The following is a 218,596-nucleotide window of genomic DNA, read 5'->3' as shown; positions in this document are numbered from 1 at the left end:
AAAGGCAGCTTTCAGTCACACAGCTGACACTCTTCCAACTCTCAGCTACTCACTGACTCTGGATGGGAACTGGGAGGGAACGAGAAGTTTCTCGCTAATTAACACCAAGCAATATCTTGGATCAACCTGCTTTTAATCACCTTAGGGCACGGATGGAACATAACATGACTAGTTTGTTGGAATCTTTTTTTTGGTTGGCAATTATAATAATAATAATCCTTGCATTTGATATAGCGCTTTTCACGTCTTCTAGACGTCCCAAAGCGCTTCACAGAATAAAGTGAATTGACTGTATATTTGTGGGCGAACGCGGCAGCCAATTGCGCACAGCAATGTCCCACAAACAGTCGTAGATTGAAAATGACCAATTTATTATTGTTTTTTGTATTTTGGAGGGATTATTATTAGACGTGTGGAGTAAGGAAACTTGCCCAAGGTTTCGCCCTCTGCCTGGAATTGAACTCAGGTTCTCTCGCTTGCAAAGCGAGTGCTCTAACCAATGAGCTACAGGACTCCACTGAAATGCCCACATTATGACTGTGCGTTTTGCAAGCTCTGGCTTTAAGCTCTAATAATAATAAGAAGAATGATATTCTGCCGTATCAAATGCACCATAATATTTATTAATTATTAATTATTACTATGATTGCATTTGATATGGCAGAATATGCTGTAAAGTGAATTGACTATTTTTAAAACATTTTTAAATTGAACCGAGGCAGACAATTTTTTTTCTAAGCAAGCCAAAGGAAAACTTTTTTTGTTGTTTTTGGCGAGGGTATTTTTATTCTTGGGACTGTAATTATTGCTACACTTTTTTCAAAAAAAACTTTTTTTTAAACTTGCTGATTGCATCGGAAAGTCACCAGGGCTCCAAATGTGTGACATGAAATTGCTGAGTTTTAATACCAGTCACTGGGAATATATTCCTATGTACTTACAACATCTATATTCCTCTACAATCATGCGGCTCAAATCTCTTCATTTTAATCATAATTGCGTTCATTTCTTTAACATTATTATCAAGGCATCGTTGACTTTGTGCAATGCAGAAGTATCCCCTCCCAAAAAAAAATCCATCGTGTTAAGATTCTATGAAATAAAACTGAAATCCGTTTCAAAAATATCATTAATAACTATTTTATTTTGGAAACCAAGACACGTGCAAAAAAAAAGTCATTCTACCGATGTTATTTACCTGCAAACGTGGTCAATAGCCCAGAATCTCTGCTCTTATGAATTAACTGATTCATTCTCTTCTGAATTAATCAACACATGTAATTTGTTGTTGTTATGAATTGAAATAGTGCAGTGTTTACCCAGGTTATAGTAGCTTCTCGCTACTTGGAATTAAACTAGTTGGATGATTTCATGTCCATAGTACAGTACCTCACTCCAATCATTTCTAGTCAGGATTGTGGATATTCCTTGCTGCCCCTCAGAATCTTTCATATCATAATCGTAATAAAATTGACGATTAATATGTCAAACCGTCTCAAAGCGTTTCACGTGGAATTGCTATCAAGTGTAGTGTAGTGAATTTGTAGACAGATTCCCCCCATTATGTTCCCCTAAACTGCTGTTGTTAACCATACTTATTTAATTTACCATTCCGAGTTACACTTAAATGTTTTATATATATATGTACATACAGTATTTCGTTTCAGTTAAATATTGGTTCACGAAACATGCACAAGCCCAAACTGGGACTGTTTCTCCAAATGTCATTCCTGTTTAACTCCTTTTATTTTTACCATTTCAGACCGTTATTTCGCTCTTCTCATTGCCACGTTTTATTAAGAAAGGTGACACGATTTGTAGTGTAGGTACTGGCAGGTGTGTTTGTCTATATAAATATATATACAAAAATATAATTAATAATTAAATAATTAGGATACACTTTTCATTTGAAGTACTTCACGCGTGAGAGGAAATTCTGAAAGTTTGCATTGCAATAGTTGTGTGTAAAGAAATACTAATTATCGATTATATGTCATGGTTATGTATGTGTGTGTGTGTGTGTGCATATCTGTACCGTTTCTTCACCTGCATCTATGATCACATTCCACATCACCTCTAAACATCAGTCTTGATTAGGTTTAAGTCGGGCAAAGCTACGTACAAATAGGACACTGGTGCTGGTTTTACGCGGATGCACATCATTAAAGTAAAGGCGAGAAAACACAGTGAAACGCTAGATGGAAATCCATAACATGTCAATTAACATGTGAAAGAGAGAGGACGGGTTCTGTGTTGCAAGGCAATGCCCTCCCTGAAGCCTGAAAGGTGGGCTGGAGAAAGCTCCTGTTGTGGGGGCCAGAAAGTAAAGAACTCCGAGAAAGAGGTTTAAATGATTAAAGGATTCTATCAAAAGTCAAAGCACAATCCTTAGAAAACATCCTTTATTTTCTATCCAAGGTTCTAGTAAGGAGGGAGATGAGATATATATGGAGTGCATTGTTTTCTGATGGGACAATATATATATATATATATGTGTGTGTATATAAGGAGATTTATTTTACGTGAGATGTTCGAAGAGTTATATAAAATATCAGCAGTGTTTTTTTTGTTTTGAATGAGTGAGTTTGGGTGCAAGCTTCTCACGTTAGACTGAGTCTAAGACACTTTGCTGTCTTATTTTTTTATTTTACCCGCAATGTGTCTGATTTGAACTGAAGTCAACGCCAGCCAATAAACCCAGGTGCTCGATGGCCTTTTCCGAGGTTCTTCTTCCAAAGTTAACACAGAGTTAAAGTTAAAGCAGAGTTTCAGAGTCTTGCCAGGTTGACAATGAGTTGGGTTTTGCTCTCGGTTTGGCCTTTGTTCCGAAAGGTGGAGCTGAAAGGGGTTACAGTAAAAGAAAACCCCAGCTTTAGTTAGTTAGTAGTTAGTTAGTTAGTCAGTCTTGAGGAACTCAAAACTTTCTATGTTCCAGAGAGACTTCAGATCTGGTGTCAAGTCTGAGAGTCGGCCATTCAGAGATGGCTGAGAATTTAGACTCTCACCATGTTAAATTACTATTTCTATAATAATAATAATCCTTGCATTTGATATACACATTGTTTTATGGGCTGAAAGAGCCTGTTATGTACATTTCTTGTCTCCCGTGTGATACTCGCAATCTTAAATTTCATTAAAAATATCTCGGTGTTCTTTAGATGCAGGACTTCGAGAGATCAGCCAAACCAAAGATTATGTCTTCATTTACAGCATTGTTGGAACAAATTTTTGGATTGTTAAAACAAACTCGTAAAAGTTATTTTAGTGCATTGACAACTAATACAGTCTGCTATTATTATTGTTTATTATTATTAATAATAATTTATATTATTATCATTGACGATTATTAACTTGTTCATTTTTCACAGTGCTTATAAAATGACCAAAACCAAATGAAGAAAATAATGGTTTTCGTATCGCACCCAGGCGGGAAACATATATTTGTGACATTGATTTTTTTTTAATATGAAAAGTAATACTACATAAGAGTAAAAGTACATTTAGAAAATCAGTGCAAGAGGCACGTTTGCTGATCCAATTCACACTGACACAGGACAGAAAGAATCCTGGCTGGACGATTTCTAAATCTGAATGAAATCGATGCCATGAAAATCACGAGATGGCGCCATTGAGCTCTGTAACTTCAAAACCATTCATTTATCTTCAATATTGTGCATGAGAGGCGATTGTTTAATGGAGCAAAAATACGAGCAAAGTTGCTTTATGGCCACATATGCTTTACAACGTTTACACTGTTTCTTTTTTGTTTTTTTTTGTTTGTTTTCTTTGTTAAATGAACTTCTGCAAATTAAGCTGCGATTTTTTTTGGGGGGGTCTCTGCTAACACTGTTTATTTGCACTGATGTTGAACATAATAACATTAATACTCAAACGATCAGGATACACTTTTCATTGGAAGTACTTCACGCGTGAAAGGAAATTCTGAAGGTTTTGCATTGCAATCATTGTTTTCTGTCAAATACATACCAATTATCGGTTATAGTTGAGTCACATAAAACCTTTGGGTGGGTACGTGCGTAAAACAAAACAAACTCACGCGTAGTTTCCCAAGAGACTGGAAACGTATCGCATTTTGGCTCGGATTTCCACGTCTCAGAAAATGTCGTCGCTTCTCGAACGCGCTTGAACTGGTTTGCCAACTTTGCTTGTTTTAAGAGCAAGTAACAGTTTCCTGGTGGGTTTAAGTGTTCACAAAGTGATGTGGTGGTTCATTCTGTGTGAGCAACAAAGCACTGTAGCATCGCCCACTCTGACATGCAATCCCAGCCAGTGAGAATCCCAGCTCCAGTCACATTTAGGAACAGTTTCAATGAACTTTGACAAAACTTTCCTGGGGGGGTGGTAATTGTCCATCAGGTGAAGAAAGGAACATGCTTTATCAGAGAACATTTTTTTTCTCTCTCTCGCTTTCTCCCCCCTTTCTCTCTGGCTTCGAGTTTCCTTTTTAACGCCTTGAGTTTTTGCTGAGTAACCGCACTGAGAAGAAATAAGAGCTACTTTGACCACTGGAAAGGATGCGGAATTTATACAGTTGGAAGGTTTGGGGTTGTGCTTTAACTGGAGACGGTTTGAGTCAGGTGGGACTAATGGGGTGACATGTCACCCTGGGTCTGCTTTCACTCGATTTAGGTAACATTGTAGTCTGCAAAAAAAAATTGATAAATTCTTCTCAATATTGAAACCAACTTTCTGTTAAAGTTTCTTTTGAAGCGCCTCAAACTATCGACTGAAATTCGACAATTTGCCAAATTCTGAAAGTGCTTAAATGTGACCTAAAAAGAGTAAATCTCGACCTTTCTCCCCATTAGTGTTTTCTGATCTGTCGTTTCTTAAAAGCTGCATAATGCGTTTTGTTTTTTAAAAAAAAGGTTTGATATAAAATGTGAAATCTCCTCCTTTCTAATACATGTAAAATACTTTTAGACAGTGTCCCGGTAAATACATATTCCTGGGTTTTATTGAGCCCATGCTGGACAACAGAGGGATCAGGTAAGTAATCCACATTAGAAACATCTCCTCGGGACTGACGCTTTCTTTTATACGTTGTATTTGGAACAATAACAACAACGACGACAATAAATTGCATTTATATAACGGCTTTCAGGTCGGGAGGACATCCCAAGGCGGTGAAACTGATAACAAGTTGGTCAGTTGTGTAGAAATCAACCTGAAGGACTAAAATAAACATCTGCATCGTTGCCAGAAATCATCTGGAAATCATGAGGGCATCAAAACGAATACACAATTGAATATGGTTTATTACTGTAACATTCCCGTTAGTCTTTCCTTTTGCCTTTTTTCCCCCCTATCAGACTTCTTATAATCTCTCTCTCTCTCTCTCTCTCTCTCTTTCTCTCTCTCTAAACAATCCCTTGTGTGTGTGTGTGTGTGTGTGTGTGTGTTTTCCAAATCTATTTCACTTTAATCGTGGCAGGAGTGTATGATCTTGGCAGCCAACAACAGCTGTTGACACTTTTTTTTGGTAACTTTAGTTAAGTCGCTGTGTGTAAAATTCTAGCAGTGATCTGCAGGCAATTCTTGGGGGGGAAGTCACACAGGCTTGGAGTTTGGAAAGCATTTGACTGGGAAAATCTCATTGTTTAAGACCTGCAAACAGACAGTATTGTCTCCCTGGACCTAATGGTGGAACCATTCTACTTTATTAATGAATATGTAGCAGATTGCATGGGTGTTTGAATGGATTCTGAGGTCGTTGGCAGTCCTATTCTAGTTGCTTGTGCCTGTCGTGTTGTTTGATGTGAGTTCTCAAGTAACCTGAGAGTAATATTTTGTTCCCTCTCTTAACATGACGTTGAGTTTTGGTTCCCTCTTGATATTGTTACTGATATTGATATTGTTCAGTATTTAACAGTTCTTGGGGTTATTCCTGTGTCGAGTTTAACTCGTTTCTGGTTAGTTAGTGGGGAGTGCATCGTGTTACACATCTGATTAGCTTTCACTTTTGCTCAATCGCCTTCGAAACAAGTTGAACTCTTCCAGGAAAAATCTGGCGATTGCATTTTTTTTTCTCCCTTTGAAAATCGCAGCAGAAACAAATGGCTCATCGAGAACCACTCCTTTTGATCCACGTTTGTTTTTCCCCCACCCCTAAATAAAATAACCCCACGGCAATCTTAAGACAACAACTGTTAAACGTGTGCAAAGTGCGAAGGTTTTATGTTTTATATTGTTTTAATAGGAATATTGACTGATCCACAAGAGAAATCACCAGCATCCGCTCACACAATGGAGAGAACGACTACTAATAATAAATATAATCAAAAATACACAATAACTCCAACTCCATCAACTTGTGATCACTGTGAAGTGACATTACAATCAAGTCCAGGCAGAGAAAATAAAAGTCTTATTATATAACATTTCTGCTGATCTCGGTGTGTGAGCAATGTTAAATGGACAGATTTCCATCAGACTAGAAATGTGAATTTCTTGTTATAATTCTCTCTCTCTCTCTCTCTCTCTATGTATATATATATATTTTTAAAAAAGCCATGGCAACTTTCTAAAAGTTCCAAGAATTGTTCAGGAACCACTTCAAGATCAGAGGGACTCACTTGTACAGTGAGTGCGAGAGGAAAGACACAGAAATGCAAACTGTGGGGTATTTTCTCCATCCATCATCCGCACACACCATTGATACCTCGTGCAATCACCAGTTTGCCACATTCCTGCACGCCATTTGGGATGTGGGACGGGACAGGGCGTTTATATAGCATCGAGCAGGTGTGTGTGTGTGTGTGTGTTGGGACTTTATAAAAAGGGGATGGAGACCAAAAAAGGGGGATGGAGACGCTATCACGTGAGCTGTGGTTTTTTTTTTGCAGGGCCATCTTAAAGAGGATGAGCCTCATTAGCTGAGATTGTGTATTAAATTGCGGGGTACCAAGCCAGTCTCTGCTCCACAAGCATTGCATCAAGGTGAGCATCCCCGCGTGTGCTTTGTTCTGATCTCGCCATACGATTTAATGTCGGGTGTTTAAGCATCATTTGATGGTCATTTAAGAAAATCAATGGCAGACGGTGATAAGTTATATTTCGGTGCGTTTGTGCATCAATTTGCACTTCATTAAACTTTACTGAACTGTGTTTCCCCACTCCCCCCCCCCCCCACCTCCCCTCCTCCCACCCCACCCTCTTCCCCCCAAAAAACGTTGCACCTTGTCTATCTGCAGTAATCTTTTTTTAAAAAATATATATATATTATTATTTTTGATTGGGTTTTTTTTTAAAAAAAAGGTTTTATAGTCTTGAGAACCTTTTTTTTTGTTTCGCTTTGCACAATTGGAGTTGGGTTCTGGTTCACTGAAGTCTGTTCTAAGTAAAGCGCTCTCCTCGCTCCCTCCCTCCCTTCCCTCCCATTAAAACTAAATTATTAGTAAAAACAGTCGTGTATTTGCTTTGGCGAAGTTTGCGAAGGGGCAGAAGCCAAAGAACAAGGATTTGCAGGCAAAACAGCCAAAGAAAAGTTATGTTTTTTTTTGTAAAAAAGAAATTGGTACAGTAGTTATACTAGTTTTTTTTTGGGTGTGGGGTGGGTGGGGGGTGGGGGGGGGGGTGGGCTATTTTCTTGTTAAGCTCATGTCACTTTTATGTGCATTTGCTGGTTTTGTGGTGGGAGAGGGTATGTAACCTGGGCGAAGAAACGGATTGTGGATTGATGTGTGCAATAAGTGGTCTTTGGAAAAGGCTTTTAAAAGCATATATATATATATATATATGTGTATACTTATATAGTTTTTTTAATAAAAACTGCAAAGGAGAATTTGCTTGAAAGCGTCAACTGCAGATTGCACGCTTTCCGTTGTAACATGCGAAGCCTTGTGAGCGATGGAGAGAGAGAGAGAGAGAGAGAGAGAGAGGGGTAAATAAATCAGAGAAGTTCCGAGCAAGAAAAAATAGAAACGTGCAATAGCTATAATTATAACCCAAACTCGCCCTAAATTATCCCGACCGTTATCTCATTGGAATTGAAAGTCAGGTCTTTTGCAACTGTAGATTTTGATGGGAGACATCCTCTCTGCCTCAATTCGTGTGTGTGTGTGTGTGTGTTGTGTTGTGTTGTTTGTTTAAACCCTCTCTTAGAACACACCATTTCACACAACGAAACTCCTTCTCTCTCTCCATCTCTCTCTCTCTTTCTCTCTCTCTCTCTCTCTCTCTCTCACACACACACACACACACACACACACACAGAGCCAGGAACTCGCACAGAAAGAAACAGCCTTTGGCTGATTAATTAATGTGTGTGCGTTTCAGAATAGCGCCTGGACGCATAATGCCCGCATTCATGTCTCATCTGGGAGAGGAGTGGGGATGGGGGAGTGCGGGGGGGGGGGGGGTTGGGGGGGTTGGGGTGGGTGTGGGAGACGACGACGACTTTTTTTCTTTTAAAGGAAAAGCTTTCGGAAAGCCAGAAAATACCATTCCGTTTTACTGTTTCAAAAGGGACTGTCAGCCGTCGGAATAAAATAGCCACCGATTATTCCCTGATTATTTATACACTGGGACTGGACTGTGCATTTCCATTAACCTGCAATTACTGAGCAGGATTGTATATATTTGGGGAGAGATGGAGGGAGGGAGATAGGGAAGGGGTGAGATTTCACATGCATTGCAAGTGTGGTGTATGGGGTAACGAGAAAACCAACTGACTTTGCATCTGTGCATTTGATGGGAGAGTGTGTGTGTGGGGGATAGAGATAGAGAGAGAGAGAGAGAGAGAGAGAGAGGGGAAGAAATCACTGAACTTTGGTCCCTCGAGACAGCACAAAGCCAGGAGACCTCAGAGCATCTGATTCCTCCAGAACTTAAGGAGTGCAAACCGAACCTCAAAGCTTAAAGGGCTTTTTTAAAAAAAATATTATTATTTTTACCCACTCCCCCCCCCCCACCCTTTTACAATCCCATTGCAAACTTCCAAGTAGGTTGCAACCATTTATTCCGAGTCATGCCAGCATGCAACTTCTCTTTATTTGATTTATTTGGTGTAATCCTGCCGGCGAGTGCTGTTTTGTTAAGGGAGTGTGAGATTCACCCCGACCATAATTCTGTCCTTCATCAAACCAGCAGTTCACTAAAACGGCGACAATCATTTTTTTTTTTGAATAGACTCATCTTACACTTCAGAAACCTGGCTCCTGCTATTGCGACCTATTTCCCAAGAAGATCACTCACACTTCCTTTTTTTTGCAAAAAAGGAAAATAATATCAACTGCAAGGTAAAGTGCTTTTGGGGAGGAATGTCCTTTTGAACTCTGTACATTTTTTTATTTTGATCTAACTCGACTGATTCAATTCAATTCAGGGCTTGCACGCTTTAAGTTAAAGAGACATGTTCCTTTTTTTTTACTCTTTCTCTCTCTCTCTCTCTCTCTGTCTCTCTCTCTCTTTCTCACTCTCTCCCCGTGACTCGTTTGGATAAGAATCATCCTTCACAGGTTTAAAGTTATCCAGCAATTGAATGGGTCTGGGCGTTATCAAACCCAATATACCTTAAGGAAGCTCTTACTCACTCTGTCAGCTTTAAGTTGCTGTAGCTGAGAGTTGCACTTAAATATTATCTCTAATATTATCTCTATCCGCAGAGAGCGACGGGCATTGCATTTGCTTAGCTACAGTCAAGTAAGTGAGTGTTATTCTGAAGGGTCAAAATGCCTCTTGATTTATTGCCTATATTTATATATTATATACATATATATTCATACATTAATATATATTGACTGTACAATCAATCCACCTCACAGTGTATCCTGTGAAGCACTTTGAGTTATTACCACGACGTGATAAGGCGCTATATCAAACGCAAGGACTATGATGATGATGATGATCTCTTGAAAATATTGGTCGTAATAAATCGATCAATATTGCTGGCGACTCCCATGGTACATATATCCAGTCAATACACGTTTAATCATATTGCAATAAGATAGTATCTCGCTCACTATATAGCAATTGCCAGTCACTTTATTATAGAGCTCAGTATATATCAGAGCCTCTTCCTACAGATTGCAATACAATTCACTGGACTACATAGTTCACCGTGAAATCACAGTGCAATGTAATTGACTCTATTATACACTTCACTGTGCAGCAAAGGTGTAATAAAATTAACTCATTATAGTTGCGTCACCTATAATTATATTCTGATTGCCAGTTACAAACATGCAGGGCAGTTGGGGAGGGGGTGGTGGGGGGGGGGGGGGGGGGGGGACGTGTTTCAAAGCATTTTTCTTGTCCTTATAACGGAACTGAATATTTTATAATCTGGGAATACGGATAAATCAAATCCTTCCATCGCATTCACTCGAAATCTGGGTTAAAATGAGCACCAAAGTTACCTGACTTGTTGGTAGACAGCGAACACTGATTTGTGGAAACCTTCATCCCACTTAAACATGTAACAAGAGCTTTCCCTGTGTGATAAATGGGAGACAAAAGGCGTTAGTTACAGCGTTAGGAGAAGTCGAGATTTAATGTACTTGCAAGTTTAGTGGCGTGAGTGAGTGTGTATGTGGTACTGGTGGTGGTGGTGGGAGTATGGGGGGGGGTGGGGGGGGGGGGGGGGGGGTGGGGATGGGGGTCGTGTGTGCATTTAGAAATAAAATCAAAATGACCCCAATTAAAAAGGGCTTAGGGTTGCTGCAATTTTAAGGGACAACCAAGATTTTAAAGAAAATATACAAACCATTGTGTTTCCTTCAAACTATCTATATTCACACGAAGTAAAGGTTATTCGGTTTATTAGGGTATTGGTGAACAAGTCTCATGATGGGTACATGGATGGATTAATAGATTGGATGGATGGATATCAATGAAGACTGTGTGTATCAGGTTTAAGGAGAGCATCCCATCCTCAAGGCTTGAAATCCTCATCAGGTTAGCTTTGGTTAGTGATAAGTTTATTGGAAGGTCGTGCTCACTTCTAAAGAAAGGAACACCACAGAGGTTAGTTAGTCCCAGTTTCAGTACTCACTCTCTGTCCTCCACCCCCCACCCCCCCAACCCCACCCCTCCCCAGATACAGCTGATATGAAAATCAGTCGCTTTGACTGAAGGGAGAAAATAATAGACACTTAGAACATATATATCAACACGACCCGTGTTATCGAATCATTGGGGTGGAATTGTCTCTGAATACCAACTCCATTCACCGACTTTACTTTAATCTCTGAAAAGGCTTTCGAAAAAAANGTTTCCAATCTGCTCTGTCCAGAATGCTCCACTAATCAATCACTACTGGTTTGTTCACACCACTCATAATAATACGTTTAATATTGTATTTGTTTATTGATATATAATATATGTATTATATAATGTATATATAATATATATATTATGCAACATATATATAACCCCAAGTTAATAATCCCCAAACACACACATACACACACATATATAAACAATATATTTGTCATTTGAATTGAAGGTGGAATTTTTATAATTTACAATTTCTCGGTTAAACAAAAAAAAAAGACTTCCTTCGGTAGAAAATACATTTGCTATGGGTTTGAAACCGGCTTATGCGTGTAAAAGTTAACGAATAAAAGAAGTTCCATTGGTTCCTATTGGATTGAATTTCTACCAAATCGTTACCGCACATTAATGAAGAGTTAACGTTGGGAGTACAGGTCATCACATCAAAAATCTCATACTTTCTCAGTGAATTGATGCCTGAAAACGACAACAACACATTACATTTATTCAGCGCCTTTCATGTCGAAAGGACGTCCCAAGGCGCTGAAAACCACGCGTAGGAGATGTAGTGACTGTTCCCACTGATTTCCTAGTGCGAATAATGGATTGAAACGAGTTCAAATGAACTTTTAAGGCGATATACCTCAGATAAACGTAGACGCGACTCCTGGACCAGAGATGATGCGATTCCTCTCGCACCTAAACTCTTTATTTTGTGAACTACGGACATCCAAAATTCATTCCTTTACAAATAAATCCACCGCACCAACAAGTCGGTCATCACAACACCCCATCGCAATGTAACTTTTTTAATATAAATTTCCAATATGGCACAGCATTGGCTCCGAGGCGATCGATTGCATAAAATGAACGTTTTATGGAAACAACTGTTTTAATAACGTTCATTTTATGCAATTTGTGCATAATATATCACTGTCCCTGAAGAAGAAAAATGTCATTAAAAACAAGGTTATTTTATCCCCCCCCCCCCCCGCCCTCCCCCACACACACACAACTCAGTTTCTCAGCATTCGTTCTTTTTTGTGCTAAGATGTGTAAATTATTATGCAGTAATAATTCCGATTGTCTCTTTATTAAGTTGGTTTGAGTTTCGCTGTTTGGCTAAGTTGCTTCAGAAGCTTTGCAATTTATTCACTTGAATCAAATCATTTGACTATTGCAGCAAACGCATTTTATTGTGACAGCTGTAGATATACCCGTCATAAATGTGTTTACTTAACAGTCAAATAACCTGTCGAGTCGAGACAATTCAAAGTTGTTCAATAAGATAATTGAGAAAAGACACTTTTTTTTGCATTAAAAATACACAGCAACCGAGTTCCTTTTTTTTGTTCCTTTTCCCTTAACTTTTTGCCAAGGCGAAACCGTTGCAAGAGGCAAAAAATCGGTGCATTTTATCCGCTGATTTACCGAATAAATCAGAGTGCTATGTCCTGCTTCCAAAACCGATTCATAAATTATTTTGCTTTTGCACAACGTTTTGTGTGATGACTTGTCTTTTAATTGGGGTCTAAAGGTTGTGACCCTCAAGTGCATGGCAAGATTGAGTTATTTAAACTTTTAACACTCACAAACACACACTAATATATATATATATATATATATATATACATACATAAAGGGTGAACAAAAAGTCGTGATAACTACCCTATCATGTCCCCTAAAATCATAAATCCTTTGGACTTGTAATGGTATCCCGACTATTTTGGGGTCACCTTGTGCATGTGTGTATGTATAAATATATATATTCTTCTGGATGAGTGGAAAAGACTTTAAAAAGTTCAAGGGAATCGATGAGTTTATCGTTCAAGCTGAACCCAACTCTCTCCCCCCTCTAAGTTGTGAATGGCCTCTGAACAGTAATAGCCTCAATTATTGTTAATCGCTGCTATTGATTAGTGGGAATGATTTGCCTGTCTCTTGATTGCAAACCAGGTAGTAGTGTGTGTACAGGGATGTATCAGGCTGTGTGTGTGCGTGTGTTAAAAAAAATACCAAGGTGTTCCGAGCTATTTCACGATGGAACAGTTAACAAACCCCCAGCAAAGTAACCCACTTGACAGGGGGACAGGACAGGCTGTTGAAGCCGGGGCTCTCCTGCAGGGACAGCGGCTGGATTTCCAAAGCCACCCCGCTGGGGGAGGGTTGGTGTTGGTGGGGGGGTGGAGGGGGGAAGGGGGCAGGAGTGAGGCGAGATTAATCAGGGACTAATTCAATTTACAACAGCCCCATTTATTCAGCCTTCCCCCTTTCAAGCAGAGCCTTTGCAGAGCTATTGTCCAAGGCGCATTTGCATAGTCTAAATCTGTAGCCATGATTGCCACAATAACAGGTTTTTGATTTTTTTCCTTCCCCCCCCCCCCCCCCCCCCTCACCCCCCTTTTTACTTTGCAACCAAGAACATCGGGTGTGGGTGATGTTAATACACACTCAAGCTTTTTGGCTCGCAGTTAACGTGCATACTTTTTTTTTTAGCAAGACTGCTATTTTTTTCCACGCACCACTTCAGACTTACACATGGTGGGGTCGCCTTACAGATATATGTTTTTTTTTTCTCTCTCTCGCATGCTTTATAGGGTGCTTTTAGAGATGAATTGTGCTTGGTTAAGAAAGAGAAGTCTGGATTAAAAAAAAACCTGCAGTTTCTTTATAACTTGTGTGTTTGTGTGTGTGCCTGTATGCGCCTTGTTATTCAGTAATGCGTTAAGAAGACTTGGTGAGCCATTCCCCCAGGTTAACAGTTTCATTGCAATGTCAATCATCGTTTACATGTGAATTTGCAGGAACCTTTTGTGCTGCGACAAAACTCTTAGAGCTCCGTCTTTCCTCTACTATTATTGCACACATTAACATAGTAATTGCTCCCGTTTTGTGGGTGTATTTCGATGAGCAATCAAATGAAGAGCAAATGATTCGTGCATAAAATTGCTAAATGTGTGTTAGATTCCCTTGCAGGAGATGCACATGTCCATTGGAGATAAAAAATCGCCCATTAAACTTTTACGACAGGATTTTGCGCTGATAGAAAGTTTCCAGGCAGCGAAACCGACTGCAGGTGTCTAGAGATCTTATTTATATCTCTGTGCGTTCAACATCGATGCACTTTTGTTTTTCGACAGCTTTTTTTAAAAACCTATTCATTCTGTTTATGTGTGTGCGGAGGGGTATCCGATACTTCATAAACTATTGCAAAAGGGGATATTTCATACAATTCCCGATTTGAATAATTATTACTATATTAAAGTGCAGCTTCAATGCAAAACGAAATATGCAGTCAATCCACGTTTCAGTATATTCTGTGAAGCGCTTTGAGACGTCTCAGCGACGTGATAAGGCACTAGATCAAATGTAAGGATCATTATTATTATTATTATCAAAACTACTCAGAATCTAAGCAGGAAAAAGTTAAAAGCGCTTTGTGAGTGCAACGCCTATTTAAAACCGCACTATTCAAAGTGTTATTATCAGACACAGATCCCATAAAATGGTGTTCGATAAAATCAATAAAATCATTTTCAAGGATTTTATTGTCGGTTTATTCATCTGCACGTTCGTCTGCAGAGCTGTGAGTTGGTGAAATGTAAGGAATAGCAGAACAGCCACGGGATGGGTTCAGATCACTGATCTGTGTGTGCATGTGTGTGTGTGTGTATGTATATGTATGTATGATGTATGTGTGTGTATAGGGGTTTCTTGCAGTACTCCCAATTAATTGGTGCTTCCAGAATTATTTTTGCACACTAAAAACCATTGCAGATAGGAGAGTTTTGGACATTAGGGGAGTGGGGACACATGGCAGTTCATTTCCCTCGGTGCAACTTGAATCGTTACTGCAATCTGCACAAAGCAGATTTTACTGAAGATATTTTCTTACCCCCACCTCTCCCCCTCTCTCCACCCCCCCACCACCCAACTCAACTTCAAATAAAAATGATTTTCTCCAAGGCGAGATTTCCCCCACCGCCCCCCAAGAAAAGGGGCCACAAGCAGTTTCAAGGGGACGTGTTAAACGATGGCAGAGGCTGTAAACAGTCTAATTGGGGTGGATGGATCTTGTGGCCCAGACTGACTGTGAAAGGATGCATTGCTCGCTATTGATAAACTGCCAGTGGATGTCGTTGTTTTCGCTCTGCTCTTGTGTGGGGAATGACACTCTCCGTCAGGGCAAGGGGTGACCTCCATCCAGAGAGAGAGAGAGAGAGGGAGGGAGGGAGAGGGAGGGAGAGGGAGAGAGGGAGGGAGAGGGAGAGAGAGAGAGAGAGGGAGAGCTGTGCACGTCATTCACTCTGTATTGCAGACAGAGTTAAGAGAGAGAAAGAGATAGAGATAGAGAGAGAGAGAGAGAGACATACACACACCCAGAGGAGAATCCACCCTCGATCCTGGTGGGGGGGCATTTAGCAATGACTGATGCACAGTGCAGACCGCAAGTTTCCAGCTGAAGAAAAGAACATCACATTTTTTTTCTTTCTTTTTTTCTTTCTTTCTGCCTTCGTTTTCAGTTGATTAATTTAACCAAAGCAAATTTTTTTTTTACAAAATATATATATATATTTTTTACACACACCCTCACTCACTCACTCACACACACTCACGTTCACACAGGTAACATTATACACACAATTCTCACGTGAATCTGTTGTAATTTGTGTGCGTTTTTAAAATATGGGTTAAAAAAAACAGTATTCGGAGTAAACTTTTTGCTATTGAATGTGTAACGATTGGGGCTTTATTTCTTTTGGTGGTGTTGGTGGGTGGGTGGGGAGGGGGTGGGGGGGAGAGGAGAGGGTTGGGATCAGAAAAACTTTCTAAACTTTCTTTTGCTTTAAAATTAATTCACGAATTCTCTCTTTTTTTTTCTCATATGATTCCAGGATCATTCGGGTTGTGTTGTGTGGTGGTGGTGGAGGAGGAGGAGGTGGAGGTGGTGGAGGAGGTGGGTGGGTGGGGTGGGGGGAAGAAGGTGTGAACAACAACAACAACAACCACCACCACCACCACCCCCCCCCCAAAAAAAAAACCCACCCCACACACCCACAAACACACTCCAGTTTTCCCGGCGGGATCGAACGAAAGAGAGAGAAAGAAAAGAGGAAAGGGGAGAGAGAGAGAGAGAGAAGAGAGAGAGAAGAGAGAGAGAGAAGAGAGAGAGAGAGAAAAAAAAAGAACTAAAACGAAAAGAGAGAGAAAAAAAGGAGAGTGAGAGAAAAAAAGAAAGAAAAAAGAAGAAAGAAAGAAAGAAAGAAAGAAAGAAAGAAAGAAAGAAAGAAAGGAGAAGAAAGAAAAAAGAAAGGAGGCAAAGATGTTAATGAGTGTTTGGGAGCTGGTGTGCGCTTTTGTGGGTGTCACTTTCCTGGTGGAAGGGGTGAGAGGCGCTTACGGGATGAGTATGTTCGCGGCCCAGCAGACCCCCCCGGACCCGTGCTACGACGAGACCGGGAACCCGAGGCGCTGTATCCCGGACTTCGTCAACTCGGCGTTCGGCAAAGAGGTCCGGGTGTCCAGCACCTGCGGGAAGCCCCCCTCCCGCTACTGCGTGGTGGCCGAGAAGGGCGACCAGAGGTCCCGGACCTGCCACGTCTGCGACTCGACCGACCCCAAGAAGGGGCGCCCGCCCGCCTTCCTGACCGACCTGAACAACCCCCACAACCTGACCTGCTGGCAGTCCGAGAGCTACCCCCAGGCCCCCCAGAACGTCACCCTGACCCTGTCCCTGGGCAAGAAGTTCGAGGTCACCTACGTGAGCCTCCAGTTCTGCTCTCCCCGACCCGAGTCCATGGTCATCTACAAGTCCATGGACTACGGCAAGGCCTGGGTGCCCTTCCAGTTCTACTCCACCCAGTGCCGCAAGATGTTCGGCAAAGCCAACAAGGCGCCCATCACCAAACAGAACGAGCAGGAGGCCATCTGCACCGACTCGCACACCGACATGCACCCGCTGACCGGCGGCCTGATCGCCTTCAGCACTCTGGACGGCCGCCCCTCGGCCCACGATTTCGACAACAGCCCCGTCCTCCAGGACTGGGTCACGGCCACCGACATCAAGGTGGTGTTCAGCCGCCTGCACACCTTCGGCGACGAGAACGAAGACGACCCGGAGCTGGCCAGGGAGTCCTACTACTACGCGGTGTCCGACCTGCAGGTCGGGGGTCGGTGCAAGTGCAACGGCCACGCTTCCCGGTGCATCAGGGACCGGGACGGCCACTTGGTGTGCGACTGCAAACACCACACCGCGGGGCCGGAGTGCGACCGATGCAAACCGTTCCACTACGACCGACCCTGGCAGCGCGCCACGGCCAGAGAGGCCAACGAGTGTGTAGGTAAGGTGACCACCTCTCCCTCTCCCTCTCCCTCTCTCTCTCTCCCCCCACCATCATCATCATTATCATCATCCCCCCCCCCATCACCCGCAAGATAACAGCCCTCCGTGTACACCCACACACTACATACTACATACAACACACACACACACACACACGCACCGAAATAATGATCACCGACCCCCCCCGCGCACACACACACCCGCCGCCGCGTAATGTTTTCAGCCCCAGAGCGCACTCTCTCTCTCGCACTCTCTCTCTCTCTCTCTGTTACAATACTGGAGGGTGGCGGGGGGCGGGGGCGGGGGGTCGTGGCAATGTTAAGTCAGGCAGAGAGGGAGAGAGAGAGAGAGAGGGAGGGAGAGAGAGAGAGAGGGGGAGTGTGAGAGGGAGAGAGAGAGAGGGAGAGGGAGAGAGAGAGGGAGAGGGAGAGAGAGAGGGAGAGGGAGAGAGAGAACGAGGAGAATGTGAATAACGATCTGTCCCATTCCTGAGCGCACACACACACACCTGTCAGCAAACTCAGCCCTAATTCCCCCCCACACACACACCCCCACACACCTCCACACACACCCCCCCCACACACACCTCCACACCCCCCCCCCCCCCCCCACACACACACACAAAAGGGGGGGGGGGGGGACGGCGACTTTCAATAAGAACATTTCAGTCCTTCGAAAACTGTTCGAAACGTCTTCTCTAAAAACGCGCACTGTTGCCATCGAGTCTCAGCCCAAACCACTGCGAAGTCTCTTTTGAAAACAAATGTTATTCTGCTAATAGTGAATTAAGGGCGTCTGGTTCGCTGTTCATCGGCATTATTTGAAGACAAGCTATTCTGGTTCCACTGCCCCCCCCCCCCCTCCTAAATTAAATTACATTAAATGGTTAATTCATTCATTAATTGATTGATTCCGTAATTAATGGAATACTCCGTGAATTGCCTTTGGCACTGCACTGGGCACCGCGGGTCAGGGGGGGACACTGGGACCAGGAAACTGAGCTGAATTGGGGAGAGCTCTCTCGGGATCACTTGTACATCACGATATAAGTCTTCCATTATAACATGTCGATGTGAATCAGTGCCCAGTCTGGCGACACGCAGAGCCTGGGACTGATGGACAACGCGTGTGTAGCTGCCAGAGGGTCCTTAAAAACAACCCCTCTCAAGTAGCCACGAGGTTGAGATGATTGGAAAAGTACCGGACTGTGAGCCGATCGGATCGATATTTCCATCGGTTTTGTTAAAAGAGACGCATTTCATCTTCAACCGTAATCCTACGCTTTTCTAACGCTGTGCGCACTGAGAGGAGGAACAGCAAAAAAAAACAACCGAGAGGTACAAGTAATGGAGATGGAAATCAGTTGCCCATTGGCGATCGATAATCTGTTGTGAGCAGATCAAACCTCCTTCCAGAGGGGATAAATATGGGGAGGGAGCACACAAGAATTTGCCATTGAGTTTTCCTTCCACCATCCTGACAGCCGCTCGACATGTTGTGTCCCAGACTATTATACTGTGTAGTTCCAAAGGTTCACCCGACTATCAATCGATTACTATCAATATTCCTCTCGGGAGAATGTTAATCAGTTAATCAAACGCCTGACATTCCCAAAGCGCTGATGGTTTCCTGCCTCCACCCACCCACCCACCAGCCAACAACCGAGCACAACTGTTTTTCTGGAAGATTTTTGCTCGGAAAAGAGGGAGAAATGGTTCATTTTATACTGTGTTTCAGCACAAATGGGTTTGCACCGTCAGAGTGGGTGGGGGGGGAGAAGCCAATTCACTCGCTGATGTGGTTAAAAAATGTTTCTTTGGTCGTGTACTTTACAATGTAGGTTTAACTACACGATAGATAAAGCCCCAGATCAAAGCAGATGACGATAAGGGCGATATTTTGGCTGCTATATATAAACCGACTGGAATTTAACCAGATTTTATGTCTGTTTTCCTGGCTGCGAGATTGCCACTGAAAGTAAAATAACCACGAAATAAATCCCACCCCCCTCCAAAAAAAAAAATTTGTGTAGGTGAATGAAAATTGAAACTAAACCAGGTGTATAAACTCCCTAAAATTTAGACTATGGGCCAAACTTAAATTGGGATTTTTTGTTAACATACTGTTCCACGCTGCAGGTTGTGCTTTGCGTCTTGGGGGTTGTCGGAAAAAAACAACCCCCAACTCAAAACAAAGCCATCAATTTCCCTACAATACACGGGCGAAATATCCCTAGTTCCACTACTTCCATTATTCAACCTTGTAGGAATATTTTTGCTTGAAAAAAAACGCCCACAAAATGTTCAGTCAATTCACTTTACGGTGTATTCCGTGAAGCGCTTCGAGGCGTCTCGAAGACGCGATAAGGCGCTGTGTCAAATGCAAGGATTGTTATTGTTACATTAGAGTAAATTCGGTATCAAACAATCCTACACCACCAGAAACTCTCATCCAGATGGAAATTCGGAGCCATCCTTGCTTCCCCCCCCCCCCCCCCCAACACGAAAGCATTTATTATTTTACAGCTCTATCCAATAACCCTTAAACTCTTTGATGTCTCCTTTGAGCTGATCAGTTTTATTGGCCCTTTGGGAGTAATCTGGCTCTCGTTTCGTGTGATTTTTAGTTGGCTTATTTATTTTTGTGTTGTTTTTTTGTTCTTATTAAAGTGAAATAGAGCTGCAGTTCGCTCAGGGGGGAGTTTTAGCGTTTTTTTAAAAATTTCCGACGCTGCTTATTTCTGGTTTATTTCATTGCCAAAAAAAAAGGCAAAAAGGGAGAGTTGTTATGATTAGTTAATACTGTATTTTAAAATAACACCCGATTGTGAAAAGGCCATCGACCTTTTTCGACGAGACACACAAACCAATTCGAGTTTAAGCAATAACCCATTTATTCTTTTTTTCAATATAAAAAAATACTTTTTTTCAATATTGAAAGATTTTTTTTATGCAAAAAAAGAGAAAATAATTGTTTCTTCTGCTCGGCGAATACCTGTTCTGTTGTTTGTAAAGAGATCCCGATTTGCATTGAGTACAGTTTAAATCATCTTCACGTTGTTGTTCAGAGTTGTGTCCCCCCCTTCCCACAACGTTTTTTTGGAAAACTTGTTGGATGTGACAGTTTCCTTCCCACCCCCACACCCCAAATAAAAGTCTGGTGTATTGCACAGTGTCACAGAGAGAGGGATTAAACGAAGGGGCAGTCAAGCAAGGGAATTAACAAAACGATGCAGGAAAGAGGGAAAGAAACAGAGACTAAGGCTGATATAAAGAGTGAGCAAAGGAAGCACATACAGTATGTGTTGTTGAGTTTGCAGTGTACCCAGTGCTAGTGCTGCAGTGGCCAGACTTGTGATTGTGGAGTCCTGTAGTTAGAGCACTCGCTTTGCAAGTGAGAGACCTGAGTTCAATTCCAGGCAGAGGGCGAAACCTTGGGCAAGTTTCCTTACTCCACACAGAGCCTAATAATAATCCCTCCCAAACCAAAAACAATAATAAAAAAAATCGGTCATTTTCAATCTATGACTGTTGTGGGACATTGCTGTGCGCAATTGGCTGCCGCGTTCACCCACGAATATACAGTCAATTCACTTTACAGTGTATTCTGTGAAGCGCTTTGGGACGTCCTCCTGACGTGAAAAGCGCTATATCAAATGCAAGGATTATTATTATTATTAGCTGTGGAAACCCAGTCAGCCAGTCCCTAATACCGTAGTAAAACATGTTCTGTGCATCCTCACCAGTGCAAAGCAGTCCTGCCATTTTCTTACAGAAAGCACACGCCAGGAGACTAAGCCTTTGGCTTTTATTTCACCAGTGGCGTCGTAGCCCTTTTTTTGCAAAGTTTTCTCCTTTTAATTTTTTTTTTGGAGTGGGGGGCATCGCCTTTTGAAGCCACTTTTGAAACTTTCTCATGAGAAAAGCGCCTTTTGCCTTCACCGGCTGGTACTTCACTCTGATGCTGAAAAAAAAGAGCCTGAAGGCAGCAATCAGCCTGCAAACAAATCAAACACAACACCCACACACCCACTATTAGAGGATCAGTTGGCTTCAACACTGCTTGACTTTCCTTTAACTTCACCTTCTCTCAAACATCTACACAGAGCAGCAAAATAACACAAAACATGTCACAAAACTGAAGCAATTCGCGAAGCTACAATATGTGCAACAACAACAACAACAACAACTTGCATTTACAACAACAACAATTTGCATGTGCATTGGGACGCTGCTGGGCGCAATGGGCTGCTGAGTTTCGCCCACAAGTGTACAGTCAATTCACTTTACAGTGCATTCTGTGAAGTGCTTTGAGACGTCGAGAAGACGTGAAAAGCGCTGTAACAAACGCAAGGATTATTACGGGATAATAATAATCCGTGCATTTTGATATAGGACCTTATCACGTTTTCGAGACGTCTTAAAGCGCTTCACAGAATTTTCTGTAAAGTGAATTCTGTGCTTTTCCCGAGTAGGGCATTTTCGCACAGCCTGGGAATCGAACCCAGGTCCTCTCGCTTGCGAGGCGAGTGCTCTAACCACTGAGTTACAGAACTCCACAATATATACTTATACAGCGCCCCTCACACAATGTAGCGTCCCAGACCGCTTTACAGCGCCCTTCATGTGGGCAATATCTCGGAGCTCTTAACTGTGGTGGAGACCATGTGTAATAAGATGCCAATCAATCTGCACCGTTTGCATCTGTTTGTGAGGTTACCAGTCATCACCCCTTTTTTTAATTTTTATCTGTTCTGAGTTTGACAGAGCTTGAAAAATGTTAACCCTTTACTTACCGCGACGTAGGTTGTTTTATTTATTTGTATGAAAATCTCTTTGCTTAACCGTGGTGAAGAGATGTTAACATGCGGTAAGTGGCGTTAACATGAGATGCAAACCAGAACTACTTCCGGGGACACATATTCACCGAGACTCACCACTTCCCACTTTGTAAAGTTTGGGGCTGAAATTGTTTTTTTGACTGGTTGAATATTCTCGCGTCAATTGAATTGCTGAGAAACGTAGTTGGTGCATTACATGTAAGGGAGAGTAACTTAAAGTAACTCTATTATATTGGTTTACTGATGGAAAATGTGACATTGCTTATTGGCTGAAATGAATAATTTAATGAAATGTTTGCAGACCAAGCACTGGCAGTCTGTGTGTACTTTGCTGAAGTTGAGTCTTCTCACTCCTGCCAAAGATCAGTTGTGGTGCATAAAATATCACCAGCAAGTGCCACTTGTGCTCGTAAGAGATTTTGTTTGAATCTGGTGTCTTCCAGTGGCTGTTTAAAGAAACAAGTGGGATGAAAGATTAGAATCCTGAATCCCTTCACCTTGAAGGACTGTCTCGAGATCGTCCACTTTGAATTATTCTCCCAATCCCATCACCCTTAGCCCCCACCCCTCTTGATTCCAACCCCCCAGCTCAGGTGCAAACCTTTAACTATCCAACTCCTTGGGACATTCTCCCGATGTGAAAGGTGCTCTGTAAATGTAATTTGTTGTTGTTGTGATGGGCCTTAAATACTTGAGGCAAGAAGTTAATCAAGCATGTGTTGTGCCAATGTAAAGCTTGTGGTTTCCTTATTGGACAAAAAGAACATGAATGAACACGTTTTGCACCAGCAGTGTCTTACAGTGTCTCCAGCAAAGAGGTGCATGAGAAAATTAATCTGGAGGAAAAGCACCTTTCTCTTTCCAAATAAGTGTCAAGGAAATCAAATGGAATCGCGGTTTAAACATTCACCTGAAAGATAGCACTTCTAACAATGAAGCACTCTCCCACTGCAACACTGGGGTGTCAGCCCAGAGTCTGACTATGAGTTCAAATCCAAATGCAAGGCTTGAACTTACAACTTTCTGACTCGGAGGCAAAGTTCTATGGTTAGAGCTTTTCTTGGCAGATTGCCTTTTAGCATCTCACTGTAAGATATCATCCCAGCAATTAGGATCTTCTCAAATATCCACAGATGCTTTTTTATATGGCATAATATAGGCCAATTTAAGTAGCTTGGTGCTGATTGGAATCAGATCCCTGTTATTTCCATTACACAACCGTAGTTCTATTTATAACGTACAGATATTTTTGTAATGAAAGAAACACTGATATTTTGGTGAAAATATTGCTTTATCAAAATCATCTGCTTCTTTGCACACACACTCTCCGTGGGGAGTCAATGATTTACATGTGCTTCCACCAACTTTGTCAACTGTGTGGCCTCTTCTGAATCAATCAGATCAAGTGCAGATTCGGAGACTACTTTGCTGAGCATCTCCATCTGCCTGATCCTGATCTCACTGTGATCTCCCCATAACCTTTCCCTCCCACTCTCACTTTGATTTATCTATCCTTGATCTCTTATCCATAGTGCAATTTCAGAAGTACAATGGTATCGTTTCTTTTTCTTGGGCATTTTTCACCCTGGACATTGCCTCTAACATCCTCAAAACATACTCCTCGTCCCCATTTTCCAATCTCAGCTACAAATAGGTTTTCACAGAGCAGTGGTGAAATGTCACACTTTCCTACTGCTGTCATACTCACTTCTGTAAAACTGTTTAACATGTCTGGACTTGGATTCAAAGTCTAGGTTGAGACTCCAATGCAGTAGTGGATGAGTGCTACAATGTTGGGAGTGCCATCTTTTGGATGAGGGGTTCAACTGAGGGACATTTTGTCTGCCTGGTAGACATTAAAGATCTCACAATTCACAAAGAGAAGGGAGTTTCTTCCAATGCCCTGCAGATGATTCACTTCAGAAGCTGTTTGTGGGACCTTATTGGTACAGTACAAATGCCTATTTTTAGTTCACTTTACAGTATATTCTGTTAAGCGCTTTGAGACGTCTAGAGGACATGATAAGGCGCTATATCAAATGCAAGGATTATTATTATTATCCTAATTGTCTGCAAAAACAATTGCTACACATGGCATTGTAAAGTATTGAGAGATATTTTGACATTTTAAGGTGATATAAAAATGCACGTTCTTTCTTTCTCAGCACCTTCAGAATTTGGCAAACTGTTAATGACCTATTATTTGTTACCTTTTTTGTAGCTAATCAGCAGTTTGAAATGGCTTATGTTGGATTTACTCTGTACAACCTATTGCAGAATGAGATATGCTCAAGTGGTGGCCCTGAAATATGACCACTACCCTGGCTGTTCAGCTGCTTATATAGATGGTAGTGCCTGTTAACAGCAGAAGAGGAACCTGGCTATTGAACCAGATCTCGTTCAGTTGCCATTTGAGTTTCTGTACCTATTATTATTTCTCAGTTTGCCATGAAAACAATTGCCAACGAGGAGGAGAGTGAACGTAAAGTTTACGACAACTTAACTGCCATTTAGTTATGCAATGGCCTATTGACAGAATTTATAATGGAGGTATTTACACTGCACCAGGGAGGATGAACCTGCTCAGACCACCCAGGATTTTATTGCTAGTCAGTTATAAGATCATCTTTACCAATAAAACACGAATAGCTTTCAGCTTTTCCCATTGAATATAGATCACCTTGAGCTATTGCAATAAACATAACCTCATTGAATTTTCTTTTACTCATCTCGGGAGGTGGGCGATGCTGAGAGGATCAGCACTTATTGTCCCTCCCTAGTTGCCTTGAGATGGTGATGGTGGGCTTTCTCTTTCAATAGATGTAGAAACCTCCTGAGAAGATCAGCCAATTTGCTTACTTTCCAATAAATCACCACACATAATCCAATTAATAATTGGACACGGCCATAAAATTACAGAAAAATAAGCAACTTAACACAATCAATCTTAAAATGTCAGGAAGGCAAGAAATGATCCCAGTGGCTTAACACATTGAAAATTCCATTGAGACTTCTTCCACCCCACCCCCCCCCACCGCCGCCTTTCTATGGAACAAACTGCTAATTACTGTAGAAGAACAGAAATGATTCCAGTTGCCCTGAATGGATAATACGCACTGCATCCATCATGTTGTTATTCTAGTTGGTTTGCAACACATTCCTTTCGTGTTGTGTGAGCAACGTTGCCACACGCACACACATCACAATAACATTTGCTTGCTTTCCTTTCCAAAGGCAAACAATGACTTAAAGGGGCCGTTGTTTTCGTTGAATTTCAAGTGATTGAACAAAACGCTTTGTGTGTTCATCAAAAAGGAATGTTCATGCCTTACCTGTGCTTGTCCTTTAAGCGCTCTGAGACGCCACCCAGAGTGGAGGGCGCTATATAAGTGCAAGTTGTTGTTGTAGACCAACGCTGAGATTAGAAAGCATCACTCCTTTTGCAGCGTGGATACAACAATAATAATATTAATCCTTGCATTTGATATAGCGCCTCATCACGTCATCGAGACGTCTCAAAGCACTTCACAGAATATACTGTAAAGTAAATTGGCCGAATGGTACGAAACTACGTGCCTTTGATGTCAGGGTTTCACTTTGGGGTCAAAATTGCGGCATTCCTAATCACATTCCATCGTTTATTTAGGGGATATTGTTTAAAATGTGCTTAGAAATACCTTGACACTCCCCGTCACACCCCCGCCCCGCAGATATCTGAACAATTGCCATTTCTGAGTAATGCTAATTCACAGAGTAAGCTGAAAAGCCATAAATAGGGCCATCTATAATTCTCACTCAAGCACCAAAAACAGCCATTCTGAGCTTGTCCTAGGAACATCAGTGACTAAGACTGAAGAAACCTTTTTTACGCGCTCGCAAACGGCAATGGAGGTCTCAACAAAACCTTCTGGCCTGTTGTCTATATCAGCAAAACAGATACAGGGATTTTGACAGTCCATTGTACTTAGTCAATAGCAACTCGCTACTACACCTTTGGAATGCCTTCCCTCTATCCCTCTGTCTCGACCCCTTTCCAGCTGGGGAAATCTTTAAAATCCTACTTTAAGACCTCCCTCTTTCGACTGTGCCTATAATAATAATTTGCATTTGATATAACGCCTTATTGAGACGTCTCAAAGCGTTTCACGGGATAGCTGTAAAGTGGGATTATTGTATTTTGTGATCATAGTCTTCTTCTGTTTTCTCTTCCCTACCACTGTGAAGCGCTCTGAGATGTTATTCCATGTGTGAAGGGCATATACATGCAAATTATTGTTGTTGTTCGTAAAATAGGAACCTTTTTTGGACTGAAAATGTGGGGTAAGTGAGGGCTACACGCACCAACATATTTCAAGGCTAGTCCTGTGAAAACTGTTCACTGCCTTGCTCAACAGTTATTTGAATTGCAAAATAATTGGACCAATGTCAAAGATATCAGGAAAGATCCTGGTTAACTACATCTGTTTCAAAGGACTGTTAGCATAATTGTTCAAATTAATACAAGATAAAGTGAGTTCCACTGTTAATCATCAACAGTTAATTTTTTTTAGCCAGGTTACTAACTGATTTTGCCGTAATTCCTACCTTAAAAACCTCACCCTTTGACTGCGCCTATATTAGTAATTTGTATTTAATATAATGCCTTATGACATTGAGACGTCTCAAGGCGCTTCACAGTATATACTGTAAAGTGGATGGATTGTATTTTGTGGGCGAAATGGTCATCACCCTCATTTTTAGTTGAACAGAAAATCCTGCTTATTTTTAAACATGAAATGAATAACTGAAGTAATGCCCAGCCAATGCAAGATTTGCAATATATTTTAACCCTTTGAATACTGGCAGGTCTAGGGAAGTCTTCAGCTTTGACAAACAATAATGTAGTAATAAAATTACTGCAAGTGCTCTGCTACTGCAATATTGCAACATACTAAAGAGATAGTTAATAATAAACCTTGCATTTGATATAACTCCTTAATATCATGTCGTCAAAGTGCTTCATGCGACTTACTCTAAAGTGTAGTGACTGTGCATTTTTAGGCAATCAGGACAGCTAATTTGCACACAGCAATATCCCCGAAACCAATTTTAACAGGGAGATGTTTGACCAGGACACCAAGAGAAATTCCCTTCTCTTTGGGGATAAAGATCATGAACAGGCAGATGGAACCTTGTGAGCATCTCATCTGAAGGATTGTACAAATTAATAACATTCCCATTTGATTGCATCCTTTCAGATTTCCCATCTGACCATTTGTCTATTACAGCATTGAGCTTTTTATTCAATAAGACCTCTTTCCATGCCTCAAGTATCCTTCCTGGTAACCCATTCCAGCCAAGAAGTAAAGAAATACTTCCTGGTGTGGGTCTGCCTGAAATTGGCCATTGGTAACCTTTACCCAGTGCCTTCTTGTTTTGTTACCTTACAAAACTTCAGTCCCTTTTCTCACTGGGTCCCATTCTCCACTTTGGAAGCGGGATCAGATTTTTCAGGCAAGTTTCACGTTAAGCGAGAGGACCTGGGTTCGATTCCCGGGCAGGGCGAAACGTTGAGCAAGTTTCCTTACTCCACACGCCTCTGTTTACCCAGCAGTAAGTAGGAACCCAGTTGTTAGTCGATTGGTGGATCACTTTTCCGGACATAATAATTCCTTCAAAAAAATAAAAACAATTTGGTCACTCAATTCACAACTGTTTGTGGGACACTGCTGAGCGCAATTAGCTGCCACGTTTCACCCACAAAATACGCAGTCAATTCACTTTACAGTTTATATCCATGCATTTGTTACATCTAGGCTTGACTACGCCAAGTCTCTGCTTGTCAGCCTCCCTAACTCTTCCCTCCACAAGCTGCAGATCATTCTGAACTCTGCAACTTGTGTCCTCTCCTGCACCAGGCTTTGTGACCCCAAGACCGCCACCCTTGCCTGGCTCCACTGGCTCCCCATGCCCCAGAGGATAGAGTTCAAGATCCTTGTCATGGCCTTCAAAGCCCCCCATGGCCTTGTTCCTTCCTACCATGTCAACCTGTCCACTCCCTCTGCTCAGCAGGCGCTTTTGGTCACTCTCCCTGCCCTCCATCCCTCCTGAAACCAATCACCTGCTCAGGTCCAAATCCCTGACTGTTCTGTACCTTGGGACGTCCTCCTGACGTGAAAGGCGCTATACAAATGTAATTAGTTGTTGTTTACAGTATAATCTGTGAAGCGCTTTGAGACGTCTCGAAGACATGATAAGGCGCTATATCAAATGCAAGGATTATTATTGTACCTGTATTTATGTTCAGTTCTGCTCCTGGGGGAAGGCATTCTCTGTATAGTTTCCACTGTATTTTAATACAGGTCAACCCAACTTCCTACACACCCAAACTTAGCATATAGTGCATTGCAGGTCTTGACACATTCACAGATCATTATGATGGGGATGGAGGTGAGGTGGGGTAATTGCTTTACATTGTTATCAAAAAGAAGTCATACGATAGAAAGCAGATGGTTGGTTGGTTGGTCGGCAGATAAGTAAAGCATATGCAAAGGTGGAAATGTTTCCATTTCCATCAGCCACATGTATGGACTTGTTTAGATTTGTCAATTGTGTGGGAAATTATGGGCATTTTTGTGATATGAGCTTGCAGCCACCAGGAAGTGAGTTTGTAGCTGCCTGCACGCATTTCGCTTTCATCCTTCTGCCTGGCCTCAATTCAAACCCAGGTCCGGAAGATGAAACAACAGTGAGGAAATCTTTGTGTCCGATGGGTTTCCAAGCCAATTGATTTGCAAGATATGAATCATATCCCGCAGGTCACAAGATTGATTTGGGTGAAGAAAGCCTTTAAACCCATTTTGATCTCATCCTTCTAGCTTGAATAGCCAGCCTATTGTCTTCCCATTGCAACATCAAGCTATTTTTTTCAAATGAGTCCAGTGTCCTGACCTCAACCACCCTTCCTGGCAATCTGGTTCAGTCATTAATTGGCCTCTGTGTAAAGAAAAACTTCCCGATGTCTCCTGAAATTGCCGCTTGCAGCTCTTAACCTGTGTCCTCTTGTTTATGTCTTTCTGCATCCTAAAGTATTGTTCTATTTAATCCTATTTAAAATGATATATTCCCCTACAATGTCCCCTGCGAGATGTCTCCTTTCAGAACGGAAGTGTCTCAGGTTGTCCAAAGGTCTCCAGAGCATGTCTCCATAAACTGGAACCCCCCCCCCCATATATTCGCCCACAAAATACACAGTCAAATTACTTTACAGTATCTTCTGTGAAGCTCTTTGAGACATCTTGAAGATGTGATAAGGTGCTGTATCAAATGAAAGGATTATAACCCTGCAGTTTTGAGAGAACACATGATTTTCTCGCTCGGCCTCTAGAAAATGTACAGGTTGTGGTTTCACTCCTCGCTCAGTCTTTCTTCTTTCTTTCACTATTGCAATCCTATTGGAACTGTAAGCGTGAAACAGCCTCCAACCGTGTCAACGAACCTCAAGATATCACTTGGTCACCACTATTTAACTATCTGTCGAGTGAAAAATATGATGTGACAATCATGACCGTCAATAATCATCACATCGGGTACAGCATTTGTCACTCCATAGTTGCATTCGGGCACTGCCTCAGTAAAATAATATACCCTGCGCATTCTTAAATAACTGCACACAGAGCACAGCACATAAAATGCTGCCATGAGGACAAGGCGATAATTCGGCTTACCACATTTCCTTTGCCCTTCCAGTATTTTCGTCCACAAATTATACAGTCAATTCACTTTACAGTATATTTTGTGAAGCTCTTTGAGATGTCACAATGACATGATAAGCCACTATATCAAATGCAAGGATTATTAATATTATTATTACTTCAAGTGCTGTGCCCTATGAACGGATATTCTACTCTGCCAAAATAATGCGCAAGCTTCCATCACATTCAGACTTTTAAATCACGTTGTGAGGTCTAATGGAGTTTACAAATCTACTTCAGCAAAGACCGGGAAATAAGCCAATCTACCGAAATGAGAAAGTTCTTTGACGCTTAGATTTTGAGATTAAAATTCACAAGCAACACCCCTCCACTCCTTCCTTTAACTGGAAGTCATTTTTAAAGCCTCAAGTATTTCTTTCAGCTGCGGTAAAATTGTGGGATTGTTTCTGAGTCTTCTAATCTTATCTCTGATCTTCAGCCCTGTATTTTCCCTGTGTGCTGTAAGTTCTTTGCCACATCTAGTAAGCTTAATATGCCGACAGGAAAAGTTCCTGGGAAATTTATTGAAAAAGTATGGGCAAAAGGAAAAGTGGTAAAAAAATGGGCTCAGTGAAAGATTCTGGCATAATTATGTGTTTGCTCATGGTACCCTATACAACGCTCTGGGAACTGTAACTTTTTAGCCTTTTACCTATTAAAGAACAAAGTGATTAATACAATTCCTTTATGCCTATCACGCTGTCAAAGTGCTTCACAGGATTTCATGGAAAGTGCAGTGGCTGTGTATTTGTGGGTGACTAAGACAGCTAATTTGCACCCAGAAACAGCCACAAAATAAATAAACAATTTTATCTGGGGGACTGATGGCCATGCACGAGAGAAACTCCATTCTCTTTTCAAATAATGCCACGGGATCTTTAATGTCCATCTGAACAGGGCAGATGGGACCTCAGTTTAATGTCTCATCTGACGCACGGTACCTCAGATAATGTGGTGTTCCTCCATTACTGCACTGGACTGTGTGCTCAAAGTCCCTACAAGGCGTTTGAACCCACAACCTTGTGTCTCAGTGGTGAGAGTTGCTGACACCTATATAACTCTATATAATGAAGAAGGTTCTGGTACAGTGGGATGTTTGGTTTGTATATCCCTTTGTCTAGACTGGAGGTCAACTTTATTTCTCAGAGTGAGATCCCATGTGTTCTTCAGTCACTTACGAAGAAGTGTCTTCACTGTGGTTGCTGCTCCAAACCTGCTCCAAGACATTGTTGACTTTGTGCTGCCTGGCAAACAGAACCTCTGGGGTTAACAAGTTAACACATCTCTATTTACTCTGTTTACATGGTAGAATGAATGTTGTTCGAGCTGCTTAAAATAGTCCAAGGCAACTGCGGATTTTTAAGCAAACAAGGTTGTTATTGTAAAACACGTTGAAGTCTTGTTACGTGTGAGGGAGAGAAAAGTCATGACTGGACTCTGAGAACGTGAAGTGAAGCCACGCATTAAAACTGGGAACGTGGAAATCTGGCCATGTAGCAGGTTTAACATTTAAACTGGATAATCTGATAAATGTAGCTACTTACTGCGCTGCATAAACCTCTGACAGAACACATCGTATAAGCGAGCTGTTAAACTCCACTACCTCTAAACAAGCAAGAGGTAAGGTAACTAGAACGGGCTGTGTGTGTGTCATGACGTGTTGGTGGGGTCCACAGGTTAAGACTGCATTGACAAGAGAGTATGAAGTCCACAAGTGTTTCAGATTATAACCCTGCAGTGAGGTCTAATAATGTGTTTCCCACACACAACACAGTCCATAGGCCAGAGACCGAAAAGTAGTTTTAGGAACAGTTCACACCTTTCCAGATTCCTGGCACTTGAGGCTGTGTAAACAGAATCTGCAAGTAAATGGAAAGCGTGGGATTCCACTTGCACATTATCACTGTGCTGCGATGTCATGACAACAGTTTCACATCAGTTTCTCATGGAACTGAGTGTGATTCTCACAAGCGATGTTACCTAACCATCAAGTTTCATGCCATTGCCATCGTTCCTTTGTAGAGCTAAGCTTCGCCAAATTAAAAAAAACAATTGAAACCATAGAGATACTACCCAAATTGCCACAAAATACTATTGAAAAAACAGTAGAGTCACATCACCTTCTAACTCATTCCCAGCACAATAATCTGGCACTATACAAATGTAATTTGTTGTTGGTGGTGTCCTATTCATGAGCACCATCAAGCCCTGATGTTAGAGACTGCCAGTGACTAATAACTGACTAACCCACACTGTTGGCCAACACTCACTCACAGATCCAAGCAACAGCTAATCTGCACCAGCCGCGTCCCGTAATAAAGCGGGTGAAAATTAATATTGAGGAAGTAATAAAAGGAGAGATCAAAAGGAAGAAAGAGAAAAGTAACAAAATGAATAAAAATGGGGGAGCAAAAAGTGGACAAGAAAACCGACAACAAATTACATTTGTATTGTGCCTTTCATGTCGGGAGGACGTCCCAAAGTACTGGACAGTCTAGGATATCAAGGATGACAGAGAGATGGGTCAGGCTTGGACAGGTTGCCAAAAGAATGTGTGCAAGAGTGGGATGGCTTGAGGGTCCATGATTCCTCTTGATTTTGCTCCTTACATAATAGGAAACACCTCTGCTTATATTACACAGGCAGAGAGCTCACTGTGAATGACTGAAAAACAAATTGTTTGTTCAGGTGAACATTAAAGATCCCATGGCACGATTCGAAAAGAGAAGGCTATTTCTTCCCTTCTCTGTCCTAGCCAACAATTCCCAGATAAAAATGCTCATTCACTTCATGGCTATTTGTGGAATGTTGCTGTGCACAGATTGACTGCCACATTTGCCTACAAAATACACAGTCACTGGACATTACAGCAAATACCCTGAAGGATTTTGAGATGTCTTGGTGTCTCTGATATAGTGATAAGATCCTCTATCAAATGTAAGGGTTAACTTAATTTGTGACATAGTATGCCAGTGTGTTGCAGTGCCCAAAGCACCATCAAATCAGTGTGTTTTAGCCCAGAGGTTTGTAACATATACTTGCAGAATGGTTGCTGTCCTGATCAGTTTTGGTGCAACGCCACTCAAACTGATGAGGTTTTTTATTTATTCTCTTCCGTGCTCTTGTCCAGACGCAGATATTGAATAAAGATGCAAGTTTCACATCAGCAGAATTTGAAACTGCACTTTGTTGATTGAAAATAGAATGAGAAAAAAGCATTTCATTATAAAAAATGATGTCTCCCTTAACCAGGTATTAATTATTGATCCAACGGAGAGGTAGCCTGTCGGTTCCTTCTATTTGATGGAACACGCTCAGGAAGTTAGCTTTTGTCTGTTGACAGATGATGCTAATGAAGATCAGTTTGGCCTCACAGATGTTTTAGATTTCATAAGGGTTGAGGGATAGTTAAATCACAGTCTGCCTTCCATTCAATGGCAAACTCAATCTTTTTGTGGGCTACTTTGTCTGCAGTGCAAAAGCATGAAAATAATAACTTGTCATGAGCGTCCTCTAACTGAAACGCTTTAAATGCTCAATTTCAAACTACAAGGCTATGGGCTTCATATCCCAGTGCGGCTCATCATTCAACTCATCTGTCTGAGAAGAGCCAAGTTAGTCACTGCAGATTAGAGCATTGTAGACAGTGTGAGGCAACAATAACAACGTAAACAGGATGCTGGGTTATGTTGACATAAACAATCGAGTTCCCATGCCCAGAAGTCATAATCAAGCTTCTTAGACCTTATAGAGGTATACAAGATCTTAAATGGGATTGAGAAAGTAAACCCAGAACAATATGTCCAGATGTAACAAGATAGTAGAACAAGAGGACAAAAGTTTAGGGGTGCAGAGGGCAATTTCAGGACAGACACCAGGAAGTTTTTTCTTTATCCAAAGAGTAATTAACGACTGGAACAGGTTATCGGGAGGAGTAGTTGGAGCCAGGATGTTGATGCTGTGATGGGAGGACACTAGTTCTGGAAGAGATCAAATGGGCATAAGGGCCTACATCATCCAAATCTCTCTTGTGGATCTTGTGGTTAAGTGAGATTCTGGAAGTAGGATAAAATTGCCTTTGTCTAGTTTATCCTGGAGTAGCTGTAACTCTTACTGGGTGACAATTGCAAGCAATTCTGAGTGAAGAAAGGTGCACGATGGCGAGATACGTAGATGAGAAAGACAGGGTGAAATCAGAACGTTATCAATGTGCACTGACAATTAAAACCTCTAAAAGTATGGACTGGTGAAAAAAAGGTCCGAATACTAACAGTCTGATTTCTGCTGCACCATTTCATTCAAGACATTCACCCAATATATTGCAAAATTACATTTGTATAGTGCCTTTCACGATGGGAGGCCACCCCAAGGACGTCACCAACAACAACAACTTGCATGTATGTAGTGCCCTTTATGTGGGGTAGTATTTTGGAGCGCTTAAAGGAAAGGCCGGAGAGTGAAACGGCCCAGCTGGGAAATGGGAAAAGCTTCGCGGACCAAGTGGCTCAGACTCAAAGTCTCAGCGTCTGACAAAAAAGGTCAGCAAAGAACACGAAGGAAGGAAACAGGACGTTACAATACCGCCAATTGGACCCCGAGGTCTAAACCGATTGCTCCAATTGGAGGAAAATTAATGAAAAGAGAGGGGGAAAAAAACACAGAGCAAAGTGTAAGGAGAACAAAAACAAGAGGGAGATTGTAACTTGGCTGGGAATCATGTCCTGACAGCAACCGTGCAGCCACATTGCTCGCGGAGCGCTGCAGTGGAGATCTATAGTTTTGTTTTGTCTGTATTTCTGCCCCTCAGCTGCCCCCTATTCTTCAGTGTATCCACTTGATTTGGGTGGGATTCTGCTCCCATCACTCACCAGTCTTCGGCAATAGTTCCCTTCAGCCTTTCAGAGAATTCTCTTAATCCCCCTTTTGTCTCCCTGTGTGCCTTGGATTGTGTCCGTGTATCAGCGCTGGTTGTGTTTTCCTCCCTGTTTTTGTAGGTGCTAAAACATTGCCCACTCCTCTCACCCACTCACCCCCCAGCAATTTAGACTGACGCTGGCCATCACTCCACCTCTTGAAGGTGATGAGCACCTTTTCGTGTGAGGACAAGGAGCAATTTTCCCATCCCGCCGCCATCGTACTGTAGATTTCTTAATATAGTTTAAAAATATGCTTTTATCATGCCGTGAATTTACTCACGTAACAGCAGTAGCTCCGAGGCAGAACAATCAAGGCTCCTTCTGCTGAGAGGTTAAGCTGTGCATTCACTGTAGGGTTTATAATGCTTCTGGGCCAATCGGACGCCTTCTTCAGCTCTTCCCCTAATCTAAAATGTCATAAATTGAAGCTCTTGATTTCACCTAAACTTGACTTATTATGCTTGGCATCTGGGCTATCATTCCATGGTGTTAGACTGAAGCCTGTAGTGTTAAATCCACATATATGCAATCCTGAGATAAGCAAATTCCTCCTAATGGCCTGATGTACCCACAAGCCAATTTTTTTTCCTTAGGTAGTGAATAATGGAGTATCTGCCTGTGATATACAAACCTACTTAAATGACATATTTTAAAATGAAAATATCACAGTTATCTCCTGACATTGAGCTACGCACTTCACTGCTCCGTGTCAGAATCAGCAGCATTTCAGCAATAGGACTTGTGGCCTCGTGTGATCATTTTACTTCAGCAAATATACTGGCGAGGAGCGTGACACCGAAAAGAAATGTTGCCCACTCCACCATTGCACAAACACATACATTCACAACGTATGCGTTTGCTCCTTTCTTATATTCCTTTTTTTTCCTTTAATAGTTCGCTTCATTTGGCTGAAATGGCTAATAATTAATCCGGTTTGTGAATTCTAAATGTTGCACATTCTAAAAATAAACACAGTGATACAGTGCTCCGCAGTATGATATTCTGTATTTATTTAGCTGTTTAAAGGTTGCGATCAATTTGCAAATTTAGCAAAACATTTCTTCTCCAAACAGGTGCTGAATCTAAAATGTTGTTAGGTTGTGATTATAATGAATCCACTCGGGTTAATGACATTAAAGTATTCCAGTGTATAATATCTATCAATGTAGCTGTAATTTCAAAAAGCTAACTGCGGCATTCCATATATTTATAAAACCTAATGTTTTTTGAAAACGGCATTAATATTTTACTATTATTTACGACTTAGGTTAAAAATTGTTGAGTTTTACATCCTGGAAAGTTAATTTCCAATGGCCATTTCATGTAGGCAATGAATCAAGAATGAGTAATTTAGCTCAAATAGCTGACACAGAAATAGACTTGCATGTCAATTTTCTGGATTATTTATTATTTTATTTAACAGCGCAGGAAGTCGTTCTGTATGTTAATGAATCAAACCATCTAATGGCTCCTGAATCAGCATTTCTGTGTATAGTAAGTGGACTTTTCTGAAAATAATTTAGTCGTTGGAATTAACACTGTAAAATATAATTATCAATGCTTTTAAGGAAATAACTACTGTACCTAGATTTCATATTATGATCACTGGCTACGAGTCTGTTACTAAATGACAAAGCATGGAATGCACCTAACAAATCTCTGATATACCATAACTTTTGCTGGAATTTATATTGTTTAAGGCTCACTGAAAGCAAAACCATACAAATATCTGTTTATAACAGATTCAGAACTGTAAACTTTGGTGAGACATTAAATGAAGTCCCATCCATCTGTTTAAGTGGACTTTTCGCCTCCAAAAATATAGTCATTATACTTTACAGTACATCCTGTGAAGCACTTTGAGATGTCCTCCGGCATAAAAGGCACTGCATAAAATGGAATGATGATTATCATTATTATTATTATTTTACTAACAGTAGGGTCTAATTTTCGTGATTTCTTAATGCGATTCCTTAATGAGGAATTAACAAGGAATCCGAATGTACAAATAAAGAATCCTTCTGGTAACCAAAGTACTGCACCATCCACCAAAAGTTCAATTCAACGTGTTCACTCTACTTCCAGAGCAGAGATCCCTGAATGTTATAATAATAATAATAATCCTTGCATTTGATATAGCGCTTTTCACGTCTTCTCGACGTCTCAAAGTGCTTCACAGGATATACTGTAAAGTGAATTGACTGTATATTTGTGGGCGGACGCGGCAGCCAATTGCGCACAGCAGTGTCCCACAAACAGTGTGGATTGAAAATGACCAATTTATTATTATTTTTTTGAGGGTTATTATTAGGCGTGTGGAGTAAGGAAACTTGCCCAAGGTTTCGTTCGCCCTTTTATATTTTTACATGTTTACAGGATTCCCCAGCAAGCATTAGACCCCAGTCAGTGGGCCTGCTCTGTGTTCAGGTGTCAAGTGCCGGGCCTGACAAAGAGAATGACGACCTTGGTAACTGCTGATTCCCACTTACTGTAAGTGAGAAGTTTGGCCACCAAACAGTGGACTAAAACCGGGGCTAAGAGTCTCATTATAAGTCTAGATTCCAGATCTGACAGCTCCTCATCTCAAAGGAAAGCACCAGGTTATCTTAGCAGCATCAGCACAGGGCTTAACAGAGAACCTTTAGAGTTAGAGTTAGATTGGCAAACAACAGAAGTAGGTTCAGATTTACTAGCGTGGAGATTGTCAGGAGCTTATCAGCAGCGTCTATTTAAGCAACAGTAAATGAGAAAGTGCATTATCATCATTTATCTTTGCATGAATCACTTGGCACAAGATGAAGAGGCACGAAGCACTAAACTACATGACGTGGCAAATTTGCTCCTTTTTATTGCAAAGAGCTTAGCTCAGTATTCATAGGTCAACCTCCTTCGGTCACATAAACCTCCAAAGCAAAGTTAGCAGCGGCACAAGCGTGCAGGAGTTAACGCAGTTCACCACGAAACCGACAATGGAAATGGGTATCCATGCAACAACGACCGTGACCTCTTATTACGAGTTTAGCTATCAATGTGCCTGAAAGACTGTCGCAAGATGTTATCTCGGCTGAATTATTTTTGGCTTGCTAAATTTATTGTTGCAGTTTGCAGGAAAGAGGCAAGAAAATGAGTAACCAGAGGAGGTGATTATCACAAATACGCTATTCCTGTAGCAAGGAGTGTGCCAGGCAGAGCTCATATAACATTTTGCCCACAAGGTTTCACGTGACGGTATACTCTGTGAAGCGCTTTGAAGACATTTGAAGACATGATGAGGCACTATATCAAATGCAAGGATTATTATTATTATTACCGTGCTTGTGGTCACCTCCCCCCGGCTGCTCGGCGTCAGCGCTCTGAGATGCTATCCTCCGTGGAGGGTGCTATATAAGGTAAATTGTTGTTGTATGAAATGAGATCCATGACAGAATATGCTTTTCTCTTTTCTGACTGGCGTTGCACATTCTTGCTCTGATGCCATGGGAGCTTGTTTCAGGTCAAACTGACCAAAGGAATAAGAAAAGAAGAAAGGAGAAATGTGGAAGTGAATTCCTTCAGGCCACGTGTTCTATCAGCCGGGCTCAACAGGGATATATTATTTTATCTGGGATCTTTAATGGTTATATTTATGGAGGAGAAATTGAATTCAGGATTCCAGAGCTGGGCTGCCCGAAAACATAATAATAATAATAATAATAATAATCCTTGCATTTGATATAGCACCTTATCACATTGTTGAGACATAAGAACATAAGAATTTGCCGGACAAAAGAATCCCAAGGTCCATCTAGTTCACCTTCCATCCTGGCAGTCGCTTGACATGTTCTGTCCCAAACTATATACAGTGTCCCGAGATATTATTTTCTAGCAGAAATCTATCCAATTTATTCTTGAGACAAATAACATTTTCTGCTTCCACTGTCTGCCTAGGGAGCCTGTTCACTCGCTCACTGAATTAGTGTCCACTTGATTTGGGTGGACTACATTCAGAATCTTAGAGACATCTCAAAGCGTTTCAATGTGACACAAGGGCCAGAGTGTGAGACCTGCCATCAATCACCAGAAGTGACTGGCATTACAGGGTGCATGTAACATAAGCCAAAGGATCAATGCAATCTCATGTGTCGCGAATTTAAAGGTCTAATGTTGCGGCCTCACTTGCTGCCTTTAACACCTTCTGAGAAATATGTTGCATCTCTGAGAGCACGCCTTTGGTCAACATCCTTATATTTCCCTGCTCTCCGTTATATTTGTCAAACTCTCTGAGACATTCACTCAACAAGATAAGCACTACACAAAGTGCAAGTTGTTGTGGCTCCCTGAATCAGCTAAAGGGCAGCCACTGTTCAGCCTGTCTGTCATCGGCCTTTCATTTGTCTTGGCAATGAAAGTTCTTTTCCCACTTCCCCTGCTGAGGGGTGGGGACCGGGTGGAAACATCTGTGCTGTAAAGCCTAACCAGAAAGAGATATAAAACTACTAATGTTTCGTGAACCTTTGGAATACAATAAAAACTGGATATAGACGTGTTCTCCTTAGGGAAAAGCGCATGCGAGAGAGAGTCATATGCCATTAGTGTGCTCATAATACTAATCCTTGCATTTGATATAGTACTTCATCATATCATTGAGACATCTCAAAGCACTTCAAAGGATCTTACTATAATGAAAATGACTGTCATTTTTGTAGGAGAACACGGCAGCTAATTTGCACTGGGCAAACTGCTATGAAATATGCGTTTCACCCACAAAATATACAGTCATTTCACTTTACAGTATATCCTGTGAAGCGCTTTGTGAGGTCTGGAAGACTTGATAGGGCGCTGTATCGAGTGCAAGGATTATTACTAGTAGTATTTTGATGAAGTGAACGACCAATTTAATCTGGAGTATCATTGTCCAGGAAAATTCAGGGTACCGAGGAAATCATTTAATTGTAGCATTCTATCATGTAATAGGTTTGGGCAATATTAATACGTTGACGTATAGTTTTTGTATAAAATGATACATTTGTAATTTAGCGTGTGCGTTTCAGACACAGAGTATGAATTGCTGAGAGTCCACTTTTCTCACTTCAACAACAACAACAAAATTACATTTATAGAGCGCCTTTCAGGAGGACGTCCCAAAGCGCTGAATAGTCAAGTGTTGGGGCCCGAGCACAGGGGGAGGGGTGGTGTAGGGGTGAGGGAAGGCAGAGAGGTGGGAGGGAGACCAAAGGCACGGTCGAAGAGAAGGGTCTTGAGACCGGCCTTGAAGGAGGCGAGGGAGGAAGCGAGGCGAAGGGACCGTGGGATGGAGTTCCAGAGTATGGGGGCAGAGAGGCTGAAAGCCCGGCCACCGATGGTAGGGCGGGTCGGGCGGGAGACATGGAGCAGCCCGGAGCCCGATGAACGGAGGGAGCGAGCAGATTGGTAGGGAGTCAGCAGATCAGAGAGGTAGGAAAGGGCAAGGCCATGGGTGGCCTTGAAAGTGAGGATGAGGATCTTGAACTCGATCCTCTGGGGGATGGGGAGCCAGTGGAGTCGGGCGAGGGTGGGAGTGATGTGGTCACGGAGCCTGGTGCGTGAGAGTACACGAGCTGCAGAGTTGTGAAGGGAAGAGTTGGGAAGGCCGATGAGGAGGGAGTTCCCGTAATCGAGCCTTGATAACTTCCTGATAACAATGATGGGACACACCTGACAGCTATAAATCATTACATCATTCATTACCACTCAGAAACTCTCTTTGTTTAAGTGACCAGATGGTCTCCTATTCAGTACCTAAACCATTTGCCCTGACTCTAACATGAACTCTAAGCAAATATGAACGGACCTGCAGTCGATTTACTTGATAGAATTTCTATTTCAGCTGAGAAGATATGAATCTTACTCACATTAGACCTCACTGCAGTTCATTCCCATAACTTTTTCTGTAATGTTATTCACCACCAGAGTGACTTATCAGTCGCTGGCAAACAGAAGAAGGATTTGGAGCTAAAGTCCAACTCCACTTAGACTCCTGAGCACGTAACTGTTAAGTGTAAGTGTAATAACACCTGTCAAGCAGTCAAGAAATCTGGATGCAGACGTTCAATGTCTTTGCAGCAATAGTTAGGTTAAAACCAATTCTAGAGCTCAAAGCTGATCGGATGAATAGAAAGTGTATCAAATGAGATCCCAAACTATTATAATACATTTGAGGCATACCCAAGGCCTTTATGATTATGATTTCACTAGTTCTCATTAGATGTAAAGCTTTACAGTCTGTAATATTGCCAGAGCTCCTGCTGATGTGGCATAATCACGTGGAAATTATATTTCATATCAGTTAAGGCTGGGATAAACTAACCTTTATTTTCACTTCAAATAGACTTGTCCAAATGCACTGATACAACCGTGTAGCCAATGAAATGGATCAACTAAAGTTCCTGTATAAGCCTTATAGCTTTCAACACAAGCCGTTGAGCATTGCAGGAGGTGTCAGGAACCATTGAGGAGGTGACAGAAAATATCAAGTTAAATCTCTTTGATTTATATTGGAAGCCGAGATCTGAAAAACGAACAACCTTGACAAAAAGTGTTAATAACCAACAAGACAAACTACAGTAGTGAAATCCTAGGAGCACCCCCACCACCCAAACTAGGCTGAGATACAGATCAGCATTTTACTGAAGCTCACAAAAATCCAAATTAACTGCTTTCTCACTCGTGAAAACAAAATAAAAGTTACTGTATCAGGAGTTTCTTGCAATGTTTGAAGTAGGAAGTGATGTTTTTCCTGCATTTTTCATTTTAGAATTATACAGTCTCCCGTGGTATTGATGGAGTCCTGTAGCTCAATGGTTAGATCATTCACCTCGCAAGTGAGGGGACCTGGGTTTGATTCCCAGGCAGGGTAAACTGTTGGGCAGGTTTATTTATTCCACACGCCTCTGTTTACCTAGCAGTAAGTAGTAACCCAGTTGTCAATCCACTCATGAATCACTTTTCCAGGGGTAATAATCCGATCAAAACATTTTTTTTTAATTGTTCACTCAATCCACGGCTGTTTGTGGGACACTGCTCTGCACAATTGGCTGCCGCCTTGTACCCACAAAATATACAATCAATTAAATTTACAGTATAATCTGTGAAGCACTTTGAGATGTCTCGAAGACATGATAAAGCGCTATATCAAATGCAAGGATTATTATTATTGGTGATTTATCTTACCAGAACCAATTAATCTCGTGGTTGTCAGAAGTTTTAGCTTACACAGTGACATAAGATAATTCCTATTCTCAGAACATGAACTAGATTTCACCAAAGAATATGCTGATAGAGGAAAAACAAGTGATCTTATCAGGAAGTAAACAGTATGGGAAATAGATATGACCAGCCTGTAATGCTGTTAATAACTTGAAGTGATTTGATCGCAGGCAATGTCAAACTCCTATCCTCAGCTACTTCTGGTTTCAACACAGATACCCTCTAGGAGGTCATTAATTCTACATTATTACAATCTTCTCTAATATTTCTTTTCTTTGTGCTGTCATTCTTTCCATAAATCAGTACATTCACAAGCTGTCAACATATTAACATCCAATGGTTTAGTAGTTATAGTCCTAAATTCATGCCTCAAAGTATTCCCGTGTGAATGTTCGGCTAGGATAGCATTATAATTTGAACGCCTCATCACCAGTGAAATAGTACAGTAATGCAGCACTTCATAGAAATAAAACTGAAACGAAACATGCAGGAGTTGAGACCACTGAGCAATACCATTTCAGTAAGAGATGCCACACTTTGCACAACGTTATTTTTTAACAGTCATATAGAATTATACCAAAAAGCCCTGCATAGGATTCATTGCAAAGTGCAGTGACTTTATTTTGTAGGAAAATGTAACAGCCAATTAGTTCCACAAACCACCGTGAATTGAATGTCCAGTTTAATTGGGGATTGTTGGTCAGGACACTGGGAGAAAGTCCCTTCTCTTTTCCCCCCCCCACCTCACCATCCACTGCATAGGAACATCAGGCCAGACTGGGACTTCCAAATCCCAATGTGGGGCTTGAACCTCACAACCTTAATAATAATCCTTGCATTTGATATAGTTGACTCAGAGGCCAGAGTGTAACCAACCGAGCCAGGCTGACACACAATATGATATGCTCACATTGCTAATTGTTGGACCCAATTGCGTCTCGCAGACATCAACAGAAAACAATTCCTCTTCAACTCCTCATTAAAAAAAAGCTTGTTTCTGGTTGTAGCTGAGCTCTATTCACTTGGTGTATAGCATCTTCCAATGCATCATATGATACCCTGGAATCAGAGCTCACAAATGGTTTCCTTTGCTAGTGGGCCCCACTAAACATCATCCTGAGAGCAGCTTTATCTGGCTAAGAACAAAGTAATCCTGCTGATTTCACAAGCAAATGCAAGCTCTGTCCTTTGCACTGGGAAATTCTGCCTGGTTTGTTCCCGTTCAATGGGTGAATACAGTTCTATTGCCCTTAAGAGGAAACCATTAAAAAGGGAGAGTCAAGCTCTCTCTGTGAGTCCCGCCTCCTTTGTTTGAACAATGAAGCCAATTAATCACAAGATATGATTGCTTTGAAGTGAATTCCTGATAAATGTCAGTTAATCTAGCTAATGCATTCTCTCAGAAGGGGGCTTGCGGATTCTTATTGTGGGACGGAGTGACGTGTGGGCTGAGGGACAGACAGAATCATCCGTTGCTGAATTGTCAAAGCAGAGGAGTGAACAACATTGCAGCGCATACACTCATACCATCCTCAGTCTTGCAGTTGGCAGGCCACGGGAAGTCATTCAATTTATTTTGTTTCCTGCAGTTAGCCGACCCTTCATTATTCAATCCCTGAAAACTGGGCAGTCCTTTCCCCTACAGGAAAAACACAGCCTTTTCCTCCCGAGCCCCAGTCGCATTTGTTTGGATGGAGATCTTCCAGTTCCTTAGCGCTAGGAGCAGTCTCGCCAAGCGTCACGGTCGATTTTGTATGCAAAGCCACCAAGCCCATTGTCGCTCGCGGCTACTCTGGCCTGGGTGTGAGACGTGAAATTACTCTCGGGAGTAATTTCTTTCCTTCAAATTGAGTCCTAACCTTAAAACAACAACAACTTCCATTTATGTAGCGGCACCCCTCCCCCGCCCCACCCCCACCGCTCATGTGGGGTAGCGTCTGGGAGCCTTAAGGACAATAGCACTTTCTGTTTTGTTTGACTCATAGCTGGGGTCTTAGAATCAAACACAAACGACTAGCTGAACAAGGTCCAAGTTGAAATTGTAATCAGCCAAACCACAACCTTAGGTAAATACACAGTGAATGAAAAGAAAAGGAAAAGCAGCATTTCCATCTCGACATTGGTCATTCCCAATACTGTGACTTACTAGCCACCTGCTGGCCACAGTGACATTTACTAACCTGGGATGGATTACCGACGAGACTATCCGAACTTGTTCAAAGCTTCACTAGGAAATTCTATGCTCAGAATCTTACTTATAATAATAATAATGATGATGATAATCTTTGCATTATGACTTTGTTGAGACGTCTCAAAGCGCTTCACAGAATATATTGTAAAGTGCAGTGACTGTATTTTCTGGCAGAAATAATAATAATCCTTGCATTTCTAATGTCACAAAAGGGCGAGTACTGCACAGAGAGCAATGGATGGACAATAGGGTGAATTAAAAAGCTGCAATGTTCACATCATTGTTCATTCCTGTGATGTATTCGATGCAATCAAAGCATAAGGCAGGACTCCAACCTTGAAATGCATCTTTGGTCTTTTATTTCATGTAATATATACTTCAGTTCAGCTTCTGCTGTTGTGGACAGTGAGCTGTTGCTGATGTCAGAGAGGAATGATAGAGGGTAACAAAGGGCTTTGAGATATTTTCCTTACGGTGCTGTTTAAGTGCAAGTTACTGTTGTTGTTGTTGCATACTTTCAGAGTCTTAAAGCTGTATATTTTCGAAAAGATGCAAAAGACGCACCAAACAATTCTAAGCGACAAGCACTCATGAGATGCTCTCATCGCCCTTGATGGCTTGATTGTCAAATCACTTTAAACACTTTTAAACCATGTTTAGCATAAACAATCTCTGCATTCACACTGAACAGCACTGAGAAGCTGCTTCGAACTGAAGTGGCTCTGCAGCCAATAACCCCTGAGGCTGCTGATGTTGGGGCTGGGGATTTGTCCACCCTGTTTACACCGTGGACAGGAATCAACTGCTTTGACAGCATCACAGAAATAACTGTGCAGATGTGAACTCACACGCAGTTGCGATTGTACTTTGTGGACGTGGGTGGAACGTGCACAGGGAAGGTCCAAAAAAGGAGCAGGACTGAAAATTACATTTCTTATCAGATCCGGGATACATTAGTTACCATTGGGATACATTTTGTCCACAAAATATAGGGTCAATTCACTTTACAATATATCCTGTGAAGCGCTTTGAGACTTTGACACTGGGCAAAAAATTGTAAATGACTTTCCATTTTAAAAAATTGTCCCGGATTCGATTCCCAGCAGGGCAAAACATTGGGCAAGTTTCCTTACTCCACAGGCTTGATAATAATCCCTCAAGAAAAAAACAATAATAAATTGGTCACTTCAATCCACGACTGTTTGTGGGACGTTGCTTTGCACAATTGGCTGACGCGTTTCGCCTACAAATATACAGTCAATTCACTTTACAGTATATTCTGTGAAGCGCTTTGAGATGTCTAGAAGATGTGAAAAGCACTATATCAAATGCAAGTATTATGTATTTTTATTTTGGCAGAAAGGTTCTACCAAGCTAAGAAGCTATGCAGGCTGTCATTCCCATCTTCAAATATAAAGGATTTGTAAGTTGAAAGATTTGGAGTAGGGGTTTTGTGGTGTACCCAAATTAGATCACTATCTAAATGTATACAATGAGTTTGCAATGACTTCCAGTTTGCAAGTGAAATTGTGGTATTCTTCGTGAAATTTCAGGGCGACAAAGTATCCTGATACAAAGGTCCAGTGTTTTGCTTTCTGACCCTTTTGTCTTGTGAAATCAGAAGCAACTGGAATCCTGTTTCCATCATAGTGCGTGACAGTATTTAATTCAAAATAGGAGAAAGAAAACTAAGCTTTACCGGCCATTGTTATGTTATCTGAATAAGAGGGAGGGAGAATTGGTTGTGGACTTAATTTACAAAGTGTTCAAGGGCACCTCCCTGTAGTTTGACCCAGGAATAGCATCTGTGAATAAGTCTGAAGGCTGTTTCTTTCTACTGACCTTTGGAGAATGATAACGTAGATAAGGATTCATGCTAGGAGGCAGGCGCAACAGTAAGTGGCAAAAAGGAGTTGAATAAGAGGACTATAGTGTTGCTTGCAGTGATACATGTAGTATGTCTGATCTAGTTATTCCACACAGTGGTAAGATAATCACAGTGAAGCAAGAGACAAACTGTTTTGCCTGTTTTTTCCTCCATCCCATCCTCTCCACTTTCGGTGGCCATGCCTTCAGCCACTACGCCTCGAAACTCTGGAACTCTCTTCCTCAAACCCTTCGCCTTGCCCTCTTCCTCCCCATTTTCAAATCCCACCTATTCTGTGAAGTGCTTTGAGACTTCTCAACGACATGATAAGGTGCTACCTCAACTGCAAGGATTATTATATATATTATAAATCTACTAGTGCTCACGTTCCCTGTTGCTTTCCGGAGATCGTTGCTGGAAAGGACATTGGTTGAGATTAGAATGCTGTTAGGACTGCTTTGCCCTCCTCAGTCAAATAGCCAGAGATCAGTATCAGTCAAGGGTCACACATCAATAACAGTCACTTAGCAAAGGTGTGAGAGAGCACACAATACCTGTTGAGCCACGCCATAGAGCAAGGAAGCAAGATGAGGGGAACAAATTGGAGGAGGAACAGTGGAGGAATACACCTTGCTAGATTAGATGTTGCTTGAGTTTTTCTCAAGCATGCGTTCAGTAGGTCCTTACGTTATCAGAAAAGGCACGTAATTAATTCTCACGCCAGAAACACTTACGGATAGTCTTTCAAGCTCCCACTTTGATGCTGCAGGGACTCTTAATGGAACGGAGCAGGGTTAAACGCGGCAGCCAATTGCGCACAGCAGCGTCCCACAAACAGTCGTGGATTGAAAATGGCCAATTTATTATTGTTTTTTTTCTTGAGGGATTATTATCAGGCGTGTGGAGTAACGAAACTTGCCCCAGGTTTTGTCCTGCCGAGAATCGAACCCAGGTCTCTCGCTTGTGAGGCAAGTGCTCTAACCACTGAGCTACTAGACAATAACCAAGCAGTGAGCCCACCATCACCACCACTCTGCCCCAGTCAGTCATTCAGTAGCTTGTAAACAATGCTTAATGATGCTTTACTCTGTAATTGACACGGAGTTTAGGCTGTAGACGCACCACAATGTGGAGTCCCATAGCATCGTGAATAGCGTGCCCGCCTCGCAAGCGAGAGGACCTGGGTTCAATTCCCGTGGAAACCTTAGGCAAGTTTCTTTACTCCGCACGCCGCTGTTTACCTAGCTGTAAGTAGAAACACTGTTGTTAAGTCAATTGGTGGATCGCTTTCCAAGGCTAATAATCTCTCCCCCCCAAAAATGGGGGTCACTTAATCCACGATTGTTTATGGGACTCTGCTGTGTGCAATTGGTTGAGGTGTTTTGCCCGCAAAATACTCAGAAGGCCATTCCACAATATATCCTGTGAAGCGCTTTGAGACATCTCAATGGCGTGATAAGGCGCTGTATCAAATGCAAGGATTATTTTTTATTATTATTAACAATGAAGAGTGCAGACACTTGGCTGGCGTATTTTACTTGATTCGCTGCCAATGTCTCCGCCTGACTCAGCTTCCCACAGCTTTGATAACTTTGATGGCGTGCAATGTGACACTGAAGCATTGTGGTGTCGCTCGCCGGGCAGTTGATATAGCCCGCAGCGCGGGAGGGCTTTGACAAAACAGCAGCTACGGAAGCTGGGGTAGCGGCAAGCAGCAAAGAGAGAGGCTGCCTGGAATTCGAGTGAGGCTCTCGGCTCCTGCTTCTGTTGTTTCGTTACCTGCCCATTCAGGTTGACAGCCACCTTCCAAGTCGTGCTCATACACAGGGTAATCTGTATAAGCTCAATGATCTGTACCGAGAATGATTGATGTCGCTCCCCAACCTTCAGGCTTATACATCCCTCCGCATAGTCTACCAATGAATCAGCAAGTCATTGCTCAACACCGAGCCAGGCCCATTCAGGTACCTCGGCTGCTGCAAACATCTCATGTGTCCGTCTCCTTCATTCCTGACATTGCAGAGAACAGCGAGAATGGCAACAAGCTATGACAACTCTGCCACGGTTCAGTTCAAGGAGGTGAGGGGAAAAAAAAATCTGTTGACTGGGATCGATTTCTCAAGGGCTTGTAGTGTCTCTATCTTGTGGCATTTTTTGTGGGAGTGGGGTAGTGGAGAGGAATGCTTAGTCTACAAGGGGAGCAGATTTAACATCGCTCAAGGTGTTACACTAATCTGTACAAAGCTGATGAAAAGATGACCCCAAGTGATCTTCTATACTTGTGAAGGCTTCTTTTGTGTGGTAAGGAGTCCAAGGTGTTTGGCAGCTCACCTGTCATTGCCTTGGCATCTCATACACTCAAAGCAACCACCTGTCCAGATGTGCGGCTCTCCCAGTTTAACCCTCTAAACTGTTGGACTGCTGACATAAGTTTGGCTTTGTGTTACAGTGCAGAAACCTGTCAGCCCCAAGAATAAAATGCTGTGTGAAACGAGAAAAATACGCAAATAATTAATAATTAAAACCGCCTGGTTAAACTTCAACTCAGCAACCCTTCACCTACATTTGATCAACTGACTTATTTTTGTGGAAGGGTCTGCTGTTCAATAATAATATAATAATCCTTGCATTTGATATAGCGCTTTTCACATCTTCTCGACGTCTCAAAGCGCTTCACAGAATAGACTGTAAAGTGAATTGACCGTACATTTGTGGGTGAATCACGGCAGCCAATTGCGCACAGCAGTGTCCCACAAACAGTCGTGGATCGAAAATGAACAATTTATTACTGTTTTGTTTTGGAGGGAATATTATTAGGCGTGTGGAGTAAGGAAACTTGCCCAAGGTTTCGCCCTGCCGGGAATTGAACTCAGTGATTGGAATATTGGAAATTATTGCTTTCCTGTTCTTTCACCGGTCAAGAATTCACTTCCCAGAGCCGTTTCACTGCCTTGCTGGCCGTTAATGTCACCTTAAATCAGGTTTTATATTTTTAGATGTAAATTAGAGTCTCCCTTTCATTCATATACTATACCTTACCTGCAGTTAGCATATTATAATAATCCCTGCATTTGATATAATGCCTTATCACATCTTCGAGCCGCCTCAAAGCGCTTCACAGAATATACTGTAAAGTGAATTGACTGTATATCTTGTGGGTGAAAGGTGACAGCCAATTGCGCACAGCAATGTTCCACAAAGAGTCGTGGATTGAGTGGCCAAATTATTATTATTATTTTATCGGTGACTGCAGGTAGGGTATAGTATATGAATGAGACGTATGCTTTAAGACCTCTTAACAATGTGATGAGGCGCTATATCAAATGCAAGGATTATTATTATTATATTACACCGCAGCATGGAGTAAGGGGGAATTTCTATGTGGATGTGTGTGTGGATTAATTCCCAATCCGTTATTGGAAATCAGCAATTTAAACATGGCCCCGACTAAATGAGCAAAAGCTTTGAGAAGTGAACTTTCTGGATCTGTATTATTTGAAGCTTCCAAGCCGTTAAACACAAGCTTATATTCTGAATAGATTTCCTGTGGATAGAAACATGTCTCAGCCAGACACAGGATTTACAAATTGTAATAACATTAAAGTTGGGTTGCAAGGCTGACCTTCTTGCTCCATCGGTTACATGATAAGGCTTATATATCACAAGCAAAGTTATTTATTTATCATTAGTTATTTACTAATCAAGCACTCCGAGATGCTACACTGCGTGAAAGGCGCTATATAAATGCACATCATTGCTATTGCTGTTTATTTATCTGAATTCCCTGATAAACTTGCCACTGTTAAGAATGCTGTTTCACCTTGGGTGGAAGCGGCAGCAATTAAACAAGGCTTTGGCGGGTACATTGGGTAAAGCAGGTAGTAAAGTATTAATTTGTACCATCATTGGGCTATAAGAAACTCCTCAGCCTCAGTGCTATGATTCCCGGTTGTATTGCACAGGTTGACATTTTATTTACTGAGCTTGTATTGCGAGTGTTCGTTGTGAAATAATAATAATAATAATCCTTGCATCTGATATAGTGGCTTATCACGTCTTCAAGACGTCACAAAGCGCTTCACAGAATATACGGTAAAGTGAGTTAACTGTGTATGTTGTGGGCAAAATCACATCAGAAACATTACAAAATGATGACAGATTTCACCTCAATCCGGTTCAGCGGTGAGATTCATTGTTAAATTCGGCGTTAGAATAATGTAGTACTCAACAAGGTATTGTCCAGCAAAACATGAGGCAATTGAACAGTATCTTGTATAACGGAACACTTGAAAAGGGACTTTGGGATGTATTTTAAAAACATCGAGTCAATTTCAAGTTGACAGCCGCACTCTCATGTGGAGAGCCTGCGATGTGTACTAGTGGGGTTGAGCCTAACAGATTCCCTCATTAGCTTAGCAGCACGGCTTTGCCTTCCCCTAACATTTCAATCATTCCTTAGCTTCTCACCTGGGAGCAATTTGTTCCAATTAATAGGGAGCACTCGGCAAGCCGGGTGTCGTCTGCTGCTGATAGTGTGGGTGTGAATGGGCTGGGAAATGTGAAGCGAGATAACTGGCATCCATCCCTTGGTGACCAACAGCAATCAGTTATAGTGTTTGATGTGCCCAACAAAGTAACAATCGTTTGACAGATTATGGCAATAGATTCAGTTTCAGCTCTCCTCCCAGCACTCTGCGAAGGACAGAGTTGCTTTAGAGGGAAATGATAGGCAAATCATAGCTGTTTGTTTCTATCAAATGGACCAGATGAAGTGTTTGTACTGCCAGAATGAGTTTGCCCTTGAGGTTAGATCTTTATCTGAGCTCTCTCTCTCTCTCTCTTGTGCAATTCCATGTTGTCAACTATTTCTCCTTGTGCCTCCACTACACAGTGCAAGCTACTGTCAAACTTACTCAGTGTCAAGAGCTTCAGAATTATTTACTCTTAAACCCTTGCAAGGGTAGGCATACGTTCCTTTTGTACGATACAGTAAACAAGTTTGCACGGGGGTTTTCACCAGGACTGCATTTCTTTTGCTAATCTAAAAGGGAATGGGTTGAATTGGAATCAAATTTAAACAGCGCTGCTTTCCAGTTTTCTCTGTTTAGTTTGATCACCTCGTTTACTGTACATTGGCTGGAAACAAAATCAGATCATATCTGTTGATTCAGAAGTCGAGGTAAAAACAACCATGGCGACAGGCCAAACCATTGTGCCAGAGCTCAAACCAGTCAATAAGTAAAGATCGGTTTGGAATGCAATTCTCAGTGATGTGATAATTATACAGTAGCACAGTAATAGTATCCTTGCATTTGTAACGACACATCCTTGTAATTATCACATTGCTGATTGCATTTCTCCCATCACAAAGACGTGTCTGCCTCAGTTGGCACCAAGCTAGAACCTTCTTCTGATGTCGTGACTAATATTCTTTTCGAAGCCAAAATTCACCAAAAAGAGCTGAATTGGCTTTTCACCTCATCCTGCTTTGTGGGACATTGTTATCAGCTACCATCCATGCTTGCCAACAGAATAAGTCACTACATTTGAGAGTAACTCAGTGTGTCAAATGCATAGAGATATTTTAAAATGTAAAATGCTTTCTTAAAATTATCTTTTGATGTTATTGGGGTCCGATTTGCGGTATTTCTTATCTCTCAATAAGAAATAATGATTGCATTTTTAAAACATTTAATTGTGGAGTCCTGTAGCTTAGTGGTTAGAGCACTCACCTCACAAGCGAGAGGACCTGGGTTCGATTCCAGGGCAAGGCAAAACGTTGGGCAAGTTTCCTTACTCCACATATTGTTAGTTGATTGGCAGATGGTTTTTCTGGGAGTAATAATGCCTTCAAAAAAATAATAATTATAGTTTGGTCACTCAATCGCCGACAGTTGGACACTGCTGTGAACAATTAGCTGCCCCGTTTTACCCACAAACTATACAGTCAATTCACTTTACAGTATATTCTGTGAAGCTCTTTGAGACGTCTTGAAGACGTGATAAGGCGCTACATCAAATACAAGGATTATTATTATTACTGCAGAATGCATGCAGTCATATTTTGGAAATTCAGTAATTCATTCTCCAAATCCATCCAATGTTTTAGAAATTCGATAACCCCAACACTCTAGCCGGTTGCAGAGAACAAGGGATATGATCCTGAGGGAACGTAGAGGGGAAAAGCAAGAGAGAAAAAATTGTACAAGAACTCGAGAGGACTAAAATCTCATGGGCTGCACAAGGCAGAACGGTTTTGAATTACAAGTTAGATAAGCCAAGAACAACAAATCACTTTGATTTTCAAAGAGTACAACATGAAAAACAAAAGCAACTATGAAACACATGTACATTCAAGGGTTAGTAACTTTGAGCAAATTATTCATACTTGTTACGTACCTTACTGCGCTATCCTTGGATACCTGATAGGTTCTCGGAAGACTTCAGAATGCCTGAAATGTATAGTAATTTTGACATTTGCTTTTGATCACTCTCGCACCCTCTTTCTGCTTTGGCAAGATGCCCTCCAGTTCAATTCTCTGAAACATGTATCAACTTTAAACCCACTTTTCTTCTACTTCCGTTTAAACATATTTAACAGGTGTGAAGGGCCAGTAATGGATTTTGTTTATTTTAACATGGCCTGTTGCTGTGTGGGCTGTTGAAGGAGCTTTGTGTTGTGTGCAATGTATGCACATTGGGAATAATAACTATATGAGTCTTATCTGAAGTCTTTGCTCACAAAGAGCTCAATGCATTGAGTGACTTAGAAAAATACGGGGTCTTTTATAAAGAGATACTGTGACTTTATTCTCTTCAGAAAAGGCCTTGGACAAGAATGAAAATAATTCAATATCAATGTATTGTTAGGAAATGTTCAGACTGGCTCGGTTGGTAGCACTCTCACCTCTGGGTCAGAAGGTTGTGGGTTCAAACCCTGCCTTAAAACTTTGAGTTCATAGTCTAGGCTGACAGTTCATTGCTGGAGGAGCCATCATTTGAATGAGACGTTAAACTCAGGGTCCACTTGCCTTTTCGGGTGGATATTAATGATCTGATAAGGTCATCATTCAAAAAGAGAAGGGAATTTCTCCTGGTGTCGTAATTCACAATACCCAGATAAAACTGGTCATTCACTTCATGGTACTTCATGGCTGTTTGTTGTATAATTGGGCACAGTTTGGCTGCTGCGTTTCCTTGAATACACATTCATTAAACTTCACAGAAAACTCTTTTACAAGGTATTGACATTTTAGGTGCTACTTGATATCAAATGCAAGGATTATTAAAAAGTGTGCTCAAAGCTCTCAGTTGTGTTGTGTGATACTGGAAGTTGCAGAGTCTAATTCTGGTCTATGCTGAGTTGGCTGGCTTCAACTAGAGCATTACAGTTGACTTCAGCACCGAGTTGGGAAGGGCTATTGAGGACAGGATTGTGCTCTGTTGTATTCTCCCTACAGTCAACCAGCCTGCTTCAGTGTCTCAGTTCATGCTTGAAAGAATTCAATGGTAGTGCCCGAAAAGAATGGGAGAAAAGATGACTTTAAGCAGAGCGCAATGGCAGTAAAAAAAAAGGACTGGAAAGTACAACATAGACATAATGGGCCTACTGTGTCGGGAAGACGGTAGGGTGGGTATTTTGGGAGGATGAGAACAAAAGGGTCTTTATCATCCAAACCAATCTTGTAAATGGCCACCAGCGCTGAAGTTGTGAGGAAATTACAATTGATCTTCCCTGATAGTCTATTTCTCAATCCTGAGACTGTACTTGCCATTGATTTCATCTTTTGGATCATGTATTGTTAATAGGAAAGTAAAATAGACAAGTTCTTCATGTTTTATCCATGTTATTTCATGTTATGATGATTATAATAACATAATAACTCTTGCATTTGATATAGCGTTTTTCACGTCTTCTAGACGTATCAAAGCGCTTTCACAGAATATACTGTAAAGTGAATTGACTGTACATTTTGTAGGTGAAACTAAACAGCCAATTGCGCATAGCAGTGTCCCACAAACAGTCGTGGATTGAAATGACCAATTTATTATTGTGTTTCTTTTTCTTGAGAGATTATTATCAGGGGTGTGGAGTAAGGAAAGTTGCCCAAGGTTTTGCCCTGCCATGAATCGAACCCAGGCCGTGCGCTCTAACCACTGAGTTACAGGACTCCTCGATGCACCTTGCTTTGGAGTAAAGGTGCATCAAACGGGTGCTTCCTGAAGCCATGTTATAACAAGGGTGATACTTTTGAGTTGAAAGTTGCAAAGCTTCTGAAAGACCATTTGCTCCATTGCTAAATAACCGACCCTGACGTTCGTTGCCTTACAGCTTGCAACTGTAACCTACACGCCCGAAGATGTCGCTTTAACATGGAACTCTTCAAGCTTTCTGGTCGGAAGAGCGGTGGGGTCTGTCTGAACTGTCGTCACAACACGGCTGGTCGCCATTGCCACTACTGCAAGGAGGGCTACTACCGTGACATGACAAAGCCAATCACTCACAGGAAGGCGTGCAAAGGTATGTGAGAAGCGGTCAGGCTCTCACCTGGCAAGGGGGATTATTTTCCTTTTGTCTGGCAATGCTGTGGAGCTTCCGCTCGTGGAAGCTCCCTTGTTTGTAGAAACTTTAGCCCATCGTTTTGGCACAGAGGGCTTTTGAGAAGAAGTTATTTGGAACGTGTGTGACAGGACAAGGAAAACAAACAAAGGCTGACAACAGAGCGAGACAAAGGTGTGAAAGGATTCTTAGGTTTAGTCATATCACTGGCAGCTCAAAACACGACAGGTGTGCACACCCCCAAATACACAGAGCTCCCTTCACAGGACAAAGCCAGTCTCACACACAGACACACACACACACACCATTCAAAGCTCCGAGCAGTGTTTTAATCTCTTAACAAACTGCTCCAACACCTCTGAAAACAATTTTAGTTCTTTGAAATGCGTCCTCATGCTTTGGCTTTTGAAGATTTTTTTTCTCTCTCTGCTTTCAAAAGTTTAAACATGGGGATTTTCAGCCTTCTTTTGCTGGTCTCGACTTAACACTTGCAGCTAGAAGAAGGATGCTTCAAGTAGAATAATAATAAAAAAAGAATCCTTGCATTTGATACAGCGCCTTATTCCGAATTCGAGACGTCTCAAAGCGCTTCACAGAATATACTGTAAAATGAATTGACTGTGTATTTTGTGGGCGAAATGGACGGAAATGGAGTTACAGACATGATGCTCATTGCTGATTCATCCAAACCAACAAATAGTCACCGGTTTGGGAGCGTGAGCAACGACATTGTGATCACATTAATAAGCCAAGCAACTACTATTTGGCAATATTTAAAAACCGCTTCTGCCAATTCTTGAATTTTGTGCAGATTTGGTTTCTAACATCATTGTTCTTTTAAGCTACAAAATACTTCCTTTTATGTTTATTTCGACCACAAAATATACAGTCAGTTCACTTTATAATATATTTAGTGAGACGTATCAACAATGTTATAAGGCTCTGTATCAAATGCAATGATTATTATTATTATTATTACTGAACATCGTATTGTTTTTCATGCCAGATTTCTATCTGAACTCCAAATAATTAATTAATCCTCTTTAGGGGTTCATCTCATAAACTGGATCTTAATTTTTGGTTCAACCTAAATCCGAACCAGATTTTACACTAATACAACGCCTTTCATGTAAAATAAATTTCTCAGAGACCTTTACAGAATGAGATTGATTAGAAATGAAGTGAATGCTGTTATGAAGGCGAACACAGCAGTTAATCTCCACCCAGCAATATCCTACAATCAAACAATCGTTTTGAATTTGGGGTGAAATTTGAAAGGGAACGTAAACCTGGGTAACCGGGAGAAAAACTTCACGATTCTTTGAAATAGTAGCAGACACAAGACAGTAAATTATATGCTCAATTCCAAAAGGGATGATGATCTGGAAATAAATAATAGATAATGACAAAAAAAGAGTGTAGAAAGTTACGTAGGCAAAAGTACGTAAATGTTAATGAATGAGACAATTTAGACAGAAAACATTTTCCATATATATTAGATAAAATGCAAGTAATTATTCAATTCAGCCTTGTATTAATAGCATCAATAATGCAAGAATTTTATGCAGAAAGGGAAGGCATTAACAGGCTTTAGGTTTCGTCTAAAGATATTTTGCGGTTTCACAAGCAAGAGTGGGAGAGAACTGTACTTACTCTCCAGATTGGCAAAGGGAATAAATACATCTTAGGACTTTGGCCAGTTTAAATCTAGTTCTGAAATAAAGAAACAGATAGGAGAAATGTTTACACTGACACGTTCGTATTTCACAAGATTCAGAAGGACATTTTATTATTATTTTTTGAAATGAGATATTTTGAATAGAACTGTTATGTTAGAATAAGCTTCAAACAGGTGTACTAGTAATTCTGTACTTTATATGTGTTAATCCTTTTTTTCTCCTTTTACAAAAGACTCCATGGCTCATGTTACCCAAAACATTCCTAGATTTTTTTTCACCCATGAAATATGTGTAAAATGTCGAAAGCTTCTGAGAAATGATGAAAGTTGCATTGAAATATTGTATTGTCTATACTATGTGCAAAAACTCCCCTCACAGCTGCTTAACACCAGTTAAAGAATGTTTAACAAGAAACATCAAAACAGGCTATTGTGAACTGCAAGCTCCCAATTTCCAATAGGCAGTTTTAACCTTTTGTTTCAATGTGATATTTAAAACAAGACCTTAAAGAAGGTGCAGAGATATTGATGTATACACATTATACTGGAAGCTACTAAGGTAATCTATTGATAAAATGCTTGAGAATGAGGGTGTATTCAGAATAATGTAACACTAAATCAAACTATTGCAGTACTTTTAGTTCTGCTGACTTTCTGGATTTATAAAATGCAGAAAGATTACATTCTAATGAAAATTAACATGAGTTATTAGTAACAGCATTCTGACAATGAATTACAATGAATGTCAGTATTATTAAAGCTAGTAAAAAAACAATTTAAATCAAAATACGTGATCAAATTTAAGGTTTTGGGGATTAATATTAAATATCCATTTGTTAATTAAGTGCATTTTATAAAATTAAATCATAGAGACAGGTGTTTTGACTGGTGCATACCTTAGTAATCTATCTTAACACGTCTTTGATAAGACTCCTTCCTTTTATGACGTCGACATTTATAAAAAAAGTAAAATATTTTTTTTTAGCAATCAAGGAACAAGTTAGAGTAGAGATTTAGTTCTTTGTTCATCTAACCATGCGTTGGACAGTTCAGGAAATGTGAATGACTTTACTGCTACTTTCATCCATAATTGCTACATACTTATTGTACACCTGTTCACAGTTTAACCTGAGCAGGAGAGAACTTAGAAATCCTAACAACTCATTAACTTTGACATGGTTATGATATTTTGTGCTCAACCCATCCATTCTTCCATCAGGTCCTGTCCATCCCAGTTTCCAATTGCCGCATGCTTGTCACAGAGAAATGTGGCAAGAATCATTTTTTGACTAATGTTTGTACTGCACGGAATAGTCGCTGGCACTTATTGCAGTGTTTGTGGCCATTTAAAGAAAAGACTTGATTCTTTCATCCATTCCATTTACCATTTAATCTAGCATTATTTTAACATGTTCATCAAGGTCAAAATTGCATATGTTTTATCCATGTTCAGAAGCCTGACACTAAGCATGGGATCAGCTTTTAAAAACCTTTCTTTAAGCCTTTCTTCACCTAACCTGTCTTTTCCATGTCTCACTTAGTCCTGTGAATGTTGCATGACTGTAGAATCAACGATACATTCATAAAAAAGTCAAATAATATTTTGTTTAGCAGAATGTAATCTTTCAAGAAATAAATAGGCATGAAAAAGGTCTTTGTGGAAGTCTTAAATAGGATATATGCGTGTTGCATCTGCTGCTGTTTTCAGTGTTTTGACAGTCCCTCGGACATCTTGCATTGTCCATCAATGCTATCTTAATCCAGTATTATCTTATTGGGTGCAATAAGGCAATGTGGCACATGAATTGCAGGTCAACTCACAACTGAGAACCTTATGCATTATTTATATCATCCTCTGAATTCGAGACTCAATGCTGTTAGTGAATTCGAATGCAATAATTCAATCGACTGGTTCCGCTTTACAAATGTCAGTACAATCACAGATTGAATTACCACTTGAATCTTATTGCCAGACATTTAATATTTTTGATATTATTTATGAATATGTATAAGATTCTGCCACCGTCAAGCTACACTGCAGGAAGGGCACTATATAAATGCAAGTAGTTGTTTTTGAATATATCACCTTCAGTTAGTGGTGAATTTATGCTGTTGTACAATGCTGAGCACAGTGGTGGAGGTGATATGACTTAGATCAAAATGTAGTCAGAATGCGATTGAAGGACCTTACATTATGGTCTCTACCCTCAGCTACCATTATTCAGTCTTTATTGTAGGGGGAAATTACATAGAATGATATAGCACAGAATCAAACCATGAATTTTGCTCCCACCACAGCTTCCGAGAGCGAGTTCTACACTGGAGCAAAAGTGCAGCATAATTGAATTGCCCGCAGAATAAAATATAATTTTAGCTTTTCATTAGTTTGAATTTTCCTCTTTAAATGGCTTCCCAATGTTCCTTTTACTGTGAAAAAACAGAAGTGCGACATCATTACTTTACAAGAGACTTCAGCATGTGCTGATGCCCCTTAATAAGTGCTGGAGATAACAACAACAACTTGCACTTATACAGCACCCTCCACGCAGGGTAGCGTCTCAGAGCACTTAACAGTGGCGAAGCCTGACTCCAAGTTGGGGATGGGGTGGGGGTGGGGGAAGGTGAGAAAGGAAGGTTTTCCAGTGGATAAAAGCACAAACTAATGTTAAGTTACAGTGGGAAAACACGTTCAGTGTTTTAGAATAATAATAATCCTTGCATTTGATATCGCACCTTATCATGTCATTGAGACGTCTCAAAGCGCTTCGCAGGTTATACTGTAAAGTGAATTCACTACATATTTTGGGGGCGAAACTCAGCAGCCAATTGCGCACAGCAGCGTCCCCACAAATGGTCGTGGATTGAGCGACCAAATATGCGTGAGCTCAATGTTTCGGAGTTGGCAATGTTACGTCCACTAAACAGATGCACCTGTTATTTCAAAATATCTCAAAACTAGGAAAAACAGATAAGATGAAAATCTCCATCAGCTCCTGACTTGACTTTCCTGTCTACCTGATACCAGCCTGGAAACATTTGGAATGTGTGTTTGTGGCGAGCGCTTTGATTCTTGTCAATTTAAAGAGCCAGGTTGCTCAAGAGTATCAGACCTGTATCATGTTTACGGTTCAAATATCAGAAATAGCTGACCCCTCAAATCTGTCAGTTTTGAAGAATCCTGCAAATTGGAGCCATAAAAAAAGCGAAAGAAATTCTGCCATTCAAGGCTCAAGTTTCCCCGTCTCAAGGCCCCCAAGTGTCTCCCCAAGTTTCTTCAGTGAAATAGCAGACACAAACAGTGCAGGCGACGGTGTACCATGTCTAACTCCTGGTCTGTGGGGTGGGCTGCTGACCTCAGCTCTGTTGGCTGTGAAAGGAGCAACAATTAGCTTCAGTGTGGCTGAGCTGGAGAGGAGAAACACCAGCCAGGATTCCCCCCTCATAGTTGGGTACGTGCCACTCACCACTCAACATACGTGGCTCAACCCGCGCATCGTTAACGCAGAAATTGAAACAATTGTGGACAGATGTTTGAATCCACAACCAAAGGTGAATTTAATGGAATGGTAATACCAGCCCTGATCAGCCTGAGTGAAATACATCTGTCCACAAGTTGCATTCACATCCACTGACTCCTGTAATTGTCTGTTGCCGACTTGACACTTTCTTTTTAGAGGCAAGTGTAGTCACTAAGTTTTCTTTCTCAATTTGGGATGCTGGGTAACATCAGGGACTGCCGACGGCAACCTAGAATAGAGGTTGTGTGGCACCCGCAAGAAGAACAGTTTGGAGATTAAATAGGGCTGGATCCTAAAGAAGTTATTTCCCTCGGCACGTGGCTAGGCTAGTGTAGAAGTAAGTCTGTCACTCTTAACAGATGTTCCAATCCTGATTTTATCATCATTACTAATAAAGGGTAACACTCAGTGAAAATGGATCGTAACAGACCACCTACAATTGTTTGCAAGTGTTTCAGTTAACGTATGTCCTATGTTAACGTACAGTAGCTGTGTTACTAGTCCAACTGAGTCAGAAGCATTCTCTCACTTCTCGCCCCACAACCTTCTGATTCAGAGGCTGAGCCAGGTTGCAAAAGACTTCCCATTCGAATATTCTTCCTCGTGCTCTCAAGTACAAATCGGTTGAAGCTTTTGGAATGGGTTACACAAGCCTGAAATTCCAGCTGGTCTTAACCCGCCAGACCTTTTTCATTTTAAAATGTAAGATCACATTCAATCACCGAGAATTCTTCAATTCGGTCTTAATTTGGGAGCCGGTTCTTTTTAAGAGCCGCAGAATACAACAGGCTGCATTTAAGAATTTGCCACAATTTTGTGAGCCCTTAAAATTTGAAGACAACATGATCTTACGAGGCTAAGACTAGGTTCAGTTTCAGGTTTTGTGCACTTAACCGCTGACATCTGCTCTTTCCTTTGGTTTCCCCTCTGTGAGTGACAGGGACTTGGGGATAAACAGTGGAGATCAGTTACATTTTGTACACAAATTATGCTCTTCTGAAACTGACCTTGTCTGTATAAATGTGGGTATCTTACAACTGAATGGCACTAAGAAGCCAAAATGCTGCAAGAGCATAGCAGAGCAACTCCGATTGTTTGCCACCTCCGAGATAAGAGCGTTTGTTAAAATGGAACGTGTCAAGCAGATGTACGACACACCGTATTATCGTGCATTATTCTTCCGACACAAAAAGCAAAAGAAAAGGTGGTATTTGCGCAATGTGGGATGTCAGCTGAATAATGAAAATGACTGTTTTAGTGATTTTATTCAACCAGCAATCAATCATGACTCACTGTTGACTCATCAGGAAATCTGGATGTTGTTGCAGCTCTGTAGAAAGCACCTTAACACTGGGTATGACCTTCAGTCACGCCTTGCCTTGTACTTGAGTCACTAGATTATAGGGCACTTTATTAATCTGTTTCATTTTCTCCAACATCGACGGTGATCACTTTATAGATTACAATTACACAGAAAGCAATGTTTATTTTGTTACTGAGAGTTTATTTTAATCCCAAATCAGCTGCTTACGTCTCAAACACCACCTGCAGGCAGATTTTCCCCACAGTGGAAAAGTAAATGATTTCTTCAGAGTTGATTTAAGCAGTTGTCTTGCTTTATATCTACATAGGTAAAACAACAAGTTGCACTTATATAGCGCCTTTCACCTAGAACAATGTCTCTAAGCTATTCGCACAGGCACAATATAATGGAAACCTGAGCAATGGACAGGGGAGGGGGAGAGAGGATAGAAGGAAGGTGACCAAAGGCAGAGTGGAAGAGGTAGGCTCTTCGAAAGGTTTTGAAAGCAGAAGAGGGTGGGCGTAAGCCCGAGTGGATTTTAGGAAGATTCCAGAGAATGGGAGCAGATTGGGAGGAGGCAGAGGACCTGCTGTACTTTTGAGTGGGCGGCAGAGTGAGGCTGGAGTATCTTGCAGAAAAAGAGTGGGGCAAGGGGAGTGGAGGGGTTTGGAAGTCAGAATGAGGACCTTGTATTTGGTGGTAGGGGTGGGGTGTCAGGGGGGAAGGTATCAGTGAAACCTGCACTAGACACTCATGTGAAAGAGGAGAAGGGCTGAAGTTCTGGATGAGATGGAGCTTGTGATGGGTCGAGCTAGGGAGACTGGGGAGGAGTCATTAGAGAAGTCAGGTGTAGAGGTAACAACAACAAATTACATTTGCATAGTGCCTTTCACGTCAGGACGATGTTCCAAGGCGCGACACAAAGGCACGAATGAGGGTTTCAGCCTGGTAGAAGTTGCTGCAATGTTACCTTTTTGATCTCAGCCGTCTGTTTTCTGCATTGGTTTGAGAAGCGACAGATGAGACCTGGTCACTCAATTAGAAGGATGGGGGCGCGAGTCAATTAATTCAGTCGGGGAACAAAGGGACACTTGCACTGTAACTGGTTGTGACGAGAAACAATTCTTTTTTCAAGCTGTTTATGAATGAATACCCCGATTAACATTCTGATTTCCCGCTATCAACAGTCATTTGTATCATAGCAACCATCTTCCTGTACTCTGCGACGCCAAGTACAGTTGCCCAGAATAGTAAACTGATACTCTCTGTACATCGAGGCTAATTGAGAGACATTGCAAAATTCAACCCTTTAGTTTTTATTTTGTCTTTTACATTGATTTGGGGTTTGTTTCTTCTTGTACAGTTTACAAGGAAAACACATCAACTTGGATGTTTTTTCGTTGGTTTCTGTCTCCCAATCTCGCTCTCTCGCTCGCTTTTTATTTCCTAATTAACTTAGATTCAACTTAATTGGCAGAAGAACCAGAGTAGAGATGAGGAGAAATGCTTTTACACAGAGAGTTGTTACAGACTGGAATAGACTGCCTGAATGGGTGGGTGGAAACAGATTCAATAACACCTTTCGAAAGGGAATTGGATAGGTACTTGAAAAGGAAAAATTTGCAAGGATATGGGGAAAGAGCAAGGGAGTGGGGCTGATTGGGTAGTTCTTCCAAGGAGCCGAACCAGGCACGATGGGCCGAATGGCCTCCTTCTGTGCTGTAATATTCTAGGATTCCACGAACTTTCCCTTCCCTGATGTAATGTTCTCCCGAAAGCTTTGCATGCGCTGAGCTCTGATTCCATGGGCGAGTGGGCAATCCAGTACCTCTTCCATTCTTCACAAACCAGTCTGGGTAGAGTGTCTCAACAGTTTGGGGGCAACATCACTGAGCCGCTCTTAGATGTCAGAGAAATTAATGCACTTGAATAAAACGAACAAGAAATTTAAAATACGGTCAGAGGCACCGTGGAGCTCCGGGATATCTTGGCTCAATTTAACCACTGCCGAGAAGCAGTGGTTAAATTGAGAAGAATATGAGTTTTACTGAAAGGGGAAATAAAAAACGTATCAGACAGCAGCAGGACACCTCAAAATCCGGAACAAGCTGGAGCTTTTGTTTACGAGTAAAATATTCGAATGCATCTCTTTTTAAAATAAAGTAGACACATATTGTCTAAGAAACCTGCCTTAACAGCAGTGATGTGATTTTCTAGACAATGTGATGCAAGCGAGAGGACCCGGGTTCGATTCCCACTCAGGGCGGATTCCTTACTCCACTTGCCCCTGTTACCTTGGTGTTAGTCGATTGGCAGATCACTTTCCAGGGATAATAATCCCTCCAAAAAAAACACAGAAATGTGGTCACTCAATTCCACGACTGTTTGTGGGACACTGCTATGTACAATTGGCTGCCGCATTTCGCCAACAAAGTACAGTCAATCCACACTACAATATACTCTGTGAACCACTTTGAAACGTCTTAAAGGCGTAATAAGGCGCTATATCAAATGCAAGCATTATTATTATATTATTATGTGAAGCTTTGTAACTCCGGGAATTAAGTTGGTTAGATATGGATCCCCCACACAGTGAGTTTCTGATCTCGTGAATGCCACCAAGTGAGGGTCAGCGCCTCCTAAAGGAAAAGAATGGAAACTACAAAGGCAGTTGCCTGGGGCTCTCACGCACTTTGCACGGGCTTGACACTGACCATTATTGGGAGCTGGTGCTGACCATTCCCTCGGTTCAGCAAGCTGCATTGTGCAGAGCGACTAGAAAGGGAAAAGGGCAGAAACTAAAGGCTGCCCTCTGCCCCCACACAGACAGACGGCACACAAAGAATCTTAGAACTACGAGACAACAAGTCAAAATAAAACGGCACGACTATCACAGTGGAAAACTTTTTACAGATCAAAACAATTCAGCTTTATAAACACAGCACCAAGAGTTACATATTTCTCCCGAGGCACTTGTTTTGCTTGACGTTGGCTTAAAAGAAAAGCCAAATGAGCTCAAGCGTGGCGGTTTGTTCAGCTTCGCTGGCAATAAAAACATCTTTAAAAGGACTGCAGGAGCTTCACGTGCAGAAAGACAGCTCAGTTCTCACAAAGAGGCGCAACCTATTCGGGCAACATCTTAACAGCAGAGTTCTGTGGGTCTGCGAAAACAAACTCCTTTCAGATCAAGTCGACTGTGAGCAAACTAAATGATAAAGGCTCATTATGTGAAAAATCATGTTTCGCTACATGTGACACATCACTTATTTCTTTCATTAAAGCCGATGACTGCCTCTTGAGATGATTATCGGTTGCCTCCCTGTACGCTTACTGCAGCGGCTGAAGTAGAGGGGTGAAAAATGCAACATTTCGGAGCAGATTGAATGTGACAATCGGTGCAACTATAAAGATAATTTTCACACTCATTCTTTCTAAATTTGTAGAGTGAGCAACACCTCAAGGGCTTGGCTGGATTTATCCACTGCCCAAGGTAAAACTGAGCCAAACAGTACCAGAAGGTCCCTGAGCCAATCCTCGGTGAACTAACTGTGAAACCAGCACAGCCGTAAAGACACCAACAATTGGCATCAGTGCCCTTTGGGCTGGAGGAGAGAGCAAAAATAAATCAGGGTACCTGTGCCTAATTTCATTAGGGACCACTCTCTGATCTCCTCCCTGCGTTGGAACATTTATGTTGGTGAAAAGGTGAATCAGGTGATGATCAGTTTAATAGCTTGCTGATGTTTACTTACCCTCACACGTGAAGAATGGTCACTCAGACAAAAAATTGACAGTAGCTGCCATCAGCAGAGTTATATTCCAACACAAGTTGGTAACCTTCTGGAGGGAGAGAACGTAAGAGAATTGGATGGGGAAAAACAACTCCAAAGTGGATACTTCTGATATTTTCTCTACCAAATGGTATCAATCCCATTGATCCCACCCTTGACCAGAAGGATCCCACTATTCCCGAGAAGTTTGGGCCTCTCCCTGGAGATGACACAGAGACTCACAAGGCGGTAAAAGAAAAGGCTTGTAGACATCACAAGGAAAGGCTTAGTTGATTAGCGGATCACTTTCCAGGAGTAATAATAATTTGGTTACTCAATTCTCGACTATTTGTGGAACACTGCTGTGCCCAATTGGCTTCCGCGTTTCGCCCACAAATATACAGTCACTTCACTTTACAGTATATTCTGTGAAGCGCTTCGAGACGTCTCAGATGTGATAAGGGGCTATATCAAATGCAAGGATTATTATTTTTATCAGTCCAAAAAATAATATTCAAAATTAACTTCAACATTCCCAATTTTTTATGATCTTAACCTTTCAAGAGAAAATAATCCTGAAGCCATTATGTGAGTTATTTTGGGTTACTAGTGTCCAGAATTCCAGCAATATAAATATCTTTAACTACAGTCTTTCAGACACATCAGATGTTGGTAGTGTGATTGGAGAATGTTGTGTCCGATTGATTCAATGCAAACAAGAGCTGTTTCCATTTGAAACATACCACAACCAGATGCATTTATTGATCTTACTTATTGACTACCAAGTGCTGAATAGGTTAGCTCCGCAAGGCGTGAATCAATGAAGCAGTGCATTACGGAATAGAAACCACTGGCAACATATACTAGACAGTGTTCAGGAAATTTATCGGGTTTCAGGGAGTGGTGACATACAGTAAAGACAATAGTAAGGCTGCCTAGAAACAGATCTAAATTTAGTCTTTTTTTAGAGCCTTTCAATCTATTTCAACATCTGTTTCAAATGTAATGTCCTATGTGTTATCAATTATAAGCCCAAATTTAGTGTTAGAATCTATCCTGTGCTAATTTTAGTGACAATTTGGTAGTACGTAAACACGGGTGGAATGTCACAAGATTGTGCTAATGAATGAATGGCCTATAAGTAGCGTCGGTCTCAGCATTCCTAGCTCTCGGAAATTGGTGAATTCTTCCTGTTTTAGTCCTGGTGTCCATGAGTTTAATGAAGGCTAAGATTTTAAACCAACGCTGCACAGTGTAGAGGCCATTGTGGGACATTTACACGGCTAAGGATGGAACGGAACCCAGGAACACTGAAAAGCTCTCCAAAGTTCTGTCTGCAAGATGAATTAATGAAGGAGGTATTCATAGTACTGTATCGTTAGCCCACCCACTACATCCACCTCAGCACTGGCTGGTAGTAGGACAGTCACTGTGACAAGGGAGACAGAATCATTTGGTCTAATTGCTCAGTTATATCAACCACTAGCAAACCTTGGCTCTTGCCAACCTGCGCCTAATACGTTCCGGAATTAGGTAAGCAGGATGGGTCCCTCCAGGGAGAGAGGGCGCATTCCATTCCAACAATCCCTCTCTGGGATTTCCATGTGTAGGTGGGATGCATGGAAACCTCAGCTTGGTTTGGATATTCTTAAATACAGTGATGGGTTTCCACATGTGTCAGACACCCGGCTGACCAAAATAAAGCACCAGGGACCTTTATAATTGGCTATATTTATAGTCATGTTTAGGTAGCTCTAGATTTTGCTGCACGTCTTTCGTTTGCTTTGACTTGGAGCAGGGGCAGAGCAGAAGCTTTCTAAATGCAACAATGCCACATTTACACTCTTCCCCCCCACCCCAACCACCGTTGAGATTCCCGATCCAAGCTGAAAGCGCTCTGAGACACTACCCTGCGTGGAGGGTGCTATATAAGTGCAAGTTGTTGTTGTTGAATTGGGTCTCCCATGGTTTACAGTTGCTGCTGCCCCTATTCACTTCATGAGCCTGTCAGTATTCAGTTACCTACCCAACACGTGTATATCATACTTTCCTGCAAAAAGCATCACATTCGCCTGTTTTGTAACTGCTCTGGTTGGGTCTGGTTGGGTTGACTCGTGACCCAGTTTAATTCTTATGCCTTGTGGAGAATTTGGATGGTAGAGGATGGGAGGGAGTAGAGTTTTGGGCTGTGTGTTTATTGTGATCCTGTGACAGGTGTTAAACATTTACTGCAGATCAGTTGGAAATTCACAAGAAATTGCACCATCGAACATTCAAACTGTATTCGATTTCTCCAATCAGCTTTTTGAAATACAAGCAGTTCAGCTTCAACAAAAAGCTGCTTTGAACCAGCGGGATAGCAATAGTTTCCAGAGCTTCGGGGATTGGGAATCATTTGTTTTTTTTNGTCCCCCAAACTCCTTCTTTGTCATGAGATTGCGACCAAATATGAGCCATTCGCAGGATTTTCCCAGAGAACCCATTCATCCGAGTGTGCTGAACCTGACATAAGAAACCACTGAAGTGACTTATTCACCCAAGCACTTGTTCAAACACTCAGTCTGTACAAAGCTCAACTACATGTGTGTTAATGAGGCTTAAAGTACATCCAACCAAGACCATAGCACTGAAAGAAAGTAGTAAGACAAGAGGAAGATATGAAGATAAGTGACAAAGTGGTTGTGATTCTTTGAAGTACCAGCTGACAACAAGGTTTGACTAAAGAACCTGATTTCAGAAGGAATCACCACCTATACACCAGAGACATGAAGACACGCATAAAATAATTCTAATTATTCTAGCCATCTCTGGCAATTAAGGAAGTCAAAGATTAATCATCCTGAACCTCCAGGGTTCGGAAAATGATAGTTGTTCCCACCTTTGTTTACGAAATAAGAAAAACAAATAATAATAATATTCCTTGCGCATTTGACAAGGCCCCTTTCCTGTCAGGAGGACGTCTCAAAACATTTTGATTAATTACCGTAAAGTGCAGGGGCTGTGTATTTTGTAGACAAAGGTGGCAGCCAATTTACACGCAGCAATGTCCCAATACAAACGTATGTATAAGTAATAAAGATTGGATCCTGATTTCTAGCACTTCCAGTCTGGATTTCCACATAAAACAATCCTACCCAAAACCACCCCCGTAACCCCCCCACGCCCCCCCACACACACACACACTTTAAGCCAACTTTCTCCCTCCTTCCCCCCAATTCGCAACATACATATTGCAACGTTTCAGCATCTCATTGCTGTAATCCCGTGCATATTGCGTGTTGCCAGGACATTTCCAGCTGTCATATCATGTGAAAGTCAAAGATAAAATTCAAATGAAAAGCAGCAGATTCACTCACGATAGATTAAAACCGAATCAACAACAAAATCCCCATCATATTAAAAAAATTCGCTTAGTACTGTCAAACTCAATCATAAAGCCGCAGTGCACAATATTGTTTTAATTATGGGAGGAGATAATAGTCTTCGAAGGATTTTCTGATTATACAATAAAACAATGCTTGCTGTTTTGTCAAGACAGACTTAGGTTGAGTCCCAAGACTAAGCCCAATGTGTGTGTAATTTTCAATTAAATAAAACCAGCTGTTGGAATAATTGCCATCCCTTCATGATGTGTTATGAACATTATAGCATTCAGATAAGTATCATTCCAATCAGATAGAACGGTCATTTTCTAGTGAAACTCCAGGGAACTATGTTGTTCTTAATGATATCAATCATTGACAGCGTATCCCTCTAACAGTGGAGATGACTCCAGGCAGAGAACCAAGGGGAAAAGAGATTTGCTCCGAGCTCACCTTCTTCCGAGCCATATGCCCAGAAAAACACACTGGACTTTTATTTTAAAATAAAAATCCTTTCTTTTAGGCCTCTTGTTAAAAAGAAATTAACAATCCCTTTGGGTTATTAGAAAAAACCTCAGCCTATTGATAATCTGGTGATCTTTTTAGTTTCCCCCCCACAACTGATTTCTTTCGTGTCCTTTCGCAATTCTTGGTTTCAATTATAATAACTGAGCGAGTCTGCTGCCAAGATCAGGCATGCTGTTTTGTTTATAAAGGTATGGTCCTTTCATGAAAAGTATGCCAGGCATAAATAAATAAGGAAGGTTAATGTAATTACTGGTGGATTCAGCCAGTTACTCTTGTGTGAAACGTTTCTGGGCGCTTGATGGGAATATTGATGCCGTCGTGCACTTTACGAGGAGTAAGGCATTCGGATTCCAAAGGTTGCCGAGTGCAGCAATTCAGAATGGCAGGAAGCGTTTCAGAGAACCGTAGAATTACACAGCACAGAAGGAGACCATTCGGCCCATCGTGCCCGTGCCGGCTCTTGAAAGACCTGTCCAAATTAATCCCACTGCCCCACTCTCTCCCCGTAGCCTTGCAAATTTGTCCTCCCCATATATCTATCCACTTCTCTCTTGAAACTTGTTATCGAATCTACTTCCACCCTTTCAGTCAGTGCACTCCAGATCCGAACAATTTACTGTGTGAAAAAAATGTTTTGATGCTTTATGACCCCTCAAAGGGTTTTCTCAACTTCTTGAACCGTGCACCTCCAGTTTTTTGTACAATATCTACAAACCCAATCTGCTGCAAATAATTTTGGACCGAAGAAAATCAGAGGAATGTGCAATAACTGAAGAACATTTGCCAGCATCGTCAGCACAAAGAAATTGTTTTGATCTTGTGCTGTTTTCAATTTTTTTTCACGGAGAAACGGTGCTACAGTTCTTAAAGCACTTCACCTACTGTTAACCCTATTTGAAGTCGCAAACAGTCAACAGGAGATGGATTTCTACACAAAAACAGACGGGTCCCACCAAACTATTCTCAATTTAGTTGATTTCTGAAATATTTGCAAATTTCAAGGATTGCTTGTGGTCACAGCAAAAACTCAAAATATGGGGGCATTAAGTGTCTCTGATCAATTTCAACAAGGTGCTAAAAGAAATGGCTTGTAGACATCACAAGGAAAGGCTCAGTTGACTAGCGGACTGCTTTCCACGAGTAATAATTGCTTCAAAATGACAATAATAATTTGGTCACTCGATCCACGACTGTTTGTGGGACACTGCTGTGCACAATTGGCTGCCGCATTTCATTCACAAAATATAGAGTTAATTCACTTAACAGCATATTCTGTAACCGTAAATGATGTGAAAAGGCGTTATTTCAAATACAAGGTTGTAATTATTATTATTATTATTCAAATTCTAGACTCAGAAACTCCTTCAGTGACTCCCAGCAAATCCCAATCCATTGCCTGAAGTGAGATATCATGAACAGAGTGTAATTGATGGCCAAGTCTTTACAAATAGAGGGAATTGCACTTATTTTCTAATAGATTTATATTCAAGAAGTGTGAAGCTAAATAGTTTTTTGCTTTCTTCTGTATAGTTTCAGGTATTCAGAGCCAACGCACTTTCACTCAGCTGCCCACAAGTGACATCTCAATCCACACAGGGCCACATAAATAATGTAGCAGAAAACATATCCCTGTACCATTCAAGCACTTCAAAGGACAACCAACCACAAGTTGTAAATCGGACCAGCGAGGATGTGTAATGCCGCATCTGGAAGTGCCATTCGTATCTCTTCATTGAATCTTCTGTTGGAATAGTCTGGGCAGATCTTTTAATAGTAATAATAATCCTTGCATTTCATATAGGGCCTTATCACGTCTTTGAGACGTCTTAAAGCACTTCACAGAATATACTGTAAAGTGAATTGACTATATTTTGTTGGTGAAATGTGGCAGCCAATTGCACGCAGAAGAATCCCACAAACAGTCATAGATTCAGTGACCAAATTATTATTATTATTTTTTTTTGAAGGGATTATTTTGAAGTGAATGAGGTGCACTAATACCCAATACTCCAGCCCTGAACCAAATGTTCATCTGATTCCATTTCATGTGAAATGTTGTTAAAGTCTCAGCCTCATTTGCCAATTCCGGCAAAGCATTCCATATTCTGACTATACCTGTGCCAAAATGGCTTACAAACCTCCACTTTAACTCACCTCGCAACCATGAGTTTCTGCTTCATTTAACAAACAGCAGGAATCATCTCTCGTTACTTATCCTCTCCCTTTTCCAATTTTGGAGACCTCTACAACAACAACAACAACTTGCATTTATACAGGGTCCTTCATGCGGGGTAGCGGAGTCTGACACTAAGCCAGGGGGAGATGGAGGGATTATTTATTATTATTTATTTATGGATTGGGAATTCCTACTTCAATTTGTATCCAGAATAAACTGACATGTATGCCCTGACTTCCTTTCCCACAAGTCTCTCTTACATTGCTTCTCCTAACATGTTTTTAATGCACAGTTGGTCATTAAATAACAATTCAGCATTTGAAATGTTGCCATCAAACTTCGGTCAGTTTGTCCAAACACTCCCTCTCAAGGGCTCAATTCCACCCTAAAAATCACACGCATATACAGAGCAAACAGTAATATACATATTATTATTATTATTGGACAATGTCATTCCTAAGGCACTTGTTACCTTACCAATACACACATGCATTTAAAATACTGCACTGCACCTACATTTGCAAACTACTTTTCAATCTGTAGTTCGTAAAACTCCACATCAATTGGTACAACATTCTACGTACAGCTGCAGTGAATATCCATAACATTGTTCAGTTATACCCAAATAACTCTTGGCTTGAGTTGGAGATTTAAGCAGTACTCTTATTATGAGTACGGTACTACTTAAATGTCCAACTCCGTCCTTGCAGTTCATTTGAAGAGTGCTTAACAACAACAACAAGATTACATTTGTATAGCGCCTTTCCTGTCAGGAGCAGCCAAACAAAAGATTGACTTCAATAAGACAGGTGGAGAAAGATGGATTGATGCATAAAATGCAACTAGAAACAGAGAAGCCAGAAATGACTAATAATAATCCTTGCATTTGATCAATCGCATTTTACATTCGGAAAACATCTCAAAAGCTTCACAGGATTTACTGTAAAATGGAGTGAGTTTTAGATATAGAATTCTATGAGCAGCAAAACAAATCTTTTGTTTGGCTGCTCACATACCTTTTGTTTGGCTGCTTAAGCGCTCTCCAAATGGACTGCAAGGATAGAGTTGGGCATTTAAGTAGCACTGTACTCATAATACACTACTGCTTAAATCTCCAACTCAACCTAAGAGCTATTTGGATATTTTGTAGGCAAACTACAACAACAACAACTTGCATTATATATAGCGGCCTTCACACCGGACAGCGTCTCAGAGCGCTTAACGATGGCAGAGCTACAGAAGTCATTGCATCTGAGTAGTTTCAATTCTGCTGTGAAACAATTGGAACCAGCACTTGGAAATGTGTTATTGCTCTCTAAACACAGTTGTAGATTATTCCAAAGATACTTAGAGCGAATACTTACAAAGAGGGAGCGTGACCAGTGAGTGTGTTCACTGGTGAAAATTTAGCAGCAACAGGAAAGAGACCCATCAATCAAGTGAAGCTTTCGTTTACTGCTTTTTGGTGGAATACTGGCTGGTGGAATACACGTTGAGCAGAGCAGTTTGTTTCAGTTCAGCAAATGTTCTTTGCGCGTTGAAACAACCTTCAGCCGATGCTCATTTCTTGTGTTGTGTTGATACGAAAGTGTAATAACTAGATCATTGTCACATCGAATTCTACATCTAAAATTTTACAGCAATGTAATAGAAACATGAAGAACGAATCAATAAATGAACAAAGGAGTGAATGAACGAACGAGAGAATGAATGAAAAATATGATATGTGAAGCGAAAATTATCACCGATAATAGTTATCACGATCACATTGTTTTACCCCAATAGCAAAGCAATGTATTTATATACAGCAGGGATTATTCTATATAATTTGAGGCAGCAAAAGAAAAGACAGTCACCAAATAAAGATTTGCAAAGCTATAAAATTTACCCACCTCTATATTTAGTTCGTGGCGAAGCATAAAGCATATTTTGGGTGATAATGAGTGAAAAGGAACATGTATTTTCAATCTCACCACATCAATGATTGCTAGGGGTGAGATTGAGGCTGAATACTGGAGTGGTCAAGAGTATTAACATGGATGGAGGTGTTTACTGAGCTCGTTGCTGTATTAGACACTGTATTGCATTCACTAATCTAGAAGTCAATATCGGTAAATGTTTAAAAATTACTGTCTGTGCCTTGAACTGTAAAACAAAATGTTTTTCACAGATAAACTCAGAATGACAGCCCCACAAGCAGCAGATAGAATCTTTGTGCAGAGACACGCAGAGGACATTAAAAGGCTAAATTCAACATGTGGGCGAAAAACACACTGGGGGAGGAATGGGCTTACATTCACAGCATTCCTATTGACTCCACAGCCATTTGATGTACCAGCCTATATTTTCGTTATTTATTTAATCTTCAGCATTTGCCTCTTAACACAATGGCCTTTCCTCACTAGCTCATCATTTTACATAATAACAATAATAATATTTGCATTTCAAGTAGATAGCGTCTGATATCATATTGTCAAAACGTCTCAAAGGGCTTTACAGGATCCGTTGTAATGTGAGTGACTGAGTATTTGTAGATGAACGCAGGCGAGAATTTGCATAGTGATGTGCCACAAACAGCTGTGAATTTTATCAGTTGACCGCCTCCTCTCTTGAGTTTGTATTGGGTAGGATTGGCGAGTGAATAATAAAAGTAATAATTCATGCATTCGAGATAAAGCCCGTAACATCCATAACGTCTCTAAGTGCAAAGTCTCTAATGAAGTGTAGTGACTGTGTTCTTGTCGGCAAAATTGCTGCATTAACATTACCGCACTATTTGTGCCAAAGGCAGTCGAATCATGATTCAATCCTGTTCTACTAGGGAAAAGTTCAGGCAGGTGGTGTGATTGAAACCCACAAGATACATGCAGCCACGACAGAGCCTGCACCACTGACCTGTCTCTGTGTATCTCCGTCCTTTGTTCTCTCTTGTGTTGTATCCTCATTTACTCTGAAACTCTATTGTTGGCGGTTTATGTTGCCTTTCCTTACTTATTTTTGTATGTTCCTCACAGCATGCGATTGCCATCCGGTGGGTGCAGCTGGCAAAACCTGTAACCAAACAACAGGTCAATGTCCCTGTAAAGATGGTGTGACCGGCATCACGTGCAACAGATGCGCTAAAGGTTACCAGCAAAGCCGATCTCCCATTGCCCCCTGCATAAGTACGTGGACTACTCTTTTTGTCCCTATCAGTAGAAGTAGTTTTTTGTCGTATGGTCTGAGTGACATAGAATTACTGAGAATGTTACTGCATGGAAACGGGCCATTTGGCCCAATGGGTCCGTGCCAGTGTTCATACTCCACACCAGCTTCCATCCCACCTAATGCCCTCTGCTCCCTTCTCCCTCATGTTTCATGCATCAAGTTTCCTCTTAAATACGTTGATGCATTCCGTTTCCAAAAGGGAGTTCCATGTCCTCACCGTTTTCTGTGAAGAAGTTAGCACAACCCTTCCAATTCGCTGGGCACCCCATTTCCCTCCCAACTGAGATATAAGTATTTTAATAATAATAATTATTTTCTATAAGTATTTTCTATTAAACACAGCTTTAAGATGTTCCTGATGCATTTTGAATGAATTTTAATCAACACTAATTTGTTTTGGACCCTAACATATTGAATCCATATCAGTTTTCCGCCTACCTCCAGAAAATGATTCGATAGAAATCGACTAGCATTTACTTCTGTCCTGGTCATGCATAAATTAGAATCGATCAAAATTGATTTGAATGGATTAATGCACAAAGCGCCTGATAACTGGCAACCACAATGTGGATCTGTTTCTTTAAGACTTGATACTTTACTCTCTCACCTTTATAAACAGCGTGTGTTTTTTTGGATGAATGACTTATATTTCTTTGTTTGTCCTAATGTGCTGTGTGCCTCTCACAGAGGCAGCATCTGATCTCTTTATCACTGTGGACATTTTATGTGGCACTGTCTCTGGTACTTTTACCCTGTCTACTAGTGTAGAAATGCTTAAAACTCTTAAGACAAACAAAAGAAAGCAGCATATAATTCGCTCATTTGAGATGAAAGTGTTCCTTCGTGCTTGGCCGACCTTAGTCTGTTCAGCCAGAAAGGTGGAGAGTTGAAAGAATCAAGTCTTCCTGGAGACGCTATCCCAACACATGTTGTTATTCGATTGGAAACTCCTTTGCAATAGAGGATCCTTAAAACAAGCGATTCTTACAAATGAACATTTCAGATTAAACACCATCTCTCACCCACTCCGATACATTCTTTGAAAGTTGTCATTTAGAAAATGAGCTCTTCTTAACAAGGGCACTGATGTGTTTTGTTGGTCTGTGCAGTATGTATTTAATGCTTCATTGCAGTTGCTTGCCCTTTTTCCCACAGAAATCCCAATGGTCACACCTGCCACTGCCATCAGCAGTACAGAGGAACATGCCGGTAAGAACTAAGTTAACTTTCTTATACATAGTCGTTCCCAGCTGGACGAATATTAGTTGTCATGCCTTTCTGTTTGAAACAGTACAACCATCTATCACATTTAGAGCCTTTATTGGCCTATATTAGCTTTTTATTTGCTGAACATGGATGTTTTGGTTTTGTACGAGAGGTATTAAAAAGTTTAATGGTGCTTAACAATTGTTTAGTGTCACTGGTTATGAATATTACAAAATAACAAGAACGGTCTCAAACAATGCAAAGTCACTGGGCACACAATCACCTTGTCTCCGGAATTATTTTTAGTGCTTTTAGTTTAACAACAACAACTTGCATTTATACGGTGCCCCTCATGCAGGGTCGCGTCCCAGAGCGCTTAAAGTTTAATTTTAACATGATGATAAAAAAAAGGAGGGATTCAGGATGAATCGGTGACTGCAGAAGTGCAACTGAAGAACTAAATTATTTCATGTTTCAAATTCGTCTTGACTGAATGAAAGACAAAAGAGAATTTATTGTAACTAACTGGCTACACAACACAAACTATGTTATAGTTTAATCCACTTTCAGTTGCTGGATAACTGAAGCTATTAGTGTGGGAGTTTTTTTTTATATAGCCCTGCTATTTTTTTTTCTGCGTAATACATACAAAGCGCTATCTTCGTCAGAGATTTCATGTTCCATTTTAGACAGTTCTTTAACAGCTCGGGAACTGAATGTCCTTGCAATGTGCAATGTTCACCTTGCTTAATCCTCCCCAACATGTTCACGGGATCTGCTAAATAATACATAGGGGCTAAAACGCTTTAAAGCATCCCAGGTCAGGAGTCAGGACCTCTTAATACGGAGGTCCGTGACTACATCTTTCTACCCTAGTGGAGGCTGACAGTTCCATCTACTTGATGATCTGCCAAATGTATTTTGGATTTCCAGCTGGGTTTCCCAACAGGGTCTTCCATCATGCTCGAAAAAAGATGACATTTGATCTTTCCGTGGGGAATACCACCAAGGATGGAAAAAATAGATGCTGTTTTCAGCCAATGGACATTTTTCTCTAAATACCCCTTCACAGAAAAGCTCAAGGATTGAAAGTTAGCTGGGAGATCACAGCAGAGCACATAAGGAGCTGTGAAATGGACATGCCACAGGATAAACAGCTGGGCACGACTGGTTCATCAATGATGCTGAAAGCGATCAGGGACAGGGACCTACAGTTATGTTCTCCCTTTCCAAAATCGCACTGGCCAGGATGCCCTCCAGGGTTTGGAATCTGCTAAGTAAACCATGGATCTTTCCCCTGACATCGGTACCAAATATTGGTTAGGTTTAAATGCTCATGTAGTGCCAGCCATTTGCCCTGCTCTCTCTACGAATCATCTGTTAAATAGTAACACATGCATTCGATATGGCGCCTTAATATTTTGAAACATCTGAAAGTGCTTCAGAGTCTAAGAGTTGTTTTTGCAGGCACACATGGAAGCTAATCTGCACCAGTTACGTCTCAAGAACAGCACAAATGATGAACAGCCAACGCGAGGAGGTAGCTCTCCGCATTCTCGTGTGCTTAATGCATCGACTGTGACAACCCGGACAGTGAGAGGGATTCCCTGTTCTAACCTTATGTTGTCAAAGAGCATTAAACGTACCGACATGCAGAACATCACCTCACTTCAAACTGAACGTTAAGAAATGAACAGTGTAAAAATCCTCATAATCCACAATCGCCACTCTTGTTCTATGACCTGCCTCTCAACACAGTTTGGAGGTTCTTCTACTGGAACACTATCGTAATCTATCGTAAAAAATATACGTGCTAAAACTCTGCAGAGAGAAGCAGGGGTGAACATACTGGATTTGATTGCATTGTCTCCATTGCAGAAGCGATGGCAAATGTCACGGGACATTTGCTCTAATTTTATTACCTACAGTTAATAGAAAATTCGAACTATCCATGAATTATGTCAGGTTTAACCTTGATGGTGTCCCCGTGTTTATAGCTTTCATTTGAGCACAGAGTCGTTTTCAAAGGGCTGTGCGTGAAGCAGTTTCGCTCTGCCTCTCATACCCTATGAAAGACGGCTGTATTTATTATGGAATTAGTGGATGAATTCATACATTATGAAACAGCTAATCTCAGTGAAAACATTGAGTGATTCTCACGATCCCTTCCCATAATATCCAGAGGCTAATGCTACCCTCCGTGGACTTTGGAAACAGAAAACGTCAGGAAGAGAGGTTGACAATTCAAAGAACTTATTTAGAAAAGAGTAGTTTTATTGATATTATTAACAGGCACTTCTCTCCTCCACCCCTTTAGCCTGCTCTAAATCACCACTTATCCCTCAATGTATCCTTGTTCCGAGGGTGTCATGGACCAAAAGGAGAAGGGCGGAATGCCTTTTTTTTCTCCAAACCTACACTGGGATTCCGTGCACTGGAGCACATGAGATGGACAAAGTGGGTTGGAACATTAGTCAGGGTTCAATGTGGAAATAAATCTGCTGCCGAGAGAGAGAGAGAGAATATTTGAATTATGATGCATCCTCGTTGTGCCTCAACTTTCAACTATGTGCAAAATGATCGTACCATGGCACGGACGCCCTGTGGTCTGGTCTAGCGAGCGCTGATTTTAATGTTAGTGACGGGAATGTGAGGGACTCCCAACACGGATTAAATTTGGTCACTTCAATCCACGACTGTTTGTGGGGACGCTGCTGTGCGCAATCGGCTGCCGCGTTTCGCCCACAAAACGTACAGTCAATACACTTTACAGTCTATCCTGCGAAGTGCTTTGAGACGTCTCAAAGATATGATAAGGCGCTATCTCAAATGCAAGGATTATTATTATTATTATATGCCTCCAGTGTTCAACAACCCACCAACGCTCACTGCCGAGGCTCACACATGAAGAAATGACTATTTGTCTTCAGCGTCCGTGCAGCTGTGCCACAGCGTGAGTCAGTGTCTACAGGAGAGGAGGAGGGGGAGACGGGAGGCAAACCAAACACATGTACAAGTGGAGAATAGGCGCTTCTCACACGGACAGTATTTGAAACAATCCAGGAGATTAGGGAAGCAACACGCTTACACGTGGGAATATACTGTCAGTATTACAATCTTCAGGGGCAATCAATGTCAGCCCTGAGGCAGCCCACTGTCTATGTGAAAAAACGAGGCTTCCTGTCGTCTCCTCTCCTCTCCAGGAAAGGGATGAGATCCTTTTCCTTTCTGCCAGGGTACATACGGTTCCTCACAGGTTCCTCACGGTTGTTGTTTATACGTCAGCTCGGATTGTGAGGTCTGACAAGCAGTTCAACTCTGTGTGTGTGTGTGGGGAGAGGGGGCGGGGGGGGTGGGGGGGGTGGCGGACGGACCGAACCTTGTCCTGCCTTCATTCAACATTATAATTATTATCAACTCCACATGCCCCCCTGCAGTTGATAATAATTATAATCCTTGCATTTGATAGTGTCTTATCATGTATTCGAGACGTCTAAAGCGCTTCACAGGATATACTGTAAAGTGAATTGACTGCATATTTTGGGTTACTATCAGGAATGGATGGTTTTCCTTTGTGTTATCCCTTAACTGAGATCAGCTAACAACACAGACCATCTTCCCAGCTCGGCAACTCACCGCACTGGCTCGCTGAGACAGTGGGGAGGGGGAGGCTGAATTTATATTCTGTTGGCTTCGTAAGCTGTTTGATGAGTTGCAGAATGAACCGCTTTGGAGAATTAAAGAGCTCCTTTTCATTTCCGTTTGACAGTGCAGTGCAGTACGGCACTGAGCTCTATATCACTTTCCAGAATTATTCACCCAAAAGTTAAGCATCCCTGAGCGTTCCTGATGTGCAGGTGGTCCGTAACATCTCACACAAGGTTCAACCTTACCCAACCTTCAGATGCTGTGGGACCTAAAGCTGTGTTGCTACTAGATTTTAACTGAAGCTGCTGTAAGCCTATGCAATCCTTCCCCCTCAGTGACCCTTCATTGCTTCGCTCCATAGACTGCACTCCTATATGGTCCTTCGAAGGCAAAAACATTCACAAGAGACTGCGGTTCACTCAGTGAAAGAACTAACGTGAAGGTTTTCAAAACATTTAGAGGATAAAAAGATGATTTTCTTTTTCAGAAAATGTCCAGACAGACGAAACCATTTTTTGTTTCCTTTTCCCTATTATTGCAAGGCCGATTTTATTTTTGCTTTGCGAAATGAAATTTCACTCCTGACGTTGAGTTGAGTTTCTAAATGTGAAATTAAAGGTACCTTAACAATAAAAAGCTTCCTTTTCCTTAACAATCTCAACAATTGCGCTTCACCAAGAAATAAAAAAACAGCAGCCGGTCAGGACATAGCAGTCTGAGGTCAGGCAGGGTCAGTTTCAGTGTCAGATGCACAAGTTAGCTTGTCCTTCAACACTGAAATGTTGTGTGGTCCATGACACAGTGTCAGCAGATGGGGAGTGTGTGTGTGTGTGTGTGTGGGGGGGGGGTTTGTTGAGATACTCAACTCATAACGTCATAGCACAACTCTTCCTCCTCTCTCCCTTGTGTATTGTTCTTTTATGTATGAATGTTAAACTCCATTCAATTCGAGCAATTTTCAAAGGAAGTCACAAATGTTTATTCAATGCTATTTTAACAAATGTTGAACGGACTGATTCTCCATTCCTCTGCCTTGGCATAAAAACCGAAGCTGAAGGCTGATTCTTGCACTCAGCCTCCATAGAATCATAGAATCATAGGCTAGAATCCTACAGCACAGAAGGAGGCCATTCGGCCCATCGTCCCCATGCCAGCTCTTTGAAAGAGCTACCCCGCTCTTTATGCAATTTTTTTATTTTCAAGTGTATATCTAATTCCCTTTTGCAAGTTATTGTTGAATCTGTTTCCACCACCCTTTCAGGCAGTGCATTCCAGATCGTAACCTTCAACTAGGTTCTTTGGTGGCACTATTGCTCCGACCCTTACATTAAACCGTGGGATATTCACTCTAACTGTGCACGTGCCAGAAAAGAGATTTAATTCCCACAGATAAGGAGTCAGTGCCAGTCTTTGTTAATGGACGTTTTGATGAAGAAATCTGAAAGGGATTTCCTTCCAATAACCAGAAGTACATCAGAGCAACTTGAGGGAATCTTGCTTCCAAAATAGATCGAACTGCATTTTGATTTTGTGTCATATATGTGCAGATTTCTTAATATTCACCCCAAAGGGGGTGGCATTTCTTTGCATCGGTGAAGCTGTGTTAGAAAAAGGCCCGGTGTCATTTAAGGAAGATTGCTTTGAAACCGTGCTCAAATTCCTTTAGGAGCTAATCCGCTCCACGTACTGAACTGTGTGACCTCGACACTCGGTGGTTTTACAATCACACGCATGGCAACAAGGCTCGCAGTATTACCAATGCGAAAGGCCACCACCATAACTTCCTGAGGTCGTCATGTTCACAACATTGCGGTATCTGATGGGCAGATATGACTTTCACTGTCCTCCCCACTTTCCCCACCCCCCCCACCATGCCCCTCCTCCGTCTTACGCAGAACGTTCCAGAAGCCATCTTCCCACTGGCCACAAAGAGCAGAGGGACTAGGAATTGCAGGAATTGAGCCCTCTCCACTCAAATGCCAACCGTTTGGTTTCAGTCCTCGTAACTTGGGCGAGGGCTTTAATCTAATTACATGCTTTATTTGCAGCAATTTGTTTTTCAATCAATCTTGTTCAACAAGAAGAAAACCCTGCTACTGGGCACTCATTTGCGGCCCATTGTCCTGAGATAGAGATTTCTGCCTAAGCTCCAGGCCTCCAGCTCTGCAGCTGCTAAATGAAAGTTTCAGATGGAGAGCAAGGAAGGAACCAGGGAAACCTTAGTGTTTTTTTGTTAAAAAAAAACCTTCTAATTGTAAACACAGAGGAGTTAGCACAGACTGTTCACTTCCATTTGGATTGGACTTTTAGCTTGTGCCCAGGGCTGGTTCTGAATTGCTTTGCAATGTTTCTGCATTTTCCTTTTTTTTCATCTGTTGCTCTGGCAACCTCTTTCACTGGACACATAAAAGGAAATAAAAGGCTTGGCGAGCTAGGAACGAAACAATGAAGTTTGTTCATATTCTAGCCAGTATAACGCTCCGAAATAAAAAAAACTCATAACAATGTGTTGGTTGATGCTCTAGTTTTTCAATGAAAAAAGGTATTTTTCTTCGTGCTTCTTTCCTAACACTTCATTACAAAGTCCAATTTCAATTTACTAGCACCTCCCCTATTTGTATTATAAATAACTTATGAGTTGATGATAAGTACGATATTATAATACGGTTAAAACTGAGACTATTTTCCCATTGCTCTTATAATAAGAATCCTTCCATTTGATAAAGTGCCTTATCACATTATTGAGATATCTCAAAGCGCTGCACTAGATACACTATAAAGTATATATTTTTAAAATTATTTTTACTTATTATATGCAAATATCGGCCCATTAATTTATGATCAGTTTTTTTTCCCTAATATTTGCTCACCCCCGCCTCCCCATGAATATTTCCTACTTTTAAAATGAGCCCATGGATGCAGATTGCTGGATGGCTGAATTTCAAACCGGTGGCTGAAATTCACCTGGCCCGATGTCTTAAGTGTTCGTTTATATCAAGTGAAAGCCAAAGACAGCTGCGTGAATATGTGTGCATAGTGGCACCCAATGTGCATTGGGTGATGGCCATGCATGTGAAAATGCACATGTCTGTGTGTGTGTGTGCGCGTACTTATTTGCGTGTGTGTGGGTATATATATCCACTCGCTCTTTCGCTGACTCTGCAGCGGGAAATGAATTGAAAATAGTTCACTGTGAGAAAGTTGCATGGGATGAAAATATTATAGAGTTACAGAGAGACAATGCCATTTTTATTTTACTGTGGATTTCAATAAAGATTATCGAAGGAATCATGGGGAAAGGAGTTGGGTGTGGGGGTGGGGATCGGATTTCTGTAACTTTAAGAAAGTTGAATGCTCCAGACCCAATAGGCTTTATTTGGATGCAATCTCTGATGTGTACGTTAAATGTTCAATATATCAAATGTGTCTTATATTGCAGTCAAGTGAAGAAAAGATAGACAACAACAACAAAGCAGGCAGGAGCAACAGGCTCAATGTAAATTAAAAGTGCTTTGCGGAACATTTATTTGTTCACCTATCTGGAGAGGACACCAAAGACGTCTCTAATGCTCCATGGGTTCCTCATTTCCTGCCTGACCTTCTGTTGTTCGGGGTGACCTGTAGCCAGCGTCTCCATGCACTGAAAGCAAAGTTTGACACAAGCCTGGGTTGAGGTGACAATGAGGTATCCATGGGCCTTAATCAGGGGCCAGAGCCACTTTGACAAGAGGGGAATCTGTGTGATTCTCCTTCTCAAACCAGACTTGGGTGGTGAACCGGGGGGAGGCCGGTAGAACTCAAATAAGGCAAAGACTGCCTGCAGACAGCAAACTGTTTACCAGACAGAGTTCTTTGTGTGACTTTTTCTATAGAAATTAAGGCGTTATGAATGCTCTGTAAGACCCATTAGACAACACAATTGGCAGCAGCAGATGGATTCCGTAAGGCCTCAGTTATTGTAAGCAATGCTGGTTTTATCATTTCTCTCTCTTTTTTATTCTTGGTCTGATATGTGTATTTTTTTTTTACTTCTCTTTCCCCGCAACAGACTGCGATTCGTACTGCAAGGCTTCCAAAGGAAAACTGAAAATAAACATGAAAAAGTACTGCAAGAAAGATTACGGTGAGTGTGTCGTTTAGTATCGTCATTAAAAATCATACCTCTCCTTTCGTGATGAAGTCAAGTCACTCCCCGCAGCTACTCGGGACAGACGAGGGGATTTATTTTTATTGCCTTTGTACTCCGTTGCCCGTGTCGCAGTCAGGGAAATTAAGTTGCTGAAAATGATTTAATTATTTCAGTTATGGATGTGTTAAATTCTACCCACACCTTAACAATGGTGTTGGGTGCGCTCGTGGCAATGTGGAAATGAGAAGAATTCCCAAGGGAAGGATGCAAATGTCAGTGTTTTCTTTTAACTAAAAAGGTTGGCATAAGCTATCCACTTCTGAGTATGTATTTTAAGTGTATAATTTGATGTATTTACAAATGCAAATTGTATCATACGAATAGCTTCACGCCAAAATTGGGCTCACAAATTTGGGGGGGTGGGCAATTTTGGCATGCTGGTACATGCTAGGTATCAAACATATATAATGATAACATTTCGATCACCCTGCTTGCCCAACCCCCTGCCCTCCACCCTCCTCGAGCCCGACCCCCAGCTCGGGTCCAAAACACTGACTGTTCCAGCACCTTGGGACGTCCTCCCGACGCGAATGTACAAATGTAATTTTGTTGTTGTTGAATGCAGTCCTGATGATTTTAAACGTAGAAATGTTCAGTACAGAAGGAGACCATTTGGTCCAATTACCTTTCTTCAGACCTGTTGTTTCCTTGAGAATGCACAGTTTTGCCACTTATTGTATACTCTCCACACTGCCACATGCTGCCTGGTGATTGTCTAGCCAATGTAACAAGCAATATTATGCATTGATATTCCAATATACCGCAGTACTGGTTAAAGAGAAGTGGTTTTGCAATGCACTGAGCTTTCCCATGTTGTACCTTAGAAATAATTATCCTTACAATTGATCCAGCGACTTTCATCCTGAGTGGATGTCTCAAAGCACTTCACAGGATATAATGTAAAGTGCAGTGACTGTATTTTGTAGGTGAACACAACAACCAATTTTGCAAACAGTCAATGTGCCACAGACACCCATGAAGCAAATGACCAGTTTTATTTGGGGGATTGAGGACACCAGACGAAACTCCCTTCTCTTTTCAAATAACCATTGCATCTTTAACATCCACCTGAGCAGGCAGACGGGACCTCAGTTTAACGTCTCAACTTAAGGATTGCATCCAGCAATGCAGCACACTCCACCATTGCATTGGAGCGTCAGCCTAACCCTAAGACTACATGATGTAGAGCTTGAACCCACAGCCTTCTTATTCAGAGGCGAGAATGCTACCAACTGAGCCAGACTGACACACAAACTCCCCCCTGATACCCACACTGTCAATCAGCTGCCCCGGTACAGCACAGATAGCCTTTTGTCACCTGGAACCCAAGCTTACACACTGTTTCCAAGTCGCTAACCATTAATTTGCTGTTCTTGCCACAGATCATAATACATTCTGGGGGGGAAGATTTATACAGACCAGCAATGCAGACAGAGCGAGAGAGTGAGTGAATCAGTGAGCGAGAGGCAGAACTCAGAGAGTGAGAGCCAAAAATGATACCAACTGGCAAAGCCGGAAGCAGTGGGAAAATATATAGATGTATATATGTCTCTCTCTCTCTCTCTCTCTCTCTCTCTCTCGTTGCATTTCTAGCTTGTACAAGCTTTCCACAGAATGTATTGTGATCTGTGGCCAGACATTCAGCCTACTTCAAAAGTGAATTAGATAGCTATTTGGCGAAGAAATCAGCTGAGCTGCATGAGAGTATTTTCCAACTTTAAAGCTGATTAGATGGACCACAACAATCTGTTCCAGTCTTCTACATTCCTTTGCTCTAACCGATCAGGTGAAGGCATACCTCGGAACGCAATAACTAGAGGTACTTCCTCTACACTAGCAGTAACCAGCATTATAAAAGGGGCACAGACTTTGAAGTGTGTCATTAAGGATACCTTAAGGATATACCACAGACAGGTAGGTTAAGAGGAGTGCCCTTTGCTTGCCTCTCATCGCTACTTGCTGTTCTCTGCCAAGCTGCCGAGTGGGGTGACCCATGGCGGAAGGAAGGCTGATAGCCGTGTCCGACACCATTCCAAATTCTGCATGCTACCTCCCAGTCCATCCAGCTCAACAGGGCACGCAAGCCAAAGGATTTGCAGCCATCTCCAGTCACGCTGTTATCTGAAGGAAGCAGCACAGGAAAGATGGAACCTGGTTAGAAATGGTAACTAACCAAGAGGAATAACCGACAACTCTCGTGGACTTTGCTGATCTTCTATTTCTGAGAACTATTTGACTGAGTTAAGTTTTCAGGACTCGCGGCGTCCTATAAATCTTTAAAGACACGTAACAGAAACATGCAACCTCTTTATCGTACACCACATTCCTTCATTTTGTCATCTCTCATTTAAATTTCCTCTGATAAGAAGGCAGGATTCTCTCGCGGGTTTGTGTTGCGCTGACAGATAAGCAGAGAATTAGCTGCTGTTATCAGTCACAGTTCACACGGGTGAGATAAAATTCATACAGTTAGTTCCACTTTACAAGATGATCAAGCTTCATAAAATGTAATCAACACATGCGGGATTGATGATGGACAGGCAGGGATGGTCACTATTGTATTAAGCAATTTTTTTCGGTTTCTTCTGCTCGTCCAGACATAAGGCATCATAGTCTAGGAACGCTTCACAGGATTTACTGTAAAGTGCAATGACTGTGTCTTTGTAGACGAACACGGCAGCCAATTTGCAAAGTCCCACAATCAGCCATAAAGTGAATTACAAATTTTAACCGGAGGATTGTTGATAAAGACATTGTCAGAAACTCCCTTCTCTTTTCGATTAGTGACATGGGATCTGCAATGTTCACCCGAACAAGTAAATAGCGCCTGTGTTTTAACGTCTCATCTAAAGGACGGCACCTTGCCATCTGTAAAAACAATTTAAAGAAGGACACTGGAACGATACACACACAGGGTGATTTCGATGCATATAAGCTGATGCACTGTGCTATGGATAAGTGCGTTTTTGGTGACAAAAGTAAAACAAGTAAAATAGTGTCAGATTAGTTTAATAGTTTGGATCCCACTTTGACCTATTGGACCTTAACACAGTACAAAATCCAACGCTTGGGTTACTCAGTGCAAAGAAATCCCAAATATTAGTGTGGCATCTACGAAACTAAACAAATGGACACTCTATTTAAATCTTTATTAGTGGCTAGTGCTGTGGTTCCAAAAAACCTGTTATTGCTCACAGTGCTGTGGACCCTGTACGCATGTAAACAATTCAGTGCGCTCAAGGAGAATGACCAATTGGTTTTATACTCTTTAACCGGCAATAATAAGGGAGCAGGTGGTGTCCATTAACTGATTATTAATGCATGCCAGTAGGCGTCTGTGGATGGGGCCAGTTTGGTACAGAACCCTGTTCCGCTCAGGATGGCTGTAAAAGGGTGTCATGCAATCCCACAAAAGGACCTCTGACTGCAGCCAGCAAACACCCACCCCGCCAGCATTCTTTCACTACTTCTACACCCACTGCACTGGCTCGAACTCCTCTGGAAAAGTTCATGCTCGGTCATCAACTCGAGGTTGCTTTTTTCTCTCTCTAAGTCACGTCTGTTGCGCCCAGGTGTGCAAACTAACGCTCCCCTAACGTTTAGGAACTCGTTGTTTAAGGGCTGTCAGAGGAGAGAAGGTTAAAGTCATTTTGAAGCGCTCATCCCATCACTAATTCGAATCACATTGGAGAGAGCAGCCAGGAGAAGCCGAGAGAGAGGCTGAAGGGTTATCCGGAAAATTGTGGGTGCCACAGGCTGACATTCCCAGGACAAAGCCAGCCCTGTTGGTACCACGCTGACCCCACTAAGGTCCCAAAGGAGGTTTCTGCATCAAAATCAAAAAAAAGTTTTTTTTTGGGGGGTGGGGAGGCTAAAATTTGTTTTAAAGCTGTATTTTGGAACAAAAACAAATTTCAATCATGGAATTCAATTCCTCTTCCTATTTCTATTTTAGAAAAAGTTCCCTTCAGAACATTGACAAGAGACAAGAAAAAAAAGATTTAGAAATTTACACAATTTTCTGCTCATTCTAAAGGCAGAAAAGTCCTGGAAGAGGTGTCGGTGGTGAGGGTGGGGGGAGAAATAGGGTAACGCAATTCTATTCCATATGTTCAATGTGGCTGAGGATTATATAAGGGCTGTTCTGCTTCCTTCATTAAGTGAACACATTTGCCACTGCCTGCGTGGAAATAATTAACTCAATTTTAAATTGCAACAAGTTAAAGAGGTAAAAATTAAAATTATATATATATATAAAACGGTGCATCACCATTATTTATGAATGACTGAGTGCACTTTTGCTTAACTCAGTCACCAGAGAAGAATAACTCTTAACACATGTCAGCAAATTCTAAATGGGAAGAGAATAAGCTCCGTTGAGTCCTCAGAGGGCTGGTGGAGCCGGAAACAAACTGGGGATCCGATTTGTTTGTGAGTGAAATTTCCAAATTTGATTTTGTAAAAAAATATGATTAGTTTCAACGCAAACTTAAAATAAAATGCACATTTTAAAAGAAAAAATCATTGTGCTTTTTAAGATTGTTTCTCTTTGGCAGCTGAGTTCTAATAATAATAATAATCCTTGCATTTGATATAGCGCTTTTCACGTTGGGAGGACGTCCCAAAGCGCTTCACAGAACACACTGTAAAGTGAATTGACTGTATATTTGTGGGCAAACGCGGCAGCCAATTGCGCACAGCAATGTCCCACAAACAGTTGTAGATTGAAAATGACCGATTTATTATTGTTTTGTTTTGGAGGGATTATTATTAATCTATTAATTCTAATGCTTTAAGCTGAAATCAATAACAACTTACACATCGAAACTTTCCAGAGCGCTTCACAGTGATTATTAGTGGAAGCTGGTTAGCCACCATCATTTTTTGTAAGCAAATGTGACAGCCATTTTCCAGGCAGCACCAGCCCACAAACAGCCATAAGGTGAATGGACCGATTACTTTGAAAGATTGTCGGCCAGGACAACGGGAGAAACTCCCTTCTCTTTCTGAGCCATTCCTGGCATCTTTTACATCCACCTGAGGACAGGAAGATGTAACACATTGACATCCAATCTGCAGCAAGCAAGAGATCTGATGGGAAAACTGTGCCATCATGATAAATATCAACACAATTCTCAGTTTCAACCGGAACTGAGGGCAGTTGAGACTATTGATCTACACTTTTGGGTCTGACTGCTTAATATCTCCACCAGGCAAAGTCTGTGGAGTGCTTCCTTTACAAATAGGCTGTTACGGTGATATTTCCAAAGGATGATCCAATTCAGAATTAAAAATTCAACTCTGGTAGTTGGCTGAAATTGTCCGTCACTAACCTGTTAGCAATGCGGAAAGATGAAGCGCAAAACCACGGCTGGGGGTGAGACGTGTGCTTTGCTTTGCTGCGATGATATTGTGACTGTGCTGCTCAACACAACAGACAACGTGGGGAAACTCAGTGTTTGGTTCATACTGCGGATTGCGCTGTGTGTATGGGAATGCGGTACAGTACAGGTTGGGAAAGTGTGGGAATTTTTTTAAGTTAAGAATAAATTGTGAATTGGGATTCTACCTTGAAGCGGCTTAAATCAGGAGTGGATACAAGGCTGAGGGGAGTTATGGTTCCTGGATCCGATATTCCAATTATTTAACTTACAATTCAACTTATAAAGTAATTAAACAGGACGTGAGTGGGATTGAACGATGGCGTTGTATGATTCTACCAGGAATCTCAGCGACTGGATTGTAAAATGCTGCACAAAACGCAAGTAAATCCATTTCGTGGGCTTTTTATACATTCAAATCCTTTAAAACTGCCATAAAATCTCCCAAGAATGTAAGTACTCGATTGGGAAAGAGCCAAGACCCGCTGATGATTGGTATCAGCACACGTCACCGAGAGACCAGCAGCATCTCAGTGAAAGCTGTGACTCATTTGATTTTCTGCCCCCTCAGGGGGTATAGCTGGAACTTGGAAGTGTCACATGTCTGTACAAGAGCTCCTGCTGCTCACTTTAACAGCTCCCTCAATTACAAATTACAGGCAATTTCCTCCGATCAGCTCAACTACGTTTTGACTGCCAGAGCTCAAACTAATCCACTTTGCCTGTGATCATCAGGAGGGCTTTATTTTTTTGGGATTACAGTGAAAGCCTTTCTGCCAATAAACTGGGATGGTGTCTGCCATAAGAAGTGCCTCTTCCCCCTCTGCTGTAAAGAGGCCGGTGCACAATCTGATAGCTGCCGTGTAGATCACACACCGCACAGCCTTAAAGATAAGAAACTGGGTTTTACCGGCTACAAATCTGAATTTGTGGGTTTGGAAAGAAGATGCAGGTTAAAAGAGAGCACTCTATAAGCTATTTATAATGGCTTATATTAAGCCATTTATAATGGCTTATGAAGTGCTCTCTTCGACCGAGCTATCTTCGATTGTGCCTTCGACCACCCTCCACCCTCCCTTACCTCAACCACCACCCCCCCGCCTCCAGGTCCAAATCCCTCACTGTCTAGCACCTGGGGACATCCTCCTGACGTGAAAGGTGCTGTATAAATCTAATTTTGTATTGTATTTATAAGTATGATTCAGGACAGAGCATTTTATTCCTCAGCGCTGAATCAACTGAGATAAATTGAGCCCATTCAGATTGTTTTACAACCACTGGAATTTGATTAGATTTGAAGCAGCTCAGTTTGGGTGTATTTAATATTCCCTGCGTTATATTTTAAGAAGTGGCAGAGGGATTGTATGTCTCTTAAAACATGCACAATGCTTTTTATTTTAATGCCCCATCAGTATCGCAGAAGCCAGAATGTACTTTTTTTCTAACTGTGCTCTATACAAACAGCTCTGCCTCAGATTTCTCGAGCTATCCTGACCAGCCCCGGTGCTAACTATGAGTCTGGGCACATGGGGTTTTGAGTCCACGTCAGCTCCAGTCTGGGTCAGGGTCTATTCCCTGTGAATCCTGCACTCTCGCTTTAAAACTTCAACAACTTGTATTGATGCAGCACCTTTCATATCCATTGTCTTCATTGCTGATAAACACTTATGTTGTTCTTTCCAATGTTCCCGCTAGCAAAACCCTGATGATAACTACCTGTCAGGTGCTGTTATTGACATCTTTTCGCTGATGTCAATAACAGCATCTGCTTGTTTAGCTTTGAAGACGAGGGGGAAGGGGTAGTCACATAAGGTAAGATAAAGGGGACATCAGATGCATTGCCAAAGCAAGGAAAACAAGACCAAAGATTATCTACAGTGAGACCTTAGTTAGAATATTGCATTCAGCCTTGAAGCAATCTCTAAACACACCGAGTTTTAAGGAAGGGACCAATGCTAAGCAAAGATGTTGACTCCCAGACTGTGTTCAAAGGGCAGACTAAGATCTCAAATGATATTCTTTAGCAAAATGAGCAGCAAGAGGTTGGGTGAACTAGTGCAGCAAGAAAATAGAAGCCGAAAATCAACAGGAATTATTAAGGAATGCAGAGCAGGGCTCATTTCCAACGTGATTTGTCAAAACAGAAGAATAAAAGGAGCCTCATTGACACAAAGACTTAGGATTCCATTTTATTGCACTGAACCCTGGGTTACAGATATATGGATTGAAGTGATTCCTACTTCACAATATTAATATGTATCACGGGGAAGGTAACTTCTGAATTCTAGATTTTAAAAATGAAACAAGTGAAATCAGTGGCAAGTCTTTTCAGGTGAAAAGTCAAATTTGTGGACAGAAAAACATTTTTATTCAGCGGATCATCAGTGCGATGGATAGATATTTGTTAGGTCAGGGTATTAAGGGATACGGGGCAAGGCCGGGTAATTGGACTTGAGGTACAGATCGGATGTGATCTTATAGACTGGCGGAACAGGCTCGAGGAGCTGAATTGCCTATTCCTGTTTCTATGGAAGAAAAGGCCTCCAGAGATTTGAGACTGAGACCATAACACTTTTTAACAGGGAATTGGATGAGCATTTGAAGATGAACGGTATAAAGGGTACAGGGAGGGAGCAGGCAATTGGGATTAGAGTAGTTATTTGCATGAGAAAGGTAGCATCAGCACAGTCTTGACAGGCTGAATGATCTCCTCCTATGTTGTAAATCTTTCGGATTCTACATAAAAAAAAGGATGATGGGGTGAAATTCATGTGCTTATAGCCAGAGGTTATTACCTTAAATGGACAATAACAATTCCACTGTATGTTTACCACTTACTTCTGTGAATTAATGTGCAGCATTGGGAGATATTGTGATTTCTTGTATCTCTTTATCATTTGTCTTTTTTGTGTTTTTTTAAGCATATTTCACAAATATTATAAGATTGCATGGTTTCAATGGTACTGGATAACATTAGTTTTATTTCTCTCTCTGTCCATCTCATTCATACTTATACACATTTCTGCCCCTGGTCTAGTTTAGCTGCTTATTCGACATTCCCATGATACAATAATACAAAAAATCTCGTTTTTTTTGCATTAGTGCCGTTCTTCCAACTCTGAGCAGTCATGCCCATCCTCAAACAGGTGTTTTTTGGTCAGCCGGGTGTCTGACACATGTGGAAACCCATCATCAGGCTTAAGAGTATCCAAACCAAGCTGAGAATTATGCATCCCACCTACACATGGAAATTCCAGAGATAGATTGTTGGAACGGAATGCGTACTCTCTACTTGGCGGGTCGCACCCTGCTTACAATCCTGGAAAGTACCAGCTTTGATGATTGCAGACCCAAGGCGTGTAAAGTCAAATTTCCCTTGCTGAGACACAGTTATTCTATTCCTGTGCAGTCCGCCACCTGGTGGTTGCAAACTGGTGAAACTGCCCAACGAGGCTTAAATTTTCAGACTCTTGGATTTGGGAGTCCAACGCGCTACTGCTCGGTTTATTGGACCTCTCTGCATTACCAGTGTCTCAACCTTTTGAATACTTTTACCTCCTTTATTTTGCTGCTTGCTGCCGCTTGGTTAAGGTCCCCCAGCGTTACGCCTCAATTGCTAGCTAAGAGCGGGCTCAGACAACTCGTTCCAAGGTCTCTGCCGATATTTTTTGTTCATTCATTTGGAAGGTGTGCAGGACCAGCTCCAAGTAAATTACCTTTGGACTGTTCCCTTTATCCTGAAAGAAAGACCTTCAAACTGTACGGCTTTAATGACACAGCCCATGAACGTAATGCACATAAGAATAATTTCTGTTCTTCCATGCCAATATTCTGCCCCTTTCCCTCCTTTGAAGGTATTGGCTCTTGCTGGAGTATGTTTCCAAAAGCCAGTGCTTCACCCAAGTGACCGTTCCTTGGGTGGGAGACCACACAGTGCGTTTCACCCAAGTGTAATTGACCATGGATTTGGCATCACAGTCTGATCGAGTTCTCGCCCAATGTTCACCTGATGATTATTTCCTAACCTACGCACACAAAAGCCGATTGTAATATCCCATCTGCAACCCTGGCAAGTTAAGATTCTGGCTCAGATATTCTTTTCTCTGGTGCCTGAATTTCAGTATCATTTCGACAACTGTAAACCCCTTATTACCTCACTCGCCATCCAAGTATATCACACACGAGTTACTTTCAGAGTGCACTCGCTATTCTGTAGGCAGATGTAGCCATCCATGACTTGCAAACGGAATAAATGGACAATTCATTTGGCTTTGTGGGGATCGTTTTTTCAAAGTAGTGCCATGGGATCTTTAACAGCGACTTGGATGACCAGAACAGGCAGACGTAGCCTCGATATGACAGCTCACCCAAAGGAAAATGCCAAGTTCCCTCATTACTGTACATTACACGTTACTGCCATTCTACATTACGTGTCAAATCCTGCCTCAGGGCTCAAACCCCTCAGAGATAAGTGCCACTGAGTCAAACTGGTCAGGTGTTGCACAGTGTTAATCCATTGATAAATTATTGTTGATTCTTCATTCTGGCCCCCAGTTACAAGTGCTTTTGATGCATGTCTCGATGAAGACCAAACTAAAAATGTCCCCACAGCAAATTTAGACCGGCAATACAACTTAAGAGTTAATTTCTTTCTTTATGACATTTTTCCGCTGCTAATCAAAAGAGGATTGTTCCTGTTGATTCATTCTTTGTTGATTTATGCTACAGATGCGGTCAGTGATTTGAGCTGTAGTTACATCAGACACACACACAGTGGATGATGAACACAGCTGTAAAAGCCATGGCCATGGTGTTTATCTGGTGGTGGATTCCCACTCCCTAGCCACAGAGTGCAGGGCGCAGAGGGTGTGGTGTGCAGCCAACACCCAACACACACAGACAGACTCAAGGCAATGGGTGGCGACATCAAAGTTCGTCTATTTATGTTACACAGGATCCTTTTCCTCCAAAGTGAGAGAGAACAAGTCAGGTCAAGGAACAGAGGGCGTCATACTTGACCACTCTTTCCATGTCTTGAAATCTTCCTTGCCATAAGAAATGTATATTGTAGGAACATAGACAAAAATACATTTGTTATTAATTCCTGTACCGTGACACTGGAAACAATATACTCCCAGACAGATGAAGCTTTCCAAACAAATTTTCAGAACGAGATATCACTTTTGTTATTTCAAGCAGCATTACCTTCCATTGAGTTCTGCCAAATGCATTTTCCCATGAGCTTCCTCTGCCCTTCGGTCATCCCTTGCACTCGGCAGATTTCCTTCTGCTCGGAAGAGAGGTCAGTTGTTGGTGGAACAGCTTCATCGCTCCTTTTCACAAAACTCGCACTGACACAAAGGTGTAATTGAATCATTCGGAAACTCTTCTGTTCTCATTACGGGACTCAACGGATTGCTCTTTCACAGAGCGCAGACTGTTTTTTTTGTTAAAGGGATTATTACCCCCGGAAAAGCAATCCGCCAATCGACTAACAACCGGGTTCCTACTTACTGCTAGGTAAACGGAGGCGCGTGGAATAAGGAAACTTGCCCAACGTTTCGCACTGCTGGGAATCGAACCCGGCTCTCTCGCTTGCGAGGCGAGTGTTCTACCCACTGAACTACAGGACTCCATGATGGGCTGAATGATCTTGTTCTGCACTGTAAATTTCTATGATTCTATGTTGCACATCATAATTAAAAACGGCTAGAAACTCAGAATAAGAAAGAACTTTGCATTTTTATAATGCCATGTGTCAAAATATCCTAAGGTGCTTCACACATACTTATCTCCAAGTATAGTGAATGTTTTGTAAGCAAATGTGGCAGCCGTTTGCACAAGCAAAATCCCATAAACTGCTGTGAGGTGAACAATCAATCAAATAATAATAAGCTTTGCATTTGATATAGCGCTTTTCACATCTTCTCGATGTCTCAAAGCTCTTCACAGAAGACTGTAAAGTGAATTGACTGCATATTTGTGGGCAAAATGTGGCAGCCAATTGCGCACAGCAGTGTCCCACAAACAGTCGTGGATTGAAATGACCAATTTATTATGTTTTTTTCTTGACGGATTATTATCAGGCGGGTGGAGTAAGATAACTTGCCCAAGGTTTCGCCCTGCCGGGAATCGAACCCAGGTCTCTCGCTTGCAAGGCGAGTGCTCTAACCACTGAGCTACAGGACTCCACTTAATTAATTATCAATTAATCAATAAGATCCACCTGAATTGAATTTCAGTTGTAATATATCATATCCAACAGATGCACATCTGACAAACCAATGCCCCTTCAGCTGAGACTATGAGGATACGTCCTGATGGGGGAATCTTGATTCTCCAACCTTTTTGATCTGGAGGCAAAAGTGACCAAATCAGCTGGACAGTCTTTCAGCACTGAACTCTTTTAGAAGGGTTGTCTGTGCAAACAGGTAGAGCACCAGGGAATCATCCAGGCATGGTATATTATGAGCTCTTGACTACATTCACCCCACAAATGTAGTTGGGGATTTTACAACAACCCTCTGCTTTTAACCGACACAACTCTTGTGAGAAGCAGCACTTTAAATTACTCTTTGTCTTTGGAACCGATGCAAGCGCTAAAATGCTCATGAGAGGTAATCGCTTGAAAGTTGGCTGGCTCTTAAGTGGAGCGACTTCCTATGAATTTCCTATCGAATAAGGTCTGTGAGGGTTGCAGGATTGCACAGGCGGGCTGCATTCAACACGTGGGCAGCTAGGCATACATATTTGCTTCCTAATGATGGAAAAGAGCAATAAGTATCGTGTGAGATTTTAAAAATGCTTTTCAGTTTAAAATTAATACTTGCCTTACTCAGAAAAAGCAAAATATAGGCAGAATAATAATGCCTGGAAAGTTTAAGTGGTGCTTTGTTTGTCGGGAAGGTAAAAGAAGTTTATAATACAGAATGATCTACAGAGAGAGAGAGAGAGAATGTACAACACAAAGGCACGTGATCAGGGCAGAGCTCGAGACACTGGGGACAGTGACAAACTGCAAACCAAATCTGCTTCAGGCTTCTCACAATTGCAGTTGAAGGAATGCGAGGACATTGCGGGTTACTGTTTGGACAACTAACAGCAAGCAGTAAATTTCCCCGAGGTACAGACAATCACATTCCTTGTAACCATCCTCTAGTTTTAGTTATTACCCCGGAATAGAGGCACTGTAATGTTTGTAAGGCATACCACCTAGCCTGCCTGCTCTCGCCACTCCCAAATCCCATTTTAACATTTCATGGTGCTGTCCAGGAAGAATTCACTACGTTGCTTAACTATAAATACTTGTATGTGGGTGAAAATTGGCTTTTAAAGTTGCAGCTACATCCGCAGTCAAATGTTAAGTCTTATTTACTTGTTAGCATCTTTTCCAATACCTTTTGCTGTGTCCTCTTTCCCCAGAATACTGTGGAAACAGTTGTCAGGGTAACAACTTGCCGTCACCCAAGCAAGCGTGGGTGAAACTCAGGCCATAGCTACAGATGATAATAATAATAATCCTTGCATTTGATATAGCGCTTTATCACATCTCCGAGACGTCCCGAAGCACTTCACAGAATATACTGTAAAGTGAATTGACTGTGTGTTGTGGGCGAAACGCAGCAGCCAATTGTGCACAGCAGCGTCCCACAAACAGCTGTGCATTGAGTGACCCAATTTTTTTTAAAAAGGAATTATTATTCCCCGTAAAAGCGATCTGCCAATCGACTTACAACCGGGTTCCTACTTACTGCCAAGTAACCATAGGCGTGTGGAGTACGGAAACTTGCCCAACGTTTCGCCCTGCCGGGAATCGAACCCAAGCCCTCTTGCTTGCAAGCCGAGCGCTCAAGACTACTGAGCGAAAGGACTCCACGGATAGATGGAGAACTGCTGAGATAATCTGTTCAATATGGTTACACTGTCTTCTTTTCTACCCCCTTCCTCCACCCCCTCCCTGTAGCTGTCCAAGCCCACATTTTGAAGGCAGAGAAAGCCAGCGACTGGTGGAAATTTATCGTGAACATCATCTCGGTGTACAAACAGGGAGGCAAACGGATACGGCGAGGAGATCAATTCCTCTGGGTCCGCTCCAAGGACATCGCCTGCCGGTGTCCGAAAATAAAAACGGGGAAGAAGTACCTGATCTTAGGAAACGACGAGGATTCTCCAGACCAGAATGGGGTCGTAGCGAACAAAAACAGTTTGGTGATACAATGGAGGGACACATGGGCGAGGAGGCTGCGAAAATTCCAACAGAGGGAGAAGAAAGGCAAGTGCAAAAAGGCATAGAAAGAGACTGTGCTGCTTGAGTGTGAGCAGGAGCAGACGTTAGGATAAAATTAGGAACTTGCGAAGGAATTCATCTGGCAGTTTGGGATTTTTGGAATTGCCGAGTTTGCATCTAATGCTGATTTCAAATTCAAAAAATAAATGAAATTACAATAAAGATGGACTTCTCTTTACATAACAGCTCTGTATCTTCTGAAAAAGAAGACCAGTGTGGTTACACAACCAAAATACTTTCACTTCTTTGCTCTTTCTGCATATAAAGCAGTTTGAGTTTCGTTAAAGGGGGAAAACACACAATCATAAACTCTGATTCCGGATTAAGCGCTAGGTCTCGTGCCAGCATTTGCTTTGATTCTGACCAAGTTGTTAACTTTTTAACGATATAATTAACCTGAACTGTTTCAGTTTCTGCCTTCTTCCCGAGCCCTGGTTAACACTCAGCATGTGGAATGCAGTGCTATACTGTAAGCTAGCCTGTGGAGAACCACAGTCTCCTTATGGGCAATTGTTATGGGCATTGTATTGCTAACTCCCAATGTTTTTAAAGAGTAAAGAAAAACTTTCTAAAACTTCACAGTGCCACTACAATATTTTGTTTCCTTTACTTTCTCCCTACCTTCATTTCACCTCTCGACAAGTTTGCCGACATTCATTTAGCTCTAAGTGCTAAAATACTGGACGCCACACTCTGCCTCGTGATTAAAGCATCGTGCCAATGTCCCTTTGATCAGAAATTCTCTGAGCTTATTATGAATCTATTCTACAGAGGAATTTTATGATAAATTGGATCCACTTTTGTGTCTGCAGAAAGACTAGCTGCAAAAGAGCGTCAAGGAGGGTAAATACAAATCAATACACGCAAGAAATACTGTATTCAAATAGAAAAACTCTTAGTATAAATTTTGCCGAAATAAAGCTATATTTTCTTTTCAAATGAATTCTGTTACAGGTTCACGAAAGTGCTAGTATTGCTGCACAAGAACAAGAAAAAAAAATGCAAATTCACTGGCTTCTTTTATCCTTCTACGAAAGAAAAGTAACATATAGTCAAATTCATTAAAGTTTTGTATTTGTATAGGTAGTACTTCATTGAAAGACCTGGGTAGATTTTAAATTACTCGCAGCCAGAAAATGTAATCTTTTAGATAAAAAAAATACAACCTAGAGGATGTATCCAATTCCTTCCCCATATTCCCCCGACAGACCTGTTGGTTCTGATCCATTGCCTTGCACAGTAAACTTCACACCTGCATGTTTACAGTTCGAACTGTGGATGTGATTACGGTCAATAACTTACCATGAATGATTTCAGTTCTACTGGGGCAAAGTGACATATCAACCTTGCCGATCAGTGTCTCCATTAACCAGCCAACTCAGGTCGCATGAATGACCCTTGCCTTTACTGTGACCCTGTTTACAAGTGCGTGCAACTCATTCTCTAACTCACAACTACGGGCTAAGAAATATAAAGTAGAAGTGACTAACATTAAACCAGTATATCGTACAATTTTAAAAATGCCGTATGAAGTAGATTCCTTAAGTCTGAAGAAATAAGAGGTACTAAAGAAAAGAATGAGTTCTGTAACAGGGTAAACATCCTCAAGGTACCTCACGGCTGCACATTTAGTGTGCGACTGCATTGACTGACATTATTCGAGGTGTGTTTATATTGATGTAATGTAGTTCTGGATAAAGAATTTTATATCAGTTCAGCCATACTCCTGCTAACCTAGACTTTATAACGACGATCTCCCCTGTTACACAGACCTGTCGGGCTCTGCTTTTATCTGTTAATAAGTTGAACTGTAAATGTTGTTTAGTTATGATCACTGCATAGTTTTCAATGTTTTCCTACAATGCATACTAATATATTATCATTATTATATATGAATATATTTAATTACACATAAAAAAAAATTGTGGATTTTTTTTTGGTTGTTAGATGGCTGTAATTGAACCAGACGTGAAAATGTACTATAACTGCTGAACACCCCACACTTGATAGAACTAAATCCAGAATTCAGTTGAATAAAGTCTTGTAAACAATATCACAGAACTTGGTCTGCATTTTCTTGAAGTGGATTTGACTTGCACACACACAAGACGCAAAACAGCACCGACAGAAAGCAAAATGGAATCCTGACAAATGAAAGCATTAAGCCATGATAAACAGGTTTTGAAAAGGATTAAAATCGTTCTTCTTTTGCGCATTAAAAGGCAGCAAAAAGTGAAGAAGTTCAAATACATCAACCCAAATGTGAAGCTTGAATGAGACTCGATACCTTTCTTGAAACCATCTTCTTACGTCTGTAAGATTCCACAATACAAAGCAATATTATTATGGGGGCTTATTTGAGGGAATTTAGTAGCAGGTGGTGGGGAGAGGGAGGGGGGGAAAGTAACATGGAACACAGAAGGAACATTTAGGAGGACATAAAATATGTTAAAAAGCGTTAAAAAAAACTTGCATCTGATTTGATGCCCTATTCTCATCTTAAAGTCATCCTGATGAATCTACTATGCATCTTGGTGTCACCACAAACGGACGACAGATTTTATATAATCTGGAAGCCAGACACAAAGGTAACTTCTTAGGGATGAGGGAAAACAATCAATAACAACAATTAACTAGAAATCAAAGTTTTCAGAATCTTTTGATCACCCATCGATAGCAGCAAACACAAACAGATGGATCAATGGTCTCATTTTGTCCCTTGTCTTTGAATGTTACTTACCAGAAACAAATAGAAGATTTTTAATTTAAAGGTTGGTATCCAGTTAAAGATAGAAGGGAGGTTGCCGTATTTTGCGACTATAGATATATACATATATCTTATCAAAGAATGTTAACAATGTTACACAAAGAAACAGAGTAAAAGCTGTTGCAAAATATTTATTTCTCTTCATTTTATCCCATGTTTAGGATTCTGTTAGTAAACTCTTACAAAAATCGAACACATAACAATGCAGGTCCAAGCACGTAACATGATCGAATTATGGGGAAATCTGCGTAATTACTGTTCTGTGAGATTGGAATTTCCACACAGGGCAATTTGTTCCAAGTTTCAATTTCATGAAAGCGTGTGAACAGTAACACTGTTTACAAGGCGTGAGATAGCGCACACTCCCTGTGCCCTCAGAAGAGCCCCTTCACTGACCCTGCAAGCACGGAGAAAATCATTTTCCCAGGGAATGCAGAGTAATTGTGTGAGTTAGTAAGGGCCTCGCCGCCTTTAACAGGAATCATTTACAATTGCCGTGTCCACCTCGTTGATATAAAAGATAAAATTAGAAATAGGACAGTAACAAATCAATACATGTAAAAAGGTTTTGATGCATTCCAGTAGTTGTCTTTTAGAACTTAAAAGTTTTAAAAAAAACTTTATCCAAATATTTCTCAACAACTTACGATGATTTAGTGGAGATTTTAATATATGCCTTTGGCAAAGGAAACAGCACTTCAATGTGCTCGCAGCGGGGCTGTGCCTAAACCTATTTAAAGAGAAAAACATATGTACATGCAGATAGAGAAACACAAAAGGCAAGTGCTCCAAAAACACAAGATAAATAGGAGCCATTAGTTACAGCCCTTAGATACTACATTACCTCAGCCTGAGGTGCTCCAGCAATTCATTACTGTATTGAATTTGAAGTTTAGTTTGTTCTTTAGTCAGAAAACAATCTGCGGGTTCATTAGTGCTAGCTAACAGGAGGATAGCGTATTAAACCTATCAAAAAGTATAGTATTGCTTGAATAACGTGTAAGTTTAAATCTTGTCTCCGTGATGTCAGGAATTAGTTAGGAAGAACGAGCCGCTCATTTTGTATCCAATGCCACAATTCACTGAAGAGACAGAGCGTCGATTTGTGCCAGAGTTGCTTCATTTAGGTTGGCCAGACAGCAACCACAACAATGGCAATCAGCAGCAACACAATAACCACCAGCATCCCTAGAATAAAAGAAAATATCACTCGTTTTACACAGCACAAACGACGGCACACGTACAACAGCGGATGCAGTGCGATCCTTAAAATCCTTAACCACTCGTAGCAGGCTCATAGTGAATACAATTCAGTTTCCCATTAGTGCTCCGAGTCCTCCTCAAGAAGGTGGTCTCACACAGCTTCGGCCCACAATATACCTGCAACGAGCCTGAGGCAATGTCGTCAAACTTCAATAAAAGTTTAACAATTTCTCGGCAAAAGAACCAAACTCGGAGGTTTTTTTTTATATAAACGCAGCGAGTTGTTACGGTCAGGATTGCGCTGCCTGAAAGGATGGTGCAAGCGGATTCAATAATAACTTTCAAAAGGGAATTGGATTGATTTATACTTGAAAAGAAAAAAAGATTGCAAGGCGATGGGAGAAGAGTGGGGGAGTGGGACTAATTGGTAGCTCTTTCAAAGAGATGGGCTGAATGGCCTCGTTTTGTGCTGTAAGATTCTATGAATTTCTCAACTGTGCCACAGCAAAAAAAAAAGACATCTTTAAGTTTGTAATGTTAATCAGGAGTCAGCAGTTTCTGTTACTGGCATCATTAATTTTACCACAACTTGCTATACATATATATATATATAAATATATAGCACCCATTTATATAGTGGCGGAATCTGACCCAGAGCCAGGGGGACAGGGAGTGGGGGGATGGCAGCGGGGTGGGGAGGAAGGGGTCCAGCCAAGCGGAGGCAGCGGGGGGGGGGGGGGGGGGGGTGTTAAGCAAATACGAAGGCATATCAACCTATGTTACTGCGTTGACTGATCTCAGCTGGCCTGGCAATAGCGGAGTCAAGTCCAATTTTAGCACCGCAAACGCAACCCGGCTGAGATCGACAGGGGAAGGAGAATCAGCCGGGAATGCTGGTCAGTGGGAGAAGTCCACAGGAAAACAAACAACATTGGGATTGAAAGTGCAAGTTTTATAGGATACGACCTATAGTCAAAACAGTTCGATGAGGGAGAACAAGTGAATTGCCGTTTACCCATTCTGCACCCCCCCAGGCAAACAAAGGCCCACTGTTGGTAGGCGCAAATCGCTGCAATTGCACTACAACAGATGTAGCACTACACCAGGGAGTCATAAAGGAATTGTACACTGTATCTCATCATCATGGTTTATGATCCACAAGATATGGAATCTCTCTATTTTGTGAAGGAGAAAAATAATAAAGGCCAGGCCTGGGTTGATAAGAACCCACACTTTATTTTCGGATATCTCTGCAATTCCCAAGGTCACGTACCTATCAATCACTACAACCAATCGATTAATTCAATGCTGCTTTTTATAAAAAATTGATTGCCGCGTCCACTCCCTCTGTTCCACCATCTCAGGACGGCCTCATGTCCACTGTCCCATCAGTCACTTTACCCTCTCTCCCTCCCTCATCTCTCTAATCCATTATTTGGTAGAATATTTCATGTATCCATATTATGAAACAAAGAACATTTTGCTTATTTCCTGGCGTTGCAAAAATAACTAGAACCACATTTCAGTTGGTAAGACCACTGACAAGAAATAATATGCATGAAACTATATATTAGTCATTGTGGTTTGAGTGGAAAATAACAAATAGAGGTTTGCGAACTCAAGACACGCTTGATTTAAACAAACAGAATACTCGATTAAGAGCTTGAGGGAGTCGTGTAAAACTACTTCCGGTGACCTTTTCAAAATTCATGCCAGAATCGTCTCGGTATCACCCAAAAAAGTGACAGTCCACCCACATCAAATTCTTCAGCCTCCACCCTCAACACTTACAATGGTGAGTCTAGGCACTACCCCCTTTTTGGCAACATGTCATTTTATTGCACAACATCCCGTGTCAAAAATCCTGCAGGATGAGAAAGTTCTTCATAACATTAGTTCAGGCGTTTCCTAGACTTGATCCTCAGATTCTTGTTTCCGGATGGATCATTAAAACATTCGCTGGAAATGCTTTGAAACTTTAGATAGTCCAGGGGTTGCTTAAAGTGAGAGATTAACACCACTGACACGGGTTGATCTCTGGTTAATAATCCGCAGATGGGAAGAACCTGATGCGTAATCTTGCGAGGGAATCCGATTTTGTTCTGAAGTGTAATTTTATTCATGTGCAGTCAAACGCAACAACCTGCGTTAGCCAAAGAGTAAATGTTTAATGGGAGCTTAACGGCACACCAATATTTACTACAAAGGAGTGAAAAGCCAAAATCAACAATTAACACTTCTGGGATGCACGTTGACGTATTAATACTGTGAATGTGAAACTAACAGAAATTTGGTCCTTTTTATGTTGCATGTCTGTATGACCTGTGCATAAACTTATCAGACTCCTTTCTGTTCCACATCACCACTCTGTTGTCCAACTATTATTCTACCCTCCAACCCACACACACTTAATGTGTCCTGCATCCACCATTCTTTCTGCCTTACACATCCTCTGTTGCTTCCAACTCTCCCGAAATAAATAAAAATTCTTTGCCCATACTTGCAGATAAAAAAATTGTACCCCCGCACCCAAAAAAAACCTACCATTTCCCTAAGATTCCTAGCAGTTTCACACCCATATATAATGATTAAAGCCCAATTATGACGCAGGGAATCAGTGTAATCACTATCAATCTCAATCATAAGCATTTTATGAATCAGGGAGGTGTAGGGAAGAAGTGTAATCTAGTTTTCTGTCTCCTTGTTCACCGTCCATGGCCAACAGGACAGTTTGGAGAGCAGCTCCAAGCCTTACGCCAATTTTGTTCTTTAATCAGCTGTTATAACATATGGGAGAGCCCTGGGTGACTGCTCAGATCTTCCTTTCCTGTCTCTGTGTGGCGGTTGATTGTTGTTTGGCTTTGAAGGGAATGATGTCCCTTCACTCTCTGGCACCTCCCTACCTCTCCGACCTCCTCACTCCCCAATTGAAAACCAGGCGCCTCCGCTCGACAGGCACTGGCCTCCAGCTCGCCCCTCCCACCCTCCGCCCCACCATCAGAGGTCGCACTTTCAGCCACTATGCCCCGAAACTGTGAAACTCTCTCGCTCAATCCCTCCGTCTTGCCCCCCTCTCTCCCTTTTTCAAGTTCCACCTGAAAAACTTCCTCTTCGACCCCCTCCCCACCGTCTCGGAGTCAGGCTCCACCACTGTTAAGCGCTCTGAGACGCTACTGTGCGTGGAGGGCACTATATAAGTGCAAGGTATTATTGTTGCTCAAATCTGCACTTTACCTCTTTCGGTACAATGCCTCAAGAGTCCCATCCTGCCACCACACTAGTGAAAAAGAACTGGCTTGTAATCACGCCATTATACTGAGTGTTTAAGAAAACACATAACACACTAATTTTAGACATAATGAATATATAAATATCACATGAGGTGAAATCTTCCAGCTAAGTGTTACAAAATTGTGAGCCTTTTCTAAGGGCTTCCTGTTCCCCCAAATTGTCCTTTAATATATGTTCCAGCTTATAAGGAGTCCTGTAGCTCAGTGGTTAGAGCACTTGCTTTGCAAGCGAGAGACCTGAGTTCAATTCCAGGTAGGGGGAAACCTTGGGGAAGTTTCCTTACTCCACACACAGCCTAATAATAATCCCTCCAAAACCAAAAACAATAATAAATTGATCATTTTCAATCTACGACTGTTTGTGGGACATTGCTGTGCGCAATTGGCTGCCGCGTTCGCCCACAAATATACAGTCAATTCACTTTACAGTGTGTTCTGAGAAGCGCTTTGGGACGTCCTCCCGACGTGAAAAGCGCGATATCAAATGCAAGGATTATTATTATTATAAACAATTGCTGTTTCTGATCTTATCCAGCAATGTACTGATCATTAATTGTAATGTTTTTCAAACGGTATATGTGTGTGTGTGTGTGTGTGGGGTGGTGGGGGGGGATAAAATTAGAGGTTGTAAGAAGCTCCTCCTCAATTCAACTGACTGACCCTCAAGAGATGATTAAGAGAGAGGTTAAAAAATTAATAACCTTCTAAAAATATTCAACAACTTTAGCATCAAGTTCATATGGAATATACTGAATACTGGCACGGAATCAGAGGAAAAGACTGAAAGAACTAAATGTGAACAGATGGTTTCCAATTTTGGACATTCAAAACATGAATCGAATATTTTCATCTTAATAATAACCCTTACGTTTGATATAGTGCCTTATCAAATCGTTGAGACGTCTCAAAGTGCTTCACAGAATACATTGTAAAATGAACTGACTATTTTGTGAGCGAAACGTGGCAGCCAATTGCGCACAGCTTTGTCCCACAAACAGTTGTGGATTGAGTGGGCAAGTTCTTCTTATTTTTTTGAAGCGATTATTATCCCCGGAAAAGCTTTCTTCCACTTGACTAACAAACGGGTTGGAGGTGAGAGCTCCATTCACAGCAGCCCAAACAGTGAGCTTAAACACACTAAATCAACTCATGCAAGCATATCAGCGAATCTGACAGAACGCATGGGCAGTAATTACCTGACACCATGTGTGTACAAGGAGGAATGTGAGAGTGACGTACATTTGTTGGATCTCTTGAAGCTAATGATGGAATTCCTACGATTTCACGCTTAGGGTCCAGTGCTTTGGCGTATTAGAGTCTAACGCAGTGTGAGACGTCTTATGTAAGTATTATGACAATAGATTTAGGCTGCCGTGAGCAAGAGTCTTTTGTCGAGACCAAGCTACTGGGGATTGTGGTAAGACCTTACAAAGGCAACAATTTAAATTTGAAAAAAAANTTTGAAAGAAAGATGTTCTTGAATACTCAAAGCCGATTTCTCTTCCATTTCTCTTCCAGCTTTACATAAAGCTGCTGGCGGAAAAAAACTCACAAACAGATGTGAGGTGACAGAGCTGCTCACGCCAGAGAAAAAAAAATTTCAATCGTAAACAGAACTATAATCAACTGGAGTCTCGGAGGTGGGCACTTACAACTGGGGTTAAGTTCATGAGGACTGAGAAAGAGACCCAGAGTCTGGTTGGATACAGGCATTTATAATAAAACTATAGTTTGCATTTTATATTATTACATTGTCAAAATGTCACAACGCACTCCACAGGATTTAGAGTATAGTGACTGAAAACTAAATATAGGGTAGGACATGGCAGCCAATTTTCACACAGCTGTGTCCCACAAACAGCCATTAAGTAAATGACCAGCTTTATCTGGAAAGACGCTTTTCTTTTCAAGCAATATCATGGGATCTTTAATGTCCGCCTGGACAGGCAGACGAGACCTTGGTTTATTCAAAGGACGGCACCTCCAACAAGGCAGCACTCCCCCCAGCGCTACACTGGAGTGTCAGCCTAGGCTATGGGCTCAAAATTGTGATATGTGTTCTGAATCCACAACCTTCTGATTCAGAGGTATCCAACTAAGCTAGGGTGACACCTTAGTTAGATTGAAATACAACAGCATTTTGAACACTCTTTTTGATTGTAGCTTTTAATGTATATACAATATATACACACATACACACACGTGCACACACGCACACAAATACACACGTAATAGATTCTTTCCCACAGTACTCGAGCATACCTCCTGGCAGACCAACTACATAATGACATTGTTTGTATCCAAGGAACTGCCTGCAGTTGGGGGGCCCCCCTCTCCTTCACTCCAGACTGGGGTGAAGTGGGTTAACTTGGTGAGAAGAGAAAATGGTAATGTGCAATGTGGAAGGGATTAATAACCATCTGAACAATGAATTATACTGTTCTCATTTATTTGAACTCTTGTCAAGTTTGACGGCTCTGGCCAGGTTTTGTCAGACTGATTTCAAAGCACAACTTCAGTAAATGGATACACATTTTCACATGGATTCATATGCAGAAAATCTTGCGGCGTGTCAATTGTTAATGCAAGTATAAGACTGTTACTAATACACTGTACTCAAACCTTCCAGTGTTAATATACGTGGATTCCTTCGCAACATCATGTCACTAAAGTAAGGTTATTCGGCCTCACATATTCTGCAAATGTTCAGATCTCTCTACAGCGCTACTGTCGAACACAGTACAGCCAGTTTCAAATCTATTAATGTACACAAATAGGTGCTTAATGAAGTGTGCCCATAGTTCCTTATGCGACAACATTCACCTCATCTCTTAATCCTCCAACTGTTGCTTTCTCATGTGACATTATTGCACAAGTGGCTACCTGTGAAAAAACCATGTACATTTAGCTGATATCCATCCAGTAGATCCCAAAGAGCTGCAATTCCCTCAGCGTGCTAACAATTTCAACAGCAAAAAAGAAATAACAACCTTACTTGACCTCCGAGGGAGGAAAATTCATTGTTGGTAACTTTCAAGAGAAAGTCAGGGATCTTCAAAATTTCCACCAAGCTGAGCTCAGCAAGAGGTAAGCTAATAGGCGGTTAGAAATGATCCGAGCAGTTAATAGACCATCAACCCACATATTGCAAAAATAACTATCCACTTTTAGATCATATTGCGCAAAGCAGTCATCAGCTTCTGGCTGAATCACAAATTGCATTCATCAAAATCAGTTACACAGCCAAGATATGCCACAGAGACCATGATGATTTCTGTAGCACAGCGCAGTTGGGAATGTGATCTCCAAGCAGAAAATAAGATGCTCGGCCAGGACGACAGTCGATAGTATAAAGGGGTTCAAGAGACAATAACTATTTGGGCTTTGGGAGACCAAGAGACCATGAGAATAATAATCCTTATTTTCAATAGAGAAACTTACCACGTCTTCGAGACGTCTCAAAGCGCTTCACAGAATATACTGTAAAGTGAATTGACTGTGTATTTTGTGAGTGAAATGTGGCAGCCAATTGCACACAACGGAGTCCCACAAACAGTCGTGGATTGAGTGACAAATTTATGATTTTTTTTGAAGGAATTATTACCCCCGGAAAAGCGATCTGCCAATCGACTAACAATCGGGTTCCTACTCACTGCTAGGTAAACAGAGGCGAGTGGGGTAAGGAAACCTGCCTAACTTTTCTCCCTGTCGTGAATCGAACTCAGTTCTCTCGCTTGCGAGGCGAGTGCTCCAACTACTGAGCTACAGGCCTCCCAAGTAGCTGACACAGAAGACAAGAAGGTAGATTAACATACCCCCCAAAAGTAGTGTGCTTGCTGTCCCTGGTTCTGTTTCCTAAAACTTTCTATGTTTCCTGTGAAATCCAAAGCTACATGACATCTCACTTTTAATACTGTGAAACATACCAGCCTAGTGTCATGTCTCTGTAAATTGGTTTCTGGTCTGACGAAAGAAAGAGTATGTAATCTCCAGTCAAGTCAACAAGGAATCCGAAAGGGCTGAGTTCAAGATAAACAGCACCTTTTTTATGCATAAATTGCTCAGTGAAGAGTCCAGATCTGCACCAGTACAAGGTCGCTTTTCTTAAAATGTTAAACTTTGCTAATTAACTCATTTATATTCAACAAGCTGACTTCCTTTCTGGCGTTTATTGGAAAACTTAAATGCGAGTTAAAGATTCGCTGAACTTTCCAGATTAACAATTATAAAACGACAAAAGGATTCCGCTAATTAGCTAGAAATTACACACCCACACGCCTGGATGCAGAACATGTTTAGTTGCTCACTGAAACAGCATGTCAGCTACTTGCACAAACCTCAAGCCAAATTATGGCATATAAAAGCCGTGATAAAAGAGAAAAACTACAGATGGTGTGATAGAAAAGAATGAGAGAGGCTGAGAATAATTTTCCTAAAACAAGGGTCTAATGAGTGATAATCACAACTGGATTTGATGTGTTAATTGCAACTTAATACGCCAGATTCTCAACATGGCTAATTGCAAATGCAGAATGCCAACAAAATCAAACATGCCCGCCGGTCTTTTATCAAACATTGCCAGCTTCATGATTATCCATTTTGCAAATCATTAATGTGCAACAAATCCAGTTTGCTCTCTTTGCAAGACAGACCCCAGAATAGCAAACATGTTGGTTTACTACCCTGCCAAAATTCAATATGAAAGGAAGACCGAAAGGCAATTTAATAATAACCCCAATTCGTTTTTCAATGAGAACAAATCACTGCATCTGATACAGCGCCTTTCATTTTGGTAGGACATTTAAATCGCTTCTCAGGATCTCGCCTTATTAAAGTATCTTATCTTCCTTGTTCACACGTTTCAGCCACTGGTCTGAACATTGCCTTCAACGCTGTTTTCAATGGTAGAAGTCTTCCCCGTTTCTCCTCACTGGATTTCTCCAGCTGTGCTATTAACTTTCTACGGTCTCGCTTACCACTGTACGCCTTCTGCTCTGGTCTCATTCAGGCTTGGGACCCCTCCCACCTGTGTATCATGTTCAGCACTTTACATCTCTTTCAGCCAACTGTTAGTGACCCATTGGTTGCCTCGATATGAATGTAAGAGATAAAGTTGAATTCTTTGTTGTTCCTCGTTATTTTTATTGATTGGGATTTATTTGCCCTCCTCCATCACACACGGGGGCAACTACAACTACAGCACTCATTGTAATTTTGCTAAAAGGGCAACCCCTCAATGCTGAACTCACTTTCAAATGGCCCGGTAAATCATTGCCAATTTAAAACCAAACTGCTTACCATATCCACTGACAAGACAGTTATGCATCAGGAACTAACCAGATCAGACACTAAACTAACTACCCCAGTTTAATTTTACTTTGAAGTTATTGATGATAAACGATTGGGTTGAAATTTAGAAGCCCAAGTGAAAAGAATCCATCAAATGTCTAACTATTTCCCCCCCTACCCCCTCCTCAAAATCTCCCAGCTCAGGAGGGGTGGGTGTAAATACTGTATAATTAAACAGCCAGCAACTTGTTCTAGGAAAGTGCATGTGTGAATATCAAGAAAGGAGATGATTATGTTTGTTGTGATGGCGCCAGCACTGAAAAATAATCACCAACATTAACACCTAATTGTAAACACAAGAATGGCTTCTTGAACACTGACACTTTCAGGGGAGTTATAATAACAATAATAATAATAATGCCGGCACAGATAAGATGGGCCAAATGGCCTCCTTCTGTGCTGTATAATTCCATGATTCTATGAATAATAATAATAATAGAGTGCTTTTCACATCGGAAGCATGTCTAAGCATGGAAAGAAAATTGGAAGGAAAACAAAATTGGAAGGAAAACAAAATGGATAAAAGGATTTAAGAAATAGAGATTGTTTAAGTTGTCAGATTTTTCAGCATTAACTACTTACACAATGCAGACAAAAGTAGACTCTGATACCAACTTGTCAAGCAAATTGAAGAATTATGCCCATTACATAATTATTAAATGCATTGTATAGACCTGGCATTGTTAAAGGGATAGAATAATGTTGTTCGATCACATTTCGGGTGAAATTGGATCCAGGTTGACATATTGTAATTTTAATGGTCATGGTTCAGTGTGAGCTTTTTTTGTAATGTTTCTGCAACATGTGTACAGGATAACTCGCTCACATTGGGTCATTCGGAGAGTCACAGCTGCAGGAAGCCACTCCATCAAGTTGTATTGTCACAAGGAAAACCACTTTGATATGTTTAAATGGAAACTGCTGCTGAAAACATGAATAAACAAATGGACAAAATTGATCTTTAAGTAAATAATTTTAAATCGATACTAACAAAAACTGCAAGTACCTCAGCATCCCAACCTTGAATTTGCCCAAATTACAAGATCATTACTTGGTTTATACTGCTGGAAGTGATTTGGAGAGGGGAGGTGGATTTATAGCTGCTGCTCCAAATCACCCTCGCCCAGGGATGGCTGAAGAAAGCTCTGTGTACGAAGCCAAATTCTGCTAGTCTTTCTAATGTTATTACAGTGACACCTGTGCAAGTGGCTATGTAATAACATTAGAATGGTCCCGAAACTTTCCCGAAAGATGTGATGTGCGAAAAGGCTGGCCGGTGAAGCACTGAACCAGCACTGAAACACACAAAACAGAAGGTGATAGGAATGACGTTCAGTGTTTTCTGACTTAGCCAAGAAAGCAATTGGGGCTCCAACTGGCAGTTATTGCCCCTAGTGTAGGGATCAGAAATATTGGTTAGGTTTTACATTCCTGATTACTTCAGTAATCCTTGCTTGAAAGGTCTTGGCTGTCTATCCCGCTCCCTCGCTCCCGAATGCCTGATGGAAAAGGTTGCAGAAGCTCACTGCCCCCGCTCACCCAATGGGGAAATACCCCAGAGGGAATGTGGAACCATCAGACGGGGTGAAAATAGCTACAAAAAGTCCATTGTTCTGCACAACAACACAAACAATTGAGGTTTCGAAGATCAAACTGAGCATTTAAAAGAAAAACCTAGAAAAAAAAACACATTTCTTTCCATTGCTGCTTTTGCAAAAGCTGCACAGAGGACAGAAAATGGTGTCCTTTAAGATGAACATACCAGAGAAACAATTCCTTATAACTGAGGAATCAATCAATCACACCTTTATTTACCAGTATGAAAGACAATATTGGTACTCCTTGCGTGCAGTGTCCTCTTTAAACCATCATCTTAATGTTTGTCAGTCAAAATAGCATCTCAATTAATGATGACTTGTTTATTCACAATGGAAACATCAAACTAACCCATTCCGTGTTTTTTCCTGAATCCAATTGTGATTCTATCTCGAATTACCACTAACGAATGTGAAAAGCTATGTCAGGGGCTGACCACATTCTAGAGATATGCTACGTTTGCAAAGTCGAATTACTTGTTTTTTTTAAAAAAAGAGGATTAAAGTTCTTTCATTCAAGTTAGGAAACTGTCACGTTCTCACTAATTAACTAGAGAGGCTTCTGTTGTTGCCTCCTATTTGACTTTTCTCAGGTCAGCATACACCAACCAAATACATCAAAGTGTCGTTTTTAAATGTAAGCAAAAGATCCTTTTGATGTCATCTCAAACTGACCACCCACTATCTCCCTCTGCAGCTTGTTCTCTGCTAATCAGGCTCATTTTTGCACTGTGGGAACCGAATACATCAGCAAAAGGTTGTTTAACCCTTTGCTTCTAAGATCAAGGGGTGTTGTGGTTAAAACGTCCAATGAAAATTAATTTGATGCACCCAGGAACAAGGAGAAGATAAAGAGTTAACTGGCGGGGTGGAAGGGAAATCTCCTGAAAGCCGTTAGTGCTTGAGGTTTTTAAGAAAGAAATGACTGCTCTTTCTGACTGCCTTAAACTTACAATCCAATCCTTAATTTTGTACCTGATGTGAAACAATATTTGAAGATAATAATTTTCAAATAGGCCAAAAGTGAATCATTGTTAAAATTCACAATAGCTGCTGCTCATAATAGACAATGCTCTTTCAATCATATTTCCAATCAATGCCTGAAAATTATATTTCAAAATAAATTACTAGAAAGCAAATGGCAGGAAGTGATTCATATCAGTAACCAGCCCATAATATCCCAGCACGGTGATTTAAACCAAGGATATCTACATCCCACATAATGAAACTTCTTCGTACATTAAAGTCTATTACACACCATGTGCAAACCACGTGTATCTAGTGAATTACAGATGTCCTTAATTATATAATTAACCAATGAAAAAGAGTGGGTTTTAATTACATAATGAACCCTTTCCAGTGAATAGTAATTACATAACTGTGGGCACCAGTAATTCCCTCTGCACATGGTGCAAAATACCCATTAGGTTACACAAGGCACTGAAAAAGATTCTTCACAATTGCAGTTACTGCTGGCTCCATATTGTTGCAAGCTGACCCTCTTCAAGTTATTGTGGTCTATGATCTCTGAATATAATAATTATAATCCTTGCATTTGATATAGAGCTTTTCATGTCTTCTAGACATCTCAAAGCGCTTCACAGAATATACTGTAAAGTGAATTGACCGTATATTTGTGGGTGAAATGCGGCAGCCAATTGCGCACAGCAGTGTCCCACAAAGTTATGGATTGAAAATGACCAATTTATTATTGTTTTGTTTTGGAGGGATTATTATTAGGCTCTGTGTGGAGTAAGGAAACTTGCCCAAGGTTTCTGCCTGGAATTGAACCCTCGCTTGCAAGGTGAGTGCTCTAACCACTGAGTTACAGAACTCCACAAAGTTAGTCTCAGCCACTCCATATTCTCCTCCATATTCCGAACTGTGAATCACAAAAAATAAACTGACATTTCTGCAGGCACTCACTGTCTGAACGTCAATAACTGTAATCATTAAATTCTGAAGCACTTTCATACCTTTCTCAGTTCTATGAAATGACAAAATGGTACAGAAATATTCAACTGTCGACACCGACAGCTTTGAAACCATGGCGAATACCTGGTACTAAGAATGCCCTTTATGCTGGGCTCACTTTCGATGGCTCGGTGGCTCAAATGTACTGCATATTGAGTTAAACAGATTCGGCAAGTCCTTGATCTTTGCTGAGTTAACTTCTCCACCAGGATGGAAGTAAGCCATTGAATTGGGCACAGGGTTTCCGAGTTAGGGACAGAAATGACTAGCAAGAGAAAGTGGATAAAGATTAGGATAGGACTGAACTGAAAGACCTCCTCAAACTCACTGTGGAGAGGGCTGCCAATGCTCTGCAAATAAACCAGTCCCGATCAGGAGAGGAGGGAAGAAAAAATCCATATATTAAAAACAGCACAATGTAAAAAACGGTGGTTAATGGCAGAAATCGATGAATTCAGGCTTCTGATCCAATAAAGTTCAGAGTCTTTAAGATTTAAAAGAGAGACATCAAGAAAAAAAAGTTTGAAAAGAACTGTAGAAAATATCACAAAGTACAAATGCAAAATTAATCTCTCTCTTTCCAGTGAGTTCAAACCGATGCTAGCCATGACCTAGGGAGCACAAAAATCCCTCTCTCCTCCTCTCCACCTGAAAGGAACCAGCTCGTGAATAGTTATTCCATTCCTGGACAAATATTTGACATTGTGATTTCAGAATGTTTGACAAAGCAAAAAAGAGATGGAGAATACAAATTACATTCTCTCTTCTCTGCAGAGGAGAGAATGTAATATGATAGATTATACATAATAATCCTTGCACGTGATACAACGCTTTAGGTCGTCGAGAGCTCTCAAAGCGCTTCGCAGGATGTACTGCAAAGTGTTGTGATAATGTATTTTGTGGGCAAACACATGCTGACACTCAACATGAACAGCCTGGAATTCTTCTTTGCTACGGGTTTGCCCCACTTAACTGACGTTCAGTCAATGATATAAATATTGTGGTCAGTTCTTTATCAGACAACCCTTCCTTGGCCAGTAACCAGCCCATTCAGACTGAGTGGGACAATAATTGGCTTTGGATCAAAAGGCAAGATTTCTGGTGGCAGTTGACTGGTGGCTGAATGATTCTTGCCTCTTTGTTTCACCAAAAAAATATTTCCCTGTCATTTAGTGCAATTATTGTTATAACATTTAAAGAATGCGATGCGGTCTACAAAAGCAACCAATAAAGGGCTTTTTCAGAGCCTGCTTCCACATTTAACTGGTCAATGGGTATGGGGAGCATTATACTTGGTTTGTACAATTGACTTAACAGCTTTCTCCTTCAAAGTAGAGACAATTTGGAACTACTTAAGATGCAAACAACCTGTGAGACTCACTCTCCCTAAGAGGCAGAAGGGGTGGTAAATTACTTGATAAGTAGATTATTGCAGGAGCAATTGCACTCAGCAGCCTTTGAGATGATTAAACCCTGGGAAATTCGACCACAAAATAACGGGCTCTGTGGTGTTCATTTGTTTCCAACCCTTGGCTGATCTGCAACTGAAGAACATCCATGGCAGGCAGGGCTGCAATGCCCCTTCAGTTAAGGTGGCCAAATGAGATTTCAGTTAACTTTTAACAGCCTAGGAATGTCTCTTAAATGGGAGAAAAACACGCATTTGATTCCACAGCGGGCAAGACCCTCAAGGGTAACCCTTGACAAATCCTGGTTTGCACTTGCTACTATCTTCAGTTTGGCAACAAAACACAATGGCATCATGTATGTATACACTTTAAAGACTGAACGCCTTTCATGGTAGGAAGAAGCTTCGCACGTAAAGGGTCTTGTAGAACAAGACTGAAGTTTCTTAATTAAGTCCGCTGAAAGACTGTATAAGCAGCCTTCCCCTTAGATCCCTTAACCCCTAAAGAGTAGTCATCATCAAATCAAAGCATTAAAATCCAGCTCGCAAATCTTTATTTATTGTGCCCTTCGCTCAGTCGGGCCTCTTCAGCTTGCTCACTATTTCAGCAATTTTAGACAGGTTTCTGGTTTATAAACAAGAAACAAAGAGTCTTCTTGTGTGTCACTGAAGCAATCCAGTGGGGCTGAATTTCATTCCTTTGCCACTCCAAAGCAGCAGTGTCTGGAGAGCTATTTAGCAAGATTCATCTCATTAACATGTCTATACAGGACCAAAGAGTACATTAAAACATATCGGAGTATTAATACCTTTCCAGGCTTCAGATGAGAATAATAATAAAACACGCTTTTCTTTGCTCAATTTAATTATCAGATAATTATCTCTCAACAATCTGCCCTTTATTGCGACTTAAATACCTTTGTAGAAATCCTGTGAAAATCTCAATAACCACAATCCCCCCATGGCTTCCCTCTTGTATTTCAGCTCCTCCTTAATAATGTGTCTCAGAAAACAAGGACCAATTATTTCCTGGCATTAAGTCACTGAGAGTGTGAATTGCTTTAATTTTGCCCCTTTAGCAGCTATGCGGGGGCTAAGGTGCTTGTAATAATGAGGCAGGGGGACACTAAAGGAGCACTGAGGCATGGTGGTCAGCAAACTGGCATTTCAACAACACTAGCAGAAACTCTGTGCCCTCGGTGTCACAAAAGTTGCCCTTTTTTTTAAGAAAAAAAAGGAAAATCTCCAATGTGCACATCTTGACAGCTGCTTTGGGGAAGGGGGCGTTGAAACACGATCCTATATATCTCACCGGCCTGCACTAATCTCACCTTGTGCCGTTGTAGGGTTGTGTACTCGCTAACCCCCACCCCCCCCATAACTCTTTCCTTTTTTTCTCTTTTTGTTATTCTTCTGTTCTTCTGCCTACTCATTAGTAATGCTCGGCAACATTCAACAGACAAAGATGTGTGTGTCAAACAAAGAGGGGAAGGGGAAAAAAAAGAAAAAAGGGGAGAGAAGGAATTTTCCATTCACTTCTCTGTAGGATTCATTAATATCCTAAACTGTTGGCACAGCCTAAAACACTTATACGGTAACAAAGCGCACACTGACTCAAAGTCTGGGATCTTCAAATAAACCTTACAGGCTGTCATGGCCACCAGGAAGCAGAATTAGTGCAATATTAGCTGACCTTCATTTTGTTATTTCTTCAAACCTGACTGCTGTGCCCTGCCTGCTGGTAACTAAGCTCCTCGGTTGAAAAAATGTAAGCATTTCCCCAAGGCGACCCAACAGCAGGTTTGTTTGGCAAATAAAACCGGTCTTGAAGTACTATTTTTCACTTCATCTTATGCAGCTCCATTTTTTCATCTGGTTTCCACTAATGTTGTCAAAACAATGCTTTAGGTTAATGTTTTTCTGCCGAAAACTGTAAAAGGCCATCAATCTCATCTGCGTTGTTGTGATACACAAAGAACAATGCACTTTGCTTTTCAGTCGAAGCACGTTGGGATTGCTTCGCTTGATGATGCAAATTGCAACACAATAGTAATGGAGATCTGCATTTCAACAATAGAAGACATGTTCCTTGTCAAAATTGTAAATTATCAAATGAGAACGAATGCCTTGAAATGTAAAAGAACAACTGAAAGTTGCTGATGAGTTAAGGTGAAAGAGAGAATGTGGGAATGCTGGCTCTGTGGCAGCAGTATTGCCATCATCAATGTTGAATGATGGCCGGTCTTAATTTGAAACAAGAAGACATGTGAGCTCAGTTCAGAAGATAAGGCGAGCCAAAGAATTAGAACTGAAACACAGCATTGAACGTAAAGGCTATGAAAAAGCCAGATTCGTTTTCTTGGTGGTGGTGGGGGGGGAAATTCCCTTTATTGTCTATAACTAGGAAGTACCTTTTTCCAAAAGAAAAAAACAGATGCTAGATGTTACAATGCAAGAGCAAGATGGGCAAACGGGAGCTACTGAATTACGTGAACCCATAAATGATGGACGACTCTGACCAAAGCCAGGCTGTGTTGAGCAGCTTTGCTTCCAGAGCCCAGGTCATTTGCTTACTCGCTGACAACAGCTGCTGGGAGTCCTTTGAGAGGGCAAGTAGGTGAGATTTACTATCAATGAATCCTCACTTCATGTTTGAACAGCTGCATATGCAAATGCCATCATAAAGCCTTCACTTTTGTTTTGTCGTACAAAAGGCTGCGGACAACAGTACATTGACGAGCATATCTACCTCCTTTAAATACCTCTTGCGGAGCACAAGTGGGAAACGGGTTAAGTAGGCCATGTTCAAGGAAAAATTGACAAAAGCAATGACATTGTAATGCCACCTGGTGGATCAAGGGAATGGTTTTAAAGAGAAACCTACCGCAAGACGTCGACTTCTTATCAAGCACTTTGACACGTCTCGATTCGTTGCGGATCCTGGAATCCGTTTTATCCACCAAATGGGTCAGGTCGTCAATGATCTCTGCACAAAAAGGAAAAGGAAAACAGGTGAAATTAATTCTTTCCCAGTTATTTGATATCTAAGACATTCAATAGGAGTGACAGGGATAAATGCATTTCCACTAGTGTTGTTAAAGGAACCATATGATAAAATAGTCCCTGCGTTTGAAATTGCACCTTATCCCTTCAAACCGTCCCAAAGCACTTCAATATAATTACTGTTAAATCTAGTGACTGTACATATGTGAGTGAATGCAGCAGTCAATTTGCACACAGCAATACCCCACAAAGAGCTAGGAGATAAATGACCAATTCAACTGGAGGATCTGTTGGCCAGGACCCTACGAGAACCTTCTTTCTCCTTTCGAAGAGGACAGCCCAGCTGAACAGGCAGACAAGTCCTTGGTTTAACATCTCATCTGAAGAATGGTACCTCCGACAATGCTGTGGTCTCCCAATACTGTACTGGAGTGTCAGCCTAGACCATGGCTTAAAGTCCCTGTTGTTGAACTTGAACCCACAACCTTTCGGTATTGTGTATCTAAGACAGCTACACAAGAACAACAACAAGATGTGCACAGGATTTCAATACACTCTAAATAATAATTCTTCCATTTGATGTTTTGGCAAAACATCTCAAAGCGTTTCACAAAGATTTATTGTAAAGTACAGGAATTGTGTACTTGTAGGAAGAAGCCAATTTGGGCACAGCTTCTCTCAAGTCTCAGTGCTTTTTTCAATTACTGATATTGCAAAACAATTTGAAAGAAGTGGCATGACTAAATGAAACAGCAACTAAGAAAGCACAGGATTAAGACACGTTTCAAACTTCCTGCAACTAACGCACAATGTGTGGAAATTATGCTTTCTTCCCATCCCAACCCCCACAGCACACACTGAAACATCTGGGTGTTGTGCAAACTAATTTTATAAGTTCACTGAAATATGATGTAAGAATCACCAAGTTTTATAACGGAACTGTCAACCATACTGTAAATACACAAGACAATTGTAAACTTCTTCTTTCCTTCAAAACTGCTGGAAAGGATGGATTTAAAATAAAATAAATTCTGGTGCATGCTAAACCCACCGCCAATCCTAACCCTCTGTTTTCAACTCAGTTGTTGGCTGCACTGGAGGTTTAATGACAAGGAGCTGACAACTTGTGAGGCCCCATCACTCTTGTGTGCTTCAACGCACAGGAAACTGCACAATATCCTGGCCAGTGCAAGGGCTGGTCATCTCATGTTTGCATCAGAAAAAAAAATGTGCTTAAGCGCTCCCCTCAAAACTCAGCTTCCCATCACTGTCAAGGACAAAGAATGATAAGCACACTTGGGAAACGGCTTATTTCGTTTGGCAACCCTGACCACAGACCTTGTATTAAATGCTTTTTAAAAAAAATTCACGCACAGAAGCTAATCGCTGCCACAGAAACAGTTTTCAATCACTCCCCTGCCACCAAACTGAAATTATCCTATTTTTTTCAAAAACGCAAATTGATCGAATTGTATTTATTCCAAAGGCTGTGGCTCCATACGCGTCATCAAGAAATGGGCAGAAATCAACAGGCTTTCAGCAGTGGGACTGCCTTGTTGTACTTTTCTGCACTCTTAATCGATTGAGTGGTTCTCAATTGAACATGTAACTTAGCTGAGAGTCTGAAAAACAAATCACCCAGTGTGCACAATCAAGCGCTGATTTGGGGCAGGAAACTGTGATTTGTAAGGCAGGAAAGGGATTTGTTTTATTTAATTTTGATATGCATCACATATCATGTCTTCAGATAACTGTTCCTGTCAAACTCAGGTGCGCATTTCCCTCTAGGGGCAAATCGGTCAATGCAATACTAACTGTGTATTCCTAACCCTAGGGTGGGGACTTCCTCCACTATTGTTCCCATGATATAAAACCAGGCACGAGGCCATCATGGGATTATTTCTGGACGAGGAACCTCATCAGCTGTTGAGTTCATAGCTTTCTCTTTCCAGTTCCAAGTAAATTGCTTGGAATACATCAAAACAGTTCGTCTTCAGGGCACCTTCTCATATTTTACTGTTTCCCAATTTCAAACACATGGCAAATATACAAGTCGGCCACCTGCATTATCTACCATCATAAGTGGTCTCTTAAATTACTTTATGCGATATGTGAATTAATAAAGATGTTGCCTTTGGCGGTCCCCTCAATTCCTGTTTCTCCTTGATTTCACGTGAAAATGTAATTAGGCCCTACCTTACATTTGTAGGGCTTTCCTTCAATGGTCCCGTTCATTAGATTACAAATCTGTTTGTGGTACTAGTTTTATTCAATGTAAGGCAACCGCAGAGTTCATTTAAACAGCCTGACAGATGTACAAACAATCCCTGCAAGTCAATCCAGCCAAATGTGTTACACAAAGCACTTCCTCCCTGAGCTACCTTGACTACGGCACTCCTGCACACACAGAACAATGGCTTTCTGCATCTCTGGTACATTACAATGCTTTTCCTGCCCTCCCACATCGCAAACAGGCCCCAACACCACCATCCAAACTTAACCCTAAGTGTGCAGGGTTGGTTTTTGTGAGCTCCCAGAGTTTGTCCATCCCCGTCAATACGTCTTGCATTTTCATTTTTGGTTACCCAACTTCAATTGAACAAGTCATGTCTATGAGGAGAACATGGCAATTTTCACAACTTCCGACAGGCTAGATTTGTTGGCGGTCGCTCCCATCATCTCCAAATTGGTTGGTGAAAGCAATGAAGACAAACTCGAGAAAGTTTTATAATGGATTTCCCAGATTCAAAACAAAAACCAAATGTTTAATGATTAATCCCATGATAATTAAATTAATGGACATTGGTAAATTTTAATAATAATCCTTGCATTTGATATGGTGCCTTAGCAAATGTTATTACCTTTTTTATTACCTTATTATCTCTGTTTACCTAGTAATAAGAAGGAACCCGGTTGTTAGTCGATTGGCAGATTGCATTTATGGGGGTAATAATACCTTCAAAATAATAATATAGTCACTTAATCCATGTTTGTGGGACACTGCTGTGCGCAATTGGCTGCCGTGTTTCACCCACAAAACGTACAGTCACTACACTTTACAGTACTTTCTGTGAAGTGCTTTGAGACATCTAGAAAATAAGATCAGGCACTATATTATATGCAAGGATTATTATTATTATCATCATCATGTCTTCGAGACGTCTGAAGGCGCTTCACAGAATATACTATAAAATTAATTGACTGTATATTTTGTGGCCGAAACGCGGTAGCCAATTCGTGGATTGAGTGACCAAATTACTACTAACCATCTTTTTAAAGCGATTATTACCCCGGAAAAGCGATCCGCTAATCGACTAACCATCAGGTTCATATTTACTACTAGGTAAAGAAAGGCATGTGGAGTGAAGAAATTGCCCTGTCCGGGAATCGAACCCAAGTCCTCTCGCTTGCAAGGCGAGTGCTCTAACCACTAAGCTACAGGACACCACCAAAATTGTCATGATTAAAAGAGTAACCAATTACAAGTTTTTCATGTGTAAGCTGTTCTGCTTTCAGCCCAGCAAGGTCATCAAATACATGCTGGTACAGATTAGCTGCACTGTTTTGCCCAACATAACCTTTACTTCCATTTTAATCAATTTGCCAAAAAGTACAGTCACTACAGTTTATAATAAATCCTGTGAAGTGCTTTGAGTCATCACCCTGATATGAAAGGCACTATATCACATGCAAGGTTGATTACTGTATTTTGTAAAACACTAGACAACAACAACAAAATTACATTTATAGAGCGTCTCTCAAGTCGGGAGGACGTCCCAAGGCGCTGGACAGTCAGGAGTCAGGACCCGAGCAGGGAGTAGGGGTGAGGGAAGGCAGAGAGGTGGGAGGCGACTAAAGGCACGATCGAAGAGGAGGGTCTTGAGACCGACCTTGAAGGAGACAAGGGAGAAAGCGAGGCAAAGGGATTGTAGGATGGAGTTCCAGAGTGTGAGGGCAGAGAGGCTGAAAGCCCGACCACCGATGGTAGGGCGGGTCAGGCAGGAGACATGGAGCAGGTCGGAGCCCACTGAATGGAGGGAACGGGGAGGTTGGCAGGGAGTCAGCAGGTCAGAGAGGTAGGAGGGGGCAAGGCCATCGATGGCCTTGAAAGTGAGGACGAGGATCTTGAATTCGATCCTCTGAGGGATGGGGAGCCAGTGGAGTCGGGCGTTTATATTATGTAAAACGCAAAGTGTACATTATTCTTCTGTAATACCCATGTCTTATTTTGTAAATTATTACACAATGTACAGGAATGGCCTTTGGCTTCTGGCATCATTTCCCCATTTATTAAGCTACTTCTCACGCATTCAGCACAATATTTTATTGCCCACCAACGCTCGTGCTGGCACGTGGCAAATGAACATTCAAAGTCTGAAAAGTCCATGGCAAGATTTACTTAATGAAGCGTAGAAATACATGAATTAATTTTCCCAAAGTCATTAGCTGCTCCCTAAGAATATCCAATTTCCTTTAGAAAAAATTTCTTCACGAGATAGGAGTCTCAACAATGTGATAAGGCACTGCATCAAATGCAAGGATTATTAATATTATTATAAAAGGATGTGCATAAGAGGTACCAAGAACATATTACCGTCTGTTCTAGCCAGGATTAGCTGCTTTTACGTATTTGCTGTTCTCCTTATCATGTCGTCGAAACATCTCACAGCGCTTACTGTAAAGAAGATTGACTGTGTACTTTGTGAGCGAAAGATGAACACAGCGGGTACAAACTAAACCAAGCAGCCTTCCTTTGTATCATTTTATTTACAGCTAAAAGCTGAGTGTCACTTAATCAAGTCAAACAAAAAGATATGGCTCAGTTGGCAAAACAAAAAACGAAATATTTGGCTTTCTGAGCCGTTAGATGTGTCTGTAGCTTTATGTAGAAGCTTTTCAGCAGTTCTGAGCAAAACTCAATCATGCTAGCCATGATGGGCACGAACAGGAACATGTACAAAAGAAACATTCTTCAATTTCACACACTGTCATTCTTTCAAAGCAAGTTTGATGCATCTTGTCAATCTCCCGTCTGTCTCAATGTAACAAGGCATTTTCTTTTTCAAAAGCGAACAAGTGAATGTAACTAGTTTCAGCAGCTAACACTCAACGCCATCAATTAAAAACAGACACTTAAATACAGTCAGTTGCTATGAAAAGGATCAAAAACAATTCATTGACCGTCAATGCGACTGAGATTTAAAACTCTCTTTTTTTTAACTATGGCAAACTTGTTATATCACGATAGAATGAACGTCGGATACTTTGATGCTCTTGGAAATTTCGCTCCAATTCAAAATTATCTTCTACAATCTCCAACTCATTCCTGTCTGCAAAACTGAACCTGAGTTAGATCTATTCCCTGTTATTTATATCACAAGTCACAACCTATTCAAATTAATCTTATTGCAACCTCGATTATGACGAATGCGTTAGTAACCCTCACATTAATATCACAGAATTATTTACTACCTTGAATTCTTAATCCAATTAACGTTTAACATTTATGGGAAAAACATTTCGGTGAAGCGATTTCAATTTAGCCAATAAGGTTCGCATAACTGTCTTTAACTAAAACAATGCAATGCCTTTTCAGAAGCTAAACTGAAGGTCTTTGCTGATATGGGCTCGCAGCTCCAGAACTGGTATTTATTCAACTATTTCAACACTCACGAGGCCCAAATTAAATAGAGAAAGAAAGGAAAGGCTCCTCAGTCTTTTCCGAGTTTTTGGTACAGAATAGATGCAGGAGGTGATGATATTGAGCTGTCAATGCTACGGCACATCTCATTTTATAGGGAAAAAAACAAGATGAAGATTAAAAATAATTTTCCTCTTCCATTCGTTTCAATTTCATTCCTAAAGGAATTAAGGGTTTGAAGAATCTTGATACACTGAGCTACGTAGGTAGGGATTACAGCAGCAAGTGCTCTGGGACGCTTCCCTGGGTGAAGAACGCTATATAAATGCAAGTTGTTGTTGTATTACATCAGCATTTCAGCAATGAGCACCTGAATTAAAATATCTTTTTTTTAAAAGTTTGACTGCTCTCCAGTAGTTTGTTGGGGTTAGTGGAGGGGTGGGGGGGGGGGGGGGGGGGAGAGAGAGAAAGGGAAGTGGTGTCCAGCTGGGGTTGAATTGGTCCTGAGAAATATTAGGCAGGTCTGCAGTGAGCCAAGGCATTGTCAATGGTTGACCAACCTCATCAATGAGCCTTGGATGTGCGTGCCCTGAACCCTGCAACCCAAAGCCCTAACTAACCAGCAGGACGGCCCCAGCTGCACAATTACCATGACACTTACCAATGCTTCACAGGTTACCATAATCCGTGAAATATTTAGAATTTGCCTAAAATTCAAGATCACTATCGCATATCACAGAATATATTGCAAAGTGGATTGACCGTGTATTTTTGCCGTCGAAACGTGGCAGCCAATTGCACAATAATTGGGCAGCCACTTGTGTAAACGATGAAATAGGAGAGGAAGGAAGAGCAGTGTTAAAAGCATTGACAAAACATCACAAATAAGGAGTCAGCCTCACCATTAAGTCAAAATCCCTCCAAAGTGAAAGGTTAAATACATTCTGATGTTCACACACTGTTCCACACTAATAATGTTTTGTGAATACAGCTCGTACAAGGCAATTGCAGTGGAACCTACAAATGGTTCCATATAGAAGAATATAACCCTCAATCATTAAAATACATGAATAACAGGTACGGCTTGCTAATCTAAGCTAAATTACTCTAAGCTAAAACTGAGCTAAAGAAAAATGCCGAGTTAACCAGATTGAAGTTTTAAAGTGTTTGGTTGATCGATGTCTTTGTTTTCAGTTCTTTTGCCACAAACACATTTACTATTTGTGCAAAAGTTTGAATCAAAGATAATTTCTATTTTCTACTGTAAAAAGGCTACCCAACATTTGCTTGGGATGCAGGTTGAAAAATCTCTTTAGGGTTGGAGTGAAACATGGAAGTTTGCACTGTAGATTACAATAAATGAGACTTGGCACTCAAACTCATGTTCCCAAAAAAACAATAATCCAACTGGGTTGGGAGGAAATAAAGCCCAGAGCTATATATAACCTGGTCCAAAAAATGTTTGGAAGACTTACACCTGCTTTATACCGAAGTTGAAAGCTACACATCAGAATTTAAACGCTGTAGCGTAAGCAAATGTGACATGAATTACGGTATATGTCCATTAAAAGCTTGAATTACACAATGAAATCCCAAGAGTCTTTTTAACTTCCAGACAATGAAATCAGGGTTCAAGAGTCTAATTTTAGTTACATTTACTGCGATTGTATTGTGTCTACAAGGAAGTCACTCTAGTTTGGATATGCTTATAGAATAGGGGTATGTGGAAATTTACAGGACTGCACTGGTAGCTTCTCTCAGAACAATGTTTCAACACACTTTACAGTAATTACTGCCAAGTGTAGTGACTATTTTTGTTGGCAAATATACAATACAATAGCCAATGTACTTTCCGCACTCTATTAAAATATTCAGCACACTAAAATTTGGTAGCCAGGCAATAGAGATGTCATGAAAAGGGTGCGTAGTTCTGAACAGCTGAAAAGGAGTCAAATAATTAAAAGGGTTAATGAAAATGCTTCACCTCCCTCGTAGCAATTTATTATTGCAACCTCAGCACGTTCACATTAAACTGGAATAAGTACTACACTGCCCAACTGAGGAGTCTCATACTTATTCCATTTTAAATGAACTTTAACCTAGTTTCAACCAAAACTAACAGCAAGACAAAAGGATGAATTGTATCTCTATTCTCTTCCTTTAAGATGAAACTCCACTGGCCAGTCCAGCCAAGAACCTGTATAAAACTGTGGTTGGTGAGCTCTAGCACAGACATGTAGCTCAGAGTAGACCATGAATTGCAGAGTCAATGTCTTCAATGGCACATTAGTATTGCAATAAATAAAACCATTCTGGCAACCAGTAATTAATTCCTTGGTTGTTTTGTGAGCGGAACCTGGTCATTCCCAGCAGCACAGCACCTGCCTTTCGTCATTGGGTCCAGGGATTGCCCTGATTATATAGTCCAGCCATCACAAGGTATCACTATCAGTAGTTCTCACCCGGGCCACAAGATGGTGTTTAAAAATAGATGCAGGCAAGTTATCTCACATTTCATGGAAAAGGGACTTAAGAAGGGTGGAAATCTTCATGGAATAGTTTGGAAGATGGCATATCAAATCAGCCTGACAAGTCTAAACCAAATATATAAAATATAAGACGCTCCACAGAATGCATTGGACATAATTGCTGCTCTTGATTTACCATCTCCCGGAAGGTGCTTGTGTGTATGGACAGGATCACACTCAGGTGCAGTTCTGCGCCATGTTAATAAATAATAATCCTTGCATTTGATATAGCGCTTTTCACATCTTCTAGATGTCTCAAAGCGCTTCACAGAATATACTGTAACACTTTACTATTGACTGTATATTTGTGGGGGAAACGCAGCAGCCAAATTGCGCACAGCAGTGTCCCACAAACAGTCGTGGATTGAAGCGACCAATTTATTATTGTTTTTTTTTTCTTGAGGAATTATTATCAGGTGTGTGGAGTAAGGAAACTTGCCCAAGGTTTCGCCCTGCCAGGAATCGAACCCAGGTCTCTCGCTTGTGAGGCGAGTGCTCTAACCACTGAGCTACAGGACTCCACAGCCTGATGGTGAAGACTTACAATTGAATAATGGCCTCTTGGCAGCGGTAGGTGACTGGTGCTCATGACATCCTCCCAATCCTACATGCCCCCCAAAAGGAAAAGGAGAGAAGATCAAAAAAAGGGAAAATTCATGGAAAAAAGCTCCTGCCTAAAATAACCAGGTTTCTCAGTATGTGTGGCACACTATTATCAAATAGGGTCTCATTATTTTGCGACACACTTATGACTTTAATGTTCTGTAACCTTTACTTTCTTTCCGAATATGGAAAACATGACAAGGGTGGCATTTTAGAAGGAAAACTGAAAAACCACTGCACCTGGCAACAGGTATTATTCAATACAATGAAGGAAAGCACAAATCTATGCAAGAGTTGGCATTTTGGTTATCTTGTATAAAATGTTGCTGACTTTGTCAGACTGCATCGTTTCACCACAACGAACTTTCGAGCACACCCCTTTTGGATTTGCTTTCCCCTCTTAAATTTAATGTTTTATAGCCTAAAGACTTGGCCGTTTTATAATTTGCACTACAGCAGAAACTAATGAACAAACATTAGTCATCTGAGTTTTTTTGGCAATACACGAAAAGCTGGCTGGCGACAGCTTCACTAAACGGGTTGTGTTTGCAAAGGCATCTTTGCGATTTCTAGCCTGCTAATATTCCATTGAGCGCCAAAACCCAGCAGGACATATTCTTCACTAAAACCTCTGGGATGGCATTCTTAATCACAAGCAGCAGTTTGGCAGCCACGCGATGCGCTTCACCCTCAGTTATTTTTCTGATAGTCAAATTCAAAAATGCTGCAATGTTTTGGGCAGCGCTCAGAAAAACAAGGCAGAGAATTAACCGTGGATAATCATTGAAAATGCCACATGGAATCTCTGGAAGTCGAATGCTGATGTTAAAAAAAAAATGACTTGGGCTTGTTTTATAAAATAAAAACATTGTGCGCGATTAGAAAAGGTGGATTATTCTGCTGTTTAAGCGTAACAGTTATTCTCTAACAGAAGGTAGAGAACCGTGGCACTCGCTGGGGGTAAGTGCCAGATTCAAAAACACAAGATGGTCAGATGCCTTTTCGAGCTATTAGGCCAGAAATAAACAACTAATTTCTGGAAATAGACATAACCATTAATAGTCCATTTGATGACTCAAGTCATAAATGCTTGGAATACTTTCTTCTTCTGTTCCCAGCATGAAAATTGTCGTAATTTTGAAAAGGATATTAGGAAGCTACTGTAATTCTGGTGATAAGCATCATTCAATACAGAGATATGTTCTGGAAGTTACCCACAGATAACACAGGCTGGTGCAGTCATGAAATGGAAGTTGATGACAATTTTATGAGGCAACTGTGCAGAAAATAACAATTGCTGTAAACTACACATTATAGGTATGGGAAAAAATACATTCCATCCCGTGGCAAAGGAGTTTGAATCAACCAGAATCTGAAAAAGATGAAGATCAGATATATAGCTTAAAGAATGATAGATGATGATTTTTATACCCAGTAGGCAACCACTCCATTATTATCAGTTCTACTCTGTGAATCGTGAGATTAAACGATTATATTTCCCCAAAAGGGCATTATTTGTAATTAGGATCCAATTTACTGGACCTGTCATGTAATAAAAATAGTTAAAAAAAAGCTGTTTTAAAATCTCTAATGGACCAAAACTAGCTTTAGAAAGAAAGGAGGTTTATCCTCTCATAAACACTGTGAGCCTTTTTTTGTTCTGGAGTTAATTCACTTGTCATTTTTGTAAGGGCAGTCAGGCAGACAACTGCACCAAATCTGGGAAAACATAGATTCTGATGATAAAATAAACATCATTTGTTATCGGCAATATAGAAATACTGTACTGAATTACCTCTAAAACAAAGATAACGAGCAAAATCTAGTTTTCCCAATAATTATTTTCGTCAACTTAAAGCTCTCAAAATACACCAACATTAGCTTTTCCTAAAGTTTTTTCTCTCCAAATCCTTCAAAAGTGTTGCCTCTTGAGCTGGATTTGGTCCCATCCCCAGATAACAATTTGAGCTTGAAATTTCTAAATACCTCACTGTCTCTCAGGAATAGAAAAGTCAAATTTAATTACCGAAAATCCTGAGAGCATTTAGGAGTTGAAGCACATGAGTTTTTAATTTACTGGTGAGGTCAACTAATTATCATTTAGTTAAAGAAAATACAGATAGAAGATAGTTGCAGGAAATTTCCATTTCAGGGATATTTATATCTGCAAACCTCAAAACAGTTTTCAGTTGTACACATTATTTTTCAGACAAAGAAAATATATAATTTCCTTATGGATGACACAAAGGCCATTTGACTTGAGACACAATCACTGAATGCTTGAACCAAATGAAGATTTAACACTGGACCAACAAAATGATCATTAAGGGCTGTGCAGCTCCCCAGTGTCTTGTTGAGTAAATGCTTTACATAAGATAGCACTGAATTACACAGTACTTGAAGTCCTGGTGTCTTAGTTAGCTGATCTCACCTTGAGACGAGAACGGAAGGTGAAAGTGTCTTGGTCTTTGATGGAAGAGGGCTAGTGCATGTTTGACATTGGGTAAGCTTCAAGCTTGGCTCTGGCGACCTTATAGAAACATATAAGATTCTTATGGGGCTTAACAGAATAGACAGTGCGAGACTATTTCCCCTGCTAGGAGAATCTAAAACTAGGGGTCACAGTCTTAAGATTAAGGGACAGCCCTTTTGAACAGAGTTGAGGAAACACTTCTTCACTCAGAGGGTAATGAATTTATGGAATTCTCTACCCCAGAAGGCTTGGATGCTCAGCCCTTAAACATATTCAAGACTGAGATTGATAGGTTTCTATAGGATAGAGGGATTAAAGGATATGGGGATAAGGGGGGCAGATGGAGTTAGGTTAAAAGATCAGCCATGATCTTATTGAATGGCGGGGCAGGCTCAAGGGGCCAAATGGCCTACTCCTGTTCCTAATGCCTATGTTCCTATGATCTCCACACCAGAATAGCATTGTGACTCTCATTGCCCCGTGGGGAAGTGTAGGATGGAGTACCACCACTACCTTCAGGAAAGAAAGACGGGAAAAAATCTATAGCGCTATACAGTACTAACATTGGTTAAGAGATCCCGCAACTGTTTCCATGAGTAGCATTGAAGACTTGTTGAGTATCGGACAATTGTGAAGTCCCAATGGTATTACTGCAAGTTTGAGAGCTTCTGTGGGTAATGTTACTAATCCTCCCCCATTATACACAATGTAAATCGCCAAGTATCCACCAACGTCAGAAAAGAGCTCACCGTACCTACGACAAACATTTTCCTCATGACTGAAAAGTACACCAGCATGCACGTTCGATTTTTTTTCTGCTAATGAAACTCTATGGGTTGAGTGAACTGCTCGGAATGTCTGAGATCTCCGGTGAATCTGGGTGCGAAGTGTGTCTGAGCAGCTCATGCAAGAGAACAAGTACATCAACTAAAGCAAAATATTTAGTCTAATCTGATGCCCTGCTCATGTGTTACATTCTATCCTGCTAAATTGCCAGCAACGACGAATGTCAGCAAAAAGTTCAGTGATGTTTGCCCAAATTCCCAAAACAGGCAAACGTCAAAAGCTTTTTTTGTGGGATGTTTCCCAACATCTTATGATGAAATGATAGAACAACATGAACAAACCAGACCACTTTTCCCTAAAATATATTTCTTCCACTATACCTTTTTTTAAGAAAAACTGTTTTTTTTTCAAATCAGGATTTTTTTTGGCGAACTTTGCTCTCCCAGTAAATAGTTCTGTTTGATTTGAAAATGTATCGTGGAGGGAGGGGGGTGATAGAAACCGAAAGTAAATAAAACCATTCATTTTCAGTAGATTTTAACCAATGCAACATTTATGCTTTTCACAGTTAAGAGCTAATTTTGAGGATTTACAAGCCTTCTACTATTAACTTATGACAAATTCTAAGCGACTTTTGATTTTTATTATACTCGGTTTGTCTGTTCCATATGTGCTGTGACTTTTAAAGGAGTTTCAATCAGCCAGACTTGAGTGCATGAAGAAAACTTGTGGATACAATGTCTTAGCTCTTTCCCAGTACACGTTCATGATTTGTTGATCTTTTCAGTATCATTTGTTAAAGGCAGTAAATATTCATATTGCTTTCTTTACTTTTTTTTAAAAAAGCAACAACAAATTGCATATATATATATATATATATATAGTGCCTTTCACATCTAGCGAGAGGTCAAATAGCAAATCAGTATCTTTGCAACAAATTGAGATTTTTACCACAAACCAAAGGAAATGTTACATACAAATATGAACCGTTTTCCAGAAGTAGACTTCAATGTTTTTCTGGGAATTCTCAAGAGCACATCTTTTCTAGCATTCAAGTCAAAATCCTGCCAATAAACTGAGAGGAGTCCTGTAGCTCAGTGGTTAGAGCACTCGCTTTGCAAGTGAGAGACCTGAGTTCAATTCCAGGCAGAGGGCCAAACCTTGGGCAAGTTTCCTTACTCCACACAGAGCCTAATAATAATCCCTCCAAAACAAAAACAATAATTAAATTGGTCATTTTCTATCTACGACTGTTTGTGGGACATTGCTGTGCGCAATTGGCTGCCGCGTTCGCCCACAATATACAGTCAATTCACTTTACAGTGTGTTCTGTGAAGCGCTTTGGGACGTCCTCCAGATGTGAAAAGCGCTATATCAAATGCAAGGATTATTATTAAAAGCACAGTTTTAAATGTTTCTAATTAGAATCGCTAGGGATCATATAATCAATATTATTTGTTATGGATCTGCATTCCTTTCCATTTTCAATATGTACTTCAGTGCAGAGCAGCAGATCAAGATGCGGAACTGACAGTGCAGCTTTGAAGAACTATAACTTCCCATTATTTATTTCAGGAATTCATTACAGGTGGAAGTTTAGAATGTATAGGAAAAGATTGAGAAGCTGCAGGTGGTTGGTTATGTGCAAGATAAACAGGCGAGCAAACAAGCATCAGTTAAAGGGAGAAATAAGCAAACATTCACCACAGATCTTTAATATTGAACTTATTTTATTTCTTTCCTCTAACTTTCTGACTCGAACAAAAACTCAGCTGAACATTTATTGCATTAACCGTTTCTTCTTTCGCTGCCGGCTAGGACAATTCTGATAGTAATGACCAGCGCCTTCTATTTAGCGGCAAGAGGTAGTTAAGGGAGCAGTGACCTTTCACGCTTGCCTCAGCAGGACTTTAAACATGTGATAAGGAAAAGTAAACACAATGAATTATCCGACAGTGATTTTTCACAAGTTTTTATCCGATTAGAAGCCGAGGGTTTTACAATACCTGATATCCTGATAAAGGCAACAAAAGAAGAATTTGTTTCACGTTCAACTCGGCTCAGTGGGAAAAGTAACTTTAGTCAGGCTTAGAGAGAATTGCACAATGCTATAGGCATTTCAAAACTGCTGTGTTTAATTAAGAAAGCCTTCGAGACAACTTTGTAAAAGATAGAGAACAAACGAAGAACTCATTCCGTTATCTTTACTACGGATGTTAAAATAATTATTTAGAATTTAGTCGGTAATATTAAAAATGACTACAGCTCAACAAAATGTACAGTACACAGTGATCCTTGCTGGATAAACTATACAAGGATATCTTTTACTCGATTGCTATTGAAGGACAAGGGCAATCATTAACCATTTCAATAACACATTCAATTAAATAAGGCCAAAGTGGCAATAAACCAAAATATTATAAACTGAGAGTACTCGAGAGCTAATAAATACGTGACATTCACTGGACAGCCGGATCAACAGAGCCTGATAAATCTATTCTACAGCTCAATATAACTGCAGCCTAACCACATGCTGATGATGAAAGGCCTGTCAATCAGGATTAAATGGGCTCTTAGGCAAAGACATGAACTTTTCCCTTTGACCTTTGTTAGCAGTGAATGATGTTAGCACCGTCTTGCTAAGCAAGCTGAAGAAGCAGACCCTCCACCAGATGCCAAAGGCCTTTCCACTTGGGACATACAGAATGAATTCCGAACCACCTTACAAGGTCCTGTTTCTTGGAACTCAGATGGATTGTGCTAGTCCATTAGTTCCAGTGATAAGAGATTTAAGTCAGTATTACAAGACTCATGCTCCACGGTCCCCTGGGTGAAATTATCCTAAGTCTTACTTTGAGTTGATAATTGATAACATTTCCTTTTTTAATGGAGTACCTTCACAGAAGCTGTCGCTCTTCCACATTCTCAGAGGCACATCAAAGTGGGAAATCCACAAGACTAAAGCCACATTCCCAGGAATTACATGGCACTGAGGAAATTACATCTAACAGTTCAAGTTTAACAGAACTGCTTCGTGGCTTCTCCTACCCATGGAGGATTGAGGCATAGTAGGGTCTGGTTATTTAAGTCACCACAAATGCTGCAAAACAGGAGGTAGAATACTGAAGCGGAGCTAATAAAATTACTAATCAGACAGACATGATCAGATCTAATGATAATAATAATCCTTGCATTTGATATCGTGCCTTATCACGTCTTTGAGACATCTCAAAGCACTTCACAGAATATACTGTAAAATGAACTGATTGCATATATTTAGTGGGCAAGACGCGGCAGATTCATGGCCACAAATAGATATCCACGAGAAAGAAAATCATAGCACCCAACTCCCCACCCCACCCACACTCGATAACTGCTTATACATGAAACTAATACTCAACCATAATTCCAAGATTCCATACACTGTAACTCTTTAAAATGCTATTTTATTCCATGACAATTATCCAAAGTTACTATTTTCAAAAGCTCATTACCTTAAAAAGTAGTGAGTAAAGTGTTGAGTTGTTCTCAGCGGACAAAGTACAGGTTGATTGTTTAACAGACAGATCAGTGAGGTTTTGTACAATTAAAAAAAGGCATTAACTCTACAATTTACTGCAGTATTAAAAAAAATAAGCCTTATTTATATCTGTATAAAGAGCCACCTCAGTCTGTGATTCTCTCTCGCCTCCTAACCTACAATGTTCTAGTACAATAGATTTCCCAAGAGTTAAAAACTTCAGAGGACCACAATATGTGAACACACTGACAAATGTATAGTTTAACATCAGAATGAGCTGGATTAATACAAGATGAGTTGCACTTCACCCATAGCCATTGTTTAGTTTAAGTCTTAAAAGAGAATTTAAAAACATAAATAAATGTCATAATCCATAATAAATGTGTTTGACCTCAAGAGAATAATTCCATGAAACCGCAGCAATTTTATTTTAAATTAAATAGTTCCGGATTAACACACACCATAAAAGAAAAGTACTTCAAACAGCCCGTATTCGATCCTCTTTCCCAAACCTCCCCATTTGCCCCCTTGAATGTGCATACCCTATGCTGCCGTACAGTTTCTCTGGTGTCAGTAATCTTCCAGTATTTCATCCCAGTTGTTATCCTCTGTGCATGTTGGCAGGATATTTAATCGTGGATGGCATCAAAGCCAAGCCTGATCCTGTCCGAAACTCACACAAACACACGTTTTTTATTTTATAGCAGGAACACTATACAGCAATCGATATAGAATTCAACCCTTTTTTTTTTTCATTTTCCTCCTGGGCCCAGAGAAAGTGAAGCCTCAACACAGCCGTCTTGAACACAGAACAAGGAATGAGCCTAGCACTGTCCTGATCTGTGGTGCTCTGTAACTTCCCATTTATCCGTGTGCTATTTATCCGCAATACGCTCTGCCACTGTCAAGCGCTCTGGGTTGTTACCCTGCATGAGGCATAAATGCAATTTGTTGCATCAAAATTTAAAGGGTTTTTATTCCTTGAAAAGGGAGATTTTTATATTTTTAATATGCATTCTGCTATCTCTATATAGCACAACTGCTTTAGCAGTACTGACTTGTTACGACCTGGCTTTATACCTGGAAAATTACCTTAAAATGTGACTTTTAGTTTTTTGTTTTCTGAAAGGTATAATAATAATCCTTGCATTTGATATAGTGTCTTATCATGTCTTCGAGACTCCTCAAAGCGCTTCACAGAATATACTGTAAAGTGAATTGACCGTATATTTTGTGGGCGAAAGGCGGAAGCCAATCGCACACAGCAGTGTCCACAAAGAGTTGTATTGAAGGAATTACCCTCTGAAAAGCGATCCTAGTTGACTAACAACTAGGTTCCTACTTGCTGCTAGGTAAACAGAGGGGTGTGGAGAAACTTACCCAACGTTTCACCATGCCCAGGAATCGAACCCAGGTCCCCTCGCTTGCGAGCTGAGTGCTCTATAGATGAGGCAATAAAGTTTTTGCAAGATATCGATTTCTAAATTTATAATAAAAGATTCACATAATCATAATAAACTAAAATTTGCACCATTTCTTCGGTTCGTTCATGCGCAAACTGAGTGCCAAATAATGTGCCAAATGTATGAAGAAACTATAGTTTGATCCAAAAACAGTTACATTAGCAGGACTGAATCAAGGTGTTTATTAGATATTGTTAAAAAGGAATTCACACGATTAAAAGTGGTCTTAACAGCAACACAAATAGATCTGAGGTTAGAAGGAATGGTCTCCTGGACAGCATTAAATTCTAGTGCTGTTTACACGGCTCTCTGTGTGCAATCAATGCAATTTCACATCTTTCACATCTGTGAGGCACACAGGGAATGAGCTGCACAGAAACAGATGCAGTCACCAAATTTGTGCAGGATTTATTAAAGCACATGGAGGTTTTGTTGGCCCACATACCAAAAAGTACTCTTGTTTCTCCTCCTCCCACCACCCCCACCAACAAAAATCCTTCACACATGTAAATGCACTTTCATGGATTTCAAAAGCAGATGGTCAGTGACCACTGGATGTAGAACAGCGATGGCACAAACTGGCTATAAAATGTGACCCGCAGCATTTGCATAATGACTAACACATGCAAACCTAGAAATCCAGAGGTTAACAAGGACGCTCAACATTTCTCTAGAACACAAATGTTGGATTTAAATAAACTGTCCTATTAGATGTCTATTGAGCAACCTACGTTCTGTAACTCGAAAGATGCAGGTAACATCGGGCTGAAAATCTACAAGCAAGCAACCACAAGAGCTATCCTCCAACAAAGATTACCATCAACTGAGCAACACAACAACAACAACTTGGTAGCGCCCCAGCGCATTCGACGACGCCAAGCTGGGGGTAGGGGAAGGAGTCTGTAGGCAGGGTTAAATAGGAAGGTCTTCAGGCGCGACCTGAAGATGGGAAAGGAAGGAAGGAAGGAAGGAAGGGGCAAGGCGGAGGGATACAGAAAGAGTTTTGAAGTGTAGTGGTTGAAAGCATGGCCTCCACTGGTGGAACGGAGGGCAAGTGAGACATGCTGTGGGAAGGCTGGAGCCAGTCGAGCAGAGGCAGCGGGTTGTTGAGCACTGTAGAGATCTTTCATCTACCAAATACACAGTCACTACAATACACTACAGTAAATCCCGTGAAGGGCTTTGAGACATCTTCCTGACATGAAAGGTGCTATATCAAATACGAGGATTATAATTATTTATCTTACAAATGCCAGTAAATGCATATTATAGGAGAGTGTCTTACGTCCACTGTAAAACCCAATAAGTGAACGCTAACATTTTCTTGCAACCAACTGCAAAGGATTGAGTAATCCTGCAGTACTGCCAATAGTCACCAATTGTTTGTTAAAAGTCATTGTTATTGAGGAAGTGAAACACACTGACAAATGGTCAGAGTCAACCGCCAAAAATGACAAAAATAAGACTCCCCACAAGATTAACAGATGTAACATCATTTAAAATTAACAAATAGATTTCTGGACTGTAATCTAATCACAGGATGTAGATGATGGTTATAAACTGACTATTAATTCCTGATAACCAGCTGCAAAATATAACTTCCAGGATTATGTCACAATCATCATTTAATACCATGTCATCATCTTTGCTGGCTTTCAATATCTACCTCGAAAGTGAAATGCACAATGAAAACCTAAACTGAACACAGATTTACTATGGAAATTCTAAGTATATATGAATTGTGACTGCAACATTGTTTGCTCAATTTGGAGTTTAGAGGACTGCTATAAATGTTATGATATTGGGATCTACGTTGTGATATTTACAAACCAGATTTTTTTCCACTTAGTTCAACTTGTGGTTTGCTAATTTTGCAACTAGATAATTACGAAGCCCTAATTATTGTGATCAATATCTTACACAAAGGCAATGAATATTTGAAGAAGTGTCTACCAGACTGTATCGCTCATTACTAAAGAGAGATACAGTAAAAGACCCATGCTCCACAGTAGAAAGGAATGCTTTAACTCCAATGATCCCATCTGTGGCAAACAATGTAAAGTATATCGCCTGATTCACTGAAGGGAGTGTCCACATTGAGTAACAACTTAGCAGAACTGATATTTCTTGACATCCATGTCAACGTTAATGCAATATTTATAGAGCAAAACTGTGGTTTTGACCGGTTTTAGAGAATGTGAATATTCGGAGTCACTTAAATTTAATAAACATAATGCTATGAAAGTATTAAAACTACATATCATAAGTCTATAAATATGCATCATGTGTCATAGAACTTGGAATAGTTAGCATTGCAAACTAACAAAGGAAATGAGTAAGACTTATCACTGAGTCAATATAGAGCAGAGTACGTCAAAGTAATCAGCAATAATTACCAGTATTATATAAACAATCTTATTTGCCAAAGAAATGTTCTTTCCAATACATTTATTACCATCTTGACGCCAATATGACTAGAAAATTGACTAGAAAATATTGTGATACACCCAGGAATCTTTTGGTCCAAGACGTCTGTTTCAAAAGATAATTGAGAATTGTAATTCCAAATGCATCATTTAAAGTCACCCTGTATACAGAAGTTGTGGAGATATCTCACAAAATGTTTATGGTTCTGTACAGCTTTATGATAGTTCACAAAAGACAAGCTATCGGATTTTGCAGAAAATGTATCGAAGCAATTCTGCTTTATTCAAGAATAATTAACAAGGAAAACAAGGTTTATATATTGCTATACCAATCAGATCCAGATTGCAATGAATTATTTATCTGCACTCTCCACAATCTCGCAGTGAAATCGACATCCAAAGATACATGTTTGTTATTTCTATTCTCTGCGGAAGCTATAAATAGATGTACCTTTCTCTGTCCCCCAAAACAGAGCACAGGTTAGCAAAGGCTATCCACCTACAAACCTGTTCCTGGAAATGGACTGCAAAGGAAATGTCTCAGACAAGGAGCTAAGATCACAAGATAAAAATGTAATGAACATTAGCATATAAGGATGATTAAATGTGCATCATACTCTTCCCCCCCCACCATCCTGCTCAAAAGAAAACCAAACAAGAGCTAAAACAACTACACGAGAACAGCAAGCACAGACTGTGCACCAAACTGACCGATTTCAATGGCTGTGTAAGATTTGCCTGGAGCACAAAGGAGCATCGCGGTGTCCCATCCTCTCTCGCATGCAATCGAACAGCCGTGGGCAAGTCGCAAAAGATTCAGGGCAGAATCACATAAAAACGCTACCTGATTTTTTAAAACACCAAACAACAACAAATTACATTTGTATAGCGCCTTGCATGTCAGGAGGACATCCCAAGGCCCTGGACACAGGGATCTGGACCCCCGAGCAGGTGGTTGGGTTCAGGAAGGGTGGAGGGCAGGGAGGGTAGGGGTAAGAGGGTGGTCAAAGGTGCGGTCGAAAAAGAGGGTCGAGACGTGCATTGAAGGAGGCAAGGCAGGGGGCAAGGCAGGGGGCGAGATGAAGGCACTGTGGAATGGAGTTCCAAACAGTAGGGGTAGAAAGGCTGAAGGCCTGACAGCTGATGGTGGGGCAGGCCAGTCGGAGGACACGAGCTGCAGAGCTCTGGATAATCTGCAGCTTGTGGAGGGAGGAGTTGGGGAGGCCGACAAGCAGGGATTTGGCACAGTTGAGTCTCGATGTAATAAATTCATGGGTACGGGTTTCGGCGGCCTGAGGGGCGAGGGAGTGATGGAGCCGGGCGATGTTGCGGAGGTGGGGGAAGGCAGAGTGGGTTGTGGTACGGATGTGAGGTAGAAAGGACAGTTGAGGGTCAAACAAGATGCCAAGTTTCCAGACTGACTCTATGAGGTGGAGTGTGCATCCATGGATGGCGATACTGCCAGTGCCTGAGGTTTAAACTTGCAACACAATACTGTAAAACCTGTATCTGATACAGATCCTGATCAAATCCATACATTTCAAAGTGCTTCACACAATGAGTCACGTATCAGACTCCTGGGGCTTATTCCAGACGTCAGCTATTTATGATTATTGTTATTATCTAGTTTATTCCGCAAGTGATTTATAATTCAAAGCTGCCTCCTCTCCAACTCTAAACAGGAAATTCAACTTTTCACATTAGCCGAAAAACAAAGCTTACGGCTAAAATCTAAAACTGATCTTTCGTTCGAATATTTCCGATAACAGTTTAATTGCTCATGTGAATAGTTTCAATTTCTGTAAACCATTGAAACATTTCAAGCCATTACAAAATATATCTTACATATACATCACACCAGTTCTAGCCAGGCTCCACTAGTTCCCTATCGCCAAACAGATCGATTTCAAGATCCCCACATTCGTTTTCAAAACCCTTCATGCCCTGGCACCTCCCTCCCTCTCCGACCTGCTTATTCCCCACCACACTAACTGCTGCCTCCACTCGACCGGCTCCGGCCTCCTGCACATCCCTCGTGCCCTCTGTTCCACCATCGGTGGCTGCTCTTTCAGCCCATCTGCCCTCAATCCCTGGAACTCAATCCCAGAGTCCCTCCAACTAACCCCCTCCCTCATTTATTTCAAGGTCCATCTCAAGACCTTCCTCTTTGACTGCACCTTTGGTCATCTTTCCCCTCCCCCTGTTAACTGTCAAATGCCTTGGGACGTCCTCCCAATGTGAAAGGTACTATATAAATGTAAATTGGTATTGCATTGTATTGTTAATATAAACCTCATTCATTGTGGTGACAACACACATCTTTCAACAAAAGCAATCAGAAATCTTTCCCCTCCATTGATCTGAAAGTGCCTGCAGAAAAGTGAAAGCACTTAAAAATGACAAATTAAAAACACATGCTGGCTGTCCTAGGGATAAAAGCATTTCCCACCCAGGTCACTATTCCTAAATGTTCATTAGATACGAGCCAAGCAACCACTTGATTAAGCAGAAGATTATGAAAAAGTAAACATGTCCTTGGGGTGTATGTAAGATTTGTATTGGAGACTCCTGAAATCATTTACATCTACAACATTTGCCATTGCTATCCCAAATGGTGAAAACCGTCTGATATGGCACCACATCAGGAAACGACAACCAAAGCACAACACCAAAATAGAGGATGAAAGACAAACAGTACCATAGTATATATAGAAGATAGGCTAACAACTACTAGACTGTAGAAACTCACCCAGTAGACACTTCACTAATCAAAGGAACTCACTATTCAGGACAATTTCACAGCCTCGTACTCATAAATGAAGGCACCCAACAAATAAGGCTAAAATAAGGCAACTACTGACAGTTTTGAAGACTGCTGAATCCGTCAGCAACACTACAGTCCAATATTTTCACTGAGAGAGTGCGTGCATTGCATCAGGCAGGCCAGACCAGAAACAATCAATGATGGAAAATACGTCGGAAAAGAACATTTGCGTAGGAAATTAGGATAGAAAAACACAGGTTGAAACATGAGCATTTTGGTTGTTCCAAGTAGCAAAATGGCAAATTGTATATTCTAAACATCCTAGATCACAAACTACTACAGCTTGAAACAGTTTCTTATGCTGCACATTTAGAATTGTCTTAAGTATATAATGTTCCTTATCAGTCGGGAGACATTTTGAAATATACTCCGACTTTCTCCTCCTGCAGATAAATGTTTGCCTTATACAGTACTGAGTGTGCCCACAGCAAAGTGACCGAGCTTGAGATTGGAAACCGAGCGTTGAATGAATCGGATTAACCCTAACCCTAATCCGTGTACATTTTACTTTGAAACAGCCTGCCTCAAAAACACAAAATTATCAGCACGTCGTACCACCTTGTTTAGGTCAAGGGACTGATGAAACACGTCACCAAGCTCTGGGGGAAAAAACTTCAGTTTGCAATTGTTGCAGGTCCCTTAGTGCTGACGAAAGCAGTACAGGCTTTTCATCAGTGATCAAGAGTGGAATTTTATAGGTGTATCTTGGGTTTCAAATTGGCTACTGTGACAATATTAGTCAGCAACTATTGTTAGCACTGCTACTTACTTCTCAGGATTGCCTGACCTATCCGAATCACATGGATCTGTGGTTCGAGTTCAATACAAGTCGTATCAGTATGCGGTTACAGAAAATGCACATCCTAACACTCTACCAAACTGCTTCCTCTATCTCGCCAGAAAAAATTCTATTTACCGAAAAGCTCCTAGTAATGTAGTATTTCATTCTGACGAGAACACGACATTCGGTTTAACATTCAACTTTGATCCGAATTTAATCCAGTAACATTTTTCTGTATTGCTTACCAGTTATTAAATTCTATTTTAGGCACTTTATTCCTCCCAACATACACCTATACAAAATGTCTTGAATTGCACAAAGATACATATATGCATCCATTCTAAAGTTTTACGTCTGTCTTTAAAATACCATCAGCGCTGGTAATAACATCAGTGCTGGCACCCACCATACCATAGAAGCAACATTCAAGACTATTATTATTTCTTTCTTTTAAGTTTAGAGTCTGTGGCACACTTTAATTTCAGCTGTTTCTGGTTACTGCAACTTCTCTTCCTTAAACTGTTCTTTAATCCTTAACAACATGTAGATTAAAGATTAAAAACTCAGCTATTTCTGTTTAAGACGTTTACATCAGAAGCCTCAATGACTATTGTCCATTTTACGAAACAGATCAATTCCTCCACTAAGAGGGCAGATTTATTGGACATTTCAAATTGGTGTCAACAATTTAATAATAATAATCCTTGCATTTGATATAACGCCCTTTCACGTCTTCTAGACGCCTCCAAGCGCTTCAAAGTATATACTGTAAAGTGAATTGACTGTAAATGTTGTGGCTGAAATGCGGCAACCAATTGCGCACAGCAGTGTCTCACAATCAGTCGTGGATTCAGTGACCAAATCATTTTTTTTAAGGCATTATCATCCCCGGAAAAGTGATCCACCAATCAACTAACAACCAGGTTCTTACTGCTAAGTAAACAGAGGTGTGTGGAGTAAGGAAACTTGCCCAATGTTTCTCCCTACCCGAGAATCAAACTCAGGTCCTCTCGCTTGCGAGGTGGGTGCTCTAACCACTGAGCTATAGGACCCCACTTTCACTGAACAATCATGACTTCACAATCATCGTGTGGCTAATTGCTTGCTGAATATGGATTGATGGAAGCCGGGAGTCATGCTGCTTCTTTCCTGCACTTCAAGAACTTATGCATTGCCGTCGAGATGCAACAAGGAATACACTGTGAAACAGAGTGTAGAATTCCAATACATCCCAGGAGAGTATCAGCACTAACTAAAAAAAAGGACAGGAGGAACTTTTACAACTTTGCTTCCATAGTGTAGAATCACAGAATGGTGCAAAAAGAGGCCATTCGGCCCATCGAGTCTGTGCCGGCACTTTGAAAAGAGCAATGCAATGTCAATCCCACTCCCCAGCCCTTTCCCCATATCCCTGCAAACCCGTCCTCCTCAAATACCCGTCCACCGCGTTTTTAAAAGTTGTTATCGAATCGGCCTCGACCGCCCTTTCAGGCAATGCGTTCCAGATTCGAACAACTCGCTGCGTGAAAAAAATTCTTCTCACCTCCCTCTGCTTCTTTTAGAAACTATTTTAAATCTGTGACCTCGAGTCACTGACACACCCACCAGTGGAAACAGTTTTTCCTTTTCTAACCTATCAAACCCCTCATGATTTTGAAAACCTCTATTAGGTCTCCTCGTAACCTTCTCTGCTCCAATGAGAATAATCCTAACCTCTCCAGCCTTTCCTCATAATCATGGTCCCTCATTCCTGCTACCATCCTCGTAAATCTGTAGGCTGTGACTCTCAATGTATTACTGAGGGAAAGCCACACTGCCAAAAGTCCTGGGCATTACTCATTGTTATTGGTCTTGGTGCAACAAAAAAACATACAAAGTGTTTGTGAGTATCACGCAGGACAAAAATAATTACATCATTGAAAGCAGACATCAGCAGGCTTATGAATATTCAAAATTGAGTGCAAATCGACACGCCAGATACTACCCGTCAGCAGTGGCACAGGCAATGCCAAGGGTTAATTATTCAGTCCTTCACACCAATATCAATAGAAACCAAATACAATTACTGATTTGTTTTTAAAAACTAGTGTAACACATAACGTTATCAGTGATATACTGTCACCACTGTGCAACCCTCAAACTGATGTTATTGGCAGCACAGATCAGACCCATGTGGCCTTTTATAAATATATCTAATAGATGTAGAATTTCATTGGCATCACTTCCCACGCTACATTATTGGACCAACCTGGCACTTGCAGCTGCCCTGGTTTACAACATAATTGCTTCAATGTGAATTCTGCAATTCTGCACATGTTCCACATTTTTCGAGACCACCGTTGTGCTCCCAACCCCATTTTTTTTTAAAATGAAAAAACATTAAAAAAGCACAATGATTAAAAGACGTATTACATAAGTATTTTCTGTCATGAATTGACAAAGAGGCAGTGTGTACACAGGTGGGCAAACACAATGCAGAAGCCACCAAACCGATTAGAGACTGTGAACATACATTGATTAAGTCGGGTTTTAAAACTGCCATACACCTTTGCCAGCTGATTGTACTGAGTGTGCCCACGGCAAAGTGACTGAGATTGGAAACCGAACATGGAATAAATCCAATTAGCCCGAATATATTTTTACTCAGAAACAGACGTTCCTAGATATTCACCAATCTTCCCCTAATGCCACCCATGATGAGGTTTCCAGCTTTCTAACCACAAAACAGCTGCAACACTTCCACTCAATATTCAGTGCTGGATGTGATGTAGTACCTGTGTTCCTACAGCACAAAAGAAAGTTATTGTACACGGTACCCACTATACCTTGTGCATCTAAAATAATTTAAATCAATCGACAATCTCCCCGGGGTTGTTTTCTGCCACTGTCAAGCCCTACCCTGTACGAGGGGCACTGAATAAATGCAAGTTGTCATTGCTCCACAAATTCAGAACAACAGCACTTGTAACCTTTCAGCAGAGCTGCATTCTTGTTTCTGGATGTCAATCTTATGTAGACAACTATTAGCTGATTCAATATCAGCCAAATACCGAGTCTCAAATAAACTACAATGCAACACTTCTACTACTTTTTCAGAAGGTAGATAATGAAAGTGTAGGTGAACATTTTGAACTGCTTCCTTTGATTTTTCTTTGCAGCAACTTGCTCTATCTTTATGAACGTGTTTTGGGTTTTTTGAGTGAGTAGTGAGTGAGTGAGCGAGCGAACGAGTGTACTATTCTCTTTCTCTCAGCTTGTTCGTATTTCTTTCCTGTTCGGTTTCTTTCAATTTCAATCTTGTGCCTTCCTTAGACTTTCTTTTGCACGAAGGAAATGACAGAAAAAAAAAGAAATTAAAGAGAAAGGTGGCCTGCAGTAACTGTTTCCCCTGTCTCTCACATTTTAGATAGCAAAATAAAGTTGAGCACCAATAGAATAGTAATGTTTGCTTCAAAATGCATGGTTTCTACCAGAGATTGTTTTTCTATCAGCGATTTTAAAAAAAACTCATAACGTTACTAATTTCAATACCCAAAACTTACACTTTCCCAAGTGGCTTTTAAAAAACTTCACTTCTCATTCATTCCACACACTCTCTGAGCACAAACATACCACCATTCACATTTATCTCCCTTTCTCTCATTTTTACAAAACATGCCCTTTCTCTCCAATGTGGCTCCTTCTCGGTCGAAAAGTTTCTCTTCAGCTTTCTTTACCCAGTTGTCTGCCGTCACCACGGAGACCAATCACCCATCCAGGCAGCACCACCATCACGTGGCTGAAAGGACACAGCTCCCCTGTATCTTTAACTTTCTTCCCCCATACAACTGATTCCTGATACGAGCACCTTCAATTTGTCTCGCAAAACTGGTTCAATCCTTTGACCAGTAATTCATCTGGTTTCCAATTGACTGAAGAGCAGATATGCTGCAGGCATGAGCACAAGGTCCAATAATAAAATTATTTTCATGTGTAAACCACACAAGCCCCCTACTGCAGTTAGCATTTGCCAAGCTTTTTCACCGAGTTTTACTGCCGGAGTTTGGATTGTTCTCACTTTTTAAAAAAAAAAATAAAGTTTTGCCAGTGAAGCCTATAGTTGTGAAAAAAAAATGCGCTTTTCTACAAGTTTTCAACCACCAACTAGGGCTATAATACTATCAGTCGACAGGAAGCATTGTGATGAAAAGAATAATAATAATAAGCCTTTCATTTGATATAACGCTTTACCACATCATTGAGATGTCTCAAAGAGCTTTATGGAATATACTGCAAGTGGATTGACGTGTATTTTGTGGGCGATCTGTGAAGTCGTTCTCAAGAGATTCTGATTCCATCATATTAGGAGCCTGATCTGCCATTTGTGTCATAGTTATTGAAATAGTTAAAAAGTTTATACAATACTACTAGTATAATAGGCCAGGGTTTGTGTGTATTGATACAGAGCGAGAGTGCGTGCAATGGAAACCTTACATTGTTCATCTTAAGAATGTGTAATTTAACAGCTATGGTCATTGATCAATTAACAACAATGAACAGCTCACAGAGACACAAAGCCCAAGGGATACGTTTTACCTTTACCTCTCTACCATAAGTTTCTTTTAGAAATAAACCTGTTTCTTGGTGCTAAATAACTCTTCGGTCCAGTCTCCCATTAACCACAGCCGCTGTAAAACTGCATAACTCTATTGAAACATTAACAAGAAGGATTACCTCCAGTGTCATGTATGATGAATAGCTACTAATGAGTTCCTGCTGTGTGACTGGTCACTTCAATAATATGAAGAGCATCCTCCATCAATAGCTGACATGCAGCAAAATAGCTTTATTCATCCTATGCAACCAACAGAGCTCAGTTCAAGCACGTCGTGTGCATTGCATTTTAACGAAGTCAGATAAATTAATTCTGTGCGTGAAGAATCTTCATTCACCTTCAAATCGCAGACCTCCGAAGACACTATAACAGTGATGACAGGCCTGGTGGCAATTCTATTTGCAGAGTCAGGATCATTTCATATGAAGGACACTTTATACAATCTAGGCAAACCATTCTAAATCCTTTAACCAACAACGGAACAAAGGATCCCTCTATTAATTTTATGGTAGAAGGCATAGGTCATACAACCTGGAGCACGAATCACACTAGTTAACGCAGTCCAGGTATACAGCGATGTATTTCACTAGATATATATCAAGTAATTTACGTGTCCACAAGATTGGATCAGGGTTTTACAGAGTATGTTGTTATACAAATAATTAGCAATAAGGTCCTTTGGTTTAAACTAACTAACTAGAATAACTACAGTATGTATATTACCCAGAACCAAGACAGAATTGTAGCATCTTGGGAACTAATCTTAAAATAAACTAAAAGAATTGGCTGCCATGTTTCACCCACAAAATACACAGTCAAATCACTTTACAGTATATCCCGTGAAGCTTTGAGACGGCTCGACGATGGGATAAGATGCTGTATTAAACACAAGGATTATTATTGTTAGAATATTAACAGCGATACCAATACAAACAGCATGGGATGGGATTCAAGAATTTACTGCTCTACATATTATTTTGCTGACAACTAAATAAATCTATTTCTTCTAGTGTTTGTTGGGTTCTCAACCAGGGAAGTCAGCAGGTTTCCATTAAGTCGATCCTCAAGTATCTTGTTTAAAACCCAAGACATTTGCAATAGAATTTCCATGCTTACCAAGGTTTAACTATATAGGTAAACAAATCTCACAGTGGCTACACTGTGGCACCTACTGGCAAACAGCTGAAGTGGAAATCATTGTAGAGCAAAAGCCATGGACGTAAAACATAAAAATTGCATTATAAAGTCTATTTTAACGCAGAGCAAAGAAATTCTCACAATGAGAATTGATCAAACTGTAAATTTAAAAAAAAGGCATGTAATATGTGTGTCTTCCACATATTATAACCAGACCTTATTCACCGCAATTTCAACAATCCTGTAAAAAGAACCATTATACTTAAACCAGCTTAACCAACACAGGCCTTGAAGAGATCAAACCACCTCAATTGTAGAAGACAACAATTCCTAAAAGGCTCATCCATTTAATATCGGCAGGCACCAAGCTGTTTCTATCCAGGCATTTGAGAAGGCTCAGCTGGTAGGAATGCTTCAGAAAAGGTGAAGGACAACAGGGGTGGACGAGTTATTATGCAGTGCATCATTTCACTTAATCAACCACCACCGTGCTTATTGTGCAACACATCCATAAAGCATTACAGAACCACATTTTTAAATTGATATGATGAGCAGCTTAATGTGATGCTTTTGTCAGTGAGCTCTTTAAGGAATGGCTACTGCAATGCCCTGGTGTGCGTTTATCTATAAAAGGGGCTGTAATAAGATCTGTCGTGGCATTTCACCTGCTTCCATACACTGTTGAAATCTGGTTTCAAAAGGTTGGTGATAAATTTGAAGTACTTTTAATAAGGGGTTTGAATTTTTTTTAATTGAGATTAGTTAAAAAAAATACAGTTGGCATGGTTAAAGCAACTGACACTGCATTGCACATGCTATCTGATTACTCTTGTTTATTTCATTTGCTGGAAAGTGTTCTTAAAAGTCATAGCAACTTCTCAAAAANCCATTACGGTATATTGTGTACTTTAGGGTACTGAGCTATAATATATTTGTATAATGCATTATAAATAAGAACCAAATTGTAATCTTTGCATTTGATATAGCATCTTATCACATTGTCAAGATGTTCCAAAGGGCTTTACAGGATACACGTATTTTTGAAGGCAAACGTGGCAACTAATTTGTACTAGAAAAAGTCCAAAGTGAACAGGCAATGTAATCTGGGGGATTGTTGGCCAAAACACCAAGAGAAACTCCCTTTTCAAATGGTACCATGGGATCTTTAGCATCCACCTGAATATGTAGACGGCACCTCAATTTCACATTTCACCTGAAGGTGTCGAGTACCATAAAAGTATAACAGCTTTGGCTTATGCCATTACTTTTACCAGCAAATGGAAATGTGGTGTCACGGTCTAATAATTCAAATTCAAAACCTAATCTATTGTACATAGTATAAAAATAATTGATAAGCGATCAGTCTTTGGCTTCCGAGGTCAAATGTAAATCACTCAAGTTTTCACTTACTGTTTTTGACTTTATGGCTGCCTTGTAATTCATAAAGAAGGTCCATTATCCCAAGATCAATGTCTCCATAAACAGAAAATAAAAACCCAACGGATTCCATAATCTATCCCAGCAATTTTTTTCCTAACAAGAATCCCATCTGGAGTTCTTGACCGTTAATCACAATTTTTCAACAGGTCACCAAAACTCGAGACAGGTTATTATTAGCAACAGCTGCACTGGGTGCAGTTGATCTACAATCAAAATGTTCTTCGTTGCCCAAAGAATTGTAAAAGAAAAAATATATACGTCTAGATTTTTTAAAAAAAACTGCAGTCATCAAATCATCTTTACAAGCTGCTTGAAGCAGTCCACCCTGGAAGGTGCTTCAAACCAACAACTATAGACAAGGACATTTGTGCAGCTTTAAAATGAGACTCATATCTGCAAAAGTTCCTTTCACAGTATTAACTTCAGTGATACTAGATTTACATGTCACTTTCATAAATACTCATAGAAAGTAATTTGACCTATTATTTTAGAGTTGCCTTTCTCATAACATGAATATATTTGTATGTTAACCCACGTAATTCTGCATTGCTGAGACCAAAATCATTTATTTAAGCACTTCACCACTCCACTAACAAAGTTGCCCTAAGCTCTCTTTATATGTACAATTGTGTCAAGTTGTTGTCAGTACCGTCATTATGTCCAGGATGTGGTTGGCAATTTGTTGATCTCTTTAATGTACAATACAATTAACATTTATACAGCAGCTTTCACACCGGGAAGGAATCTCAAAGCGTTTGACACTGCTTCTTGGGCATCCAAGCTGGGGGTGGGTGGGAGCCGAGGGCAGTGGAGAGGGAAAGATGACCGAAAGCGTGGTCAAAGAGGGATATTTTGAAACAGAGCCTGGATTGAGGGAGGGAGGGAGCAAGCAAGTAAGATGGATTCTGGGAGTTCCAGACAACAGGACAGAATGGCTGAAAGCAGACCAGTGTAATGCAATTAATAAAGCAGCAAAACACAATAGATTTTGTTGAGTCTGCAAAGGAACCCCATCAAACAAGCCTTTCCCAAGGCAGAGGGCATTTGTAGCACCAATGTACTGTATCAGTAGGAAATGTCATAGGTGTATCAATTCAACTTGCACTCCAGGACACTAATCCGCGTGAAAGGTGCTATATAAATGCAAGTTGTTGTTGCATTGTGGCAAAGCTACATACAACTGGACAAAGTACTAAAGAGATATTTTAGCTTTCAGTTTAAATGATTCTTTGTCTAGAAAACATTCATTTGTATCTAAAAGATAGAAATAATAAACCACTGTTAACGTTTTTTTAAAAAAGAACATAAAATAAATGAAAGACGTTTATACATTACACTCCACTTCATTTTCTACTTGGTGAGGTTCGACTAAAAGCAACCACACAATTAGATTTTGGCATATGACTTATGATGTAAAAGAGCTGCAATGATGTCTTGAAATCAAACAATGCGTAATGCAATAATGGCAAAATTCATTAGACAATTTCACTTATAGAGCTAAAAGGCCAAATCTTTTATAACTTCAGTACCAAAGCTGGAAATTTGAATCATTTAATAAGCTACTTAGAATAATTAAAGGGTAGCCTTGAAACATGAGGGGTAAAAATTAATTTGCTTTGGTTCAAACAATTAACATTTACTCATTTCCAATTCATCAAAAGCTTTTAAAAACATAAGCACTCAATGACTCTTTATAACACAGTAAAAAGGTTTTAGAAATCTTACTTCGAACTATTCTGAATTTTCAGCTTTTAGAAGATATCTCTCAATTCAAATGAATGAATAAAATCGCCTCTTGACAAAGTAGTTATTAAGTGTGGTAAACTCTTCAAATGTTCTGCACTCAATCATTACATTAACATTTATAATAACATTAAACATAGGCAGACACACAGTCTTAATGGTACACAGCCTGTCTATTCTGAAAGGGACACAGGTAACGAGATTTAATCACTTGCCAGCATAGTTGAATTCCCAAATGAGTCTAACAATGATTATTGACCATTTCATACCTTAAACAGGAGGACATTGTCAAAAATGGTAATAATAGTAATCCTTGCATTTGATATAATGCCTTATCACGTCTATCACTCTATCAGAATATATTGTAAAGTGGATTGACTGTGTATAATCTGGGCGAAACGTGGCAGCCAATTGCCCACAAACATTGGCTACCTGGGACTGATACTCGGAGATGTTAAGAGGATTATCTCCTACAATTTCCTGTAACTAAGTATGGACCTCTGATGTGCACTGTTGCGAAACAGATTACCCTGAACTACAAAACAAAACTCAGATTAGGAGGGAGGAGGTGCTTGAAGCACAACACAAGCTTTTGGTTTCCGTAATTGATGCTCTACGGATATACTGCACGATGTCGGAAAAGTCTTTTAATTCTCTTTATTGCATCAGACACCTTCTAGATCAATGACTGAATATTCTCAATCTCAATCCCTGGCCAATAGAAAATACTTCAGATTAACCATTAAACTTTCTATGATTGGGTTGAACGTAATATACCACAATTTATAATTTTATATCACCCTTCACGGTGGGGGTCAATCTCGACATTGCTGACTGGGCACGGAATCTGAGCTGTCCTTTCTCCCTCATATCCGCGCCACAACTGGTACCGCCTTCCATCACCTCCGGAATATCGCCAGACTACGGCACTACCTCACCCCTCGCGCTGCTGAAACTCTGGTCCACGCCTTTATCACCTCAAGCCTGGACTATGGGAACTTTCTCCTCGCCGGCCTTCCCGGCCCTCCCTCCACACTGCAGGTCATTCAGAACTCTGCAGCTCGTGTACTGTCCCGCACCAGGCTTCGCGACCACATCACTCCCACCCTCGCTCGCCTCCACTGGCTCCCCATCCCCCAGAGGATCGAGTTCAAGATCCTCATCCTCACCATTCACGGCCTCACTCCCTCCTACCTCTCCGACCTACTATCCCCCTACCTACTCGCCCGTACCCTCCGTTCCTCTGGCTCCGGTCTGCTCCACATCCCCCGCCCCAACCGCCCTACCATCGGTGGCCGGGCCTTCAGCCTCTCAGCCCCGAGGCTCTGGAACTCTATCCCCCAGTGCCTTCGCCGCCTCTTCCCTTTCCTCCTTCAAGGCCGGTCTCAAGATCTTTCTCTTTGACCGAGCCTTCAGCTCCCCTCTCGACTCTCTACCCCCTCCTCGGTCCCTCCCTTCCCTCCCCTCACCCTGACCATTTCCCCCCTGCTTGGGTCCTGACCCAACTGTACAGCGCCTTGGGACGTCCTCCCGACGTGAAAGGCGCTCTATAAATGGAATCTTGTTGTTGTTGAGAGCCAATAGGACAAGAATGCAGTGTAAAACTTTAAAGTCTTACAAAGATCCCATATTTTTCGTAAACGTAAAGAACCAATAGGACAAACATTAAACATTGCACTGGCATTCGGCAGGTGATGACTGGAGCTCTGAGCAGATGCGCTCAGCTATACAGCCATATACACAGCTTGACCATACCTGAGCGGACAGCAAAAGAAAGCTATCAGTTTTAGAACTGCTTAGAAAGCTTCCATGAAGGCAGCTCCCTATAACAACAACAAAATTACATTTATATAGTGCCAACTGTAAAGAACCAAAACTTGCATCTTTACTACACACAAACAGCAAATTTTGTAAGCTGATGATTAGGTGATTGAATTATAGGTTATTTACTGCTCATAAGGTAACATACGGATGACAAATGATGTGATAAAATATGCATATAACTGGTAAATGATTCATAGAAGTGCTGGAGGGGTAGAACCAGTCTGCTGTTCCTGAATCCTGACCGAATGATGATCACACCCACTTTATTTCGTCAGACAGGTGTCTGATACATACGGAAGCCCATCACTATGTTTAAGATCCAAACCAAACCAAATTCCATGCATCCCACCTACACATGGAAATTCCTGAGATATTTATTGGATGTGGAGGGACACATCCTGCTAACCAAATTCTGGCGAGTGATAGGCGCAGGTTGACAAAAGCCAAGGCTTGGAGACCCCACAGTAATCATTGGCTTACAACTGGAGTTTAACCAGCTAAAACCACAAGCTTGCCATTGAAAGCAATATCTGGAAAGCTTTCCTGCTACTTGTTCGGCTCGGGCAACCCTAACGTTAACAGGAGCCAAGCAAGTGGGAAGAATTCCTGCTCCCACTGACTGGTCTGCCCTTTCCCAAGATCGGCTGATGAGCCAAGATGGCTCAGTGGTGTCCTGGAGTACTGCAGACCTGCTTAGCTCAGGACCTGGACTCGTCTGCTATTTGAGAACCCTATCCCACTGACCACACACACAAAAATCAGAGTGCCACTTGGAATTTGACCTCTGCTTAGATTCAAACCCTCTAATCAAATGCACAAGGCAAACAACCAGGTCTCCTCAAAATCAAGATGTATTTACATATGTAAAAACAAGGTCACAGGGGTTTAAAAATGTCAAAATTGTTCTGTTCCAGTTTGACAAGCACTGTACATTTAATCTACAAATGACGAACAGAAATCTAATGTAACCACTGACTAATAAACAGCTTTTAATTCCCATCCTGAAACAGTCAGTCCTGCATACTTTATGACTTAGATAATTAGGATGTTAAAAATCAATCACATTATATAAAGGTTACTCATTTTATCATTTGGAGGTGGCACACAGTTGCTGGACCATTTACCATTATGTGATTACTGTAAGTGACAACAATGAACTGACTTCTTACTTTCATTGTGTATGTTGGCTCAATTGGAAACAGATGTGTGCAGCGCTCATCCTAGAATGAATCATTCCTTCTCACTAATGTATTTATAATTAAGACATTTGACAAATTATCAATCTAGTTTATTTGTTCTTGCAAAGCTTCTCACAAGCTGCAGTTTCTTCATCCTGGGCTAAACCCGCAGAATCTCTCAAAATCTGCAATTAATGCACATTTTAATATCAAAGTCAGGGAGATTCTTTCAAAACTACTGATATAATCGTAGAAATTACAATATTAGAAGGAAGCCACTTGGCCAATTGAGCTCCTTCACTCGAACTAATTATTTTAATCACAGTTCCCTGCTCTTTTCCAGTGCCCTTTTATACTCTTTCTCTTCAAATGTTTATCCAAGTGTATTTTAAATGTTATGGTCTCAGTCTTAATAGACATTTGCAGTAAAGAATTCCATGTTCTAATAACCTTCCGCGCGAAACTGGTTCTTCTCCGTCAATTCTTTCTCAACTTATGTTCCTCTTGGTTCTGTAAACACAAATTGCGCAAAAACTTCCAGTGTTCAATTATGCTCTGCAAATGACACCCGAAAACAATGAGCTCACTAAATGTGAGATTAATGCAATTGAAAAAGGAGCCAAAATGAAGCTTCACAGACATTTCTACGGTTTGACTATTTCACTCTAGATGTTTCTAAAATCTCTTGGGCATCGTCAAAACTCGATTCTCTACGAAGTATTTGGAGCCAAGTGAACAATGCTGACAAAAATCTCTTTGGCAAAAGGAATGTTGATGTAGAATGTACTGGAAAATCATTTGCAAAAGCAGTCCAAATCTGAATAGAATAGAAAACACACCATATAAAAATGCCTTAAACGTAAAACTTCATCAAACACTTTCTTATATATCACATCCGGTGTATAGTCTTCCGCCACTTAGTTTAGTCACTAACTCACTAAGCCTTTAACATTTTAGGTAAAGAGGAAATCCCAGAAGAATGGCTCAAAATCTGTGCACAATTCAAAATTTTACCCTAGGTCCCAACCAAACAAATGCTCAACCAACCACTTAGTGCAAAAACATAAATGTACTGAGGTCCCTAGCAAGATAAATCTGCCGATTTATCTTCTTCTGTTTTAAACTTCAAATACCAAATAATTTACTCAGGCCAGAGTATGGAATACAGATTCACTGGTTTCATCCAAATATAATAAGACATCAGGGGGCAAATGGAGAATAATTGAATAACGATCTTTGAATATTTCCAGCTTACACCAGAAAACAATGAACTACATTTACCCAACATTTAAGTGGCCAAATCGGAATACACAGACATGCCTACAGCCAACAAAGAGTCAGGACTCACAGTTTAGTCAGGATGTTAATCGTGACGGGGTCAGAAATCATTGACGAAGTGTTCTTTAGTAAGAGAAGTGTAGGGAAATTCATTTCTGCTAATTATATATAATAATCCATGCATTTGATATAGTGCCTCATCAGATCATCAAGATGTCTCAATGCGCTTCGCAGGATATAGTGTACAGTGGTATTTGACTGCATATTTTGTGGGCAATTTGCTGATCTATTTACAAAGCAATTGGAAGTGTACCACAGACACCGCATAGACTAGATTTGCTGTACTCCATATGTCTAGCAGGAAATAGGAACCCGGTTGTTAGTTGATTAGCAGATCACTTTTCCCTTTTCAAATTTTTTTAAAGAAATAATAATTTGGTCACTCAATCCACGACTGTTAGTGGGACATGTCTGAACTCAATTGGCTGCCGCTTTTCACCCACAAAATATACAGTCAATTCACTTTACAGAATATTCTGTGAAGTGCTTTGAGACGTCTTGAAGACATGATAAGATGCTATACCAAATGCAAGGATTATGATTATTATTTGATACACCCAAGCTTCACCAAGAAAGGTGATTGAGGCCAGGACATAATCTAACGGCCCTATCTCATCTGAAACCTCTGCTAATGATCTCATGCGAACTAGCAGAGCTAGGATTTTGTTTAGAGGGCACCAAAGTATTTAGTGTCGGTGCCATTATCAACAAGCTACGAGAGAGAGCATGTGGATGCCTTTATTGTGCCAGAACATGAAGCCCCTTCTGAGGGCTGCAGGTGGATTAACAGGGTTGAATCCAAATGGGTGATGTTACTGACAGACTCCCTGGGGATATGGAAGTCAAGCCAGGTGCAGACATTAATTGGATTTTGTCTTACGATCAAACCAATCGTTTAAAATTGATGGTTATTGTATGATTTCAATCATGGTAGTAAGGGAGAAATTAATGCAAGGTTATTAAACTTAGCCGTAATGGAAAAGGAAATTCACTGCAGTTTATTTAAGTCAGTTGAAATAATATAAAAGATCATTCCATTTCAAAAACTACTCACTGATTCCTAAACCACAGTACCAAAAATAATCCTCCCTGAGATACTCTTGGACGAGCCTTCAGCTACACTGCCCCAGCTTTCTGGAGCTCCATCCTTAGACTTGCCCGTCCCTCTCCACTGGTTTAACACCCACCATTTTGACCATGCATTCAGTCATCTCCCTCCCCACCACCCCTCCAGGTCAAGCACCCAGTCAGGTGTGTAATGAGCTTCTGCTGACATCTTTTCAAACTGAAAAGCACCATATAAATGCAAATTGTATTCCAATTGTGTCATAGCATTGTGCGTGCAAGAAAAATATTAATTTAAACCTTCATAATTTCAATTGGGTCAGTGAACGGTCAGATTTAAAAAAATAAATAGGGTACAAACAATCTGGCACATCAACTGAAGGAAAAGCACATGGGAGTAGAAGGCTGCTAAATTCCTGTGTGTTTTAGTTGTTCCACTTGCTTCAAAACTACTGGGCAGTCCTAAAACGGTGATATAACAACCTATAGTAATAACATAACATGTAGGAGCAGGAGTAGGCCATTCGGCCCTTCGAGCCTGTCCCGCCATTCAATCATGGCTGATCTTCTCATCTAACTCCAGCTAATACCATAACCCTGCCTTATCCCCATATCCCTTAATCCCTTTTGCAATAAGAAATCTATCTATCTCAGTCTTGAATACGTTCAAGGACTGAGCGTCAACAGCCCTTTGGGGTAGTGAGTTCCATACATTCACCATCCTAAATAATAATCCTTGTATTTGATATAGCGCCTTATCACGTCTTCGAGACGTCTCAAAGCGCTTCACAGAAGATACTGTAAAGTGAATTGACTGTATATTTTGTGGGCGAAACGCAGCAGCCAATTGCACACTGCAGCGTCCCACAAACAGTTGTGGATTGAAGTGACCAATTCCACAAATCACCAATTGTGATATACAGCAGTGCACAGGCGTACATTACAAAGATGCAGTGGGGAAAGATAGCAAAGCAATTTCAACATGAAGATACATAATATTACTCCAGAAAGTTTTATGTTCTCCACAGTTAAAAAAAATCCATTCAGTAACACAGACATAAACTTCTCTGCTTCGTACCGAAATGCAACCGATTTCTTATTGATCAAGCGCATGTAATTTTACATCTCCTTCAATGAAAAACAAGGAAAATGTTTTCAATTTTGGTGTGCCCATCAAATAAACAAAGTTACTTTGCAAAGTACTGTACCTCTTTACTCTCAAATATTAGCCAAACCACATTTGCTCTGTTGCTTGGCAACAAAATCGTAAATAACAACAGGCAAAGGCTTCTGCCACTGGAATGCAAACAACACACAGATCAATGAAGCTGCAGGCATTCTCACAGGCCTGCTGTAACATCGGAACAAAAATCAGTCTTATTGACGACTAAAGCAGTCTATCAACCGTGTGTGTTTGTAATCAGCAACGACATCATACCGGGAAACAAAGACTCCAGCAGGATTCCAAATCAAGCCATTTATTTCCTGAAAGTTCATCTCTAAATACAGTGTCTCGACGGATCCGACATTTGCAAATGCCTAGCTATGTCAATGAAAATGACATGTAAATGTCTGGCTTTCATTATATTTTCTGCAGTCGTTTGCATACAACAATCCCTGAACATATTGGAAGGTTTTTTTACTCAACGCACATTTCAAACACGCGACCTGCACAAACTGCAAGCTCCCCACTTCCTAAAAAGGAAACTAGCAAGACATCAGGTAATCAGAATTTGCCATTGGCCAAAGTAACATGTTTGAGCATCCAATTCTACATTACTAGTTGATGTCAAGGAGGCTTTAGCCAAAGTTAATTATTCTGATATATAGTTTTCAAAAAGGAAATAAGTAATTACAGTAGTGGAAAATCTCTACATTCCGCATCCTCATTCTTAAAACCATGGGGATAAATCCGCAGTCGGCCCTTGGAGAACAGAGACAAGGACCACTTCATTTAAAAGTAGCTACAAAAATCTGCTCACGAATTAAGCAAACAGTTCTGATATGAGTTTTCAGAGATCGTTCCTCACATATAATTTTTTTTTAAAGATTCTTAACCATAATTTCAACGTTTTAACTTAACAGGTGTTGGTGAGAATCAGCCTTGCTTCACCTCCTTTAAAAATGTTACCACATTTTCCTGTTCATCAGCAGCAAAATGTAACCATTGTGTTATGTGGTCCATCCTGTTTGTCTTTGAGCTTATACACGGTCAATGCTTGTATTTGTGGCACCTTACCTGATAGTCTTTCTTCCATGTGCTCTTCAGTATATTACAGCTGCTATTAGCCACTTACCTAAACTTATTCTACCTTGCCTGATAAGAGGAACACTAAGGTTGTAAGTGGTTGCAGAAAGCTGTCCCCTGGAGTTGTTAAACTAATGGTTAGTTTGTGCCCATGGTTATGCACAAATTGAGTTCCTAATCTCCACTGCGTCCATTCTCCCCATAGAAGAGGGGGAAAACAGAGGTGCGAGAAGCCCAGGCTGTTCTTGTACATTCCATAGCAAGTGATGATTTGGGAGTCTAGGAGACACTCGTGGGGAGATGATGGAGAATAACAATAACTTAGCAAAACATGAGAGGTGAGAAGAATTAACTTGCTGGGAAATACAGCGCAAGTTACTCAAACCTTTCATTCAAGTTGGACATTACAAACGTGTTGGGAAACAATACTAAAGCTGAAAACATCTTACCATTATGTTCATCTAGTTCATTTCCTATGTCTTGACCCATTTGTTTTTGTCTGGCTATTACTGTTGCTAGAGCGTCCAGACCCACATCTTGTTCTGAATGTAGAGAGCACAAAAAAACAATTTAAAAATGTTATTGCAATATCCACAGGGAAAGGAATGTCTCCGGGTGTAGGAAATTTTCCCACACTTCTGACAGAAGTTAACTTTTATTTTACATGCGCACTAGGACGCTACCCTGTGTGAAGGGCGCGATATAAATGCAAGCTGTTGTTGTTACTTCTGTTGCAGCACAGTCTGCTCTGCATTCTGTGCTAATGGTGCTCTTACCTGTACTAAGAGGTGGCACGAAGTGCATCAGGACAGATCGGATCAGTGTTCTCTCTTTTCCACACTTGTCCCCAGGGGCCAAGCAATGGAGCAATCACTGAATATTTCTGAGGCATTTTGCCTAATGTCCCAATTAGAAAGAGCAAATTGATCCCAATTAAGATATGTACACCGCATTAACAGCCAAGATTTGGGATTCAGATTTGTTGAAGCCAATTCTGTAACCACTGGTCTTCCTGACCATTCAGGTCCGACTAGATTTATTTTCAATAGATCATCTTGAAACACTTTGAGACGTCTCAATGACCTGATAAGGCACTATATCAAATGCAAGGATTATTATTATTATATTTAGACTTAACTTAAAATAAATGACATTCTAATAATAACCTTTGCATTTAATAGGGAGCCTTGTCAAGTCTTCGAGACGTCTCAAAGCGCTTCACAGAATATACTGTAAAGTGAATTGACTGTATATTTTGTGGGAGCAAAATGTAACAACAATGTTGTCTCTGCAAAGTAACTTTTTAACGTCCACCTTCGGATTCAGTATCAGTAACCGAAAATCTAAAATACAACTTCATCTAAATTGCTGAGGTGGAAGAATTAAAGGCAAATTATTGAATAAATATATTTTATCTAAAGTTATCTGGTTATTTTTCGTTTCCAAGGGTTGCCACAGTACCTGAGATTTAAAGCACTATCAGGTATCATATATTTATACAATTATGAGTTTCAATATAAAAGCACTAAATAATAATCATCATCCTTGTATATGACACAGCGCCTGTCTCAAAATCTCAAAATGTTTTAAGATAATTTGCTGGGCGAAGTTGTGGAAGTGGGGAAAGGCAGAGTCGAGTGTGCATCCTTGGACCTCCATTCAGCAGGACCTCAATTGAGTGTATATACATATGTGTGTTACAGAGACATGTTGATTTTCAGCATTGATGGGTTGAAATGATTCCTAAGTGGTCAAGTTAATTACCTATAGCACACAAAGTTATTGTTATTACTACTCACTATCAGCAATCGAGTTTCTGGCAATTGCAAAAGCTGCATCTCACATTACAGCCATGTTACGCTGCATCAAAGAAACCAAACTGTAAAAACCTTGCGACTAATAAACCTGGGGATTTAATTCAAATACCAATCCCATTATTTTGACGAATAGTCATTACTACAGCTGTGATTCTTCTAAATATCTATCTGAATCCATTACACTTACAGTTTCCAGACAATCTAATCCAAAACAAGACTATAAATTGCTCAGCTTCACTGGGAATAACTGCCACCTAGTGAGTTACTCCAGTGAGTACAGCAGATTTTTGTTTCCTTGTGTGAAGTTCTGCAAAAAAATTATTACCATTAATTCCTTTATTATTGTTGTAAATGAGTACAAATAGCATGTACATTCATTTTCCAAATGGTTTCCTTCAATTAGAATTAGCTTATCTGGAGGAGATTAATATCTAAATCAGTTCTAGTGGTTACTAATGTGTTCCTGGAGGCAATGCAAACTCATGCTTGCCACATCAGTTTGTGAGTATTTCTCAGTCAGCCCAAATCAGTGGCATTGCACTGGTTATACCTTGAATAATTCTCTGTTGTTGATGTTTGATTTCCCCAAAGTCAAGTCCTTTGGTCTCCTCTGTCTCCTCCGTTAACCACGGGTTGTTGGGCCTGTTCCTTGCCTCCCCGCTCATAAGGCTGGACCTGAATAAAGAAACAAATTTAATGGAAAGGCTCAAAAAGAACTGATAGATAATCTCTAACTACAGCATATATAACAATCTATAATAATAATAATCCTTGCATTTGATATAGTGCCTTATCAAATCTTCGAGATGTCTCAAAGCGTTACACAGAAGATACTGTAAAGTGAACTGATTGTATATTTTGTGGGCGAAACACGGCAGCCAGCACAGCAGCTTCCCACAAACAGTCGTGGAATGAGTGACCAAATTATTATTATTTTTGGAAGAGATTATTATCTGCCGGAAAGCAATCTGCCAATTAACAAACAACCGGGTTCCTAGTTACTAGAAACCTGCCTAAAGTTTTGCCCCGCTTTAACTAATCTCTAACTAACTGCATGCATTGCGGAGAGTGTAGGGATACAAGGTAGGGGTCTAAGTGAGGGAGTCAGGAGTGAGTTATTAAGTAGGGGAAGAAAATGTTGCATTCAACATTATTACAATCGGTATTTGCTACACACAAGTAAACATCTTTCTAACTACAATTGAGAAAATAACAGGTTTGAAATGGTTTCTAAAAAGAATAATTATAAAGCATGGGCATGTTAGCAGCGGGCTGATCACGTGAGCTGCAATTGCTCTCTGTCCAGAGGTAGATGGCTAATATTATTTAAGGTCTCTCCAGCAAGGATAACAGATTAATATATTTTCTGCCTAAACAAGATTAAATTCAGTTTGGGGCCATGGAGCTGAAATTAGATTTAATTTCTGTGCTTCATACGAAAAGTAAAAGCATCGTCATGAAATTTGCTGCAATCATCTCAGCTCGATAAGCAGTAAATACACAGTTTAACTCTTCAGAGTGTGGCAGCACTGCACTATTACAAAAGGAGAAAAATAATTGCATTCTGCCTCGTTATCTCAGAGCCAAAGCTTTCAAATCGAAGACCTCTACAGCAAAGAAAAAGCAACTAATTATTCAACCCATCAAGTCTGTCTCAACATAAGAGACTTTATCTAATCCCACTTCACTTTATTCTGGTTCCCCGACTGCAAGGATTTAAAAATTCTACTTTAGACTCAACAACAACTTTATAAAGCGCCCTTTACATGGGGTAGCGTCCCGGAGCGCTTGACAGTGTCAGAGACCGACCCCGAGCCAGGGAGAGATGGAGGGGGGAGGTGACCACAAGCACGTTCAAAAAGGAAGGTCTTTAGGTGGGATTAGGCAGGACTCAGAAGCACCTTCAGCTTAATGCTTCATCCCCATCAAATTAACCTTCATGCTAATGTACCAATATCTGCAGTGGGATGGGACACATGTTTGAACAACTGTTGCCTGATATCAACTCAGTAAATGTGTTGGGTGAAGTGTGCTATTCACTGCTGCTGCATCATTGGGTGGGGAGGGAGGGCAAACTAAATTGAACCACTCATCCTTGCAGTTGGTTCAGAGGAGTACTGATACCTGTTTGTAAGTGTCTTTATCAGGAACGATGCATGTGAGAACAGGACAGAAAGGAGTTTCAAAAGAGAGATGGGAGCAAACATGCAAGTGTTAAATTTGGCAAAATTAATGGTTAAAACAACAAAAACGGTCATTTACAAGATTTGCTATAAGCAAATCCTACAGGCATTTGAATGCATTTCAGGCTGATCCACCGCTACACTCACTCACACACACACTCACTCACACCCACACTCACACTCACTCACCCACACCCAGTCAGTCACTCTCTCACTCACACAAGGAAAATATTTTTCATATTCGGTATATAGCTTTCCAAAGGATTAATTTGAATTATAAACTGTAATTCAGTCATTTGAAATCTTTATCATTGAGCACGCAAAGGATCAAAGGTTCAATGACGTGCATTTTGGAGCCAATGCACTAAATCAAACACTAATTAATTTTGCAACATTGGCAATTTCTGCTCATCTGTTTACACCACTGAATGATTTATGTTATTTACATAAAAATCCACACAGTTTAACTGTAAAAGAACGGTAGATGAAAGGACCTTAGTAATTACAATAAATTGTACCAAATGCAATGGAAATACAAAACCACCCAGTGATTTACGATAATTTAAATGCAAAAATATTTCCTTATGATGGACTTCCACATTTTAACTACAGAAGACTAAGGAGCTTCACCATAGACTCCACTTTACACAAAGAAACTACATGGAGGCTCTAAATACGCAAAGCATTTGCCTATATGGGGAGAATTTGAGCACTAGAGCCAATTCAATAAAAGTGGCTGTTAAAAATTTCAATCACAATAGAGAATAAAATATGATCTGCATTTTGCATAAGCATTTTGCATTTTTCCTAAAGTCCGTCTGCCACCTGGTGGGGAAAGCACTACAGAAAAGCAAAGGCCACACTGAACAACGCACATATTACAAGCAATTTAAACTGGCACAGCAACAAATCTTACAGCAATTTCAGACATTAGCAAATATAGTCAAGACACACTAGAACTTGAGACAGACACAAGCACCGAGCAAAATTCCTGTCTGTAATACCACAGTCACTCTTAAATTAATGACTTCACAGTATAATGCAAGCAATTAGCAGCAATCTGAATCACTGTCTCTTCCCGAACAACCTGTTACAAATCCATCTAAAACCATGACAAATGTCACCCGATAACAATAATCTTTATGACATGTTTGGTAACCGCCTTGTAGTAAACACCATTCTACTTCCTTTTCCCCCTCTGATCTTGCCACGTTTCGCTTTAGCAGTGTAAAGATTAAAGTTTATCCAATTAACCTCCCACTGATTTTGCCATGTTAATTACCTAAATCTCTGGATTCGTCACAGAGCAGTGGAGTGTGCAGATGATTTCTGATTTTTTTNGTGATCAGCTTTAACTAATTATGGGGCTTTGAGATTTGCTCAAATATAAAAGGTGAGGGCGGACCTGAATCAGGGAGCTGTGTCGCTGTTTAATAACCAGAAGCTAATCTTCCAGAGGCTTTTGCTTCACTGCAAATTCTTCCAATAAAGAAACCTTTCCAAAATGCCTCTGATAACTGAACCGCAGCTTTTTTNCCGGACCCAGGCCACACATTAAGATTTAATGTCGCTTTCCTGGATGAAGATCTGCAAGACTGCATCACAATTGACTGGTCGTTTGGCGTCACTTGGCACAGACGCTGAATGGAATTCTTCGCAAAAAGATGTGTCCTGCAAATTTACTAACAATTATAACATTTGGCCAGCGGCTGCTTTTAAAGAAGCGGATGTGAGCCCAGTGAACAGTGCTAAAATGTAAATTGCGAGTGATTATATCACCTCCAGAACTTGCTGATTTGAACACCGTCTTAATGTTGACATGTGATCAATCGAACAAAAAAAGTTCCAGTGAATAACACACAGTTGAACTTTGGCCAATTTTTCCCAGAATGAATAAAACTCCTGTCGTTCAATTTATTACGTTTGCTTTTGAACAAAATCTGTCCAGGTTTGTTGTGTTCATGTCAAAATGTAGAATGGATCTTTATTCCACACTGTTAAAAAGGGTTAGGTTTGCTCATCCAGTTACTTTTTTCATACAATACACATTCCACAATAAAGAGTTGAACTTCTGTAAAAAAGTCCTCATCAATGTCACAGTTCTCATTACTGGGACGCCACATGCCTTCAGTGTGAGCAACGCATCAGCTTTATTACCCTTTCACCTACCACCACCCCCAACATTATAGCAGATCTCAGCATGCCCGATTCACCACGCTTAAAATAAAGAATAGACGCAAGTCACTGCAAAAAGCACAGGGGCAAACTTCTAAGCTTTGCTCAGTTGGACACATAGGAAAACAGAAGTGTGGTTAAGTGAACTTTTAGCTGGTCCATGTTTTCTTTGCCAATTGTCTTGCCTTCACCTTGCCCTGAACGCTTTGACTCGTGTTGGAGTAGGGTTTCACATGTGGCAGCCACTCTGTCCTTTGTCCAGACACTATTCTTCACCTGTGAGCCTTGGCACTGAGTGACTGTTGGACCCCAGAGCTTCTGAACAGCCAAGTCTGATCCTGAGCTTACTCAGCATCCACACACCCTCTCCCTATGGAGCAGGGAAATCACTGGGTAGAGATAATAGGCACATAAATACTGACTGATTACCTTCCCCTTCCTCGCCCAGAGAGGCACAGAAGCCAATTTGACAGCCTCAACTGGTACCGAGCAAACTCAGGACACGGTAGCAATTCCAGGCTATGTGCAATAAATATCAATTAATCCACAATGTTAACCAAACTCTGCGGTACATGCAATGTTTACATAATCACCCAAAGTCCACTCCTTCTTATGGAACTTCAACTTTCAGTCCTTTGTTTCAGTGAAAGCGCACTGCACTTCATTGCAACGATTACATTTCCCACACCAGCCATCTTTGTGACCTCCTTCTCTCCTGTCAGCTCAAGCCCACTAGAAATTGGGTTGAGGCAGCATAAACGCAATCAACAAAAGGCTTAAAAGCAGCAAAGACAGACTCTAAAGTTTAGGAATCAAAGCTCCATTTAAACTCAGAGCAGAAAATAGTCTTTTAAAACAACGGCTGATTCAGTACTCTTTACTTGTGTATGTCCTCATGAAGCAGCCAATAAAGGATAACCAGGATGGACAGACTGCCCCACATTTTGCTTTTTCTTGGCACAATGGATTCTGTTGGACCAGATCTATTCATCGTCCACATCAGCTCCAACATGTATAGCACACAAAATGCACGGAATACGTCAACGTAGTAAAATGAATGCTGAAATAATGTACTCCCTCCCAAGGCTGAGAATTTCCGTACACAGAGTCTGTGCGAAAGAAACTCGGTGTCTGGTAGGCACGTAATGTAAAGCTTCAGTCTGCAGGAGAATTATGCAGTGAGGCCCCAGGCCACTGGTCATAGTCTCAGAGCATTAACATCTAAATGCAAGCTCACAATTTCCAAAGAAGTGACAGAAACAGAGGATGTGCTTCAGAGCACGAGCAGCCTTTACTTACGGATTTTCCACACCATGTTGTACACCAGTCAGACAAAATGTTACTGAACATCTTATGCAGGACAAAACTATCTTAAGCACAGACGCACCACATGTGAAATATTTTTAAGTAAAGGATAGAAATGCTATGGGAAATTCTACTTTCGACAGAGTTCTGAGGCTCATGCTCCCTTTGACTTGCTGGCTCAAAATAAATCATACCGGATCATATCAGGTTCCGTGCCATCCTTCTTGAAATTTGCTTGAAGTTGTCGCTCTTTTGTCAGCAAATCGTCCACTAAATTTTGACGTCTGTCTGCTTCGAGCTGTGTGCTGAAAGCGAATTATTAAAGAACCACAATATGTTTTGCATGGTTATTAGTATAACATCAGTGTACTATTAATATTAATTATATATTGAAAACTGTCCATTAAAATTACACTTGAGTTTATGGATTAACAGTAGCATAACAAATAATCATGGTAAATATTAAAAGCAGATAAATTATTCTGCCATGGCCAAGAAGAGAATTAAAAAAACTATAGAGTTTCTTCAATTGAAGCACATTTTCCAAAATTAAAAATCATTAATCAGAATAATAATCCTTGCATTTGATATAGCGCCTTAACACATCATTGAGATGTCTCAAAGGGTTTCACAGCATATATTATAAAGTGGATTGGCTGTGTAATTTGTGGGTGAAACGCACAAAATACACAGTCAATCATGGATGACCTCAGCCAGGATGAGATGAAAATCGGCCAGGGTTTGCATGCCCTGATGACTGTCTAAATACGCTTGCTGGAAGGTGCATAGGGCGAGGGCAGGGTCAGACTTGGCTCTGATGCTGCTCTGGATGAAATATCTGCTGACATTCATCACCAAGGCTCCCATGCAATGAATAACCACTTGAGTGTGGTCCTAGAGACAAGCAGACAGCATTCCCTATTGCATTAAACAGGCTTGATTTCAGCTGGATATGGTGTTCCTACTGCTCACTGTAGCTTATTTAAAATATAATTTGTGTTTACTCAGGAGCACAAAAATCAACCCTGCAATTTCAAGGCTTTTTTTAAAATCCCTATTCCTGTTCTGTTATTTTTAAAAAAGTCATCCATACTTTGCATTTTTTTGTTTTGCAAAGTAATTAATTACTATTTATAATTTTCAGAAAAGTATTTGGTCAGTAAAAGATCTACAGAGCTGATTCTGGGCTAATCTTTTTTTTAATCTTTGTGGCTATGGAAAATGAAAAACGCTTTGAAAAGATACATCTGGAGTATGGATAAGCTCCGCAACAAAGCCTCCTTCAATTGGCTGATCTGTTCCTGGAGTTTCTGGAGAGATACTCGAATTGTCGCATTCAACTGAAAAAAAAGGGATAAAAAACAATCATAATAATAATCCTTGCATTTGATTCAGCGCCTTATCACATCTTCGCAACGTCTCAAAGTGCTTCACAGGATATACTGTAAAGTGAATTGACTATATATTTTGTGGGCGAAACGTGCACAACATCTTCAATCCATCCAATAATTGACAAAAATGCTACTATTTCACGCTGACACAATGGAGTACACGGTTGCAGGAATAGCAAGAGAAACTCAGCAAGAAATTCCGCAATGCACTGAGCTACAAACTGGAAAACATTTTTGGCCTCTGGCACCCATTCAGAATCCATTAACCAGGTAGCCAAATGTCTTCTTAAGTACCAAAATCTTGGTAATGCCTTTGAAGTTACAGAATCCCTCACAAGTAGCCAATGCATTGTTTAACCTTTACATCAGTAGTCACAAATGGTCTCAAAGGGAGTTATTAATAATCCAACACCAAGTACACTACTATTAGTTCACAATGGAAGTGCAAAAGGCAGGAAAAAGAGCATCTTACCCCATGCAGAACATTCACTATTTCCCCCCACCTTGTTAAAGGGAAACTAAGCACCAGCACAACTGCCTTCGAGTCATCAACAACAACAACAACAACAAATTACATTTGTATCGCACCTTTGGCGTCAGGAGGACGTCCCAAGGCACTGTCCCAAGTCAAAGTCGCCTACAAAACAAGATTTCTTCTCTCCTCGAGAAAAAAAACACTAAAAAAAAAACCCAAAAAGCCAAAACACACAGGATATACTTAGTAATGTAGCATTGAGATATAAACCGCAGGTGCCCATCTAACCTGAAAAGTGCTGCACTAAATGTAAGGCTTATTATTATTATACTATTATTATTATTTCACATTTGTGCTTGGGGAGGGAAAGCTTCTTATAGAGGACATGGCCCATTCTCCATGCCCAACTCCTTCGCCCAGTCTGTTTCCTCAAACGGCGTAAAGGAAGAACTGCATATTCTAAAGGAAAGGTCGTGTTACAGGAATGATTCTTCCTGCTCTCGTTTGACCAAACACACCAATTGCTGTGCGTATTGTACCCTTTCTGTGATGGAAGCTAGTTGATCAATTGTCATCTTACTGTTACATTCTCAACACACAATCTGTAGAACACTCTTTTATTTCAGCTTGCACATTACAAAATCAAACAGTCCCATCAAAACCCTCTACTCAGTTCTCCCTGCTTCCTGTTTTTTCTACCTCCTCATCCCCTTCCATTAATCCTGGTCAATTGGTCCTTGTTGTCTGAATGAGTATCCAACATCTACCACTAAACATCATTCTGCAGCGTCTGAGTTAGTGAATTTTTTTTTATTTTAAAAAGAAAAACGATTGAAGCAGTGAGGAGCTAGTCTGCTCTGTAAAGTGCATTCGTTTGGCATAATGACCGCAGTGCTGCCTGAAGATTTATTCTGTACGTTGCCATTACAGCAAATTGTAAAGTTCTGCTGTGAGGCGTTTTCTTTACAAGCAGCTGCTGTTCATGGTTGTGGTGTGATTTGAAAGAAAATAAATTGATTTGCATATTTTGAGTTGCTTCCCTCTTTAACAAATCAGCACTGTATCCTAGCAGTAGTTTGCGCACAGCTACAGTGACCTCTGCTGTATATTCTGGGATCTGAACAAGATTTGTTCAGTGCGAATTGGCCAGTTTCACACTTAACACGGCACACACTCAGCAGGATACATCTCTTTGATTTGATGTTTCTGGTCTCCCTGTTCTGCATCATTAATTATCTAGTGGTAATTATCTACTGATCCGGGTAAGGAAATGCATGTTAATGCTCAGGGGTAATGCATATTCTAAATAATAACAATGGGAGCCAGGATTTGGCATTAGACCCACTCCATCCCCATTTTAGAATTCGGAAATAGAGGAATGCGATTCCTATTCCCTTAGAATAGGTCGTTTTCATTTAGACAGAGTCACTGGCCATTGTAAAGCATTTACTAAGCAACTGTCCTTTCCCCTGCCATTTCTCTCAGCGGAAGGCCACGTTTCAGGAATGATTCTTCCTGCTCTCGTTTGACCAAACACAGCAATTGCTGTGCGTATTGTACCGGCACCCGTATTAACAGAGGTAAGGTAATGCATGTCATTAACTTCGAGGGTTATTCTGAGAGCTTTCTACATTTATTTCTTCCAGGAGATGAAAACCACGACCTGCAGTCAGATACAAAGGTATTTTATAATGTATTGGGTAAAGTAACTGCCCAGTGTATCCATGCAGATGAAAAGATAACAGGGCTGTGCTGAATTTCCTGACACCTGCCACAACAACATTTGGGGTGCTACATTTGAATGATGTGCACCTAGGCTTGGGAAGGTGGGGGAACCTTATCAATAATTACTATCCAGTAACCTCGCCTGTAAAATAAGCATTTGTGCAAATTGGATAAGGGCAGGAACTGACTCAGTCTCATACATTCCCCACAGTTAATTAACCTGCCAACGTTCAGTGTCGAGACTTACTAATGAAAAATGGGCCTTGGGCACTTTAACATGCCCCAGCAAGACTCAACTCTTTAAGCGAAAGAGAGGAGAAAATTGGCCAAAATCCCAGGATTGAGAGCTCCACTTATGAGAGGGGACTGTTTTCTCTAGATTGAGAAGAAGTCCAGGAGAGGTTTTCAAAATTATAAGGGGTTTAATGAAGCAAATAGGCAATGAATCAGGAACTTGAAATTTCAGATTTGAATTAATCACCGAAAGAACAAAGAAAGAGGTTAGAATTGTCTTTTATGCAGGAGGTTATTAGGACCTGGAATGCCCCAACCTAGAACAGTAGTTCAGGCAGAATCCATATTAACTGTCAAGAGGGAATTAAATAAATACCTGAGAGGAAGAAATATAAAAGAGTATGTAGGAAAAGAAGTTGAACAAAACTAAACCAGTAGCTCTTTCAGAGAGCTATCACAGGCACAATAGGCTGAATGGCCTCCTTCTATGCTGTAAATTTCTGTGCTTCAAATAAAGCTTTGCAAAATTATGCATTTTTAAAATGTCATGCCTAAGCTTTTTATCTATTTAATTCAACACAGGTATTTAAAACGTGTTTCAATAAGCTTAAAAAAAGAACATAGATGGCAGGCTTGATTTATCGACTGCATTGGTCCTTTGTGCCAACTAGCACTGAGCAAAAGTCTCAGAGCTAATCTCATAACCACTTGCTGTGTGTCAGCTTCTCAGCATGATGTTTCGGAGCAGGGTTAAGTGATAAATCACAGTATGGGAAGCGAGCAGGAGAGTGGGATTATATTAGGTGGCTCATTTGGAGATTTGATGGGCCAAAGGGCCTGTAGGTGTAATGTAACATTTTATGATTCTGTAATTGAAGCCACAGAAATTTTTCTCTGTCGCTTGACTTAAAAGTGCAGGACATAATAGACTGTGTGCCCAGAGTCAGCCAACTGCCTAGCTAAATGGAAAAGATTTTCACTCTTTAAATGTGCAGATATGTAGCAATGCGGATAAGGAAATGTATGTTAAAGCTCAGGGGTGACACGTTATTAACATCAAAGTAAGGTAATGTATGTCATTGACATCAAGGGTTATTCTGAGAGTTTTCTACATTTCTTTCTTTCTTTCAGGAGATGAAAACCACTACCTGCAGTCAGACACACAGATATTTTATTTTATAATGTCCATCATAGCTTGGGATGAGTTGCACCACTGTGCATGTTTTTAATAACCTGTGGGCCTGGGCAATATCACTTACAGGCAAGCAGCAAGTAATTTTTGGTATTTGCTTACCCATAATAAAGTTAAACGCATAATTTTCACTTGGGTGTGACGCGCACACCTATATCATGCGGGTAGCATATATTCACACACACAAACACACAAGCGATCCGCCAATCAACTAACAACCAGGTTCCTACTTATTGCTCGGTAAGCAGAGGCGTATGGAATAAGAAAACTTGCCCAACATTCCGCCCTGCCCGGGAATCGAACCCAGGTCCTCTCGCTTGTGAGGCAAGTGCTCTAAACACTGAGCTACAGCACTCGGACAGGCCATCAAAACACATGTGCACGTATGCCCATGTTATTGCTATACTCTGTACATGATCAAAGAAGTTCAACCCTTCACTGTTTTTACAGCTGGCATTTTACATTAAGTGCACATAAATATTCACCTTTGTAAGTGCGTCAATGACGCGCTGCATGGAAGCACGTACTCAACAGTACACAAAGTCCTCCCTTAAACAAAGACATGTTGGCACCCCACACCTTTATGTTATAGCCCAGCTCACAACTTTCAATCCCAAATTAAAGTTTATATAGTATATAGATAGAATTATGTATACCACCACAGTAACTACAGATAACAATAATAATAATAATCCTTGCATTTGATATAGCGCTTTTCACGTTTTCTAGACGTCCCAGATGCTTTAGATTAAGATTAGAAAAGATGATGGCTCTATATTGCCAGCAAGGAAAGGAAAGTGCGTACTCTTCAGAAAAAGAGTAATAATTCTAGAAATCATTTAAAATGATAGTTTGATTTTTCACATAGTTTTTCACAACTTTCATTGAACTGGAATGAAGGGAATCTTATAATATCCAACATCAGTGGATTCTTTCAGGCATTAACCAAGTTGTTAGTGCCTTAGTATCAGTGGAAATGAGTGTCTGCAGCATCTGTTTTCTTTTCAGTCCATGTACTGAAAATCCAAACAAATGCACATTACGATTTTGGCTGCCGAGGCCCGGATGCCCTATTTGAGAAACATAAGCAATACTTTTCTGTTTCCGTTCCAGAAACATAACATTTACGGGTTATGGAGGGAGCGGAGGTGGGGGGTGGGCAGATAAAATCAGTCCATGGGTCACCAGTTGGGACCATCCTGATTATAGATTATATGCCTGCACCACCATACAAACACAGAATCCCCGTCCTATCCCCCAAAACTCAAATCTTTGAATGTACTGAACAAATATAGCTTAAGACAAGGCACCTTGACTTTTGTGTATTCATCCAAAATAAATTCAACATGGAAGAAAGCTTCAAATGTTTAGGTGAGCAAACCCTGGATACATAGGTGCAACTTATTTCTGCTTTCACTCACCGAAATAAATTGAAAACTGGGGCACTGGATTGGGGGAAAGCAAAAAAATCCAATTTAATTTCCATTCAAACTGTCCTTGTTTGCCTTTGAAGAGTCAGCACGGTCCATGCAACATTTACTCGGGAATTATCAGGAAAGTAATTTAAATGATTTAAAACACATTGCAATCACCACTTCAATGGAGAAGCTGTTCCCATACAATAAGCTGGGTTGAATTATGTTTTAGCTATTGTTTTTCCCTGATATTATTGGCCAAGATCCCAGAAAATGACAAGAAATGTACTATTATGCTAGGAACAGGCCCTTTGTCTTAGGTCAAGGGAATAAAGTTTCGCCCATCTCAGTACTTTGATGGTGGGCAAGTGCATCCAAGGCTGTTCAAACTTCCAAAAAATACTTCCAGATGGATAGATTATTAGTTGTAAAGGATGTCCAGTACAACCATGGAGGCATCCAAGTGGTTTGTCACATTATCGTACAAACACAGAGGGAATACAATGGGAAAATGTCATTTAGTTCATCTGGGCGATTTCTTTGAACACTTACATTACACTATGTTTTGCCTTGACAAGAATATTTAACCTCCTGTAACTTTTATAAGATTTCTCTGACAGTTTCCACCAAGGTGATTTGTTTAACAACGGATCATCAGAATTGAGTCAATCCTCTGTGGTGATCTTGCTAGTCTGATTCCTGACATAGGCAGGTCCACAACATTTCAGGGCATTGCTGATGGCAGATCGACCAGCCTGGCTCACGTCTTCGAGACGTCTCAAAGCACTTCACAGAATATACTGCAAAGTTAATTGACTGTATATTTTGTGGGCGAAACTGGGAGCGAAACTCCCAGATACTGGCAGCAGGGATTCTTCTCACTCAGCTCCTGTAGCCCTGGAAGCCAAAGCTCTAATTCAAGGGTGAGTAGCTCACTAGTAGTGGTAAGTTGGCAGACAGTGCTCTCAATGGCAAGTCACACAAAGTTTGCTGGTTAAACTTCTCAAGGGACAAACTAGGGTTCTAAAGCTTTGGCTCTCACCAATCTGTACCTAATAATCCTTGCATTTGATATAGCGTTTTTCACATTGGGAGGACGTCCCAAAGCGCTTCACAGAACACACTGTAATACACTCTGGTATCAGGTCAGCAGTGTGTCCCTTCAGGGAGAGAGTGTGTATTCCATTACAGACACAGGAACATTTTCATGCATAAGTGACATACACATGTGGAATTCTCAGTTGACTTGGATACTTTTAAGCATGGCAATGGGTTTTCACATGTGTCAGGCATCCAGCTGACCTAAAAGTGGTCTCTAATTGTCCTTACAGCCTCTAATTTATTCTTAATTAGCTCCTTTGAAGGGAGATAAGCATTACTTTTGATGGAACCCTTTCCCGAGTACTGACTGGGCAGCCACAATGAGATTATTAAACTCTGCCAAACATTCATCAAATTTACAATTAACCCCTGGAGCACCACAGCTTGCGAGGTGACTTGTCTGGGTGCTGCCAATGCTCAGGCCAGTTTGAGCTGACGAAAACTAAATTTAGGAAAAGTTCCTTTCAACTTCCAAATTGGTCATGGACTAATCAAATGCTGAGATCTCATCTCGAGCCTCCAACATCAGAAAATTTTCTGGACGTGAAACAGAACGGATCACAAAACAATCACAAGTAACGAAGGATATAATAATAATCCTTGCATTTGATATAGCGCCTTATCACATCTTTGAGACGTCTCAAAGCGCTTCACAGAATATACTACAAAGTCAACTGACTGTATATTTTGTGGGCGAAACACGGCGGTCAATTGCACACAGCAGTGTCCCACAAACAGTCATAGATTGAGTGACCAAGGATGTACCTTTGCAGGATTCCCCCCAGTTCTCTTCTGCCTGTTTCGTTCATGGATGTGTTCAGCAGCTTCTTGTGCAAGTTGACAAGTAGAGTCATACTTCACCAACCTGCAGAAAGCAGGAACGAGGCAATAAAAGACAATGAACATGAATAACATTTTAAGGAAATGCTTCATCGTAAAATGCAAATATCTTAGCAAAAATAAACCTAAATCCCAGCTACCAAATCATATGACACGATGTAAAGAAGCTGTAGTGTGGCACGCTGACAGAAACATTTTAGCTCTGAAATGCATCTCAACAGAGATGCATTAAAAAGACTGCTTCAAGGAAAATGTTTTGACAAAATGTTTTCAAAGCTTGACCTTTCAGGTCAGTTTAGTCAGTGGCACTCTCTCCTCTGGGTCAGAAGGCTGTGGGTTCAAGCCCCAAGTCGGAAATTGAACAGATAGTCTAAGATAATGCAGTGATGTACTATTAATCTTATGTTTGATGTTAAACCATCTCCCAGTACCGTAGTCAAAAGTCCATATTAAATGATCATTCATTTCATCGATCTTTGCTTGTACAATGGTACAAAAAGATTTGCAGCACTTGAAAGCGAATACCAGTGCAGCACTTTAAAAGGCTTTTTTTGAAAAGAGAATATTTCTTGATGCTAGGGATCCTTTAACATTCAGTTGAACTGGAAAATAGACCATGGTTTAAACCAAATAAAGCAGTTATTTGTGATGTACACAGTCACTGAAGTCTTATTATTATATTATAATGTGAATCTTGAGGGCATACTCAACTACAAGAGGATAGTTATTCCAAGATTGAATAAATCAATGGTAAGGTCACAAACCATTTGCTTCAGAGAGCTCAGAAAACAGCGACAGGGATGATTCCAGGGCACTGAGGTCTCTTTGCAAGAGATCTACAGAGCTGTACTTGTTCTGTTACAAAATTGAGGACACATGGCCCAGGTCCTTATATTTTGAAAGTCATGGATTGTGTAGATGGATGCAGGCTGAGTTGATTTGGACTGTGACAGTTAGCCACGGGTTTCAAATTTAAAAAGTTTAATTAGGATTAACAACGCATTGACTTTATTGAGTGGATATGTGGAAGAGACACCCAAACAAAATATTTGACTAATTTCTCCAAAAACAAAATTGAATATCATTTCAGATTTCACTGTTTCACACACAGAGCGCTGGATATGTGGAATACAAGTCAGAGAGAGTCAGTCAAGGCAGATTGTGTCAGCAAATTCAAGCAGTAATCAGACAGTTACTTGGAAAAGACGTTAATTGAGGGGTATCATAAATTAAGAAAAGCTTCTCCAATTTACATAACATTTTTAATTAGTTTGAGATTGGCTACATGGTGTATGTCACATTCTGTATATATGGTTTAAATCAATGTTACACACTGTGTAGAAGGTGCAGGTCTGTTACAACTGTAACAAAAACAATAATAAATTGGTCATTTTCAATCTACGACTTTGTGGGACATTGCTGTGCGCAATTGGCTGCCGCATTCGCCCACAAATATACAGTCAATTCACTTTACAGTGTGTTCTGTGAAGCGCTTTGGGACGTCCTCCAGACGTGAAAAACGCTATATCAAATGCAAGGATTATTATTATTATTATTATAACTGTATATATGGTGGAGGTATACGTTAGCATTGTATATAATGTGCAGGTGAATAGATGTAAATGTGTTGTAAGTTACACTATATATAAGATGTAGGTTACAGTGTATATAAGGTGTAGGTTACAGTGTATATATGGTGTGGGTTACAGTGTATAAGGTGTAGGTTAGTGTGTATAAGGTGTAGGTTATACCGTGTATATAAGGTGTAGGTTACAGTGTGTATAAGGTGTAGGTTACAGTGTGTATATGGTGTAGGTTACAGTGTATATAAGGTGTGGGTTACAGTGTACATAAAGTGTGGGTTACAGCGCTTATAAGGTGTAGGTTAAAGTGTATATAAGGTGTAGGTTACAGTGTGTATAAGGCGTAGGTTATACAGTGTGTAAAAGGTGTAGGTTACAGTGTCTATAAGGTGTAGGTTACAGTGTCTATAAGGTGTAGGTTAGTGTCTATAAGGTGTAGGTTACAGTGTATATACGGTGTAGGTTACAGTGTATATAAGGTGTAGGTTACAGTGTATATAAGGTGTAGGTTACAGTGTATATAAGGTGTGGGTTACAGTGTATATAAGGTGTGGGTTACAGTGTATATAAGGTGTGGGTTACAGTGTAAATAAGGTGTAGGTTACAGTGTGTATAGGGTATAGGTTACAGTGTATATAAGGTGTGGGTTACAGTGTATATAAGGTATGGGTTACAGTGTATATAAGGTGTAGGTTACAGTGTGTATAAGGTGTGGGTTACAGTGTATATAAGGTGTAGGTTACAGTGTATATAAGGTGTAGGTTACAGTGTATATAAGGTGTAGGTTACAGTGTATATAAGGTGTAGGTTACAGTGTATATAAGGTGTAGGTTACAGTGTATATAAGGTGTAGGTTACAGTGTATATAAGGTGTAGGTTACAGTGTATATAAGGTGTATATAAGGTGTAGGTTACAGTGTATATAAGGTGTAGGTTACAGTGTATATAAGGTGTGGTTACAGTGTATATAAGGTGTAGGTTACAGTGTATATAAGGTGTGGTTACAGTGTATATAGGTGTGGGTTACAGTGTATATAAGGTGTAGGTTACAGTGTCTATAAGGTGTAGGTTACAGTGTATATAAGGTGTAGGTTACAGTGTATATGAGGTGTGGGTTACAGTGTATATAAGGTGTAGGTTACAGTGTATATAAGGTGTAGGTTACAGTGTATATAAGGTGTGGGTTACAGTGTATATGAGGTGTGGGTTACAGTGTATATAAGGTGTGGGTTACAGTGTATATGAGGTGTGGGTTACAGTGTATATGAGGTGTAGGTTACAGTGTATATGAGGTGTAGGTTACAGTGTATATGAGGTGTGGGTTACAGTGTATATGAGGTGTGGGTTACAGTGTATATAAGGTGTAGGTTACAGTGTATATGAGGTGTGGGTTACAGTGTATATGAGGTGTAGGTTACAGTGTATATGAGGTGTGGGTTACAGTGTATATGAGGTGTGGGTTACAGTGTATATAAGGTGTGGGTTACAGTGTATATAAGGTGTGGGTTACAGTGTATATAAGGTGTGGGTTACAGTGTATATAAGGTGTAGGTTACAGTGTATATGAGGTGTAGGTTACAGTGTATATAAGGTGTGGGTTACAGTGTATATAAGGTGTAGGTTACAGTGTATATGAGGTGTGGTACAGTGTATATAAGGTGTAGGTTACAGTGTATATGAGGTGTAGGTTACAGTGTATATAAGGTGTGGGTTACAGTGTATATAAGGTGTGGGTTACAGTGTATATAAGGTGTAGGTTACAGTGTATATGAGGTGTGGGTTACAGTGTATATGAGGTGTAGGTCACAGTGTATATAAGGTGTGGGTTACAGTGTATATGAGGTGTGGGTCACAGTGTATATAGGTGTGGTTACAGTGTATATGAGGTGTAGGTTACAGTGTATATGAGGTGTGGGTTACAGTGTATATGAGGTGTGGGTTACAGTGTATATGAGGTGTGGGTTACAGTGTATATGAGGTGTGGGTTACAGTGTATATGAGGTGTAGGTCACAGTGTATATGAGGTGTGGGTTACAGTGTATATGAGGTGTGGGTTACAGTGTATATGAGGTGTGGTTACAGTGTATATGAGGTGTGGGTCACAGTGTATATAAGGTGTGGGTTACAGTGTATATGAGGTGTGGGTTACAGTGTATATGAGGTGTGGGTTACAGTGTATATGAGGTGTGGGTTACAGTGTATATAAGGTGTTGGTTACAGTGTATATGAGGTGTGGGTTACAGTGTATATGAGGTGTGGGTTACAGTGTATATGAGGTGTGGGTTACAGTGTATATGAGGTGTGGGTTACAGTGTATATGAGGTGTGGGTTACAGTGTATATGAGGTGTGGGTCACAGTGTATATGAGGTGTGGGTCACAGTGTATATGAGGTGTAGGTTACAGTGTATATGAGGTGTGGGTCACAGTGTATGTCGGTGTGAGGGCCGCTCGGCTCCCGCTGCCTCGGGGGCTGTTCGGGACCGTGTTACCGGAGGCCTTGTCGGGCCCTCCGCCCCCGGCAGCCGCCGGTCCTCTCACCAGCCGTCCCGCGCCATCGCCTTCCCGCCCCTCGTCCGCCGCCACCACCTCCGGCCGCCGCCGCCTTCCGGGTTGTGTCCGACACCGAAGCTCCGCCCGGAGCCGCGACCATTGGTTCCGGCCGCGGCTGTCTGTCTGGGGCCTGACTGCGCATGCGCCGACGCTCCTCTCTCCCCCCCCTCGGATCGGGCGTTCTTTCCGCGCCCAATCGGGCGGGTTTCACGCCCAAATGGGCGGATTCGAGCCGAATTGGGCGAGTTTTTTTTTTCCTTGTCCTGTGCGTTTTTCTCAATATATATGTATGTATATATATATATATATATATATATGTCTAGAATTTAAAGCTGCAAAAAGCTTGTTTTCTCCCCTGTTTCTTTTTAAAGGAAAAAAAAACCGCCTTTCTTCTTTTTTCTCTGACGCAGCTCCGAAGGCGCTCGTCCCAAATTTGACGGCTCTGTGTGTCGGTCATTTGGAGGAGATGCGGAAGATTGGGGCTCGTGTTTGGTTTGGCACAAACTGGGGGTACTGGGGTGGGGGTGCGGTTGCGGAGTGGGGGGTGGGGGCGGCGTGAGCTCCGCTGCATTGTCAGAGTTGCCATCCCTCGGTGGTTAGAGCACTCGCTTTGCAAGTGAGAGACCTGAGTTCAATTCCAGGCAGAGGGCCAAACCTTGGGCAAGTTTCCTTACTCCACACAGAGCCTAATAATAATCCCTCCAAAACAAAAACAATAATAAATTGGTCATTTTCAATCCACGACTGTTTGTGGGACATTGCTGTGCGCAATTGGCTGCCGCGTTCGCCCACAAATATACAGTCAATTCACTTTACAGTGTGTTCTGTGAAGCGCTTTGGGACGTCCTCCCGACGTGAAAACGCTATATCAAATGCAAGGATTATTATTATTAGTCGTATTATTATTATTGAGAAGGTTTCTGACCGTCTGCTTTGTGCAGGTGGACGTCACCAGTCGCGCGACTCTACCGGAAAATAGTAGAGCCTCAGGGCCAACCGACTGCTATGCCTCATTGGTCCTTCGTCGCAGGGCTTCTCAGTGGGACTTGCTTCGCTCGGATTGTCTGCCGTACTTGGCCGCGGACACGCAGTCGACGCACTTGGCGCCAATTGCCTGTGACGCATTTCTGTGGCACTCGAACCCAGGTCCTCTCGCCCGGAAGGCAAGTGCTCTAACCACTGAGCTGCGGGACTCCACGCTCATGAGTAACGAAGGAGACAACAATAATAATCCTCGCATTTGATGTAGTGCTTTAGCACGTCTTCGAGACACCTCAAAGCATTTCACAGAATATACTGTCAAGTGAATTGACTGTATTTTTTATGGGCGCAACATAATGCACAGAGGTCAGTCAGCAGTCAGTCTACCTAAACCTTCTTGATGGAAACCCTCACGGAACTTAAATGTCTCTGTAGTTTACTTTAGAAAAGATGAATGGATCATCACAAAGTGTTGGAGAAATTTAACAGACACTGGAGTATATTTTACCACAATGGAAACAAGTGTGTGACCCAATGAGTAACTTATTTGGAAAAGATGAATAGTCCTCTGTCCAAAATTTGTTCATGCAAGCTTCCTACCAACTCCACTGTGAAACAGTAAATTATCCATTTTGATTAATTTCATCCTAGAACCAGGTCCGTATTCAAAATTAAAGTTGGTGAAAATCTGGACAGAAACCGACAAGGCTGGATATGTCAATAGATGTGATTTTCCCCAGGAAAGAATGTTAAACAAAATCCAATTCACAATATAAAACTACATCCAATGGAGTGCTGTAGCTCAGTGGTTAGAGCGCTCGCCTCGCAAGCGAGAGATCCGGGTTTGATTCCCGGCAGGGCAAAGTGGTGAGCAAGTTTCCTTACTCCACACGCCTCTGTTTACTTAGCAGTAAGTGCGAACCTGGTTGTTGGTCGATTGGCAGATCGCTTTTCCGGGGGTAATAATTCCTTCAAAAAAAAATTTATCCCTCAATTCATGACAGTTTGTGGGACACTGCTATGTGCAATTAGCTGCCACGTTTCACCCACAATATTTACAGGCAATTCACTTCAGAGTATATTCTGTGAAGCGCTTTGAGACGTCTCAAAGATGTGATAAGGTACTATATCAAATCCAAGGATTATTATTATTATTATTATTATCACCTTTTAAATGATTAAAATGTAGATTACAAGAGATTGCAAGGATTATCATTTAATGGGTGACCAGCCTCATCAGATATTAACAGTCCCAACAATTAAAATATGGAGCAATCAGATATGATATTCTACTGGAGTAATGTCAAATATTCATAATATTCATAACATAACATTTTGGTTGATGGTTTTTAAATTGTGAACATGAACTAAACCTGAATTGTCATTGAAACTACGTCATTAGTAAGTACACATTACAATCCATGACTGTTTGGCTGCCACTTTTCTCCCACAAATATACAGTGCAATTGGCTGCCACTTTTCTCCCACAAATATACAGTCAATTCTCTTTACAGTATATTCTGTGAAGCGCTTTGAAACGTCTCGAAGATGTGAAAAGTGCTACATCAAATGCAAGAATTATTATTATTATAATTATGATTCTTTTTCTTTAAAATTGATCCATTTTAGTGTTTCAAAATCAGAATTCCCCCAAAACAAATGACAAAGATTAATAAGTTCCTTTGTCAGTAATATTTTTTTAAAATCAAAAATTTTGATTACAAACTGTACAGCGACTACACTTCACAGTAAATCCTATGAAGCCCTTTGAGATATCCTCCTGACATGAAAGGCACTATACTCCAGTACCTCATAGTTATGGAATGTAATGGCTGTTAACTTTCCAATTGTTTTAGAGTGATAAGTTTTAAAAAGAGTTATGCCAGAAACCTATTTCTTTGTTTTTGCAATTGATACGATCATTCAGTTGGCATGTTGTGTGGATGTATTTATTACCACAATAAATTTGTACAAAGCAAACACTTCAAAGTCGATCGTCAGACAAAGCAAAGGTGAATAATTTGAAAGTGCATCGAAAACATGCTTACTTATTCCTGGCTGTAGAACAAAGTGCATTTGCTTGAGACAAGATACGCCTGTCTGCGCACAATTCCCAGGTACAGAGAAACCTCCTGAAAAATAGCAGCATTTACCCCCATTAAATTTTGTTACCAATTCCAAATGGTGAATGTGTGTGAGAGGAAATAATACTATAATAATAACAATATAATAATACTTGCATTTGATAGAGCATTGTATCACGTCTTTGAGACGTTTCAAAGCACTTCACAGAATATACTGTAAAGTGAATTGACTGTATATTTTGTGGGCAAAACGCAGCAGCCAATTGCGCACAGCAGCGTCCCACAAACAGTCCTGCGATTCTAATCTAGGATTAATTCAATTATTCATTATATATTCGCTTTCAAATAGGACCCTAAGTTTTGACCCTTATAATTTCTCAGCAACTTTTTTCACACACTTGATATAAAACTAAAGCAACCTGAATTATCCCAGTGAAACTTGTTTCTTTAAATACTTGGGACCAATAAGTCTTGCTTGCTTTAAACTAAATGTTCGGAGACACCGCCCTTGTGAAGAGCACAGTGTAAATGCAAGTTGTTGTTGCTTTGATCATTGACAAGAACAAGTTGCATTTTCTTTTAACCTTTAACAATAGGTTGAGATTATTAAAAACCGAAGCAATTTGTATTATGATATTGCAGAATGCTTCAACTACTACCTCACTGCGTCTTTAACAATTGACCAACACAGCACTGCCAAACCATGAATTGCAACCGTTCCCATAAGGATTTCCTGAAACTGGGAATAAGATTTCTTGTGTTGCAGTCTGAATGCTCCAGGCAGTTGTGTGTGGGTGTGCGTGTGTGTGAGAGAAACAGAGGCTTAGTTGAAGTTCTTAAAAAGGATGCATTTAATAAACCTTTAGCAAAAATATGATTGTTGGCAAGCGCTTATAAAGTGGCATGTGTGATGTGCTCATTTCCCCCCTCCTCCTCCTCCCCCTTTAAACCCTGTTATTATAAGAGGATACGGCTTTGCCTGGAACACATTGTCCAGTTTCGCTTTGTAAACTTGTACCACTTGATCCGTTTGGCTGATGTTCGTTTCCATAAGCAATCTGCGCATTGCAACCTGATGCTGTTTTGTGTTTTTTTTTTGGGGGGGGTGGGAGTTCCTTTCCCATCCCTGCCACACAGACGTTTATTTTTTTCTCTCTCTTTTTCTCTTTCTCTCTCTGGTTGGAAGGCGAACCTGCTGTTGGGGGAGTGGCTCGTCATCACCGAGGCAATGAAATGAAATGAACAGAAAGTTTTCTGAAAGTGCTTTTTTTTTTTGGAAGCAGTTGGGACCAGGTCATCACGTCTCTGCGATCAGCCGGTGCCTCATTGCCAACTCGCCAGAGTAAGCGACAGCAACAGTAATTAGCAGTAAAGCAGGAAACAAGCAAACAAAACAAACCAAAGAAAGATGTTGGAACAGAGTGGTTGTACTGGTGTCCTAGACATGCACAGCCCCAGCAAAGAGGAAGAATTGGACCACTTACAGTCTGACAGCTCTGAGAAGCCTACAGATGCAACTCCAGGTACATTTATTCCATTGTTTGGTCACCACCACCACCACAACAACACCACCACCACCACCAACAACAGATGCTTTCACAAGGGAATTGGAGAAGTTACTTAAAAAAGAAAACTATTGCAGGGATATCGGGGTAAGAGCGGGGGGAGTGGGATTGGTTGGATAGCTGACACAAGGCACGATGAGCCAAACGGCCTCCTTGTCTGCTGTAGGATTCTATGATAACAACAACAAATGGCATTTGGTGTAGCGCCTTTCACGTTGGGCGGATGTCCCAAGGCGCTCTATTGAGATGCACATTGAGAATTCCACCCAGGGTCTGGATTGACTCTGATTTAACGCAGCATTTCTGAGAGCCCAGAAATGTGTCCGGTTGCAAAATTCACTCAGCCCCAACCTTGAAGCCGGTTTGCTGTATGTAGATCTTGGAAGAAACTTACAGAAAAACAGTTTTGAAAATTAAGGCTGCATGTGGAGTCCTGTATCTCAGTGGTTAGAGCACTCGCCTCGCAAACGAGAGGACCTGGGTTTGATTCCCGGCAGGGCAAAACATTGGGCAAGTTTCCTTACTCCACACGCCTCGGTTTACCTAGCAGTAAGTAACAACCTGTATATTAGCCGATTGGCAGATCACTTTTCCAGGGGCAATAACCCTTTAAAAAAAATTAATAATTTGGTCGCTCAATCCACGACTGTTTGTGGAACGCTGCTGTGCACAATTGGCTGCCACATTTCGCCCACAAAATATACAGTCAATTCACTTTACAATATATTTTGTGAAGCGCTTTGAGACGTCTCAAAGACATGATAAAGCGTTATATCAGATGCAAAGATTATTATTATTATCTGTGAGCCATTGGTTGAGGAGATGTCTTGTACTGTATTGTACTGTTTAGCACTTGACTTCACTAGCGCTGCTCCTTTGTGCGGAAATCTGGCCAGATTTAACTCAGCAAATGTTTGGAAACGGAGTCAAATCCTGCCTGATTTGCTTGCTCCAAGCAATCACCAAAATAGCGAGCGTCATGAGGCTATTCAACATCACAAACATCACAATGCAGCTTAACCTTCATGTCCAAACACACTTTCCAGCAGAGGGAACTAGGTAGCAATCACGAGTGGAAAAACTGACTGATTTTCACGCGGTAGGTCCAGAAGCGTTAAGTTAAATTGTACGACCCAAACTGCTGCCCCTGCTGAAAATACATATTTAATAATATGAACCAAACCTCTGAGCTTCTGGTCTGTATGAATCAGTGCTGTATTATCATATAATATAAAACATTTTATTTTATTTCCTATAGCACCTTTTGCATTGGGAGGACTTCTCAAAGCACTTTACTGCAAAGTGTAGTGACTGTGTATTTGTAAGTGAATGTAGCAGCCAGTTTGCATATAGCAATGTCGCAAAACAGCCATGAGGTGAATGATCAGTTTCATCTGAGGGATTGTTGGTGAGGACAACGGGAAAAACTCCCCCTCTTTTCAATTCGTAAAATGGGAGTTTTAACGTTTATCTGAACACGGCAGTGCCTTTATCTCCTTGTCATTGGGTAGAGAGTACTTAGAATGTAATCCAACACCAAGAAAGGAAGCTAATCTTAAATTACAGACTTCTCTCTCACTGCAGAACATTTCCAAAAACATATTACACATTTTTATGCAGATTCTTTGTTTTTTCCCCTAAAAAGTAAATATTAAAATCATAAATTGTATCATCTGAGGTACATAAAATCATGTATCCCAGTATAATATAAGCCTTTATGAGATAATTTAGCCCAGTAGCATGAATGCTGTACATTTTGTTTTGTATAGTTAACTACATACAATAAAAAAATGTTTTCAAAAGACAAAATACCAAACGTTATTGGTGGTGTGCTGTCTCTTAATGGTGGTGACAAAGGTGAGGTGAAACTAACAGGTGAAGAAAATACAGGAATGTTGTGCAGATATTTTGTTATATTTGCCCACAAATATACAGTCAATTCAATTCACTTTACAGCATATTCTGTGAAGCGCTTTGAAGATGTGAAAGAAGATGTCTAGAAGACGTGAAAAAGCTCTATATCAAAAATGCAAGAATTATTATTATTATTATTATTTTCAACAAGCATTTGGTGCGCTGATTTGAGGGCTGCATTGCAGGGAAATTAATTTGTTTCTTTTTCATCCTTACATTTGAGATAGCACCTTGTCACGCCATTAAAATGTCTCAAAGCACTTCACATGATTTACCGTAGAATGTAGTTATTGTATAGCTGTAGGTGAACTCAGAAACCAATTTGCACACAACAACTTGTGACAAACAGTCATGAAGTGAATGATAGCATTAACCAGGTAATGTAGAGTCCACACTTGATATTTAGAGATGTAAAGAAAAACTAAGGTTAAAAAACGTACATATAATAGGAATTTTAGGAAGTAGAATACTTCAGCACAAGTGACCATTGAAGCGAAATCTGTTACATCATTTATAAGTGAATTCGACAGATAATTGAAAAATCGAACAATAGAATAGTTTGAGGATAATAAAGGAAAATGGGATGAGAGTAGACAAGAAAGAACCATAACCACAAAGAACCATACGTTGTACCCATTTAGATTGGTTTATACAGAAACCTTAATAAAGTTCCCAGAGGAAACAATCATCCCATTGGCATCTCTTATCTCCAGCCCGAAAGTCCACACACAATTGCACAATTGTCAGGCTTTTTAAAACATAGTCTCCCAAAACACACAGTCACTGCACGTTACAGTAAATCTCGTGAAGCGCTTTGAGACATCCTCCCGACGTGAAAAACGCTGTATCAAATGCAATATTGAGCGTTATTCACTTTAAACAAACAGATATTTGTATTTGAAACCTCTGTTGAAACCTTAGATCAGAGAGAAATATCCATTTTATAGTAGAATGACGAAAGCGGGTCAGGTTAAAGGGCAATGTTCAAAACAAGGCAATGTCCAATGTACTGCAAAGAGAACCGTGAGCACCAGCCAGAGGCTGTGAACTCGTTAAGTGCAACCTTTGGAATATCTTAAGAGTATTTAAGTATGGCTTCACATGGGTCAAAATAATTTGGCAGTAACGCACAAGGCGTGTCAGTATTAATGGTTCATAAAATGCAGTGTAATAAGTTTGGATTCAGAGGCTTTTTCGAGTAATGGCATGAATCACAAAGGAATATCTGTTTAATAACTAACGTTATTCACTGCATCCAGAACAGGCTGTGATCTGGCCAACATTTGGCCTTTATCAAAAAGCCCATTGTGATAAGCTGCTGTATCAGTATTCTATGTCAGCCACATCCACATGCAGAAGCACCCCAGGGAGCTGGGTACTATTGTACTCCTACGTTCTCTCATATATTTGCAGTCGTGATTCCTTCATTACTAATAAATAATAAAATGGTCACTCAATCCACAACTGTTTGTGGGGACGCTGCTGCGCGCAATTGGCTGCTGCGTTTCGCCCACAAAATATACAGTCAATTCTCTTTACAGTAGATTCTGTGAAGCGCTTTGAGACGTCTCGAAGACGTGATAAGGTGCTATATCAAATGCAAGAATTATTATTATTATATTCCCCCAAGCACCCAATTCTCTTACTTTAATGCTCACCAAAATGAGAGATGCTCGTTTCAGAGAAAGGAACTCTTTCCCACTTGCTGACAGGTCTGGTCTAATCCTGTCATCGATCAATTACTGTGTTTCTAAATCTGCTTGTGGCTTGTTTTGCAGGTGAACCCCACAATTTTCCTGAAGTGCCTTTGCTCCTCATTACAGACGATGAAAACTGGGGTGAAAGTAACGTAAACGACAAAGGCGATGGGCATTTTGTGGACTGGGATAGAATACTTGACCCGGGCACATCACCTAATACTTGCAGGAATGTGACATTGAAGAGCTACAAAGAGCTCAAGTACATGGCCAGGCACGGGGAGTGGGCTGGAAACCACAAAGCAAGAGCTACGGCTTACAATCATATCATCAAAAAAGTCCATTGCCGAACTGTTACACCGGATGCTGAAGTCTACAGAAATATTGTTGGCAAAATATTTGGGCAATCGAATGCTACCTCTCAGCTTCTACCTGACTTTGTGGAGGGCTGCAATATGCCAACCTACTTTCTCAACGCAGAAGGCAAGATCGCAGTGAAGAAGATTCTGATCTGCATTGCTGACCAGTTTCCTGACATTACCTACTCCCCAATTCTGCCTGCCATAGTTGCCCTGTTGCTGCACTACAGCACAGACGAGGCGGAGTGTTTCGAGAACGTCTTCAGGCTTCTTGCTTGCAACGATCCCAAGAAGCGATTCATTGATCAAACCTTCCTCACCCACGAGTCGTCTTGCATGACCTTCGGCGATCTGGCAAGCAAGTACTGCCAAGCTTCTCACAAACTGATTGCAACACAATCTCGCAACGCCTTTGAGATCTACTCCGACTGGCTGATGTGGATTTTTGGGGACCTCCCATTTAAGTACGCCATTCGTGTTCTCGATGTCTTCCTACTTGAAGGTTACAAAGCACTTTATCGCATTGGTCTCGCCTTATTAAAGCAATATAAGCTCTCGTTGACCTCCAAAGAGGTTGAGATTCATGACGTCCAGCTGGACTTGCAGCTTTTCATGACAAACATTTCGCAGTACACCACCGTGGACCAGGTCCTAGAGAAAGCTTTCAGCATCAGACTCTTGTCTTGCAAAGAAATTCATCTTCTGCAGCTGGCAAACAAGAAAGCTTTGGCACAGAAAGGCACTGGAATGCAACAGAAGAGGTGAGCAACCACATGATAGTTCTTCTGTCATCCACGCGTTACTGTCATCAGTTATTCCCCAATTGTTTTTCCACGAAACAGCCATGATTATAAGGTGACAATGGAATAATGCATGTGGTAATAATAATAAATTATAATGCTTCCATTTGATATCGTGCCTTTCACTTCAGGAAGACGTTCCAAAGTGCTTCACAGCATTCACTATGAAGTGGAGTGACTGTGTAATTGTGGGCAAACATATCCTAGCATTAATAAAGTGCTCTGGGACGCTACCCTGTGTGAGGGGCGCTATAGAAATGCAAGTTGTTGTAATAATATCAATCCTTGCTTTCCAAATAGCGCCCTTCATATCAAGAAGAAGGCTCAAAATGCTTCACAAGATTCACTGCAAAGCGTAGTGACTGTGTATTTTCTTACTGAATACTTTCAAGAGGTCGAAGTTGAAATTCAGCAACACGTTGACATGGCGACAGAAGAGCAATGAAGGACTTGCCTGGTTTCTCAGCAGAGAAGATGGAGTGCGGCAGTGCGTAGGAGCCACTAGAATGGCAGAAAAATTAATCAAATTGTGGCATGTTGGTTAACATGGACACCCACGTAAAAATATTCCACCGCTTTTATATTTTTCTTTTTCCCCTCTCAGACCGAATACCTACTTGGCCGTAGACATGTTGAATTTCCAGTCGAGTATTGTAACTGCTCAGGAGATGCGGATTGTGTGGTCGTGGATCCCGGAACGCTTTGCATTGTTCCAACCACTTTTATTGTTTACTACCCTGGAACATGGATACAGTCTGCAAAGGTAAGAATTCATTAACGGAAGAACATGTTCATGGACTGCGCGCTGTAGAAAGATTATTCATTCATTCAATCTCTTTGAGATGCCCTCCCAATGTGAAAGGCGCTGCATAAATGTAAATTGTATTTGGTGTTTGCTGTATATTCACTTGAAAGAACTAACTAATTAGAAACACCTTTGGTAACCTTTATCCTCAATCAAGTATCAACTACAAGATGCTTCTGCTTTACATTCCTCTACACATATAGAGGCACCTACTTTATTTCCATGGCCTCCCCCCACCTTCCCCGGTACCTATCCCTGACTAGTGTTGAGGTTTCCTATCAACACAGGAATGATGCTGGTCCCTGTATCATCTTTGCGACGGACCCCACCTCCGCCTTCGTGCCATCTTTAGCTCACAAAATACAGAGTCAATTCACTTTACCGTATATTCTGCGAAGCGCTTTGAGACGTCTCGAAGACGTGATGAGGCACAAAATCAAAATGCAAGGATTATTATTATCATTATTATCTTGCCGTGGCAATGGACGAGATCAGATTGTTCCCCCACACCACTGATGGGAGTTCGATCATTTAGCCCAAACTATCACTCCTGCCTGAGGCTGCTAAAACCACACCCAGTCTTTCAGACATTATTACCAACTGATTGTTCAGTTCTGTTAATTATTGCTGCGCTGATTGATTCCTAAGTATTTTAATTGTTACATGGAACATTCTGTTCCACTGAAGGCACTGGCCTGTCTGGTGAATTTATGCTTCTTGTTTTAAGGCTAAGGTTGACCAGCTGGCATCATTCTCTCTCTTAGGAACAAGTGGATTTGGCTGCCTGCCAGATAACATGCAGGGCAATAGACTTTTGTTTTAAATGTAAGTTTTTATTATGATCAATTCAAACAATCGGCATGTGGTAACTACCTCCAAACCTCCAAAGAGGGAATAAGGCGCTATATCAAATGCAAGGATTATTTATATAACCTTAATATTATATAACCTTTTGCCTAACATTCTGACCGAAGATTTCAGGTTTGCTATTTCATCTTTTAAAAGAGGTTGATGGTTTCTCTCCTTCCACCTTACTAACACGAGCTCTTAACATATTCTCTCACCTTTCCTATCAAGGTAAGGATGGTTACAGTCTGTTCATGTTCCCTCCATTCATTCTAACTTCCCACGTTGATCAAGTATCTCTGCTCCACGTGTCCTCATGTGGTGTTACTGTCCAGATAATATGTTCAATGTTTTTTATCCTTGATATTGACATCTTCTCCCCAAGGTTTCCACAATATCTTAATATCTATTACCCTGCAAAGAATTTCAAGTAACATATACTATGTTATGAAGTAAATCAAATATATGTTACTTTCATTCACCCACCTTGACTATTTGCACTACTACTAATAATAATACTTGCAGTTGATCCTTGGAAAATCAAGAACAAAATTGTGAAAATTATTATAACATATTTCTACATATATGAAAGTAATGGACAACTAATATTAACTGTATTCCTCTCCTCTTGTATCTGATCCAGTAATTATCAAATTACTACCACTAGGTGATGCACTTGTTGCGTGAGTTAAAAATGCACAGAAATGTTTGAACACTTCGCTGTATATTAGTGATTACCTCCAGAGTACTCAGAGAAATCCAATTAGCTCAGGGGCAGATTTCTAATTTATAAGAAAATGGTCCTGTGCAACACCTTCCAAATAACAGCTATGACAATGCAGGATGTTGGATTTGTTTTTTTTTAAAAATACAGTGTGATGCTGTGATGGAGAAAGTGATAGGGTGAGTATTCTGAAAGGAGGTCAGATGTGCCGAGGGACTTTTTTTGTCTGAACCTTTCTTGTGATCTTGTGAAAGGGAGGCAGGATTTAAAGACGTTTTCATCAGTAATTTCTCAGATAATAAAACAACTCTTGGACTTGATGTAGCCACAGGAGTCCTGTTTACCTAGCAATAAGAAGGAACCCGATTAATAGTCGATTTGTGGATCGCTTTTCTGAGGATAATAATCCCTGAAAAAAAATGTTTGCTCATGCAATCCATGACTGTTTGTGGGACACTGCTCTGCACAATTGGCTGCCACGTTTCGCCCACAAATATACAGTCAATTCACATTACAATACATTCTGTGAAGTGCTTTGACACATCTAGACGACGTGATAAGGCGCTACATCAAAGGCAAGGATTATTATTATTCTCATGTCCAAATGTGTCAAAGTACAAGATTTTCTGGGAAACAAAGTTTGACATTGTTGGTGAATGCAGCAGCCAATTTGTACACAGCAATGCCCCACAAACAGCCTTGAGGCGAATAATCTTTTTATATCTGGGGAATTATTGGCTCAAAAGAAACATGACTTTCTTCTTGAATTGCAGCTGGACATGTAGTTTCAGGTTAATGTCTCATCTAAAGGACAGCACCTTTAATAATAATGAATAATAAACCGTGCGTTTGATATAGCTCCTTATCACGTCTCAAAGCGCTTCACAGAATATACTGTCAAGTGAATTGACTGTATATTTTTGTGGGAGAACCATGGTCCCTGAACCCACTTCTGACCCAGAAGCAAGAATCCTACCAACTGAGCCACAGTGACTAACAAACCTCTCATCCAAAGCTCTCCTGTGATCTTGATCTTGTGTTTGAACAGATATCTGTAACTAAACAATCAAAGGAATATAGGGAAAGCTTTGCTAGATCTTTACCCATTGGCCCTGCTAAGTATACACAGTGTAATGTATGATCATAAGACTGCAAATTTAACCTCAAGAGTTGTTCACATTCATTACGCATGACCTAAATATAGTATAGATTTATGAATTAAGTTCATAAATAATTTTAACAGCACATAAAACTGCAGCTACAGTTTGTAATGATGCCACAGTGAGACAGAGGCTGACTGAGAGCCTGAAATCAAAAGATTATAAGAGGATCCCAGATGTTACCCCACCCACGTCATTCTTTTTTATTGGTTCCTCAAGATAAGATTTATATCTCTAACTGATTCATTCCCATGCATCAATGTGCACATCTTCCTTCCAGCATGGATAACATTTTGGTCAATTGGATATATATTACTATTTTGAAATCCTTTATAGGTGCAAAAGCGTCATTATATTTTAATAGTAATAATTATTAATATTACCTATTATCATTACTAATTGCATTTGAATTCATGTCATCAAAACGTCTTAAAGAGCTTGAAAGATTTACTGTAAACAACAACAAGATTACATTTGTGTAGAGCCTTTCACGTCGGGAGGAAGTCCCAAGGTGCTGGACAGAGTATAGCATTCCAGACCTAAGCTGGGGGTCAGGGGGGGAAAAGGGAGGGGAAGAGGTGTCGCCGATGGCATGATCAAAGAGGAGGGTCTGGAGGCAGGAGTGAAGGAGGCTAAGGAGGGGGCAAGGCGGATGGCTGGGGGATGGAATTCCAGATTAAAGTGCAGTGACTACATTTTGTAGGCGAATGAAACAACCAATTTGCACACATCAATGTCTCACGAGCAGCCATGAAGTGAATGCCAAATTTTATCCTGAGGATTGTTGGCCAAGAGATGGGTGGAAACATCGTTCTCCCTTTTGGATTTATGTAACTTCTCAACGCTGTATCTACAGACCAGTGAATTTCCTGCTAACTGAAGCATGTCTAATTGTATAACTGTTCCTTCCTGTCATGAGGCTGCCTGACAGATTTCCATTTCTTGAAACATTTCCCAATCACATCAGACAGAGTCATACGGAGAAGCCTTTGTTTTCGCTTCAAACATTTCGCCCACAATACAAACAGTCAATTCACTTTCCGTTATATCCTGTGATATCCTTTGAGACGTCTCGAAGACGTGATAAGTGGCTATATCAAACGCAAGGATTATTATTATTATATTATTATGTTATAAGCCTGGCAGCCTGGGCAGAGGATCAGTGTCGGAATGACGAAACGTGGTTGCCGAGGAGAAAATAGAAGAAAAAAAAGTAGAAACGGAAAAAAGGAAACTAAAAGCTGAAGTGGCAACAACGGTAAAACTCAGCTGGAAATCGACGAAATAACACAGGCAAAAGTCCAAAAGGCTAACCTCAAATTGCGATGTTCATCGTCTCCCCCTCCCCCCCCCAAAAAATACTACAATTTGATCTCTTTTACCCGACTGTTGACAGAATAAAACATTCAGACTTTGGTGACATGGTTTACACTGCAAGAGGAACCTCACACTACTGTATTGCTTCCTATCAGAACTAATCAGCACTTCCTTTCCAGTGCAACAAGTATACAAGTCAACATACTTATTGGTTCTCTGTAGTTGTCATTTTTCTTGAACAAAATCCTCTTTATTGTTGTATATATACCACATTTTTAAACATTGGGGCTTGTATCTTGAATAACTTGCTACCTTTGTGATAGATTGATGCATTTAGAATCATAGAAACAGAATATTACAGCACAGAAGGAGGCCATTCGGCCCATCGTACCTGTGCCAGCTCTTTGGAAGATCAAGCTAATCAGTCCCACTCCCTCGCTCTTTCCCCATATCCCTGCAAATTTCGATTACCTAATTCCCTTTTGAAAGTTGTTATCGTATCTGTTTCCACCATTTATTTTGTAATTTTTCACAGGTTTTATTCTCATTGTGAGGGATACGAGCCAACAGTTTTACTGTTTAAAACAACGAAAGGAGAGGTAAGCATCTTTGGACAACCGTGTCATAAAGGGCAGTAAAAAGGGCAGATACAGTAAAAACAGAACTTGTGTATTTCATCTTGACGACTTCAACAGTGCTGATTTTGTTTTGCATATTAATAATAATAATCCTTGCATTTAATATAGCGCTTTTCACGTCTTCTAGACATCTCAAAGCGCTACACAGAATATGCTGTAAAGTGAATTGACTGTATATTTGTGGGCGAATATAGGGCAAATATAGCAGTTTGCCCTATGTGCATTTCAGCATAAATCCTGCCTAGATTTGCAATTTGGTTTCTTGTGGCGATAAGGCACAGGCCGTAGGGGTGAAAGAATGCTGCAGACTGATCCAATCTTGGGAAAGCAAACATGATGTAATCCAAAAACAAACTACAGAGCCAAGTCTTTGGGTCAGAGAGTTTGAGGAGGCCATAAATCACACGACAAGGCAGGATTCCCTGGAGCGCGAAACTTCCTCTGGGAGGCAATTTAATTTGCTGGCTTTGTTGCCATAGGAATCAGTGTGTAAACGTGAGACAATTTTAATAATCTGCTTTCTACAATTAAAGCCCCAAATAAACATAATCTGCCAGCTTCCAATAGTATAAATTTCTCAATTGGCAAATACTTTTTTGGCTTATTACTACTCCTTCCGTAACATATGTTCAGGGACAAGATATAATGCAGTCGTGCAAAAAGGTGGGTGTTTTGTTGATTGAAATTTGGCTACAAATTGTTTTAAAAAACAGTGTTGAGTAAAGTATGCTGTTTCTCTGAAGTAAGGCAACAATATTAACCATTGTTACTGAAAACTGGGGACCAAGCGCAAATGAAGATAGCAGAAGACTTGAAGTCAATAAAGTTTGGTAATATAAATAATTGCAAAACCACGCAACAGCAAATAGCTATCTATACAGCGCCTTTCACTTCAGAAGGATTCTTGTGGCCACTATATGCAGACTCCCTGACACAAGCCTGGAAGAAATTTGCCTTCATATAATCTAAATGAATTTTGGTGGCTCATTGAGACCAGAGCAGAGGAGAGCAGAGGAACGTAATACATAGCTTTAAAAAAACTCACATCTGAACACAAATCCTGGCCATTATTCATGACAAACCAAACAGTATTTGCGATCCTTGCATTTGATAGAGTGCACATCTTCGAGATGTCTCAAAATGCTTCACAGAATATACTGTAAAGTGAATTGCCTGTATTTGCCAAAATTCTACAGAAAAAAGGCTACATTTATTGAATAAAATTGGCTTGTGTAGGTATGTGTTCGGTTCCATCTCCCAGTCCTAACGGTTGTGTTAAAATGATTTCCATTTCTGTCAAACTACAATATTAATGTTGGGTTATCAGCCTTGGGGCATCTAGACACCTGGGAAAGAAAGGTGGCAAAGCCTTTCTCATTTAAGTACATTTAAAATTTATTTCAGATTTGTGGTGCGTTTCTAACATCTGACTGGAATGAAAGAAGGAGAGAGAATGGACGAGGCACTAATTTCTTTGGGACGGGAGAATGCTTCGTATTTAATGTAAGTTCCTGGGGGAGAACAAAAAGTCATAAGAACTGTGCATTGCTAGGCATGTTTGTTCTTTCGGTCTTTGTTTCGAGCAGTAATGTTTTACATAGGAAATTAGCCAGGCAACTGAATAAACAAGAAGACAATCATCTCGGATGGATAGCGCCAGATAGGGCATGAGCTGGCAGGGATGCTATTAGCACGAGTGGTTAAATAACAATAGGGAATTAAAGGATACAAAGGAAAATAGAAGAGAATGACCTAAAAGGATCTGCTGCTGATTTTTAAAGAGATTTTTCACTGGAGTGCAGCAGCCATCTAGTGTATCTTTTTACACACACACACATATATATATATATATTATATACATATTTTCAATTGTCATTAGTGTTGAATTAACACAATGTGATTTCACCATCATTATTAATTAGTCGGATGAGTATTCCTTGCACAAGGAGCACTTCCTGCATGCTACACATGCCAGCACAAAAGAAATGATGTTGACATTGATATGATGCCTGGAAGTTCAGCTATTTTGATTTCCCCATGTAAACTGGGAGTATAGTGCTGGTTGGGATTTTCGAAACCCCAGCCATCACATCATAATTGGGATTCGCTATATCTCTAAGTGGTCTATAGACAGCTACTTTAATCACTTTCTTTCAAAAAAAATAATATTTCAGTTATGTTTTTAAAGACGCCTGTCAAAACATGTGGTGTAATACAGTAAAAAAATGTACCGGATCATTTAAAATGAGTTTGCGTCCAAATGAGACATTTGTTTTTCAGTTACGCCCCGAAACCAATCGTTACGAGTGGGTGATAGTTAAACATCCCAAGATAACCAAGGCTGCCCATTCGTCTCTTTGCTCCCGCTCACCCTCAGTAACTTCTTCCCGATTCTCTCGCTCTCCACCTTGGTCGCAGTCTCCAGGTTCTCCCCGCCGGTTCTCGTCTCCAGTACTTTGCTCAGCCTCTGACCCGACCCCAGAACAGAATTCCAATTATCTGACTGTTCCGACTGTAATGACGACTGAACGTCTTTCTCCATTCCTCGCACTCCGATGCTTCAAACGACCTTCGAAAACTGCCTCCATGTTCATGGCAGGAACTAATAAATCAATAATTATCGGTAAGGAACTTTAATGATTGGTACCTTAATCCCTTCATCCAAGTTTGAGCAAATACTTCCAGAGTGGCGTTAATTGGCAGGCTACAGCGCTGGTTTGTTGAATTAGTGCCTGAGGCCATTATTCTTCAGTCAGAAACCATTCTTAAGTAGATTGTCGATAAATTAAGCACACAAAGTTCTTTATTTCCTGATGCAGGGCAACACTCTTAGAACACTTTCTGTATGTCTAAGCTGTTACAGTTGCACAACTCTTTAAACTAATCAGCTCATGAAATTGATCATTTACAAAGAGGATATTGCCAATGTGAATTAAGAGCAATTGTTCCTTACACATTCCGCAGGAGGTGGAAATGGCCAAGCATTAAACATAGATGCTGACTTGCACCATGGGAGAACGCAGCGCTGTGACACTTTTGAAAATCCACCCCTCTGTTCAGAGAACTTTCAGATCCAGTTTTTGGAGGTGTGGAGCCTCCAGAATTGACCGACCCTGTGCCAAGGAGGAGTAAAACATCAGGTGTTTGAACACCACTGTAACTGAGGACATTTCTGTTACATTTTATAATCGCACGACTGCTGGAGTGAAATGTACATTTTTTTTCTGTAGTCGTTTCGTAGTCTTTTCGGTTAAATTATTTAGCCAAAGCTAACAAATTTTATACTGTGTAACTAGAGAACCAAGTCAATGGTAGATGACAATGGAGAGAAAATGTTTTTTTTCCCTGTTATTCTACTACATCCTACACTGTATCCATTTTTTTTAAAACATTGTTTTGACAACTCACTTTGTCATTCAGAACGATGTGATATTTTGCGCTCTCTACTTTCCTGTCTGAAGAATTTGTTGTACATTCTAAAGGTTTGGTAGCTTTTCATTTTTATGTCACTTTATGACTACTTTTGCACCAATTTTAAGACATTGGTTTCAAAAAGAAAAACCCTTACGTGCAGTTATTTATGTAAAAAATTGAAAACAGTGGTATGCTTTTATCATATGTAAGCGGTTTTGGTTTGTAACATGGTTAATTTTGTTAATTCAAATTAATACAGATCCTGCAATGTCAAGAACTAGAATATAGTGTGTGTTCAAATTGACAATGTATAATTTGCACACCACAGTAGAGTCTTTTGGCTACACTCACTATTAATTAGTTTGAATGGGAAAACAGTGCAGTTTATTCTCTCTACTTTGGGCCTCAAGTACTTTGATGGAATTGCATCCCTAAAGTCCATAGCCACAGGGGTTTCCCATATGGTTGCGAAATGCATGGCGATAGTACACCTTAAACTTTGCTCCGAGTGGAAATGTTCATGCTTGGGATCTCTGAGAAGATTATTCTCAGATTATTCTCATCCCTCTCTCCAGTTTGCATCAGAATCTTCCTCATCTCCCCAGCGCAGAGTAGTTGGGCCAAATGGTCAGCTTCCTTGTCGTATAATTCCACATAATTTTGGAAATAACACAAATGCAACTAGTTTTTAATGGAGCATAGACCTAGAGAGTGTACAACATGCCCATTTAGCCCAACAAGTCCATGCCAGGGTTTTATACACCACACTACTCCTTACACCCAAGCAAAAGAGCCTTCTCCGCAGGTCAAGTTAAGCAAAGCTGGTTTGCCTATTTAAAAACAATTTATTTAATAATCTTCTCAGATGATCCCAAGCAAGTCATTTCCCTTAACTGGCAAAGAAAATGCATTTAATATAGCGCCTTTCAAAATGCCTCAAAAGCAATCCATGCAATTAGATACGTTTTTAACAAATAGTGACTTTTTAATGTCTGTAAATGTAGCTGTTAACTTGCACTATTAACATTCCACAAAGAGCAACGAGATGACCAATTAATATTTTGGGTGCCAAATGAGGGAGGAATATTAATCACAGATCACCAAAAACTTTTGGAACAGCAGGAGTCGCCAGATCAAATAAGAGCTCTATTTATTGCTTCAGATATTAATAGCTGCAAAAGTGCAGCACTGGCAGAGTTTCAGCCAATATCTTATGATCTCACATCCTGGCATAAAGCTTCAATGAGAAACTCCTCACCCAGAGACAAGGATGCGATCATCTAAGCCAAACTGACAAAAGCTCTGATTGAATAAAGCAAACCTCGCTACAGCCTAAGAGGCATTACCTCAGACTAGTTTTAAAATGGGTGTAAACTCAATATTTTCTCAAGCTACAGATCAGCCATGACGTGAATAGAATGGCGGAACAGGCTCGAGGGGTTGACTGGCCTACTCCTGTTCCTATTCTGACATATACCCTTTGAACGATTAAAATCGGTTACATTTTACATCCCCCCTTAAAATAACATATTGTCTAACAAATAGTGGAAACAAACACAATAGTGGACGTGATCTTTGTACTTAAGAATTCCAGCGCGACACCTTCCGAGCTCAGATAAAACACGTGTCTTATGAATGAAAATGCTACTTTTGTCAAAACTATTTTCGAAAAAGCAGACGCACCTGGTGAGATACAATTACCTTTATTTTAAATTGAAACAAATAGAATGGCAAAATAAATAATATTGCACTTTGCTCTTCAACATCACGTGGATTGGGATGCGTGTTCTGCTATCATGTAGTTTTGTAAGTCTTAGGAAACGTTAGTAACAGCCTACCAAATCAGTTAGTGTCGCATGACACCAAATCCCAATGCAATCAGATGACAAAAGACATTTTAAGTCAAGATAACACCCGATCCTTTTCACATCATACAAATTTTTATACCAAAATGTTCGAGATTTTGTGAACATGATATTCCTGATCCCTTTCACATCAAACACATTTCTTACTGAAATTTCGAAAGTTTGTTGATCCAAAAAGCAGCAACAGATAACTTTGATTTGAGGTACAGGTCTCAGTTTAGACTGACAGCTTTGTACCACAATACTGTGTCACAGAAGCAAGCACCCATTTACAAGAGCTTCAACATGAAGCAACATTTGGATATCCATGTTTCCAATGCAGTGAGTACAATATAAAGGCCATTTTGCCTCTATCTGAATAAAAGGTGATTAATACATTGGTGCACACACAGGCCTGATCTAATGCCAAATCTATGGTGCATTTATAGTTTATCAGTGTGAATGCGTAGGGTAAGCTGGATAACCAAACATTTGAATAAAAAGTCTTGAGCCCACTTATGCTTGAAATCCAATTTAAAAGATCAATGTTAATCGTTATCTGTCCAAAACCCAAGAGTAAGCATGAAAATAGTCACTAATAATCACTACAATGATAACTGGGCACGACCCATATTTTGCCTTACAAAACAGTGATTTGAAGAGCATTGCACATTGGTACAATGCTGGCAGAAGAACCCATCGTTGCAAAAGAAGCTACCAGGAATGGTGAATTCACAACTGAAGCAGTAAAATCGATTGTTTTTACAATATTTAAAAAATTCTTGCCCTTTAGCTCATCTCCCCCATTATCTAAGAATCTACTGGTGCTTTTCTCCTGTGGTACACATTAATAATAATAATTCTTACATTTGACCTAACGACTTATCACGTTATCGAGACGTCTCAAAGTAGGGATTGTGTATTTTGTGGGTGAATATGGATCCAAAAAACTCTCAAAATATTTGCATATTGGACTGAAAGAAAACAAATATGCAACACTGGTCCCCATGACAAAGAAAATGCCAACTGACCATCTTAATTTTAAAAATATTTTACAAAGTCTATTAAAAAAATAGTAAATTACTGATACCACTAAACCAAGTGGTCAAAATAAAGTGGTTGAAGCTTTAAATTTAGAAGGCAATGCTCATTCTGTAATTAGAGCACTGGAAATAAAACATGTTTGAGAATTCACCACTGCTAATCAATGACATTTTGGTCAAGTCAGTCCCCTGGATCAGCAGTCAAAAAGTTAAACAAAATTCATATCCCTCTATTAATTCACTAACCTTCTATTGTAAATAGTCAGGAGGCGCACTTCTAAACAATTGCGTAATTATACAATCTGTTAGAATTCCATTACAAAAATAGACCGACATTGTGGTCTTAAAGTCTGTAGAATCTATTCAACTGAATTCAAATCAGTATCCAACTCAAACACTTGTGGCTCAATTCTGAACATGTAGGACTGGTGTAGACATCAAGCTGGCTGATCTCACATTAGTTTGATCCGTTCTTATGGAATAAACCAACTGTATGAGCTGGATTCATATCCTCGGCTCCCGGGTGCCTAGTGTGTGGTTTGATGCAATATGGGATTATTGAAGATGAATACTGTACAAAAAACATAAATATTATTTTACAGGCCATAAAATCAGAGCAGTAAATCTAAACAAAGAAATTCTCAATAGCTCTTAAATTGACAGGTAAGAGAAACATTTTAATTAAATGAAACTCTTAGGTATAGCACTTGTGGTCTTTATAATAATAACACTTGCACTTGATATAGTGCTGTATCACATCTTCGAGCCGTCTCAAAGCGCTTCGCAGAATATACTGTAAAGTGAATTGACTATTTTGTGGGTAAAACGCGGCAGCCAATTGCACACAGCAGGGTCCCACAAACAATCGTGGTTTGTGGACATTTATCTTCTGTTCACATATATATACATACATATATACATACTAATAAAACGGCAATGTCTGTTTGCGCTTCAAGAAGGATCTCATTATCCGATTGCCGTAGACACATGATTTATACCTCATCGGAAAGGCCTTGCATCTGAGAGTGACACGGGCATATTTGTTTTCGCTCATGAGTTATTTTCAGTTTTGCGTTTTGTACTGCAGTTACACCTGGTAGCCACTGAGTCAAAATGGCACTGTGGCACCGTGAGTCCCAGAGCACCTATGTACCCACGCACCGCGGTTTCACCGGGCGGCCAGGCCGGCTGACTGTGGCGCTGTGGCACCCTGCAGCACAGAGCGAGCATATAGCCAAGCGGCGGGAACAAAATAAGAACACAGGCAAAGCTAAGCCGCGGCAACAACAACAAAATTTGTAAAGCGCCGAGTCCTCCCAGAGGAGTATAAAGATGAAATGCCTGTGTCAATCTACATTCCATATTGGATCCTTTGGTTGCAAGCGAATCTGCAACAGGTACAGCTAGTTTAAACAATAAGCGTAGATCAGTAAAATACTACAGTGAAGCCCTGTTATACCGGAGCTGTTGGAAGTTTACAAAATTCCAACTGGGTTATAATGGGGTGTGATCGCTGGTCAGCACTCCTGCACTCATGTGCATCAAACCTCCAATCAGGGCACAAATTGGCAAAATGGCCAATATTCAGTTCAACAGGTTGCAGGTGATGCTAATTTCTGCACACGATGATTTTAAGTGCCATTGGAGCTGGTACCTGAATTTGAATTGATTTGGGGTAAGTGAGTTCCTGGGACCCACGTTATAATCAAGTGCCTTATAAAGGCTTTATTATACCAAACCTAACTTGGTGAAATAAAAATGAAGTTTCAAATACAGATCCCCTTTCATACTAGAAACTAATATGAAATATTACTCCATTCTGACTGTGCCTTCAGCCACCCTCCTACCCTCTCTGCCCTCCCTCATCCCAACCCTGCTCCCGACGCTTGGGTCCTGACCCCTGACTGTTCAGCACCTCGGCATGTCCTCCCGCCGTGAAAGGTGGAGAAAAAAAAAAATTCTGAAAAGCCCAAGTGTGAAAAGAAAAATACAAATACTTTGCAATAATCTAAGTACAAGTTTCAAATGCAGTATCTTTTGACATGAAACTGTTCAGCCAGCAATAAAATCCTTTTTCGCCACCATCTCAGAAATTTACACAAACAGTATCCAAAATTACTTCTATACAATAAGTTCAATTGGCTACCTGAAATTTCGGAAGTTTAGAAAAGTGCTGAATTTTAACATTTTGAGGCATCATTAAACTTCCTTGGATATCTCCTCCAGTTAATTTCATCTTGCAACATGATGTTGGACAACAAAGTAAAGTCAGGTTTTAAAATTTTAGGGACCACCATCCATAAAGTTAGCAAAATTATTACTCGCAAAAAATGTATGGCAAAATTGAATAGGTTTGCATTCAATTGGATCCGTCGGATGCCATCTTCTTAATTAAATGCGATCGTAATCAGTGCCACGGGAAATAGCCTCTGCCTTCCACTCGACCAGGAAGAAGGATACTGTGCCAAGGAATCCAACCAGCACCAGGATAAGAAGTTGCCACTGAAGTAGAAGATAATTGCTGTAGCCAAATGCAATCGCGGCACAGATAGACTGGAAAAAAGTAAACCCAAGCTTTAATATACATGATAAAAATGTTATTTTGTATGAAATTAACAATGTTATAAGAGATATATTCAAACCTAGCTCCACTTTATAACTAAACAAAAGCTGTCTGCTAACACTGCACTAAAAAGCTTTTATAATACAGTACAATATACACTTATATAGCGCCTCATGTCGGGAAGATGCCTCAAAGCGCTTTTCATTCTTACTTGGACAAACTTGAACACAGCAAATGCAGAAGCACTTTCTTGGGAATACATAAACCCCAAAATGCTGATGACCTGTGTGTTGAAACAGCTGTCACCGAATCCCAGAAGGAAACTGCAAACTACAGCAATCGCTTTGCTGGCGGGGGTGAGAAAAAAATGAAGGGAAGGAGGAAGAGAGGGGAGAAGAGTCAATAGTGAATGAAGAATCTATATCAAACTCTATACAGTACCTATCCATCATTTTAATTCTGTAAGACTTATAATTGCTATTGTGTAAAAGTTGCAAGATAAAAAAATATTTTAGAGCCAGTTTAGTGCATTACTTTCTTTTAACATGATTAAAAGGTAGTCTGATCTTGGAAGTCTCTTGGGGCACACACCCAAAGAACTGGCAGGAATTTCCCCACAATGGCCTTCAGCCATTCCTTTTTATTTGAATTCATTTTATTTATTTTATTCCTTTTCAATAAAATGTAGCTGAAATACGCCACACATAGGTCCTGATAAAGCAATCTTTGGAAGTCAAATTGACCTGCAACCTAATTCTGTTTAGACAAAACAAAGACTCACCTTGGAAATAAGTATGCAATATCATTAGTTCCTTCCTCAGATACGATTGGTGCTACACTAGGTACGTTCAGGAATATCAAATAGAAGGCGACAACATGCGTCAATAAACCCAGAAGAACTATAGGGTTTCTCCCAAAATTATGGTATTGGTTGAACAAACCAAAGGTTCCTCCACCTAGAAATAAAAACATGTGGAAAAATAAAAATGCAGTGCAATTCCACTTAATAAACTGAACTATAAATACCAGTTCAAATAAGATTACAAACCTATGATTTCTCCAACGCCAATAAAGATGCCAGCTAATCCAACCATACTTTTGGCTTCATCCCCAAACTGGTTCATTGCCCCCAGAGAGGTTCCATAGACACCACTAAAAAAGGTTAATTCAAGGCCTACAAAGAAAACAATATAAATATTATCACCATCTTATTATTTAGACTCTTCTCCCCAATCTGAAGCTCTAAACAATGTTAGCAACTCTTGCCACTGATATAAGGTACTACATCCCAATGATAACAGGTTTCTGAAATGGAAGCCTTGGGCAACTCACTGGGTTTACCACGGTGATTTGGTCTGCAATTCCCTACATACCAAATTTCAGATCATAACAGTGAATTATGCTAGAGGCCTGAAATAAACTTTCCGAGCTAACCCTTGTGGAAATGTAATCCATGAGCAAAATATTTGTAAAATTATACAGCAATATTATCCTTTAGATATCAATTTATGTTGCTACTGCACCATAAAGAAAATAGTTTCTTGCAAAGCAATGGGTTAAAGTACTGCAAAATTACTTCTACTTTGCCATGTAAAATGTAGACTAAACATTTACTCCAGTATCTTTATAAGATAGTTTGAGGGATGAGCTCACCTGTGTATGCAATACAAACACTGAGAAGCAGCATTTCTTTGGTGAAGAATAACTGGATTGAACTTCTGTTACCAAAAGAATGCATCAGTTAGCACATATAAAAAAATTGTGGATAAAAAATATTGCCAATAATTGTAGACGTGAACGTTCACTTACTGAATGCATCTAACGCTTTCGATCCTCCCCTTTGAGATCTGTAAACAAGGAAAAACATTGTCAATTCGTAAGTAAACAGTAGTATTGATAAACCCCAATAATGAACAAAAGACATAAAGCAACAACAACTTGGATTTATATTGCGCCCTCCCCGCCGGACGGCGTCTCAGAGCACTTTACAGTTTCGGATCCCAGGACCGAGCCGGGGGGAGGGGGGGATGGTGACCAAAGGCGAAGTCGAAAAGGTGTTCAGAGACCTGAAAATCGGAAGGGAGGGAGCGAGACGAAGGGAGTTAGGAAGGCAGTTACAGAGCCTCTGGGCATAGTGGCTGAAGGCACGGCCGCCGAGGGTGGAGCGGAGGACTCAGGGGACAAGGAGGAGGCCAGACTCGGAGGAACGAAGGGAACGGGTGCTGTTTTGAGGAGAGGAGGTCGGAGAGGTAGAGGGGGTGCAGAGACATGAATATGAGGGTGAGGATCTTGAAGTCGATCCTCTCTGGGATAGGCGGCCAGTGCAGTCTGGCAAGGACTGGGGACTACTGCACTACTGATCAATTCAATTAAAGTACAGCCTTTTCCCTCTGTGCACAACATAAAGCAATACTTTTAACTGTGGTCATCTGATTAATGCATTGTTGTGGATAAGCTTTGTAAAAGTTAGGTTGTCTGATCCTGCAATTTTCTTCTTAAACTTCTAAATTACATGCACTGAATTCACAGAATGGTACACAAATTGACATTTTGCTGAAAGTATGAATGCTACCCGGAATGCCAAACAAAATACTGTTTACCGTGACCAAGTAGATTTACTATTACCTGATACATTCTTCATTTACTTCAACTGTGAGAAATGATCTGGTTTGGAAGTGTGCAAATAGGTTATTACAATAGTGATATTGCAGTCAACAGAACACCTCAAATTGTAGAAATAGAAATGTACTGTGATATAGAAATATATTGCGTATTCACAGATATACACAATAAGACTGACAGTCACCAATGTCAAGTGTAGAAATAATAATAAATAATCATTGCATTTGATATTGCGCCTTATCACATCTTCGAAGTGTCTCAAAGCGCTTCAGATTATACTGTAAAGTGAATTGACTGCATATGTTGTGGGTGAAACACGGCAGCCAATTTGAAATGCAAAAAAAAATATTCAGTAGTCTAGATGTTTTGAACAATGAATGTCATCTGAAGAGAACTTACAAAAGTATGTTTTCAGTATCCTCATCAGACATTGGCTCATCTGTACACAGCAAAACTGCAGAGTTGGGTTTCCTTATAAGGAACAGCAAAAGGCTTCCCACCAAACTAATCACCGTTAGCGCAATAAAAACTGTCCTGCGGTCATGATCTGCAGTTCAAAAGAGAAAAGTAAATGAACACAAAACAATTAATGCACAACTACAAAAACAGTAGTTAGCAGAAATAATGAAAATTGGGTTTTATTCCAGAAGCAAAGAATGTTGGATACTATAACTGGGAAAGTAGGTAAAGCAAACACGTTCGTTTGTCCAGGACAAGAAAACATCACACATGTGCAATGTTTGCTGTCATGCATCTTTTAAGAGGCAAAGTGGACATGGTAGGAAATCCCACAATGTTAAATATAATTCTTGATCCTCAGGATATCCAAAACCAACATGCATTTATATAGCACCCTTCACGCGGGCTAACGTCCAAAAGCGCTTAAACAGGATTTTGTTGCAACTCTCACGTCAGCTAACTCTGCACAAATACAAGAAAACTTCACTCACATATGAGAGTTCATTAAGCACTGCTTATTAAGCATAATGTGCTGGAACGAAACAATGTTAAGATTCAATTGCCAGTACTAACCTGAAATGTGTTTTTCTCCTTTCCAAGCAAAATATATATAGAGGTTTCCAAAAAGAAGACTGGAGAAAAAAAATAAAGTATTAACTCTAATTCTGAATGAACGGTGCCCAATGGTTAGATAAATGCCATACAATTCAGCATTTCAGTTAGAAAAAGGAGATCATTCAGCCCACCAAGCTTGCTCTGCCAGTTTATTAGATCAAGGCAGATCTTTTACTCCTATTTTTTGTTTCACTTACCTTCTTACTTCAAATAATACTTGCATTTGATACTGCGCTTTTCACGTCTTCTAGACATTTCAAAGTGCTTGACAGAATACACTTTAAAGTGAATTGATTGTATATTTGGGGGCAAAATATCTACTTCCTTTTAAACTGTTTCTATCTATGCCTTCTGTGGCAGTGCAGAGAGGCTAGATAAACTGATTCTATTTATGCCTCTCTGTGCAAAGAAACACTTACTAATCTCACTTTGGATCATCTGAACCCTCATTCTAATTTAGCGAAAGCGCATCCTTTTCATAAATACCTAAATTGTAGGAGCGCCCAAAATATGCCACTGTTCCTTCCAATGGTGTTTTCATCTGAGTTTATCGTCAAACAGTTGCCCTGGGCTGTCCAAAGCACTAAAAAAAAAATCAAGCAACAGAGAGAAAAGTTACAAAACTATTTTGGGCTAGTCTTCTACCATTCTAGTAATACATTTAAATCAGTTTAAATTTGCTACGAGAATCCAAGGGAACTTTACAAAATATTATCCATTGATGTAAAGTTGAATTACAAATCTACAATTGCCATGCCACAAATGTGTAGTATTCTTAGGCTTCATAATTTAATAAGAAGATGCGCTTCAGACCATTTGAACAATGAGCTTTGTATTACACGATCGATCATGGTTAATGAGTAATGACTCTATTCCCATCTCAAACACTGTGGGCCTGTAGCTATCTCACATTAAATTTCCAGATAAACAGTGGGTAAAATAACAGAAGATAGACATAATGTGCAAACAGTACATTTTAATCAAAGACTACATAGGACTCTATCAAAGGAAATTAATTTCAGTTTCTTCCTCCATGAGTGTTATTTATTCACAATACCTAGAATATTGTGTGCAGTTTTGGTCTCCTTATTTAAGGAAGGACACACTCGCCTTAGAGGGGAGGAGGCGCAGTGTAGATTCACTAGTTAGTTCCTGGGATGAGGGGGTTGACCTATGAGGATAGGTTGAGTAAACGAGGCCTATATTCTAGAGAATATAGAAGAATTAGGTCGTGATCTTGTAGAAACATGTAGAATTCTTATGGGGGCCTGACAGAGTAGACACTGTGAGACTGTTTCCCTTGGTAGGAGAGACTATAACTAGTGGGTCACTGTCTTAAGATTAAGGGTCAGCTTTTCGAACAGAGTTGAGAAAACACTTCTTCGCTCAGAGGGTAGAGAATTCTATAAATTCACTATTTATAGAATTTATAGAATTCTCTACCCCAGAAGGCTGTGGATGCTCAGTCCTTGAACATACTCAAGACTGAGATTTATAAGTTTCTAAAGGATAGAGGAATTAAGGGATATGGGGATAAGGTGAGCAGATGGAATTAAGTTAGAAGCCAGGATCTCATTGAATGGCGAGGCAGCCTCGAGGGGCCGAATGGCCTACCCCTGATTCCTATGTTGATTTTGTATTACGTCAATTCATGAAATGGAAGGTTTGACTTATTGGCCAACACAATGCACAAAGTATCCTTCCTCACTTAGTTGCATTTGTATCGCTTATGACCAGAAATTAAAAAAAAACAGGACATTTCTTACCTGCAGCTGCTATCCCAATAATGACTGAAGCTAGGTAAAAGGACCAAGTGTACGGCTCAATGAAAACTGCAACATAAGCACTGAAAGACAATGGAGACGCGTTTCAGATCAAGATTCTTTAAGTGCGAACAGGTTTATGTCAAGAACAGATTTTAAAAAAAGCAAGGCAAGATTAAGTGATGCAATGAATTAGCATATCGTCCTTTTAGCTCTGATGCCTTGATTTTGATAGTAGCTCCCCCCCACTCTGTCATATTGAAGCAATTGTTGATCGTTCGTAGTGAGCAGGAGTCCACAAGACAAAACTGGCCACAACTTGTAATCTCACCGAGATGGGCAAAAAAAATACACTGTTGAAAACATTTGTCTAAAGCTCCATTTAAAGGTGCTTTTTTGGAATAAATAGTTTTATTATCTGAACCCATACGATTTCTGACCGATTAATGCCCAAAATGCATTTCACAAATGGGAATACTGTTCCATTCAGCCAAAATAATATGAAGCAACAAACCAGTATATAATCCTTACGTAGATGTAAACCAAAGACTCACCCCCTCAGCCATCCCGTGTCCTATTCAGACTGGTGAATTACAAAGGAGCAACAGATTCAAATTAATTAATAAATCAAATTAATTTAACCCAATTTAAAATCAAGGATGTAATAATGAAATGGCTGGACCCGCCTGTTTATTCAGTGCACAATTACTGAGTATATGAGGTACAAGTTATATTTCAACTTAAATTAATATATTTAAACATTTCCATAACTAATATATTTTTATATTTCTTTTGAGGTACTTGTACGCAAACAGAAAGAACCAGCAAGGAAAACAGAATGAAAACCACAGACTAAAAAAGAAAATGAGTTCATGATCTGACTACTTTACCTGTAAATGAATCCACTGAAGATCATGGAAAGTTGAGGTCCAATAACAGCAACAATCGATGGAGCCAACAGATTTGAGGCAGAAAATACACCATAAATTATGGCAAGGCTTCAAGAGAAATATATTGGAATTAGTAAAATGAAATATATAGATATTAAGTTATTTTCCAACACTTTGCAAATACTATGTAAACATGCTCTATGTAAACACACATAGGAATAGTTTGTGAATATTGTCGTATAAAATAATTATCATGATTTACAGTACCACAATTATCAGAAAAGGGTGAAAAGCAACAAAATACCTGTTATATCCACTCCCCTTAAATCGAGTATGATTGAGACTTTTGATAACAGTTTGCTGTGGAAAAAAAGAATCGATACAATCTTGTCATCAATACCAGGAAATTTCTCAATGAGTTACTATCCTATATATTTCATATATATATATATATACACACACACACATCTGTATACCAAACATACGAAACATATCATACTGGTGTAATAATTTTTGTGGTGAATACATCACCAAATGAAATGGGCCTAGTGTCTACCTTGATTGGTATGCAATGCTACTGCTGATGTTCCTCACTTCACCTTATGGAATTACTGCTCTATCGGTGAGGGTGTGTGTGCCAAGTCTGTAGTCAGAAGGATGGCAGCAATGCACTTACACAACAACAACAACTTGGAATTATATAGCGCCCTCCACGCCGGATGGCGTCTCAGATCGCTTCACAGTAACGGATCCCGGGGCCGAGCCAGGGGGAGGAGGAAGGAGGTGACCAAAGGCACGGTCAAAAAGATTGTGCTGCTCACCATGTGGCTGGCAACATCTTCCTTGTACCAGTTATCCATCTAATAAGGTCTGCTAGAAGGAATTGGAGGAGCATTTGTCAGACGAGGTGGCTGGGTCGCCCCTTCCAAAAACGATATATGCTCTTGTTAACCCTAAAGCTAAAGTCCCAACAGCTAGGATGGTCTTGCTGGAAGCTTACCCGTGTTCACGGTTTTAGCCGGTTCAACTTGTGATTGCCAACCCTGGCTTTCACAACTGGCACCTAACATCCGTGGAATTATGCAGGCAGGGTGAGTCCCTCTGGGGAAAGAGTAGCCTATTCTGGAACACTCCACATCTATCCCTCCGCCTTGCCCCTTCCTTTCTCCATCTTCAGGATCTTCAGGTCACGCCCGAAGACCTTCCTCTTTCCACCGTGCCCACGGGCTCGGGGTGCTGCTCCACCCACTGTCAAGCGCTCTGGGGACATTACCCTGTGCGAGGTGGGGGTAGTGCTGTGTAAGCGCAAGTTGTTGTTGTGGACATAGTTCAGGAATTGGGGACGCACACACTGGTGAGTGGCGACTCTGGACACCTGACTGACAGTGACCGACTGGACTGACAACCCCTCCCCCCCCCACAACAGGCTCACAATTTGCAACTCACTGCCCAAACCCCCCCCCCCCACCCACCCACCACCACCACACACGCGGCGTGTTTTCTCTCGACAAAAAAAAACCCCGTAAGCAGCCTCGTCAGCTGCACCCACAGGGAGAGGCCGATGATCGGCCACTCGGAACGCAGGCGGTTGTTGTCGCGGATTGAGGACCGTTCCCTCCCGTCAGAAGTTTAAGTTATATTTCAACTTAAATTCATACGTTTAAACATCTCCATAACTAAGCGGTTTTCACGTTAAATTTTTTTTAAAAAAAAAACAAGAGGCCTCCCAGGAGAGTTCAACAAACTTTTAACACAGATCAATTTGTAACTGAAACCGTAACTGGCCTCACCCCCCCCCACACACACACACACCCCCACCACACACCCACCGCACCCCCCCCCCCGGGTTCTTCGTGCAGTCGGTGAGTTTAGTCAGTTTATTAGTTAGTCAGTCAGTCAGGGCGGTTAGTCGGTCACTTCACTCACTCACCTCGACGTTCCCGCAAGTCTGGAAAGCGGTGAATATGAACATAAAGGCGAAGCCCAAAATCAGGATATTGGTCAGTTTTAACCCTTCCGGCGTCATGTTTGTGTTTTTTTTTCCTCTCTCCTTTTCTTTCTTTCTCTCTCTCTCTCCAAATCTCCGAAGGGAAAGAAGGTTTCGGGAGAGGGATTCTTCGACGCCGACCCTCAAGAGGCTGCAAACTCGAACTCACTTTCCTCACAGCAGCGGGCCGCCGACGTTGATCAGCTGACCAGCACCTGAGTTGGTGGCCGCCGCCGCCGCCGTCGATGCTGCCCGAAGCGTCGCGCGCATGCGCCGCCGCCCGCCCATCCCCGCGCGAGCTGAAGCGTCGCGCGCAGGCGCAGCGCCCCAACCGCCCGCCGGCGAACGTTAGGATTTGAATTTCACCTGCCCCTCCCCCCACCGCCACTCCGCCTCCTGCACCAGAGGCCGCGTCAACGCCACTTGGAGCGGTTCGCAGCGCTGTATTTCAATTTTCGTCTCGTCACTTGCCCTGCCTAAAGCGCACCCCCCCCAATAAATTAATAAAACACTTTATTCAAAATAATAAGGGCAATAAAGCCGCTGCTGGCGGCCAGACTCGCCCCCCCCCCTCCCCCACTCCTCACGCGCTGCCGAGTTGCAGGGGGAGGGGAAAACTACAACGTCCATCATGCTCCGCGCGGCGGCAAAATGTACTTCCGGTGTCTTCATCGCCCGTGAAGAGAATTATTTTCTTTCAGGGCCTTTTATGGGGCGATCAAAGTCCGTACCGTTAACCATCAGGATGTGGGTCGACTACGTGGTTTTTTTTTTGCTGATGCGCAAATAATCTGGTCTTTCGCCCCCTCCCCCCACACGCCCCACCCCCTTCTGTGAAGCGCGGGAGAGATGTTTCCGGGTCAGGTAGGCAGGCGCCATCTTGTGATTGTGGTGTGTGGCGGGGTTTGCGGCGGGTCACCGAGCGAGTCGTCGAGCCCACGTTTGTCCCGTCCCCTCTTAGGAACAGTTTATAAGGCTGTATTTTTTTTAAAAAAAAACGAGAGGTAGATTGAGAGAAGAGGGGACAATCCAAAACCCAAACACTCGACGATGAGTTACGGTCGGATGCCGCCTGATATCGAAGGAATGACCTCGTTGAAAGTTGATAACCTGACCTATCGCACGTCCCCCGAGACGCTGAAGCGCGTGTTCGAGAAGTACGGCAAAGTGGGCGACGTCTACATCCCCCGGGACCGCTTCACCCGCGAGAGCCGCGGCTTCGCCTTCGTCCGCTTCCACGACAAGAGAGACGCCGAGGACGCCATCGATGCTATGGACGGCGCGGTGCTGGACGGCAGGGAGCTGAGGGTGCAGATGGCTCGATACGGTCGACCGGCCGAGTCCCACCGGAGAGGAGGCTCGTCCCGCCGCTATGGCGGCTCGTACGGCAGGCGAAGCCGGAGGTTAGTCGACTGTCCTGTCCGTACGCCGACCAATCCCCACCCCCCTTCCCCCTCCCCACGGGGAGGGTTGTGAGGCTCTTATAAAAGCGGGAAGGTTAGCTTTTTTGAGTTTCGTTCATTAATCGGTGGTCCGTGTGGTGAACGCAGATGCTCAGACCTGGGATGTGAACGGTCCCTTAAAAACTCGAGTGAATTTTTATTTGGGGGTGGGGTGCAGAATCCAGTTTCTTTTTTTTCAAAAAAAAATAAAAAAAATCTATTGCGGGAGATATTTTTTTTCCAAGCGCCCCCCCCCTCCCCCCCCGCCCCCCGCAAAGAATAGCGTTCGATTTTAAATCTTTAAAATGTTCAGCGTTTAATCTCGTAAATTGCGATGTTCTTGTTCTTGCGATTTCTATTTTTTTTTATTGGGTTGAAAAAGCTCCTCTCGGGGACGCCTAAAAATGTAAGACTCCAAGACACTTGTTAAACGTTGAACATATTGTTGCAGTTTTCACGATAAGACTGGCTGCTTTCCTGTCGCGACTGAAAAGTATATATTCCCCCCCCCCCACACCATGGTCCTGAGCATGAGTTTAGTTGGAAAGCATTTTCTTTTTGGGTAGGTTGCGTCCGTGATAAACTGCAGTCGACGTGTGGTTGGTCTTTGTTTACACGTGCGTTTCTGGGGTCGCTTGTGTTTCAAGGTGTACAAAGGGCAGGTTTTCAAGAAAAAAGTGCATTTTTTTGGATTATCTCAACCGTTAAAATCACGAGGCAATGGTAGGGTCGAAGTTCTTGTTTTTCAAATAAAATCTTATCTTCCCGTGACCCTGGGTGCTTTGGTTTTCGTGTCGAGGGGGGGGAGGGGTGTGTGCAACGTTTCATTATACAGCTATCGAGGTAGTTTAGGTTTGTGGCAAACGTAACCAATGTCCTTATCTACGACATGTGCCCAACGGTATTTTGATAGAAGCTATTTTCTTCAAGTAAATAATTGTCATGTTTTAGTTTTAACAGTCAATGTCGTTTTTTAATCTAACTTGTCTGACTGGAACCGTTTCTTGCCTCTAGCCCTAGAAGACGACGACGATCTCGTTCAAGATCCAGAAGCCGTAGCCGTTCTAGGTCGAGATCTCGCTACAGCAGATCCAGATCTCGCTCATATTCCCGTTCTAGATCACGTTCAAAGTCTAGATCTGTTGAAAGATCAAGGTCAAAATCGAAGTCTAAATCGAAGTCCAGGTCTCGGTCCAGATCTAAGTCACAATCAAGATCCAGAAGTGGATCCCGGATGTCCCATGGCTCGAAGTCCCGATCAAAGACACCAACAAAATCTCCACAGAAAGATGGCATTGAATCACCATAAAAATGTGGTAAATTGCATCAAAGTGAGTGATATTTAAACATGTGTTTTAACTACTTTTACATTGGTGTTTGAAGTTCTGGAAGCATTTGGTTTCAGTGAGATGCGTTTCTACGCAGATAAATGTAGACGTTCTACATGATGATTTTGATTTACAGCTAGCTGCTGTATAGTTGCTACAGTGTATGTGTATATACTAATGTAAAAGTTATCTTAACAATTTTGTATTAAAGCTAGCGGTTATGTATTTGCTAGCTATTCTTTGATGAGAAGGAACTCTTGTGATGGAAAGTTGTCCATGCAGACTAAGTCAGCAAACCTCTCCATTGATCCAATCATTTTGTTTTCTGGATATCAGTCCCAGTTGAATGATTGTCGACACCTGCTGTCGTATTAAGTATTGTTGTACACTTGCTCAAGGCAAGTAGTTTCAGATTGGGGGAAGGGGGGTGCGTATTCTTCATTCTGGACTCATTTGGGGTACTGCCAGAACTTCAAGGCCTACTATATAATAATAATAAACCTTGCATTTGATATAGTGCTTTATCACGTCTTCGAAACGTCTCAAAGCGTTTCACAGAATATATTGTGAAGTGAATTGACTATTTTGTGGGCGAGGCGAATGAAGAGTCTTCAGGGCATTAAGACTGTTTTCCTTTTGATTGTAATATTAAAGCATAAGAGCTTTGATATTGCAATTACTCATTGTTGCTTTGAATATTACGAAGAATCATTTATTATGATATATTTTTACTCAGTCCTTGAAATTCATGATTTGAAGTCATCAACCCAATATGCTATGTATTTCCTTAAACTGTCAACTACAATAATAATCCTTAAGTTTTATATATCTTTGTGACTAATCTTTAAATGGGAGTATGAGTCTTCTAATTTGTCTATGGTAGACGGTAGAATGAATGGGGCTTGTAGAGATGAGAGAAAGATGTATAAATCTTTGATGTGGGTTTTGTTCAAGTTTTTGCATGGGGTACTGCTGAAGTTTCTGGAACATTTTAGGACTTGAGTACATTGACCACTGTTAGGGTGAATTGTCAGAATATTCAGGTACCCTTCTGAAGGCATTTTTCAGCCTTTGGGGAGTTCTTATGCGATGTTGCACATACATTGTGCTCCCAGATTGAATGTTTGCAAGGAGCTGTGATATCTGAAATATATGGTTAATGATAGAGTAACCTTGGTTGATTAGAAACGAGCCATTTAAGTGTTTTGTTTCCTCTTGATTCATACTGGTGCTGGAATATTAATACCCATGGATGTCATTTAGGAGATTGGTTAACTCACCTAACTGCAATATTAAACATGGTCTGACTGAGTTAGATTTCAATAGTTTTACAAACTGAATTATGGGGTTATGTGGGTTTCTAACATCAAATATTTGATGATTAGATGTTTGGGGAGCCTTTATGCAGTAAAGTTAACTGACAATCTGAGCAGGCATGAAAGTAAAAATTACTTGCACATGTTGATTATTTTTTGCTCCAAAATGCATGCAATTTTAGAATTATTGGCTGTTTCTTCTTGACATCAAAGTTTTCAGTACGGAGGCTTTAAAATATTGACTCTTCTTCCATCTTCAAAAACAGTTATTTTCCAAATGCTTGCTATTACAAATTTGGTTTTGGGTGTCTTTTTGGATAAATGGATAATGAATTCGGGAGTCTGTAATGTTGAATATTGCCCCCCTGATGGGAAGAAGAGGATGATTTAACTTTTGAAAGTTTAAGGTAAAGAGCTTCACTTAAAACATTGGCATCCATATGAACTATAAGTTCATAACTGTAGTTCAGACCAATGGTTAATGATCGATTCAGTTGGTCAATGGAGTGAAGTTTGATTTCATTTTTGGAATCAAAGAATTAGGAGCAGACACTACATTTTTGTTTCAAATTGGCAATGGCATTTTTGGAAGCAGCTTGCTGCTAAATTTGATGTAGCTGTGTGTGGAAACAGAATAAGGTCAAGGACTGTATAGTTTTTGGTGAATGGAAGACTAGTTGATTGATAATCCATTTGAAATTCGAGTGGTGGTATAAACCATCAGTTGAACTCGTGCAGTTTTAAAAGTCACCTGAGCATCAAGATTGGATTACTTAGTGTCTTGTTCGTTTTAAAGGTTTGGGTTTTTTATGCTGCTCTGAGTTTCATAAATGTTTTATTTCACTGAGTTTGCACTTGGGAGGGGAGAACATATAACTTTATCATCCAATGGCAGCATCTCAGGACACAGAAGGAAGTTTTCTGTACTCTGTACCAGCTACAAGGCCCAAGCTTCCAATCTCATCCCATTATCTAAATGCATTTTACAGTTCTCTTTCTGCGCTTAAACCATCATTATGTTCCCTTGTGTCCACCAGTAAATGGGTGGAGGCATGAGAATTGGAACCCCTGAGAACTGATAAGAGTGAAGTTCAATTTATTCAGATTGGGATCGGTTTCTATGTTCTAATTCATTCCCTGGACTATAAAAAAAACAATTTGAAGGTTATTAAAAACTGAAAGATTGTATTCTAACAGGAACTTAAATAATGGATATATTTAATGGCTCTGCAGGATATACCAAGTAGCCGAGAGAAAGATTAGATTAGCTAGTCTTTGCTAAACTAGTCAATGTCCTTTCCAGCCTGTCAGCACTTCTCTATTTTTCTATTCTCTAATTATTTGCACAATTTCTCTGCTTTGTTGCCTAGTTTTGTTTTGCTTATCACGTTCTACCTCTGAGTTTTTCAACTCAGTGTTTTACTTCTGTTTAGATCTTGCATAATATGCAGATCTGATCTGTTTAGAAACTATATGTATTTCGGGCAGTAACAGACCAGACTCGACAAGTAATTCACTTAACCAAAAATTAATTGGCAATTACTTCCTTCATCTTTTGAAATTGTTGTGCTGGTCATTGCTCCTTGTATTCATAATTTCAGGGCCTGCAGTTGTTGATATCTAGCATCAAAAGTATTGATGCCTATTACTGTACTGTTGGGGTTCACTTTATGTTTTATATGACATTTAATGTTTTCTAGTGTCTATTTAAAGTTTTCATCAGTAAAGGGTGGACAGCAGTCAAGTATAGACCTGAAAAAAATCACTCGTTTCAAATGAAATCTGGAAAATTGCCTCACCAAATATAAATCCCTGTTTCCCTAGGCAAGTTAGTTCTGTGTATTATTACAATCACATATTGATAAGTGAACAATACATATTTAAGTAATAAAATACCAGAATGCCTATTGCTCTAATATTTAGCCAGCACAAATGAAATGTTAACATTTTAAAATGAACCTTTTAACATGTGCTTGCTCCCTTTTTATCCTCCTATTTTCTGCCTTATTTTGAGTTATTTTCTTTTGCCTTACTTAATCTGCCACAGCTTCCCTTTCTAACCTTTTCCTTTTTGCTAATGCTGTGTTTTGAATCTTGTACTTACCTCTTTTCTTCTTTCTTCCAGCCCTGACCGCCCATTTTGGAGGTGGGAGCATTTTTTAAATACAAAGAAGGCTTTTGGTTGGCTAAAATACTGAATTACATGCATTTTAGCAGCTGATCAAAAGCCCTAAACACTAATGATTCTAGACTTATGGTCTTACCATAAGTGCAACCAGACCAGTCATTATTTGTAAAATCATATCCAAATGGAGCTGCTGTCGACTCTAGCTGTGCCCATGCAAGTAAACTTGTCTGGTCCTCAAAGGGTTCAATGGTTGCCAATGCATTAAAATGGTGTACGCTAATTGAGTATTGTTATCTAGCTGTAAAGGTTGTCTAAGCTTTGTAAATCTATTAGCCTTAGTAAAGGGACTAGATAAATCACAGCAAGAGTATGAATTTGTCTGCAATAAACGTGTGATCATAGCAATCTTAAGAAACTGAATAGGTTTATTCTTTGGTGGCAAATCTTTGAAAGCACATTCTTTTTAACTCTTAGACTGATAGCAGGATGTGTCTGTCTCTGTAGGTTGCTTTTTGGACAATTTCAGCTCATTTGGAAATTGAATAACTTATTTTTGTAACGAAATTAAAATGCCAGTTAGTTGTATTATTAATCCATCAAAGCAAATTTAAAACAACTATTTAAGAAAATCTATATATATGTGCTGCCTTGCCTTTTCTCCCTGGGTTCCCATTTTTAAGTCAGTTTTCTTTGCTATTTCCTATTCTAATTTACAAATTTACTTAGCTTTATCCCACTTCTATCAAGCATTTTAGATGACGAGTAACTTTTTAAAACTTGTTTGGAAGTTTGAGTAAGTTTGCAGCTAGTGAATACCAAGTGTGGGCAATTGATATGGCTTCGAATAGATGTGACCAGGCCAATCACTGATGCAGCTTTTGCTTTCAAAATAGGAAGTGGTGCTCCAAATTAATTGGTATTGCACCCAGATGAGTGAACTTGGCAGTTCTTTTGTGTCAAAACATAGGCAAATGAAGAACGTCGCTTTTATTGAGGTGTTGCAAAACTTGTCAAGATCTTTATAAATCTTTGTCAGTTGTTAAATTTTATTTTAAAATGATCGGTTTGGTGGGGGTTGCTTTCTCATAGCATTGATGCTGAAGGAGCATTGAGGATCTAGTTTATTGAATTAAGTCACTTAGTCACAACCAATGTTGAGGACATGAGCTATTTTATATGCAGTTTGTTTTATTTGCATGTTAGTACAGGTGGGTGTTTTAGTGTCTGGAATCTTTATCATTTGAGGTTCTTGCTACTTTCTCCTGCTCTACTGCCATCAATTTAAAGAGAGCTTTTCTGTTCTATACTTCGCTCCTGCAATGCAAACCAGTGACAAATTGAGAGGGTAAATTAATGGTGGTTCCTAACATTTTCTTCAGATATTGATGTCTGTGCAGTGACATGGAACCAACCTGTGACCAAAAGTTGATGAGCATTATTTGGAAGGATACTTTCTTAATGCTCTGATTTTTGCTACACTTTGCAAAATAGCAGCTTCAGTATTTAAGTGAAAATATGATTGAAAACTATAGGCTTAAAACACTAAGTGTGACTGTAACAGTTCTAAAATTGTATATGTATTACTTTTCAATCCACGTAATGTGCCATTTAGCACCATTTTAAACTTTTTGTTTTTTTTTCCTCCTAGATGTTGCAGATGGCTGGAAGATCCACACGGTAGATGCCTTGCAGGAAAGACCATCTCTTGCCATCTGTTTAAGTGATGGAGAGACCTTCCTAAAATAAGCAGTGATCTACTTAAAAGGTTATTATAACATCATTGTTTATAATAGGTTTTTTGTCAGTTTTAAAGTCTTGAATTTAAATTAGTGTCTGTGAAGGCTCATTATATGTTATGTGCCATCTATGTTGCTATTACTTAAACTTCTTACAATTTAGTGAAATGCTCCACTTCAGATTCATTTTGGCTTGGATATGTACATAAGGTAAAAGGCATGAAATGTATTTCCAGGTTTTGTAATGTTTCTGTATACTGAAATAATTATCTTTTAAATTTTGACTTTGCATATGTTTTTTTTCATTTTATTCCAGTCCAATACTAATCTCATTGTCTCATGTATTTTTGTGCACTAGGCGCAGTTGTGTAGCAGTTCTGTAAAGCGGGTTAGCTGTAAGGTGGCGTGTTGCAGTGCAGTGCAGAGTGCTTGGCTGTGTCCTGTATTCTCCTGATTGCTCCTGTAATGATGCCTTGACGTGCAGAAAATATGGCTGTCCAGTAAAATGCCTGTCAGCTGCACCTCCAGAGACCTGGCTGCGTGTAAAATTTGGAGCAGGCAGTAAGCACCACTAGCTACCTTGTTTCTTGTACTTGTTAATGTGGTTTATACATTTACACATGGAACACAATGTTTAGAAAGCTGTTAATTTTTGAATTTCATTGTAATTAACAGTTATATTTGCTTCAAAACATAAAATCCTGTACTTCTGTAATTCTATTAAAGATTTTCCTTGGTGTTAACTGTTCTAAATTTAATTGTGACTAATGGGGCTGTATTTAGAAAACACTTTTGAAAATGTTAATGGTGGGTATTAACATTATGGTAGATTGTAAATTGAACCTTGATTTACCAAAACTATTGTATATCCTTTTGAATAATGTGGACCTCTGCCCTAATTTCTTCTGAGTTCTTGCCTTGTTTTCCTATTGAGAATTACATTGTGCTGAACAAACCCCTTCGAGCTCCAAGCTTAAACCTAAGATATCTCATTTTCGGTAGTGATACGTTTTTATTTCAGCAATAAGGTGCTTCACTTCTCTGAAGATAACAGAAGTAGAGAATTTGAAAACAATGTCAGCTGTTTGAAGAATCAAGTGTATTTGATCCTGGATTTCAGCACCAAAGCGTTAATCTCAGTGAATCCCTTTTGAGTTGGCGTGGGTTTTATTTAAGTGAGATTTTTACGCCCAGTTTCATCTGTTG

The 218,596-nt window shown here is 40.6% G+C and overlaps 5 protein-coding genes, 1 long non-coding RNA gene and 2 other non-coding genes across 12 annotated transcripts; 4 read left to right on the top strand and 4 right to left on the bottom strand.

Annotated features, from left to right (window-relative positions):
- Positions 1–6,693: 6,693 nt before the first annotated feature.
- Positions 6,694–9,255, top strand: LOC103175453. Its single transcript, XR_006085622.1, has 3 exons — positions 6,694–6,765; positions 6,867–6,960; positions 9,151–9,255. It is a non-coding gene; the product is annotated as an uncharacterized LOC103175453 (long non-coding RNA).
- Positions 9,256–16,445: 7,190 nt separating this feature from the next.
- ntn1a (netrin 1a) lies at positions 16,446–99,215 on the top strand. Of its 2 annotated transcripts, XM_007888513.2 has the most exons (6): positions 16,446–17,576; positions 54,682–54,870; positions 74,259–74,408; positions 75,607–75,660; positions 83,354–83,428; positions 96,839–99,215. In XM_007888513.2, the coding sequence occupies exons 1-6, from the start codon at positions 16,559–16,561 to the stop codon at positions 97,165–97,167; spliced, it is 1,815 nt and encodes a 604-aa protein (XP_007886704.1). In that variant the 5' UTR covers positions 16,446–16,558; the 3' UTR covers positions 97,168–99,215. The 2 variants fall into 2 exon arrangements, with proteins under 2 accessions (XP_007886704.1, XP_007886705.1); XM_007888514.2 differs by lacking the exon at positions 74,259–74,408.
- stx8 (syntaxin 8) lies at positions 74,171–177,392 on the bottom strand. 3 transcript variants are annotated; one of them, XM_007888510.2, is made up of 8 exons: positions 177,339–177,392; positions 173,142–173,241; positions 166,089–166,183; positions 165,038–165,148; positions 159,731–159,855; positions 157,813–157,905; positions 117,633–117,734; positions 74,171–74,295 (listed from the first exon to the last, which is right to left on the bottom strand). In XM_007888510.2, exons 1-8 carry the CDS (start codon positions 177,353–177,355, stop codon positions 74,186–74,188), a joined length of 753 nt encoding a protein of 250 aa, XP_007886701.1. In that variant the 5' UTR covers positions 177,356–177,392; the 3' UTR covers positions 74,171–74,185. The 3 variants fall into 3 exon arrangements, with proteins under 3 accessions (XP_007886701.1, XP_007886702.1, XP_007886703.1); XM_007888511.2 differs by lacking the exon at positions 74,171–74,295 and adding an exon at positions 100,043–101,117; XM_007888512.2 differs by lacking the exon at positions 74,171–74,295 and adding an exon at positions 107,262–107,305.
- On the bottom strand, positions 94,993–95,064 carry trnaa-ugc. Its single transcript has one exon. It is a non-coding gene; the product is annotated as a tRNA-Ala (tRNA).
- Positions 121,123–121,196, bottom strand: trnaa-ugc. The gene has a single exon. It is a non-coding gene; the product is annotated as a tRNA-Ala (tRNA).
- A 4,431-nt stretch (positions 177,393–181,823) lies between the features above and the next one.
- Positions 181,824–195,425, top strand: LOC103175726 (TBC1 domain family member 24-like). The gene is made up of 7 exons (XM_007888899.2): positions 181,824–181,938; positions 185,673–186,711; positions 187,355–187,513; positions 192,138–192,201; positions 193,645–193,743; positions 194,521–194,863; positions 195,205–195,425. The coding sequence occupies exons 1-7, from the start codon at positions 181,824–181,826 to the stop codon at positions 195,345–195,347; spliced, it is 1,962 nt and encodes a 653-aa protein (XP_007887090.2). The 3' UTR covers positions 195,348–195,425.
- Positions 195,426–197,581: 2,156 nt separating this feature from the next.
- Positions 197,582–209,688, bottom strand: mfsd11 (major facilitator superfamily domain containing 11). The gene is made up of 13 exons (XM_042342412.1): positions 209,384–209,688; positions 207,758–207,813; positions 207,454–207,561; positions 206,567–206,646; positions 205,287–205,383; positions 204,759–204,817; positions 204,126–204,273; positions 202,910–202,951; positions 202,758–202,819; positions 202,153–202,278; positions 201,886–202,060; positions 201,316–201,451; positions 197,582–201,094 (listed from the first exon to the last, which is right to left on the bottom strand). Exons 1-13 carry the CDS (start codon positions 209,477–209,479, stop codon positions 200,933–200,935), a joined length of 1,347 nt encoding a protein of 448 aa, XP_042198346.1. The 5' UTR covers positions 209,480–209,688; the 3' UTR covers positions 197,582–200,932.
- Positions 209,689–210,285: 597 nt separating this feature from the next.
- LOC103175460 (serine/arginine-rich splicing factor 2) lies at positions 210,286–218,133 on the top strand. 2 transcript variants are annotated; one of them, XR_006085625.1, is made up of 4 exons: positions 210,302–210,843; positions 211,897–212,213; positions 217,303–217,419; positions 217,749–218,133. XR_006085625.1 is itself a non-coding variant. In XM_042342519.1 (3 exons), exons 1-2 carry the CDS (start codon positions 210,491–210,493, stop codon positions 212,189–212,191), a joined length of 648 nt encoding a protein of 215 aa, XP_042198453.1. In that variant the 5' UTR covers positions 210,286–210,490; the 3' UTR covers positions 212,192–212,213; positions 217,303–218,133. The 2 variants fall into 2 exon arrangements, 1 of the variants encoding a protein (XP_042198453.1); XM_042342519.1 differs by having other exon boundaries at positions 210,286–210,843; positions 217,303–218,133.
- Positions 218,134–218,596: the final 463 nt, after the last annotated feature.

Source organism: Callorhinchus milii, unplaced genomic scaffold (assembly GCF_018977255.1).
Source record: "Callorhinchus milii isolate IMCB2004 unplaced genomic scaffold, IMCB_Cmil_1.0 Scaffold20, whole genome shotgun sequence".
Classification (NCBI taxonomy): Eukaryota; Metazoa; Chordata; class Chondrichthyes; order Chimaeriformes; family Callorhinchidae; genus Callorhinchus; species Callorhinchus milii.
Note: the sequence above shows the minus strand (reverse complement) of the source record. Positions and strands in the feature narration are given on the sequence as shown.

Coding starts and splice junctions, on each gene's coding strand:
- ntn1a (XM_007888513.2), top strand. CDS start 16,559: ATGTTAATGAGTGTTTGGGAGCTGGTGTGCGCTTTTGTGGGTGTCACT. Junction 74,409..75,606: donor TCCCATTGCCCCCTGCATAA/GTACGTGGACTA, acceptor TTTTTCCCACAG/AAATCCCAATGGTCACACCT. Junction 83,429..96,838: donor GTACTGCAAGAAAGATTACG/GTGAGTGTGTCG, acceptor CCCTCCCTGTAG/CTGTCCAAGCCCACATTTTG.
- stx8 (XM_007888510.2), bottom strand. Junction 157,906..159,730: donor ACAACAGAGAATTATTCAAG/GTATAACCAGTG, acceptor CTCTACATTCAG/AACAAGATGTGGGTCTGGAC. Junction 74,296..117,632: donor TAAGAAGTCGACGTCTTGCG/GTAGGTTTCTCT, acceptor GTTTGGTTACAG/GTTTTGCCAGCTGCACCCAC.
- LOC103175726 (XM_007888899.2), top strand. CDS start 181,824: ATGTTGGAACAGAGTGGTTGTACTGGTGTCCTAGACATGCACAGCCCC. Junction 181,939..185,672: donor GCCTACAGATGCAACTCCAG/GTACATTTATTC, acceptor CTTGTTTTGCAG/GTGAACCCCACAATTTTCCT. Junction 186,712..187,354: donor ACTGGAATGCAACAGAAGAG/GTGAGCAACCAC, acceptor TTCCCCTCTCAG/ACCGAATACCTACTTGGCCG.
- LOC103175460 (XM_042342519.1), top strand. CDS start 210,491: ATGAGTTACGGTCGGATGCCGCCTGATATCGAAGGAATGACCTCGTTG. Junction 210,844..211,896: donor TACGGCAGGCGAAGCCGGAG/GTTAGTCGACTG, acceptor TCTTGCCTCTAG/CCCTAGAAGACGACGACGAT.
- mfsd11 (XM_042342412.1), bottom strand. CDS start 209,479: ATGACGCCGGAAGGGTTAAAACTGACCAATATCCTGATTTTGGGCTTC. Junction 202,061..202,152: donor TGGCGTTGGAGAAATCATAG/GTTTGTAATCTT, acceptor TTTTATTTCTAG/GTGGAGGAACCTTTGGTTTG. Junction 201,095..201,315: donor CTGTGTTCAAGTTTGTCCAA/GTAAGAATGAAA, acceptor ACTTTTTTCCAG/TCTATCTGTGCCGCGATTGC.